This window comes from Nyctereutes procyonoides, unplaced genomic scaffold, assembly GCF_905146905.1.
Source record: "Nyctereutes procyonoides isolate TBG_1078 unplaced genomic scaffold, NYPRO_anot_genome, whole genome shotgun sequence".
NCBI classification, from domain to species: Eukaryota; Metazoa; Chordata; class Mammalia; order Carnivora; family Canidae; genus Nyctereutes; species Nyctereutes procyonoides.
Window position 1 is genome coordinate 15,757,142 of NW_026575036.1, and position 245,184 is coordinate 16,002,325.

The 245,184-nt window shown below is 39.0% G+C and overlaps 1 protein-coding gene and 1 pseudogene across 7 annotated transcripts; one reads left to right on the forward strand and one right to left on the reverse strand.

Annotated features, from left to right (window-relative positions):
* The first annotated feature begins 1,372 nt into the window (after positions 1-1,372).
* FGD4 (FYVE, RhoGEF and PH domain containing 4) lies at positions 1,373-209,419 on the forward strand. Of its 7 annotated transcripts, none has more exons than XM_055318855.1 (18): positions 1,373-1,720; positions 141,365-141,517; positions 149,232-149,418; positions 154,351-154,861; positions 171,428-171,517; positions 173,788-173,933; positions 174,392-174,548; positions 179,097-179,235; positions 181,783-181,841; positions 182,408-182,554; positions 188,360-188,532; positions 192,809-192,839; positions 193,051-193,143; positions 193,410-193,535; positions 198,357-198,497; positions 201,405-201,545; positions 202,247-202,424; positions 209,210-209,419. In XM_055318855.1, exons 1-18 carry the CDS (start codon positions 1,447-1,449, stop codon positions 209,266-209,268), a joined length of 2,805 nt encoding a protein of 934 aa, XP_055174830.1. In that variant the 5' UTR covers positions 1,373-1,446; the 3' UTR covers positions 209,269-209,419. The 7 variants fall into 7 exon arrangements, with proteins under 7 accessions (XP_055174830.1, XP_055174831.1, XP_055174829.1 ...); XM_055318856.1 differs by lacking the exon at positions 209,210-209,419 and adding an exon at positions 205,707-208,161; XM_055318854.1 differs by lacking the exon at positions 209,210-209,419 and having other exon boundaries at positions 202,247-208,161.
* Positions 161,060-161,473, reverse strand: LOC129505655 (60S ribosomal protein L18a-like; annotated as a pseudogene).
* Positions 209,420-245,184: the final 35,765 nt, after the last annotated feature.

Sequence of the window (245,184 nt, forward strand, 5' to 3'; positions counted from 1 at the left end):
AACATCCATTTTTTTAAAAAAGGATTTTATTTATTTGACAGATGGAGAGAAGAGAGAGAGAGAGAGAGAGAGTCCAAGCATGGGGAGTGGCAGGCAGAGGGAGAGGGAGAAGCAGGCTCCTGGAGGGTGGGAGGGAGGTGGGTAGCAGGGAGCCAGATGTGGAACTGGATCCCAAGACCCTGGGATCATGACCTGATCAGACACTTAACCAGCTGAGCCACCCAGGTGCCCATTAGTGAATTTTTTAAAAAGATTTTTTAATTTATTTATCCACGGGAGACACAGATAGAGATAGAGGCAGAGACACAGGCAGAGGGAGAAGCAGGCTCCATGCAGGGAGCCCCATGTGGGACTCGATCCCGGGTCTCCAGGATCAGGCCCGGGGCTGAAGGCGGCGCTAAACCGCTGAGCCACCTGGGCGTTCCCCATTAGTGAATTTTTATTTTATTTTATTTTATTTTAATTAAAAAATTTTTTTTAAAAGATTTTATTTATTTATTCATAGAGACACAGAGAGAGAGCAAGAGAGGCCGAGACACAGGCAGAGGGAGAAGCAGGCTCCATGCAGGGAGCCTGACATGGGACTCGATCCCGAGACTCCAGGATCACGCCCCGGGGCGAAGGCAGGCGCTAAACCAGCTGAGCCACTCAGAGATCCCATTAGTGGATTTTTAAATGCACATAAACAAACCGATGTAACGTGCATTTTCTTCAGTTTGCTAGTTAGCTAATGGAAAACTAAACAACGTATTAAATGGACTGTAAAGCGTATTACCAACGAAACCCTAAATGTGTTCATGGCGATGGCGGGGAGGTGCCTGATGCTCTCCTGGATACCTGTGGAGTGCTGGCTCCACCTTTCTCCTCTACTTCCCCACATCCTTTATCTTCTCTGGTCTGATGCTTCTGGTAAGATAATTCGATTCGGTGAGATAAGGACAAGACACTGACGCAGAAACCCGAGTAGGGATTCCAGTTCTGCGGTGCTGCGCGCCCCACTTAGGGAACTCTGGTTTCCTGATGAAATACTTAATAGACCGGGTCGCCGTCGGACGTTCAGTAAGATTATCAGACGCGCGCCGCGCCGCCGCCCGGGGATACACAGAGGGGCAGGTCCCGGGCAGAGTCCAGGGTAGCCCGCAGGTGCGCGCGTGACCTTCGGGGCGCCACAGGTGAGCGCCGCAGGTGCGCGCCCGCGCGACTCCGCTCCGCCAATGGGCGAGCCCGCGGGGCGGGGCGGGGCGGGGCGGGGCGGAGACGGCGGGGGGCGGGGGGCGGGGCCGCCCGGAGAAAACCGGCTCGCAGCGGCGGCGGGGGCGCTCGGGTCGGCGCGGCGGGTCCGGGGCTGCTCCGGCTCCCTGCGCTCCGCCCTCGAGCTCGCGGGCGCCCCCGCCGGCGCCGCGCGGACGGGCCTCGCCCCGGGAAGGGACTCGCGCGGCGCGGGGCATGCAGGCGGCGCCCGCCGGGGTCCGCTCGCCGCGGAGGGGCCGGTCGAGCCCACACTTGCGGGAGGAGGAGCGTGGGAGGGAGCGCGGCGCCGCGAGCCAGCCCGGCACCATGAGCGGCGAGGGCGGCTTCAACTTCAGGCGGGTGGCTATCCGGAGGAAATCCGCTCCCTTCCACCTGCCGCTGGGGACCCCTCGGCCCTGGAGGCCCTCGTCGCCCCTGGGATGGGCCGAGGCGACCCCCCGGAGGGGCCAGGCACCTGCGGACGGCGCAGGTGAGTGCCTCGCGGGGCGGGGCGGGGCGGGGCGGGGCGGCGGCTGTGGGGCGCGCGGCGTCCGCAGGTGCGCCCGTGAGCGCCTGGGCAGGTTTCCCAGAGGGCTGAGCCGGTCGTCCGCCCTCACCGAGCCTGTCCCTGCCCCCAAGGGACGCCCGGGTGGCGCAGCGGTTCAGCGCCTGCCTGCAGCCCAGGGCGTGATCCTGGGGGCCCGGGATCGAGTCCCGCATCGGGCTGCGTGCGTGGAGCCTGCTTCTCCTCTACCTGTGACTCTGCCCCTCCCTCCCTCTCCCTCTCCGCCTTTCTCTCCCCCCCCATGAATAAATAAATAAAATCTTTTTAAAAAGTGGGGGATCCCTGGGTGGCTCAGCGGCTTAGCGCCTGCCTTTGGCCCGGGGCGCGATCCTGGGGTCCTAGGGTCGACTCCCCCGTTGGGCTCCCTGCGTGGAGCCTGCTCCTCCCTCTGCCTGTGTCTCTGCCTCTCTCTCTCTCCATCTATCATGAATAAATAAATATAATCTTAAGGAAAAAAAAAGTGTCCCTTCCCCCAGAGGACCTTGGGCAGGAGCCCGCAGCGGGCTGAGCTTGCCCTCGAGGTCACTTCTTAGGGAATTCCGGAAGTAAAGGTCTAACTTTAAAAGTTGGGCGAAGAGTTGTTCAGGCCCGTGGTCCAGACGCTGCAGCCGAGGTGCCTTCGCTAACCTCGGGCGCCCGCGGCCGGGGCAGGACCCGGACCCCAAGCGGAGGCCGCGGGGCGGAGCCTCGGACTCGCTGGGCCGCGGGGCCGGTTCTCTCTCGAAAACTACGCTTGGCTCCCACCCAAGTGTGAAAAGCTGCTCCTCCTATCAAGAAGTGGAACAATTATTGCTCTTTTCGTATAGATGAACTCAGCTCAGTAATGGGGTGAATATTTTGAGTTCTGAATTCTCATCGAATCTCAGTATTGGAAGAAATCCCAAAAATCTGTTCAAGCCCACATGTTCTCCTTCGCTCTTTAACATTTCGTTCCTCGCAGGGGAGCTTGAAACCGTGCGGAACTCTAGGGATCGTTCTCTTGATTTTTTTTTTGTTGTTGTTGTTGTTGTTATTCTCTTGATTTGTAAAACTTGTCTTCACCCCCCCCCCTTTCTGTGCTCCTGTCATTCAATAGCCGGAAATGTCTTGTACGAGGACCAGTTCAGAGGCAAAACCCTCATTTAACCAGTAGAAATACAAATACTTTTATTCACTTTCATTTTGTTGTGATTAAGCAAAGCTGTTAGGATGATTTAAATGTGGAAAGTATTGAAGTTTTAAGATTTCTGTCTTTAAAAAAAATTTAAGATTTCTGTCTTAACCGTGTCATGAAGTAGTTGTTTGTTTGCTTGTTTTAAGATTTTATTTATTTATTCATGAGAGACACACAGAGAGGCAGAGAGACACAGGCAGAGGGAGAAGCAGGCTCCATGAAGGGAGCCGGACGTGGGACTGGATCCTGGGCCTACAGGATCCCACCCTGGGCCCGGAGGCCATGCTAAACCGCTGACCCAGGGATCCCCATGAAGTCGTAATTAGTAGTCATAGGATAGAAAAACATGATGGGTGTTTTACATATTTACAGCCGCATCAGATAAGGGCAGATATAGTGATAAGAGAAGATATGTAATCAAGTAACTGGATTATATTTCTTTACCTCTCAATTTCCTCTTTTGCAAAATGAGGACACTGGTGAAATCATCTCTTCTCGATTTAGGTGTAATTCACTCTAAAGTGAATGGAAGAGTGTTTTCCTTTTTTAGTGAAAATGTATTGCTTTGTTTTGAAGTTATTATGAATTTTTGAATTGAGCTACCAAATTTCTTCTTTTTTTTCTTTTAAGAAAAGATTTTAAGTAATCTCTACATCCAACATGGGGCTCGACCTCATGACCCCAAGATGAAGAGTCTCCTATTCTTCCAACTAAGCCAGCCAGGTGCCCTGAACTACCAAATTTCTTAATCATCGGCTGTTTTCAGTTTTGAGGGCAATAAGATTGGAGTTCTTTCTTTACATCATCATTTTACTTAAAAATCACATGCTTGTTTCCAAACTGAGTAGGTGAACAAAAGATGAAGTGACTTCCTTAAAAGTGGAAGTGAATGGAGTTCTTTTCTGCAAAGCAGCTGGGCTTATAGTTCTTTTTTTTCTTTGTTCAGAGAAAAAATCCACAATACCTTTTTTTTTTTTTTTTTTAAGATTTCTTTTAAAGAGACAGTGTGGGGAGGGAGGGCAGAGGGCGAAGAGAGTCTCAAGCAGACTCCATGCTGAGGATGGGCTTGATCTCAGGACTTGAGATCAGGACCTGAACTGAAACCAAGAGTCAGTTACTTAACAGACTGTGTTATTACCTGGGCACCCCAACACTTTTTCTTTCTTTTTTAAAAATTTTATTTATTTATTCATCAGAGACACAGGGAGAGAGACAGAGACACAGGCAGAGCGGGAAACAGGCTCCATGTAGGGAGCCCCCTGTGGGACTTGATCCCGGGACTGCAGGATCATGACCTGAGCCAAAGGCAGACGCTCAACTGCTGAGCCACCCAGGTGTCACAATGCTTTTTCTCTTTAAAATTTTTTTTCAAAAGATTTTAGAGCAAGCAGAGTGGGTGAGGAGAGGGAGGCGTTGAGGGAGGGAGAATCTCAAGCAGACTCCCCACTGAGTGCAGAGACCATCTTGGGCTGGATCTGATGACCCTGAGATCATGACCTGAGCTGAAACCAGTAGTCAGACACTCAACTGTCACCCAGGCACCTCTTTTTTTCTTTTTAAAGTGATATGTAGAGGCACCTGGCTGCCTTAGGCAGTAGGTCATCCAACTCTTGATCTCCAGGTTGTAAGTTCAAGCCCCATGTTGGATGTAGCGATTACTTAAAAGTAAAATCTTTAAAATAAATAAAAATGATATGTAGCATGTAACAATAAGGGACGCCTGGGTGGCTCAGCGGTTGGTTGTCTGCCTTTGGCTCAGGGCATGATCATGGGATCCGGGATGAGTCCTACATCAGGCTCTTTGCATGGAGCCTGCTTCTCCCTCTGCCTCTCTCTCTCTCTCTCTCTCTCTTTTTGTGTCTCTCATGAATAAATAAATAAAATCTTAAAAAAAAATGTAGCAATAAATTTTCTAGGTCTATTACATTGTCTTAATTTTGTTTACAAGACCTCAAAGTTCCTGCTGCTGTTATTTTCAGAGTTGAAAAGTGAAAATCACTGTATCTTCCTAGCTAAGGGCGTTCCTCTTTACCCTGATATAATCTATAGTATCTACTGGAGAGTGATCCAGGGTTCTGACCAGTAGTCTTAACCTATTGAGTGACCACACCCTATTCAATTAGGTAGTGTAAAAACATTTTAGAAAGTGCTTCTTTCTTTGAATCAAATCTGCCTCCCTATTTAGTCTTATCCAACTGTCCTTGTATAAGTAAGATCCTCTCCAAAGCAAAACGGAAACCAGGTTTAAATTTGCAAGAAGTGTTGGTTTCATTGCAGCACCTAGGAAAGTATTTATATAATGAAACCACAACATTTAGACCCATTACATGCAGAGTGGACATTACTCATAATTTAAATATTTCCCTCTTAAAGAAGGAACAAAAACTGAGAGGTCAACAACTTAACAGAAAGTTGAGTTTAGTGGTATTGTGTTCTGTCTGTGATGGTGAAACCCACTAATTTTAGAGTTTTCTGATTTTTGGCCAAAAACAAAAAAGCCTACCAGCTGCATCTGCTGTATATGCCTGGATGTGAATCTTTGTCTAGGTGTCTCTAGAGAGGTGAGGTGGTTAAGATACAGGCTTTGGGGTCATATAAGACCCAAGTTCTAATTCCTCTTCTATTAACTAGCTGTGTGAATTGGATCAAGTCTCTTAATTTCTCAGTTTCTTCATCTGGAGAATGGAGAGAACAGTACTTTATAAGATTATACAAGTAAATGACACAAAACAAACATTCCAGACAGTATCATAACAAGAAATCTTGATCCATCTGTGTCTCAAAGAGTCTGGCCTTATGACACTCTAAATACTTGTTGAATGAATGAATACCCTCCTCCTATAATGTTTATAAAGCATTGAATGAATGCTCTGAATGAGTTCACATTTACCTATTTGCTTGCTTTGCATCTCTAGTGATGAAAACTTAGGTTCATGGATCCAACTGGTGGCAGAAGCGGATGTGGAACTTTTGGGGAAGGGATTAGGGGTCTGCCCAAAGCCCTGGAATTCCAAGGCACTAGAAAAACCTGGTATAGTCAGGTTTTACTGAAATTCTTCTCTACATGCATGTGCTGAAAAGTTGTTTGAAAAAGGAGTCAAACAGGATGCATCTAATCTTGTGAGTGTAGTGTGAGATTCGTTAGATTTGGACAGGAGCTCGTGAACCTGAACTTAAAAAGAAAAAAAAAGTACATCAGCTAATTCTCATGATCTGCTTGGTTTCTAAATGTCCTCCTGCTGGCTGCATCAGAATTATCTGGACTGCTAATTAGAAGTTCCCAGCCACACCCTAAGTATGATGAGTCAGAAACTCCAGGGGTAGGGTTAGAGAAGCTGTATTTTTTTTTTTTAAGATTTTATTTATTTGACAGAGCATGCACATAAGCAGGGGGAGGGGCAGAGAGAGAGGGAGAAACAGACTCCCCCCTGGGCAGGGAGCCCAATGCGAGGCTCCATCCCAGGACCCTGGGATCATGAGCTGAGCTGAAGGCAGATGTTTAACCGACTGAGCCACCCAGGTGCCCTGAGAAGGCATATTTTTAACATGTGCCCCAGAGGATTCTGATGTATAACCAGCTTTATGAACTACCGTGCATTCCCGGACATGGGTAAACCCTCCCTTCAGTCATGAGCACAGGCAACCAAAATTTGCAGGTGCAAAGCAAAGAATGATCTAGATAGCCCCTCACATAGCACATCATCTGAGCCCTCTGTACTTTTCGGCAAACTTTCTGCTCCTATCTGACTGATTCTTACTTGCAATTTTTTTTTTAAGATTTTATTTATTTGACAGAGAGCAGAAGCAGGTGGGCTGACAGACGGAGAGGGAGAAGCAGTCTCCCTGTTGAGCAGGGAGCCCAATGTGAGGCTTGATCCCAGGATGCCAATCACGACCTGAGCCAAAGGCAGATAGATGCTCAATGGACTGAACCACCCAGGCGCCCCGCTTAATTGCATTTTTTAACATCTGTTATAGGTCTTTTCTACTTTGCTCTTATTTCTCAGCTCCATTCCCACTTCAAGTTGACTTTAATTTATGCAGATATCCAATTTATATCTGACTAGATTATCTGATGTGAACTCAAGTGCCTTCCTTTCACTTCAGAACTGGCTTCTAATCTACTCAATAGCCGACCTCTTATTCTAGTGGTTTTCTCCTCTGTTACCTTCCCTGGGCTGCATGCATTTTTTTTTTTTTTAAGATTTTATTTATTCATGAGAGACAGAGACATAGGCAGAGGGACCGGGATCATGTCCGAGCTGAAGGCAGATGCTCAACTGCTGAGCCACCCACGCATCCATGCATGCATCTTTATTATCACTTCTCAGGCTTGTCCCACGCCCTCTTTTCCCTTCAAATGAGGTGTGCTCACACTTTACACCTGGATGTTCTTTGAAGCTATGGCCCAACAGCTTTCTTCCTTAAACTACTCTGTTCTTCCCTTGCTGTCTCCACTTCTTTATCCCTGTCACCCTGTCCTTCTCCCCACTTCATTTGCTTCTTGGCAGCTTCTCTTCCCAACACTGCATCAGTAGGTAATCTTAGGTCAGCAGTGGTTTCTCAAGTATCATCCAATAGACTGTTTCTGGACCATTTTCTTAATTTCTCTGTGGTGTTTGCTTCCTCTTAAAACTCTTCTTGGTCCTTATTATTGGCAATCTGATTTTCCTATTGCACCAGTCTCCAGGTTTCTTGCTCTGGCTAGCCCATTTTTCTTCTTTCTTCCCCTTATTTCCTGCCATCTCCATTCTTTGGTGGTGTCATCCACCCTCTTAAAGGTGGCTTAAAAGCTTGAAGGTAAGCTTTATCTTTAAAAGCTTAAGGGTAAGCTTTAGCTTACCTACACTGCTCTGTATTTTCAAGAACAGACTTTTAGTAACTATTAATGTTACTAAGGGCACAGAAGTGTGACTTTTTCTGCTGCAGTGCAGCCCCCTCCTCCTGACTTGGCTTGGAGGTATTACTAATGACCTTTGGGCTTCAGTGTTGAAGTCTGCTTTTCTTTTTTTTTTTTAAATTTTTTTTTTTTTTTTTTTATTTATTTACAATAGTCATACAGAGAGAGAGAGAGAGGCAGAGACACAGGCAGAGGAAGAAGCAGGCTCCATGCACCGGGAGCCTGACGTGGGATTCAATCCCGGGTCTCCAGGATCGCGCCCTGGGCCAAAGGCAGGCGCCAAACCACTGCGCCACCCAGGGATCCCGAAGTCTGCTTTTCTATCATCTACTTGCCAGCGGGTCATCTGCCATTTCTTACTGACTCACCTTCATTTCCTGATGGTAGCCTAGGTCTTATTTCAGACCTGCTTCTCGTCAATGGTAGTGTTATCCACCGCAGTCCCTCCTACCCCGTTAATTTTCATAAATCTGGGTCTTGATCATAATCCTTGCATTGTCAGAAGCCTTCTGTGGCTCCCCAACTACCTGTTACTGGTATTTATAATGGGATATTCTAAAATGGTCACTTTAGTGACTATCGGTCAGACTTTACCAGTAACCTCTCATTGTGGAGATGGACCTTTTAAAATTTGTGCAAATATTTACTCTTACTTGAACTATGAAAGTTGGACTAGTCATGCATTGATCACACTTCAGGAACTGTGTTTGTTTTCAGGAATAAATTTGGTATGGTTTGTAGAACATTGTCTAGAATTAGTTCTCTGTTCCTGGAGTGTAGTTGACAGTATGGACATCAACAAGTGTTCTGGCACCTGTAATCAATTTTGTGTCCCCCCACTTATGCAGAAATAGAGTGAAGAAGACAAACCCAGCTGCCATGCCCCTCATGCCTACCCATACACTGAAACTCTCCACTTCAGCTGTAGCATCTGCAGAAACTAGGGAGCTGCCACCATTCTGGAGTGTACATTGAGCCACAATGCAGTCCTGCTGCAGACCAATACCCCACGTCCTCTACAAGGCTGGGTGGGTCTCTGGGGCCTCTAGCAAGATTTTATGTGTTAGGCCATGTGTTAATTGTAACCCTAAAAATTGCAATGACTTTACAAAAAGGTTATGTATATTTTTTAAATGTATGCTAGTTGAGTATATTTAGAAAATGAAAAGTCAGTATGTATAACCAAATAAGATGCCCTAACTGAAGGATACAGAGGGGTCATGCTTATGTTTTCAAATACAATGCAATATGATGTGTGCAAGGTTATGAAATTATAGCCAAATTCTGTTAAAAATTTTTCTATCAAGGATTTTTATAAACAAAGTGATCTTCATTTTCCCTGCAGAAAGTTGAGTAACCTACTTTTTTCCCCCCAAACTATGCCACTTAATGATATCCTATTGATGACCTACCATATTGATAAATGGTATTGGGGGTTCAAAGATGACTGAGAAAAATGCCTTGACCTATAGTAATTTCCATCTTAGAAGGAGGGATATGATCTATAATAAACATCACAGGATAAGATAGCATTGTGTATAAGAACAATAACCAGAGTGCTTGTAGTTCAGAGGAAGGAAATCTATAGCAGGTTGGAAAAACAATTTCACCTCCTAGTTCTATTCAGAGCCCTATGTTGTTATCTCCATCTATATCTATTCTCTTTTCAAATCTCTGTATCCTTCATTACAGAGTTTTCCTCCTATAATCCCACTGAAGCTAGGGATCCTTTAGTCCTTCAACAGATGTTTCAGTGGTTACTGTGGATCAGGCATCGTGGCAAGGTATAGAAATCAAGGAGAGAAGAATCCATGTTAAGAGCTGAGTGTGGGCTTTGGAGGTAGACTGGTTGGGTTTGATTCCTCTTCTAGTAATTAGCTGGCTGATTTGGAGCTCTTTTCGGTTCTCCTCATCTATAGAATGGGAATATTAATATTACCTACATCATAGAATTATTGGAAGAATAAAAATGGATATTCTTTTTTTTTTAAGATTTATTTATTTATTCATTCAGAGAGAGAGAGAGAGGCAGAGACACAGGCAGAGGGAGAAGCAGGCTCCATGCAGGGAGCCCGACGTGGGACTCGATCTTGGGTCTCCAGGATCATGCCCTGGGCTGCAGGCAGCGCTAAACCGCTGCGCCACCGGGGCTGCCCCAAAAATGGATATTCTTAAAGGGTTTAGAACAGTGCTTTCAAAGTGTTCAGATAACTGTCAGTATTTTTGTTGGGATTAACACGGGTGCTAGCCTCAGTCTGGCTTTCTTTTCTCATTTTATGTGTCCCTCTAATCTAGTGCTGTCTCAGAAGATGGTGAATGGTTGCTTCCATTTGTACCTGTGGAGTGCAGGCTCCTGCCCAAGGTGCAAGCTGTGCTGGGCACATGTCTTTCTGTCCCTTTATCTCCCCTTTCTGCTTAGATCTCTCCCCCACCTGAGCTGCTGCTGACAGTGCCTCTCACTGCTGGCCTCTGTCCTTGGTCTTCCCACTTGTGCTGTTGTGAGGCCTGCTTTCATGGCCGACTTCCCTAAAGCCTGGATTGCATCACAGAACTATGACCCTCTACCTCTGTTTCCTAATTGCAGCCCGGCCTTCCTCTTCACACTGATTCTCTGGTGACTCAAGTGGCAGTTGGTCATCTTGCATGATCCACAGAGACCACAGAGTTGGTCATCTTGCATAATCCTTGTCAAGATGCGAGGCCAGCCCTCCCTTTTCCCTGACTATTTGTCTTCTTTGTTCCTAGAAGAAAATCTTCCTGTACTCAGTCTTACCAGCCAACTCAAGTTCTTTACGTTTGTCTGCTATACCTGCCTACCAGTCCCTACCTTGAGTCATCCATTGCCATCACTCCTCAGGGGCCCTTCAAAAGCCCACTGAGGGCTCAGGAGATATTATGTAAACAGAAGAACCCAAAACTAGTTTGGCATATGTTGGTTGGACATAAGAATTTTCTGGCAATACTGCCAGAAAATGGAATTGGGTTCCTTTGGTGGTTGTGAGCTCCTTATTAATGAGGTTACTCAAGGAGAGGCTAGGTGACTTAGTGGCAATGCTGTAGAGGAGATGGGATGTCTTGCCGGCCTGTGCACCCAGCGCATAGACTATTCTCACATCAGTGCTTCTCTGCTTTTCCTTCTGAGTCTACATGGTTCATATGGTCCTATCAGCAACATGTAGCAGTTTGTGCAGCGGTGTGTTAGGGAGCACGTGGGAGTGGTATACTTCAGTCTTGTTGAGAATTCATGGACACGGTGTCCTTTTTAGTTTACCGATTGTGCTCATTCCTGGACTGGAAAGAACAGTGTTGTGCTATGTCTTGACTAAAGAGAGCATTGGAGTTTGGAGGATCGGGGTTATTCCTACACTGGAAGAACTAGGGTGCTTTGTTGTTAGAAGTTTTGTTCTCTTCCAGCTTTCTCCCGTTTCCCATTCCTGCTGTCCTCCTTCCACAGTGTTTTTCTTCTTTGTCTATTGGGTTTCTCACTATGAGGACTTGGCTTTTAAGGTCAGAACTTTTCGTAAAATTTGTCTTTCTGCCCAAATCTTAATGGGCTTGCTTTAAAGAACAATTGGAGTGGTAGATACTAGGGATGATCAGAAGTAAGGTTTTAGTTTCCAGCTCTCACAGCAAAATATGAGCTGTGGAGCAATTGATACCTGAATTATCTCCATATTGTTTTCCAGATCTTCATGTATTTCATCAGATCTAAAATGTGTACTTTTTTACATTTTAACATCTCTGAAATTGGGATGCTTTCCATCGATGGCATTTAAAAAAGATGTTGAAATGTAGATTGGCTTGAATTTTAAAATGTAACTGTACAATATTTACTGCCTCTGAATAACAGTAAAGATTATGAAATCTATTCCTGGATTATATACCTTGAGAACATCGACTAACGACTTCTCTCTTCCCCTCCTCTAAACCTAAAACATACCGTGCATTGTTATCTCTGTATTTCTACTTCTTCAATCCCTTAACTGTAATTACTATAATAACAGTTACCCTTTATCGAGTACTTGTTGTTCCTAAGTCCTTTCTGTGCATAAACTCAATCATCGTAAGTAGGACCGGTAATCCCCACTGTACAAAAGTAGAACCAAAAGCCCAGACAGATTAAATGATTTGTTGAGTTTCATATGACTGGGGGAGCCAGAATGTAAACCTCTGCTCTTAACGCCTGGACTTTTCTATCTCCCATTAGTTTCTAATTCCTAGTTTTTAACATCGTTGAATATAAAGACATTAATTGTTAATCTTGAGAAATGGAGGAAACACTTTTCCCTAATACTTTTATCTGTTTTATCTATAGCATTAAAAACAAAAGCAAGGCTCTGGTCCACTGTAGCTAGCAAGGAAAAAAAAAAAGACATTTGCAAGGAGAAAGAAAAACATAAACATATTCTTAGAAAAGACTCTGGAGGGACGCCTGGGTGGCTCAGTGGTTGAGCATCTGCCTTCGGCTCAGGGCCTGATCTGGGATCCGTGATGGAGTCCTTGGGCTCCTTGTGGGGAGTCTGCTTCTCCCTCTGCCTGTGTCTCTGCCTCTCTCTTTCTGTCTCTCATGAATGAATAAATAAATCTTTAAAAAAAAAAAAGATTCTGGAAATGGAAACAAAAAATGGCTTACTGGTCTTTGCTGTGCAACCAGACTCAGGAATACTCACTTAATACAAGTCCTCTACTGCTTTCTTTCTGGGAAATTTTGACGAGATTATATCCCATCTTTAGCAGGGTGATAGTTACCTACTAACCTTTGAGGTTATGTGAACGAGATTACCTTCCAAGAATCCTGTTATTTGTAGCTGTTCTGTCAACAGGCAAAACTTCATTTCTCTTACCTAATTAAAGAAATAGAACTATAATATATGCCTATATAGTAGGATATGTCTACTATATCTGACGGATGTGTATATCTAGTGTTAGTGTATCAATAACATGGGCCTATTTGGTATTTGCCAGCAATTCACTTTAATTTTTTGAAGAGAATTATGGATAGTTTCCTCTCCCTTACTCTTAACATCTTCGTGAATAAAAAACTGGGTGTGAGTAGTCACCCTCAGATGCCCGCTACTGTGAAAGAAGTAGGGAACTGACAAGGGTGCTAATTAGAGCCCCTCTGTAGTCCTTTTATAGAAAGTGGTAAACTCAGGCCACTGGTTATGAAAACAGTGAAAAGAAGGGAAGAGAAGGATTCAGGAGGCAGCAAGGAGGAAACTGCCAATGATGGCAATCATTGTTCTGAAGTCAATGTGGTGCCCAGCATAAGCTCCTTTTCAATTGAGAACTAATGCCCGTTTCCAAGTTTTGGAACGGAATGACCAACTTGCATGTTTTGTTAACCTGGGAGCTTTGCTTTAACCACATTGTGGGCACTGGGGAGATAGAACAAACAATTTGAAAATTGAAAGATATTTATATAATCCCCACTTTCAGTGGATAGCTGTCATTATATAATGTCATGAAAGCTTCTCACAGCTAGCAGGGGTGCATTTGGTGCTTCTTTTCCTCATGGTCTTGATAGATGCTCATTTCTGCAAACTTGAGGAAGATTATATTGCAATCACATGTATCATTGATGCATTAAAGGTCCTTATTCCAGATCTTTTGTTAATTATCCATTTCTGGCATAGATTCCTGAATCCCACTATTTATATTTTTTTCATTTGGGAAAGGTCTCAAAGCCAGTTTCTTACCATAGTCCCTACAAGTGTTATAGTGCTCATTCAGAAAATAGGCTTTTGTCGTGGATTTTTGGAAAAGCTTAATAGTTTATATCTGCTTATTTTCCTTTATCCAAAAATACCCCTGCAAGAATAGATGATGGAAATCATTTCCCTTTGGTTTTTTTCTTCTAATATTTTCTCCTTGCTCTTGTGTTAATGACCAACTTATTGTAGACCTGAAAGTCTTGACTAATAGGGACTTTTAAACATTATTTTTAATGTTTAAAAAGTGTTGAGCTCATCAGTTTCACATTTTGACTTAAATTCTCCTTTTCACTGAGGTCACTCCCTGGCCCATCTTTATCATTGGAAGCCCTGCTCCCATACACCTCTCCTTGTTTTTGTTTTTCCTAACACTTGCCACTATCTCTATTTTTTAATCTTATTTTCTGTCCCTCCTCTCCCACCCTGGAATCCAATGAGAACAGGAGGTTTTGTCTGTTACATTCTTTTTTCCCCAAAGACGGAGTACAGTCAGGATCCTCATTATGGAGACTGCCCAGCCTAACTCTGAGGACTCATAAGACAGGGAGATAGGTGGTGGGTGTGTGTTAGGGTTGGGTTGTGGAAGTGAGCATTGGCCAGATCTGAGAGGTAAGGTGGCAGGCCTGGGCCCTTTGCACCAGTACACCAGTGGCCACAGCAACTGAGACACTGTTGGCTACAGTTTTGACAGTAACAGGTGGAGGCAGAGTCTGGGGTCAAACTGATTTTAAGAATAAGGTGGAGGGCAACCTGGGTGGCTCAGTGGTTTAGCGCTTGCCTTCGGCCCAGGCGTGATCCTGGAGTCCCCGGATCGAGTCTCGTGTCGGGCTCTCTGTGTGGAGCCTGGTTCTCCCTCTGCCTGTGTCTCTGCCTCTCTGTGTCTCTCATGAATAAATAAAATCTTTTTTAAAAAAGAATAAGGTAGAGACAGGACTTGGCCTAAGGCCTTCAGCTGGTCAAGTTGAGACTGTGTACACAGAGAAGCTTTCCTCATCACTTCTTTTAGTAATTAATGTATTGAATCACTTTAAGGTGAAGACTCTTTGTTAGCGTAAGAGCAGTGACGATATTGGTTGGTCTTTTTTTTTTTTTTTTTTTTTTTATATTGGTTGGTCTTGTTCCTTGTTATCTCTCTAGCACCTAGAAGCGTTCCTGGTTCACTGAGTTTTTGTGAAATTGTATGAGTGAAAGGATAAAAAATGTAGCACTCAACATAGTATTTCAAAGTACGTATTTTATGCCAGCTCAGTATTTAGAAATCTAGTTAATGCACACGCTTAAAAAAGAAAAAAAAAATACACAAGCTTTATCACCTCTTACCTTAATTGTTTTCTTTCCTCAGTTTCTTTATTGTTCCAAAATAGAGTTCCTTTAAATAAGTTTTCTTGGTGCTGTTGAGAGAGGATTCAATTTAAAAGTGTGTAACTATAACTTTTAAAAGTATATTTGTTTGATGTACAAAGTATCCTTTAATTATAGCTATTGAAGTCCCATCTCTGAATTGTTTTTTTTTGAGACAGAGTTATATCTTTGAAAATCTCCCATGGGTCGGGGTGGGATTTAAGGGGAAAAAGTCCATTGGCGAAGCAAAGGGTTTAGCTATCTGATAATGTACATTTAACCTGAACTATGTAACCACCTGAGCCTTTTCCCTTGGTTTTCTAAAGTTTCTCACGGGACCTAGAAAGGTTTCTCCCTCTTTAGCTCTCTTATTTAGTAGAACATTCTAAAACTTTCCATTTACATTTATATGATGGAGAAAGACCTTAAACCACACTAATTTGTTCTGTGTTAGCTTGTAGTATGTCTTCTTAGCCATGGAAAAGTTGGTTTTTCTTAACTAAAAAATGAGGTGCGGGTGAGCAGTTAATAGTTTGAGTACAAAACCCTTTATAGCTGGAATACTTAAAACAGTTTTATTCTCCTCCCATAAGTTTCATGCACGTGAAAATAATTTTAAATTCATAGGCTAAATTCATTTCTTAGCCCCTTTATATTAGTCTGGCCTTTTCAAAGAAGAAAGATGTAATTATACTGTCTACTTCCTTCATGTAAATTAGAATTTTTGTGTATCTGGGCCCACTCTGGTTTCTTTATAGGTATAATTAACTTAATTGCCTTCTCAGTGCTTTATGCTAGCGAAATGAGAACTGCTTTAAATTTCTATAGATACTGACATTTAGGAAATGATTAACTTGTGAACAGGGTTCAGATTTATTCTAATGAAAATATACAATATGATGAAGCATCATTTGGTGGTGTTGATCAAATCTTGTGTGTGCACTGTATATAAGTCATGGAGTAGTGGATAAGATTAAAGAAAATTCAGTGCAATGATGAATGATAGAATTTCTTTTCTAAGAGGAGTAGCTTCATTTCTAGGATATATATATATATAATTTTATGGATTCCTTGTTGCCTTTTTGAATGTTTTAGTCTTTGAGCTCTTTGAGCTGTCTCTTTTTTAGCACAAGTAAAATATCTTCTGTAGATCCACAGTCTTATTACTATTGCACATTATTTCACTCACTTTACATTCCTCTGTTCATTCTATATACTACTGATGTCACCATGAAAATTATTTTTCATAATGTTGCTCTCCAGAGTTGTGGGTAGGAGTATGCAGAAAATGCTCATTTTTCTTCATCTTTTTTGTTGAATGAGGAAAGAACTGCCTGTGTTTGGATTTGTTTCCTACTTGTTTTATGTTGTCATTATTGTCACTTTAAAGTATTGAAAAAGACTCCTATGGCTCATAGAAGGAAGTATACATCATTGTTTTAGCTTTTCATTATCGAAACTTCTAGACTTTTTTTGGTGGGGCATATAATTCTTAGTAGAATGCTAAGTGCTGGTTGAGGAGGAGAGTAGTTGGAACTTGTCTCATTTGTAGCTGGTGCCCTATAACACCTGGCACCCTGAAAACCAATCTCTGTGGATATGCTGATCTTCATTAACAAAGTGGGGCAGAGTGCCAGAGAATCTACCAGGGAGATGAATGTTCCAGCCTTTGCTCCCTGCCAGCCAGACAGGGTGCTGAGGGCCTGGCTTTCTCATTTTTTTCTTCTTTCTCCTTATTCCATCAAGAGTTCTATCATTTTTATTTTGGTTTCACAGAGACATGAATTGGAGAAGGGGATGGGCAGAAGAACCAGAGAAGGCTGGGGCTGCTGGGAGTGCTGTGAAGGAGAGTTTTGAATAGGCCCAGGAACAAGTACAGAGTGTAAGAAGCACATGGGAGATCACAGATGGTTTTAAGAGCTGTTGCTCTGGAGTGAACATTATATTCGTAGCACTTGAATGTCTTCTATGGGCCAGGCATTGAGCAGAGAGCTTTATATATGCAACTTCACTGAATCCTTTCTCCAATTTGCTGAGGCGTGCACTATTCACTTATTTTATAGATCGGGAAATCATGGTCTTAGAAAGGTGACTGGCTTGCTCAAAGTCTCACAGCTATTGAATGGTAGAACCAGGACACACATCTAGGCTAGGCCTTGTTTAAAGCCCACAATCAACCACAGCATTATTTAATACGCTGCTAGATACTACATTTCTATTTTGTGGATTTAGAGGTATGGAACAGTAGAAAATTATCTTTTATTCTAATTAAGCAAAAGACCTAAAGTTACTCTGGACCACTTGGAAGAGGAGAGCTAGAGTGCTTCCTGGCCTGCGTGAGAGCTAGCACAGAACGGCTTACTCCTTGTCTTCCGGGCATGTGCACATAGCTTCCTGGTGTGGGTCAGTCATTCGTTAGTCTAGGTGAATGTTTAAGTAGATTATTCCTTTCTTATTTTGGTCAGTATTTATAAGGATAGGGAGATTACATGCATGGTAACTGTTGCGTTTTGGTAAGATAAATGAATAAATCACCCAGACATGTCTCAAACCATTGTTTCTGCCCATTGCCATCTTCATAAATCTCTGGTTCAGTACTTAGAGAATTACTTCTGGTGATTATCAGTTAATGAACTAGTAGCTCTCTGGTTTTATGAACTGTTCTATGAAAAATTCCTCTGTTCCTCCTACTTAAAGTTCAATGAACTGTCAGCCCTAGGTCCTGGTCACAGCAGCTCAGCTCATTTCTGGCCCCAGCTAATTCTCAACCAAAAGCTTTATCTTCAGAGCACCACCCTTGTTTGTAAATTGTCATGTTCCTCGGTGTTCTTGCCTTATGACTAAGGAAAGGGTTTGTGAGAAATAGAATGTCCAGTCAAAAAAAAAAAAATCTTTTAGAAGTGCTGTAGTACTTGATGGAGGAAAGATGTTAGGGTTCAGAGCCAACGGCTGAGAAAGAATTCTTGAAATGTCTTTGGTGCACAAAGGTGGCTTTATTAAAGCATGGTGACAGGACGCATGGGCAGGAAGAGCTGCACTGGGGTCATGAGGAGTGGCCCATTATACACTTTCAAGTTGGGAGGGGGTTAGGGATAGCATAAATCTCTAAGGAATTTTGGAAGAAAGGTTCCCAGGACCTTGAGGGGTCCAGCTATTGTTGGGAAAAGATCATTTATTATCATCTAATAAAACCTTAGTCATGAGAGCCTTTAGATGGGCCATATGCTTGGGGAATGGTTGCCAACATGTATCTTGGGGAGTGGAGATAAAGGAAGTTTCCAAAGGAATTTTTACACGTTAAAGTAGATTTATAGGATCCTGGGGTTCAGGCTAAGATTTTTTTTTTTTTTTTTTTGCCCTTAGCAAAGTATTAACACTGAGGCAGTTGGGTCGCTAGAGGAATGTCACTCTGCCTGTTTCAACGACTTGCCTGGGGGCTGTAGGTAGTAAGGAAACTTAAGTTTTCTTTTGCCTTTGTTTCCACATTAGTACTGGTAGTCATCAGAAAGACAGAATGAAAATGAACCACAATCTTGAAGTTCAGTCTTTTGCATTTGATTGTGATGGCTGTTTTGAAGAAGGATCAGAATTTGAAAGGGCTTAAAGCCAAATTGAAGTTATACGTTGTGAGGTAGTATTTTTGTTTGTTCAGTTTTTGTTTTTAGAAAATTGACAGACTCTCTTTTTAAACACTAGCCTTATTGAGATGTAATTAAAATACTATATACTTTACCCATTTAAAGTGGATAGGTGGGCAGCCTGGGGGGCTCAGCGGTTTGGCGCCTGCCTTCAACCCAGGGTGTGATCCTGGGGTCTGAGGATCAAGTCCCACATCCAGCTCCTGCGTGGAGCCTGCTTCTCCCTCTGCCTGTGTCTCTGCCTCTCTCTGTGTGTGTCTCTCATGAATAAATAAATAAAATCTTAATAAAGTGGATAGGCTGACTTCTGAGGTGGAAAAACTTTGGATTATTTCAATATAGTTCCATAGAGATCTGAATTAGGGAATGATTTCTTTTTTTATTTATGATAGTCACACAGAGAGAGAGAGAGAGAGGCAGAGACATAGGCAGAGGAGAAGCAGGCTCCATGCACCGGGAGCCCGATGTGGGATAAGATCCCAGGTCTCCAGGATCGCACCCCGGGCCAAAGGCAGGCGCTAAACCGCTGTGCCACCCAGGGATCCCAGGGAATGATTTCTGACAGGAATTTTCTCTCTTCAAAAGTGATTAATTATGGCAAAGTAAGAGCTAAGGCAAAGATCAAACAAAAAAAATGGATGGCATTTCTTCAGAGTTCAGCGGAAAGTTTTGGCAACCTTTAAGAAGACACTCTTTCCCAAATTTGTAATGATTTAAGTGCTTTCTTCCAAATTGCATAACATTTGAAATGGTGACTGATAATGTATATAGACATGGTTGGCTTATTAGAATATGTTTTGCAGAAGCTTAGCAAGTTGAGATAAAAAAGCAAAGGTCATTGATGAATAAGTTCTTATGCAAATACTTGCTTTCTTTTACACTTCCCAGTTTAAGACTTTGGGGTGTGTACATGGATTGGCCATAAAAGAATGTGAGACAAATGAAGTATGAAGGTGGTTCCAAGGTTCTTAAAGAGATAGGAGAACCTCCACTTGGCATAATGAGATTTATTAGAAGAAGTTGATGTCCAGTGAAGTGAAATCTATCTAGTCCTTAACAAGAAAAAAATCCTTTAAAAGAATTTGGTCTTCATCATATGGCTCTTTAAAAGTAAGTTTTTATATACTTATTATTTGTAAAAGCCTATATTGAGGTTTTCTTTTCAATTTATTTTGCTATTTCTGTGATATAAAATAGATATTTTAGGAAATTGAACTTTGACTTACATGATTCTTACCCTTTCACCATTGCTTAGGAATGATTAGGTTGTAAATTGGGGGTTGCCTCTAGTACAATGGCTTTTTATATGGGTAAGGACTGAAGGAAACAGCTAGCTCATGATTTCTGTGGGTGCTGAAAATTGGCAGAGAACCTATTTATTGTATTTCATCAGTAGGTCTTTATGGATTAGTTATTTTGGGACTGAACTTACACGTTTCACGTAAGCAATCACTGAAAATGAGGTATAAGTTGAGACTGGGAGCCAAGCTATACTGTGAATTGTGAATAGATACATATTCTTTCCAAGAGTTTAACATTTCTTTGCAAAACATGGTTTAAAAAAAAAAAAACAAAAAACAAAAAAAACACCTCTTTAAGGACCTCCTCCTGTGGAACTTAAGTTTTTCTACAGAAGATCAGAGGCTGGATAGAATTTTATGTAAAATTTTCTCAGTGATTGCAAGTAATTAAAAAAAGTTACTTTGGGGGCTCCTGGGTGGCTCAGTCAGTTAAGCGTCTGCTTTCAGTTCAGGTCATGATCTCAGGGTTCTGGGTTGAGCCCCACATCAGGCTCCCTGCTCAGTGGGGAATTTGCTTCTCTCTCTCTCTCTGCTTGCTGTTTCCCTTGCTTGTGTTCTCTCTCTCTCTTTCTGTCAAATCAAATCTTAAAAAAAAAAAAAAGTTTCTTGTTCTGTGGGCCAAACTGACATGCTGTTTTTAGCTGTGTGCACTCTCCAACCTAGGCGGTGTGGGCATGATTCTGTCCTCCGTAGAGAGATGGAACAGCAATCCCTGTTACACAAACCGCAAAGGTGATGAGCCTGGAGTACATGGACGAGCCAAAAGTCCTGCAGAGGGGCAATGAGGAATGGCCCAGAGAGGAAGTGGTATTGATCTAGGCCCTGCCAGAGCACAGGTAGGATTTAGAGGTGGCTTGGTGAGGGGGCCGCATCCTGCCCAGAAGGGGAAAGCACAGGCCGATTATGGATTATCAGAGTAGCAGTTAGCTCAGTGCGCTGCCAGCCTTCTGCTGTGGAGATGCCCCAGGAAGGGAAGGATAAAACAACGCCCTTCCCGTAATCCATAAATCCGTGTGAAGCCCCCAAACCCCCAGCCTTTCAAAATGAATCATATAGTGAAGGTTAAAAGAGAATGTGAAAATTTGAAAATAAGAAAAATCAGTTTTAAGACAGGTCCCCTAGTCTGACCAGATTGTCGATCCTTAAAGCCCCTTCTGTGTATTAGAGCTGTTGCTCTTCCATGAATAGTCACCCATTTCTCATCTGGGGAGTCACTGCCTGAAAAGAAAACCACCACACATTTTACTTTTTAAGTAAAGAGGATATTGGCTCAGTACTGGAAGAATTAAAGGCTTTGGTCCTTCACATTTGGTTTTCCTTCCCTAGACTTTCATATTTTAGAACCACCTTTATATTTCTCATTAGTTTCCTGAGGCGTGGTTGAATGACTCAAGGTTAATAAAGTTACCCTTTGACTTTCCTGGACTTGAAGTTTATTGTCTTTACTGTTAAGGGTTATATTTCTGATTTAAGGTGATTCTAGTACGCTGTATGAACCCATTGTATTGTATTAAATGAAATTGTCTGTTCTGTTAGCAATATGGGAAATAATCTAACACAACTAGAATTAAATGTACAACTGCAAGGCTTTGTCTTTCTAGTCCTGGGTCATCCATTAACTTCGTGACATAGGGCAAGTCACTTAACCTTGAATGACTTGTGATGTTTTTCATCTGTTATATAGAGATATGTAGCCTGGTTAAACACTTGTTAGGGCAAGATTTGGACACACACACACATAAATGCTGTCCCTCCCCCCAGTATACTGTTTGATTTATTCACCTTAGAATCCCAGTATGATGCCTCACATATAGCAGGTTTTCAAATATTTGTTGGATGAAATCAAAGTAGAAGAGAAAGCTCCCTCCCTCTTGCCCCCCCCATGATACTAGAAGAGAAGAGATATATGTATATCATCATCATTTGTTTTGATGTGTGTGTATGTGTGTGTGTGTATGTGTGTGTGTGTGTGTGTGTGTGTGTGTGTGTGTAAAACTCAAAGCAAAACAAGAGGGGAAAGGCATAGGTACAAAACAGAACTGTGTGGCAAACATTAAAAGTGAATACCTCCAGATCTTTTCCTAAGTCTTTAGGTGCTGCAAAATTGTAACCTTGGCCCTTTTTTTGCTTTCACCTGCTCATTCACTTTGGTTGATTCACTTATTCAGAACTCCTTTATAAGCATCTACTAGGTCTTGAGTCCTGGCTTATGCATGATGGTGCCTAAGATGAATTCAGTTTCATGCCAGCAGTAGACCATCATCTTAATAGAGAAATGAACAGAAGCAGATCTCAGTGCTATATGATGTTAGAGGTATTATCGTGAATGTATATAGAGGGTATAGTGGAAATGTAAGTAAGAGAGCCATTGTCTTTGAGTGGATGGAACAGAGTCATATGGGCTTATAGAAAAAGGTGTATTTGAGCTTGGCCTTGAAATGTGAATGTGTGTTGAGTAGGAGGAAGAACAAGGAAGGAAGGAATGGGTAGGGTCCTGGGGATCACTTCCTGTAAGCTGAATTCTGGGGAGAAGGGTGTATGGGAGGGATGCAAGGAAAAACCAGGGAAAACCTGTAACCATAAAGTCTCTCCTGACAAGTTTTTCTAATGTATGGTCATAAATTTATGTATGTTTATGTTAAAATCTTACTTCCAATATACTGAACTTTGTATTTTTATGTAATTAAAAAAAATTTTTTTTTTCATTCATGAGAGACACAGAACGAGAGAGAGGCAGAGACACAGGCAAAGGGAGAAGCAGGTTCCATGCAGGGAGCCCGACATGGGACTCAGTCCGGGTCTCCAGGATCATGCCCTGGGCTGAAGGTGGCGCTAAACCGCTGAGCCACCCGGGCTGCCCTGTAATTTAATTTTCATAATACTCCTGGAAGAGTAGGTAGTATTGTTTCTATTTATAGACTGAGAAACTGAGGTAATCAAAATCAAATAATGTGTTTAGGGTAATTACTAAGTATGAATTCTGTGTCTTTTTAAAATTTATAACAGTATCAAATTTGCAAAAAACTTTATAGAACTTTCCCCCTCATTGATAGGGAGTCGTCTACCTAAGAGCCCATCATCCCTGAATATTTAGCACATAGATATGTCTTAAACTAAGGACATTCACCTACATATTCATAATACAACCATCAAAATCAGGATGTGAAATTGCTTACATCTAATCCTCAGGCCCCATTCAAATTTCACCAGTGGCCCCAGTAATATCCTCTGTGGCAGAAGGATCCAGTTCAGAATTGCCCCTTGCTTTTACCTGCCCCCTCTAGTTTTCTTTAGTCTGGAACAGAACCTTACTTTTTTCCTTGTCTCTCAGGACCTTGACACTGCTGAAGATCGAAGGCCAGCTGTTGAGTGGAATGGCTTTCAATTTGGGTTTGTCTGAGGTGTCCTCGTAATGTGACGAGATTGATGTCTTTGACAGGCATATCGCAAGACGGATGCTCCTTTTCTTCTCATTGAATCAGCAGTCCTAAGATGACTGATTTCACTCTGTCTCATTACTGATGCTGTTCACTTTGATCACTCTAAGGTGGTTTCTGCCAGAATTCTCTACTGCAAATTTCTTTGTAATTAATTACACAGTATTTTAGGTCTAATACTTCAAGACTATGTAAATGCCTCCTTTCTCATCAAACTTCAGATTTATTTGGTTACAGTAGTGTGTATGCATCATTTTCTTGCAGGTTTTTATCTGTTACGTTCCTTTCAAGTTGGCTTTTGTTCTTTTTTGACAAGTTCCCATAATTCTTTGGGCACTTCTGGTGAGCGTACGATGTTCCAAGGTCCTCGTGTTCTCTTTCCCCTCAGTACTGGAATTGGTACTGGAATCAGTGATTCTCCAAGGAGACCTGATTCTCTTAATGGAGAATGGTACACAGAAACCAAGATCGTTGACTATTGGGATGTCAACTACTCCCAGACCTTCTCGGCTAGGGGAATATTTGCACTTAGGTATGTGTGTGCACATGCGCATGCGCGCACACACACACACATTTATACATGCTCAGTCTAAAAGTTATGAGCTGTTCATAATGGAGATAACTAGTTCTAATCTGACACCACAGGATTCATTCCAGTTTTCTCCCTTGCCATATTTGCAGCTTCTCTTCAGAAAGTGGGTATTCTGACCTGTTATCCTTAATGTATTTACTTATTTGGTCAGTCCTGCTTTACATACCCAGTCTCTTGTTGCTGCTGACACCTCTCCCTCTGTGCTATTATCCTCACACCACTTGGGCTCTGATACACTATGCCATGTTGACTCTGACATTTGGATACCCTCTTGACTGAACTTGGGTTTGACTCTATTTTTAAGTGTGGCAAGTCTGGAGGCACTAGGTTTACCTCTCCTGCACTTGAGATAGAGCTTTGTGAAGGGGTAATTGAGATCTTGCCTATATTCTCCTATCTTAAATCATATATTTTTTGGTAAGTTTTTTCATGTAATTAGGTTTCTTTTTGTGTTGTACTTTGTATGAAAGCAATATATGTATTTACATGTGGATGTTGTGATTCTTGTGTAATGCTTACATAACATTATTATTGTACAGCTTGTGGCATATAATACATAAATGTTGTACCTAAAATATATACAAGTAGTGAAGCCATGTGTTTGTATAGTAACATAAAATGCAAAGATGTTAGAACCAGTTTCATCTACAATCCTCATTATCATGGATTGCAGTATAAATTAGAATATTGCACAAGTTTGTGATCCTCTTTTTTTAAAGATTTATTTATCCTAGAGAATGTATGAGTGGAGGAGGGGCAGAGAGAGAGGGAGGAGATAATCTCAAGTAGAGTCCCCTTTGAGCATGGAGCCCGACTCTGGGCTTGATCCCATGACCCTGAGATCATGACCTCAGCAGAAATCAAGAGTCTGATGCTTGACCAACTGAGTCACCCAGGTGCCCTAATTTTAAAATTATAGCAAAGACATTATTTTTTTTTAAGATTTTATTTATTTATTCATGAGACACAGAGAGAGAAAGAGAGAGGCAGGACATAGGCAGAGGGAGATGCAGGTTCCCCACAGGGAGCCTGATGCGGGACTCAATCCCAGGACTCCAGGATCATGCCCTGAGCCAAAGGCAGATGCCCAACCGCTGAGCTACCCAGGGATCCCACAAAGACATTATCATTGGTGTCATTAGTTTCTTTTGAATTATATTTGTGTTATTCCTTAGATTTTTTTTTCTTTTAAACATGCATTTGGAGGAAATTAATAATTAAAGTCATGCCTATGTTTTAAAGATAAGAACAAGGTTTCTTACATTCCTGAACTGCATGCCTTTGGAAATCCTTCACAAACAAGTTAATTTGTTGGAAAATAGACTTCCTGGATGTTCCTGTGTGTGCACTTAAGTGTTTTGTAGGAAGCTGTGTAAATGTGGGTACTCTGAAAGTTGACTGATCACCTGATTAAAGAGCATGCTGACATTGAAGTTCTTTTAAATTCTTGCTCCTTAACATTTTCCATTCTTAAGTCTATCCTGAAATAGCACTTTTGAGAAGACTTCCCTTCTCATTATTCTTCAGTGATTTGGGGAACAACTTTATAGGAAAAGGTTTTGTTTTTTGTTTTTTTTTTTTTTTTTTAATTTATTTATGATAATCACAGAGAGAGAGAGAGAGGCAGAGACACAGACAGAGGGAGAAGCAGGCTCCATGCACCGGGAGCCCGACGTGGGATTCGATCCCGGGTCTCCAGGATCGCGCCCTGGGCCAAAGGCAGGCGCTAAACCGCTGCGCCACCCAGGGATCCCAGGAAAAGGTTTTGTATCTATGCTCACGGTGCATGGTAATTGCTTGAGGAGTTTGGAGTGTCAGTTGTAACAGACTCTATTCAGATCTCATCTTTCTTTCTTGGTGAATCTAGAGATCACTGTTCATCCAAAAACAAGTTTACAAATTCATCTAACAATGGCATATTGGTAAAAAGAAAGAAAAAAGTGAGAGGCTGTAGATGTTATAAATATAAATGTAGGTATATCAGTTTGTGAGGTATAGTTATACCACAAAGTAATCAGCTGGATTGTTTGAATTTGCTACTTTTGGAAGTTGGATCCTGAAGCAAAAGGTAGAGAACTTCAAGGATCATATTGTGGGTGAACCATTTGAGTATTCTCCTTGCTCTGAATTCCAACCTATTATTGCCCTTATGGAACTATGTGACCCTTAAGAGCTGAAAGTGTATTAACACCTTGTGCACTAAATGAACAATGTAACTTTTTTTTTTTTTTAAGATTTATTTATGTATTCAGAGAGAGAGAGAGGGAGAGAGGTAGAGACACAGGCAGAGGGAGAAGCAGGCTCCATGCAGGGAGCCCGACGTGGGACTCGATCCCAGGTCTCTGGGATCACGCCCCGGGCTGCAGGCGGCACTAAACCACTGCGCCACCAGGCTGTCCAATGTAATTTTTTATTATGGAAAATCTCTACTTCACATAAGTTAGAACTGGAGGTCATACTCTTCAATCACCCAGCTTTGTCATTTAACATATGGCCAAGTGATTTTAAATTATAAAGTTTTCTTAAACCCTTTTATTTTTAATGAAGTAGGATTTACAGCTTTTAGCCTGCTATGTTCTCAGAATTAAAATAATTTCTATTTAAAGCAATCGTGTGTATATAAACTTTGTAACAGGTCAAATGAGAAATTTCCCTTGGATTCCAGTTTAATTGCCTTAGGTACAATTTATTCCATTTCTCCCTTTATTTTATAAAATTATTAAGATTTCTTTCTGGAAAAAACTTTCCCCTAGGCCTAACCAATAGTAAGTAAAACAAAAAACCTTATTGCACTGGGGATTAATTGTTAGTTACCGTAATTAATCAAAGGAGTTCAGGAAGATACTTTGTGTAGCAAGATTTTTTCCCCTACCTGATTTTGTGATACTCTTCTTTACTTCCCTGTTTAGTACATCTACAGATATTTTTTTTCCATTTTCAAAAACTGTATTTTCAAAATACAACAATTTTTTTGTCTTCACCATTTTTAAGTGTACAGTTCAGTGGTATTAAAATACAATCACATGCAACCATCTCCACCATCCATCCCCATAACTCATCTTTTTTTTTTTTAAGATTTTATTTATTTATTTATTCATGAGAGAGAGAGAGAGAGAGAGAGAGAGAGAGAGGCAGAGACACAGGCAGAGGGAGAAGCAGGCTCCATGCAGGGAGCCTGACGTGGGACTTGATCCTGGGTTTCCAGGATCACACCCTGGGAAGGTGGTGCTAAACCGCTGGGCCACCGGGGCTACCCTCTTCATAACAGACTATTGCCACTAGGGAAGGAGTAGACTTGATTACTGTGGGTGTGTGTCTTTAATAAAAAGAACCTACTAAAGGTGAAATATGAAAGGACTAAAAAATTTTATTTTTTCAGTCTATCAGCCAGTTGCTGACTTAGCATTAACAACCATTGAGGAGAAATAGACACACTGGTAATGAGAAATGAAAGATTAGCTCTCCCATGTTCCAAGAACAGAACTATGTAGTATGTATGTTCTTTTCTCTTTAACATAATCACAATGTGAATGAATCATGTGGGAATGACTTGAGGGAATGAGTGAGTGTATGTACTCTGGGCAGGTGTCTTTGCATTTTACCTTATTAAAGCATTAGTGTCACATACTTTGAAATGCAAAATGCCCAAAAAGCGAGAGTGGAAAAGAGCAGTCTTTGCCACTTTGTACCTTGAGAGAAGTACTTTTTCTTTTAATTGTCAAGTTTGTCTATACTCAAAGACTTTTTTTTCATAGTAAAGAATTTCATAGCAACTTTTTGTTATTGGTTAAAAAAATATTTTTTAATGTGTTTAGTTGCATAGAGGCAACCCAAAGTAGGCACATGTGCCTATTTCACTTTGAAGTTCATTATTAAATTTAATCCAGGGTGTCACAGAAAATGCTGAGTCAGCATAATCCTTAAGGATTTTTTCTAGTTAGTTTTGTTAAATCATCAGGAATTGTTAAGTCACTCAATTGTTTCATAATAAAAAAGCATATTCTGAGCTTAATACCTAGAAACAACCTGACCTTTATTTTTAAAATTTTTTGATTTTTTAAAAAGTTTTTATTTATTAACGAGAGACACAGAGAGAGAGAGGCAGAAGTAGGCAGAGAGAGAAGCAGGCTCGCTCCATGCAGGGAGCCCGATGTGGGACCTGATCCTGGGATTCCAGGATCACGCCCTAGGCCGAAGGCAGACACTCAATTGCTGAGCCACCCAGGCATCCTCAAACTGACCTTTATATTATCTAAATGAATATCTGAGCAATAACATTCAATATTTCTGATAACATTTTCAGCAAATTGCTAAAACTACTACACTAATCATGAATATAGAGTACTGTTAGGTCAAGTAGCATGAGCCCTAAATGTAATCTCAGATATGGAATTTCCTGTCAAAGGCAGCTTTGTAGATGAAATTAGGAAATCACAAAATCATAATATAAAATTCCAGATTTTGTTTATATTCCCCTTTGGATTGATGTTTCAAATCTTAGTGTCTCCCCTGACCTCTAGATGTATTTATTCCTGTGTGCTTGTCTTCTTTCAGGACTTTATAATACCTAGCTAGCTTATTGATATGCATAATGATTTGTAGAAACTGAATCTGTTCTCTGCTCATGCTTTTATTGTAAAATTTTAACATACATTGTGTTTGAGTGCAGTTAGCAATATTAGGTTTCTGTGTTAATTTGGATTCCATTAATTTGAAATCTACAGTGAGTTAGTGTATCTCAAGTCAGGAGGACAAAGTTGGCAGCTTTTTGGTCATCTAAGATACTGACATTCAACAGATAAATCCTAAGAAGAAAATAAAAAGCCAAGATATTCAGAGAATAGTGTACTTTCCTTAGCAAGTAATAATAATTTGAAATTAAATTTCTGCATTGAATTTTATCTTTATCATATTTATTTTTAAAAGGAAATGTAGGGAGTCAAAACAGTAACAATTTATTGGACATTGTAGTCTACATAAATGTGAAGGGGGAACTTTTCAGGTACTTAACATTTCTTATTGCTATTTTTATCAGTTTAGTAGATGATGAAATAAGGCAATTATTGGTTATTTCATTTACAGTTTGACTAAGATATTTTTAAAACTAGGCTTTGAAATTTCTATTTTGACAAGATTTCTTAGCTCTTCAATGCACCCTATACTTTTTTAAAAATTGAAATGTAGGGACGCTTAGGTGGCTCTGAGGTTGGGTATCTACCTTTGGCTTAGGGCATGATCCTGCAGTCCTGGTATCGAATCCCATATTGGGCTCCCTGCATGGAGCCTGCTTCTCCTCCTTCTGCCTGTGTCTCTGCCTCTCTCTCTGTGTGTCTCATGAATAAATAAATAAAGTCTTTTTAAAAAATTGAAATATAGTTGGTACACAATACTAAATCCATTTCAGGTATATAACCTAGTGATTCAACAAGTCTATACATCTTGCTGTACTTGCCACAAGTGTAGTTACCATCTATCTCCATATGATGCTAGTACAATATCACTGACTATATTCCCTGTGCTGTACTTTCCACCCATGTGACTCCTTCATTCCATAGCTAGAAACCTATACCTCCCATTTCCCTTCACCCATTTTGCCCCTTCCCCACCCCACTATATTTACTACATAGTCTTAGTTTCTGAGGTTTGATTCATTTCAGGACCCTATATTATGTGATCATCTGTCACATCCCAGATTACCTGTGAACTACTGTTTGATTAGTGTCTGTCTTCTCTATAGAATTCTAAGCTGCACAAAGAAGTTAAACTCTCCCTCTTCACAGATGACATGATACTCTACATACAAAACCCAAAAGCCTCCACCCCAAGATTGCTAGAACTCATACAGCAATTTGGCAGTGTGGCAGGATACAAAATCAATGCCCAGAAGTCAGTGGCATTTCTATACACTAACAATGAGACTGAAGAAAGAGAAATTAAGGAGTCAATCCCATTTACAGTTGCACCCAAAAGCGTAAGATACCTAGGAATAAACCTAACCAAAGAGGTAAAGGATCTATACCCTAAAAACTACAGAACACTTCTGAAAGAAATTGAGGAAGACACAGAGAGATGGAAAAATATTCCATGCTCATGGATTGGCAGAATTAATATTGTGAAAATGTCAATGTTACCCAGGGCAATTTACACGTTTAATGCAATCCCTATCAAAATACCATGGACCTTCTTCAGAGTTGGAACAAATTATTTTAAGATTTGTGTGGAATCAGAAAAGACCCCAAATAGCCAGGAGAATATTAAAAAAGAAAACCATAGCTGAGGCATCACAATGCCAGATTTCAGGTTGTACTGCAAAACTGTGGCTATCAAGACAGTGTGGTACTGGCACAAAAACAGACACATAGATCAATGGAACAGAATAGAGAATCCAGAAGTGGACCCTCAACTTTATGGTCAACTAATATTCGACAAAGGAGGAAAGACTATCCACTGGAAAAAAGTCTCTTCAATAAATGGTGCTGGGAAAATTGGACATCCACATGCAGAAGAATGAAACTAGACCACTCTCTTGCACCATACACAAAGATAAACTCAAAATGGATGAAAGCTGTAAATGTGAGACAAGATTCCATCAAAATCCTAGAGGAGAACACAGGCAACACCCTTTTTGAACTTGGCCACAGTAACTTCTTGCAAGATACATCCATGAAGGCAAGAGAAAAAAAAGCAAAAATGAACTATTGGGATTTGGGCAGCCCTGGTGGCACAACGGTTTGGCACTGCCTGCAGCCTGGGGTGTGATCCTGGAGACCCGGGATCGAGTCCCACATTGGGCTCCCTGCATGGAGCCTGCTTCTCCCTCTGCCTGTGTCTCTGCCTCTCTCTCTCTGTGTCTATGAATAAATAAATAAAATCTTTAAAAAATAAAATAAAACTTTTTAAAAAAAGAACTATTGGGACTTTATCAAGATAAGAAGCTTCTGCACAGCAAAGGATACAGTCAACAAAACTAAAAGACAACCTACAGAATGGGAGAAGATATTTGCAAATGACGTATCAGATAAAGGGCTAGTTTCCAAAATCTATAAAGAACTTATTAAACTCAACAGCAAAGAAACAATCCAATCATGAAATGGGCAAAAGACATGAAGAGAAATCTCACAGAGGAAGACATGGACATGGCCAACAAGCACAGGAGAAAATGCATCACTTGCCATCAGGGAAATACAAATCAAAACCACAATGAGAAACCACCTCACACCAGTGAGAATGGGGAAAATCAACAAGGCAGGAAACCACAAATGTTGGAGAGGATGCAGAGAAAAGGGGAACCCTCTTGCACTGTTGGTGGGAATGTGAACTGGTGCAGCCACTCTGGAAAACTCTGTGGAGGTTCCTCAAAGAGTTAAAAATAGATCTGCCCTACGACCCAGCAATTGCACTGCTGGGGATTTACCCCAAAGATACAGATGCAATGAAACGCCGGGACACCTGCACCCCGATGTTTCTAGCAGCAATGTCCACAGTAGCCAAACTGTGGAAGGAGCCTCGGTGTCCATCGAAAGATGAACGGATAAAGAAGATGTGGTCTGTGTATACAATGGAATATTCCTCAGCCATGAGAAACGACAAATACCCACCATTTGCTTCAATGTGGATGGAACTGGAGGGTATTATGCTGAGTGAAGTAAGTCAATCGGAGAAGGACAAACATTGTATGGTCTCATTCATTTGGGAAATATAAAGGATAGTGAAAGGGAATAAAGGGGAAAGGAGAAAAAATGAGTGGGAAATATCAGAAAGGGAGACAGAACATGAGAGACTCCTAACACTGGGAAATGAACTAGGGGTGGTGGAAGGGGAGGTGGGTGGGGAGTGGGGTGACTGGGTGACAGGCTGAGGAGGGCACTTGATGGGATGAGCACTGGGTATTCTGTATGTTGGCAGATTGAACACCAATAAAAAATAAATTTATAAAAAAATAAGCTGCAGAACAACAGAAACCACTTTTTCTTCACTTGTGTATCCTGATTATCTGGAATATATTAGTTACTTAATATTTGTTTAAAAAACAGTAAATGTCAAATATGACTGGCATGATTTGATAGAATTCATGTGCTCTTGAGTATTCTTTATTATAGAATTCATACAGTATAGATAGTTTTGGGGATATCTGCCAGTCTCTGAGTTGTTTCTTCTCTCCCTCTCTGAATGGATAGATTTGAACTTCTGCTTCTGCATAAGATGGGATAACTGAATTTACTCTCCCATCTAAAACAAAGCAAAAATAACCAACCAACAAACAAAACAGACAGAAGACATGGCATAAGGTAAAAGCAGTGAGCCTGAGAAATGTTATCCCCAGAAGGTGGGAAATAGATGGGGCAAGCCCTAAGATCTCCCAAGTTTTATTTTTTTAAAACTGTTTTTTTTTTTTTTAAGATTTTATTTATTCACTCATGAGAGACACAGAGAGAAAGAGAGAGAGGCAGAGACACGGGCAGAGGGAGAAGCAGGCTCCATGCAGGAAGCCCGATGTGGGACTCGATCCCGGGTCTCCAGGATCACACCCTGGGCTGAATGCGGCGCTAAACCACTGAGCCACCCAGGCTGCCCGATTTCCCAAGTTTTAATGCCTTGAGAGTGCCTCTAGTCCACAGCTCAGGGAAGGAGATCTCAGGAGGAGCCCAGAGGACTCTGAGTTGAGAAATCAGGGAGATAATTTTGGTTTGGATTTGTAGGACAGAGTATCACAGAGCAGAGAGCTGCAAAGGGAAATCCTAAGAGATCTGCGGATCCTTTATAGAATATTGATCAGTGCTTGCATATAAGGAAACTACCCAAAGCCTAGGATAAGCCACCCAATATAAGTTATAAGAAGCAATGCCCAGTGCTCAAAAGGAATAGTACTTTTTCTGGGTCATGGGACCTTGGGGAGAATACTGAGAATGATTTTTGCCTTAATAATGCAGAATAAGTAGCCCTAGACTGTGCAATGCCTTGGACATACCTAACAAATCATAGAAGTAAGACCTGAAAGACGGTTTTCAAGTAATTTCTAACTGCACCTTGGAACAAAACATCAGAATACTTAGAGGAATATAAAAATATCCAATATCCAGCAGAATAACATTAACAATATCTGGCATTCAATCAAAGATTACTAGGCATGCAAAGAAATAGGAACACAGTCCTTAATGAGGGGCAGCCTGGGTGGCTCAGCGGTTTAGCGCCGCCTTCAGCCCGGGGCATGATTCTGGAGTCCCTGGATCGAATCCCACGTCAGGCTCCCTGCATGGAGCCTGCTTCTCCCTCTGCCTATGTGTCTCTGCCTCTCTATCTGTGTCTCTCATGAATAAATAAATCTTGAAAAAAAAAAAAAACTTGTCTGAAAGTAAGGATGGGGGATAAGACTGAGAAAAAGTGAAAAGAGAGTGAGTGAACCATGGACAGCTTTAAGTGGCCTGATATAGTGTACTTGTAATTCTTGAAAGGGGTGGGAGACAAAAACATTTTGAAGAAATAGCCAAAAAATTCCAAATTTGATGGAAACAATAAATCCATAAATCCAGTAAGTTCAGTAAAGTCCAAACACAAACACTAAGAAAGTAACAAGCACATCATAATCACATTGCTCAAAATCTGTGATGATGAGAACATCTTAAAAGCAACAAGACGGCCTGGCTGGCTCAGTGGGTAGAGCATGTAACTTTTGATTTCGGGTCTGTAAGTTCAAGCCCCATGTTATGCATGGAGCCTACTTAAATTAAAAAACAAACAGACAACAAAAAAACAGAGGGTAAAGGATACTATACGTATAAAGGAATAACGATAATAAGACTATTTGACAGTAGATTTCATCTGAAACAATGCAGTGAGAAAACAAAGGTGTGACATCTTTAAAATACTTAAAAAAAAAAAACCACCCCACAAGAATTCTGTATCACCAAGAATATCTTTCAAAAATAAAGGTGAAGTAAAAACATCTTAGACATTTTCAGATGTACAAAAGCCAAAAGAATTCATCATCAATAGATGGGCTTCCCTATACCGTATTTGGGCACAGATAACTTAATCATAAATAGGCAGACCTTATCTGGGCCAACCAGAATATTCTTCTAGGACTAATATTATACTGTATGTTGACTAACTGGAATTTAAATAAAAACTTAAATATATCCTTCTAGGAATGTGAAATTTGAACCAAGAAAAATCATGTTAATATGTGAAATTGGGGATTATGTATAGTAACCCGGGGGAATGAATAACGGAGATAGTTTTAGCCCAGAAAGAACAGCTCATGAAAAGAAACAGGTGAGAAGCAGACATTCCTGTGGTTTTTGATGGTCTTCCAGTTCCCAGTTCTAGTCTTTCTTGAGACTGAGTTGCAGACCTGTATTTCAAGTCTGTGAGAAACCATTTCATCTTTAATTTTTTTTTTATTTTTTTTATTTTTTATTTATTTATTTTTTTTTATTTTTTTTTATTTACGATAGTCATACAGAGAGAGAGAGAGAGAGGCAGAGACACAGGCAGAGGGAGAAGCAGGCTCTATGCACCGGGAGCCCGACGTGGGATTCGATCCCGGGTCTCCAGGATCGCGCCCTGGGCCAAAGGCAGGCGCCAAACCGCTGCGCCACCCAGGGATCCCCCCATTTCATCTTTAGAATAAATTTGCATCTTTTTAGTATATTCTTGGATACTTGTCACCAAAAAAATTCCAAATTTTGTTTATTTTGTATAAATTACACTAGAGTTGTCACATTTAAGCATAAGAACAAAGAAAAGTTAGTTGTGAGGACTTAGCATTTTTAGGCCAGTCATCTATTTAGGATACTCATCATGGTGTTCTGAACTATAAGACCTTAGATTTCTGTTGAGTCATGTGAGAAAAAAGATGCTATAGCTTTTTAAAGTTGTGGTTTCTCACCAGAGTGCTCTGGCAGCCAGAAATTGTTGAAGAAATGAGGAAAAGAGTGACAAGAGCTTTGGAGTGTTAGTGTAAGAAGTCCTAGAGAAATTAGGGTTTTCTATATATACTACTTGCTTTTCTAGGAGCCTCCACAAGATGCCCCTATGCTCTGGTTGTTATTAGATAGAATTTTTGACTTTTGTCTTTTCATTAAATCCTAGACTTAAAAAAAAAAGTTATTTTAATCCCAGTTAACATACAATGTAATATCAATTTCAAGTGTACAGTATAGTAATTCACCACTTCCATACATCACCTGGTGCTTATCACAAGTGCCCTTCTTAATACCCAGCGCCTAATTCACCCATCCCTCTACCCCACTATCCTCTGCTAACATCAGTTTGTTCTCTGGGTTTTTGTTTTGTTTTTCTTCTTTTTTCCCGTCACTCATTTGTTTCTTGAATTCCACATATGAGTGAAATCATATGGAATTTGTTTTTCTGACTTATTCTGCTGAGTATTATACTACCCATAAGACCATATCATTGCAAATGGCAAGGTTTCATTCTTTTTTTTAATGGCTGAATAATATTCAGTGTGTGTGTGTGTGTATGTGTGTGTGTGTGTGTGTGTGTGTGTGTGTATGACTTCTTCTTTATCCATTCAAAAATCAGTGGACACTTGGGCTGCTTCCACATCTTGGCTATTGTAAATAATGCTGCTAGAAGCATGGGGATGTGTGTATCCCTTTGAATTAGTGTTTTTGTATTTGAATCCTTGCCCTTTTATAAGCCTTTTAAAATATTTTTTATCACTAATTTTTTTTTTTTGTAAAGATTTTATTTAATAGAGAGCATGAGCAGGGAGGAGGGGCAGAGGGAGAGCGAGAAGCAAACTCCTTGCTGAGGAGGGGGCCCAACGTGGAGCTCCATCACAGGATCCCAGGATCATGACCTGAGCCAAAGGCAGACACTTAACTGACTGAGATACCCAGGCACCCCTTATCACTAATGTTTTAAAAGCAGTATCAACGTAATGTATCCTAGCTTCTGAGTCTATACCAAATGCTTGTTTTGAATAAATTTTGGTTTCCAAGTGTCTACTTCTATCCTAGTCTTTAGGTTTATTTTCTTTAATTTAATTCAATAGGATCATAAGAATGAAAAAAAAATCATAAGCATGCTTTCACCACGTATTTTGCTGTTAAATATCTTAAACTGACTAGACTTCAATTTAGAATCTTAGAAAATTTAAATCTTTAAACAGTTGCTCTTTTGGGATGCCTGGGTGGCTCAGCATCTGTCTTTGGCTCAGGGCATGATCCTGGAGTTCCAGGATCAAGTTCCGCATCGGGCTCCTTGTGTGGCACCTGCTTCTCCCTCTGCCTGTGTCTCTACCTGTCTTTCTGTGTCTCTCATGAATAAATAAATAAAATCTTAAAAAAAATTGCTCTTTTTATAATCTTCAATGTTCTTGTTTCTAACAATGTATCTTGTGATATTTTTTGTGTGTTTTTCTTCCCTTTTGGGTAATGTGACATTATTAAAGTCTTTTATGAAGGTCCTGGTGATCCTAAATATTGTTTTGGGCTGTTTTGACCTACTTAGAATGGCCCTTTGTGCTAGAGAGCATGTTTATCCCTAGGGTAACTCTGCTCCAGAATTGCCCCATGTGAATGCATTGAAACTTCCCACTTGCCAGATCTTTTATTATATGAACACACTGAAGCAGCATGAAGCCAAAAAGCAGTGAGGAAGATTGCATTGTTCTTGACTTCCTTGAATTAAGACATTTTATTCATCCAATGTTTTTTTATAGATTGTCAGTAATATCCTGAACAAGGATTTTGCAACAACAGTTGCTTGCACGTGTGTTCATTCTCAGCAAATTTGCTGTGGTGAGAAACACTTTAATCATTTTAACAAGACATTATACTTTCAGATAAAATTTTACTTTATGCTTCAGCCTTCTTAGGTGTATGGCTCTATTAAATATAGCAGTGTAGTCCTTTTTGATGTTTAAAGATGAACTATTAGATCATTGTATTTAAGCTTATAGTATACATTTTCAATGTTTGCATTTATTAATACTCCATTTTTGTGATTGACAGCAGAATATTTGTCATTTGCACCTAACCAATTCATTTTTTTTAAAGATTTATTTTAGAGCACAAGGAGAGGGAAAGGCAGAGAGACTGAGCTGATCGGGAAGCCCAACTTGGGGTAGAGCCAAAACCAAGAGTCGAAGCTTACCTGACTGTACCACCCAGGCTCCCCTCCATTTAAGTTTTTTTAAAGAATGCCAGTATATATTTACACAGAAATGCGAAATAGTCACTTAAAGTAAAAAATGAGCAGGGCATGTTCTGGTTTGGTGGCTGTCAACACTTGAATTTCAGGCTATGTGTTGTTTGTTGAAACTAGACGATTGTGAGGACTGTAGTATTTTTATGTACCTTGGCCTCTAGGAGGCAGCATAATATAGTAAAATTTCTTCATCCTCAATAAGGAAACTTGGCCTTTGTCATTTTAAGAACTTTTCAGTATGAAAGTGTTTGCCCTCTGATTCATATGGTTACACTGGGAACAAATAACAACTGAGAGTCACAAACTCCTAGAGGAGGAGATTTTGTGATTGTGTTCTCTTTTGTAAGTATTTAAAAAGGAAAAAGAATTATTGTGATTCCAATAGCAATAGCCGAATGATTGGGAAAGTAAAGGGATTAATAATTGTAATAGACAAGTACCTTTCCATTTGCAGATCAGTTTTGTTATGTAAATGTTCTGTGAGCACTACTGTCGTTAATAGTTTAGGACTCATTTCTAGCTGGTGTTTTTGCTAAAATACTATGTTAAGTGTTTAAGTATAATTTGAATAAAATTATTGGCAAATGTTATGGCTCTCATAGTTATTAAATGCTATCTAAAATTGGCTGAAATTCAAGAGCTACATTATGTCAGTATTTTCATTGTAACTATACTTTTGGGTGTGATCAAAATGTACTCATGACATACAACTATTGCTGGCTTTAGGAGAACAGGAATTGTGAATGTGTTGTCAGGGGACGATGGGTGAACAACCATCCTTTATCTATTTTGCTTTCCTGTTTTCATGGCCCCTGAATAATTACTATTTAGTGACTCGGATGAGAATAATGTAGTAAAAGAATAATGCCCCTTGGTTTTCCTGGAATTGCTACTTTTAGGAGAATGTATTCTTAAAGCTCAAAAGTTGGCAAAGGAACCGGTGGGAAGATTTATTTATAACCGTATTTATGAGAGACTGATATTGTTATTTTCATGAATTTAATTTTGGATCTGTTTCAACTCATGAAGTTCAAGTCATGTTCTTTTGACCTCGAATGTACTTAATCCAGAAAGAATTAACCAAATACTGAAAGAACTGATGAATGTGAAAGGAAATTAGAGTACCATATATTTTAAAGAAGTCTGGTAGTTCTTTTTGCACAAAAAGATGCAGTCTTATAAAAATGGAAATCAAAAAAATTTTTAATTAAAAAAAATGGAAGTCTGAACACAAAATCTGGCATTTTTCTTTTTTGAATGGTCTGAGGCTTCCACCTCCCCTTGTATATTTGAGACACAAAGGTCTTCAGGTATCTATGAGCTGAGCTTCTTTTGCATTTAAAAAAAAATGTTCATTTAAAAGTTTATTGTTTCTGGGATGCCTGGGTGGCTGCACGGTTGAGTGTCTGCCTTTGGCTCAGGGCGTGATCCTGGAGTTCTGGGATCCAGTCCTGCTTCGGGCTCCTGCAGGGGAGCCTGCTTCTCCCTCTGCCTAAGTCTCTGCCTGTCTCTCGCTCTGTGTCTCTCATGAATAAATAAATCTTAAAGAAATGTTTATTGTTTCTACATTCACAGGGTGACAGTTGGGACAAAATGGAAATGGGAGAATTTGAACTGGTATAACCAGTTCTGACTTCTGTAATGAGTAGGCATGTACTTGAAGGAATTAAAGTATCTGGAAATCTTTAGATTTTAAGAAGCAAGCTAGAGCTTCTATTCTCAACTTTTCGTGTATTCTACACTATGTTACTAGAAAGTTACTTATAAGAAAACATCGTTTCTATCAAGAAAAACTGTGTCTCTTAATGTGTTCTATTTCAACATTGCTTAGTTTGTTTTTCTTTTAACTAGAAATCAGTTATATGGAGAAGAATCTTTGTGAAACATTTTGTGTTTTAACCTAAGTGTCTCTACAGTTCGATCCTCCATCTCTGCTCCCAGCACCTGGGGTGAAGACTTCCGCTTTTAAAACTGAATAATCAAATGATTAATAATTAAATTCAGTAAGAACGGCATTGCTTTCCTTTCTGTTAGATAACGAATAGCATTTCCTCATTAATTTTTCTTAACTCAGAATTTCTTTTAACCTTTATCACTTGCCATTTATCTGCTTGGGAGTACTAACTGAATTCAGGGTGAAATCTTTGTAGGTATATATGAATGCAAGTTAATGGGGAAAATGCAAACAACACCCCCCCCCTTTTATTTGTGGCCTTGTTTCCTCGTGGCTGTAATTTTCTTTTTTAATTCTTTTTCTAATAAGTATAATATAGTTACATTTTCTGGTAATAAGAGTCCCCTGTGTGTGATAGAACTGAACTTAATTGATAAATCAATATTTTATCCACAGGAATATGCTCTACAAAGAGCATGTTAAATTTCAAGTGCTCCATAACCCAGACAATTATAGCCAGTGATCTGGTCTGGTGTGTGTTCTTACAAATGAAGCCCAGAGAGATTTAATGACTACATAAAGGTCAGTCAACAAAGATAGGTAGGGTTAGGGCTCTAAACATATGGCTTCTGACTTTATGTTCATTATTCTAGATTTAACAGCAGTACTTCACAGGCATAACTTAATTTGGAGGTAGCTTTTTAGTTTGGGAAGTATTCACCTATTTGGTAATATAATCCCCATGTTTACAGATGAGGAAACAGGCTCAGAGTTGGAGAGATTTGCCTAACATTTTCGAAACTTTACTAGTTAGTGAAAAAGCCAAGTCTTCTGCTGAAATTACTGTTCCTTTATTCCTACACCTCCCTTTTGGTAGGAGGGAAATGATCAACAGGAATGATGATGCCTTCAGAAATCTCTTGAGTCACCAATTCATTACAGTTAAGTTTTCAAGGCTTTAGATGCAAAAAGTTCTGGGTCAGCCAATAGCTATTTGTAAGAGATTTGATTAGTAAATTGTCATTATTTGGGGGATTTTGACTATTGCTATTGTAAGGGCACCAAAAAAAAATAAGTTTTTTTTTTTTTATGTTTTATCAGAGTTTTAGAAAAGATTTTGTTTTAGAGAAACAGAGCAGGAAGAGGGGAAGAGGGGGAGGAAGAAAGGGAGAGAATCCCAAGCAGACTCTACACTGAGCACAGATCCCCATGTGGGTCTTGATCTCACAACCCTGAGATTGTGACCTAAGCTGAAATCAAATGGCACGCTTAACCAACTGAACCACCCAGGCACCCTGCTTTTATCTTAATTTTTAAATTTTATGCTCGGAAAAATAAAGCTTGGAAAAAGCCAGCATGCATTTAAAAATCTAGAAGTATTTTCAAGGAAAAGTTTTGAAACAGTATCAGATCAATATGAAAAATTAAAAGATTGATTGTACAGCGGACTCGATTTAAAGTGTCTTATTTGTTCCTAAAATATTTTTCTGCTGTGATTTTTCTATTCTTTGAAGTTATCAATTTGATATTTAAGAGTTGATTTTTGAAAAAAGTTCTGCTTAAAAACTAGATTATTGCTCCTATAGTGTCTGAATACAGATGTTCAGATTGTTGCTAGGCCTTCAAAAGCCTAAGGCTAGGTACTGGTTCTGGACTCTGTCCATTGAAAATTCATTGAGCATGGTATGTGTACTTTCCCCTGTGTATATACATTTCCATAGGTGTTTTATTTATCCACATTTTAAAAAAGATTTTATTTATTTATTCATGAGAGAAAGAGAGAGAGGCAGAGACACAGGCAGAGGGAGAAGCAGGCTCCATTCAGGAAGCCCGACGTGGGACTTGATCCCAGGTCTCCAGGATCATGCCCTGGGCTGAAGGCAGTGCTAAACTGCTGAGCCACCTGGGCTGCCCTATTTAACCATATTTTTAATGGAACAAATACATTTCTTGAGTGGCTAATCTTAACTTTAAAAATTTAATAGTTGTCATCAGATGGAATAATGATTTTACAGCTTTGCCCAACTCTCTTTGTAACATTTGAAGATTTACCTTTCTACAAAACTTGTATTGAAAATGTCATAACAATATAGCAGTGTTATTTATAACAGTATGGTACAGTGATATAGGAGCTGCTGGGAAGAAGCTACAAAATCTTTTCAGGTTAGTTTATAAAGTGAAAATGGACATTTGAACGAAAATTGTGAAGGATTAGTAAGAGGTTATCAAACAAGGAATAAGGGAGGTAAGTATACTCTGGGTGAGGGAGGTAACACCTACCTGATACAAGGAACTAAAAAGTGTTCTGATCCCAGGTTTTCATAATATTTTGTATAAATTTCTGTTAGAGTATTTTTCACATTATACTGTAATCTTATTTATTTGATTAATGTGCTGGGAGTCTGGATGTTCACAGGCAATGGATGACTGGGTCTTCTTTATCTTCCCCAATGTCTGGTATATAATAGCCAATAAATGCTTGCTGAACGAGTGAAGGTATGCAAGACCATGTGTTAGAAACATATAATTTGGTGGGGCTCCAGAATAAGGCTTAGTGTGGACATTGGTAAGAGATAAAGCTGGATATAGATAATATCCTTATCCATATTATAGGCTTTTAATGCAAAGCTAAAGGGTTTGGATTTACCCTGTAAGGAATTGTAGTGCCATTGAGGATATCTGAGAAGGGAGTGGGTAACATGATCGACTTATAATTTAAAAAGGTAACAGTTTTAAGCCATGTAGAACATAGCCTGGAGGAGGCTGTATTAAAAGTTTAAGGCCAAGTAGGGTATAGGGTGTGTGTGTACTTGAAGGTATGTAAGGCAGTCCAAGTATTGGGAGAAAATATTGGAACTTCTGTTTTTAAAAAATCCTTACCAGCATTTATTATGTATGCTGAAAAATTATCTTAGTTATTACAGCTGTTGATGGTGACTTCCTAATCTGAATGTTACATTAGCACATCCCAAGTGTTAGCTAAGACTTCCTGAAAGGAGAAAGGCAACTCTGTGACTTGAGGATGACAGGGCTTGTCTTTGCTTTTAGCATTTTGCTAAATGTTACAATTCGTATGTGCTTGGTTCAGTGGATTTACAGAATATATTGGCTAGCTTTAAATTCTCACAAAATGCTACAGGAGTGCAAAAATACTCTGAAGGAAACCACAGTTTGAAGATAAGCCTAACAAAATGAGAGTGAACACTAAGTAAATAGCAGAGCTTATACTTCTGGTAGCTCTGAGTCACATTATGATGCAAAAACAATGACTGTTTAACCTGATAGGACAAGAAGGTGATCAAAAACCTCAAAATAGGATTATTACAAAGATTCTTTGAAGTCTGGATCTACATCCACTGTGAAGAATGAACTTTGGCTTAGGCTTTCTCAGGCTTTGAGATATTAAGTAATAAATACAATGAAGCCAATATTTAAAACTGCTTTTCATCTTTATATCCTCTTCTTATAGCTTCTATATTTGTGTATTTTGTAATATATTAGTGTAGTCCTACGTGTGTAATTTATAAATGCTTATGTCCTGGGGTGCAGGGTCAGACGTTTTAATGGGTTATAAGAATAAACTTTATTTATTTATTTATTTATTTATTTATTTATTTATTTATTTATTTATTTAAGAATAAACTTTAGAGGGATCCCTGGGTGGCTCAGCCGTTTAGCACCTGCCTTCAGCCCAGGGCATGATCCCGGAGACCGGGGATCGAGTCCCACATCAGGCTCCTTGCATGGAGCCTGCTTCTCCCATCATGAATAAATGAAATCTTAAAAAAAAGAAAAAGAAAAAACTTTAGAGAGGGATGCTGGAAAACTAAGGCAAAGACAGGTTGGTTATCTGAGGATCTACTTAGATTCTTACTAGGTACTATAGACCTGATGGTTTCTTTTGTATATATTCTGTGGTAAGTTAACATTACTCCTGTGAAATAGATACTATCATTTTATAGACAGCAAAACTGAGGCTCAGAGAAATGAAATAACTTGCCCAAGACCACAATTACTGTATTACAGATTGAGTATTTCAGCCTCAGTCTCTTAAAAATTCATGGGCTTTCTACATATTGTTTCTACTGAATAACTGGGGATTTTAAAATGCTATTGAGATTTAAAAAAATGCAAGTAACTCATTTTCCCCAGTATAGATTACTAATGAATTTTTTATAAAGTTGTATTTGTAGAAGCCCCACTTGAGACGTCTAAACCATATATGAAGTGTTCCTGTCCCTGAGGGTTCAATGTTTATTTATCATGTTCGAAGTTAATATTGATTTTTTTTCTAAGTTTTTGCATGATAATAGAATACCCAGTTAGGAAAAAAAAATACTTTTTCTTTGGAAAGTCAGTCTTGTTTTGAGTCAGGAACATTATGCGGAAAAAACATAACTGCTATTCCAACAGCTAAAAGTGATGTAAACACATAATTACTGATGTGTTTAATTAAGCTCTTGTCAGATGAAGGTTTTCGTGGCTCTTTATGTATCTCTAGGCTTGTAATAAAAGTTTTCAAATGATTTCTTCAGTCTTAGAAGCTAACAAGGTGAAAAAACTCGCCTCAGAGCTTAAGAGGCTTTTACTTGGTGAGTTTTGTAGTAATATTTCCCTTGATTTATCTGTTTCTCCAGTTCTTTTGATGTCTTTTTGTCAGGTACTTTATTTGCTGTGAATTTATACAATGAGCAGAAGTGGAATTTGAGTTCACATATTTGTACAGAACACTGAGAAATACTATAAAGCAAACAGAAACCTTCCTGGGGGAATTTCAAGAATGTTGTGTATTTTTAAATGGAAGTATCTACTTGTTCCCAGTTTATGCCCTCTGGCCTGAGACTATTATTATCTTTGTTTTTTTTAAAGGTTTTTAACTAGGACCTTTTTGTTATGGGTTTGGTTTGGTTTCTGCATAATGTCAGGTGGCTAATAACAAGTAAACACTGTCAGAGGAAAGTTGTTAGAAAAATTGCTTTTTTTCTCCACGTGGCAGCCTTAAATGCCCTCAAGATTTATGCTATGATTTGCCTTTTCTGGTAATTGTCAAAAAGGATAATGCATTACTTCATTTTCTGCATTTTTTTTTTCCGTTTATGAGGAAGCCACTATACACTTGTATTTAAAATGAAACTCAGGGCAGCCCTGGTGGCACAGTGGTTTAGCGCCGCCTGCAGCCCAGGGCCTGATCCTGGAGACCTGGGATCGAGTCCCACGTCGGGCTCCCTCCATGGAGCCTGCTTCTGCGTCTCTGCCTCTCTCTCTTTTAAATAAAATAAAATGAAACTCATTTTCATCTAAATAGGTTTCCACGTATTTTTAAAAATAGATAAAAGGCTGGAGGCAGTTTGTAAGTACAGAAATGCTTGGGACTCGAGTTTGCTCCCTAAAGCTGCCCCCCCCCCACCACACTTCCAGGTGTTTCAAGAAAGTATAACCAGGGTCCTGATAAGGAAGAGAATCCAACAAACACAGGCCAGGTACAGTGCATAATTCTTTGGTGCCCTTAAGGCATATATTCTTTCCATTTCACACCAGAGGGAACTAAAACGTGAGAACCTAAATGTGTTTTCAAGGTTATACCCCTCGTAGCTGACAAAGTGGGGATTGATTTCTGTGGTGCCATTGGTTTAATTTTTCTTGAGAAAGATAACCTATGTATAAAAAAGCCTTAGCTTGGTGTCTGTCACGTGGTAAATTCTTTTTTTTTTAATTTTTTTAAAGTTTTTATTTATTTATGATAGTCACACACAGAGAGAGAGAGAGGCAGACACACAGGCAGAGGGAGAAGCAGGCTCCATGCACCGGGAGCCCGACGTGGGATTCGATCCCGGGTCTCCAGGATCGCGCCCTGGGCCAAAGGCAGGCGCCAAACCGCTGCGCCACCCAGGGATCCCTGGTAAATTCTTAATAAGTATAGATTCTCCTTTATCTTTTTCTGAACTTTTCTGCCTCTCTGAAACAATAAACAACAACAAAAAGACCCAAAGGAGATTAGCTGCTGTTTCCCCTCTTTTGGGGGAAGGGGCAACTTGATTAAAAGAAAGGAAACTTGCTACTTAGCTCTATGCTGCTTTATCTCTTTGTGGCTCAGCAAGAGGGGACTGTTCACAGAGGATTTTCTTGACTTTCTAACTCTTGTTACTGAAGTACAGTTGACCTACAATGTTACATTAGTTTCAGGTGTACAATATAATGATTTGACAACTCTGTTACTCAGTGCTCCCCATAAGTGGAGTTACCATCTGTTACCATACAATGTGATTACAATATTATTGACTGTATTCCCTTTGCTATACTTTTCATCTCCATGACTTATTTTATAACTGTAAATTGGTACCTCTTAATCCCCTTCACCTACTTGCCTACCCCCTACAGAGAGTTCTTCTATTTTGAAATAAGTGGGAGCTAACAGTTATAGAAAGCTAGAGGCCATCTGCCTGCTTAATAATAAGGATTATTAAAGGTTTGTTTGAAGATCTTTTTATTAAAAATTTTTAAAGATTTTATTTATTCATGAGAGGAACAGAGAGGCAGAGACATAGGCAGAGAGAGAAGCAGGCTCCCCTCAGGAAGCCTGATGTGGGACTCGATCCCAAGACACCAGGATCACGACCTGAGCAAAAGGCAGATGCTCAACCACTGAGCCACTCAGGTGCCCCTGGAAGATTTTTTTTTTTTTTAAATAAGCGTTTCTGGAGCTTAGCTTTGGATATTAGGCCAGGCAGCTCCTGATGCAAAGAAGAGGTGGGAGTTCTGACAAGTTTTGGTTAGCAAATTTAGATATATTAAGTAGTGGTGAGAGATCATTTTCTACTTGTACGGGTCTTTAAATCTCTTTAAAATCCCATCTATATGTTTTACCATTTAAACACATGATAGCAGGGACACCTGCACCCCGATGTTTCTAGCAGCGATGTCCACAATAGCCAAACTGTGGAAGGAGCCTCGGTGTCCATCGAAAGATGAATGGATAAAGAAGATGTGGTTTATATATACAATGGAATATTCCTCAGCCATTAGAAACGACAAATACCCACCACTTGCTTCAACGTGGATGGACCTGGAGGGTATTATGCTGAGTGAAGTAAGTCAATCGGAGAAGGACAAACAGTGTATGTTCTCATTCATTTGGGGAATATGAATAATAGTGAAAGGGAATATAAGAGAAGGGAGAAGAAATGGGTGGGAAATATCAGAAAGGGAGACAGAACATAAAGACTTCTAACTCTGGGAAACGAACTAGGGGTGGTGGAAGGGGAGGAGGGCGGGGGGTGGGGGTGAATGGGTGATGAGCACTGAGGGGGGCACTTGACGGGATGAGCACTGGGTGTTATTCTGTATGTTGGTAAATTGAACACCAATAAAAATAAATTTATTATTAAAAAATAAATAAACACAGGATAGCAGGGTGTGCTCCTGGAGTCCCAGGATCGAGTCCCACATCCAGCTCCCTGCATGGAGCCTGCTTCTCCCTCTGCCTGTATCTCTGCCTCTCTGTGTCTCATGAATAAATAAATAAAATGTTAAAAAGAAAAAAAAGAATACATCCCCTAAACACATGATAGCAAACATAGTGGCTTCTCAATTGATGGCTCCTCTGGAAGTGAAGTTTGTCTTAATGAAGACAGGCTTTGTGAGGTAGGAGGCATCTTATGGCGTGAATTCAAGGGGAAAGTGTCTCAGCAGGTGCCTGAGGAAAAAACTTGGTTGGCTGAGGGAATGGCTCTTGGACACAAGGAGTCAATATTTGCTCAGGTCATGTGAATCCTTGCCGCCACTAGGTGGCAGGACAGGCAAGAATCCTAGGCCGACCTGTAAGGTTAGGAAGCCAGGTGAGCAAAACCTGCAAGGGGGGAGAGAGCGCAGTAGCCAATCAAGATGCCACAGAGAAAGAATCTGTGGCCTAGAATTTAAGTCTCTGTTATTTATTTTAATTATTTACTTTAATTCTGATGAAGTTTCTGGTGATGGAATTTATTATGTGTCCTCTTAAAGACATGAATCATAAAATCTTAGCTGTCAAGCCCTTGCAAAATTCTGCCATCAGGGAGGTAAGACACTGTTATACTTACTATATAGATGCACAAATAGAGTTCTGTGGAGAAATTGGCTTTCCCGAGATTTTACTGCAAGTCCCTGGCTGTTCTTGCTCTTTGAGTTCTAGTTCTGTGCCAACTAAGCTATTGTTTTAAGTGCAGTTTATTTATGGAGATTGGAGGGTGTTCTAAATTGTACCTTCTGGGGCAGCCTGGGTGGCTCAGCAGTTTAGCACCACCTCCGGTCCAGGCCATGATCCTGGGGACCCGGGATTGAGTCCCACATTGGGCTCCCTGCATGGAGCCTGCTTCTCCCTCTGCCTGTGTCTCTGCCTCTCTCTCTTCTTTCTCTGTGTGTGTGTGTCTCTCATGAATAAACAAACAAACAAATAAATATCTTAAAAGAAAATAAATTGTACCTTCTGGGTTACCCATAATCCCGAAGGTAGGCCCTATACTACCCAAACCAGACACTGCTGGTCAACAGGTGGTAATGACTAAACTTGCCAGTCCTGTGACTATAAGAAATGACCTTCGTTAGGTCATTACTTAAAATGCAGAACTCTGAAATGTAGCCAACACCTTGTGATACTTACAGGATTGAGTGGATTAAAGAGCGCCTAGCATATAATCTAACACCACCTGGAATTAATAAAATGTGTTTTCCTCTGGACCTGCCCTCTCCCTAGTGATTCTTTTTTTTTTTTTTTCTTTTAAGATTTTATTCATTTATTCATGAGAGAGAGGCAGAGACACAGGCAGAGGGAGAAGCAGGCTCCACACAGGGAGCCTGACGCGGGACTCAATCCTTGGTCTCCAGGATCATGCCCGGGGCTGAAGGCAACACTAAACCACTGAGCCACCCGGGCTGCCTTCCCTAATAATTCTTTTCCTATCTGTCTCTTGACTAGAGGATATATATTATTTGGGCATATTAATGATCAGTTGGACCAAAGTACTAAAATAGGAGAGAGAACTGTCTTAAAACTGTCTTTTATGATAACAATGATCTTTTAAAAACTGTTACCATGAGTTACTTATTTTCAAAAGGAGAGCAGTCAGTAAGTGTGCTTTTGAATAGTGGTTTTCGATCTTATTAACCACAATCCAGGATAACACTGCATGTACATGTACTTGCATGTGTGTGTCTGGAATAAAACTTACCCTTTCTGTGTGCATATATATTCTGTTTTCTGTCAGACCCACTAATGGGATGAGACCACAGTTTGAAAAATCTTACGCCTTAGAGAAAAATGTGATAAGAAAACATTCTTTTTTGGCAGATTGGCAACATCCAGGGCCAAATTCAAAATGAGAAATTTTAGAAGGTGGGAGAGAGACCGTGAAGTGTCTCTCAAACTGAGAAGGCCCATTGAGACCTGAAAATGAAGCAGGGAATTCCATATAGTTTACACAGAATTTTATTCAGGTAGCTGACACAGGGGGGATTGGGTGGAGGACGATCCATCGCAGCTGCATAGTTATTCTCCACAAAATCCAGACCTTAGTCTACAGGTTTTTGGTTGTTTTTTTTTTTTTTAAGATTTTATTTATTTATTCATGAGACAGAGAGAGAGAGAGAGAGAGAGAGAGAGAGGCAGAGACACAGGCAGAAGGAGAAGCAGGCTCCATGCTGGGAGCCTGACTGGGACTCGATCCCGGGTCTCCAGGATCAGGCCCTGGGCTGAAGGTGGTGCTAAACCGCTGGAGCCACCCAGGCTGCCCAGCCCACAGATTTTATAGAGGGAGGGACACACAGAAGGGCACTGTAGTGAGACCAAAATGTTCATGTGTATGTACCTCAAAGGGCTTATGGGCACCTAATTGACAGCTACTCTTTAGTTAGATCTTGTGGCACTATCTGTGTATCAGGAAGGATGGAAGATTGTATTATCTCTAACAGATTCATGGGAGGCCAAAACAAGCTTTCCCCCATCCTGGCCTTGGTGGGCATCTCTAAGGGATGTATACGAATCTCCAAAGGACTGAGGCCACGTAGTACTAAGAGAGGTCATTAGAGAGGTCATTAGAACAAGTTGGAGGGCCAAGACGGAGTCGGTATTGTCAGCACTTCTGCAGAAGAAGAACTTGAAACATGCAAGTTTGGGTCCTAGACCCAATGTGCTTCGGTTGGGGCATTGTCATTTTTATCAGCTCTCTCTACACTTACTTGTGCCAGAGCTATGATTAAAGGCAGTGAGAACAGAAAGAAAATGTAACATAGGTACTGTGAATCACAGCTAACAGTCTTGCTAAAACTTTTACTCACCCTGTATTTCTTCTGCGGGTAGTAGGTTTTAGACTTATTTCTTGCAATTCCTGGATCGGTGGGCTTGTGATAATTCACATCACCTAGCAAATCCACTTGAGACAGCTTTGGAAATTCAGGTGTGAATGAGCAGACTGCTGCCTCCCTGGTGCTGGAGCAAGGAGCAGTGTCGACTGGTGCTGCCTTATTCATAACTTGGTATATGTGACCTCGTTTGCTCTTCCAAACCCTGTGAGAGAAAAGAGGAAATTGTTTTTGTTTAATATGGCCACCAGTAACCAAAAAAGCAAACAAAACCCAGGGATCTGAAAGGTTACCTGGCTTGCTCAAAGTCACATAGCACGTAGAGGACATGCTAGGTCTGCCTTACTACTAAAAATCTTGATACCAAAACCTTTTATAATATGAAATTGAAAATGTCAATGTCAAGAGTATTTTTATAGTGGATTAAATACAAATTAAAATACCAATTCTTTGGAAATCAAGTTCAAGAGCGTAGCACAAGAAAGTATCCTTCATCTATCATTGTTTAAAGGCAAATAACCCATTCTTACAAACTTTGTCACTCAGGTATTGAAGATGCCTTCATTGGTAGGACATTGATCCTGTCCCCACAGATGATTTATTTTTTTACTCTGTGCAGCAAACCTGGAAGCCTGTGCCTGTGTTTTATGATTTGTCTTGACTGTCTTTGTTCTGAAAAACCTGTGCCATAGCAGGGCAGGTGGTATCATTGTTGGCAGTATTGAGGTCTGAAAAGGGTGTGAGAATTTAAATGAGAGCTTGGATCTTATGATCACCTGCCCACTTCTTTGCAGAAGCATTAAACCATGAGGGCAGAGTAACTGAAACTTTTGGGTAAAAACCCAAGGTCTAAGCAGCCAACTCAACAGGCAGAAATGTTATTTGAATTGTGATTTTTTTTTTCCTTTCTCTCCGAATTTTGTTTTTTCTCTTTCCTCTCTTCTCTTCTCACTCCATGCCCAGCGTGGAGCCTGGGGCAGGGCTATGACCTCATGACCCTGAGATCAAGACCTGAGCTGAGATCAAGAGTCAGACACTTAACCAGCTGAGGCACCCATGGACCCCCCAACTTTCTTTTAAAGTTTTGCCTAAGCACCTATTTTCATATGACCCAATAAAGCATGTTATGTAAATAAACACTGGATTTATCAGTGGCTTTTAAGTGTATTTGGCCTTATCCAGCTGAACTTCATGATTCTACAAAAGATTAAAGAAAAAGGATAAGTGTAAGTAGGACATTTAGATCATAACCATTGAAAGACTGATTCAATTATTAAAAAAAAAATGAGGGCAGCCCTGATGGCCCAGCGGTTAAGCACTGCCTTTGGCCCGGGGTGTGATCCTGGAGACCCGGGATCGAGTCCCACGTTGGTTTCCCTGCATGGAGCCTGCTTCTCCCTCTGCCTGTGTCTCTGCCTCTCTCTCTCTGTGTCTGTCATGAATAAATAAAGTCTTTTTAAAAAAATAAGGAGAATAAAGTTTATTAATAGTGTCCTATGTGTCAGGCAGTGTTCAAAGTATTTTACCCATTTTATCTTATGAAATCTCCTTAAAATCCGATTGAAGGTCAGTACTATTCAGATTTATACAGATGAGGAAACCAAGCTATTAATAGTTTAGGTTAATAAATTAATGTCTCATAAACTTGAGGGTCATATTGTGATAAGTGGTAGAGCCAAGTATAATCTGACTTGTGATCTTAAACTTTTGGTAACTGTTATATAGCCTCCCCCTGTGAAAGAAATTAAACTCATAGAAAAATGTGTCCTTATTGTAGTTTTATTAATTTACAGGCTGAACTTGTACACCTCACTTCATCTCTTTTTACCTTTGTGTCCTTAGCTCTAAATTGTGCATATCTATTCTGCCTACAACTTCAATTTGCAATAGAGATTAAAAGCTAGAATAGTATAGGACACATAGGGCAGGACACATTGTGGAAATTAGAGGTGATACAGAAGAGGTAAAGACAGTAGAAAGTGCTAGAAAGTATAGGTTTTTAAAGCTTGTATGTAAAATGTTGGTTTTTCTCTCAACGTGGAAACTGTCAGGGTAGCCTTGCAGGTACCATCTTCATGGGAAGATGAGTGGGGGGGGGGGCTGTAAGTAGAGTGTGGGGAAGTAGCACTGTTAGTGATCAGAGGACAGATGTAGAGGGATGTCCTGTGGGTGCTACTGCTCAGTGGAGGCAAGCCACATTAGATAGCAGCAAGACAAGAGAAGGCTGCAGTGGTGGGGGTAGTTAGGATGAAGCATAACCACAGGTAGTATATTTACAGTGAGTAGTTTACAGTGAGTAACCATTTGCTTAACCAGGCAAATGTTGGTAGAGGAGGTGAGAACTGGGTAGAGGAATTCCATAACTCTTTAGGTTGATATTTGGTAAAACCAAGGTATTTTGAGGCAGGAATGGATAATTCAGTCATTTGTGATGGAGAAGAATGTGTGTGATGCTCTGAATCAGTGGTCGGTGTACTTTCTACCACTATCTTGTTGTCTCCATGTCCACAATGGCCTCAGCAATGATGCGCTGAGGCCAGTTTATCTAATTACGTGATTTTTATATTTGTGTTTTTAAGCTTTGAACAGAGTATAAATTGCCTTCAGGACTCTTTCTCCGGAATCTCTCTCTCTCTCTCTCTCTCTCTCTCTTTTTTTTTTTTTAAGATTTTATTTATTTGACAGAGTGAGCACACAATAGGGGGAGTGGCAGGCAGAGTGAGAGGGAGAAGCAGACTCCCCACTGAGCAAGGAGCCTCATGCAGGGCTCCATCCCAGTTTGTGACCTGAGCTGAAGGCAGACGGTGTACCTAGCTGTATCCTATTCCAGGCATATTCATGTATTCCTCAACAGCGTGATGTGCTGGAGAGCACCATGACTGGAAGAACAGCTAGGCATGTCCCAGTCAGGAGAGGCCGTTTTTTTTTGTTTTTTGTTTTTTTCATTGAATGACTCTTCCTGTGTAGATCTTAAACTGCTGGTCGCCAGGCTATGATGTCCCCAAGCCAATATGTGTATGTGTGCACATGTATTATAAGGAATTGGCTTGTGTGTTTATGGAGTCTGGCAAGTACAGATCAGCAGTGTGGGCTAACAGGCTTGAGACCCAGGAGAGCCAGAGATGTAGGTGAAGTCTGAAAGCAGTCTGCTGGAGACTTCTCTTTTGGGAAGGCTGGTTTTTATTGTTGTTGTTGTTCTGAGTTGTCAGCTGATTGAAAGAGGCCTACCACCTTATGGAGGGCAGTCTGTTTAGTCAGAATTCACTCATTTAAATGTTAATCTTATCCAAAAACACTTTCCAAGTGGACACATAGAATTAACCATCACACCCCTCTATTATAAGCAAGGCCTTAATAGGACATTAGAGCCCTTACCACCTCATCCTCAGAACATCTCTTAATTGCCACCATTTTTTGTTCAGTGTGTTTGGTAGAAATCCTACAACCTGTTTGAATCGAATTAATGGATAAGAAGGTACTTTTGAAATTGCTTAATAGTTTACAAATGCCAGGAATTTAGGGAAGTGGTAAGTGGAGAGGGTGTGGGTAGAGTTTAGTGTAAATGGGTGTTTGGCCACCTGTCATGAGGAGTAAGTACAGTTTGGCAAGAGAACAATAAACCTTTGTTTTTGTGACTGGACTTTGCAGTACCGTACACAGTGTGTGTGTCAGAGGGGTTCTTTTTAGAAACTTCTCTTAGATCTTCAGGAAAAATCCCATCTTCATTCTGGGACAGGGAGTCCCATCTTGGTGTGGGGCCTTTAGAACTTTGGTTCTGCTACCTAACCACTGAATTCATAACTGCCGCCCCTGCTGCTGGCTGTCTGAGAGACTCCTTAGTGGTTCTGTGGCTCATGGGTTGAAGAATTGCATAGATAAACACAACTTGATTACATAGCAGCTATCTTCTGGGCCATATTGTCTCATAACCTTCGGAGAATCTAATGATTTGGAGGACGTGATTTTGTTGCTAATATACTTACATGTAGAGCAACCACAATTTTAATTCTAACAGTTAATATAGAATGGTATTTTGCACCCACTTGCTCAGTAAATATTTGGAAAACTTTATTCTCTTTTTTCTCTCACTTCTGATGTTCCCTGCAGCTCACATATAAGTGCCTGTGGAATGAAGAATGCCATATTATTTTTTGTCCTAGGAGAGATGAAGTAAATAGAACTTTTAGATTCCCTTGGGAAAAATTTTAGATGAGATTAATCTTAGTATCACAGTGGAAATAAAGTGCTTAGTACTCAATATTACATACCAGCTTTTAGAATGTTTTTATAACTGAAATCTTTCATTTTACTGTAGAGAGTCTTTCTTTCATTTGACTTGCAGAAACGGTGGTAGTTCTATTTTCCAGTGAACTCTTACAACAAAATGTTCATTAATTAAAAATAGCTGCCCATACAGGAAACAGCTCATATAGCAGCTCCTGACACTGTTCTAAAAACAGACATGGGCTGCTCTGAGTGCTAAAGAGGAATGAATGCTGAAGACCATGTGAACAAATTCAGGTAAAAGCATGCTATTTTTTAAGAAGGATCTGTGTGCTTTTCTATTCATGTTTTTCTGGTTATTAGAGTCATGTGCTTACTATTAAAAAAACAAATGTTATAGCAATGTATTCTGTAGAAAGTGAAATTTCCACCCAAATTGTGGTGTCTAGTTTGATGGTTTCTACCAATTTTTTTTCTATGCATATACAGACAGTATAGACTTATTTTTTAAATGGGATTATACATTCTTTCAACTTGGTTTTTCATTTATATGTATTGGAAATTTTCCACTTCAAATTTTTCAAAATCCTCTTTCTTTATGTTTTTTTTTAATGAGTTTTATTATTTATTTATTTATTCATGAGAGACAGAGAGAGAGAGAGACAGAGACAGAGACAGAGACACAGAGGGAGAAGCAGGCTCCATGCAGGGAGCCTGATGCAGGACTCGATCCTGGGACTCCAGGATCACGCCCTGAGCCGAAGTCAGGCGCTAAACCACTGAGCCACCCAGGCATCCCCCTCTTCCTTTTTTTAAAATTTAAGTTAGCATAGTATTTCACTGTATAGCTGTACTACAATTTGCTTAAACCTGTTCTCTATTAATAGACTTGTGAGTTTATTATTCTTTTTCCTTTAAAGTCAATGTTTTTAAGGCAGATGCACTTGCAATTGAACAAAGGTAAACGAAATATGGATAGTATTATATACTGAGACTTTATATTATGTGTGTCTGGAACTTTACTAAGCATTATCCTGTAAAAATTAGAATAATTCTGTGTTAATGAGAGATTTATTACTGTCTGCAATCTCGAGTTGCAGAAAGCCTGCAGGATCCTTGGGTGCCATCATGACCATTCCTAAGATGAACTGAAAAACAAGGGTAAAAAGGGGTGACAGGTAGACACGTGAGAACCCTTTAAATCCAGGGGAGCTAAGCACAAGAACAGTAGATGTATCAGCATAAGGGAAAGCAGAGTTGAGAAACTCTTACTGGTGTTACTGGTGTTAAAAATCTTTGCTGGTTGCCGTAACAACTGACTTCAGAAGACTTGCCATCTTAACCTTTGTGACTGTGCTTTGAGGATTTCCTGGCTATCGGCACAGACTGCTTGGTATTTGTGTCCTCTGCCTCTCTTCCAAATTCCTGTTGTGATTTTTGTCTGATATGCAGGGCCTTTGCTCAGATTTGTCTGTACTCCTGGTGTGTCTTGCTGAGCACCGAGAGATGTCAGCTAATGTTGAGATTCTCATCCCTGGCCAGTCCTCTCTGATGGCTTGTATAGCTGCACGTTGCTTTCTACTGAAAGTGGAAACTTTTCAGTTTTTGTCTCTATTAGTGACTTGGACTCTAAGAAAAGTCTCCTGAGACTTAGAAGGTATATTTCATTTGCTTAAATGGCTGTTTCATAGATCCTAGGTATGATAGGTTAAAATTTTAGAGGGGGAAAAAGTTTATTGCGTACTATAGTTCTTCATAATTAAGTAGTTTAGTGTGACTAGAAAGAAGCTCTAAAGCTTAAAATACCATTGAAAGCAACCTGTTGGGTTATTTATGGCCCTGTGATAAACCACTCTGAAACTTGATAGTCTAATAAAACAGTTTATCTCATGATTCAGTGAGTTGACCAGGAGGTTCTGTTCTCTGTGGTGTCAGCTGGGTGCTGGGATGGCAGTGGTCCTCTGAGGCTTGCTTGGGAGGTGAATGCCCACAAGTGTGGTTCATTGGAGGTGATCGCCAGAATGACGACTTACCACAGTGTGCTCTCTGGCCCCTCACACATGCAGACTAGACTCGCCCCCACACAAGAGTGCCACAAGTCTCACTCCACTGCTAGGTTAGCTTGAGTCCAGGAGCTCGTCTAAGTCAGGTCCAGGTGCAGATGAGGCTCTTTGGGTACAACTAGTCTCAAACCAAATACCTGTGAACTAAAGGCACAAGTTATTTGCTCTCCTCCCCCAACCCAACATGCAATGACAAGGTAGGGACAGGAGAATTATGGGAGACACTCCCCTTCAAAAAGGCATTAGACAGAAGAAGTCACAATGCTGATATGCTGCTGGTGGGAAGGTAAAATGGTGCCATCGCTTTAGAAACAGTCTGGTAGGGGCACCTGGGTGGCTCAGTGGTTAAGCGCCTGCCTTAGGCTTAGGTCATGATCCTGGGGTCCTGGGATTGAGTCCTGCAGTGGGCTCCCCTCAGAGAACCTGGAAATATGCTGGGTGTAAGAAGCTAGTCACAGAGCACATAGTAGGAGTCCATTTATAGGAAATGTCTTTTTTTTTTTTTGAAATGTCCTATATAGGCAAATCTATAGTGACAAAGTAGATTAGCAGCTTTTTTTCAAAGATTTATTTATAATAAATAAATAAATAAATAAATATTTATTTATTTATTTATTTATTTATTTATTCATGATAGAGAGAGAGAGAGAGGCAGAGACACAGGCAGAGGGAGAAGCAGTCTCCATGCAGGGAGCCTGACGTGGGACTCGATCCTGGGACTCCAGGATCGCGCCCTGGGCCAAAGGCAGGCGCTAAACCGCTGAGCCACCCAGGGATCCCCCAGATTAGCAGCTTCTTCGAGCCAGTGGGATTGGGTATATAGGGGACGAAAACTAAGGGTACAGGTTTCCTCTTGAGGTGATGAAAATGTTTTAAAGGTATCTGGTTGTATCTGTGGATATACTAAAAACCTCTGAGTTGCAAACTTTAAGTCGTAAGGTGAGTGAATTATGTCTCAGTAAAGCTGTTACTTAAAAACAAATCAAAAACAGAAGGGGGAAGTGGGAGACACCTAGCAGTCCCTGTTCCACAGCAGTTCTAAAATCCAGTTAGGTAAATGTCAGTGATTTCTTGTTTAGGGACTAGTTTTTTGTTTGTTTGTTTGTTGGTTTTGGGTGGGGGGAGAGAAGAGGGGCAAAGAGCAGAGGCAGAGGGGGAGTGGGAGAAGGAATTTCAGTCTCACAACTCCGAGATCATTACCTGAACTGAGATCGAGAGTTGGATGTCCAACTGAGCGACCTGGCACCCCAGGACTAGTTTATAATCTGGGTGGTTCTTCATGGCTCTTGTCTCTACCCTCTAGGCTCTTGGTTATGTCCTCTGAATCTTACATTTCCATAAGAAATGACTTATGTTTGTAGGCTTTTGCTATCTGAATAAAGGCCCTGGTATTTCTCATTTTGAACTATGTCTTTTTAGTCACACTGATGGTGTTTTTCCATTGATAGGTTTTTAGAGTTTTTAGGAGTTATTCCCATGGATTTCTTTGGGGTTTGCAACTTTAGATTAAAGCCATTCCCACAAATTTCTTTGAGACGGGGATCTACCTTGAATTGCCTTTAAGTCAGGGCATTGTGTGAAAATACCATTAAGATTCTTATAAGCTAAAAAAAAAAAAAAAGATTCTTATAAGCTCAGGGCACCTGGGTGGCTCAGTTGGTTAAGTGTTTACTTTTGGCTCAGTTCATGATCCTGGGACCTGGGATCGAGCTCCACGTTTGGTTCAGTGCTCAGTGGAGAGTCTGCTTCTTCCTCTCACTATGGCCCCCACCCCGTTTGTGCTCTCTCTCTCTCTCTCTCAAATAAATAAAATCTTTATTTTTAAGAATTTATTTATGTATTTTAAAGATTTTATTTATTTATTCATGAGAGACACACAGAGAGAGAAAGAGAGAGAGGCAGAGACACAGGCAGCGGGAGAAGCAGGCTCCATGCAGGGAGCCCTACGTGGGATTCGATCCCGGGTCTCCAGGATCAGGCCCTGGACTGGAGCCACCCGGGCTGCCCTAAATAAAATCTTTAAAGAAAAATTTTTACAAACTCTACTGTCTGGTAGAAATGTCCTTAAGACCCACTTAAGGGCAGCCCCTGTGGCTCAGCAGTTTAGTGCCGCCTTTGGCCCAGGGTATGATCCTGGAGTCCCGGGATCGAGTCCCACGTTGGACTCCCAGCATGGAGCCTGCTTCTCCCTCTGCCTATGTTTCTGCCTCTCTTTGTGTGTCTCTCATGAATAAATAAATACAGTCTTTAAAAAAAAAAAAGATCCACTTAAAATACTCCAAAGCCTTTCAGTATAGCTCTGTAATTTGCAAACTATGATCTCTGTACCATAGAGAGCATTAGCATCACCTGGGAGCTACAGCGCTCAGACCCAATTCCAGACCTGTTGAATCAAATTGTGAGGATCAGGTGCAGCAGTGTGAGTTTTAAGAGCCCATCCCCCACCCCAGCTGAGTTTGGTGCACACTTCGGTCTAGCATAGTCTATGAGGAACCAATCACCTAAAATTGTTGAGGGCTCAAAAAAAGGAGGCCACATTTACTGGCAGCAAAGGATTTGATCTTTGCCTTGATCCATGTCTTTGAGCTTGCTTTTTGCGAAGATGCTAAAATGAGGAATGTTTTAATTTTTGAACCCATCAAGTCCGGCTCCTTTTTATTTCCTCTAAATTCTTTTTTTTAACTCTTTTTTTTCCTAAATATTTTATTTATTATTCATGAGATGCACACAGAGAGAGAGAGAGAGAGAGGCAGAGACACAAGCAGAGTAAGAAGAAGGCTGCATGCAGGAAGCCTGACGTGGGACTAGATCCTGAGACTCTGGGATCACGCCCTGAGCCAAAGGCAGACGCTTGACCACCGAGCCACCCAGGTGTCCCATATTTCCTCTAAATTCTGCTTGAAAAGGAACCAAATAGTTCCCCTTTTGTTCATTTCACTACTCTCATATTTTATCATAGGCGGCTAACATGAACCAGTTGGTACTTTCAATATTCTTCCTGAAATTCTTGGATCCATGTGTTCATTAGGTGCCCTGTTTTTGTTTTTGTTAAAGATTTTATTTACTTATTTTTGAAAGAGAGAAAAAGAACAAGCACAAGCCAGGGGGGAGGGACAGAGGGAGAAGCAAACTCCCCATTGAGCTGGAGTCTGATGCCAGACTGAATCCCAGGGCACTGGGATTGCCTTGGGCAGAAGGCAGCTGCTTAACCGACTGAGCCACCCAGGTGTCCCCATTGGGTACCCTTTCTGTTTCCATGTAACTGCATGCTTTGGGTTTGCTAATTATTCTGCTAGCACGTGATGTAGTTTCCCTTTCTTCAGCCACCGGTAACATTTCTTCACTATTTCAGATCTTTATTAACTGTCTCCTCGAGATTCTTCTAACTTCTGACCCCCACCTGGACCCAAATCCAGTATATACTTTAAGTTTTTGTTCCAGCCCCTCTTTTTGAACCAAACTTTATTTTGGTTATCTATTACTGCAGAACAAATCACCCTTAAATTTAGTGGCTTAGGACAGCAACTATTCTTTTGCTCATAACTTTGGGATCTGGCTGGGGTTTGGTAAGGATGGCTCATTTCTGGTCTGTGTGCTGTCTGCTGGGATAGCTTGAATGGGGTTTTAAGATTTATTTCGAAGATAGCTCACTTGTAGGGATGGCAACTTAGTGTTGTCAGCTGTGATTTTAGCTGGAGTTGTCAGCTGGGCCTTCATTCTTTTCCATGTAGGACTGTATGTATGTAGGACATGCATGTAGCTATTTGGACCTTTTCATAACATGACAGCTGGACTCTGAAAAGGAAATAGAAATTGCCAGGATTCTTAAATATTTAGCTCAGAACTAGTGCAATGTCATTTCTGCTCTTTTCTGTTGGATAGTCATTCAAGGAGGTGGAGAGAGACCTCTTGGTGTGGGAATAGTAGCTAAGAATTTGTGGCTGTCATTAACCCACTGTAATCTGTTAGGGCTATTTTTCGGTTTTGTTTTTAGTGTTTTTGGTTTGTGTTTTTTTTTTTTTTTTGTTTTTTGTTTTTTTTTGTAGTACTGAAAAGACACTCTTTAAGTTATAAGTTGGTGAAAAGTAGTTGTTTATTGGATAAAGGTTCAAGCTCTGGAAGGAGGATAAAAGAAACATTTACATATGAAGAACCTCTCAATATCTGTTTGTGGAAATTTTAAATGTATTTCACAGATGAACCAAAGTCATTTTTTTCAGGTAGAATTAAATTTCTCATTAGCAGAATGTAGTCTTTAGCACCTTTGTTGTAGCAAGATTTGGATGTGACAGGGATGTCTGAATGCATTTATAATTTTATTGGTCTAAAAACTGAACTGGTTATTTTTAGCAAAGGTTGCCTTATATATTATCAAAGGTAGAGAAATAACCCCCTTCTACAGACTTTCCTTCTTCTGATAGGGACTAAATGCTGTTTAGGAACTGTGGACGATGAAAGGCAGACTGGGCGCATTGTAGGAATGTTTGTGGTAAAGGCAGAAGTGTATAATGAGGTGGAAGGATCCCAAGGTTTTCTACCATTTGGAGCTTTTGTGCGCAGCTGTTTCCAGATCGGTAAGAGAGGACAGAACAAACGGCAGAAGTGGCCTCTGGTTGTGTTTATTCACCCGAGTCTCGTATTAGGTTTGCTCATACAGGCTAGTGAATGGCTTCCTGAACTTGTAAAACACTTAGGTTAGTAGATTTTTCCCTATCCAAATTGGAGGTGTCCTTAAAAAAAAAAAAAAAAAAAAATCAAACAGTACTTTATTACAGTAGTGATTCAAGAGTTTAAATATAACTTGTAACTTTACCAAAAGAATCTAGTGTGAAATCTTTGGTCTCTGGTTCCTGTTTTTAGCTTAGAATCATTTGATTGAAAGCTTTTGGTTTTGGTTATACATTATCTGATAGTACTGATAAGATGTTGTTAAAGATAAAATAACTTGAATATTTTTCTTTAATGTGATCATTTGTAAAAATGTTTAGGGTAGCACTAGTTTCCCTTTCTTTTAATTTTTACTCCCCTACATCTAAGTAGTTGTCAGGCTGACTAATAATGCACTTCCTCCTGTTTCTCCCCCTCTCTCCTTGGTTCTTCTATTTGTTTTTCTTCTTTATTCTCCTCCTACCCTACCAAGTCTGGTGCAGTGACCTATGCAGGAGTGAGATTGTGGATAGTGTGGCTAAGATGACCATGATATTTTATTCTGTAGAAGAATCCTTCCAGCTGCCAATGTCAAACTTCCCTGGCATAATAATCACGACCATGAGGGACGCCTGGGTGGCTCAGCAGTTAAGCATCTGCCTTCAGCTCAGGGCATGATCCTGGAGTCCTGAGGTTGAATCCCACATTGGGCTCCCTGCATGGAGCTTGCTTCTCCCTCTGCCTCTGTCTCTCTTTCTCTGTCTCTCATGAATAAAGAAGTAAAATCTTAAAAAGAAAGTCACGACCATCAATTTAGCAAATGATGCTCATGCTCTTGGTTTTCAGAAATTGTCTTCCTCTGTTTCTCCATTATAATTACTTTTGCTTTGGGATATCCTAGGTACTCATCAATCTATCAAGCAATTATTGTATGTGAACTGATAAAGCATTCTAGGAGACATGGAGGTAAGCAGGAAATGGTCACTGTTAATTGCTCCCCAGTTTCTAGTCTTCAGATTCTTCTTTCTTAGACTTGAAAGCTAGGCATAGTTTTTTTGAAGACTTGGATCATACACTTTTAGAATATTGATAGTCTCTGAATTATTTTGGTACTCTTCTACCTTCACAGCTATACTCATCATTAATAGGACCTTACTTATTTTAGGGTTTGTACAACTTACTGTGGTCTCACAATTTTGAACTCCGGTTGTTAAGAATGTATTCTTGTGTATTTTTAAAAGTTGTTCATTTTCCTTGGGTGGGTACATAACTTCCTAGTTACCTTAAAGGTATTTTCACTGAATTCTTATTTCTAGGCTAAGTAATTTTAATCTCTTCAAGATTTTCTTATATCTCGCTTTTCCCTGCAGCGTTCATAGATTGTCCAAATAGTACATTTACTATTCAACAGAATTTTTTCCATTTGACCTGCCCTCTCTAGATATCTAAGCAGCAACATTCAAAAAGTTGTAGAAAAGACTACAACTTAATTTTCAAAAATATAATTCATAAAATAATGTAGGACTTGGAGAGGACCTTTGAAAATATATCATTTAGAGTCCTCTTATTCTTATTGCACATGTAATGCACAAGTTTGATACACAGAAAAAATATAATCAAGAAAGGGAAGAAGTGCTCCATGTACCAGGAGGGTATGTACTCTATCCTTTAAATTTCCAATGTGTCCTGTTTACTGTTTTAATTGCAGAATTACCTGTAATGTCCTTTTATTTCTTTGTAAATTATGGGAAGCCAGTCTTCCAGCAAAATCTGCTTATTTGTCCCAAATGAATATACTTGTGTTTGTGCAACTCTTGATTTTTAATTTTAGTTAGCCCAGAACACTTTGATTTCCTAAACCTGTTTAGACTATCGCATTTTATTTTGGTGACATATATAAGCTATTTCTAGGTCATTGAGTTGCTTTTAAAAGATATATTCACGGGACGCCTGGGTGACTCAGTGGTTGGGCACCTGTCTTCCGCCCAGGACGTGATCCTGGAGACCCGGGATCGAGTCCCACATCGAGCTCTCTGCACGGAGCCTGCTTCTCCCTCTGCCTGTGTCTCTGCCTCTCTCACTCTCTGTCTCTCCTGAATAAATAAAATATTTAAAAAATAAATAACAGATATACGCATAAAAAGTACAAAGTGCTGATGAAAGAACTAAAAATAATAAATGGAGAGACATACTGTGTTCATGGATTGAAGACTTTTGATACAATAAAGATGACAGTTCATACCTGTTAAAATTCTAGTAAGATTTTTATAGGTATAGATAAGATGATTATAAAATTTACATGGTAAGGCAAAGCAACCAAAACAGCTGAAAAAGTTTTGTAAAAGAAGCATAATGTGGGGAGAATCACTCTAATTTTAAGACGTTATGTAGCTACGGTAATCAAGACTATCATATTGCCAGAGTGACAAATAGGTCAGTGCAACAGAATTAAGAACCTAGAATTAGCCCCACACAAGCAAAGCCGATTGAATCTTGACAAAGGTGCAAATACAATGTGTCCTTTTTAACAAATGGTGTTAGAGCAATTGGATATCTATGGACCAAAAAAAAAAAAAAAAAATGAACTTCACCTAAACCTTAGACTATATCCATGAATTAACTCAAAATAGGTCATCAATTTAAATATAGAACATAAAACTGGAAAACTTTTTAAAGAAAACCTATGACAGGTGTGCCTGGATAGCTCAGTTGGTTAAGCGTCTACCTTTGGCTCAGGTCATGATTCCAGGGTCCTGGAATTGAGCTGCATGTTAGGCTTCCTGCTTCTCCTTCTCCCTCTACCTGCCCCTCCCCCTGCTTGTGCTCTTTCTCCCTCTCTCTCTGTCAAATGAATAAATACAATCTTAAAAAAAAAGAGGAAAACCTATGAGAAAATCTTCTAGACCTAGGACTTATCAAAAAGTTGAGCCATGACACCAAAAGCATAAAAACCATAAAAGAAAAAAAAAAAACTGATAATGGGACCTCATTGAAGTTTAAATCTTTTGGCTGTGTGACTGTTAAAAGAGCAAAAAGACAAGCTGTAGACTGGGAAAAAAATATTTGAGAACTGTATATTTGACAACAGACTCTATTTAGAATATATAAAGGACTCTCAAAACTGAACAGTTAAAAAAAAAAGAAAAAAGAAAAACCCTAACAACCTAATTTAAAAATGAGCAAGCATCATAAAGATATACAGATAACAAAAATAAGTCCATGTGGACACTCATCATCCAATCTAGCAGTCATACTTCTTTGCATTCATCCCAGAGAAATGAAAATTTAGATTCCACACTAAGACCTGTACACAAATGTTCATAGCAGATTTATTTGTAATTGCCAGAAACTGTAAACAATTTAATGTTCATTAACCTATGAATAGCTGAACTCACTGTAGTATAACCATTCTGTGGAACTCTACCTAGCAATAGAAAAGGAAGGGACCAAAAAAAAAAAAAAAGGAAGGGACCGTTGATACATACAAGCACTTGAAAGGGCCTCAAGGGCATTATGCTGAGTTAAAAAAGCCAATCTCAGAGTCATGGGTCACATATTGTGTGATACCACTTTTAGAGTGTCCTGTAAATGACAACATGATAGAAATAGAGAACAGAGTAGTGGCTTCCAGGGATTAGGGACAGTGAAGAGAAAAGTATTGATGCCTAGAAATGGGTAGCATGAGGGAGTTCTTACTGATGCTGGAATCCTTCAGTGTCATGACTGGGTGTGTTTACACAGGTCTATACAAGTGATAAAATGGCATAGAACTAAACACACACATTGTGCCAATGTCAATTTCCTGGTTTTGATATTGTACTATAGTTACATAATATGATGTAATCAATCATTTGGGGAAACTGGACCTCTCTGTACTATTTTTGCAATTTCCTGAGTCTATAATTAATTCAGAATAAAAATTTTTTTAAAAAGACACCCGAGGGGATCCTTGGGTAGCTCAGTGTTTTAGCACCTGCCTTCGGCTGGCCAAATGGCATGATCCTGGAGTCCCGGGATCGAGTCCCACATCAGGCTCCCTGCTTGGAGCCTGCTTCTCCCTCTGCCTGTGTCTCTGCCTCTCTCTCTGCCTCTCTCTCTGTCTCTCATGAATAAATAAATAAAATCTTAAAAAAAAAAAAAAGACACCCAAACCTGAGACCTATGTCCATTAGCCACTAGTTCCTTTTAAAGTTTAGATTAACTAAAATAAAATGAATTTTAGTTCCCTGGTCACACAAGCCATGTTTCAAGTGCTCATGTGAATGCACAAATGGAGAACATTTTCATCACCATAGAAATTCAACTGACAGTGCCAGTTTAGACAAGCTCCTTAGCAGTGCTGATTGCCATATGTGTGGGTACCAACACATTTCTTAGAGAACTGTCTTAAATGTATAAATCAAAAGCTAATGGTCTGTACCAATAAAATTTAAATTGAAATGGATTTAACATGACACTTTTTGTTATACTTTTTGAGGCTGTCTTCCATATCTTTTTTTTTGTCTTCCATATCTTAATAAGAAAAGGAAAAGAAACTTTCTTCATGTTCGAAATAGGAGTAAGTTTTTTTTCCCTTATCTGCCAAGCAGTTATAGTTTCTTTCCATAATCGCAATACAGAATATATAGGAAATGAGCAAATTAGAGGGGAGGAACAAGTAGGGAAAAGAGATTGCCAAAAAAAAGTATTTTGAATATCCCATACTTCGTTATTTTTTGTTTCTTAGTGACCAGCTTACCAATGGTAGCTTTACCATTGCAGAGGAAGCGTGGTTTAGCAACCAGACCTTAGACCAGAATTATATTTCTGGCTCAAAGTGACCTTGAGTAAGTGACAATTGTGTACTCTTCTCATTCTCATAACCAACAAGCAACTTAAGCTAAATCAGCTATTGCTGATTGCAGCTATGGGGGGAATATACAAAAGTAGGATCATTTGTCAAGCTATTGGCTTACAAGTAGATTAAATACACAGTTTTGAGGAATCAAAAGGTCATGTGGAGTAGAAAGCAGAAATTTACCAGGTATAAACAGTTTTAGGTTTTGAGTTTGGAGTTAAATACAAGAAAACTCAAGGTGAAAGTTTTTCTTCTCCCATCCAAGGTTAATAACTTTCAGAAAGCTTTGAGATACAAAGCAGATATTTTGGATTTTAGAGACCAGGTTTTGAAGTTCCATAGTGCAGGGTTTGAATCACAGCTCTGCCACTTAGTCTCTGAGAAAGCTGCCAAACTTGAGTTCTCACTTTCACCCACAATAAAATGGGAGCTATAATGATGCCTCTTTGTAAGGGTTGTCATGAGAAGGATACAGAGTATATAGCAATAGTTACTAATAATTTTATCAAGTCATGGAACAGACTGATGATATTAGGAACAGATAAATAGCTTTGTTTACTTTCCTTTTCTAACAATTTTTGGCCCCATAACATTTTGAGGATAGGGTCCTACTTTTAGCTTTGTAACAGATTGGTTAATATCATGGTTTATAAAGCTATTCCCAAATGTAATTAATGTATATAGTAGTATGACTAAATTCATTAGATCACTTATTTGGAGCCAAGACAAATAAATCTGTTTTTATAAAATCTAGGAGCCTAAACTCTAAGTAGCAAACTGAAAAAAAAAAAAAAACTCATAAATTTATGAGAGAAATGTTATTTCAGTGTAATTGTTGCAACCCATTTCTGCAACCATAGCCACATAGTATCTGAATGAACAGTGATGAAGAGGCTTAATTATAAGGACAAAAATCTACAATGTACAGAGTCACGTTAGAAAATATTTTATTATGAATTTTCTTTGCTTACTACACTGCATAAAACATTGAAAAAGAGGTCAAGAATGTGAGCCAACATGCTCATTAAGGTCCTTCTGGTCCTAGTACTCTGTAGTGGAGGACAGTTGCAGTTTTAGCTAATAGTTTACTGGCATGTGATCAGTTTGAAGGGAACCAAAAATGCTGACATCCTCATCTGACTTCATCACTGAAGCCTCAGTACATATAGCAGCACTTCCTGTGTAAAACTTACCCTGACTCTGCCGAGGACACCCCAACCCTCAGCTGATGTGGGTTGGAATGGTGGCTTGGATTGGTGAAGCCCTCAGTTAGGTGGATACCTCCGCACTATGTGAACATGCCATGACTGTTTACTATACCTTTCACTTCATAGAGTTCAGCTTTCAAAGTTGATAATAACATTCATCAATAGCAAGAAATTGTTGCAGGTGGATTACTAGCTCTTAAAATCACCACTCCTTGAAAATCTTATACAAGATAACAGCATGTTTAAGAACTAATTTAGAAATATAAGGCTATGGCAATGTCCACAATAACCAAACTGTGGAAGGAGCCTCGGTGTCCATCGAAAGATGAATGGATAAAGAAGGTGTGGTCTATGTATACAATGGAAGATTACTCAGCCATCAGAAGAGATGAAAACCTACCATTTGCTTCGATGTGGATGGAACTGGAGGGTATTATGCTGAGTGAAATAAGTCAATCGGAGAAGGACAAACATTATATGGTCTCATTCATTTGGGGAATATAAAAAATAGTGAAAGGGAATAAAGGGGAAAGGAGAGAAAATGAGTGGGAAATATTAGAGAGGGGGACAGAACATGAGAGACTCCTAACTCTGGGAAACGAACTAGGGGTGGTGGAAGGGGAGGTGGGTGGGGGGTGGGGGTGACTGGGTGAAGGGCACTGAGGGGGACACTTGATGGGATGAGCACTGGGTGTTATTCTATATGTTGGCAAATTGAACACCAATAAAATATAAATTTATAAAAAATATGCTATGGAATTTAAACTGAAAAAATCTATCGGAAGATCTGGAATGTATATACCTTGTTTTCCATATATACTAATAAATGTATGGCCTGTTTTCTCATCCATACAATGGGAGGATTTCTAAATTTCTAAGACTTTATGCTTTTAGTGAGCTTCTCCAAGTAGCTCCCTCCATACTTCCACTGGTTGATTCATAAACTACATTAAATGCGTTTTCTATCCATCAAAATTTCCTCAAGTATTGTCAAGTTCTTTAAGGTAATGTACTATTTGTCATTCAGGAACATAGTAATTTGAAGAAGTAATATAGCAAAAGTGAACTGAGTCTCAGTATTAGAGTTTGATTCTGACAACATCTAAATATCACATGAAAGTTAGCCTTTGGATTATTATGTAAATACTGAGTCCACGTGATGATAAACCATTAGGTGCTTTGAAAAGTCTGTGACTAAAGCATTAACTTTAATCAGTAATTTTCTTTGATAAGCATGGCAAGGATGAGAAATTTGCTCATTGGTACCTTTCCTCCTTTAAAATCCTGATGTCTTTATAAAGTTATTTGGCATTGTTAGGTAACCTAGGAAGGAAATAGAAGGTCCTTTTGCTTGGGAGACAGAAAGTGTAAACACTATTTCACTGCATTTTGCTATTTAACATTTCTTATGACTGGTCATATATGGTGCAAAAAAATCATAAAGCCCTTTAAAACCTATTTTTAAAAGATAGTTTGTTATAAATCTAAAGGCTGTAATTATAGTAAAATCACATGCAACTGACCCCATCCTTCCTATTCCACCCTAGTATTAGAGCTTTCTCACTGCATTTTGAAATACCTTCATGGAATTTTGAAATGCTGTGCTTGCGTAGATCTTTGAGGCTGCATCAGTTCTAGGAGAGTTACAAAACCTAGCTCTGCACTTCCCATTAGTTACTCACCATGTCCGACAGAGATGTATGCGTGTCTGGTGTCTAAGTGCAGACTTGTAGGTTTTACCCATAAATCAGAGATCCATATAATTCCTCCACAAACAGGAAATAAGTATGATTAATCAGAAGAGTAAAAGGCACTGCTGGATGTTGTTGGAAAGAAATCCTCTATGGGGGGCTGTGAGTATTGTTATTTTTGCAATTTCTATTTCTGAAATATCTCAGGTTAAGGACATTTGAAACTTGTGAATATACAAAGTGTATGGGCAGATGAAGTAACTGCCACTTGTCTTTTTGATTACTACTAAATGATAAGTAATTTCTATCACTACTGAAATTATCGTGGCTCTTGTTTAGAATGATTTTGTGGTGTGGTTTTATTTTTTTTAATTTTTAATTTTTAAAAGATTTTATTTATTTATTCATGACAGAGAGAGAGAGGCAGAGACACAGGCAGAGGGAGAAGCAGGCCCTATGGAGGGAGCCCAATGAGGGACTCAATCCCAGGACTCCAGGATCACGCCCTGGGCTGAATGCGGCGTTAAACCGCAGGGCCACCGGGGTTGCCCATCTTGGTGTGGTTTTGGGATGAAGGTGTACTTTTTCTTTTTTTTATGGTCCATGTATGATACCTTGAGGTAATGGCTTTCTCCCTGGGATTCATAGCAAGCATAGCAGTGTTCTCTGAAAGTGGTGAACATGAGCTGTGCTTTTAGTGAAACTGTTGACCTTTCTCATCAGACTTTTTATTATAACCTCTTACCATCTACTTCTAATTTACATTTCTTTCTTTTTTCTGTTTCTGATACATAAAAGCTATACTCTAATCAATTTCTTAGAACTTGTTTGTATACTTAATATTCTCTTAGTCATCAGTTATTTGGGGATAAAATTCCCTCTACTTCTAAAACATTAGCAAGATACATTGGTAATGGGCAGCGTAAGGATTTCTTGAAATTGCCTACTAGAATCTGAAGTCTAGTTGACTAGACCTCTATCATTGTGGCTATAATGTTCTCATGGTCTTCTGTATTTAACTGTAAAGCCTACTGAATGTCTTTATTCAGAAAAACACTTTTAAACAGATTTTTCTTGATTAGTAAGGAGAAAGAAAATAAACATCAAGGTGTAACTAACATTTTGATATATATTTCCTCTTTGTTGAGATCCTATTTTATGTGGATTTTTTTATCATGCTTCTCCTCTTCCGCATAGCATTAAATTATTTCTTGTTACTAAAAATTCTTAGTGAAAATTCAATAGCTATATGATTCTGTTAAACAGTAGTGCTTTAATTTAGTTAACATGTCCTCTATTATTGGATATTTAAATTTTTTCAAGATTTTGGATTAAAAGTAACTATGAGAACACTATTATTTTAAAGACTATCTTGCGAAGTACCTGGGAAGGGGGAAAATCCCATTGTACTTACATTCTTGATTTATCATATAGCCTGATCTTAGAATTTTAAGGACAAACAATGAATTAGGATTTTAAACAAATGGGTGCTATATTGGTTTAGATTTATGGATCTCACATTTTTTAAAACTTTTGCTTCTGTGTGGCAGACAGCTTATGTGCTAGCTTTTCAAATGTGGATGAAATTGCTTTCCTTAGAAAGACAAACTGGAGTGGAATCTGTAGAGCTTTTGGAAATAAATGGATCATTGAAAACTGAAAGAGGACTTCCCTAACTAAGATTGGTTCTTCTATGCACAACCTCATGTGAATGGAAAACTAGATCCATGCAACAAAATAAATCAAGCACGGACTGTGAAAATATAGTGCTTGCAAAACACAGATTCACAAGGCTTTGGCCAAAGTTTTTCTTTGTTTCATTAGGTTAAAAATGGCCTAGGATTCTCCCAGTAATTCAACCATTAAAGAAAGAAAAAGTTTCTTGTTCTTCATTCCTATTGTATAGAGCCCCTGTGTTGCTGACTTGCACCAAGGTGGAGACTGACCTTCCTTATGGATTAAATGGAACTGAGTTTAGAGTACTTTGAATTATTCATATTCTTAAGTGTATCTTATTTTTTAAATGCGATAGGCCAAGAGATGCCTGGGTGGCTCAGTGGTTGAGTATTAAAAATACTATTAAAAATAGTTTTAAATAATATAAATGGTATTAAAGCCTTCGGTTCAGGGTGTGATCTCAGGATCAAGACCTGCATCAGGCTTCTCCCTCTGCCTATGTCTCTGCCTCTTTCTGTGTGTCTCTCATGAATAAATGAATAAAATTATTTAAAAATAAGAATAAAATGTGATAGGCCTGAGAAGTGTTAATAGAATAGAACTAGCTAGAGTAATAGGTGTATACAGTCAAAATATGAAATATTGGAGCCTTACTCTTCAAAGAACTATTTTGGATCAGAGAACTCGATTTCAAGATTTCAGGAGATTTATTTTTTTTCTTTGCCCTGCCTCTGCCTTCCCCTTACTAGTTTAGATGGCAATATAAGTTAATATCCTGACTTTCCTTTATAAATGAATAAAAATTTTAATGAATGTGTATTATACTTTGTCATTTCTCCTAATATTTATGATAACTTTAAAATTTAGGAACCATTGCTACTAAATACCAGATCTTACACAGACGCACACACACACATTTTATATTAAAAAGAAGTCAAAGTAAGGGACGCCTGGGTGGCTCAGTGGTTGAGCATCTGTCTTTGGCTTAGGTCGTGATCCTGGAGTCCTGAGATCCAGTCCTGCATTAGGCTCCCCACGGGGAGCCTGCTTCTCCCTCTGCCTGTATCTCTGTCTCTTGCTCTGTGTCTCTCATGAATAAATAAATATCTTTAAAAATAATTTAAAAATAATAATAAATAAATAATAAATTAAAAAAAGTCAAAGTGAGATTTATTGTTTTATTCTTCAATGACAGGTATGAATAGATTTATTTTTAAGACTAAAGGAGGCTCAGAATTAGGCCAAAAACCACGGTAGGACTAAGGGATGTTTGTCCCTATTTTCATTCTTTTGTTTTTTAGGCATCCTAACCTGTATATGCTTCTCTTCAGAGTATGCATAGTGTTTTAAGGATCAACTTTGTAACTGAACCAGTTAGACTCCTGACCAGTTTATGCACTTGTTGGCATTTCTCCTGCCTATTTGTTTGATCTTTCCAACTCATTTGATCCTCTGGCATTAGAGCTGACAGCTGCAATTGCATATGGGTTCGTAAAGTAGCTGAGTAATAAAATGCCATGACCTGGTTCCTGTATAGTTTCACTGATGACTGAACTGGCAACTTAGAAATGCTACAGATTGTTTTGTTAGGTCAGGTGGAACATTATCTTCACAGAGAGTTTATGTATAAAAAAAGACTGGTATTGATCCTGAGTGATAGAAGTTCCAGCTCCTAAATCCTAGTGTTACTGTTTACTGAGCACCTATTAGACATAGGGCTTTGTGTTATATGCATATTACTTCTTGTCCTTAGAATAATCTTGTAAGAGAGGTGACATGACCCTATTTTTCAGATGGAGAAAGCAGATTTTTGGGGTTATATACTCATATCTATATATTTAGTATTACATGGTAAATAGCAGAACTGAAACTCATGTCCAAGATCATTCATTTCCAAAGCTTGTGGCCAATCCATTATGCACTGTAGCAGTAATTTTGTTCATTGTGAATTATAGTTTATTTCCATGTTGCCATTGATGGACATTGGCCATTATTGCTGAAAGGTGCTATGGACATTTTGTACATGTCTTTGGTGGAATTATTAGGTCATAGGGTATGCATTTGTTCAGCTTTAGTAGGTATTAGCCTAAAAGTTTTCCATAATGGTGCAGTGTGTGAAAATTCTAGTTATTTCATTTCCTTGCCAATACTTTCTGCTAGTTTTAAAAAATTTTAGCTATGTGGCAGGTGTCTAGCGGTGTTACTTTGTGATTTTAATTTACATATCTGATGAGTAATGATTTTTATGTGCTTATTGGGAATCTTCTTTTGTAAAGTTCCCAATCAAGACTTTTGCCCATTAAAAAAAAATCGGATTGTCTTTTTTGTCTCAGTTTTTTATGTATTCTGGATACTAGTTCTTTGAAGTAGTGATTTGTTTTTCCTGTAATGCTTTCTTTTTTATATTTAGTGGTATCCTTTCATGAACAATGTCCAATTTCAGTGTAATCCTTTAAAGTTAGGTCTCTGTGTTCTTTTTTAAAAACTTTGCCTATCTCAAGGTGGTAAGGATGTTTTCATATAGTATTTCTAGAAACTTATTATTTATAATTTTTTTACCCTTAGGTCTATAATTAATCTAAAATTGGGATTTTGTAAAAGATGTGTAGTAGGAGTCAAGATTTATTTTTAGTGCCACATGGATCTCATATGGATTTAGTACCATTTACTGAAAAGATTGTCCTTTGCCCACTGTATCTTAGTGGCATTTTTGTTGTACAGTTTTAACTGAAAATTCTGACATTTCCAGAATCCAAACCATCTCAAATTCTTTTCGTTGTTTTCCTTAAATTGCCTCGTGTATGGACCATGTTTTCCATTTCATCGTATCTCACCTAATATAGTGGTCTATACACATTGTAGGAAATAGTAGAATTTAACAGTCATGGAAAGGTTTTTATTAATGGAATGGCAGCCACTGGGGTATACATTACTGCAGGGAAAGGAAAAGGAAGTGGCTTTGCATTGCTGGGTGGGAGCAGTATATGTATTTTCGAGGCAAAGTCTTCATAGCTCCACTTTTCCCATAAATTTCTTTACACTGAAAATAATAGAGATTTGGATGACAGTTTTCACTCAATCAAAAGCAAGTATCAAAAGAATCATTCATTGAAGACTCAATTTTTTTTTAAAGACTCAATTCTTTAGCTGTACTCTCAAATGGGTTCCATATGTGCTCAATAAACCTACATGTTCAGCATAATAGGGAACTTTTCCTCCCTCATTTGTTTTGTTTCATTGCTTTTTATTTTTTTTTAAATTTATTTATTTATGATAGTCACAGAGAGAGAGAGAGAGAGGAGGCAAAGACATAGGCAGAGGGAGAAGCAGGCTCCATGCACCGGGAGCCCGATGTGGGATTCGATCCTGGGTCTCCAGGATTGTGCCCTGAGCCAAAGGCAGGCGCCAAACTGCTGCGCCACCCAGGGATCCTGCTTTTTAATTTGATTTTTAAGTAAGCACTGCAAGCATTCCATTAAAGACTTTTGGTTCTGGCCATGATGGAATAATTGGGATTGGGATACTTTTCTGCCATAAAAAACTATAAAACTGGAAAAATATATGCAGCTTTATATGCTCATATTAGAAAAGAAGTTTTAGAATCAGTTATCTGAGCTTCTATTTGAATAATTTAGAAAATGGTCCACAATAGCCAAACTGTGGAAGGAGCCTCGGTGCCCATCGAAGGATGAATGGATAAAGAAGATGTGGTTTATGTATACAATGGAATATTACTCAGCCATTAGAAACGACAAATACCCACCACTTGCTTCAACGTGGATGGACCTGGAGGGTATTATGCTGAGTGAAGTAAGTCAATCGGAGAAGGACAAACAGTGTATGTTCTCATTCATTTGGGGAATATGAATAATAGTGAAAGGGAATATAAGAGAAGGGAGAAGAAATGGGTGGGAGATATCAGAAAGGGACACAGAACATAAAGACTTCTAACTCTGGGAAATGAACTAGGGGTGGTGGAAGGGGAGGAGGGCGGGGGGTGGGGGTGAATGGGTGACGGGCACGGAGGGGGACACTTGACGGGATGAGCACTGGGTGTTATTCTGTATGTTGGTAAATTGAACACCAATAAAAATTAATTTATATAAAAAAAAAGAATAATTTAGAAAATGAAATTAACTGAAGGTAAATAGAAGGAAAGGCATAATAGGGCAGCCCCGGTGGCCCAGCGGTTTAGTACCGCCTTCAGCCTGGGGTGTGATCCTGGAGACTCAGGATCAAGTCCCACGTCAGGCTCCCTGCATGGAGCCTGCTTCTCCCTCTGCCTGTGTCTCTGCCTCTCTCTCTATGTCTGTCATGAATAAATGAATAAAATCTTAAAAAAAAAAAAAGGAAAGGCATAATAGACATAGAAGTGAAAAATATGCAATAGAGAACAGACAATAGAGAAAATGTTTACTTGAAGTATAAGATTGATAAATGCCTGTTGAGACTGATCAAGAATGAAAAACTTCTAATATCAGGATTCTTACAAATATTAAAATGATAATGAGTGGTTATTATGAACAACTTAGATGTAATAGACAAATTTCTCTGAAGACAAACTGGCAGGGGTTGGGGGGCACCTGGGTGGCTCAGTCAGTTGAACAACTCTTGATTCCTATTCAGGTTATGATCTCAAGGTCCTAGGATTGAGCCCTGTATTGGGCTCTTTCCTCAGCAAGGAGTTTGCTTGAGATTCTCTTTCTCTCCCCTGCCTCCTCTCCCCCCCCCACTCTTTTGCTCTCAGTTTCTCTCTAAAATAGATAGATCTTTTTTAAAAATGGAAATTAGAGGGGATCCCTGGGTAGTTCAGTGGTTTGGCGCCTGCCTTCGGCCCAGGGCGTGATCCTGGAGTCCCGGGATCAAGCTCCTTGCGTGGAGCCTGCTTCTCCCTCTGCCTGTTTCTCTGCCTCTCATTCTCTCTCTCTCTCTCTCTCTCTCTCTCTCTCTCTCTCTCTCTCTGTCTCTCATGAATAAATGAATAAAATCTTTTTTAAAAAATGAAATTAGAAAATACTTTTTTTTTAAAAAAAAAGCAAAGACAAGCTAAGGAAAAAATTGTGAAGAAATAGAAATTTGAGTAGTCCTACAATCTACTAAGGAAATTGAATGGGCAATTGAAAATTTTCTACCAAAGAATGCCATGATTCTGCTGGACACAGGAACCACCGTGTTAGGCTGTGAGATCTATGAGGGCAAGGAATAACTTCCAAAGCTCTTTGTTATTTGCATGTGACATAACATTCTTGGTAAATATTTGTTAAATAGTATTGATTGTATAACATGGTACTAAGTAGAGAAGTTTCTCCCCTTGAGAAACCTAACAATTTTTTACCTTCTTTCTTTGGTAAGGAATCTTTGATCTTCTAGTTCATTTCAGAAAATGTATACACCCTACTGAAATGAGAGCACTTTAATTTCTCGTTTTTGTGAAACTATATGCAATTAGAAAGGCCTCCTTGGCTAAATATATAAATCATGGGGGGTATAAGTGTGGGCTTATATTGCTCCCTGACATGGTGCTTTAATGTAAACCATAAATCTTGCAGTCTTATGAGTTAAACCAAAAGTAACATTGATCTTCTTCCTAGCAATGGCAATTTGGAATGTGACAGGAGAGGGGGGGAGGTGCAAGGACAATGTGTGTGTGTTTCCTGGCATTACAGTTCTGTTGAACACAGTGTTAGTCATTTTTTAAAAAGACTTTATTTACTTATTTGGAGAATGAGGGAGAGGGACAGATGGGGAGAGAGAATCAGTGAGGAGCCTCATGTGGGGCTCCATCTCATGACCCTGAGATCATAACCTGAGCAGAGATTAAGAGCTGGAGGCTTAATCTACTAAGCCACCCAGGTGCCCCTCTGTTGCCCATTTTTTTAAAATTTTATTTATTTATTCATGAGAGATACACACAGAAAGAGAGGCAGAGACACAGGCAGAGGGAGAAGCAGGCTCCATGCAGGAAGCCCAACATGGGACTCGATCCTGGGTCTCTAGGATCACACCCGGGGGGCTGAAGGCAGACACTAAACCACTGAGCCACCCAGGGATCCCTGTGTTGCCCATTTTTTCTAAATTATTTATTTATTTATTTATTTATTTATTATTTATTTATTTATTTATTTATTTATTTATTTATGATAGTCACTCACAGAGAGAGAGAGAGAGAGAGAGAGAGAGAGAGAGAGAGGCAGAGACACAGGCAGAGGGAGAAGCAGGCTCCATGCACCGGGAGCCCGACGTGGGATTCGATCCCGGGTCTCCAGGATCACGCCCTGGGCCAAAGGCAGGCGCTAAACCGCTGCGCCACCCAGGGATCCCTGTGTTGCCCATTTTTAAAGAAAGAATCAAATTGTAACACTCCAATTGCTGCTTAAAATTCATGAGTTTTACCTCGCATGGGGCATTATTCAGCTAACATTTGAAAAATCCTCCAAAGCCAACAGCATTCAGGAGAGTATTAGAAACCTTATTAAAAAGTCAGATAGCAACTCTGCACAATAAATTAGCTTAACCTGCAGGAGAAAATGGTACATCAGCTGAAAATAAGTCTCCTTTGAGTCAGGTGACAACTCTTCTTCGGTGGAAAGTTTTGCTTATTTAAAGAAACTTGAAATGACTGTACTGATATTTATTGGAGTGCCACAGAAATGATGTTCTTTAGCAGAACCAACCACTGTAATATGTTAAATAGCTTAATTACATATCAAAGTCACCTCTTTTTTAAAGAGAGGGCACAAGAGGGGTAGGGAGGAGAGAGAATCTCTGGCAGACTCTGCACTGAGCACAGAGCCCAATCTGGGGCTCAGTCCCACAACCCTGCGATCATGACCTGAGTGGAAATCAAGAGTTAGAGGCTTAACCAACTCAACCACTCAAGTGCCCCATAAAGTCACCTTTTAAACCCCATCAACATTGACATAATTGAGAAAAAAATGAAGCAAACTGTTCTTTTGAAATTAGTTCATAAAATTTCTTAGAGCTCAATGTTTAGAAAAATCCCAATCCTGATATATATTATGCAAAAATTTTAATGAAAATGCATCAAAATCTTGATCATGATTATATCTACATCATTGCTTTATAGGTTATTTTAATTTTCCTTTATTTCTATAATTTCTTAGTTTGTAAAAACGTGTGCTTTTTAGTCATTAAGATATTTTTTGTTTAGTAGAAACATTTGCAAAAGTTAACTAAGAGATTTTCTCACAGTGAGTATAGCAATTTAAATTAGCTGTACTTCAGGGGAGGAGGGTTTGCCTGGCTCAGTCATAAAGCAGGCAACACTTTTTTAAAAAGATTTTATTTATTTATTTGACAGAAAGAGAGAAAGAGAGAGAGCACGTGCTTGCATGGGCAGAGAGAGGGAAAAGGAGGGGGAGAAGCAGACTCTCTCCGTTGAGCAGGGAGCCGGATGACGCAGGGCCCCATCCTAGGACCCAGGGATCATGATCTGAGCTGAAGGCAGAAGCTTAACAAACTGAGCTACCCAGCACCCTGAGCGTGTGCCTCTTGATCTCAAGGTCTTGAGTTCAAGCCTCATATTGGGTATGAGCCTACTTTAAAAAATAGTTGTACTTCCTATTGCAATATACTTATAAGTAGGTTAACATAGTATATATCTGAAATTGCTGTGGTTTGTAGTAAGTAAAGATAAAGCAGGGTATATAATACACTGTTTATGTAAAAATAAGGCATTTGTGATGTATCCGTCTATATAGGTATATGAATGTGTAGGCAAGAGTTTGGAACAAATACTCCCAAGATCTTAATCAGTGGTTATCCCCGGGTAGTAGGAGTAAGCCGCTTAATTGCCTTTTGCTTATTTCTCTTATAATCTTTTTATTTATTAATACTTTTGGAACAGACATTCATTACTAGTTCATAAAGTTTGTTAAAATGCAAGCATAAAACTGCTGCTGCCCTAAGCACAGGTAGCCCTGCTCTCCAGTGTAGACTCCCACGTTGGCTGCCTCTACTGTTTTCAAGAGGAAAACCCCGTAGTGTGGTCACATTGGAATAGTGTTAGGGTTTAGAAGACTGCCAGGTTTAGGTCGTGAGGTAAAGTCTGGGTCCTAGCCAGAGAGAATGGAGATCTGGTATCAAAGTCGCCAGGCACTGTCCAGCCACCCTGTAGGAGAGCAAAGAAATAGGAAAGTGCCAAAAGAAAGTTAAAAAACATTTCACTTGATTTACAGTTTTGCTAAAGCAGATATTTCTTTTTCGCCTTTCCCTCAGAAAGCATCTAGAATATTTGTGACCTCTGTAGGATCCCATATTATCTCCTGGGCTACCAGCCTTCTTCCCTTTGAGCCCTACTCTCTTGTCATAGAGAAAGTGTGGTGTCCTGATGAGTCAAGTTCATTAGTCCTAGACACAGGCTTCCTGCCTGCTTGTTCAAGACTTGTGAACATACTTGCTTCTTGACTTGCTTCGGAAACTTGTCGCTTCCACTCGCATTCGCTCAGATGTGTCGGTGACCTGGCTCCGTGGTCACTTCCCGCAGAGGTTACAGTGGTGTAGCCTGTGTTTACATTGTCTTCATTCATTCCCTACCATTTTTTTCTTTTTATTAGTTCTTTGAACAGATTTAATGAGCACCTACTTTGGGCCAGACATTGGGGATTCCTTAGTAAACAAGGCAAAGCTCCCTTATTCATGGAGCCCACCTTCTAGGGTGGGAGCCAGAAAATAAGTGGAAAGAACAACATTTAATGTTGGGCAGTGATAAGTGCCATTAAATAACAAAGAGACCAAGGTGCTAGGATAGGAGGAAAGTCAAAAAAGATGGGGTTGTGAGGAAGCAAAGAGTCACCTGAAGAAGTGGCACGTAAGTGCAGACCTTTTGAAGTATATATTGAAGCAAGAGGAAAATCTGTAGAAATGTTCTAGGCAGAGGGAACTGCAAGTGCCGAAAGACCTGAAACGGGTGAGAACTTGGTAGGGAAGTGTTTAAATTCCTCTACAACTGTTCCCCAGACTAGCTTATGAGGGCTGGGAAGATCTTTACTTTGACCCACCTCCAGCATTATGCTCAGTATGATATCATTTTCCCTTGTTCTCTTACAGCTAGAGATTAAAAGCTTCTAATCTGTCAGTGGAGTTCCATGTTTGAACTGATAACTACATATTTTGCCAGTGAATTGCTGTGTAATATCTAAACATTTACTCGTGATGTGTTTTGTGAATGTTTAGTCATTGAACATTTATTGATCTTACCTGATTACTTACACGTGACCAAGGAGGGAGAAGATAGAGAAGGAGTGGCTGGAGAAAGTCTTAGAGAACCAGGAGAGTTGATTGGGAGGCGGCACAAGAGGAAGGAATGTCAAAGGAGCACAAGGTCAGTCAGAGTCAGAGGCCCCCCGGGGAAATCCAGGGATACAGGAACTGCAGTGAACTGTGGGTTTGGCAACTGGAATGTCCCTGTCCCTGCTAGTCTATGGGAGCAGTGTCAGGTGTGTGTTGGTCAGACAGGTGAGCTGAGGAGGTGGAGGCAGTGATCATCTAGCTCCCACCTTGGGAGAAGTATGAATGAGAAAGGAAGGAACAAGATTAGAGAGCTTGACAAGAATTTGAATGGAGCAAAGAGGGGTTTTGTTTTTTACCTTAAAGGAAACTTCAGTGTTTTATTTTTTATTTATTTATTTTTTTTCCATGACAGGAAGTCATCCTTTGCTATTCTTGGCTCACAAAGTAAACAGTTGTTTGTGCATGTGTGTGGCCCTCCACCACACTTTTAAACATGTTTAAGACTTCTTACCGCTGTATAGTTTTCCAGGTATCCAAAGAGAGTTCACCTATGTGATCTTGATCTTCTTGAGAGGAAGGTACCAAATATTACGCCTGTTTCTTAGATGCAAGTCACAAAGCTCAGGTTGTAGCTCAGAAGTCACCCCACTAATAAATTTTGGGGGCAAGAGATTTTATCAGTATATCCCATCCTGCCCAGAGTTTAGTAGTCTATATTCACAGCATTCACTAACCATGATTTGCCTCTCTCTTCAACCGGTTATTCTCTGGTTACCTCAGAAAAGAACCCAGGGCATTTAGATACAATTTACAGCGCAGATGAAGAAGCTTTTCAGAATACACCATTATGTCCCTCTTGCCACACACCATTCTTGCCCACGTGTGCATCCTCATATATAGCGCCCCCCCCATACACACACCCTCCTGCCACATACAGAACAAACATGCGCCTTCAAATGTTCACAACTGAGTATACCTCAGTCCTAGTCTTAAAAGTTCTTGCTCACAAAGCCTGGCTACTCTCTTCAATACTTTCCTCTATCTGGGGTTTGGACATAGGGTAAAAAGATAAAGTTAGGTTGAGAGAATTGATTTTATAAGACCAGATGAGAGGCCGTAAATAAATTCCCAGGTTTTAACAGTAAGGGTTCAGTTGATTGTTATTTTTCTCTCCTAACAAAGGAAACCCTTTACCACTTAAATTCAACAGTTTTTATAAATTTGATCTAAAGTATTAGTGGTTTACATGCATTGGTCCTTCAGGATATTTATTTTTTGAGCTATAAGGATTAACTGTTGAGCATTGAGTTTTATGAGCACAAAACCTGGGTTGTCATTTTCTCTCTGGCCTAATCTCAGCCTCTTAAAATAAAAAAAATGTTCATAATGTTGATATTTTAATAATTTTTATGGAATGACATTGTGTGTATTATCTTTGCTGCTTACCTAGTCCCATACCTCTGTCACTGTTTTATCTTGTTAGCACCTTACCTGCCCCCGCCCCTGCACCAGAGGTAACAGTCTTTGCTTCTTAAAGATTCTAAAGCCTCCTCCAGAGGACCCATTGTCTCCTTTTTCTTGTTTATAGAGTTTAGGTTGAGACTTTGCAAATTGCAGAAGCAAGCCCAGCATCATGTTTACATGACATTCTTTGTTCTTACCCTGTTTTCTACTTGTTGCACTCTCTTAAACATTTAACTTAAATATATTTACTAATTAATGTAATTAATACATTAGCAGAGATGTTTATTAAGTTATATATATGTATTCCTTGTAAAGAGTCTTCAACTTTCATATATTTTTGGAATTTTCCTTTTTTTAAAACTTTTTTTTTTTAAGATTTTTATTTATTTATTCATAGAGATGCAGAGAGAGAGAGAGGCAGAGACACAGGCAGAGGGAGAAGCAGGCTTCATGCAGGGAGCCTGACGTGGGACTCGATCCACGGTCTCCAGGATCACGCCCTGGGCTGCAGGCGGCAGCCACCAGAGCTGCGCCACCAGAGCTACCCCCTTAAAACTTTTTTTAAAGATTTATTTATTTGACAGAGAAAGAGCACAAGCAGGGAGAGTGGCAGGCAGAGAGAGAGGGAGAGGGCTCTATGCCAGGACTCTATGATCATGACCTGAGCCAAAGGCAGATGCCTAACCCACTGAGCAACCAGGCACCCCTGGAATTTTTTTAAAGAAATAAGAATTCAAAACATTTAGGTTCCAATTTAAATGAGTAACTTCTTTTAAAAATGTGAGTACAAATGAAGAATGTGGAGAGCAACAGGCTAGGACACAGATGCTTGTATAATTTCCTCCCACCTTTGTTTTAGAGTTAATGTTAAGGAATTGGAAGGAGAGGGAATATTACCCTAAGGAAGACAGCAACAAATAATCTAATGATGTGAAAAATTGGATCCCATTATTCTCATTGGACTATGACATTATTCTTCTGACTTTAATTAAAATACCCCTGGGAGGTGCTTGGCTGGCTCAGTCGGTAGAGCATGTAACTCTAGATCTCAGGGTTGTCAGTTCAAGCCCCAGGTTGGGTGTGGAGCCTACTTAAAAAAAAAAAAAAAAATCACTGAGGGATTGTTAGACTGAGTCTACTTGATGGTTGGTCTTTCATGAAAAATGGCTATTATATGAGACCCCACCCACCCCTACCCCCGACATAGACTTTGCCTCCTTAACATTGTTTTCTTTATAATATGGTACCTGGGCAGGTTCCAGAAAGTAGTCTGACATGCTAACCACAATGGAGGAATGATGGGCAATTAAAAAAAAAAAAAAATTGCTTCGGGGGCACCTGGGTGGCTCTGACAGTTAAACATCTGGCTTTAGCTCAGGCTGTGATCTCAGGGTCCTGGGATCGAGCCCCATGTCAGACTCCCTGCTCAGTGGGGAATCTGCTTCTCCCTCTCCCTCCCCTTCCTCCCTCCCTCCCTCCCTCTCTCAATTTAATCTCTCTCAAATAAATAAATCCTTAAAATTTTTTTTTAATTGCTTCCATCAAATCAGTCTAGACTTGTTACTGTATCATTTTAACCCCTTGAAAACTGGGCAAAAAAGTTCCACTTATTTCACTGCTTTCTTTTGCTTGTAAAGTACTTTTTACCCTGCAAATACATTTTTTGTTCTAAATCATACTTTTAAAACTAATTACAAAGAAAAGTCAAATTAAATACCTTAAAAAATGTTAAGTAAGAATACAAAATTCTCGGTAACACACTACAAAAACCTGAGAAAATACCACCTTTTTACAAGTGTGTTTTGTGTTTCGGTATCTGTGCCTGATTAGCAGTGTTGTTTAATCTGGTGCTTGTTAGATGGACATTGTAAATTTAATCTCTAATCAGGATAGATGATTTGAATCTGTTTTCATTGTCAGACTCCACCCTGACAATATCCAGTCACTTCATACAAACCAATTGTCCAGGAGTTTTTTCCAAGAGTAGAAAGAGCACAGAAGGAGCGCTGCTGGTGACAAGACCACTTAAAGTATACCCTACATGGGATGTATTTGCCATCTCACATTTAAACCTTTCATCATAGCACACCTAAATTTTAGTATGTGTTTCCTTCTGGAAAATAAATAATTGTCCTGGCTGCCCTAGCCCTTTCTCCTTTTCCTCTGAAGCCAGTAAAAATGAGGAAGAACCTTCCTTCCTCTAACATTCATTCTTACTGTTTCAGAATGGAAGGGAACTTCAGAGATGATCTAACTTAGCTCCCTCATTTTGTGGCTGAAGCACACAGAATGGAGAGGCCAAAATGGCCTGCCCATGTCATACCAGTAGCTAATCAGAAAGTCCAGGCTTCTGAATTTCTAATTAGGGAGGGAGTCTTTCTTTCATCGGGCACTACAAAATCTAAGAGCTTAGGGATGCCTGGGTGGCTTAGCAGTTGAGCTCCTGCCTTTGGCTCAGGGTGTAATCCTGGAGTCCCAGGATCGAGTCCTGCATTGGGTTCCCCACGTGGAGCCTGCTTCTCTCTCTGCCTGTGTCTCTGCCTCTCTCTCCATGTCTCTCATGAATAAGTAAAAACAAAATTAAAAAAAAATCTAAGAACTTAAAAACATCATGCCAAAAGATGTGCCTATGCCTAGGTGCTCTGGGGCATAACTACAGCTCACCTGCTCCCTGCAGGGTATTTTAAAATTTCAAGAGAAACGCAGTGACATCTGTCAAACACTGTGGGAACTGTTAGCACTAGGCGGTTCTGTCTGAGTATTAGATTGAACTGTATTTTTTTCGATGATGTCACAGTTTTGCAATGTGAAGCAGGAGTGAGGGTGGCAGGGTCTATTATGATCTGTGGCGTAAGAGGTTTTGCAGGGCCCAAAACCCAACAAGCACCCACGTGCCATTAGTAAGTAGTAGTTGTCATTTAAGAGTGGAATAAGAATATTAATTTTTCAGGGTACCTGGGATACTTAGTCAGTTGAGCATCTAACTCTTGGTTTCCCTCAATTGTAGTCTTGGGATCAAGCCCCGGTCAGGATCCACGTTCAGTGTGGAGTCTGCTTGTCCCTCTTCCTTTGCTTCTGCTTCTCTCCCCATGGGCGTGCATACTCTCTCTCTTTCTCAAATAAAATCTTAGAAAAATTAAAATTTTTTTGGTAACTGTTTTGTAGGACATTTTCAAATGGCGCTAAGTTCCTAGCTTAGAAGTAGTTATTAAGATGTTTATACCTAACCACTAAATAAATGATCCTTTTAGGGGTTTCTGTTGGCCTGGAGTCCCATGACAGGCTAAGGGTGCCATAATTCAAAAGAGTTTGGGAATAAAACATCATACTAAGAAAAAGAGAAAGGCCAAATAAGGGTGAATGAAGCCAGGTACATTCAGTAGCGAAAAGAGGTTGAACAGTCCTCACAAGGTTATTTGATCACTTAGCCACACACTGGCTACTAGAGCAGATTCTACGTGGTGTTGCTGCCTGCCCAGGATATGGAGAAGATAAACGACCGGGCCTCTCTGCTTCCAATGCTTTTTCACCTTGAGAACCTTTCTGGGGATTGTTGGCTCTTTGTCATGTGCCCTACAGCTTACATTTGGAGGCCCTGTTATCAGATTCTGGGCAGTCAGCTGGAGGTGCTGTCATTGTGGACAATGTCAGAATGCCTAGAGGTGACCGTGGCGCTGAAGAGGACACTATTGTTTACGTGCCTTTCTTGGATCTGCCATTGTATTTTCTTTGTCACTTGTTCCTATAGAATCAATTCTCTAGAAATTGTGAGTCATGTTCTTTTTAGATTTTTTTTTTATTGTGTCTTGCTACTTAGTAGATCCAAGAACACAGTAGAGTGAACATTGAAAAATATGTGTAGTAGGAATATTATTTTTAGAAAATAATCATTTTTGACATTAGGAATTTCAGAAAACAGAGGAACGGAAAATAGCATCAATATTTCTTCCTCACGGGATCCCTGGGTGGCGCAGCGGTTTGGCGCCTGCCTTTGGCCCAGGGCGCGATCCTGGAGACCCAGGATCGAATCCCACATCGGGCTCCCGGTGCATGGAGCCTGCTTCTCCCTCTGCCTATGTCTCTGCCTCTCTCTCTCTCTCTCTCTCTCTCTCTCTCTCTCTCTCTGTGTGTGTGTGTAACTATCATAAATAAATAAAAATTTAAAAAAATATTTCTTCCTCACAACTGCTTTATGATTTGGAGGTAGGTATGCCTAAGAATCTTTTCTTTTTTATGTAGTTGTTCATAGTGAGTATTCAGGTATGTATGTACTTTCCCCTTTACTTCCAGGAGCTAGTATAGCAATAATTTTTTTCCCCTTTACTTTCCCCTTACTTTTTTTTTTTTTTTTTAGTTCCAGGAGCTAGCAAAGCAATAATGACTTAGACCCAAATGAGGTTCAAATCTTACAGTGAGACATAGGACACAGAGCTGAATTTCTAAATCTCTGTTTGCACACCTAAAAAAATGAGAATGGTAACATCTACTTTATAGTCCCTGTGAAGTTTAAGTAAAATATTTGTGAAGTGTTTATTACAATGTCTGGCACATACTAAGGGCTCAGTAAATAGTATGTTGTTATTAATATACCATCAACATTTTCCTTATGCCACATCATTTTTGTGACCCTATTTTTAATAATTTCATGATATTCTATCAAGTTGCACACATTCTTTTTTTTTTAAATGTTTTTTTAATTTTTTTTATTTATTTATGATAGAGAGAGAGAGGCAGAGACACAGGCAGAGGGAGAAGCAGGCTCCATGCACCGGGAGCCCAACGTGGGATTTGATCCCGGGTCTCCAGGATCGCGCCCCGGGCCAAAGACAGGCGCCAAACCGCTGCGCCACCCAGGGATCCCTCAAGTTGCACACATTCTTATGTAATCATTCATCTATTATTTTTTTAAAGATTTTATTTATTTATTCATGAGAGACACAGAGAGAGAGAGAGAGACCTATGCAGAGAGAGAGGCAGGCTCCATGCAGGGAGCCCTATGTGGGACTCAATCCTCGTACTCCAGGATCACACCCCAGGCCAAAGGCAGGTGCCCAACTGCTGAGCCACCCAGGCATCCCTCATTCATCTATTATTAGATTCTTAGGTTGTCTCTAAACTTGCACTAGAAGAAAGAATTCTGCAGCAAGAGGTTACTCATTGCAGATTTAGTTAAGTGCTCACTATACACAAGGACCTTTGCTTGGCATTGGGAGCACAGGGTCCAGAGTTGTAGTCCCTGGCCTTGAGGGGGTTCACAGTCTGGTGGGGATCAGGGGGGAGATAACTGGCCTGTGGTAAACACCATCACAGTCCCCGTTACTGAGAAAGTACAGAGAAGAGGACAAAGTGTCAGATTGCCTGGAGAGCTTGGAGAAGGCAGGAGAGGTTTGTAGAAAAGGAGTTAAGTGAGTTAATGGGATGGGACCCAGGTTATTAAGAGCTTTTTAAGCCATCACACAGAATTAGTGCAATGGGAATGTCAGTTTTGAGAAGAGAATTGGCATTATCCTTTTAGGTTTTATAGCCTGTAGGGGATAAGATGGAAGCAGAGTTTAATTAGGAAGTTATTAAGGAGACCAAGAAGTGGCCAGATTGGAAGAAATAGCTCATGACAGGAGCTGTCAGGTTGGTTGTGAAGGTTTCGGAGAAGACTTGGAGGTGGTCTCTTGGGCATTAGATTGAATGATTGCCAACAATGGAGTTGCCATTTCCAAAAACAAGGAATGATGCAGGGGGAGCAGGTTTGGGGAGAAAATCCAAAGTTGAGTTTTGGGGGCTTATGTTTGAGATATTTATTAAACACCCAGGCAGAGATGTTCAATAGATAATTAGATGTAGGAATTTGGAATTCAATGAGAAAGAGGTTTTTCTGGATATAGGAGGTATCAGTATATTATATATATAGCATGTTTTACAAACTTGGTATAGTTTTGTTTTTGTTTTTGTTTTTTTTTGAAGATTTTATTTATTTATTCATGAGAGACATAGAGAGGCAGAGACACAGGCAGAGGGAGAAGCAGGCCCCATGCAGGGAGCCCGATGTGGGACTCGATCCAGGGTCTCCAGGAACACGCCCTGGACTGAAGGCAGTGCTAAATACGCTGAGTCACCCAGGCTGCCCCAAACTTGGTATAGTTTTTTTACCCATTGTTACTCCTCTCATATAGAATTTTCTTTGGTATTTTCACCTTTTAAAAATCCAAATAAACTTCAGAGTCACTTTGTTAAATTTATTTTCTAAGGTATGTTGGAAATTTTACTACAAACTATATGATAATTTTGGAAGACTTGGCATCTTTAAAATAGATCTTTGTATTCAGTAACATATTACATGTCTTCATTGCATTTTCTTTTAACCCTTCTGGTAAGAGTTCATTTTTTTCCCCCAAATAGTTCACACACAGTTCCTGATACTATTCCCGAGAATTGTATACTTTTCATTGCCCTTGTTAGTAATTCCTCTTTCATTGGTATTCTGATAGTTTTTGCCCTTATAAAGGAATTATATTGATATCTTTGGCTATCTCACTGAGCTTCTGGTACTACAAATAATATCCTAATTGATATCCCTGATTTTTTTTTTCCCAGAGAACATCATATCATCTGCAAATTATTTTTGTCTTTTTCCTTTCAATACTTGTCTCATTTATGTTCTTGCCAGGAAAAGAACTCTTAAATTTAAGATAAGAGGTAACTGTGGAGGCAATTAATACCTGCTTCTAGTCCTAGCTTACAAGTTTTGCTTTGTTTTCACCTTAGGCTTATCCTAATTATTTCTTTGCTCTTTTAAAAATTTATTTCTGATGGATTTTTTGGAGTGTCTGGAGTTTATCTGTTTTAGATTTTTGTATTACTTCTAATAGTTGGTTATGGTGCAAAATAGTATTTGGTTTTCAGCCTTTTTTGCTTCTTCAAGGACTTACTCTGATTCCTTGAGCAACATGGGTTGAGGGAAAGCTGTTTTCCTGCTGAATCAGCATTTAAGTTTCATGATTGCAGAAACAAACCTATAGAGAGTATGTAACAGAGATTTCAATCCCATAATTGGGTAGGGCTCTAATGAAAAATTTAAATTCGGTATCCCTCCCCTAGCCTCAAAATCCATAAACACAGTAAAAATGAATGTGTATGTTATTTTTAAATGATTATATACACATTCATAAAATGGTTGGTTTTGAAAACTTAATTTCAAACTAAAGCAGTTTTGCAAATTTAAAAGTTATATTTGAAAAAAAAATAAAAGTTATATTTGTCAAAAAGAATCTTTCTAAATACAAAGCCAGGTTCACTTCTTATGCGGATTGCAAATCATTTTCTGATTTGCAAGTGCAGCTTAGATTTCTAGGATGCTTTATTGTGAATTTTCAAGTTAACTTTCAAGTTTTATTTTCCATTTGTCAAGTTAAGCCTCTTGTGACCTTTCTTCCTGAATGAGCAGTGGACACTATCTGAAATGTAAGGACTTTGAACCACCAAGGGTAGATTCGTTGAAAAGCTTTTAATTGGCTTGCATTGCCTTGTTTAAATAGCCAAACACCTGCTAGGCAAGCCCTTGCGCATGTGAGTGGCTATATGTTGCTTCCTTTAGGATTTGCAAGGCTGGAGCACAAAGACTGTGATTGTTACCCAATAAGCTGTAGTCACACACTTCTACCAATCGCCTTAGGAGGGCTGGTTACCATGGAATCCACCATCTGTTCACTCCCCGCTGGAATGTGATTATCCTTGCTGGGCTGGGAACTGGGAAGCGTGTGCTGTGTGAAATTATCTGCAATGGACTGGGTTAATGGGAAGCTAGATTTGGCTCGCTGGAAGAACAAATGAAGGGAGTTTTGCTTAAACCATTTGTGACTTCTAATCAAGAGGAAAACATTCAGCCTCTATAAGGTAAGTAACCCTAGTACTGTGTACCCAGTTTGTACTACATTTGGTGTGGGGCACTATCTCCATGTGGTCCAAGGAAAGGGAGCTATAAGCTCTTCTGGAACAAATCTCCAGCATTACACACGTCTGTTGTATTGAATTTAAGCAGCTCAGTTATGCCTGTACAATTACATGTTGGCAGAAAAATAAAAAGAATTATTTTTCAATTATTTTAATTTTTTTGTGCCTGTGAAATTGTGTTCTGACCTCTGAAAGTGGCAAAGAGACAATCATTTTTAATGGTTTCTAAGAGTGAGTTATACCGATAGTCTTTGAAATACGCCCATGGCCACAACGTGTTCTCATGCCTGTTCGTCCAATAAGAAAATGTCTCAGGTCAGGGACATTTGTAGGTTATGATTTAATTAACAATTATTCTAGCCCACACGGCTGACCTACCATTACTGGCTCATGTTTTGAAATGCGATGCTTATACAGTTTTATTTTGCAATGCTTTTGCACAAGTTTCAAGGGCCCTGAGCATGTGGAAACAATGTGACGGGGCTCTAACGGCAGGCCTGCAGGCACGGTGATAAGGGCAGGGGCAGAGCTAGGGAGACCGGTTTCTTTTTCAAGGGCTTCCTTTGTTTTTCTGGTTCAACAGCCCCTTAAAATGTGTGGTGCATATTGTAAGCAGTCGAAGGAGATTTTGGTGCTAACAAATGGATGACTGACATTTTTCTGTGTGGCTAAGAGGTTGGTAGCTCAAACAAGGGACTACTATGTCCTTTGTAAAGCAGCATTGTATCCCCTTCCCCAAAACAGTGCCCTAAAATATAAAAGTGAAAAACAAAAAGAGTGCTGTCTATACTCTAGATACTCCTTTTGTGTTTTTCTATCATTTAGACCATAGTACCAGGGCTCTGTGAGTCTGGCTAGGTCTGCCATTTTTATTTGATATAGGAAGGGTTGCAAAGAAAAGCTTTGCTTCTGCAGCTTGAGTCCTAATTGTGCTGTTTTGCTGTCATCTTAGACATTCATGTCAGTAGGTCATTGGCTTCCTGGAGAGCTAGAAAAGGTCATTGCTAATAGGCCACACCTGGCTTAATTTTCTTTTCTTTTCTTTTTTTTTTTTTTAAATGATAGTATAAAATTAGATAACCTTGTGTTGGTCAAGGACTTACGGTCTACTTCAAGAACAGGATTTTGGGCCTGACTGCTAGTTGTGGGTTCTTGGTATTAATTGTAGTTTACTTTAAAATTCTTACCTGCTTTTACATTTACTGGCCTAAATACATCATTATTATTTGAAGTGTTTTTACTATGAAGAAACATACTGGCTCCAAAAAACATCTTTTTCAATAATAATAGATGTCTGTCTGCTTGAAATTTTCCTTAGCATCTGTAAAAAAATTCTAGGACAATCTTGTATTATTGGGATGAAATTTTCACCTATAAAAACACAAGCAATGTAAGTTTGGGGAGGAAAAGAAATAATTTAAGAGTATCTCTATTTAGAGTGTTCATGTTGCTTTAGTTGCCTTGTATCTTAACCTGAACAAGCCTTTGAGTAAATGAGTGTGAAATGTGTGAGCATCCATGTGCCTGGGGTGTGGCTACTTCAGCAGTTGAGGAAGGTTGCATATAGCTGTATACTTCTCAAGTTCTCTAGTGTTTGTGAACTTCTTTACTATTTTTATTGTTACTAAATTAAAGTTAGAAGATTGTGTTTTCTTTAGAGTAGGTATTCATGTTAGAATTTCTCAGCATTTTGTGGATATGGACAAACACTTAGTCATTCATTTTCACTTGTAAGCATATTTATTAATATCATCCCTGACTCAGTTTTCGGAGTAATAAATAGTAAAGCCACAAGAATTGTTCGAATGTGGTGAAAAACCTCTTCTGTCAACCACTGACCAGAAGCTAAGGGCTGCTCTTTCAGAAATGAGTAAAGAGGACTGAAAAGCTGGCATACTCTTGGAGCACTTGAGATCCCTGCCAGCATACCTGAGGGACAGGAGTGCATGGTCCGAGAACGTGAGTTCACCTGAGGGCATGTGGTTTTTGGACCTGGTGGTTCTTATGGCAGGTGGTCAGGCATTTGCTTCCATTCACAAACATTGTCAGGAGTGAGACTCTCCATCATGTCCATGATCCTGTAGTAACGAGTTCAGACGGTACTCTGTTCTTGGGTCTGCTGCCAAGCGTTACTTTTTGGTTCGCACCGTCTTTACCTGCAAGGGTGGGGAGATGCCTAGATTTCCATGATTTCTCAGGCTTCTTCCAACTTTTCAAACTGATGGCACAGTATTTTTCAGTCCTTCAGTACAGCTAAAGATTTTACTAAGTGCCAAGTTTATAATGTTAACCCTTATTCAGAGTTCTTTCTTATAAAAGTATTACGTAGATGATGAATTGGAAACTCTGAATAAATTGCTTGTACTGATTCAAACCCATAACAGTCTGAGTAGACAGCAAAATCAGTTCACCACTAGTTCAGGGCAGGCAAGTCTTTCTGTTGCTTCCTTTGACACATGATGCTGGGCTACTGCCTGACTTGACTTACATTCAGACAGGTAAGGTGCAGAGCTAATAAGTAGCACTTAAATACTTAGATTTTTTTTCTTCCTATATTTTATTGCCACATTCTTTCTAACTTTTTATTTATTTATTTACTTATTCATGAGAGACGTAGAGGGAGAAGCAGGCTCTTCCCAGGGAGCCCAATGCAGGACTCAATCTTTGGACCCAGGATCATGCCCCGAGCTGAAGACAGATGTTCAACCACTGAACCACCCAGACGTCTCTCTCTCTCTCTCTCTCTCTCTCTTTCTTTTTAAAGATTTATTTATTTGTTTGTTTGTTTGTTTATTTATTTATTTATTTATTTATTTATTTATTTATTTATTTATGATAGACAGAGAGAGAGAGAGGCAGAGACACAGGCAGAGGGAGAAGCAGGCTCCACGCCGGGAGCCTGACGTGGGACTCGATCCCAGGACTCCAGGATCGCGCCCTGGGCCAAAGGCAGGCGCCAAACCACTGAGCCACCCAGGGATCCCCGATGTCCCTCTTTCTAACTTCTAAACTAAGTCTGTCTCTTTGCTTTTGGAGTACAGATTTTAAATCCATTTTTTGTGGTTTATTCTTTTGGGCTGTGTGGCCCATTTGGCCCTTGAGCTGTCAGAGATGATGGAACACTAGGGATGTGGAGAAGAAACTGCGGATGCTATTGTTGCTGATGCTGTATTCGCATGTCCTTGGTGTTGAAGTTGTTTGCATGTTACATGACATTTAAAAATAGATATGCTAAAAGTTGCCTTCTTTTCCCCATCCAACAATTCCATATTGCTGTGGTTTCAAGAAATGCTTAGAATGAATTGATTTTATGCACCAGTAAAATTTTCTATTTGTGTTAAATATAGAACTACAGGATGGGAAACCTTTAAAGTGTGTAGGAGAATGATGCAAGTTCACCCAAAAGCTAGGACTCAAATGTGCATTTGGCAGGATGTTTCCCTGTATGAGTGTGCCATAGTTTTGATTATCAGCGGCTTTTTCTTCTAAGATGCTTCCTCTTCTATGTTTGTAACTGCTTCTATGCTTCTGTAGAATAATAAGGCAAACTTGGTATAAATTCAATGAACGGGTCTATGGAAGCAACAGCACATTCTTGGAATAGTTTTGTGTAACATGCACATCTTCTCATTCAGTTGCCACCACTTCAGGTGTAGGAGTGGCTAGATGGAGTTGTGGTGAGGGTGTCTAGCAATACCTTACTCTTAGAAAAGTTTCATATTTTACAAATAACCCCCACTCTGAGGCTAATTGTTCTTTTGTAACAAATGTGTTCAGTTGCTGACTTCCCTGTAAGGAGTTGTTTTCTTTCCTTCCTTCCTTTGCTTCCTCCTTCTCTGCTTAAATCCTGTGTTCTTTTTCCTTTTTTCTTTCTTTCTTTTTTTTTCTTACCAATTTTGTGGTCCTGAATTCAGATTAATAAAATCATGAGACAAGGTGTGTTTTCATAAGGCAAATAGATGGAATCTACTGGATTTTTTTTTAAAAGATTTATTTATTCACGAGAGATACAGAGAGAGGCAGAGACATAGGCAGAGGGAGAAGCAGGCTCCCTAAGGGGAGCCTGATACGGGACTCAATCCCGGGACCCCAGGATCACGCCCTGAGTCAAAGGCAAATGCTCAACCCTGAGTCAAAGGCAGGTGCCCCTAATGGATTTTTTAAATCTCTATTATACTTGGCTAGATGTTTATTTTCACATATTGTCACCTATTTTGAAGATCTGTCAGGATAATCTTGTTTTACAGCTCTCATTTTACAGAGAAGAATCTGAGACCCATAAAGATTAAGCAGCGTATCCAAGGTCACAAAATTTGAGTTGCAGAAACAGCTAATTTTGAATATTCCGTAATGAATGCAAAGATACAAGATAAAGTCAACTGACTTCCTACCTTGTTAGCCTTATGAGGAGCAGAACATTGGAGTGCCACCCTAAAGTCTCACAGATGTGATTTTCGGTATGCCTAGAGGAGGAGCAGCTTTGAAAGATGGTTCCTCAATAACCAAGGTGATAAACAGTTTTTTAAAAAGTTTAGGCATTTTTAGAAAAGATTTATTTATTATTTTAGAGACAGAGAGAACATGGGGGAGGGGCAGAGGGAGAGAATCACTGGGCTTGATCTCACTACCTGGAGATCATGACCAGAGCGGAAACCAAGAAGCAGATGCTTAACTGACTGAGCCACTCAGGTGCCCCAGAATTGTAGGCATTTAAATGAGAATTGTAATTTTCAAGCCAACTAGATGTTTTTGTTTTTTAGTTTGCATATTTTCTTCCTTGCAGAAGTAAAATGATGATCAGAATGTTTCTTGGTGATTGTAGAGCCCAGAGCAGGTGGGGTGGAACCATGGGGAAGGACAGCTGAAGGACAAATATAGTTCCACTTGACGGCACATTTGTCATCTGGCTAGTATATTTCTGATGTGGGCTAATGCATCCTCTTTGAACATTGGTGGGGACATACAACCTGGCCTCCCTTTTCTCAGCTTCCCACCATGCCACCCTCCTGCTTATTGAGACCTTCTTTTGGTACGTTACTGTCATCAGTGTTAACCTACCATTCACTTATCAAATATTTATTGAGCATTTACTCTCTGCTGGGCAGTATTGTGGAAGAGGGGCCACAGAACACAAGGGGCAAGGACTTCAGTGAAGAGTATATAGTAGAAGGGGAAGACAGATAATACACCAATGAACAGTGTTAATTTCAAATAGTGGCAAGTATGTGAAGAAAAAACCATGATGTGTTGAGGGATTTTAGGGCAACAAACTTCAGACTGGTTAATCAGGAAACTCTTATCTGGAGTAGTTTCATAAAGCTGAGACACAAGTGATAAGAAGCCAGCATGATCCAGTGGAGTTAGCAGGGTGGGGCAATGGTGTTATCCCCACTTCACTCAGAAGGAAATCGAGGAAAGCCTATTAGGATCATACCATCTTCAGTATCCATATTACTGAATATATGCTCTTTTTCAAAGCCAGAGTTTAATGGGCCAGCATGGGAAGGCAGTCAGTACAGTAGTTTACAGCACAAGCAGTCTAGATTTAATTCCATCTCTCGTACAGGCTACCTGGAAGTCTCTAGCCAAATTACTTAACCTCTCTGAACCTGTTTCCCCATTTGTTGGAACTTATAGGGTTATTATAGATATCAAAGGAGGTAGTATTCAAAAGCCTATTTAGTGCTAGAGATGTTGGTATCTTGGGGGCATCAGTGATAATCTCATAGTGAAATATTTCCTCTGTTTCACTGTTTGGCAGTGAAAGCCTGGAAGTTCTATTATCCTTCTCTCTATAGGGTAAATTTTTCTTTGATTTCTCCCATCATTCCCACCCCTCGCATTCATTCATTCATCTCTCACATTCATTTATTCAACAAACAATTTTGTTGTTTTAAAAACTATATTGAGGTATGATTGACACACAGAAAACCATACATATTTAACATATACGACCTGATGAGGTTTGGAGATAAGTATACACTTGTGAAATCATCACCACAATCTATGCCATAAACCTATCCATCATCTCCAGAACACTTTTTGCGTGTTCATCTGCCTTTGCCAGATTCTGGTTGAAGAACATGATTAGACATGCCCAGTTAACAATCTGTTAACAGATCAGTGTGCATTCAGTGTGCTCGGTGATTTGAGGAGGTGCAGGGGACAGAGGAGTAGGTAATTGTGACCATACAGGTGAAGTAAGCTGGGAATTCTAGTCTGAGGCAGCAAAAGCAGGGAGGCATGAGAGGCCTGGCAAGTGCCAGGAGCTGAGTGCAGAACTTCAGTGCTGGTATGATTGGGATTTGAGAGTGGAGATCTTAGCTTGCATAGAAGTTTTTACTGTATCCTGTAAAGAATGAGGAACTTTTGAATAGTTTTTAATATTCTGAGAATAGATCTTCAGTTCTGTAGTCTAGAAAGGTAAGTGGCTGCTTAAATAATGGAACCACTGGAAAGAATAATATCCAAATTCTTCTTTTGCATCTTTATCTTCTTCTTCTTCACCATCATCTTCATCCACAGCAGGCAGAATTTTTCTTCTCTTATCACCACCACCACCACAATACAGTTGTTCTACCTTACTCTTGATGTTTAGATTCTTATTATTATTTAGATACTTATTAGCACATAAGTAAAATTTGCATAGAACAACAACAACAAAAAATCCTTAAGAATTTCCTTAGGAAGGCATTGCTTTGGAGATCAACTCTTTCATTGAGTTTAACCTAGTATGTGTGGCTTTTTTTTGTTGTTGTTGTTTGTTTTTGTTTCCAGGGTTGGAAGAGAGATTGCCACTGCTTTACTTCCGGGCATGGGATGAAATAATTACTTTGCTTGCATTTAAGGGTCATTCTGCATGAAATGTGGGGAAACAGCAGGTTTTGATCTCTATCTCATGCCTATGAACAGGGCACATGAGCATTGAGGTCAAGTTGTCTAAATACAACTCAAGCTATAGCATCTGTGTTGGTGCTGCTCGTTCGTGTACAGCTGTTTTCTATACCTGCAAAGCACATGAGTTCAAGCAAGTTTAAATGCACTTATAGTACAATTACTGTTATTGCATTAGTTACCAACTTTTAGTGTTTTCTCTGTCAAACAATTCAAAGTGTATTTATCCTCATTGAACAAATATAACTTGCTATGAGATATATACTATTTTCAAATTTACTAATAATTAAATGGTAAACTGGTATTAAAACTTCCATTCATTCTGATTTAAATTCTATATTCATTCTCAGCTTTTATGCTCAATGTTCTTTCATTAGAAAACTATTGTATTAACATAGGCAAAAAGCAAAAAAAACCCTCCCAAAACTGGGAAACTGCAGTAGCTAAGGGAATAGAAAAGTAAGATTACAAAGAGATGAGGAGAAAATTAATGAGTTTTATTGTCTTTAAGAATCCCATAGGTAGTTAGTAATTGTCAAAGAACATGAAAAGTTATTTGAAGAGAGAATTAATGAGTTTTACTGTCTTTAAGGAGCCTGTAGGTAGTTAGTAATTGTCAAAGAACATGAAAAGTTATTTCAAAAAGGAAGAAACACAAATTACTCATACATGAGAATAAAGTTTTATATAACTAGCTATCAATGAAATATACAAAATAAATATTCCTTTATTACACTGGCAAAAATTTTCTGAATGGGTATATTTTAGACTGGCACCCTTGCTTGCTTCGGAGGTCAGTGAAAATTTATATAATTTTTTGGAAAGCAATTCAGTAATATGTATTATCTTAATTAGAGAATATTTTGTTGTAAGGGAAAGAATACCCTATAACTTAAGGGAAAGTTACATTCTGGAGCCAAGGACAGTACACTCATCCAGGCCTCACAGGAGCCTGGAGCTAAGACAGTTACATTCTCTCTCCCTCAGATGGGCCTTTTCTGCCTTTCCGTGTGGATGGTGGAAAACAAGGTCACCTCAAATCTCATTCACACCACTTTCTAGTCCCAGTGCCCAGCAGAAACAAAGTACAACTACTGATGCCTTGGAGAGAGATTCTGATGGTGAAGCATTGGTCAGTCATCACATCAGATGTGGCCATGGAACACAGAGGTCATTTGACTTATCTGCCAACTCAGAAGGTCCTGTGAAGCAGAAACTCTTTGAAAGGGGAGTAAAGCAAGCAAATATGAGAACACCTGGTACATGTATCATTAGCACTAAAAATGTTCGTGTCTTTTGATCCCACAGTCTGAATTTTAGAAATCTACCAGTAGTAAGTTACCTAGTGATCCAGTGAATGATTTATCACATCACATCAGATGCTCCATTGGAATGGAGAGAAACAGGAAACTACAGATATGTTCTGTAGGGAGATGGCTACATGAATTATGGCTTAGTCATGAGATTATGTGTTATACAAATATTAAAGAATTTTTCCAAAAAAATATAGAAAAATGCTCACAATGAAATGAAATATGCATACATGTTGTTTACACTGTACTAAGTTACATTTTATATATAATACACAGAAAAATGCTAGAGGGAATTAATGCCAAATACCAGTAACTACTAGATTTTATTGATTTTTACTTACTAATTTTTGAAAGATTATTTATTTATTTATTCATGAGAGGCACAGAGAGAAGCAGAGACATAGGCAGAGGGAGAAGCAGGCTTCCTGCAAGGAACCCAATGTGGGACTTGATCCTGGGCCCCGGGATCACGCCCTGAGCTGAAGGCAGACGCTCAATGGCTGAGCCACCCAGGTGTCCTGACTACTAGATTTTAGAATCACTTTTGTTATTTACAACTTGTCTGTAGATTTTATTTTCTTATTTTTTTATAAGATTTTATTTTTAAGTAATCTCTACACCCAGGGTGGGATTCAGATTCCCAACCGCAAGATCAAGAGTTGCATGCTCTACCTACTTAGCCAGCCAGGCACCTCTTGTATGTCGATTTTAAATGATTGACAATTGCCTTACAGTAATCTTAAATTTAAAAACATAATATAAAATGACTCATTAAAATCTGGTAGAGAATATAAACCTATCTTATGTAAAGCAATAGTAAGTGACATAACGTAGTATGTGTTTTTGTGCTATGGATTGTGTAATAAAAACTTAAGAATGGATTTCCTAATAATTAGACTCTTTGTGAGTGGCATGGTGTTTTCAAGAGCTATTTTCCTATCACTGATGATACTCAAATAGAAATCAGACAAGCACTTAGAAAAATTATGGAGATTCATCTGTCACATACAAACAGATGGCATCTAAAGTCCTTTTTAACCCCAATGTTCTGTTAGAGAAACAGGTTTACTATGGAGTGATTATTAAAAAAAATAAAAAATAAATTAAAAAAAAGGGTATATAATTCGATGTTAGGGGAAGATACACAAGGGTAAGTAGCTTTTGTGAAAGTGATGTGAAATTCTTATATCGGAGATGTCACAATCTATAGGACTAAGCAGGAGGCAGTGAATTTTAAAATTGTCAGGCGTTGAAGGATGTGATGGTCGGGGATTGGATTATGTGATGGAAGTCATTTTAAGGTCTGCTAATGATTGATGCTAAGGCAAGTTTTAGATTTGTCCATTTATGGATAAAGGATAGTAACGTAATTGGCTTGCCAAATGGGAGAAACATTTCCCTTGTTCATCTTCTAGTGACATGAGTGAAATTATACAAAACTTAAATTGAACAAGAGCAGAGTCAAGCTAGTCTGCTTGTTGGTGGGTTTAACTGTATTCTGAGAAGAAAACTTCAGGGTGTCCAGCCATGATTTATATGTTTTGGTGATTATATTAAATTATGGCAGTAATATATTTACAGCTATGCTACAAATTCAACCTGCTTGTTTAACTCTCAAACATTTAAATTTTTTGAAGCTATTCACAACGGCACAGGAACCAAGGACCATTAATTTTACGTGTGTGTGTGTGCGCGCGCGTGTGTGGTAGGGAAAGGGTCATCTTTTTGCCAAAGTAAAGAACGTTTCTGTTCATTAGAAAAAAGGTATAACTTCTTAAAGAGTAAGCTGATCTCAAGGTTGACACTTAGTGTACCATTTTCTGTAAAGCTGATTTCCCCTCTTTAAAAAAATTGCAATAAAATTATTATTGTAAAATGATCAATAATCTAGCTCTTCTTTTTTTTTTTATTAAGATTTTATTTATTTATTCATGAGAGACACAGGCAGAGACATAGGCAGAGGGAGAAGCAGGCTCCCCTTGGGGACCCTGATGAGGGACTCGATCCCAGGACCCCAGGATCACAACCTGAGCCAAAGACGGATGCTCAACCACTGAGCCACCCAGGTGCCCCAATAATCTAGCTCTTCTTGATTATTTTTCTGCTTTTTGTTTATTGTATACATTGAGTCTGTTCTGTGATGATTAACAATTTCTAGACCATTTCTGAAAAGTACATCTTCAACTCTTGGTCATAACCACTTCGAGGGCTCTAAGGAGTAGAGTGTTTATGACTTTGAGCTCACTTAGCACCCAGTCCCTATTACAGTTTGTCACTGCCTTTTTGTCATAGAAAATTGTCAAAATAATTTATTTTCTCAGAAGAACCAGCTCCTACCTGGTATTCTAGCCACTAGCTAATTCAATAGTTTAACTAAAATGTGCAACAGCTTTTAAAAAGGCTCTCATAATATCTGTATTTGTGTAAAATGTTTAAAATCTATCCAAACATGAAATTAGTTTGTTACATATATTTCAGTAATAAAATACTGAAGCAGTGTGAATGCTGAGGCATGAAATGGCTTTAAGTTGTACGGTTTGGGTTTTTAAACAAACAAACAAAAAAGTGTTAAATTGTGCTCCTTTTAGACACTGCTCAACTATCAGTCTTCCAGTACACCTTTCTTTTCAGTTGCATTCCTCTCTGAGCTCCTGAAGCACTCTGTGGTTATATCTGTCATCAGCATATTTTGCAATTGACTGTTATCTTGTGTCTTTACCCAACTTGATTGATTTCCTGAGGCTAGGAACTGTTTTACTCATCTTAAATCCCCAGCTTTTGGCTCCACACAGAACTCATGCTTAGATTGTTGAACTGAACTAAATAAAACTAATGAAAAAATGTCAAGGAACTTAACCCAAATTGCCAGCGATAGTTCTATGCTGCCATTTCAATGACTGGAAGATAAGGAAGGTATCACCCCATAAGATAGTAACTACCTCACCTACCTCCTGTGTCTCTACTTCTGGAAAGAGCCCTACCCCAAAAAGAGAATTAAACAAATCCTCCTCAAACCTCTGATGGTTCTAGATTCATTCTTGTCTCTTCGTGACTAAATTGGGTGCTGCTGGAGGTCATGAATTTTGTTGATCAAATTTACTCATGGGTGGTTAAAACCCAGCAAATGGAAAGTGCTAGATAAAGCTTTCTAATGGAAGGAATGAGGAGAAGAATGAGTATTGCCCAGAGGTCTTCAGAGTGTTTGAAGAATTACTGGTTTTTCTACTCATGGAATTTTAGGCTTGGTTGGTTAAAAAAAAAAAAAAAAAAAAAAAAAACAAGATTACTTTATCTTATGTCATTATGATAATCACATATCTTAGATATAATATACTGGAATTCTGGCAATACTTAGTGACAAATCATCATAAACATCAGACTTGTAGGTTATATAATGGCATAATACTTAAATGAGTTGTCAGACAAAAATCCTTTATATTTTTTTCTTTTACAAAAAACACAAGTGTTCCACATTTGTGGAACTTCTCCATGTGAAGAGAAGTCTGTTAGTACATATTTAAGAGGTTCTTACCTAGCAGATATATTGAAAAAATAAGCAAAACTTGTCTTTTTGAAGTAAAGGTAACATTTTAATGAGTGAGAAAGTAACTGCAATCAGCAGAGAGAAAAAGTGCATTATGAACAAAGCATTTTTGAAATACTGTTTGGAAATATTTCCATTATTGTGTCATCACTGAAATAGATATAAGTGTATCTTTCATTTTTAAAAATTTCCTTTAAAAAACCCATTTCTGCATACACATTTAAACTTAAATACAAGATCTTTTTTAGCTTGCTTTAAAATCGTTGAGATAGTTATAGTAGGTTTTAGACCAAATTTAAAAAAAAATGTAACACTTTCTAAGACGTCAAGGCAGATGGAAGTATACTAGAAGAATTTCAAGGAAAACTTTTGCATAATTGAGATGGGATTTAAAAATGTGTGTCATGATTTAGTAAGTGTGGCCAATGATGTACTTCTTCCCTGTATGTAGAATAATGAAATGTTCCTCAACTAGGGGCAGTCATTAAAACCAAGTATGGAAGTAAACCAACTTAGATCTGCTCTTTCAGATGGTTATATCATTAAATATTTAACCAATATTTTAAAAAACAAAACCGGGATGCTTGGGTGGCTCAGTGGTTGAGCATCTGCTTGATCCCCAGGTTCCTGGGATCAAGTCCCCCCATCGGGCTCCCTGCAGGGATCCTGCTTCTTCCTTTCCCTATGTCTCTTCATATGTCTCTGCTTTACTCTCTGTGACTCTCATGAATAAATAAATAAAATCTGTTTAAAAATAAATAAAAAAACAAAGATTGAATCACACAAATCCCTCAAAAATAGTATTTTATCTTTACCTCATCCTACTTTAAGTTCTTTTTTTACAGTATGCATTTTAGTGCAGTAATATTTGTATTACTTACAGTGATACCTGTATTACATAAACACATTAATATATTTAATATATTTAATTATGCATTTATCCATACACACTTGGAGATGGAATGTCCAGTTTTCGCACTGAGAGGGATGTGCCATAAAAAAATTTGGAGCATTGTTCTAGCAAGCCCTCCTTTACCTCCCTACACCCATGGTAGTAACAGGCCCCATCCAGATTTGTCAGTCACCATTCTACTTGTCTGCTCTCTCTTTGACTCCTTGGAAGGGACCTTCTAATGAGATAGTATTAAGCACCTGATACAGTGTTGCAGAGGGCCTATAGAAATGTATGGGACAGTTATGGTCCTTGTTCTCCAGAAGCTTTGAGAATAGCAGGAAAGACAAATGCTGAACAAGGACATTGCATGAACTTTCATTTAATTGTAGCTGTAAATAAGTGTTGAAAGGAAACCTACGTGGGATAGTGAGACCTAATCATATGAAAGATCTTCAGGCCAGGCCGCAGGAACTGAGAAGAATAGTGTGGTTGAAGGAAAATGAGATGCCATTGAAAGTGATGGTGCAGATTTAAAAAAAAAAAAATCCCGGGTTCTTAGTAGTGAGCCAGGTTAAGCTTACTAGGTAGAAGCTCAAAAATACCTTGTGAATAAACAGATAAAACTATTTCAGAACAAACGTCAAATTGATGGATCACAGTCTTATTTGATCCACACAATGGTTTTGAGTTTTGAAATTTAAAAAAAAATCCTTTCTCCAGGTTGCCACAAGTAACTCTAATTCATACTGTTTTAGACTGGTATCCTTACCCATTTGTGTTATGTATCTAGATGCTGAATACATTTGCCTTTGCTGCTCTGTGTAGAGGATAAAGGTTATGCCATACTCTACAGTGAGCTATTGACTAATATGAGATTGAGTTCTAGAGATTAATGTACAGTGTTATGTCTTAAAGACTATATGGATATTTTATCGTCTTTAGTATAATACTGAAATCTGGTTCACCATTATTGGTAAAGTTCACAATACATAAATTGCTAGGATAATAATTTGAAAATTTCTAGCAGGTAAATTGATAATTTATCATGCATCCATTCATCAATTTAAGACCCATATGATGGAAATTGGCTGTTTTCTTTCTTTCTTTCTTTTTCTTTCTTTCTTTCTTTCTTTCTTTCTTTCTTTCTTTCTTTCTTTCTTTCTTTCTTTCTTCTTTTCTCTTATTTTAAAAGAGAAGTGACAAAAATTTTTTTAAGATTATTTGACATAGAACACGAGCATGCACACACACAAGCATACACACAAGCAGGAGCATGTACACACACAAGCAGGCACAAGCAGAAGGTGAGGGAGAAGCAGAAGCAGATTCCCTGCCAAGCAGAGAGCCCAATGTGGGGCTCCATCCCAGGACCGTGGGATCACAACCTGAGCAGAAGGCAGATGCCTAACTGACTGAGCCACCCAGATGCCCCTTAAGTTCTCTTTTTATCTTTGATCTTCTTTCCTACCACTTACTGAACTTTGGAATGACTAATACTCTATTTTTTCTTTGCAGTTTTCTTTATTTCTGTAATATATTCCTGAGATTCATCCAAAAGGAAACTACATGTATTAGTGCTATTATCTAGGATAAAAGGGAAGAAATAAGTAGAATGGGTGATTTGCAGACAGGACAGTGCTGGTTATATTTAGTTTATCTTTTCATATTCTGAGTTTGTCCTTTAAGAATATAAGGCCCAACACAAAAGGCTAAGCAGCTGCTGTTACACCAGCAAGCTGTGCATTATTAGGGTCTTGAGGAAAGAAAGACAAATAATTAAATGAAAGCTGGATGAGGCAGCTGATCAAAAAGAGAGAGAGAAACAAAAGTCTTCCCTCTTTTCTCCCAAGTTAGTAGCAAGTAATTGGCTGTACTTTACCCTTTATCTGACCTGCCAAGGGCAAAGCCTAAGTTTTATTTTCTTAAAGCCTCAAAGGACTCTTTTCTGGACGCTACATGGCTATTTCAAAGTTGGAAAAAATAATAGGTTCCTGTGGAAATTTATGAAAAGAAAACATTTTTCTTGATTTCCTTCTCAAAACTGGTGATTGATAGAGGGAACATGGTTTGGGAACATATTTTGAAAGCAAAGTGGCAAGAAATGAAGCTAGAAAGGTAAGCAGGGGACAGAGACTTAAGGCCTGTGTGGAGTTTGGATTCATTCTGAGTGCAGTAAGCAGCCACTGAGGATCTCAGCTGGCAAGTGATGAACAGCTCTGCAAGCAGCAGCAAAGTTTGCAAATCTGCCACAGATTTCCTCACCATACAGCTTGAAATAAGGTGCTTTCCCTCCCACTGCTGCCTAACAAAACCTCACTAAACCCTTCAAGATAAAGTTTAGTCTTCTCTTCTCCAGTGAAGGAGGTAGCTTTCAGATAAATGGAAATGAGAGCATAAAGCTGAAAGAGAGAGGTTGCTGTTGGAAATAGATGGTTTAGAATCTTCTGCATAGTGGAAGAGTTGCAGCCTTCAAGTGAGTCAGTTTCCCAGAGTAGATACTGAAGAAAGAAGAATGCAAAGGAATAGTATAGGCAGTAGAGAGTCTGTGATAGGGAATTCATAAGCATGAACAGATAGATTGGCCATAGGCTGGCTGAGGTTGGGTATCATAAATTCATGGTGGAAAATGTTTTAGTCGCAATAATTTTTTATTGTGGTAAAATATAACATAAAATTGACTATTTTTGCTGTTTTTAAGTATGTAATTGTGTGGCATTAATATAGTCATCCTGTTCTACCACCGTCCCCACCAGCCGTCTCTAGAACTTTTTCATCTTCCACAACTGAAATTTCATATCCATTAAAATAGTTGCAATGGTATTTTGTTCACACAAAATGGCAACCTCAGCAGAAGCCTGTGGGATATTGCTGTGGTGTGCACAGGCGAAAGGGCCACAGTGAAGGACAAGAAACTGCCAGAGAAGGCATTTGTAAAGAATGACTGTTGTGAGGTGGCTGAGGCAGAAGGACTGTGATAGGGATTGACCAGTGAAGAGAAACAGTTATCTAGTGTGTGTCCAGCATCTTATTAAGTGCAGTATTTATGTTGTTTGATGAAGAGCTATTATGAGAGCTGTTATGAGAGCTAATAAGAATAGATTCATTCAAGAGTTTAGGAAAGGAAGGAATCCAGGTGGTGGCAAGATGAGTGTAGATTTGAAATCTCAGAATTAACTTCTTGCTGAAGTGAATGTGATTTCCTAAAGGAAACACACAGCTCTTCCAGTGTAGGGTAGTCACTTGGCACTGATGAAGTGGAACCCAAGGAAGCTGTGCAAAAATAATAATCATAATTAAAGAAGAAACACTGTATTTAACAATTTGTTTCTCCTTTGAATATAGATCATGCCAATTACCTGGGATTAGTACAAAGACTAAATGAGATAAAAAGGGGATACCTGGGTCATGAGGCTGGTTGAGGGTCTGGCTCTTGGTTTCTGCTCAGGTCATGACCTCGGGATCATGACCTTGAGCCCCACTTGAACTCTGTGCTCAGCAGGGAGTCTGCTTGAGATTCTCTCTCCCTCTCCTTTCCCACTCATAATTGCGGGCCCACGTGTTCTCTCTCAAATAAACAAATCTTTTTAAAAAACCAAACTTGCCAGATGTGAAGGTGGACCATAATGGGGCAAAGGGGAAATGCCAAAAGAGAGACAGATCACCAATTTAAAGTGCATTTACTCCTGGGCTATATGTGTGAACATGTGAAATGAGTGGTGTGATGCAGGAAATCCATACAGGTAAAATCAAACAGCCTATAATTGGGGTATAGAGATCAATTCCATAATTTAGGTTGGAGAAAGTGTTTTTATTCTCTAGGGTTATGTATTTTTATTAGAGAAATGTTAAAAAGTCAGATGACATTTCAGGTACAATATTTCTTCTATATACCTAAAATACACAAGCTATCTCCATCTACATGTCATAAGAAAGATGTGTAGCTTTCTGTGGCTTTCCAAAGTGCAAGAGTAATGGAATTGAGTAAGAATCCAGAATGGACAGCAGTGTAAGTAATCTAGGATTATAGTATCATCTATGCATAAACTCTGGTCTGAGGGGTACTGTCTACTTTAATACTGCTCTGTGTGGTTGGGACTTTAACTGAGCATCTAACTGGAATTAATATAAAACATTTTTATTAAGTATTTTTAAAAGAATAAAGATTCAGGGATAGTAACTTGCTTTGGAGATCTGCATGAAAATAATTTGGTACAAAAATATTTAAGCGATAGCATTTACCTGGCATGTATTAAAAAATTTTAGATCTTCATTAAGGCTCACAGACATGCAAAATGGAAATTATGCATCAGTCGGTTGGCTTTTTAAATTAAAAGGTGTTTTTTTTGGGCAGCCCAGTGGCTCAGCAGTTTAGTGCCGCCTTCAGCCCAGGGTGTGATCCTGAAGACCCGGGATCGAGTCCTACATCAGGCTCCCTGCATGAAATCTGCTTCTCCATCTACCTGTGTCTCCACCTCTCTCTCTCTCTCTCTCTCTCTCTCTCATATCTCTCATGAGTGAATAAATAAAACCTTAAAAAAAAGGTGTTTTTAGGCCAACAAGGGGATCATTTTAATATCAAATTGTTTGATTTTATTAGATTGTTATCAGAAGACTAAAGAGTGCAAAATGGGTTAAGATTTAGATTAGTTGGGATCCCTGGGTGGCGCAGCGGTTTGGCGCCTGCCTTTGGCCCAGGGCGCGATCCTGGAGAACCGGGATCCCACGTCGGGCTCCCGGTGCATGGAGCCTGCTTCTCCCTCTGCCTATGTCTCTGCCTCTCTCTCTCTTTCTCTGTGACTATCATAAATAAATAAAATTTAAAAAAAAAGATTTAGATTAGTTTTGTTCTGTGAAAATGGAGATTGTCTCTCAGTTAAATAACATTGGAGAATGAATATAAGGATTTTACTCCTTAGTTAATAATTGAAAGTCACAGGTATTTATTTTTTTCCCCTATTCCTGTCCTATCTGAACAAAGTGGCATTCACTTGGTATAACTCTCTTGTTGAGAGTTTATTGCCAAAATGTTTATTAGTAAATAATAAAGCCACCTTTGCCATTAGTACATGGAACTCTTCAGTTATGACAGATGATGTGTTGGGTAGCCTTGAGTAAAAATGCTACGTCAGACAACTTAATCCACACCATTTTTTAAAACGTTGTAGATTAATGTTAATTTCAGGAAGCACAAGTTTCATGGTAAATTTTTGTGTTCCATCTCCATTAGAAATGGTAAGCTATTGGGGCGCCTGGGTGGCTGAGTCGGTTAAGTGTCTGCCTTCGCTGAGGTCATGATCCCCAGTTGAGATCCCTGCTCAGTGGGGAGTCTGCTTCTCCCTCTGCCTGCCATTCTCCCTGCTTATGTGTCTGCACACACTCTGTCAGATAAATAAATAAAATCTTGATAAAAGAATACCATGTGAATGTTGGGCAGAACTTTCTCTGTCCCTTATCAATTGTGAAGGTTAACCTCTCTCAAAGGAGGAAGGAGGAGATGCCTAAGAGCAGAGTGCCAGCCCATTAGGTCCTCAATGCACAGGCTATTTTGTGAATAGCTGTGAATTGTTGAGCATTGACTATAGGTATTTTCAGGGCTGATATCTGGGACAAATAATCTTACAAAATCAACAAAATTGCCATACATTTATTTGAAAGGTCCTTTTAAATATACTACCATAAATTTCAGTGTTCCCAAATAGACTCTATGTGGAGAACTAATTAGGTCACTTCTGAAGTTAAGATTCTTAAAAATCGGGATCCCTGGGTGGCGCAGCGGTTTAGTGCCTGCCTTTGGCCCAGGGCGCGATCCTGAAGACCTGGGATCGAATCCCACGTCGGGCTTCCAGTGCATGGAGCCTGCTTCTCCCTCTGCCTGTGTCTCTGCCCCTCTCTCTCCTCTCTCTCTCTCTCTCTCTGTGACTATCATAAATAAATAAAAATTTATTTAAAAAAAAAGATTTTTAAAAATCACAGGAAACATAAAATGAACCAGTGATTATCTTTACTATGATGAGAAAGGCAATGAACATACCAAAAATCATAGTTTTGGGTTTACACTAAGACAAACCATCCATTTCATGGCCATTTCATGGCCTGTTGCTTTTATTTGCTCCATAATGTTTTAAATTCAGGGATAATTTATTAACAACAAAATTCTCCCTCTGTAGGATATTCTGAGTTTTGACAATTGTATATGGTATATTGTATATGTATATATATATATATATCTATGATTCTATATGTCATTCTGGAAAAGGGAGCCCATAGGGACATAAATCTGAAGTAGGACGTAGTGTGGGGAGAGACTGATTCATTACAAAAGGACATAGTAAATAAAATTTTTTTAAAAGGTTATGATGGACTATTTGAAGGAGATTGAACTATTCTAGATCCTCATTGTGGTGGTGGTTACATGACTAAATGCGATTGTCATAAATGTCCAGTTAATTAACATACAGTCTAATATTAGACTATAGAGTTTAGTGAGTCCTCACTTACATATAACACCCAGTGCTCATCACAAGTGCTCTCCTTAATATCCATCACCCATTGAGCCCAGCCCCTACCCACCTCCCCCCACAGCAACCCTCAGTTTGTTCTCTATAATTAAATCTTGTGGTTTGGCTTCCTTTCCTCCCCCCCCCCGCCCTTCCCCCCCGACTTTTTTTATCCCCCTTCCCCTATGATCATCTGTTTTGTTTCTTAAATTCCACATATAAGTGCAATCATATGGTATTTGTCTTTCTCTGACTTATTTTGCTTAGCATAATACACACTCTAGCTCCATCCACATTGTTGCAAATGTCAAGATTTCATTCCTTTTGATGGCTGAGTAATATTCCACACACACATATATTTACACACACCATGTCTTTTGGGGGGCAATTCAGGGAGGGGCACAGGGAGAGAAAGAAAGCAGGCTCCATGCCCAGTGTAGAGCCCGAGGTGAGGCTGGATCTCATAACTCTGACATCATGACCTGAGCTGAAATCAAAGAATTGGACACTTAACCACGAGCCCCATACCACATCTTCTTTATCCATTCATCAGTTGTTGGATATTTGGGCTCCTTCCATAATTTGGCTATTGTTGATAACTCTGCTAATAAACATTGGGATGCATGTGCCCCTTTGAATCAGTATTTTTGTATCCTTTGGGTAAATACCTTGTAGTGCAATTGCTGGCTCATAGGGTAGTTCTGTTTTTGAAAGTTGACTTCTTTCTAATGTATATGTGAGTGTCCTTAGTTCATTCCTTCTTACTGCTCAGTGTTATGCCATTGCATGGATTTACCACAGTTTGCTTACCCATTTACTAATTCAAGGTTGATTGGATGTTTCCAGCTTTTGGTGACTATGAATAAAGCCCCTGTAAACATTCCTGTACAGGTTTTTGTGTGGATGTGAGTATTCATTTCACTTGGTTAAATACTTAGGAATATGATTGCTGAGTCATATGGAAGTGCATGTTTAACTTTGTAGAAACTTCCCTGGCTACTATTGGGTAGCTTAGAATTTAGTTACAAGTTTGTGGTAGATGCTGAACATAATCACAGATTACCACTTGTGGACAATGAGTGTCAATGTTAATAGTTATATTTTATTTTAATTATCACTTGCTGCAAATCATGTTTTGGTTTTCTGGCTTTCATCTATAAAAATTAAAAAGTAGGCTCCATTATATCTTAATTTATTGTACAAAAGTGAATTTAATTTCTTAAAGGTTGTCATTTTACTAGTGTTATTGGCCAAAATATTTAACCTCTTAAACCTCATTTTCTCTTCTACAAAATGGTAATTGCTATTTCCTACCTTACTTGTATTATTCCTTTAACAGAAAATTCTGTAAAATAGTGATAAATTAATACCTTACAGTGAGGATTTAATGAAATGCTACATGTAAAGTGCCTAACAGCACCTGGCACAAAGTAAATGTTAACTATAAAAAAAAGAAAAGGTATTTATTTGTTTGAAAACCAAACCTGAGTTTATAATTTAAACATTGCTATCAAAGCTCAGAAAGCACTGAAGTTGGGGCATTTTTATGACAGGAAAATGTTCTGTTTTTTACATTACTGAAATTTGCCAAGGTTAAGTGGTCTTGGAATCAAATATAGACAGTTTTCCTGCCACAGTGAAATTCAAACACTTGGGTGGAGTTTGCAAAGGAAATAAAAGACAATTTACATTTCTTCTTTCTTTGACTCCTTTTCTCCATGTTTCTTTCTTTTTTTTTTTTTTTAAAGATTTTGTTTATTCATGAGAGACACACAGAGAGAGAGGCAGGGACACAGGCAGAGGGAGAAACAGGCTCCATGAGGGAGCCCGATGTGGGGCTCGATCCCAAGACCCCAGGATCACGCCATGGGCCGAAGGCAGGCACTAAACCACTGAGCCACCCAGGGATCCCCTTCTCCATGTTTCTAATTATTCTTTTTAGATTTGTTGTAAAACCTATTCATGCCTAGTGTGTAAACAGATTTCTTTTATTAAGAATTAAGCTGATAACCCCCCTACTTCCTGATGAGCATGTGGAAGTTATTGTGAGTCTCAAGTGAATGAATACACAGCCCTGCACACTTCGACCTGAACATTGCCCTCCTCCCCTGAGATTGAGCAAGTCCTAAGCAGGTGCACATGAGCCAGAGCTTTAGGCCATCAATAAGTGAGTTAAGACTCCAAACCAGGCAAGGCTCTGCCCCAGTAGTTCTCCAAGTGTGGTCCCTGACATGTGGTCCCAGACCAGCAGTGTCAGTGTCACTTGGGAGCTTTATTTTTTTAATATGTGTTTTAAAGATTCATTTATTTATTTATGATAGACATAGAGAGAGAGAGAGAGAGGCAGAGACAAAGGAGGAGGGAGAAGCAGGCTCCATGCCAGGAGCCTGATGCAGGACTCAATCCCGGGACCCCAGGATCGTGCCCTGGGCCAAAGGCAGGTGCCAAACCGCTGAGCCACCCACGGATCCCCACTTGGGAGCTTTAGAAATGTAAAATCCGGAGCACGCCCACAGACTGATTGAATTCAACTCTGGAGATGGGATTAGGCAATGTATGCTTTGAAATGCCATCCAGGTGATATGATGCAACTGGAGTGTGTCAACCATTGCATGTGGACACCCCGAAGAGGGGATTGGAGAGGTTATTTCCAACCATGAGAGTGATGTCTGTATAGCCTGTTACTTCATTGTGATTTTATAAGTATTTTAATTGACATTTTCTAATATTTCAGGGCATCAGGAATTTTTAGAGTACTTATTGAATGATACAGACTTATAAAGGTATATAAAAATGAGAAATATTATACCAGTTAAAAAGTGTTCTGAAATAACATATAAAGCTTGGTTTCCTTAGGAAATCTATGGGTGGTGTTTATTGAATGAACTGTGCTAAAAATGAAAGGTTCAAGTGGCAAAATAGCTTTTGTGATCATTCAGAACGACGTTTTAACATCTTAAGCCTGTGAATCCTGGATCTGTAACCTCTTCGGTCCAGGGCATGGACCCAGTTAAAGTGGAAACAAACTGTTTTCCTGTTGGCTTTTTTAGAGCATTACTAATAGTTAAGGAATTAGTCAGTTTATAAAACCATCCTATTCCCAAAAGTATTTCTAGCTCACTTGAAGCTTCCATGTGCCTCCGCTGTTGTTTATTTTACCATAATAAATAGAAGTCTCTCCATCATCAGATACTTGGTCTCATGAAAAACACTGCAGCAGCCCTTCCTCTGGGGAGGTGTGGCATATTATGCATGAGGTTGTCTTTGAGCAGTAAGGTCTAAGAATGCCCTGAAGTAAACAGTGCCCTGGTGCGGGCTCCTGGCGGGTCTGTGTGATCTCCAGTCTACCAGACGCTTTAAAGCCAGGAGTGAGACTTTATCACATGATCATTAAAAGAGTAAAGCCAAATATTTTATTATCAAAGCAAGTTAGACTAATTATCAGTATATGTGAAGTCATGTCCACTGATCAAGGTAAGTAGTTTCATTTTCTAGTGTATCTTTCTTATTTATTTATTGTTTTTTTTGGTAGTGTTTGGGATCAGTTGATAAAATAGCCTGCCGAGGGACCTGCAAGTGATAGAATGTGGTTTTAACCTTAAGAAAAAGGTTTACATTATTTTTCAACTTCAGCATTAAAATCTGTACTATATTCAAGATTTTTGGCTTTTTCAGGAGGCTGCTGCTTGGTTAGCAGAGTACAAATTTGTTTAAGTTCTGTTTCTCTGACTCATTCCTACAAACATAGAACAGTTTGAAAATTCAGTAAGGAGAGGAATGCAGAGAAGGAAAGCAAGAGTTTTTTTTTTTTTTCTTCCGTTTCTGGTGTGAATAAAGCTAAGAAATGTTTACCACTAATCCTTTTCTAGTGCTCCTGCATGGAGCACCATTCTTTTCAAACAACCCCCACAATCCCAGTCACGTTTTAGTAAAGTTCAGGGGACTGAGTGTTCTGGGTTTTACATATTAGATAACATTATAGAAATAGGCATAGGCTTGATTTTTTTTTTTTTTTTAATGTCAGTGGTATTGAGCCACTGTTTCCTCCAGGATTCCAGAGAGCATATAAATGAGAAATTTCAAAGAGGAATGAAATTCTACCGTGTGGTAGAAATATAATCATGTGACAGGAAATGTCTGCTAAAAATATTTTTTAAGACTGAAATGGGCTCAATCTGTATAGCTGTTGTCCCATTGTTTCTTCATGGATAAAAACCCTCCTGAAGCATGTCTGCATTGCTAAACGAGATACGCTGCACCTTACAGCAGCAGGTCATCCTCATAGTTACCAAGACTCTTCCTTCCGACGTCACTCCTTCCTTCTTGTGGCCTCGGCGGGGCTTGCACTGAGTGTAGAAGCCCAGGGGTGGGGTTGGTCAGAGTGCTGCAGCGGGGAAGCCAAGGCCCCTTTCTGGAGCTGCGCAGCCTTGGCTGGCTTTGCTCCTAGTCCCCAGTAGAGATTGCGGAGCCTAGTCCATGCCTGCCCTTCTTTTGCCATTGTCTAAGGTGGAAGCCTTGATTCCTTTCTTGGGGGGTAGGGGGCTCTACTGTTCTTGCATAAATAAGTTTAAGGTTTGTGTCATCTCTCCATGGTTTACCATCACATTCTAAATATGAAAATAGTTTTTGAAGTGGCAGAGGGGAAGTATTTTCTTTTTCCATTACTGAAGTTCTCTTCTTTGCTTGAAATAGCTTCTGTCCCTTCTCATTCCATCCTCAAACAGTTAGGGATGATTGGAGGGAATTCATGTTCCCTCCTGGAAGGCAGCTCTTAACTGGAGAGAGAACTAGAATTTTTCTGGTCTGATGGGCATCTTCCTATACTGAGTGGCCACTACTGTAATGTGGGCTTCAAAAGTTCCTTTTAAGGTTTTTAAACGGAAAGGAGAGTAATAGAGCACTTCCTGCTCACACCAGTGGTTTATTTTGTTGCTATTAAGTTGTCTCAGAAAACATTTTACACATGCATATTTAGTGTACATGTTATTTTGTAAAAGTTTTATCTTCTTTTAGTGACTTGAAGAAATTGTCCTTTTTATTTTTTTTAAGTTTTTTTTTTTTAATTTATGATAGTCACACACACACACACACACACACACACACAGAGACAGAGAGGCAGAGACATAGGTAGAGGGAAAAGCAGGCTTCCTGTGGGGATCCTGATGCGGGACTCGATCCCCAGACCCAGAATCACGCTCAACTGCTGAGCTACCCAGGTGTCCCAGGCATCCCCTGAAATATATTTTTAAAGGGCTTTACCTAGATTTACATATATTCTCTAAGTTGTTCCCTACCACAGTACCTCTAAGCCCTGTTTAGGTCAGATCCTTCTAAGATTTTTTTCCCTGTGCTAATTGACCAAGGACATGTAGTTGGCTGGTCCTATGTTGAAGCAGCAGAAGGAAAGTGCCTATGAGGAGAACAATAGTGTTAGCCATGGAAGTTGGTCATTCTACATGGTGATTATTAAAACCTGGCCTAGGGAAGACCACTCATTTTCCTCTTAGAGAATGAATATAGACAAGATTGAAAGACTTTTTTTTTTTTTTTTTGAGAGAGAGCGAGTGTGTGTGAGCATGCAGGAGCTGGGGGGCGGAGGGAGAGGGAGAAACAGATTGTCCATCGAGTAGGGAGCCCCATGCAGAGCTGGATCCCAAGACCCTGCAATCATGATCTGAGCCAAAGTCAGACGCTTAACTGACTCGGCCACCCTGGTGCCCCCAAGGCTTTTTGTTGTTGTTTTTTTTACTTAAAAAAAAAACAACAACCAAAAACCTACTAAGTCATTGTGGTCTTCTCCATTGTCATTGTATAGCAACTGTTATTTCTTAGGTTCTGGCCAAACACCTTATTCTTCGTTGAATGTTTTTCCCCTTACATCCAATCCAATCAATAAATCTTGCTCGGGATCCCTGGGTGGCGCAGCGGTTTGGCGCCTGCCTTTGGCCCAGGGCGCGATCCTGGAGACCCGGGATCGAATCCCACATCGGGCTCCCGGTGCATGGAGCCTGCTTCTCCCTCTGCCTATGTCTCTGCCTCTCTCTCTCTCACTGTGTGCCTATCATAAATAAATAAATAATTAATTAATTAATAAATCTTGCTCTAAGAGACCTCAAATTGACCACATTTTAACAAATCCTCTGCTGCTACATAAGTTCAAGCCACATTCAAGTTTTTCTCAGAATATTCCAGTAACTTCCTATCTGCCCTTGACCTCCTCAAGTCTGTTCTGCACCGAGGAGCCTGAGTGCTCCTTTAAAAGTGGAAAATAGACCATGGTCTCTCTTGTGATTGCAGCCCTTCAGTGGATTCACAGTTCTGTCAGAGGAAAAGCCTCTGTCTCAGGGATAAACCAGGTCCTGCCTGTCCCGACTCCAGCCTCTACCTTGTTTTGTTAACTCTGACCTCAAAGCCATATGTGCTCCCTGCTCATTCTTTTTTTTTTTTAATATTTATTTATTTATTTATTTATTTATTTATTTATTTATTTATTTATTTATTCATTCATTCATTCATTCATTCATGAGAGACACACAGAGAGGCAGAGGTAGAGGGAAAAGCAGGCTACCTGAGCGGAGCCCAATGCGGGACTCAATCCTGGAACCCCGGGATCACACTCCGAGCCTAAGGTAGAGGCTCAATCACCAACCAAGCCACCCAGGCATCCCTCTCTGCTCAGTCTTACCATCCATGTTGTCTCCGCCTACCCCCATGTTGTCTCATTTCTTTCTGAACGTATCTACTATGCTCCTACATTAGGACTTTTGTAGTTTTATACTTTGCTTGAAGGTTAATCCTCCAAATATTTGTGTGCTTCACTCTTCAGGTCCACTCAACTGTCACCAATTGGGGACACTTTCCTTGACCTGCCCCACCCAACATCCCTCTGTCTCCTTTACTCAATTTGTTTTCCTTTAGCTCTTTATGCCATCTAGCATTTATACAGTGTATTTTTTTGTTATGTGATTCACTGCTCTATCTCTAGGGCCTAAAAGAGTGACTGATATATACTGGCTGCTTTGTTAATATTTGTTATATGAATGAGTACGTTTCTAATACTCATGATCTTTTCTGTTAGGAAATGTAAAGCTAAATGAACAGGAATATAGAGAAGTTTAGTAAATTATACATATTTGTAGTGTTCTCCATTTCTTCCTTCAGTTTTCTTTCATAGAGTAAATATCCTGCTTATTAGTTTCTGGTCTTTCTTGTTGAGCAGAATCCGAGTAGAGAGTGTCTTTCCATTGGAACTCTGGAGGCCTAGTTGATCACTGTTATAAAGAACAGAGAAAAAGAGCGATACTGAAGTCATGAACGGGCTCAATAAATGGTTTTGGATTATGGAATTACAGGGCTCTGTAGAAGAAAAATAGATGGGAGAAGTTTTAGGGTGTGAGACCAAGAAATTTGGGGAACTGTTTGCATGGAGAAAATTGTGGCAAGATGATAATAAAATGTTTAAGATATTTTGTTACATATTCAGAATGTACTCCCCCCCCCTTTTTTTTTCTCTTCCTGCAATTAAGGCATTTAACTTTGAATTTCTCCCATAGGAGGAAAATAGAAAAAAAAGAGAAGATAAAATGTAACAATCTAGAAATGTTTCTTAATAAGTTCTTGAAAAGCTTGATTTAAAGGGAGTAGAAAACCAATGCATGGATTAAAGTGTGAGAATTATTTATGAGTTTATATTTCATCCACTTTCTTTTTCCAGATTCATCTGGATAATTAGAAATCGACCTGCATTTTAAAATTTATAACCAGCAATTAAATTCTATGAACTATTATTTGCTATATGATCATATATGAGTAATAACAATATATAATTATTAGATTATATTCAAAATAGAAATATGAAATCTATTTTGAATATAATAGAAAGTATACTAAGCTTAAAAATGATTATTTGAAAAAAAAAGATTATTTGTGTGACTTGGCAAATATAAGCCCCCTAATGACTATTAAACTGAAGAAGTTACCAATTTATATAGCATATCAGTTTTTCTGTTTTAACACTGCCCAATACAGTATTTTTCTTGATTTACTTCTATCAGAGTTGCTAATTTAGAGTGGAAAATAGCAAAATAGTGAATGAAAATATTAAGCAAAGATTTTTTTTTTTTATACTTCTTTAGTCTAAAATTCATTAACTTATTTAGGTACAGGACAATGGTAAGGAGACATGGTTAGAGTTAGGGACAGTAGTCCCCCTTCATCCACGGTTTTGCAAGCAGATGATCCTTCTTATGGGTCCTCAGAAGGTCAGTGATAGCCCGCAATACCTCTGCCATTCACCTCACATCATCTCATCATGCAGCAGGCATTTTATTATCCCACATCATCACAAGAAGAAGGGTGAATATGGAACAATAAGGTATTTTGAGAGACAGAGCGAGTACATTCACATAACTAAGTGCAGTATGCTACAATTTTCCATCTTATTGCTAATCTCTTACTGTGCCTAATGTACAAAATAAACTTTATCATAGGTAGGTATGTATGTACAGGAAAAGTAATAAATACAGAATTCAGTACCATTTGCAGTTTCAGGCACCCACTAGTGGTCTTAGCACATCCCCTGTGGCTAAGGGGGGAAGGAGAACTACTGTCTTGACTAGACTCAATTCTAAAAACCTTTTAAGGGATCCCTGGGTGGCGCAGTGGTTTGGCGCCTGTCTTTGGCCCAGGGCGCGATCCTGGAGACCCGGGATCGAATCCCACGTTGGGCTCCCGGTGCATGGAGCCTGCTTCTCCTTCTGCCTGTGTCTCTGCCTCTCTCTCTCTCTCTCTGTGACTGTCATAAATAAATTTAAAAAAAAAATAAAATAAAAACCTTTTAATATTCCTGCCTTCAAGGAAATTTAAGTCTGTCTCCACCATAAACACAGATAAAAGCAGTGACTATACCTGACAAATGTAATAGTATAGATGTGTTTGGAGAACAGAAAAAAGAGGAACAACTGACTGATTCAAGGAAATTTCCTCCAAAAAAAGCGACATTGAAACCAGATTAATATGTCTGATAAACGACTCAAGCCAAAGGAACCAACATATACACAAACAGAGACATGGGAAAAGAGTATAATTATTTTCCAGGAATGGAGAATATGATCAGAATGTAGTTTTGAGTAGATAGACATGAAACCTTTACAGGGAGACTGACATCTGATGCTGAGATGTCTGATGGTGAAGTCTTCTATGCAAAGTAGGGTTTGTTTTTTTTCCCCTGTGGGTCTTACAGTTCCATTAAAGGATTTAAGCCAGCGGAGTAATAAGATTGGTCATATCAAAGAATGAATAAAATAAACTTTCTTTGTAGGAGCAATCCTTTTAGATATAACTAAACATGACTTATATAATGCAATTTTAAAGTTCAGAATTAGAAAGGTGGTTATATTTGGTGAATTGGCTTATTTTCTTCCTTCCTTTGCCAGCCAGAAAAAAAAAAAAAAAGGAAATAATAGAAAAGCTAGATGGAATATTTGCTTTTTAAGTTTTCCATGACTGAAACAATCCCCTACACTGTTAGAAGCTGAACACACAATGCTATTGTGCTCCTGCTCTAGAACCCAGCCAGGAAAAAATACAAGGCCGCGAGGCCTGCTGGTCTGTTTATACAGCAGGAAATAAGGAAAGCAAGTATCTAACTTGATAAGCTGTTAAATATTAAATTTTTAGTAAAATAGGATTTATATTAATGTTGTCTTAAAAGAAAGGGTATCAAAATTTTTAAAAAGTAGATTGGGATAGATTAGAGACTGTCTCCAAACCTCTTTGTAGAAAGTCACCTACCTTGTCTGATTTTTTTAAAAATTCCCACACTTTAAATAGAAGTATTGAGGTCCACATACTACCTACCTGTGACCCATTCCTAAGCAATGACACTAGAGCAGTAGAAATTTCCCTAACTTATAAAGATAAATAACTTTCTCACAGTCACAAGTAAATAATCATGTCAAAACTTTGGCCTTTTACTAATGTACTTTCTTTTCTCTTAGGAAAAAAATGCACTCCCCAGATAAACATTAGCCTTGTTTCCCATACCAGGTCTGGCTGGTCCTGGGCTTTAGTGATTGTATTGGTGTGTTTAAATAAGACGCTTTCAGGGTGAAGGGCTTACTGGCCCTGAGGAGCTTTTCCTACTTGGTAGAGTTCATTTTACCATGATTTCTATGAAGCTAAATTTAGGTTTGAAAAGCAAATGAACAGTGTCAGTACCTGCAAAACAAAGTGTAGGAAGACAGTAGGCTGAGAAGTATAAGTCTGCTAGTAATCTTAAGTAGGCAATATGAAGTAGACAGAAGCTTTCAGACACTAGTTAATAGTGTTAGGCTGGAATGGTTTAACTGCTGGGAATCAGGTTTAGAAAAATCAAGTTCAGAAAAGCAGATACAAAATTAGTGAAAATCAAAGTCAGGAAGGATTAGGTTTTGAAAAGGATGTAGTGTGTGTGTGTGAAGAGAAACAGTAGTCAGCTCTTGGTTGCTTGTGATTAAGATAATTAACAATTCTACTTGGTCTTAGCAACATCCCTGTCAAACCTTATGAATCATTGGCCAGTTTGATTTTCTTCTTTTCTCTGGATCTGCAGATAAATTTATTGTGAATAAATGGAAAATAGTTTGGCAGTGGGTAGGAGGAAGAGGAAAAGCCAAGATTCTGGTTAATTTATAAACCAGACATCTTGAATTAATGAGTTGGCTATAGCTCTTAGAAAAAAAAAACAACTTTATTTTGCCCTTCAAGTTCTTTTCTTACATCTGTTTTTATTTCTTTCAGAGTTTGTGAAGTCAATAAAATTTTTTAATTTTATTGTTTTAGAAGTCTCCTTTCATAGAAGAGTTTTCCATACCCAGCCAGAAATAATCTCCCTCTTTTGAATCCTTAAGGCTTCTAATCAGTAGCTTTTCATATATATCATGGGATATCTATGTTTCTGGGTTGTTTGTTTTTTTTTTTTTTTAAGTAATGGATTTTGTTTTTTAAAGATTCATTTTAGAGAGAGCACACTATGTGTGCTCATGAGGTGGGGAGAGCAAAGGGAGAGGGAGAGTCTCTCAAGCAGACTCTACACTGAGTGCAAAACCCAACTCAGAGCTCAATCCCATGACCCTGAGATCATGACCCAAGCTGAAACAAAGAAGCAGATGCTCAACTGACTATACCACTCAGGATCCCTCAGCAATAGGTTCTAAAATCATATAATTTTACTTTATCTACCACATGACAAAGAGAGCCTCATTCTTGAGATTATATTTTGGGTGTGAGCCAATTGATGCTATGAACCTAAATCGTTTCTATTTAAATTTCACTAAATCTTCATGGTATCCTCATTTTATGATATAACTTTGGTAGAACTTTAGTTTAACAGCTTAATTTTTTTTTTTTTAATTTATGATAGGAGAGAGAGAGAGAGAGAGGGAGAGGGAGAGAGGCAGAGACACAGGCAGAGGGAGAAGCAGGCTCCATGCACCGGGAGCCTGATGTGGGATTCGATCCCGGGTCTCCAGGATCGCGCCCTGGGCCAAAGGCAGGCGCCAAACCGCTGCGCCACCCAGGGTTCCCCTAACAGCTTAAATTTTTAAAAATTTATTTCATTTTTACACTTCCACTGCAAATACAATTTTGATCCATGCCAATTACAACACCAGAAACAGTGGTTTTCAACCTTGACTGCACCTTGTAATCACTTTAAAACAGGTACCTGCATCCCACGCACTAGAGATTGTGACCACAGTGACTTGGGATTCAATGCAGGTATTGCAGTTTGCATTTTTAAAACTCCACAGATGATTCATGTTGAACACTACTGACCAAGAGCATAACCTATTGGCTTACTGGTTCACATACAGTAGATAGCTGGGGTAGATAATTGTTACTAAAAATATTAGGAAGGTGGGGCACCTGGGTGGCTCAGTGGTTGAGTGTCTGCCTTTGGCTCAGGTCATGATCCCAGGGTCCTGGGAATGAGTCCGGTATCAGGCTCCCAGCAGGGAGCCTGCTTCTCCCTCTGCCTATGTTTTTGCCCATCTCTCTGTCTCTCATGAATAAACAAATAAAATCTTTAAAAATATAAAGTATTAGGAAGGCAACTGAATTAATAGCATAGTAGGTTTGTGGGATTTGGATCAGTAAGAAAGTAAAGATCTGGGGATCCCTTGGTGGCCCAGCAGTTTGGCGCCTGCCTTCGGCCCAGGGTGTGATCCTGGAGTCCTGGGATTGAGTCCCACACCAGGCTTCCTGCATGGAGCCTGCTTCTCCCTCTGCCTGTGTCTCTGCCTGTCTCTGTCTCTCTCTGTCTCTCTCTCTCCCTCTCTCTGTCTCTCATGAATAAATAAATAAAATCTTAAAAAAAAAAAAAAGTAAAGATCATACCCTATAACACTGTTAGTTTACCCCCAGAGTCATCTGTAGCCCAGATGTGCTAGATAAACTATGTGAGATCAACTGTGCCATGATGCTGTTGATGAGTTTCCTGAAACCTAGAAGTTTTTACTTGAAGAGGTCACATTGCTAGTTAGGGACAGAACCGAGACTGGTTCTGGAAAATCACAGTACTAACATAGCATAGTCCTATAGTAATAATAGTATTGTCATAGCACTTACACCACTAATCCATGGTTTGTTGATTTGATTATTTAGGTCAAGGTCTGCGAACCTTTCAGCAAAGGGCCAGGTCGTATATATTTTAGCCTTTTTGGGACACAGGATTTCTGTCACAGCTACTCACTTCTGCCAATTTAGTGAGAAAGGCTCGTACACAATATGTAAAAAGAATGACTGTGGCTCTCTTTCAATACAACTTTCTTGACAAAAATAAGTGATGGAACGGATTTGCCCTGTGAGCTATGGATTGCAGACCTTGAGTGCAGGTATATTTTAATCTTCCCACGGAGAGACTCGTGGGCTGAAGCTCGTAGTCCTCTGATTCAGGGGCATTTTAAACTTCCTACTTGAGAGCAGGGTGAGGATCTTAGCAATCCTAAACCCTAATCACTACACTGGCACTTATCCTTGATTTGGTGCCCTCTCTTGCAGAATGCTAAGTACTTATTGAATTAATGTATACATGAAACTTTTAATCTTTTTTCTATTATCTTCAGTCTTCCAGTAGGGGAAAAAGTAGGCACATATGCCAGCTATGGAGAAGAAATGATGGACTTCAGTTCTTTGAAGCCTGTGGCAGGCTGTAATTGCTGACTTTGGTAGAATCCTCGAAGTGAATAGAGATCTGGTTTGCTCTGAAGACATTTATTATAATTTCTTAGAGTAGATTCTAAGACTTTATTTCTAATATTTCTAAAATATTTCTTTAAATTCAGGTTAGTTAACATATAGTGTATTATTGGTTTCAGGGTAGAATTTAGTGATTCATCAGTCTTCTAGAACACCGAGTGCTCATTACATCCTGTGCCCTCCTTAATGCCCATCACCCAGTTACTCCATCCCCCCCCACCTCACTTCCAGCACCCCTCAGTTTGTTCCTTACAGTTAAGTGTCTTCTTCTGGTTTGTCTCTCGCTCTTTTTACTTTATTTTTCCTTCCCTTCCCCTATGTTCATCAGTTTTGTTTCTTAAATTCCACATATGAGTGAAATCATATGGTATTTGTCTTTCTCTCCTTATTTTGCTTATTAGCATAATACTCTTAAAGGGTATTATTTCTTAAATTTAGTTTCATAATAGCTAGGGTGTTGTTAGTGATTAAAAAGTTATGTTTAGTTTCTCAAAACAGTATTTCCATTTATTTGGATTTAAGATCACTATAGTGCTTGTATGTGGTGAGTGGAGTCTTTGACAAAACAGAGCAAATCCTGGAAATAGCGTTTCAGATCATGAGTCCATTTGCAGTGCAAAAGACAACTGGGCCTGACCCTTGTAGTGGGAAGAGCACTGGCCTTGGAATCCAAAGTGCTGGTGTGACTCTTGGCTTTACCACTATTTACCAACCTTACTAGAACATGGAGATCTCTGTCCTGCATACTTCTGTCAATGCCAAAGGTGAAATGTGGTATGATATATGTGAAACTGCGTCAGGAGGTCTTTCTTGGCCTCTCCTTGGAGAGTCTGGGTCAAGTGTAGGAGGAACCACAGTGCAGCCCTTAGCTGACTAGGACAGGACCCTCATGGAGAGAACCTGAAGGATATGCCCACTGGTCTCCAAAGAAAATGTTTAAGAGTATATAATGGAGAGGCTTTATTGATCTCAGCAGAGCAAAAAGATGAGAAATCTCAAAAACTGAAGGGTAAGTGAGAAGGTCAAAGCAGTGAAGAGACAGAGAAGTCTGGAACTCTATCTTGATCTGTTTCGTTGCCCCAAGTCAAAATTCACATCCTTAATCTTGTATTTCTTACATGGGATTTTTGAAGCTCCTGGCTACACAGTGTTGACTGAAATAGAGGCATAGGATCAAGGCAAATGGCTGGAGTATAGCAGATGTAATAATCATCTGAGTATCTGCTGAGTGAAAGCCAAAGAATTATGAGCTGGAGTCCTTGTCCAGAGGGTACTTATAAAGTCTATATAGATGTGCCCTCTAACATCAGCCTAGTTACTTACCACCACCTCCGTTTACCACCTTTGTAATGGACACAACAGTGCCTGCCTTCATCTCATAGGATGCTTGAGAGGAGCAAATGAAATAATGCATATTAATTGTCACATATTCTACATGCTTGGCTCAGAAAAAACAATATTATATTAATACTTTTGCTAATAGAAGTAAGAACAATAATATTTACAAGCAAATTTGTTTCATACTGTATATGTTTTAAAGCATTATGAAATCCCAAGTTAAATGATTGTCAATATTTTTCTGTCATTCAGGAAAAAGTGTGCATGTTATGAAGGATAGGTCTCAGCATCAGGGTGTCTCTCTCTGAAGCTATGCATTGTTCTGCATTTATACAAATGCCTCTTCGTGTCTAGAGAATAAATCAGTTGAGAAAAGGCCATTCTGAAAACTATTTTTTTCCAGGGAGCAAAAGCCAATTCTAATTCCCTGTTGGTATATGGGTTATGAGTCTTCAGGAAGCAGTCAAGCTTCCTATCAAATGCTTTGTTTTGCCTGATCTTGGGGTTTAAACCCCAGGAAGTTTACAAAACAAAGGAGCAGTTGGATCTGTTTGTGACTCAGCAGAATTAACGGATAATGCTGTGCTTTTACCTTCTGGGATCTTTTGGTATTTTTCTCTGTGAAATAAGACTGTCCACAGTACTCTACATCCTGCTTTTCTCTGAGTGGTTAATTATTATAATATTTTACATCCTATTTTATAACCACTTTGAAGGAGAAAAGAAAGTCCTGTTGGAGATTTTTCTCTGTTTGCTAAGTTTCAAGTCTGTGAGGCTGTGGGATTTTGCAGGTGAGAGGAGGAGGTTGGTGGAGAGAAAGTGGACAAGCAGAATTATGGAATTGTGATCTTACTTAGCCTCAGCCAGGGGGCTACTCCGGTTTTAGATTCCACACGCAGAACTCAAACATCCTAATGCTGCTTTTTTGGTCAGCACCTTGTGAGATAATGAGGCTTCAAAGCTGGCGGGCAGCAGCACCACCTCCAAAAACCAGGGGCTGGTTAGCATTTCATAATGCTCAGTTTGAGTCAGGGTCATGACTGCAGCCAACATGATGGTGAAGTCAGGAACAGATGCCAGTAATGGAGATGAGGAAGTGCGGGGCAACAGCCAAGGCTATAGCTGTCAGAAGGCAGGAAGGACCCTAGGGCCACTTTTCCCAAAACGTGTTCCAAGACACATTAGCTCCATGGGATGTTGACTTGTAATCTGTGATGGCAGGTTTTCCTGGACGTCTACTGGGTTCAAAGTCAAACAGGCTTTTCTACCGTAGGGCTTTTTGTTGCCTCTAATAAGCCCACTAGTATCATGAGAATATAAGGTAAAGCTGTAAAACTTGGCAGGTCATTAATATTTCACCCAGAATTGTTGTTGTTTGTTTTTGGTGGGGGTCCTGGGAGTTGGAATAGATGAGGGAGTGGGGTGTGGGATGGGGATGAGAGATCCTGTTGGCAGAGGAGAGTTTCCCCGAACACACTTTGGGAGAAGCTGTCCTAGGGCATGTGGCTTGTGCTACCGGAGATTGCTGTAGATTTTTGTCCGGGCTCTTGATTGGAGTGTGTGAACCCTGTGGCGTCCTGAAGGAACTGGCAAATACCCAAAAACATTCTCCAGGCTCTCAATAAGTGCCTTTTTTTTTTCCCTCCCTCTAGCCTAATCACTTGACTGATATTTGTTACTGCTATTAATAAAATTAAGGAAATTAGTCCTTCTTATATAAAAAAGGTTAAGTGATTTAACCCATAATTACTGAGACCAAAAACAACAACAGAAAAATGGGTCAGAGCTTCTGTACAGTTGGCCCTGCCTCAGGCAAACAAGGCCTCTTCCCTGCCATCCCCCTCTTCCTTAAAAGACAACAGATTTTTTTTTTTTAAGGTATCAGAAAACCGTTTGAGAAATTTAACTGTGAGTTTGAAAAATGAGGCAGATGGAGTGTTTAGGAATGGCTGAACTTAATGAATATCAGGGCAATGCTGTTCATTGTGGAGACTCTCACAGGCTCCAGAAACTTAACTGTGTTCTTCCATTCTTACTTAAAATGTCACATCGGCCAGGAACCTAAGCAAGCATCATCTTCTGCTCCTCTCTTCCTCAGCCTGTTCCCTACCCTACCTATGCTGTCCTCAGGATGTCTCACCAGGTGCTCCTCTCCCCCTCAGCCACGGCCATAGGGCCACAGGGCAGTTAGCAAGGGGATGAGGGAAATGGGGGAAGGCGAGCATTCCAGATCCCTATGTAATTGTACATACCTCTTTTCTCTTTTAAATCATGAATCACATGGGTAGGGATTATGGCCTTTTTATCCTTCCTGTCCCCAGTAGTTAGCAGAGCCCTGGAGCACTTTTAATTAAGGATTTATATGTACATTTAAGTAGAGACAGAGGCACACCTGGGTGGCTCAGTGGTTGGGCGTCTGCCTTTGGCTCAGGGCGTGATCCCCAGGTTATGGGATTGGGTCCCACATCGGGCTTCTAGCATGGAGCCTGCTTCTCCCTCTGCCTGTGTCTCTGCCTCTGTGTGTGTGTGTGTGTGTGTGTGTGTGTCTGTCATGAATAAAGAAGATCTTTAAAAAAAAATAAGTAGAGACCAAAAAAACAATGAAAGTAGAGACTTGATAGGTATTAGATATTTTCATTGCTGACAGAACAGTTTGTATTTTGGAGGGATAAAGATGAGACCTGTTAAAATTAAATACTGAATTTCTATAAGTGGTCATGAGTACTTAAATGTGCTTTTCAGAAAATTGTCAGATTCGTTGTCAGTTTTTCAGATTTATTGTCAAAACAGTAATTATGATTAATGTCAAATGGAAGAAAATTAAGAAAGGTTTATGGAGTCCAGGACACATATTTACAATCATGGTAAAGGGTGAAGGATAATGATTAAATCATCTGGGATTAAAATTATCTGTAGAAAATTATAACAAATGTCAGACATCATTTTATCATTACTAATACTATTATCTTTATTGAATAAAGATTCATGTTTGTAGCAGGCCGTGTACTTATTGTATTAATTTGCAAAGGAGTCATTATTTGGCCTAAATTAATCTAAAATGGTTTTATTGGGGGGTATTCCTGGGTGGCTCAGTGGTTGAGCATCTGCCTTTGGCTCAGGACATGATCCCTGGGGTCCTGGGATCGAGTTCTGCATCGGGCTCCCCATAGGGAGCTTGCTTCTCCCTCTGCCTATGTCTCTGCCTCTCTCTGTCTCTCATGAATAAATAAATAAAATCTTAAAAAAAAAAAAAAAAAAGAAAACCCACACAAGATGGTTTATTGACAATCCCTGAAAGTAGCAGAGGGATTGGGTACTGAAGCCCATGACAGGTGCTAAATAAAGTCAGTATGAGCACCTGCCGGGTAGTAAATCAAAAGTTAGGCAGCAGTCAGGGTAAATTCAGGCTGGGGATGCAGAGAAGGAGGCAAGGGATGAGAGCCTTAGGAAGCTGGAAGAGGAAGAAGGGGCAAAGGATCTAGTGCCCTGATCCACCACCCTGACATCCTATAGCACTGAGTATAGAGGGAACAATTTTCCTCTGCCCAAGGTTCTTCGAGCTGAACTAAGAATTCCATTTACAGGAGACAGATTAACAAGAGAAAAAAGCCAAGCTTTTTAATACGTGTGTACAGAGGCCCAATAATAAAGTTGAGACCTAAAGAAATGACCCCGGCAGGCAGTTTTTATACTTTTTAGACAAAGAGACAATAGATCTGGGAGGAGTTGACAGGACAAGGAAAACTTTAGAATTCCTTACTAATTGAAGCTCCCAAACAGAAGTTGGGTTAAGGTGGCAAATTAGTAAGAAGTAACCAGGGTTGTTCATGCAGCCTCTTGGCTCTAAATTCCCTATATCTGTAATTAGATCGCTCTACCTTCTGGGGCAGACAGAGGTACCTTCCACATGGAAGATACATCTTTTGCTTTCAAGAGGACAGAGGAGGATCTGAGTGTCCTTGCACAAGCCGTCTCTTAAGTAATTTTTATTTGAAATAGTGAGTATGCCAAAGCTCTGGCACAGCTAATGCAGGGTGTTTAGATAAATCTAGGGCCCAGTTTAACCCACCTGGTTACGCTTCGCAGTAAAAAGAAGGAAGAAATGGGTGTTATTATAAACTGAAAACAATTTATCAGAAAAAGCACAGCAGGCTGTGGCCTCTTCCAGCCCTGGATGTGTCAACAAGAACCGACCTTTGCAAGTAGGCAAAAAGAATCACATGTAATCGATTGTGGTTTCTGTTTACTCCCACCTTCCGCTCTAGTCACAGGCTGCGCCGCAGAATGATCTTTGTGCTTTAAATAGCCAGAGCTCTCCGTAGTCTTAACCAACATTCTGAGTTGAATATCATCAGAGAGCGAACCTCCACCAGTGCATGGGTTTTAGGGGTGGAAGAACTACCTCCAGCTCCCTTCCTGACTCGGGGATGCTGGAGGAAGTTGGGTTTCTAGGATCATGCCATGCCAAGGTACAGCAGAACTGTCCCAGCACCAATACAGAAGTCCTCGTGGAATGTGTACTTTCAACACTTCTGTGTGGGAATTCACGGGACCTAACAAGTGGTCACCCTGAAAGGGGGGACTACAGATTCAGATTTCTAGAGCCAACATTTAAATGGTAGCGATAAAATGTAATTAGCTATGTGTAACAGGCACTCTGGCCGTGGGCCTCAGCTGTGATCTCCTGCACAAAACTGGAATTTTGACAAGCTTAGTGTGGTTCATTTCCGTTCACGTAACAGAATCCTGACTTTTAAGGGAGCACAAACAATAGCCTTCTTTAGAAATGGTATCCTTTTCATTCCTCATGCATAGCAAAAAAAAAAAAAAAATCAGTAAATAATTATGGAATGTATTTCAGGAACGTAAAAATATTTACGTTTCAAATTACGTTTCAAATATTTTGAAAACAAATTATTTTTGTGTTTTTAGAGGCTGTACGTTCCTTTGATCTCATTGCATGCATGCAATGTTGTATTTACTTAAGGAAAATAATAGTAGATCACGCTTGCCTTTTTATACATTTTATTTGTGCTAGTCGAGCTAAGGGACCTTGAAAAATGTTGACGATCTACAGTTACCTCCCTTCAAGGCTTATTTTGAATTCATATTACTTTCGAACTTTAAAGACCTCAAGCAATCTGCTTCTTCTGACAGTGTAAAATTCTGTAATTTTAGGTAGCATCATCTGATGAGGTCTGAAACATTGGCAGCCTCTATTGCATTTTAGAGACTCTAGTAAATGTAAATAAAATTACACATTATGATGGATGGAAACATTTGAGTCCGTTGCTGGCATTTTTAGCAGCTGCTGTTTTTATCAAGACATCTGGATAGTTACACAATTCCAGATGTTTAGAAATCTGTGGGGTTGTGAGAAAGATTACTTGGGTAAAAGGTTTTTCCTAGATATTTAGAGTTTATGTAGAAGTGATCTTGAATGTTTAAAATTAGATTAGAATGGAAATGTTTGAAATTTTATATGGAATTGGTCTCTCAAATAGCTACATCTCTACTTAATGTTGAAATTTAGAAAACATCTCTCATGAAATAGAAACTAAGAAGGTAGGCAAATGAAGAGAAACTTGCCTAACATCTCTAAAGTTCATCTGTTCAAAACTATTTCTTGAGCATCTACTGTGTGACAGGTGATGTTCCTGGAATACATCTGAATAAAGGTCACTGCCTTCTCAGAGCTTACACTGTAACCAGGAGACACAGATAAGAAATAAATATATTGATTTCATTTTATTGAAGTATAATTGATGTGCAATATATTAGTTTCAGGTGTACAACACAAGGACCCAGTATTTGTATACATTGCAAAATGATCACCACAGTAAGTCTGGTTACCTACCATACCTCACCAAAATTTTGATTTTTTTTTTTTCCTGTGGTAAGAACCTTTAAGATTTTACTTTCTTATCTTTTAAGTTTGCAGTACATCATTGCCTGTAGTCTCCGTGCTGTACATTACAATCCCATGACTCATTTTAGAGCTAGGAGTTTGTACCTTTTGAATCTCTTCACCCTTTTAGTTCTCCACTCTATTCCTTTTCCCTCTGGCAACCACCAAACTGTTCTCTGTATTTATGAGTTTTGTTTGTTCAGTTTTTTTGTTTATTAGATTCCACAGATAAGTGAAATCATACAGTATTTATCTTTGTATGACTTATTTTACTTACCATTCATGTTGTCACATGGTAAGATTTCATTTTTTTGGATGATGATTGGAATTCCATTATATATTTATGTCACATTTTCTTTATCCATTCATCCAGTGATGGACACTTAGGTTGTTTCCATGTCTTGTCTGTTGTAAATAATCCTGCAGTGAAATAGCGGTGCCTGTATCTTTTCAAATTAGTGTATTCATTTTCTGTGGATGCTGAAATTGCTGGATCATATGGTAGTTCTAATTTTTAATTTTTTTGAGAAACCACTTTAACTGTTTTCCATAGGTGCTGCATGAAGTTACATTCCCATCAGTAGTAGTGCACAAGGGTTCACTCTTCTCCACATTCTCATCAATACTTGTTGTTTCTTGTCCTTTGGATACTAGCCAATATGACAGATGTGAGATGATATCTCATTGTGGTTTTGATTTGCATTCCCTGATAATTAATGATGTTAAGCATCTTTTCATGTGTCTGTTGGCCATCTTTGTGTCTTATTTGGAAAAATGTCTATTCAGATCTTTTGCCCCCTTTTTAATTGCATTAATTTTCTGTTGAGTTATAGGAGTTGTTGTATATTTTGATAATAACTCCTCATTGGATATAGGATTTGCAAAAATCTTCCATTCAGTAGGTTACTTTTTAAATTTTTATTTACAGTTTCCTTTACTGTGCAGAAGCCTTTAGTTTCATGTAGTCCTATTTGTTTTTTTTTTTTTTACACTTTTATTGCCATTGCCTTTGGTGTCAGATACACCCCACTTCCCTCCTGCCCCCAAAACAACCAAAAAAACCAAAAACATTGCTAAGACCAATGTCAAGGAGCTTACCACCTTTATTTTCCTTTAGGTAGGAATTTTATGGTTTCAGGTCTTTAATCCATTCTGAGTTAATTTTAGTGCGTAAGAAAGTAGTCCAGTTTCATTTTATTGCATGTAGCAATAGTAGTCCGGTTTTCCCAGCACCATTTATTGAAGAGGCCGTCCTTTCCTCATTGTATATTTTTGGTTCCTTTGTCATAAATTAATAACAGTATATATATGAATTTCTGGGCTCTGTTTAATTCTGTTCTGTTGATCTGTGTCTTGTTTTTATGCCAATACCATGCTGTTATCATTCCTATAGCTTTTTTCCTCTTTTTCAAGATGACTTTGACTCTTCAGGATCTAGGATTGATTGTTCTAATTCTGTGAGAAATACCATTGGAAATTTTGATAGGAATTGCATTGAATCTGTAGATTATTTGGGTTGTGTGCTCACTTTATCAATTTTATTAATCCATGAACACAGTAACTTTCCATTTCTTTGTCTTTTTCAGTTTCTTTCATCAGTGCATTATAGTGTTCAGTAAACAAATCTTTCACCTCCTTGATTAAGCTTATGACTATTTTTTTCTCTTTCTTTTTCAAAAGATTTTAGTTATCTATTTGACAGAGACAGCACAAGCAGAGGGAGAGGAACCAGAGCTGAAGGCAGACACTTAACCAACTGAGCCACCCAGGCACCCCTATTTTATTCTTTTTCATGCAATTGTAAATAGGATTGTCGTTTCAATCTCTCTAATAGTTTAGTGTTATAATATAAAAATATAACAGATTTTTGTGTATTAATTTGTTAGAATAAACAGTTTTTTGGAAGTCTTCAGGGCTTTGTATATATAAAATCATGTTTCCACACAGTGATAGTTTTACTTCTTCCTTTCCAATTTTTATGTCTCATTACTTTTTCCTGCCTAATTGCTGGCAAGAGTAGATATTTGTATCATGTACCTGACCTTCAAGAAAAGCTTTTAGTTTTTCTCCATTGAGTATGATATAAGCTGTGGGTTTGTCATATACAGTCTTTATTATATTGAGACACATTCTGTCTATACCCACTTTGTTGACAGTGTTTATCATAAATAGATGTTGAATTTTGTCAAATGGTTTTTTGTCATCTCTTAAGATTATCAAGTGACTTTAACATTCATTTTGTTAACATGCTGTATCATATTGATTGGTTTGCAAATGTTGAACCATCCTTGCATCCCTGGATAAATCTCACTTGATCATGGTGTATGTTCATTTTAACGTATTGTTGAATTCAGTTTGCTAATATTTTTGTTGGGGATTTTTGAATCTATGTTCATCAGGGATATTGGCTGGTGGTATTGTATGTGTGTGTTGTCATTGTCTGATTTTGGTGTCAGGTTTATGCTGGCCTTACAAAGGGTTTGGGAATATTTTCTCTTTGGTTTTTTTTTTTTGAAACGTGTGAGAACAGGAATTAAGTCTTATTTGTGAATGTTTGATAGAATTCACGCTGACACTGTCTTGTCCTGAACTTTTGTTAAGAGTTTATTTAATTACTGATTCAGTCTCCCTACTAGTGATTGGCTTATTCAGAATTTCTATTTCTTCATCATTTAGTCTTAGAAGATTGTATATTTTTGGAATTATCCATTTTTTCTAGATTATACTATTTTGGGTATATAATTATTCATAGTAGTCTCAGGATCTTTTGTACTTCTTTGATATCAGTTATAACTTCCTTTTATTTATGGTTTTATTTATATGAGCCTTCTCTTTCTTAGTCTAGCTAAAGGTTTGTCTTTTTTTTTTTTTAGATACAGCCTTTAGTTTAATTGATTTTTATTTTAGCTCCTGTTTCATTTCTTTTCACTCTGACCTTTATTACTCTCTTCCTTCTACCATGAATTTATTCTTCATTTTCTAGTTCCTTTAGGTACAAAGTTAGATTGTTTGAGATATTTCTTGTTTCTTGAGGTAGGCCTGTATCACTATAACCTGTCTTAAAACTGTTTATGCTGTATCCCATTGACTTTGGTATGTTATATTTCCATTTACATTTGTCTCGTGGTATTTTTTTAAATTTCTCCTTTGATTTCTTTGTTGACTCATTGGTTGTTTATTATCCTGTTGCTTAATCTCCACATATTTGTGATTTTTCCAGTTTTCCTCTTCTAATTCATTTTGTTTCATGCTATTATAGTTGGAAAAGATGTTTGATCTGACTTCAGTGTTCTTAAATTTATTGAGACTTATTTTGTGGCTTCACATGTGATCTATCCTGAGGAATGTTCTATGTGCATTTGAAAAGAATGTGTATTCTGTTTTTGGATGGAATATTCTGTATATATCTGTCAAGTCCATCTGGTGTAATGTACTGTATAAGGCCGATGTTTCCTTATTGATTTTCTGTCTGGATGATTTATTCGTTGATCTAAGTGGGGTGTTAAAGTCCTCTACTGTTATTGTTTTGCTGTCAATCTCTCCCTGTATGTCTGCTAATATCTGCTTTATATATTTAGGTGCTCTTGTGTTGAGTGCAGGGATATTTACAGGTATTACATCCTCTTACTGGATTGACCCCTTTATTGTTATGTAATACCCATCTTTGTCTTTTTTATAGTCTTTATTTTAAAATCTGTTTTGTCTGCTCTAAGTATAGTTACCCAGCTTTCTTTTGGTTTACACTTACATGGAATGTCTTTTTCCATTCTTTCACTTTTAGTCTGTGTAACCTTGTATCTGAAGTGAATGTCTTATAGGCAGCATATAGATGAGTCTTGTATTTTTAATCCAGTCAGCCATGGAACTTAGTCCATGTACATTGAACATAACTATTGATAGGTACGCATTTATAGTCATTTTGTTCATTGTTTTCTGGCTGTGTTGTAGTTCTTCTCTGTTTCTTTCTTCTCTTGCTTTCTTCCCTTTTGGTTTTATGACTTTCTATAGTATTATGTTTAGATTCCTTCTTCATTATCTTTTGTGTATCTACTATAGGTTTTGGCTTTGTGGTTACCATGAGGCTCACATGTAGCAGTCTACATGTGTATCTATATGTATGATGTATGAATGTTATATCTATATATGTATGTATGCTATTTAAATCAAAAGGAAGTTAGGTTTGTCAATGCATTCTAAAACTTCACATTTTTACTCCCCACCCTCCATGGTTATATATATTTTTTAAAGATTTTATTTATTTATTCATGAGAGACACAGAGAAAGAGAGAGAGAGAGACAGAGACACAGGCAGAGGGAGAAGTAGGCTCCATGCAAGGAGCCCAGTGTGGGACTCGATCCCGGGTCTCCAGGATCACACCCTGGGCTGCAAGTGGCACTTAACCACTGTGCCACCAGGGCTGCCCCATGGTTATATTTTTAATGTCCCATTTTACATCTCTTTATTTTGTGTATCCCTTAACTATTTTTTTAAGACTTATTTATTTTAGAAAGAGAGAGCACAAGTGGGAGGGGCAGAGAGCGGGAGAAAGACTCTCAAGCAGACTCCACAAGCGTCAAGCTGGGCATGGGGGCTGAATCTCACAGTCCTGAGATCAGGACCTGCCCCAAAACCAAGGGTCAGATGCTCAACCAACCTTGGCACCCAGGAACTCCTCCCTTATAGTTAGTTATTTTTACTACTTTTGCCTTTAAAATTTTTATACTAGTATTGTTAAGTGATTAATCCATTACCATACATTGACCTGTACCCATGGGGTTTTACTTTGTTTTTTTCTTACTAATTAGTGTACTCTTTTCAGCCTAAAGGAATCTCTTTAAATTTTTCACAGGGCCAAGTTAGTGCTGTTGAACTCTATTAGCTTTTGTTTCTCTAAAAAGCTCTTTATTTCTCCTTCAAACTCAAGTGATAACCTTGCTGGATATCAGGATATAGTTTTCCTGTTTGGAAGTTTTTTCCCTTCAGCACTTTAAGGATACCAGGCCTCTCCCTTATGGCCTGTAAAGTAACTGCTGAGAAATCTGCTAATAATCTTATAGATGTTCCCTTATATATAACAAGTTCTTTTTTTTCTCTTACTGCTTTTAAGATTCTTTAACTTTTGACATTTTAATTATAATGTGTTTTGGTGTGAGTCTCTTTGGGCTCCTTTTTTTGGGAATTCTTTGTGCTTTCTAGATCTAGATATCTGTTTTCTTCCTAGGTTAGGGAGCTTTTCAACCATAATTTCTTCAGATGAGTTTTCTAAGCCTTTCTCCTCTAGAACTTTATGATAAGAATGTTGATCTGCTTGTTGTTTCATAAATTTCTTAACTATCTTCACTTTTTAAAGTTCTTTTCTTTTTGCTACTTTGTAGAGGTGAGTTTCACTGCTCTGTCTTCCAGATCACTGATACTTTCTTTTGTTTCATCTATTTTGCTGTTGAACCTCTCTACTATATTTTTCAGTTTAGTCATTATATTCTTCAGCTGTATGACTTCTGTTTGCTACTTACATTTCTAACTCTTTTTTGAAGCTGTTTTGAGCTTATACACTTTTCTGGAGACCCAGTCTTTCTGACTGTCACCAAGGGAATACTTCCATATTGCCTATTCTGGAGGCCAGCAGGGTTTACAATTGTGGTCCTACAACACTGTATATATTTGTATATCTTAAAAGCTCCTGCCTGAGAGTTAAGCTTCTGGTTATCCTAAAGCTAGGGGCTGACTGAGATCCTACCTTCTGGAAGACTCAAGGGGCTAGCCACTCCCTCAACAAGCAATCGGCAATAAGTCACATTGCTTAGACAATCACAAAGGTTCAAGAGATAACAAAGGGCAAGCTTAGTAATAAGATTCATCATTTATACAAGGCCACTCATCCAAGATTGAGAGAGAGAGCTATTTCACCTAATACATAGAAATGAGAAGAGAGTCAGGCAAAATAGGAAGGCAGAGGAATATGTTCCAGATAAAAGAACAAGACACACCCCTTCCCCACAAAACACTTAGTAAAACAGAGGTAAGTCCAAAGTAATGGCCATGAAGATGCCCAATGAACTGAAAGAATGAATAAACACACTGCAACTTCTCTGATCCTGTTTGAAAATATGGACTGTACTGGGAAAAAGAGTAGGAACCGGGAGACAAGGCTGGAGAGTCTCTAATTCAGTTAAACTTTATGGTCATTTAGGCCAGAATAACTGCAGTGGAGTGGTTGTGGTGAAGCTGGCAAGAAAGCTTATCCTTGGTGGATAAGCTGTGGAGTGTGAGAAAAAAAGGACTTGAAGTTGCTTCCAGGCTCTTTGGCCTAAGCATAGGTGAAGTTGTCATTAACTGAGATGGAGAGACTATATAGACAGTGGTTTGGGGTGAGTGTTGAGAGACAAAGGTGTCAGATTTGGGTATGTTGAGTGTGAGACAGCTAGACAAACTAGAAGAGCTGCTAAGTAGGCAACTTGAATATATTAATATTTCTTGACCTTTTCTTCTTTAAGCAAATGATATGCTTTTTATTGTTTCCCTCCTTCCTCCCCGCCCCTCCTCTTTCCCTCCCTCCCTTCTCAACCTCCTTTCTTCGCTCCCCCCTCCCTTCCTTCCTCCTTCCAGTAGCCCAGCTGAGGGCTTGAATTTACAACCCTGAGAACACAACCTAAGCTGAGATTACGGGTCCAAAATTCGGGATGCCTGGAGGGCTCAGTGGTTGAGTGTCTGCCTTTGGCTCACAGTGTGATCCTGGAATCCTGGGATCGAGTCCTGCATTGGACTTCCTGCATGGAGCCTGCTTCTGCCTCTGCCTGTGTCTCTGCCTTTCTGTGTCTCTCATGAATAAATAAATAAAATCTTAAAAAAAAAAAAAAGTCCAACACTCAACCAACTGACCCACCTAGGTGCCTATTATTTTTTTCTAGGAATATTTTTATTATAAAATTCATTTCAAGAATATAGTTTTACTCAGTATTTTTTCAACATTTTACTTTATTTAATCATATCCTTTAACCAGTTTTTATAGACTACCAATTTTGAGAAAACTGTTGCAAATATATTTACATCTAAAAGTTGGATTGTCAAATCCACTTTATGTTAGGAAATGTTTTTTTCTTCCAAATTTTTTAAAATTTGAACTCACTTAATTAACATATAGTGTATTATTAGTTTCAGAGATAGAGTTCAGGGATTCATCAGTCTTATAAAACACCCAATGCCCATTATATCCTGTGCCTTCCTTAATGTCCATCATGCAGTTACCCCATCTCCCTACTGCTTCTCCTCCAGCAACCCTCAATTTGTTTCCTATGATCAAGAGAGTCTCTTATGGTTTGCCTCCTTCTCTGATTTTGTCTTGCTTTATTTTTCCCTCCCTTCCCCTATGATCCTCTGTTTTGTTTCTTAAATTCCACATATTAGTGAAACCATATGATAATTGCCTTTCTCTGACTGACTTATTTCTCTTAGCATAATAGCCTCTAGTTCTATCCATGTCATTGCAAATGGTATGATTTAATTCTTTTTGATGGCTGAGTAATATTCCATTGGAGATATATTCCACATCTTCTTTATCCATTCATCTATCAATAGGCATCTGGACTCTTTTCATACTTTGGTTATTGTGGACATTGCTACTATAAACATTGGAATGCAGTGCCCCCTTTAGATCACTACATTTGTGTTTTTGGGTAAATACCTCATAGTGTAATTTCTGGGTTGTAGGGTAGCTCTATTTCCATCTTCTTGAGGTACCTCCAACTCTTTTCCAGAGTGACTGCACCAGCATGCATTCCCACCAACAGTGTGAGAGGGTTCATAGGTGCCTCTTTAAATTAAATTAAAATTATTAAATTTCTTTTTTTAAAAAATATACAAAATTTATCATCTTAACCATTATAAGTGTATAGTTCATTGACATTGTTGTGATACCATGACCACCATCTATCCATAGAATCCTTCATCTTGTAAAACTGAAATGCTGTACTCATTAAACAATAATTTTCCATTCTCCTATCTCCTTGGCCCCTAGCAACCACCGTGCTACTTTCTGATTTTGACTACTCTGTGTAGCTGGTATAAGTGGAATCAAAGTATTTATGTTTTTTTAACTGGTTTATTTCACTTAGCAAATGGCCTCACGGTCATCCATGTCGTAGCGTGTATCAGGATTGTCTTCACTTTTGAGGCTGAATGATATTCTATTGTATGTATATTCCAGGTTTTGTTTATCTCTTCATCTGTTAATGGATAGTTGGGTTGCTTCCATGTTTTAACTATTTTGAATAATGCTGCTGTCAACACAGGCATGCAAACATAAAGGATATGTTTTTTAAAAATCTTTAATACACATGCGACTTTCATAGATTTTCTTTTACATAAGTAATTTCTAAGCACATTTTCATTATTAAAGATTTAGATGATATACCCAAATACACAGCAAAACATGAAAGTTCCCGTTCATCCTCTCCTCCTGCTCCTGATTACTCCAGTTAAGTTTGCCCAGTTACTCACATCCCTTTCTGATGCCTTTATGCACATTTGTATGCATCTTCCTTTTTAAATGGGATCCTACTGCACACATTTTTCTGTAGTTTTTTGTCTTTTATTTAATAATGTCTTGGAGATCTTCCCAATCTTATTTTTGTTTTTTCTCTTTTAACAACGGTTCACATGTTCCATAATGTTGCATCAATTCTTCATGTATATATACTTACACACATAAGAGTCTTTCTGTACATTCCTAGCAATAGAATTCCTAGGTCCAAGAAAACTTCTTAAACTCTTAATCATATCTTCTTTTCTATGATCTTTTATGGTTTGCTTGTCATTTTTCTGGAAAATCTATTATGGAGCTCTAGAAGTTCGGGAAATAGTTTTCTAAAATAAATTTCCTGGCTGTGGATTTGGTCCCCTTTGCAAAAGATTTTTAAACCATGAATTTTATAACTTGCTGGGTTTATTTAAGAAAAAAAAAAAAACAGTTGATCTCTTAATCTAGGCACTTTAGGTAACACATGGAAGATACTGCCCTTATTTGTGTTTATGGGACAAATAGGGAGTTTTTGAAGGGATGATAAGAAAACATTGTTGAAAAATGTCTTTTAATATTTTCAGTGGAGAAACCTGGCATATCATGTTATTCAGGAACCACAATTAATATAACATTGTCATAATCACATTGATAACATGCAGGAATATAATGAGATGGGCATATTGTCTCTGTGATGTCCAGCCCTCAAACCCATAAACCCCATTTAATCATGAGACAACATGAGAGAAACTCAATTTGAGCCTACAAAATACCTGACTGTGACTCTTCAAAAAGTACCAACATCATACAAAACAAGCAAAGACTGAAGGGTGCCTACGCGGCTCATTTGGTTGAGCATCTGCCTTCAGCTCAGGTCATGATCCCAGGGTCCTGGGATCGAGTTTTGCATTGGGCTGCCTGCTCAGTGGGGAACTTGCTTCTCCTTCTCCCTCTGCCCCTCCCTTTGCTTGTGCTCTCTTGCTATCTCTGTCAAATAAATAAACAAAATAGCAAAGATTGAGTAACTCTCAGGTTGGGGTGAAGTGAGGAGACGATGAGACTTAAATGCAATGTGATATTTTAGATTGGATTCTGTAACAGAAAATGTTAGTGGAAAAATTGAAATCTAAACTAAATCTGTGTATCAATATTAAGTTCTTAGTTTTGATAAATATGCCATGGTTATTATATAAGATGCTAATTTTAGGAACCTAGGTGCAGCTCTCTCTAAATCTAAAAATATTTCAAAGTAAGTTGTTGAGGTGGGAGTGTGGATTTCAACTAGGTGGCTCAGTTGGTTGAGCATCCAACTCTTGGTTTCCGCTCAGGTCATGATCCATGGGTTATGAGATTGAGCCCTGCATCAAGCTCCACACTCAGCGGGGAATCTGCTTGAAGATTCTCTCCCTCTGCCCCTCCCTACATGCGTGCTCACTTGCATGCATTCTCTCTCTCTCCTCTCTCTCTCAAATAAAAAATATTTTTTAAAAAAAAGTAAGTTTTTTTTTTTGTTGTTGTTGTTTTTTATGGTATCTCTTTACTCTGGACAATGTACTCCTAAAGTTTGTCTTCCCTACAAAATTATGTTTGTCCTCTTAAATCCAAGAGACCCTTTTGTCTCAAGGTTGGGGAGTCCATTGAGCTTTTACGTACGAGAGACCCCCGTACCCCTAATCCGCGCATAGAGATCGATTATGATCTGCCCTTGACACTTCCCAGGCCCAGCTCCCTCGGCCCCTCCGTCATAGCACAGGCTTCCAATTCAGCTCATGTGCACTCCTCGCTGAGGACTGGATGCTAATGCCAAGCTACCTAGGCCTAAGAATCAAAGGTCCATGACTTTCTTCGCACTCGAGTTTCCCTCGCACAATGGTCCGAGCTTTCGTAAGTGCCCCCACAACACCACATCCCGCCCCCCCCTATAATCCCCACCTCGCCCCCCGTAATACCCCGACCCCAGGCCCGCGGGCATACCCATCCCCAAGATCACCCCCAATATCCCCCCCGTCCTCCCTCAACCTGATACAACCCAGTCCGACCATCTGAAATATCCCCCACACCCGAAAGCCGTACCTCCAGTCTGCAGTAAGTCTGAGCAATAGATTGAGCAGAGCCCCAGCACTTCTTGCCATTTCGGCATACTGTCCTCAGACACGCCCAATCCTACCCGCCTGATGCAACGCAGCACTAGTAAATTGCTTACCCCCCAATACAAGATGGACAGCCCCATTGGGTAGGACCTAGCAGCGGCAATAAGCTTTTCAGATCTCAGTAACGAAACCAAATTAGTGTAATATGCCCCAATGTGAGTGAGCCCCCACCAACATCAATGTACGTACATAACCATAGCCTAACTAAAATATACCTGTATAATCACTCACTCGGCTTGGTAAGTGAGTGGAAGCATAACATGTTAACACAACCCTTTCTGACAGTGATTGGTACCCAGCTGGGCTACAACCTTTTGGTAGCCGTACCCTGTAAAGAGGGGCATTGGCAGTTCCTCCCAAATCAGCACTGTCTCCAAATGTGAGTAGGCTGAGTCAGTCATAAACACTCAAAAAAAAAAAAAAAAGTTTTACTTTGTATTGCTATTCCAAGATGTTAGATGATGAAGTATTTAATGAAATGATCCTTTTTTTTTAATGGCGCATTTCTTTACCATGATGTGTTTGTGGGGTTTTTTGTTGTGTGTTTTTTACCATGGTGTGTTTGACCTAGAGTGGTGGTCAGCAAACTTTTCCTGTAAAGGGCCAGATAGTAAATATTTTTGGTTTTGCAGCCACAAATGGTCTCTTTTGCCTATTTGTCATTGCTTTCCCCTCCTCCCTGCTTTAACCCTTTGAAAATGTGTTTTTTATGTCCTTCACTGTATCTTCATACTTTGTGGTAGTGCCTAAAGTTTGCAGACTAGTATTAAACAATGATCTAAAATCAAGTTTCTGGCTGCAGGTATATTGCCACTGACAAAAAAAAGAAAATCATAAGCATGACTTTAATGGATTTATAAGAAAATGGATATGTAGTTGATCTCTTGCTATGGGCATTTTGGCACAGTCATGGAACATATTCTCTAATAAATATGACACTTGCATAAAACCCATCATACCCTCAAAGTTTGCTATCCAGAGATAAAGTGCCTAGTTTTTAACTCTCAGTTATTTGTTCAAGACCTGTTTTGTTTTTAAATAGGCTAATTGTTAAAGTAGTTTCATCTTTTAATATGTAATGGTGATCTATTTTTCAAAGTTTCAGTATAATCTCTTTTCTCATTTAACCATTAGCTGTTTCATTTTTATAGTTTTATTGCTATAAATCATATTTATGCTTTCAGTGCTTCATTTTACAATCACGTTCTAGTTTCTGCCTCTGATTTAGAGCTAAGCTCTGGCCCTGTTTCTGTCCCAACGTCTTACTTCCAGACCTAGCTGGTGCCCTTTAGGACCATGAAGCCATCCTGGGATCACTGTGGAACAAATATCCTAATGCTCCCAAAAGTTTGAGTGGTTGGATGTCATGCTACATATTTTAGAGATCTACTTTGCTTGCTTCACATAGTTTTTCTAAAAAGCTAGATAGGATCACACATTTAAAGATTTGAGCTTTTATTTCTTCTGTTTGCAATTGTTGTAGAAAATATCTAATAATCTATAAATAACCTATAAATCTTGTATTATAAGCCTTTGTTCTATTTGGCTAAACAGTGCTTAATCCATGGCAGCCCGTTTTAGCAGAAGGGTGTCTGATGAAAACCCATTTAATTTGTTGTGGCATAGGTCTTTCAAGCTTGTCGACAATACTCACAACTGTTAATATCTTCTAAAATTTGTTTTACCAAGATAAATTTCAAGGAGGACACAGAAGATAAAGCAGTAGCATGTGCAGTTTTTAATCAATACTGTTTAATTATCAGTTGAAATAAAAGGGAATTTTTTTACTTAGTAAAATGTTGATTGGGTTTTATTAGCTTTTCTTGTTTTGAATAATTAAGGCTTTTATCTCTCATAGTTCTCTTTATAGATTTGGATTCTATGAAAATGAAACTCTGTTTTTTAAACAATGATAGTTTCTTAAATGGAATACTTTTATTTAGTGATCATAATATTCCTGCTAGAAATTTTATTTTCTCCAAAGCAGGGTCCAGTCTATTGTTACTATCACTGTGCCAACTAGAAGAAAGGGAAATTTAATATGAGTAGTATAAAGAGAAAACATTGGCCTATGATTTCTTAAAAAGTCTCTGAAATCCAACAATTAACTTCTTAAATTAGGAAGAGTACAGATAAAAAAGATCTATTTTCCTACATATATACCTTATGTATTTCAGTATCTTAACATTTTAGAGTTTTGAGCTATAGATAGGATAGTATAACCTTTTATAATCCTTTTTTTTTAATATGGGTATTAGCTCATATATGTAGATCTGAAGTCTGAGTAGTGAGTGAGAGGGCTATGTGTGTATTTGTTCGTTTCTCACTGAGCCATTCTTCTAGAGTCTTTAGGTCAGCTGTCATGTCGGTGCTTTCCTGCTTTGTTCTTTTGAGTCACTCAATGGCTGATGACTGACTGGCTGCTGGAAAGGAACGCTTGCAACAGATGAATGCTGGGGCCCTTCTGTCCTCTCCTCCCCTGTAGCAGCTGCACTCTGCCCTTTCTTTGGCCCTGCTAGGAAAGGAGGGAGTGAGGGAGAGGGCGTGTGTGCGCCTGCGTGCCTGGGGGCTGATTTCTGTCCGTATGTGATACAAGGTTTCTCAAGCACATGGAATGAGATCTTTCCCAAGAAATTCTGTCAAGGCCGGCACACACGGGAAATGTATTTCTATGCTTAGCCTTGTAACTGTGATTGTTTTTTGTTTTATGGGGTAAGAAGAAATTTAGCTCCTGTGACGTAGCTGTGCTCCACCTCTGTATTTACCTGCCCTTTCTTTTTTGAACTCTTCCAGGCAGCAGTATCTGTCCAAAGATCACTATAGTTCCACCTTATGTGAAAAACAGCAGGACCCCACTGGTTGATCAGAATGTATCTAATGAAGAGGCTCAGGGAATAAATGGAAAAACGCCAGCGAAACACTCAGCTGCAAGTCCAAAGCCACAAGGTATGTTTGTTGTTTTAATCAGGTTGGTTGGTTGATTATTGATGAAGACTCTCCAAAAGAATGATAATGACTAGGAAAGAGTTTTAAGCTCTAAATGAGAGATATTGGATGAGTGCGTTTATCTATCTGTTTATTTATGGGGAAAAAAATCAGTCTCATGCAGAGTTGGGTATTTGTTCTCCTAAAACACCTTATACATTTTTCTAATATGGTTCTTTTCTCTTTGCTGAAATTTACATGTCCCCTAAAGGGGACTGTGATCGCTTCATGCATTATGCCTGACCTGGTGCATGGCCTGACTTACTGTTTGTATAATAAATGTCTGACAAATGAATGACTACTATCAGAAAGTCAGTATGACTTGCTAGGTATCAGAGGATCTGTGAAACAGATAATTGTAAAACCGTGCGTAACATTCTTAGTAAGAACATGATTTTATCCTATTCAGGAACTGGGGCTTGAAAAGGCTTCTTAGTAAAGTCATCCACAGAAATTAAAATAAATGAAAGTACAACATTGTACTTTTAAATTTTAAGTCCTCCATTCAAGAATTGAGCAGCCAACAAGGGGAAAACAGTTATAATGGTGGAAATCTTTGAATGTTTTGATTGGGGACCATTTCCTTTTAGCAACAAATCTCTAGTGAACTGGGTATTAGCTTTGAGGAGCACAAAACTACAATTTTGATGATAGTAAGGCCTTTGGAAACATGAACACAAAGCTAAACCCTACTGTGATTTAATGTGTAGTTCCTTCCTAGTAGATTTTTATTTATACCAAATGCTGAACATTCAGCCAAGAAACAATATTGGGCATTTGGGGGGAAAAATTTGTTTGATTTTTGTTGTATTTACTTAAGTCTTATTCTTTGAAAGAAAAGTTGTTACAGAGAGCACATCGTAAAAGAACAAGTGTTACTCTTTAAAGTTCTTACAAAAAAAAATAATAAAGTTCTTACATTTTTTAGGATTTCTTAACATTTTTTAAGACTCTGAAAGAGTCTTAAAGGCACTTAAATAGAAAGGAGCTTAAAATAGAATCTTCCAAATTGTAGGACATTTTTCTTTTTGTTCTCACTAGTAGCTATGTTTGTAGTGGTATGGGGTATGGCTATCAAGTGAGGTCAAATCATTGGTAATTCAAATGAATGGCCCATTCATGAGTTTATAACCTTTTCTTTTGACCATAATTCCTCCCTATATAATTGATATGAATATGAACATAGAATTTTTTTTATCATGATTTAAGCTGTTTTATTTGTAAAATACAAAATTCCATCTTGCTCATTAGACCTGAGCTGACAGAGATCAAATGAGGTAAAAATATAAAAAAATTAATGTAATTCAGTTTTATGTAATTGCCCAGATCACAAACAGGAATTTTGTTATTTAGATAGCCTCTTTTGGGGAAGATGCATTACTTCATTGTTTTTCATAGTTCATCAAGATAAATTACACTAATGTCCTTCCTGAACTGCTATGTGCCAAAATAATCATATTCTTTAGGGAGATAACACTTGATTTTGCTTTTGCTGTTTGTAGTTGTATTAACGTCAATATATTGGTATTTACATACACATTTACTTCCTGTTCTGAATATGGATTAAAATATATAATTTTACATAACTATAGGAGCTACTTCCAGGTACTAAATAAATGACTTAGAGAACATTGAACTTTTGAAGTGCTCCACTCATTGTTTGGGCCCTTCTCTGATTTCCCAGCTAAAATTTTAAACCCCCTGTGACCTTGGACATTTCATATTTCCTCATACCTACTTTATTTTTTCTCATCCATTACAATCTGACCTACCATATATTTCACTCATCCACCTTAGTTTTTTTTCTGCCTTTGTACTGCCAATCCCCACAGCATAGCAGGCCTTCAGCAGTACTTGTTGACTGACTCCCTGCTCCATCACCACATTTCCTCCACTTTGTTTCTGCCGTTATTTGTTTAAAATTTGAAAGAATGTGTGCCATATAGAGAAAAACATTCAGGAAATGAGGCTACATCTTGGTATTGTCAGATCAGCTGCCAAATAAATTGGGCACTGCTTACTTATTGATCAAATAAAAGTGTTCCCCACCCTCTAGTGGAGAGAAGCTTACTTTTAATTTCTCCAAACCCTTAAGAATATTTTGGGGGGGGGGGACGGGGAGGGGGGTGAGTGGGTGGTGGGCACTGAGGGGGGCACTTGATGGGATGAGCACTGGGTGTTATTCTGTATGTTGGCAAATTGAACACCAATAAAAAATAAATTTATTATTAAAAAAAAGAATATTTGGGGGACTGAGACAAAGGAAGGGTTATTAATGGGTACTTCCTACACAGATCAAGGGATTATCACACTGATACCTTTATTTTCACTTCATTGCAAATTCCTTACAAATTATGAATGGTGAGCCTACTGAGGCTTCAAGATCCATTATGTAATTTTAATTGAATTGAAGATTCTTATTTTAGGTAAGTGTTCTCAACTGGAGATAATTTTGCAGCACCCTCACCCATCCCCACCCCATGCATTGCACTTGATATTGTCTAAAGACATTTTTGCTTGACACCACTGGTGACAGTTCCTAATGGCACCTAGTGGGTAAAAGCTAGGGATGTTGTTCAGCATCCTACAATGCACAGACCGACCCTTCCTAAACAAATAATTATCTGACCTGAAATGTCAGTAGTTTGAGAAATTCTGATCTGGATCCTCAATAGAGCTCATAATTAAATCTTTTCTTTTTTTCCCCCTCATGTGGAGTACTAATAATATCATAGCTATAACTTGTTTTAGTGATATCTAGGAGGAGGGCCAATATTAAATATTTATTAGTGGTGATTATGTAGTAATATGTGGAATAACATCAGCTTTATATTTTTGTGTTTCTTAATAAGTTATAGAGATATAGTGTACAGCTTGGTGACTATAGTTAATAATACTGTATTGTGTATTTGAAAATTGCTGAGAAGAGATCCTAAAAGTTCTCATCACATGAAAAAAATTGTAAGATGGATTTTAATTAGACTTTGGTGATCATTTCACAATACATCCAGATATCAAATCCTATTCTATACCTGTAATTAATATAATGTCATATGTCAATTTTATCAATTAAAAAACACCAAGTATTTTTGAACAATTATAGTTTTTAAAACAATGAAAGAGCTAAATTGTAGATTAGATAAGCTTCCATTTGAATCCAAGAGCCTGTAGCTTTTTAAATGGATTCCTTCAATAGTTAGGGCTTGTTTTGCTTCAGCCTCAGAAAATACCCTAAAGCCTTGGAAAACAATGGTTTATTCACTTCATACCAATCCTACCCGTCAAACAAATAAATTACTGAGCAACTTCCAACATAAGTCTTTCTTCTTGTTCACCACTTTTAATATTGGCCTATTTCCTGCCATGCAAGACATAACTCAAAATAACTTCCTTAGCAATTAAAGCTAATAGTTCTTTTTCTCTCAGGAGCTTTGATCCATAGCATTCTCCATAGTTGATTATTTTGATAGAGCATGTTTATTATCACTTATCAATCATTAAACTTTAATGTTTAAAAAAGTTTCATGAACTTTGAAAGCCACACTATTGTTTGAATAATTTAAATATATGTGAGGTACTCAAACCTATTTCATTTGCTTCTAAAGTAAAGCATCCTATGTGTAATGTTACATTCTTAAAGTATAATATGTTATACATTTATAATGTATTAAAAATAACCAGCTATGTAGGATACCTTGCTGCCTCAGTCAGTAGAGCATGCAACTCTTGAACTCAGGGTTGTGAGTTCGAACCCAATGTTGGACACAGAGTTAGTTAAACATGAAATAAAGTAAAGTAAAATAAATTAATTAATATAATAAAATAAAATAGCCAGCCATTGCTTTTCATAGTAAGTAAAATTAGAGCAATCAAAATCCACTGGTCATCTCCAAATTTAAGCTGACAATTTGTTTTTTTTCATGCTCAGTAATTATTTTGGATGGTTGGAAATTTTTTGATAAATTGCTTTGTTCTACTTATGGTCTGTAAAATTGGCTGTAATAGAACCTATTTTACTTACAGTCAACTAGATATCTCAAATTTAGCATATCCGTAACTGTTCTACTGATCTCCTCCCCCAAAATTGCTTTACCTGTTGTGTCCATTGATGACAATTCTGTCCTTCCAGTGGTTCAGGCCAAAGGTCTCCAGAGTCATCCTTGACTCCTCTCTCTTTCTCGCATACCTCACATTTATTCTATCAGAAATCTACTTTTAAAACAGACCTGGAATCTAGCCGTTTCTCACTACCTCCTTCAAAGTACCATTATCTCTTGCCTGAATTTTTGCAGTACTCTCCTGACTCTTCTCCCTATTTCTGCCCTGTTTCCCAACATTCTCAACAAAGCAGCCAGAGAGACATAGTTGGATAGAAGTGCCTGTCATGTTACTCTTTTGCACAGAACTGTGCAATGACTTCTCATTTCACTCAGTCACTCTGCTTACAGTGCACCACCAGGTTCTAAGTTATCAGGCCCTCTCTCTGACCTCAGTACCTACTCTTGCCTGCTTGCTGCTTTGGTGTCAGTCTCATCGTCTTCCATTGTCTCTAGCTTGGTCTCTACTAGATGGAATACTCTTCCCAAAATAACTCCTCTCAACTTCTTCAAGTCTTCTTCAAATCTGAACTTTTCAAAGAGGCCCACTTTGAATACTTTAATATAATACTGCAATCTGCCCTTCCCCTCCATTCCCTATGCTCCAGATCCAAATTATCTTGTTTTTTATTAGCCCTCCCCTCTTTTCTTAGCTCTCACCACCTTCTCATATATGGTTTACTTAATAGGTTTTTTTGTTTCTTTTATTTTGTTCAGATAAGATCAAGTATATAGAACTTAATAAGTATTTCATAAATACTGAGTTAATGAAAAATTAAAATTTAAAGAGACCTTGTATAGATATGGAAAAATTTCTGTAGCTTATATATTTTGAAAATGTCCAGTTCCTAATGTTCTGTTAATTTATACTTCTTCTCTAAATGTATGAGATTTCATATTGCTTGATATCCTTACTGACACTTGGTATTGTCAGATTTAAAATTTTTGGTTAAACTAATGGGGCTGAAGTAGAATCCTATTTTAGATTTAATTTTCATTTCCCTGATTATTAGTAAGGTTGAACAGTTTTTCCTATTTACAACCTTTGGGCTGCAGGGGAAAGAAATAGTAAGTTGAGTTTCAGACATTTTCAACTGGAGGTGCTGATAGAACACCTAGGAGATGTCCAGAGAGCATTTGGAAATGTTGACCTCCATTGGGTAATAGAAAGATCAGAAATGATGAGAGACAGGGTGAAGGAAGGGAAGACAAGAGGTTTTATTTTACTTATCAATTTTCTTTTTTTCACCAAAGTACAAATTATATTCCCCTAAGGCAGTGTTTCTGACACTTTAGCCATTCATGTATCATCTTGAGATTTTTGTCATATACATGTAACATTTGTGCTCTTTTATTTAAAATGTGCATTATTTATTTTCCATTTGTGTTGTCTCCCTTGATGAGTTCCCCCCTTTTTGCTTCTAAAATAATGGTACCCAATGCCCACTTTTATCACCCTCATTAAAGTGTCTCCTCACGAGGAGACACCTGGGTGGCTCAGCGTTTGAGCATCTGCCTTTGGCTCAGGGCATGATCCCAGGGTCCCAGGATCGAGTCCCACATCGGGCTCCCTGCATGGAGCCTGCTTCTCCCTCTGCCTAGGTCTCTGCCCCCCCCCCCTCGAATAAATAAATAAATAAATAAATAAATAAATAAATAAATAAATAAATAAATATTTTTTTTAAAAAAGGGTCTCCTCACAAGACTACAAACTCCTTGATAACATTGATTTGTTCCTTCATGTATTCCACATGCCAAGCACTGTGTGCATGGTTACTATGAATATATTTGTGATCAAAATAAACTTGTTTGTTGCCCTCACAGAATTCCAGCATCGTGGAAGAGAAAAGATTTACATATATATTAAATATTTTATTTCTGGTTTATTTAATACTATTTACGACTACTTAATCATAATAATTTATTGTAAGCACTTTGGAGAAAAAGTACACAATGCTATGAAGCAGTTTGAGATAGACATAATTGAGAAGGGAAAAGTCAGTGGAGTTATCTCTGAGAAACTGGCTGATACATATCTTATTTGAGTCTTCTAAGCATCTAAAGGTATCTGATATATAATAAATAATGTTCACTGAGTAAACTCTAGATGGATAAATTATAACAATTTTTACAGTATTATAAAGAACATATTAACTTCCTTTTTTGAATATTTTAATTAGGAATGTTGACATTATCTCTAATATGTAAACTGACTTTTTTTGATGAGGTATTGTCCTAGTTTGCTATTTTGGTATATATTCTACACAGGAAAGTTTTCCTTAAAATTAACAAATATCACACTTATATAAGTCCCTTCTTTCTCAATGGATACTATATTTAACCATTCCCCCTGAGCATTTCTTGGAAAATAACACCATTTCCATAAAAAGAAGCATGACATTTTCTAATTGGGATTTTCTTGTGTTGAAAGGGAATGAGGTGAATCAATTGTTATACCTCTAGTTTATTGTGATACTTTTTTTCCCTTCTTTGTAAGAATTGATAACTCACATTGAAATGATGACATCTAGGCCAGTGAGCATCAGGCAACTGTCAGCTGAGTTTATAGAAGAAATGAGATGACTGAAAGCCAGAGTAACCAGCTGGGGGAAATTGGGGCATGTAATTAGAAGGAGATATGATTCCCGACCCTTCCTCTGGAAGTCAGGGCAAGGATTTAAAAAAGGAAGAAGGAGATCATTTTATTTGATTTGTTAGAACCAGTTATAGAAAAATGCATACATGTTACATAATCCTTTACTCAGAATGTTAATCTTAGAGGAAAATTATATTGGTTTTCAAAATTGAAGTAATTACTGTACTGATGAAGCAAGCACTTATGGCATATTTCTCATCTATAGGATTTCTCCTCTGTTAGAGAAATTCTGTAGATTTTATTTAATATTTCAGGAAATGATCCATTAACTAAGTGAAGGACTTACTACTAACAAATAATTTGTGGTATATTAATGCAAGCCAACTATTAATATAGCAGACAATAATAATAAAACTCCTATAATCCCCTTTTGCTGGTTTTATAATAGGGAGCAATGCTGGTAGAGGAAGGAAGTAGAGTCTGGGTATGAGTCATAAAATCAGATCCACCTTATTCCTCCAGGGCAATCACTTAATCACTTGATCACTCTGAATCTTCCTAGACATAAGAGGTGAATAATGCTACCTACCTCAAAGAACTGTAATGTGAAAATTTTCACCTAAGATCGAATGAGATCTAGTGCTTTTGTTAAATGGGAAGATGGTATAGTAATTACTGTTGTTTGATATTGTTTTGTTGACTTTTATATATAATTTACTAGCTCTTGATTCTGTTATATTAGTTATCACTCCTATAATTAGAAAAACGAACCACTTGAATCTTGGAGATGGGATTTCAGTAGGGCATAGCAAATGTCCAAGGCAGGTAGAGATCCTTTGGTTAAGATTCAGTACAAATTTGACAGACCCCTTTACAAAAATTTGATAATGCTAAAGACTTTTGCACCCAGGTCACCAGAGTTTCATTTGTTATGGAATACCTATCACGGAAATACTGAATTCTTTGAATTATTTTTCTACAGTGCCTCCAAAGCCATTATATCTGCGGAATTCACCTTCTTCCAAAATACACCAAACCCCCAGGCATAAAGCTTTATCTAGTGCAGAACCAAGGATGGAAAAGGAAGTTAAACCTGCCTCTGCTTCTTGTGTTTCAAAAGAAAAACCCAGTAAGGTATCAGATCTCATCAGTCGCTTTGAAGGAGGCAGGTAAGAGCTCATTTACAATGCGAGAAGGAAGAGGGGAGAAGAAAGTGGGGGGGTGGGGGGGTGTTTTTTTAAAGATGATAGAGTAATAAATTTTCTTTTTTTCTTTTTCTTTCTTTCTTTCTTTCTTTCTTTTTTTTTTTTTAAATAATAGATTTTCTAAATCAAGTATTTTATCCTACTAGGTTTGGGAGGCTTTTAGAAAGAGTAAATTTTAAAAATACTTAATCTTGCCCTAATATGAATTGTCATTTACTATATATTACCTATGTGTAGCCCTCTCTGTTGCTTTTTCATCACATTGTGTGCTGTATAGATCAATAGATACACACTCTCATTTCCTTTGTATCTGCCTATGTCATTTAGTGTTATTCCTTGGGGTCATGTTTTTGGCAACTAGATGTCTGGGTTTGGGAAGGCAGAGCTTGTTTCTCCTTTTCTCACTTTATATGTTTGTGGCTATACTTTCTGCAGGCCTGTGCTATCTCTGTGGCCTTCTTTCTGACCCACTTTTATTTACTGTGAATCTTCAGTATCCATTCAGCTCCCATCCTCCTCTCCCTACTCCATTGTATCATACTAGGTGTTGTGAGGAGATACTGCCAATAGCAAAATTCATGCTGAATTTCAGTTTTGTATTTATTAGATACAATTTTATATTCTTTAGCCCTAAGGTTTCAAAAAAGGTAGGTAAGATGTGTATTTCTCACTTAAAGATAAAAATAAACTCACATAAGTTGCTTTTCTCCTATATGACCTCAATTGCTTTTTCTTAAAATTCCCATCACTGACATAAATAGAATAAAAAAAAATTATCAGAAGGATATTATCTGTCACCAAAAGTCTGCATTTAATTAAACAATGTATATAACCTCCCTTTCATCCTTGAAGCCAAATATTTCCATTCATTCCAATGTAAATGGAATGGTTTCCCACTAGGTGATTTCATTATTTATTTGCAAGATTTATTGTTATTTAAATAGTGGATCATAGCTTGGAAATACTTCAAAAATCTTCTGAAAATTGTGACCAAGTACAAAACTGCAATGTCCTTCACTTAAAATGAGACTATATTTAGTAACAAGTTCTTGAGAAGAAAAAGTAGTTCAGAAGCCTGTCTTCATTTCCATTCCCAATCAATTGTGGGAACTTGAGTCATAAATATTTAAACTTCAACATCTCTTCCTCTGAATCAAGAATTTTAATACCTTTGCTATCTTAAATCACAGGAATCTTTACTGGAATGATTTAATTCTACTTTAAATTTTTTTGTTTCTCGGGGCAAGTTGATTGAGTAGCACAGAGAGTGACCCTTGGTGTTTGCAGATTCTCAGGGCCATATTCGATGACTACATAATATCAGGAAGGGCTGGAGCCCTGACCCCTCTCTATAGTGCAAACCAGATTTGGGAGGAGCTGTGGGAAGCCCTTAAGGGGTCAGTATTGAAAGGCTGAGCCTTCTGATTTCTCACCATTTTGGTAACCGACTGTTTGCATTCTTGTCTATACACAAAACATACATAGTTTTTCCAGCTAGTACCACTTTCCTTTAACTCTTTCAGACTTCACAGATTCAAAGACATTTTTTGATGCAAAGTTTGAAGGTTTTTTTCCTAAGGAGAGATGTGTTGTAACTTAGAACATTTTGAACACACTTATTGCAAGTGCAGGTAGAATGTAATGTGAGCGTTTTGGCAAATCTGGGACAAATCTGGTAAATGGGTGTTACTGTGAGAGAGTCTCCTGCCAATATGAAAAATGATTATATGTTCTTAGTTATTACCAGTAGGAACCAGCCCTAAAAGTGTATGAGTGGGTTAATGTTGCATTGAGTCTATAGGACTTGAATGGGAAGTTGTATTTCCTGTTGAGTGATGTCCATGTGCCTACAGTAGGTGTAGCCTTCAGATTTTACCCCAGTTGTTACAGCTTTACACTAGCATTTTGTGGAATAGAGATCCAGCAGGCCAAGTTACCATAAAGAAACGGACCACGTGTAAACGGACATGAAGAGTGGGGCTGTAGATTACCACACTGGAAGACTTTACCTATATATCAATATTTTACTTTTTGCAGTAATGCAAATAACTAATATTTATATGAGTGATTTGGAGTATGTATTTGGAGCACATGAATTTTATTTATTATCTATGCATGTCTGTATCACTATGTTTTCTTTCTTTCTGTCTTTCAAGTGTAAGAGAAACTAGTCTTGGGGCAGCCCAGGTGGCTCAGTGGTTTAGCGCTGCCTTCGGCCCAGGTTGTGATCCTGGAGACCCAGGATCGAGTCCCATGTCAAGCTCCTTGCATGGAGCCTGCTTCTCCTTCTGCCTGTGTCTCTGCCTCTCTCTCTCTTGCATGAGTAAATAAATAAAATCTTAAAAAAAAAAAAAAAAGAAAGAAAGAAACTAGTCTTTTTAACCTATGAAAGATTTCAGGATTTTAGAAAGAAATAACATTTTGTACAAAACTGAACACTGGTTTTTCCTAAGGATGCTTCAAGGCCAACTGTTTTTCCCCCTTCGTCTGGCATCCACAAAACAGCAGGAATACATATATTGGTTCAACCACTGCTTTTACTGACCTATCGCCACCTTATCTCTATCCCACCTCCATGTGAATATCTCCTGGATATCACTTATACAGCAAATTCTTGCCTTTCATCCAAAACAGTCCATTCCAAAAATCCTAAGCAAGCCTAAAGTTGGTTCAGAGGACCTGCTGAAGATCTTTCTGCTGGGTTTCTGGACACTGACGTAGGCAGGAAAAGGAAGGCCATACCACTGAAATCTCCAAGGACCATTTGAGAAATCATCTAGGCCAAGGGTATACTTCCCTAGAAGGCAAATATGAACGGTGGAGTATATGACACTTATTTACATTGACGGCCACCAACTTTTATATATATGGTATTTTCCCTTGCCAAATTTTTCCTTTCCTTCCTGTGATGCTGAGCTTACCATGGCTTTTATTACTTTCTTGCCGTCTGTGGTTATTCTCTGTCCCATTCTCCAGTCCAGATCAGCAGTATCTGGGAAGAGTAGGAAGAATGAAGGGAGAAGATAACACATACCTGAGCATTGTTCATGGACCATGCTGCTGTGTCCTCTAGCCCATAACTTCTATCTGCACTGGAGAAGAGGACAGACCTGGATTTTCTTCTCATGTTTTTTAGCCTGTAACTTCTATCCACACTGGGGAAGAGGCCAGACATAGACTTTCTTCCCATGTTTTGTGTGCAGGCTATTTACCTGCTCCTCATTCTCCCCTTCATGTTCTGGTATATTAAAATGTGGGGTGAAGACCAGGGATGAAGGGTGAAGGGTGAAGACTTCATGGTTCAGACTCTAGCTGTATCATTTCTTAGCAATGTGACATCACTGCCTTATGCAAGTTTCTAAGGTTCAATTTCTCTATTTTGGGGTCCTGTATTAGAATTATTATGAGGTTGAAACAAACCATGTGAAGAATACCATGTACTTTCCAGCACTTAATAAATGCTAGCTACTGTTATTGAGTGACTGCCATGATCACTGTTACAATCCCCGTTACTCATTGTTGAGCACTGAGCACTTTCCATATGCCCAGCCCTGTGCTACAAGGTGGGAAGAGAGCAGAGAATGAGGTAGGCATGATCTGCACCCTCACAGAGTAGAAGTCTGTGTTCATTTTATCTCCTTATTAGGTCATAGGAATCTTTCCAAGACTGCAGCCCAGAGATTTATGTTTTTCCTCCCTGGAATCCTAGATTAAAATTTTATGCAAATATTTGTATATTGGCAGTTAGGTTCTATTGTACTATTAGGGTTATATATAATATCAAATAATAACAAGGGCTTTATGGAAAATTAAAACGAAATATGTAGTTTATGGTAGAGTGCACTTAAAATAGAATAATCCAAGAAAACCTCTTTGAGGTGACATCTGAACAGAATCCTGAATGATAGGAAGGAGTCAGCCACACCGATGTCTTGGGGCAGGTATTCCTGAGCAGAGAGCACAACAGCTACAGAGACCTTTAGATGTGCACTTTGGCTTGTTGGGAGTGTGGGAACAGCAGGAAGGCAGGAGTGGCAAGAGCTCAGTGAGTGAGTACAAAGGGAATTGAACAAGGCCAGGGCCAGTGGAGGGCTCATGTGTACAGAATCCTCGGTGGGGGGGTCAGGATCCCAGATTTACCTTCTAAGTGTACAGGGTGCCACAGTTCAACCTCTGTGGTTGACTCGGGGAGACTGGATTTGAGAGGACCGAGACTGGAAACAGAGAAGTCAGTTAGGTTATGGCAGCAGAGGTAAAGTTCTGAGAATGTGTTCTGCTTTCTAAACAGAAGTAACCTTTGATTTCTAACCTATTCATCAATTGGGGTCTGACTGTACTTGTTTTTAATCTGTACAAAAGCGGGGCACCTGGTTGGCTCAATAAGTTAAGCCTTCGGCTCAGGGTCATAATCTTGGGGTCTTGGGATCCAGCCCCAAGCAGGGAGCCCGCTTATCCCTCTCCCCCTGCTCATGCTCTCTCTCCCTCTCGAATAAATAAATAAATAATTGATTGATTGATTAATTAATTAATTAATTAATTAATCTTTAAAAATATATGAAAGTGAAAATCTTGGGAAAAGATGGCTTTAAAAAAAAAAAAGATGGCTTTAACTATAAATATTTCTCACATCTAGTCCTTACTGGCGAGACCTGCTGATAAACAACACGAGGAAATGTTCCAGACCCTATAGCAAATGCTCAGTCTTATCTTTTTACTTAAATGTTTATTTGTGTGTGGCATCCCAGAAGACTGAGAACTATACTCAGCTATGCTAATCAATGTTTCTAAAACCATCAAAGGAAAAAGTCTTCACTTTTCCTTTCAGTTGGAATAAGCTGGTCTGTCTTCTAGAACTTTGCCAGTGTTCTCATGCTTCTTTTGTATTATATCTTTTAGCACATTATCAACTTACAGTGATTTGAAGAAAGATTCTGGTGTGAACCTGAATGTTCCCAGAACCCCAGGAAGGCATGGACTGACAACCACCCCTCAGCAAAAGCTCCTCTCCCAGCAACCACCACAGAAGCAGGAAAATGACACAGATCCAACTCAGGGTGTACAGACTGGTGTGGCTAATGGTGTTATGGCAGCACAAAACCAGATGGAATGTGAGGAGGATAAAGCGGTCACTCTTAGCCCAGAGACTCCTGTTCAAACTTCTGAACCCTTGCTTGCTGTGAATTTAGTGAACGGTGAAGGAGAGGAGGAAGCAACCACACGCCCCGCAACCCCCACAGCAAATGACTATGATGGAAATGCTTCTGACAGTAGCTGCAGGACTCCCAGGGTCAGCCAGGTGCTCCCCCCGGAAGAAGGAAGGGCAGACGTGGAAGCCAAGATGCAAGAGCGGGAAGATGGAGAAAGCCCTCTGGAACCAGAGCAGCTGGACCAGCACCCGGAGATGAAGGTAACGCATGAGCCTAGCTCATAAGTAGGAGGAAGCACCAACTGTTCCACTACTGTTTTTAAAAACTCTACTTAATAGCACCCGTGAAATGAATGAGTCAGATCACCCACACCACCAGTTAAATAATTTTTAAGCTTTAGCTGCTAATGGTTGCTTCCCCTAACTCTGTGAGGAAATATTTCACTTTTTCTGGTAGTTTCTGTTGATCTTCCTATTATGATTTGAAAAGTCCAATCATTCTGAAGACTTTATTATAGGAAAACCATAAGCTTATTGTTTTCACTTACAGAGGAAGAAGACGTTCTTTGTTGGGGAATATCTATGGGCTAATATTTATGGGCTAAGCAAGAGGAAGTTGTATAGTTTTTGCTTTTCAGATGTTTCTAGTCTGAAAGAGTAACTTGGACTAGCAAATACTTCATGAAAGGACACAGATATGGAATATTCAAAAACTATTCAACAGATTGTAACCATTACTCATTCCAGGCTTCTAAATTTTTTTACATATTTCTAGCTAATATAGTTTTATTTTTATTTTTTTTTTTAAATTTTTTTTTAATTTTTTTATTCATTTATGATAGTCACACAGAGCGAGAGAGAGAGAGAGAGAGAGGCAGAGACACAGGCAGAGGGAGAAGCAGGCTCCATGCACCGGGAGCCCGACGTGGGACTCGATCCTGGGTCTCCAGGATCGCGCCCTGGGCCAAAGGCAGGCGCCAAACCGCTGCGCCACCCAGGGATCCCTATTTCTAGCTAATATAGTTTTAAAACAATTGGCTTACTCTTGGATTTAGAAGCCTCTCTAAAGATCATCTTAATTAAGCAATTAAGTTCCAGAAAGCTGAAATGATTTTTCACAGCAGTAGCCTGGACACTTGGTGCCCTGATTCACAGGCCAGTACTGTGTCCCTGATGCAAAAAGAATCACAAACTTAAGTGCCTAAATGCAGGAATTATCAGTGATTACAGCATCCACGAGTAATGTACTAGAGAGAGGTGAGGCTATGGCAAACTAGAAGTTCAAATAGTTTCTAAAGAGGGCTACAGTTCAGTGAACTGCTTAAATGACGTATCTGCCTGTATGCAAAATCTAAGCTCATAAGGACTGATTTGCTGGTGGGATATATCCATGATTTACCTGTACTACGGCAGAAGCTTTGATACAATTCTAGTAACAAGACCATTGCATTTGTGTTCTTTATTCATGTCAATATGGTGGAAGGATTAATAAATTTGGCTTTTATAAAGTACCTGGAAGTTCTCAGATCAAAGATGCAATAAAAGCATCATATAGTTCCCTGGAATATAAAAGAGTTCCCATTACTCAGTCTCTCTTTTTGATTATAAATAACAATGTGTGTAGGAGAGTTAAGAATTGAAAATTTGGCAATTATAGGAAAATCTGTAAATGACAAATCCAAGTCCTAAATCTATTTAGAGTTTTTTTATGGTGCTGTGCCATAAGTGGCATTAATATAGGAAGAAATTCAAAAGGACTGATACTGAAATATCAGAGTAAAAAGTGATTGTTTGATGTCTTTAGAACTCTAAGTAAAATAAAATCCACGTTATGGTACAGTTTCACTGACCCTGAAAACAAACCCAAAGAGACAAAAAGCCAGGAATTTATTTTCTTCCAGTTAGTGAATTAATTTTAAGTGCTGACTCTCAAGCGGGGAAGGTTTAAATAAGGAAGTGGGTGGGAGAAAAGTGAGTCATACTTGGTGACATTATCTGAAACGTTAAAGAAACAGGACATTGCAAAGTGAATCTCTTCACTACATCTTAATGTAGTGGTATATTTTAGTGCCGCTGTGCTTAAACCATGGTGAACAGAAGAGAAGGTTAGAAGTAAGAAGCTCAAGACTCCTACATTTGTCCTTTTATAGTTGGGATGATGCCACCAGCGAGTATTTATAAAACAGTAAGAGCTATTCTTATTAATATTTTCATTGGTAATCCCTGTAGTTGCTAGGTAGTACTTTTTTTTTTCCTGTCTTGTATTATTATCTGTACATTCTCATGGATGAGCCTTATTTGGTTTGGGAGAGGCTTAAATAGGGGCTTTCTTATTAAACTAGTGAAATGAAATAGTATAGCCGGCCTTTCTCCTAAATGGGAATGTAAGTAGTGGATGGCACATGCTATATGTGGGAAGAAAAATGCAATTTTCTCTGCGGAGCTGTTGATACAAAAATACCACGTGTGTATCTCATCTAAAAGGGAGTATTAGGATTTAATTTCTACATGGTGAGAATATGTTCTGCTTTGCTGCTGTGGTGTCTGTTACATTGTCTTTGTTCAATTAACATTTCTAACACTTATGTTAGAATGGTAAATTTTATGTTATATGTATTTTGTCAAAGTTAAAAACGAAAAATGAGATTTTTAAAAAGTTAGTGTAGTATATGGTAGAATGATTGGAACCAGGAAGTTTTGGTGCTGCTTCTGGCTTGTCCACTAACTATTAGTATGACCTTAAAGTAATCAATTAAATTATTTGTGCCTTTAGTTAAAGGATATAAACCGGGTATGATCATAAAGTCCTTTATAGTGATATTGTAATAATAATTCTCTGCTGTTGTTCATGGGTATCTTCATTCATTAGCATAGCCCCCCATATTGTCAGCTGCTTCTTGAACAGTCTAATGTGTTGAACCTCTAAGATACAGTGGAATATCTGAGTTTCACTATACAGACAACTGAAAAAAAATCCTTCAATCTTTATATAATCTGATATAGAGACTTATATCAGACTTAGCTACATTTAAACCAGTGTTAAATGTAATGGCTATTTCTTAAATGCCTGCCACGAGTGGGAAAAGGAGGGATCAGAGGGTGAAGGAATAGGAGCAGAGTAGAGTCAAAAAGATAGTTTGGAAGGCAGGCACACATGAAAATAAATCTTGAACAGTCATTATTAATGAGAACTGACTTGAAAATCATCTCAGCTTGAGCTTGTGTAATTTTCACTGCTATCTAGTGTATTTTGATCAAGAATCACTTCAATGGTGAATACAGAATATTGTTACTTTTACTATGTAAAAGATAAAGAATACCTACTTCATTGAAACTACTGTCCTTACTGCACTTTAGCAAAGCTACACTCCTCCAATATTTAAACTGTTTGCAACATCAGTGATCTAGAATATAGCCAGACACCTCTAAGTAAGCAGATAGTTTTTTTTTTTAAACCTCTGAACTAAATGAAAATTGTGAGTACTTGGTGACACCTTTAGCTCTTACCCATAAGGTGTTATCAGTATTTTCAAATTAAAGTTAATTATGTATTACAAGAGATTAAAAGACTGAAGTCTACTAAGGAGGAAATGTCGTTATAAGGAACATTAAAACCCATAAATGACAGGGGGCAGAAGAATGTCACATGTGCAAGCAGAGCTGCATACTTGAGGGCATCAGGGGTAACAGTGTTATAATCCTGTTTGGCATCACGAATTTGGGTTATCATAAATAGCTTAACTATATTAAGAGACTCAGGTAAATGGGTCAGGACATTTTAGAATGAATTTCATTTAAAAAAATTTTTTTTCTCAGATTTATGTGCTTCAGTGGGTAAGCTTCATTAGAAATGCATTAATGCAGAATGCATTCATTGATTATGCCATCTAATAAACACTTCTTTTTTATAGTTTTCATGAGCCTTTTAATATCCAAGATATATTTTAGCAGGTTGTATTTGTAGATCTCTCTAAGATTTATTCACTGTTTCCTTCTTCTGTATTTCATATTGTATAAGCCAGATATAAATATGCAGATGTGCAGTTTCTAAGACTAAAGTTGATATAAATTACAAATCTGCTGTTGGCAACATGAGCTCAGGAAGCAGTTTTATCAAGAATATTTTACATTTTAAGTCAATCATTTTGCCAAAAATGAAAAAAATTATATAATAAAGTGAGGAATTGATGAAGATAGAAATTTGGTAGAACTGATAGAGAATTGATAATTTTTTTAAAAAACCTAGATTTTGAGGCACTGGGTGGCTCAGTCAGTTAAGTGTCTACTTTGGCTCAGGTCATGATCCCAGCCAGGGTCCTGGGATAGAGGCCTGCCACATCAAGCTCTCTGCTCAGCCAGGAGTCTGCTTTCTCTACCTCTCCCTTCTCCCCATGCTTGTTCTGTGTCTCAAATAAATAAAATCTTAAAAAAAGAAAAACTTAAGGTTTTTTTCTACTTGTTTTTTGATTATAATTTTACTTATATTTTAATATGAAACTTGAGAGTTTATAACCTTTGAACATACTCCCTAAAATTAAAAAGATTATCATCTCTTAAGGAAAAGAATAACAGAATCAGATTCAGAAGTATTGCAAATTGAAAACCAGTGCTGTAATCCAGGTTAACTCACTTTTCCTTTTTTTCCTTTAATTTCACTTAAATGTAAAGCTTAACACTGTTGATTTTGCAGGATGTAATATGAGGTATCAGAATTTTCTGGGAGTTCAAACATAATGCTGACCTTGGTTGTCTTTTTTAATGATGGGCTGCAAGTTCTTTCCTTGTGAGGCTTTAAATTTCTTTCTCTTCACTTCTTGAAAAATAAAGGAGGACAGCTGTTGAGATCATGTTAGACTTGAAGACAAATAGTAAGTTACTCCTTAGCTATTTCTTCTCTTGCCAACTCAGCTTCCATTCCAAGAATGTGAAAGACAGCAGGAGCAATGGCATTATCCAGCTTCACTAACCAGTCTTTGTTGTTGCTAGCATTACAGTGAAAGTTCTCACTGAAACTGTAAGAGTTTTAAAGCAATGTGTTGAATAACAGAAAAGTTGTCCCACTAACCATATGGATGGTTCATAAAAGTCTTAAAGATAGCTTTTCTCTATTCACTTAGAAATAAATGGTGGATTTAGAAAGTCCTTTATTTTGTGGAGGCTCCATTTAGTATATTGGAAAGGTGTAAGAAAGCAAACTGAGACAAAAATGCACTTCAAAGAACCTGTACCTGAAAAAAAACAAAACAAAAAAAAACCACACACACCTGTTCCATTTGCAGATTCGGTGTGTGGGACTGAATGTGTTAGTTGCTAGAAACAAATGAACAAGACATGCCCTGCCTCTAAAGCCTCGGTGTACCCAGTAGAGAGACATAGTTAGTCACCATGCTATGGTGCAATCCATGCTTTGCAAACATAGATGAGGAATGGTCTGCCCCTGGAGGAGGGTTGGTTAAGGGGCAGGCTGCTGAGAAGCAGTTTGTGTGAGCTTGAAGCAAAGTTGTTGGGGGTAGGGAGGTTGCTGGGTGGTTGAGAATCAGTGGGGATGGGGTGAGGTAGGGAGGAATGGCTATATCTAGGCAGAGGCAAAGCATAAGAAACGAGCAGAGGCAAGTGGAGAGAAGCCATATTTGTGGGTGTTTCTGGCCCCATAATGAGGCCAGAGGGCCAGAGAATTGAGTGAGGGGTAGAAGGATAGGCTTAAAAAGAAAATATAAGCTGTGGACAAATTGCAGTGGGTTTGTATGCCTGTGCTATATCATTTCCCCCTGAAAACAATGCATTTTTTAAATTGTGGATAAAAATTAATACCCATAGAAAAATCAAGACAATGGAGCAAAGCATAGAGAATACAAAAATCACCCATAGTTCTGCCACTCAAAGAGAGCTCCTTTAGTATTTAACATTCCAGCTTGTTTTTCTGAGCTGACTTTTGAAAAAAAAATTTTTTTTTTCAGTAGCCTAATGTATAGTCATTGTGCATCCTGTTTTGTAGGATTAAACATAGATGTTTTCCTGTGATATTTCAAACTTTCCATAAGCCTAATACTATCTGGCTTCAGAGGCACTTAATTAAAGTATGGAAGTGGCATGATTATACATTGGTGGATTTTAGAAAAATGAGTCAGATAAAAGGAAAACAGATGGAGCAGTTGTAAGGAACTGCAGTAATCCAGGTGTGAGAGGATGCAGTCCTGGACGGATGCAGCCCTGCCCGGATGCGACAGAGGGTTAGGACAAGGAAGAGAGATTTCTGAGGGCCTCCTGATGGAGGTAGAGAATGAGTCATGTTCAACTCCTAGCTTGGATGAAGTGGCAGATGGTATATCACCTTCTGAACTACAAGAGAATAGTAGTTGTTTTTTTGTTTTGTATTTTTTGTTTTTTGTTTTTTGTTTTTTTTTTTGTTTTACCCAAGGAGTTTATTTAAGCAGACCTGGGCACCAGCAGGCTCTGCATCTAAAAGAAGGTGTTGGGCCTCTTGGTGGTGAAGCATGGCTTGTGCTGATGACGCAAGACCCGATGGGGCAGTGGGAACTTGATCTTGGAGTAGTGGAACTGCTTGACAGCTGGCTGGTGGCACTTGATGGCTGCAATCTCCTCCACCTTCATGATTTGGATAGAGTGGGCCCGGGCACGTGTCGGGCACCCATGTCTCGGTAGCACTGGGTGACGGCGCCTGTGGTGGTCAGATCCCAGTATTCCCGGTACATTTTATGGGTGCCACTGTGTGAATCATAGTGCAGCCAGATGCCGAAGTTCTTCACCCGCAAGGGAGATTTCTCGAACACCTGTCCACAGTAGACAATTTCTCCAGAAGACTTCTTCATCTTCTTCAGTTGAGACATATTTGGATGGCAGAAAAATTGAGTTTAGACGTACTGAATTTGAGGGACTTGTGGATGTCCTCATGACGATGTCTAAAACAAAAATGGAATACTCTAAGACATTATGGTCTGTGATTCAGGATGAAGACTTTAGAATAAAAGAGATGAGTTCAAACCCCAGCTTTGTCACTTACCAACTAGGTGACCTCAGACATGGTACTTGAACCTGATTTGGCAGGCCTTGGTTTCTTGACATGTTAATGAAATAATTGAGGTGGCAGGCAGGAAGGAAAGTAATTGTGTATGGAATGATGGCAGGGAGTAGAGTTTCTAATTAGGTTAGTTTTGTACTACTCGTTGATGGCACCTGTAGGACATCCACTAGGAGATATTAATTAAGCAAGTGGAAATACGGATCTCGAGCTCAGGAAAGAGGATAAGCCTGTAAGAGGATGTACATAAGGGTGTGATTAATATTGCCAAAATAGAATGTGCAGGAACAGGAAGAAGGGCAAGGACTGAGCCCTAGAGAGCACAGAAATAATCAAAAGGGGAACATAGTGAGTTGTGTGAGAGGAAAAAGAGAGAGCAATGTCATGAGAACTGTAGGATTTGGGGGAGGGGGCACAGGATTACTGGTGAGCCAATGAAGATGGTCATCATTTAAAATATGGAACTAGGATTGATCTGGAGGCTTTGGTCTTACTGGGACATTATAGCCAACTAGCTCAGAAAACCTGGGTAATCAAATTAAATGCAGTACCAGTTATATCGCATACACTTTTTGCAAGGCACTGCAGAAAATACAAAGAGGAAACAGCTGAAATGGAGGATTGAGATAAATAACCATTACTAAGATATCTTGAGGTAAAAGGGAAAAGAGAACTCAAAGATAAAGTCAAGGTTCAGAGCATGGTTTAGAGAGCATGGCTGAGAGGGTGACTTCTTCCCTGTTAGCATAAATCAAGAAGTAGGGAGAGTCGGGAACTCTGTGCACAAGGTACTAAGACTGCAGTGCAGAGGTGACTAGGTGTGGTGCTGAATGTGTCGGTTTGGGATGTGCCCCCATAGAAGCCAGTGAGATAGCCTCAAGGGGTTGAGGACAGTGAAGGAGGTTAGCTCTTGTTGGGGACTTGCGACTAAGGTTCTGAGGGCCAAGGTCAAAGGTAGATGCGCAATCAGCATCTCCCCAGCATTTGCTGAGTGACCTGAAACTCAAGAAAGAGAAGATCAAACTTAACAGTGGGAGTGGGGCAAGGTCTGCAAGTCAGCAGTCCCAAGAGAACAATGACATAATGGAATCAAGGATAGGGTTTCACAGAATGTTGACATGAACCAGGAGGTTTGGGAAAGCGAGGTGTTTGGAGATCACAATGCATATAAAGATGCTATTTAGTATGGGTAGGAGAGAAATGGAAAATCCAGATCTTAAAAACATAGCAGTTGTTGTTTGTGGCTACAAAACAAAACAAAACGGGCACTGGGGTGGCTCAGTGGTTGAGTGTCTGCCTTCAGCTCAGGTTGTGATCGCTGAGTCCTGGGATCAAGTCCCACCCACATCAGTCTCCATGCAGGGAGCCTGCTTCTCCCTCTGCCTGTGTCTCTCCCTCTCTGTGTATGTCTCATGAATAAATAAATAAATTCTTTTAAAATAAAAAGCAGTATACTAAAACCTGGTGGTCAGGAAGACAGACTCAAGAGCCAGATTCTCAAGGTTTGCAACCCAGCTCAATCACTTAGAAGTTGTATGACCTCGAGCAGCTCAGTTAAACCTACCTGTACCTAAGTTTCTTCATGTGCTACATGGAAAGAACAATACTTAGGTCATAAGGTTATTACGAGGCATGGATCATTGAGTCATTGTAAAGGATTAGAACAGTGCCTTAAAACATAATGTGAGCTGTCTGTTAAATAAACATAAAATAGGGACACCTGGGTGGCTCAACGGTTGAGCATCTGCCTTTGGCTCAGGGCCTGATCCTGGATTTCCAGGATCGAGTCCCTCATCAGGCTCCTTGCATGGAGCCTGCTTCTCCTGCTTCTGCCTGTGTCTGTGCCTCTCTCTGTGTGTCTCTCATAAATAAATAAATAAATAAATAAATAAATAAATAAAATAAATAAATAAATAAATAAAATAAAATAAAATAATAAAATAAAATCCTGTTTCCTTATTTGTAAATCAAGATGAACAGACCCATGGCCAGAGATGTCCCTTGATAGATCCAAAAGTTCAGCATATCCTGCCCGGTGAGTATCCCAGCAGCTGTCAGTTCCATTTAAAGCTGGCATGCCCCTTTGTGGGATGCACAGAGATAATTTTGCACGCCACTTCCTTTTTTTTAACCCTGGCTTCCTATATTTTGTGTGTTTCTCTTGCATGAGGACCATGGGTTATTTCCACATAGGTGCACTCATTTCTATGCACGAGGTTTTAACTCTAGGGAATTATCAGAAATACTTGTAAGTGACCCAATTACTTTGATGTTCTGTGTAGATTCGGGATAGGTTAACTTAGTCATTGATTGTAGGTATGTATTAAATTCTTCTTTGTGCCTGGTCTTTTGTTTCTGTAAGAGGCAAAGGACAATATAGTCTAATGTATACTAAATTGAGTATGAGAAGAACAAAGTTCTCTCTTTGCTACCACTTCCTGTCTGATCTTGTGCAAGTAACTAAATTGTCCTTCTCAGTGCAAGCTCTCTTGTCCTTCTCCCCACCCTATCTCAAAAGCACAGAATGTAAACCTTCTGATTAAAAGTTCTCACTTGCCTATTCTCCTGTCTTGAAATGAATAAATAGTGTAGAGGACGTCAGATTGGAAAAATATTGCTGCTGGGTGGAAAGTAGGCTTGGACTTTGCTCCTAAAACTTCCTGAAGGATCATGCAAAAGTAATAAACTATTTTTGTGGTACTATATAATGAAGCCCTGGGAAAAGAATAATGTGTGTGCATCATAGTGAGTATTCTTTTTCGTGTAATGTGAGCCTGGTGATAAATTTCTTGCTTGATTACAAATCTTCCCTGAGACCACATGACCATCCTTATGGCATTATTACATGATCTTAATTGAACACAGAATCTGTAAATTATTCCCTTATCTTCTGTCTTCTTGTCCCACACATCCACAGGGACTTCCCTTCCTTAAAGATATGTAACAGAGTGAGAACTTCATTTTCACAGACCTCAGTTTGAATCCTGGCTCAGTCTCTTTCTAGCTGATTTGGGGGCAGCTTACCCATCCCTCATTAAGACACTGCTTCCTGGGACGCCTCCAAGCCCTGCCTTCGGCTCGGTGTGATCTTGGGATTCTGGGATCAATTCCCACATTGGGCTCTCTGCAGGGAACCTGCTTCTCCCTCTGCCTATGTCTCTGCCTCTCTCTGTGTGTCTCTTATGAATAAATCAATAAAACCTTAAAAAGAAAAAAAGATACTGCTTCCTCATCTATAAAATGAGAGGTTAGCAATACCTGCTTCCCAGGAGTATTAGGAAGATTCCACTGGATAATTTGTGTGAAGCACATGCAGTAGTGCCTAGCACAGTAAGTGCCCTCTAACTAGTGGGGGCTGGCACTGTCTTTCACTTGTGATACCCTCCCTTGATTTCTCTGTTCCTTAATAGAATGAGAACAAATCTGTAGAATTCTGGAATATGGGAATGAAGGTGTTGAGACAAGTTAGAGATTTAAAGGTGCTTTTTGGGATGATAGGCCAATTATGTGACATTCAAATATCATTGTGATCTCATTTTAAATTATCCACCTGGGGGATCCCTGGGTCGCTCAGCGGTTTAGCACCTTCCTTTGGTCCAGGGCACGATCCTGGAGTCCCAGGATCGAGTCCCACATCAGGCTCCCGGAATGGAGCCTGCTTCTCCCTCCTCCTGTGTCTCTGCCTCTCTCTCTCTCTCTCTCTCTCTCTCTCTCTCTCTCATAAATAAATAAATCTTTAAAAATAAATAAATAAATTATCCACCTGGACCCGCATAAAAGACCTTAATATCTAGGAAGACATTAAAAATGACATATCAAAATGTGGATGTCAAGTGTTTATTCCCTAAGTTGACTCACCTTTTTTTGAAAGAATGGACCCCAGGGAAAGCAGAAACACATGTATTCATACAAAGACACATTTGCCTTCTCCATGGACGAATTTAATTCATTAGGGAGAAACTTGAAGCATTCATTCTGGTCCTATAAAACCCAATAACTTGCATACATATTATTTTAGGTATAACCTGCCTGTAATGAATATATGGAACAAACGATAAGAACTTTTAATAGTTTAGGTTTAATGTTTTTAGAAAAAAACAATTCTTCCTGCTTAAAATGAAGTCGTGAGAACATGTACTGAAAAGTTAAAAAAGCATAACTGAAGAGTGGCAAAGCATGATATCAACCTCTGATTCTTTTTTATGTAATTGAAGGCTTTGCCCTTAAAGCCTCTTTTAGGAAACTATGATTGTCGATTAACCTTTGTGAAGTTCGTTCCAAAATATCTGCTCCCCTGCTTGCTGGTTCTGAGGCATGTGGCAGTGCATATGGCACGGCGATCATGAAGAATGAATCACCAGCTCTACCCAAGCATTTTCCGCCTGTCCAATAAGTGAGGCCTGTGAGCTGCAGCGGGGGCACTTTGTCTGGGCTCCTGCCATAGGGAAGAGTCATGCCAAAAGGTCTGAAAAGAGCTGCAGGAGCTGGTGACATCTGTAAATAAGGAGGCAGAACTGACTCTGCAGCATATTCATGAGCCAGCGGGCACAGTGACTAGCAACCAGGCTGAACCTGACCTATGAGAATGGAGCAGATATCTGCCAAAAGGTTACTGGAGGCGTGAAAGTGCACAGCCCTCGCCCAGGAAGTGCACCATGCAAGAGAACTGCAAGAGAAGCAGAGGAAAGTAAACTGTGTAATCTTTTACTGGGGGAGGCGTGCTTCTTCCCTTTCCAATTTGGATAGTTTAGACATACTCTGCTGTATTTTTGTTTGAGGCAATACTCTGAGAATCAGCTTTCAAGATGGGGATATAGTTTCATTTGCAAGTGAAAAAATACTTTATAGAGGAATATGGAAGATAAGATGCTTTTTTAATAGCATATTTATGATTATTTAAAAAAAAAGTGAAGTCTGCGTATTGGGTTCCAATAGAGACAAATAGGATTTTTTATTAAATCAATATTTTATAGCCATTACTATTTTCCAAAGAATCACGAGTATATATGACTTCTTAGTAAAGTGCTAAGCACCAAGTAGGGGTTATATAGTTTTGAAATGGCAAATAATGGGCAGTCCGGGTGGCTCAGCAGTTTAGTGCTGCCTTCAGCCCAGGGCGTGATCCTGGAGACCCGGGATCAAGTCCCACGTCAGGCTCCCTGCATGGAGCCTGCTTCGCCCTCTGCCTGTCTCTCTCTCTCTCTCTCTCTCTCTCTCTGTCTCATGAATAAATAAAATCTTTTAAAAAATGGCAAATAATAAGAGACAATATTATATAACTTGACGTATTTAACTGTCTATTAAAAAAAATAGACTATAATCCCAGTGTACGAGCAATTTTAAAGCAACTGTGTTATTTAAGCATAAGTCTGATAGAGTAGTAGAGACCCATGCATGCAGACAGATCATGTATTTCTCTGTAAATGTACCCACAGATGAGTTTCAGTAACTAATTCAACATTAGAAGCCATCATATCATTACATCAAACATGATTGAATTTTTAATACATGATAATCCTTACTAAAATGTTGAAAAGCCTGCTATAAATAGAATGTATATTAGAGAAAGAACATATAAATTAAAATGCCGAGTAGAGGGGATCCCTGGGTGGCTCAGCGGTTTGGCCCCTGCCTTCGGCCCAGGGTGTGATTCTGGAGTTTCGGGATCAAGTCCCACATCAGGCTCCCTGCATGGGGCCTGCTTCTCCCTCTGCCTGTGTCTCTGCCTCTCGTTCTCTCTGTGTGTCTCATGAATAAATACATAAAAAATCTTTTTAAAAAATGCCTAGTAGATATTGCTTTTAATTTACAAGTAGACAGTTTGTATAGTGTTAGTCTGTTCCCTTGCAGGTACTTACTATAGGCTTGTTTCTTGTTGCAGAGAAGAGTTAGAGTGAGCGCCAATGATTTACTGACCATGATATAAAATCCCATACTCTCTTATATGACTGGAATCTGATTCAATTACCTTTTAACTGTGTGACTGGGGGCAAGTCACCTGGCCTTTCTGAGTCTTTGAATTCTGTCTTGTTACATGTGTGTGCTGCCTATAAACAGGAATAATGTATCTATTTATAGATTAGATTTTTGGTTATATGGATTAGTCAATTTATATATGTATAGGTGCTGCAGAAGCAAGCACAGGATTAGTCAATTTATGTAAAATATAACAGTGTCTGCTGCATAACAAGTAATCAGTGGGTAAATGTTAGCTGTTCTTCTGGTGAAACTGTTTGAGTCTGTGATTTCCTTTAACTCCACCACAAAAATCCCTAGTAACTTTTCACAAAGTGAAAGTGTGTGAGTGATTAAACTGAATGTCAGCAAGTTTACTTTTGCTTATCTTTGTGTTGGTTTTGGCAAGGTCAGGGACCTAACATTAGAAAACCATCTGTGTGGAAGGACACAGCTTTTGCTAATAACTGCTGGTGTCTCCTTTGGATTTTGCAAATTATGACCAGGATACCTACCATTTGCCGAGTTCAGCCAAAGTATGATTTAGAGTCAGCAAAAGATAGTTTATTATAAGCTTTATAAGGTAGAAGACCTCAGGAGTGACTTCATTGCATAGCAATAACAGACAGTATGACCTGTTGGTTAATTAATTCTCTGACTCATAAGAGGTGTATTTTTTTTATTATTATTTATGGCACAAACTTTGCTGAGTGGTTTTTCTTAAAGGTATTTGTCAAAACCAGGATCAGAACATATGAAAATGTGTGAATGAGTCAAAAAGATAAAGTAGTAGTAGTACTGCTATTAGAATAAAACTAAGAGCTTGGAAAGAACAAGCCACTAGTACTAATGGCAACATGGATGTATCTCAAATGCATTTTGAGAAGTGGAAGAAGCAAGACTCAAAAGGCATGCACGTACTGTGTGATTCCATTTACCCAACATTCTGAAAAAGGGCAGATCTGTTAACAGGAGCTGATGATAGGAGAGGAGGTGTATATTGTTGATGCAGGTCAATATTTCTTGTATGTTAAATAGCATAGTGACCTCTGAAATGATTTATTTCTTATATATTTACTATGTATTTGTATTCACTTATTATAGGTTTGAAAGTCACATTTCTAATACATTAATTATTTTCTCCTCTATAAATAGTAATTGCTTAAAATTATTTGAGAGCTTTTCAATTTCACAGAATACACCCTATGTATTTCGTAGTATTTCAGTTTTCCATGCTAATCAGGATCCTTCTAACTACAAATAACACCAGTAAGACTCAACCTGGCTTAAATAATAAGGCAGTTTACTAGCTTCATCTCTGTGGTTATGGGGTGGTTGCTCATGGCACTCAAGCCTACAAGTATCCTCATTTACATAAAGCATCAAAGAGATTTATTTTTCTATTGCTCCTTCTTAAGAGCAGGGAGCCCCAGTGCATATTCTCTCATGTTTCATAGGCTCCTGAAACAATCACCCATGTATTCTTTTTTTTTTTTAATTTTTATTTATTTATGATAGTCACAGAGAGAGAGAGAGAGGCAGAGACACAGGCAGAGGGAGAAGCAGGCTCCATGCACCGGGAGCCCGACGTGGGATTCGATCCCGGGTCTCCAGGACCGCGCCCTGGGCCAAAGGCAGGCGCCAAACCACTGCGCCACCCAGGGATCCCTTCTTGATTCTTACACCAATCAGAGCCATCTTTTCAATCTGGGGAATGAGGATAGTTTCTCCAAAGGAAAGGCTACATAGTAAAAAGGTAGATGCCCTTACCAAATCTGGTTATCATTAAGAAGTGGAGGGAAAGGGCAGCCCGGGTGGCTCAGTGGTTTTAGCGCCTGCCTTTGGCCCAGGGCCTGATCCTGGAGCCCCGGGATGGAGTCCCATGTCAGGCTCCCTGCATGGAGCCTGCTTCTCCCTCTGCCTGTGTCTCTGCCTCTCTCTATCTCTGTCTCTCATGAATAAATAAATAAAATCTTAAAAAAAAAAAAAGTGGAGGAAGAGGATGTCAAACAGGCAAACAATAATGCTTGTACTTTACCCTGAATTTATTGTTTAACCAAAACTTTGTCTAATTGTGGGATCTAATGACTACACAATTTTTGAGGCCACAGATTAAACATTATTGTGTTACACTACCTAAAGACTTAACATAAAAATACCTCACTTCAGTACTCCTGTAAAAGACACTGGTTTAAAATATACTTTGTTCTGCTTTGGTGTTAGAGTTTTTACTAAATTCTGACTGCTTCATACTTCCCTAGAATGAAAAGGGCACTTCAGCCAAGTAGCTAGGTAGAAATTTCTTAACAAAAAGATGTTAAGGTATAAAATAGACAATAAGTTCTAATAGGACCAAGGCCAAGAGCTTTGGATAGTTGAAGAAGGCTCCATGGATAAGGAATGGAAATTAAGCAGGCCAACTCCCCAAAAAACAGTCTTAAACACCTAGAAAGATGAAACAAGAATATATACCATGCAGAGAGGATCAAAAGAAGAAAGTTTTGGGAATGGGCATGGACATGTTTGGATAATGGTGGATGAGATTCGTGTGTTTGGAGGGAAGTGTGCCTGCAACGATAAAATTGGGAAGAAGTCTGAGGAAGTGAGTAAAGATGAGATTTGAGTAACCTGAATGATACACAGAGTCTGGATTTTATCCTGCTGGTGAAAAGAGGACTGTTAGAAGTTTTCTCTCTATGGAAAGTAAAATGATCTTGACAAAGCAGAATTAGAAAGATTGCTCATAAAACAGCATAGAAGGTGAATCTAACTAGCCAAAAAATAGTAGAATCAGATCAACTGGGCTGATTGGATTGGGTTTGGGATATGGTATGAGCAAAACCAGGTGGCAGTGATGAAAACTTAAAGGATGGATACTAACAGTATGAGTAGGAGCTCATAGCCAGGTGGATTTTGTTGTATGGAACCTAATTTAGAGTGATTCAAGATGCAAAGACAGATTAACTGGAAAGGAATGGAACGCTTGCCAGGCTGGTAAAGTTCTGGTAGGAGGTGGTAGGATAGAGGTTTTCCTGAAAATATGAGTTTGGTCTTACATTGGCAGCATACCAAAGTGGTAGTAAATGTCCAACAATAGTTAGGTTTGTGTGATTGCCACTCATTCATTCATTTATTCAGCAATATTTTATTGAATGCCAGTATTTTATTGAAGCATTGTAGTAGACAAGAGAGCTATCAAGTTATCAAGAAAAAAATATTCCCATTCTCATAGAACTAGCAAAGCTTTACAAATATATTTAAAGGCTAAGTAGACATATACTGAGGAAATAAAATGTTTGTGTTTAAAATAATATGGGTAAAGAGAGGAGAGGGGAACATAGATGAAATAAGATTAACAATGACTTGATAGTTGTTGTATCTCAGTAATGGATACGTGCTGGTTCATTTTACTGTTTACTCATGTGGTTGAAATTTTCCCTAACATTTTTTTGAAAGGCAAATAAGTTAGATACATAGAGCTAATAATTAGACAAGATATCTGACAGAGTGATGAAATCATGTGTAAAGAGTGGCCTAAAAGAGGCAGAAAGAAAATGAGCCAAATACAGTGTCTGAGAAAGATAAAAGGTATTTCAAGGACAAAGATGATAATGATAATTTTGACAGAGGCTAAGGATGTTATAAATTAAATCTAGAGGATTGCTTATTTTTAATTTTGTTCATTTCTGGTTGGCTCACCCTTTGTGGCTAAAAGGAATTGGGTACATGAGAAGCTTGAGAAAACTGTTTTGACCATTTGCTAAGGTGTTTATTACTTGAAAAATATGTCCAAGCTTTATTTCCTAATATGTGAACATCTGTTCTACTTTTAGGAAACTAATGAGGAAAAACTTCACAAAATAGCCAATGAACTTTTGCTTACAGAAAGAGCTTATGTCAACCGACTTGACCTCTTAGATCAGGTAAGATTTTCCTTTTCAGGGTTGTTTTTTGACATTTGTACATCATTTTTAGTAATCAAGGGATTTTAGAAACTATACGAGGGGCATGACTGTTTTTGGCCAGTGAAAGCTTTTTCTTCAAGGAAATCTTTAGGATTTTTAGCTTTGTCAGTGAATTCACTAGACACAAAAGGTTTTCAATGCATAAAGAGCAGATTCAAGGACTCTATGAGTCATGAAATGCCTGTATCTTTCAACACTAAACACTGGTATGTTTCTTGACCATTTATTATGATCCTAGAGCCATGTTACTATTATCATTTAAATAAGAGAGGAAAAAATAAAATAAGATGAAATCAGAGAGGGAGACATAGAGACTCTTAGTCATAGAAAACAAACTGAGGGTTGCTGGAGGGGAAGGAGTTGGGGGATGGGGTAACTGGGTGATGGACATTAAGCAGGGCATGTGATAATATAATGAGCATTGGGTATTATATAAGACTGAACTGCTGAACTCTACCTCTGAAATCATTGATATGTTAATTAATTGAATTTAAATTTTTAAAAAATTTTAAAAATATAAATAGATTGGTGATTTGAATTCCTACGTGATTATGTCACTGATTCTATTTGCCTCATGTGCTCTTCAGCCCCACGTGAGTCATCTGAATTAATAGGGACAGGAGAAATTTTGAGCATTCACTCATTCCAGGTTATAGGAGACATCTAATACAGTGCCTGGTGTCAAGTTGCATACTCAATATTTGTTGGAAATGACATTTACCTTACTTTTCCCAGTTTTGTACTTTCATCATGGTGGAGCCTTGAGTATCATTTCAAATATATGTTTGCAAAGAAAATTTTAAAATGCATCATAATTTTAAAAAATTAAATGCATCATAAGAATCACTTGAAAACTAAGGCATCTTATATTATTTTAATGATAAAAGAACAAGATAATTGGTAGATTGCTAATATAGACTCCTCTTATTTAATGAGAAAGTTGCCGTGTTTGAGTGTTAATTATAAGAAGCATTGTCCCACTTCTGCCTTTGGAAAACTAGAACTTCGTGGCAACAGGCCTCCCTGGATATACCTCCTTATCATCAGTTCCTAGAGTAAACTATGGCCCTGTTAGAGTGAGCCTTAAGGGGCCAGATTAAGGGTTCTGTTCTTTGAAATAATGAGTTTGTGACTTAAAACACTCTCTTTCTGAAGAAATTCATTGTAAGTCCATCAATTCATGTTGAGTTTGTACCTTTGAAAGAATTTTTCTCTTCGTGAGGATTACAGACCTGAAATGTTGGATATTCCCATCATGGAAATGTGTCTTGTCCTCTTACCAGGTTTTGCGGGTTTTTGTTTTTTCTTTTTTGTTCTTTTTTGTCAGCTGCTATTGCTGACCTTTTAGAATTTAGAGTCTTAATTACTTAAAATATCCTATCTATTGGAGTCTCCAAGGACATAATTTTGTGTTCTTTTTGCCTCCCAAGAAAATGCAGTGGAGGTGAATTTAGAAAATTAACAACCATCTGGACATTATGAAGGAACAGACCTCCTTCTGCCTACATTTAACAGAATGGCAATTAAGAGGTATAGTAGCCCTAGTGGAGTATAGCTAAGACTGCAATTTTTTTAAATTGTTTTTAAGATACTCATTATTTTGTACAGGAGAAGATCTTTTTATCCTCTTATAATTGTTCAAATTATCATGCATTATTACTTACTTAAAAGCAAGAAAACATCTGTGAACTGAAATACTCTTTTATTTATCCATTGACCAGATATTTATTAAACATTCTACTGTGGGAACTAAATTATGATAGCCTCCCTCCCTAAGGAGGGATATAGTTTTCATAGGGAAAATGATATTTATGCCAACAAATTGCAATAAAGGGCATTATGATATACGTGCCATTGAAGCCATTCAAAACAAAAAGGAGTGAAAAATACCACAATTACTGTTGTATATAAAGCTTTCCACCTCCCTTAACTCTACTTATAGATAGGAGTAAATTTACTCCTTTACCTCAATTGGAAATTCTCTGGCATAGGAAAGGTTAACATACCCCAAATAGAGGCATAGCCTAGGTTAGAGTCAAGTTTTCTAATTCCTGGTTCTTCTCAATCAAAACATATATTCGGACATTTTGAAAATGATTGATTTCTTGAACCATGAACCTTATTTCATTGATTCAACAAAAGTTACTGAGAGCCTACTATATGCCTAGCACAGTGTTAGGTGGAAACCAATAAATTTGAACTAATGTTTGCTTTATTCTCTTATTCAGGTATTTTATTGCAAATTATTAGAAGAAGCAAATCGAGGCTCATTTCAAGCAGAGATGGTGAATAAAATCTTTTCTAATATCTCATCAATAAATGCCTTCCATAGTAAATTCCTATTGCCAGAGCTGGAAAAACGAATGCAAGAATGGTAAGAGGAGTAAACGGCAAATGATATATCTAAGGAAGTCACATTAGATGCTGTGTTATTTGCTTTTGAACTGAAACAATAACGCTACACAGAGCTATAGCCAAACATTTGTGTTAAATTTTTATGGTAAAGACCACTGATAGAAGTTGTGGTACATTTTTAGCTTTGGTTGAAAAGGATTTCATATCTGCTTTCCAAACTATCTTTTAATTAGTGGCGATGAGATATCAGGGGTAATCTGGAGTTTTAAAAACTCGGTTGCATCTCTTTTTACCATGTCATTCCTAAACTCCCTTTAAAAAGGTGCTGCTTCGTTTTCTACCCATCTCACAGCAAGGTGGGTCTGATAAAGCACAGAGCGTGTGTAGAAATAGATAAAGTGATCACTTCATTTGGAGTCCTATTAATTCACTTACTCTATAAGAAATATTAATGACCTGTTTCTCTATTTTGTACAGGGAAACAACCCCTAGAATTGGTGACATCCTTCAGAAATTGGCACCATTCCTTAAGATGTATGGAGAATACGTGAAGGGATTTGATAATGCAATGGAACTGGTTAAAAACATGACCGAGCGTGTTCCTCAGTTCAAAGCAGTAGTAGAAGAAATTCAGGTAATTGGACTTTTTTGTTCAAGGCTATGAATTAGTTTTTCTGCAGAAATCATAATGCCGTCTAGATCTAAAGTTTAAATTGACACATCTTGTGAAACCCTGCATCTCTGGGATTACAGCATTGGTCTGTAAATTGAGACCTATTTCTGAGACCGCCAAATTCCATGCTATTCTGAATTATGCAAAGATGATCTCTGCAAATTTAACATGTTTATTGAGCACGTGCCATGTGCTGAGCAGTAAATTCTCTGCTTTTGAGTCTAGCTTTTATAAAGATACACATAAAATTATAAGGTGAGCTCCCATTCAGGTCTCTGCCTTTCTTCCTTTCAGAGGTTGAGATAATGGAAGGAATATAGAAATGAATATAAAGAATGAGTGCCATAAACCCTAACATTCTGCAAACATTATTATTCTGGATTGTGTGTGTGTGTGTGTGTATCACTTTATATATGTGTTCCTATTTTTTTTTCAATTTCACCAAATCTGGATAATATACTTTAATAACACCATAGTAATTTCTATTTGATTCTCTAGTCAAAGTGGTTAGTAACTTATTATTTTATCAAGTTTAAGTATCAAAAAGGAATTCTTTTGATCACATAAGGTTCTTGGAGTGGGGATTCTACTGCTCCTTTTTTGCTTTCTTTTGTGCTATCTTTTGTTTTACCATTTTAATTCCTCTAAATTTTAATCAGTTTCTCATTTAGTTTTCCTACTGTTTGTTGGAGAAATTATAAAATAAAAACTAATTTATCACAGTCTACTTCAGATTAATACTAACCTGGGCAGTCCAGGTGGCTCAGCGGTTTAGCGTGATCAGCCCAAGGCGTGATCCTAGAGACCCGGGATCGGGTCCCCTGCCGGGTCAGGCTCCCGGCATGGAGCCCGCTTCTCCCTCTGCCTGTATCTCTGCCTCTCTCCTCTCTCTCTCTGTCTCTCATGAATAAATAAATAAAATCTTTTTTAAAAAAGATTAATACTAACCTTAATTCTGGTCGACTCTAGGCATTTTGCTCTATTGCAGCTCTGTTCTCCCATGCTCTGTGCTTTTAGTTCCTATAGATTACCGCTGTATATGTTTTCATCTTGTAATTACAGTGATGTAATTATTATTTTATACAACTTTATGTCTTTGAAAGAAGGGAGGATAAAGACAAAATATATCTATAAATATATTTATTAACCCATATATTTATCATTTCTGAAGTAAGTTCCTTTCTACATAAAGTGATAAGTCTTTCTTGCAAGGCAGAGATTAGAGATTAGATAGCAACAAATTTTCTTGGTCTTTGTTTAGTTGGGAATATCCCTCTTTTTCCTATACTGTTGAATTGTGTTGCTGGATACAGAATTCTTGGTTAATAGTTTTTTTTTTTTCTTTCAGCAAAATGAATGCCGTTTCACTGTGCTCTGTCCTCTGTTGTTTTATATGGGAAGTTACGAATTGTATTGATATTTTCTGTATGTGCTGAATTGTTTTTCTCGTTTTCAGATTTATCTTTTTGCTTTTGTCTTTCAACCGTTTGAATATGATGTGTCTAATGTGAATCTTTCTATATTTAGGTTTGAATTTCTTAGATGTGTACTTTTTTAAAAATCAATTTGAGAAGTTTTCAGCCTTTATTTCTTGAAATAATTTACTTCAATTACACATATATTGGTATTCTTGTTCTACAAGTTTCTGAGACTGTTCATTTTTCTTCAATCTTTTTTTCTGTTCTTCAGATTGTATAATTTCTATTAATATTTCTTTGAGTTCATTGACATTTTCTTCTGCTGTTGAGTCTCTGCGGTGCATTTTTTATCTCAGCTTTTGTCCTTTTCAACTCCAGAACTACCATTGGTTCTTTTTATAATGCCTGTTTCCTCCTTGGAAATTGCTATTTATGCATTCATTATTGTTATGCTTTTCATGTTTTTCAAATACAATTTCATTTCTTTGATCATTTTTATAATAGCTCCATTGAAGTCTTTGCTGGCTACATCCAGTATCTGTGTTCAGAGACAATTTCTTTTGATTGCCTTTTTTCAGTTTAGTAAGTAGTAACAGTTTACTGTTTCTCTCATATATTTTGCTGAATATAGGGCATTTTAGATAGTCTGTTGTAGCAACTCTAGGTTTTGATTTCCCCCACTGAAAGTGGCTTTGGTTAGTTTTGTTTGTTTATTTAGTAATTTGCTTAGGCTAAATCTATAAAAGCTGTCTTCTGTCTTTGCTGATCATTCACACAATCTCAGCGAAGAAAATTATTATCTAACCTCTCCCTCCACCTCCAACCACAGCTTCAGGCTAGTGGTGACATTGGTCTTCCCCACTAGCCCACCTCAAGACATTTCCACTGACAGTGTCGCTAGGTGTGTGCATTGCCCACCACTCCAGATCTAATAATGAGCCCTCTTCAACTTTAGCAGAGATGTGCCAGTCCTCACAGCCAGTCCCACCCAAAATGAACCTTCTAGTCACTGAACCTTCTTTAGCTGAGGGAGGAGTGGGTGTTCACCCCAGGCCAAAGTGCCACAAATTCTCACTCTTCTTACCCAAAGGTCTACAGTTTTTAAAGCATAAATGCTTTTCAGATTGTTCTGTGCCTTTGGTCAGTTTCCAGATTGCTGAAATGATGGTTTTATCGATCTTGTCCAGCTTTCTAGTTGCATTTCCCAGGGAGGATTTTGCCAGTCTCCTTCCTCAGCCAAAAGTCCTGCTTCTTTCCATTCACTTTTTATTTCTCTTCTCTCATGATTAAGTACTCATCTACCTTCTGAATGCTGGCTCCTTTCATTCTTTTACTAGCCCTTTTTGCTTATACTGAAATGTGGACAGAGTCCAGGGTTGACCCTTCACAGTCTTGTTGGCCTTCACACCCTCATGTTCATGTCCTACAGATGCCCCTAGGGTCATCGTTTCTAGTCATTTCCTACTTCTAAACTGTCTTAGTGGATTGGGAACCAACCAACTAAGTTTAGAATTCAACCACTTAGTCACTGGACCTTAGAAGACTCTTAACTTCTCTGAGCCACAGTTTCTTTGTGTAAAAATGTGGGGATCAGTAATATTTTCCTATGTTTCATATACATATAATATATAATAATATATATTTCCAATACATATATGTAATAGGTTTGTTGGAGAAAATCAAATGAGATGGCTGAACCTATAACATTACAATTTTTTTCTCTTTTTTTCTTTTTCTTTTTCTTTTTTTTTTTTTTTTTTTTTTTTACATTACAATTTTATACTTTATTAAGGAAAGCTGTTATTTCCTCAGCTTCCATGTTGATTTCAGGCTCTTTTTTCCTGGTCTACAACAATAACTTCCAAACTAATTTTCCCACATCTCCCCTAAAGGCACACTGCAGTAGATTAATGTTTATACATCTCAGTTCTAATGAGATTGCTCTCCTGCAGGAAATTCTGCATTAGATGAAGCAAGTCTAAACTAAGCTTATCTTATTACCCCAGATTACCTTTTCTTCTTCATCCCATGTTTCCATATGTATATACACACATATATATCTTATTTTCCAACAAAACTTAACATGTTTCATATCCCACTGCCGTGGACCTATTCTTCAAGGTCCCTCTTCATGCACTTGTCCCCTAGTCTTCACTTTCCTTCCCACCAGAGGCTGCGCTCATCAGAGTTCATGTTGAATGCCCTCTTTGAAGGCTTTAGTTTCTTGTTTGCTTGAATGCAAACATCATGTCTTAATAAAACCTTCATTCCCTGCAGTGCCTTTATCATGGTATGAGTTCAATGAATATTTTAATGGGATTCCTGCTTTGTTTAATATGAACAAGAATACATCTTATTTTTCAAATAATCTTTTCCCTGTCTTATATTAACAGCTTATTGAAAGCAAGGGCTATAGACTCAATTTTGCTGTAAGAAAAGGAGATCTATTTCCAGAGTTCAGTTTCTAATGGAAAAGACTGTCGTGGCCTATGAAAAATTAAAAAATTTGTGAGAGATAATAAGATGCTCGATCTTGTCATTCTTCTATGTGGAGTCTTTTTTAAGTTTAAAGGAAGTGATATTTATGGTAGCCTTATTATTAAATAGTTTCTGCTGAGTCTAAAGTCATTTAATACGGTTGTACTTAGTGAACCTCATTAAATATATGCATCTTTTAAAAATCTCTGGAGTATGATTCAATACTGTGGCCACAGAAACCCTTCTAGTGACTAATTGAAGTGGTTGCCAGCAATCTGGAATCTTCCTTAAAATTCTGCTTGATTTTTCTTTCTGTTCTTATACTAGATTAGTGGGTCTCAGACTTTAATGTTGTAAGAATCTGGGGTATTGAAAAATGCATATTTGCAGGCCTTAGCCTCAGAGATTGTGGTTTCATAGATTGGGGTGGAGTTCCTAATTTGCATTTTTAATAGTGCCTTTGGTCTATCTGAGGTAAGTGATTCACACACCACCCTTTGTAAGGAAATACTGTCCCTGATAATACTGAAAATACAGAAAAATACTGTACAACAGTGAGTTTTTAGATTGGCCAGCTTAATTTTATCTTTCTTTAAAACCTTTCTCATTATAGAAACAGAAGATCTGTGGGAGCTTGACTTTGCAGCATCACATGCTAGAACCTGTTCAGCGGATTCCCCGGTATGAGATGCTCCTGAAGGACTACCTAAGGAAATTGCCCCCTGATTCTCCGGACTGGAATGATGCTAAAAGTAAATGCTTCTCTCCCACTCCCTTTCTATTATGGGGTAACCAGTGGCCAGGCAGCCTTGTGATTTAAAGAGCAAGATGTGTCTCACAGCCAATTTAGTAAAATATTGCTGCCAAAAAATAACCTCACTGGAAATTGTCATCAACATCTCAATTAGGCAAGCACTTCTGAGCCCAAATCACAGGTTTAGAGCAACGCAAATCACATTTATCATGCTGATTTCACGTTAATCATTAACTTGGAAATCTGAAACTATAGTCTTAGAGACATCTGGAATAGCAATACACAATTACCTTCTCACAGGAAGAATACAACCATTCAGAATTACGGGTGCTGCTGGTTAATTAGATAGGCTGATGCATCCAAGAAAGCTAAAATGACACTTACTATGTAAAAATAACCCTAGCAAAGTTGGCTCTACCAACCCTAAAAGAGAAAATGATGCTTTTTAGTGTCAGTTAACATTTTCCCAGGAAAACCTTATTCTTCCAGTTATCTTCTATTTTTTCATTAGATACTAACAAATGGATTTTTTTTAAGGTTCAGGAGTTCCGATACTTTACTTTCTCATGCCTTTTTATTTTTATTTTTATTTTATTTTATTTTATTTTTCTCTCGTGCCTTTTTAAAAAATCAAAGCAGGGGAGCCTGGGTGGCTCAAATGGTTAAGCATCTGCCTTCAGTTCAGGTCATGATCTCTGGGTCCTGAGATAGTGGCTCCCTCCCTCCCTCCTGGCTCAGCAGGGAGCCTACTTCTGCCTCTCCCCCTGCTCTCGGGCTTGAGCTGGCTCTCTCTGTCTCTCTCTGTCTCAAATGAATATATAAAATCTTTAAACATAATAAAAAAATAAAAGCATATAACTCTTGATCTAGGGGTCATAAGTTCAAGTCCCACTTTCAGTGTATAACTTACTTTAAAATTTTTCTTTTATTAAAAAATAAGTAACTGAAAGGCAGGATACAAATTTAAGAGATAGAAATGACTTAATGTCAATTACTAACAATGTTGTACAATCTTAAAACATTGGTACCTTGCTAATAATTTCTTGTCATTATTTTAAGTGAATCCTGTTGAGAGAGGAGGAACACAGAATACAAACTTTGGTCTTGGCAGCCTGGGTCTTTTTTTCGAACAGAGGCTTTCTCTGATAAATTTTTCCCACCACCCAAGTGAGTCAATGACCACAGGAACTTCTCTTCTTCCCTTTCCCTCTTTATAGTTTAGAATTATCCTGACTTGACTTCTTCCACTTTCCACTTCATGCCCACTTCCCACTCATCTGGGCTGAGTGGTTGGTTTTGGTGGCCGACCTAGTGGTAGGATTAAAGGTGGGATCATCACTGCTACTCCTCAAACTGCTGATTCCAGGTTATTTTATTTTGTCTCCCTCTACCTTCAATCCTGCAGGGAATGCACAGAATTGCCCCAATCAGGATAGTCCTCCAAAATTTAAATAAAAATTCAGTTTCCTCTATACTCAAAGAGTTAAACTTGCCCTAAGGTAGCAGCGTCAAAAATGAGAAAGTTAGCAACACTATAGGGTATTTTATAACTCTCTCTGGTTTCCCATTGCTCTTTAAACTAAAATTGTAAGGAAATCACAGAAGTGCTTTTAAAGACCCAAAGGAGGGGAGAAAGCAACCAAAGTGCATTCTGTTCAGCCATGGAACAAAGAAGACAGAGAGAATTTGGTCCAGAAGTAATGAGGTTGTTGCAGTAACAGAATTAATCAGGCTGGTATTCATAAGATAGAAAAGAAAGAGCAGGACTTGATTTAGGATTGAGGGCATTCCCTGGGGTTGATCCAGCAGGAGGCTTCAGCCTGCACAGCTTTTCATGAGCAGTGAGTGCCAGAGCTCCTATCTTGCCCATACCAGGCAGTTCCCATTCCCATCTCTCACACCACCTGCTCAGCGAAAGAAATTTCCATTAGCATTGGCATCAGAGGATTCCCCTTCATCCAACCAAAACTAGAACTGTGTACGTTTTCCCAAAGAAAGTTGGTTATGGTTGGTGGTTAATTTGCTTATAAAACTCCTAAAATAGTATTACTGCTGAAGTGTTGTAACTTTGAAACAGAAGATGTAGGTTCCAGCGTGGCCCCACAGTATCATAGTTGTGTGACCTTAACCAAGCCACATCACTTGCCATTTGTTTCATCTGCCAAGTGGAGCTAGCTAACAGACTCTCCATTCAAGGTTGAATAAGAATGAAGGGACATAAAATATATATGAAAGCGTCTGGCAAAGTGCCTTGTGCCAGTCTGGTGTACATGGTATTTATTAATTTTGAAGGTCCATTATATAGGTTATATGCATAGTTGTGTATGACTATTTACAAGGAAATGTCCTTCAAGTTCCAAGTAATCTGCTTGCAAATGAACTTCTGAAAAGTATCCATATTATAAATAGAAATTGCCCCAACTTTTGGTGTCAGATTTGGTCAGCGGTGTCAGATTTTCTTCTTCTTGCTGTATATGTTACTCAACTATCTAATAGCATAGAAACAACAAAATATATTTATTTAATTTTCTTTTTTCCCATCTAGAATCACTTGAAATCATATCTACAGCAGCAAGCCATTCTAATAGTGCAATAAGAAAAATGGTAAGTGATTTACAAAGGAAATGGGAATCTTGTAGTTAGAGAATTGTCAATAATATAGCCTCATGTTATCTGCAGGTGTGAACCAAAACGAGTTGATACAGGTCAACAAAAAAAGATTCTTTATAAGGCAGCCCGGGTGGCTCAGGGGTTTAGTACCTGCCTTCAGCCCGGGGCATGGTCCTGGAGACCCGGAATCGAGTCCCACATTGGGCTCCCTGCATGGAGCCTGCTTCTCCCTCTCCCTGTGCCTCTGCCTCTCTCTCTCTCTCTCTGTGTCTCTCATGATTAAATAAATAAAATCTTTAAAAAAAAAAAAAACTTAACTACTGGGGTCTATTCTTAAAAAAGATTCTTTATAAAATGTTTAGTGTTGTGTGGAATAATCCTTTCCCCTCTTCTCCCAGTTTTCAATTTGCCCATAACTGACACATTTTATACCAAATTTATGCTTAGTCCCATTCCCTTCTGAATTATCCAAATTTTTGCTAAGGTCATTGTATTATTAAAGCCACTAAGATAAAACTTCCTTTTATTTGGTCTTGCTGTGTTTTGTTTTAATTTCCTAGGAGAACCTGAAAAAACTCTTAGAGATTTATGAAATGTTGGGAGAGGAAGAAGACATTGTAAATCCTTCAAATGAACTCATAAAAGAGGGACAGATCCTCAAGCTAGCTGCTCGGAACACATCAGCACAAGAACGCTACCTTTTCTTAGTGAGTATTCTGGTGTGAGCTGGTCACATACAAATAATTCATAAATGTGGTTCTGGACCTCTTGGAAAAGCAGGATGCTTGCTTGCTCACCAAAGCAATTCTGTCTAAACTGGTTTAGTTGGCACTGCCAGGGTTCCACAGAAGGGACTGCCCTTAGTAACTAAACCTTGTTCTTTCAAGGACAGCAATCCTAAGGTATTTTAAAAATAATTTTTCTGTGTCCTTACCTACCACGTGTCAGTTACATTAGTAACACACAGCTGAACACACAACCTGTGATGATCTTAGCTATCAGTGTGGGGGGGGGGTTACAGGGACTGATAGATTTTCTCACATTTTCCTTGTTTCAGATTCACTCTTTCCTTTCATTCTTATAGGCTGACAGGTACCATTTTCTGACCAGAGTTCTCTTCTTAATCCGCTCTGATCATTACTTTTGATCTTTCCAGTTTGAGAAAATGTATTCTCAAGGTTGTGAAGCTCGTGCCTAAAATCTCTCTGTGAAAAGTGTGTGAATTTGCCAGAGAGTTCCTTTTCACCGCAGTGGGTCCCAGTTCCTTCCTTTACTTCCTGGAAATGACAGTTAGTCTGGGGCTTATCTCAAATGTAAGAGCTCTTCTTGGGGCATCCAGGCCATTATGTTTTTAGTCTCCTAAATCTAGTTCTTTTCTGTGTCTATTGATATAATAATAATTACAATAATAGCTAACATGGAGTAACAATAAGCTACGTAAATGTTAATTATTGTTAGGATTGTTAATATAGTCACAGAAACAGAGATACATTGGTCATGAGGCTGCCCAGTGCCTGGTACATGATAAATTCTCAGCATATTACTCACGTCTGACTTTGTGCTGCAAGGCAGTCATCTCATCAGCCATAGTACGAGTTTAATTGGGGGCTTACAGGTTTTTGCTTTCTGGTTACAGCCTCCTTTGAAAGGAAAATGTACAAGAACTAAATATCATGCACAGGGGTGGTCAGTATCTCTCATTTTTCGAAAGGAACATTAAGTCACCATATTGCCTAGCTGTTTTCCCAAGTTTGTGTAACTCAAGAAAATTGAAAACATACATCTACACAAAACATGTTTATGAATGTTTACAGCAGAATTGTTCACAATAGCCAAAATATTTGGAGATATGGATATAGTAGGATGTCTATGCAATGGAATACTATAGGGCAAAAAAGAACAGAATATTGGTACATGCTACATGAATGAACTTTGAAAGCACCTTGACAAGTGAAGGAAGCCATTCACAAAAGCGCACACTCTAAGATTTCATTAAGTACAATGTCCAGAATAGGCAAATGCAGAGAGGCAGGATATAAGTAGTGGTTGCCTGGGACAGGTGGGGAAGAGGAAATGGACACAGGGTTTCCATTTGGAGTCATGAAATATTCTGGAATTAGATAGTAATGATGGTTGCACAATTTACAACTATGTTAAAAACCATGAATTGTACATTTTAAAAGGGTTTTGTGTTATGTGATTTACATCTCAGTAACTTTAAAAAGTTGATAGATATTGTCCAAATTAACTGTAAAAATCTTCATTTGAGCTCAACAAAAGTACTTCACCTCTCAGAGGTTACAAAGAGAGCTAAAAACGTGTAAAGGAAGGATTGTGATGTCCTTGAGGGTTCAGAGGTCTATTTATTTTGAAATGTAGGTTTTGTGATTCAGATATGATGAGACCACCAGATAAGGAGACGATTGCATGAGAAAGATCATTATACTCACAGATTCCCAAAAGGAGAGGCATGCTATACCATGGGGATTACATGAGAAAGCACTGGGGTCCATAAGGAGGCAGAGGGAGCAAGGAGAAAATGTGAGCAAGAGCCTTTATTGTGGGTTCAGTGAGAAGGGAAGGGCAAAGCAGCATACACAGATTTAGGATTTGCTAGTTTAAATAATTCCATCAGGCTCTGGAGCATACAGGGGCTGTTGTCTGGTACCTGGCGCTGGGGGTTTAGAGCAAGGGAATACTGGCCCAGTGTAGAAGAGCTCAAGAAAGGAGGCAATGGAATTTGGCCTTTGGATTGGTTGCTTTCCATATGAAAGACATGCTTGCAGGTGAGTCATTTACTACTTCTAGGAAGTGGGCAACCCTGAGAGGGACAAGTCCCTCCATTGTCAGCAGCAAAACCCCGAGATGTCAGAGCATCAAAAATACAGAATAAAAAGACATGCTTAATACACTCTTTTGGGCAAAATGCATGGGAGTTAATGTTCCCTTTGCCTTCACCCTTCCTTTATGGGCTTAGGCAATTCTCCTTTCCCTCTTCTGTATTACAGTTTCAGTAGTTAAGCTTCTAACTCTGTGTCTAACCAATTGCCTTGGTTTAATTTTCACATTTGAGAATTATTCTGGAAATAGTTTAAGGTTGAATACCTTGTTGCAGAGCCAAATTAAGCAGCTCTTTGGAGGACAGATGGCAAAGAGCCTTGGGGGAATACAGCTGTAGTGACTTTGAAGAAAGGACCCATCTTGTTCCAGTTATTATAAGCTATCAAACTTCTCTTGCCATTGCCTCCCAGGAAAATGGAGTCATAAAGCAGGAGTTACTGGAAAGCCATTTTTGTCTTGTGAAGACCATCTTAGAAGCATTTTTGTAGGTCCATTCTATTAATCCCTGCACGCCACCCACCTCCACCCCCTGCTCTGTTCTTGTCACACACACTCCTCTTGCCAACACGCTTTTCTTCCCATAGAACATCTTGGTTTTTTGTATGTAGAAACTTTAGAAGTACCATTCTTACTTTTCTTTGTCTCTAAGAAGAAAATGAGGGCTAGTCTTCTGTATCCTACTCTGGTTATGTTACATTTCTCTAAAAAGCCAAATTGCATGCAGAATCTGATTTCAACTTTCAGCTCAGCTTCACATGTTTGCACATTTGCTTGCCTCCACTCCATGCTTTTTTATATTACTGCAGGATACCTGTTGACTAAATTAAATAACCACACCTGACATATGAAAGTTTTTTTTTTAAAACTCACTAAATTATCCCATAAAACGACCCAAGAGATTTTATTCTTGGCTCTTTGTTGTTTTCATCTTTATTTCCTTGTTGCTTCACAGGTTTCACTTTTTTTCTCCTTAACTCATTTAAGCTTTGAATACACAGCAGACACTGGAAATTTTCTCCAACAATGTACTTTTACAAACTCTAGAACAAGCTTTAATGAAACTGTTTCTGGTGAAACATGAAATTGAACTGTTTCACTCAAATACTTCAAGACACTTGAAAAAAGTAGTTGAGGAACACTGATGATCAGGAAGGGGGACTGTCCCTGTGCTTTTAGTAAAATTGAGACTGGCTTCTAGCCTAGCACTTTAAGAGCTTGCTCCTCCCCTCCCCGCCACCAGCCAGGGATCACTTGTCCATAACCACTTCTAAGCTATGGCCCCCAGGTAAAAAGGAATCTCCTGCACTGAAAGGAAAAGCCATCGACTTGGTGCTGCAGTTGTTCTGACTTCCTCTTTGAGTCTACCAGCAGAAACCCAGAGGGAGGGTGATGGTGGCTTTTGTCACAGTATCAAGATTCACAGAGGGAACAAAGGGCATCTTCTGCTTTGTGAGAAGGGCATCTTCTGCTTTATGTCCTCTAGGAGCTCTTACTTTCACCTCTAGGAAGAAGAAAAGGGGTATTTATTGACTAGCATTAGATTGTGACATGAGTTATATAAGGTTAATAAATAATTATTGACAGTTTATAATGTAAAGTCCCACTTAGGAAGCATATGTAATAGGGGAAGCATAATCCTGCAAGCATAAAATGGAAAGAGAAACATACCATTTATAAAATAGTCTGTCATCTTATATGAGTGTCACCACTAAAAACAAAAAAAACCAATACCTGGAAATTCCACATTCATGGACTGTGTTCCTATAAAATAAGACTTTGCTGAACTTTATGAAGTGAACTTGAGTACAAGTATCAGATAACTCAGAAATTTTATGCCATGACATTACATTTGTCACTTACTTTGCAGAAAAATGAGATGGCGGTTGCCGTCTTGAAAGTTGAACCTTGGGGCACCTGGGTTGCATAGTTAAGTGTCCGACTCTTGATTTCAGCTCAGGTCAGGATCTCAAAGTCGTGAGATTGAACCCTATGTTGGGCTCCATGATGAGCATGGAGCTTGCTTGGGATTCTCTCTCTGCCTCTGCCCCTGCCCGCTGTTTCTCTCAAATAAATAAATTTTAAAAGAAAGAAAGGAAAAGAAAAAAGGAAGAAAGAAAAAAAAAGTTAAGCCTTCTGCATGTTGGTGGCTGCTCTGTAGCTCTTGCACTACCGGTCATAGCCTTGACCAAATTTCCTTTTGAGAAGGCCTTCATACAGGATAGGGAAAAAAAGTGTTCACAGGAACAGTTAGCAGCAAGCTGTTACCTTAATCAAGCTGGGATGGTGATGAGAGCCTTTCAGAGTGTTTTCAAATCCTATATCCTGCAGTGAGGCTGGGGATTGCCATGCTTAGAATACAGTGGACCATTAATGATACGTCGTTATGGTTCTCTTCTAGAATGTAAATGTGAAATGTGATGCTGAGATGCATCTGTTAAAAGGGTATTTAGTGTCCTTTTATCTCTACGTTATCCAGTGTGGAAATGAAATTTATGACGCTGGTTATAGGAACTTGTAAAATAATGTATAAGGAACAACTGATAAGAAATTTGCTTTCAGAATGACTCCAATGGGCAACGTCACATAAGCCGGTTGAAATGTTTTAAAAGTCCTTCAACATCTCTTGCCTTGATGGCTGTGTGGAGCCAAACGGAACCTGGCAACACAGGATGTTTTTCATCACTTAATCCTCCAAACAACCTGTGGCTTTTATAGATAATAATCCTGAGACATGAGAGATTTCATAGCGCACAGAGTTTAAGTCCCCAGTTGTTCTTGTCTTTGAAAAATATATGTAAGTCTAGAAGCAGTTTTAGAAACAATAAATGTGAAGGAGGAAGAAGTATGGCTCTTCTTTAGGAATCTGCCTACCAATTAACCTGAGTATTTAGCCTTTCCTTCTTTTGTGTGTTTGAATATATTCAAAAGTGAATTAAATGCCTCCCCAAACCTACTGTTTGGTCCTGGTCAGCAAGGGTTCTTCATTGTTGACTAGAAATGAGGCATAATATATAATCTGATTATTTCAAAACAAAGTCTTCCTTTTAAAAGAAGATCTAGTAAAGAAGACTTCTTGCGAAAATAGATGACATTTCTATTCATACATAACAAATTCTTCAGAAAGGCCAGTATAAAACAGTAACTTAGTTTTTTACATAGAGTTAAGTGTGCTAGCCCCACGTGTTCTAAACTAATAACTTGGGTTTTTTTAACTTAATATTAAACATCCCAGCAAAAATAATTAAGTATTACTGGTTTCCTCTAGTAGCTTTTGTAAATTTGCTTTGTAAGATACAACAAGTAGAAATTTTGTTGCCTACGGGCTTTAGCTTTTGCAACAGATGGTTGAGAACTTTAGGTCCTGATATATGGAAAGTCCTTAATAAATTGTTGCTGAGTTTAATTGAACTAATGTTCTTAATAGTAAAAATTTACTTAAATATCAACAAAATATTATGAACCAATAAAGGGAAATATAACTTAAAATATGGTAATTTTGATACAAGCGTAAAGTCTCAATATAGTATTTAAGTAACTTTGCTCATGTAGAGGGTATGATATTCCCCTGGGAATTCCTTGGAGTTTTTTTCTAGGGCTACTTTTAATATTGGTTGTTTTCTTCTTTCTTCTTTGTTTTCCTTTTTATTGATGTGTGTGCTGTCTCCTTGCAGTTCAACAACATGTTGCTGTACTGTGTCCCAAGATTCAGCTTGGTAGGCTCTAAATTCACAGTTCGAACCAGGGTCGGCATCGATGGAATGAAAATTGTAGAGACTCACAATGAGGAATATCCACATACTTTCCAGGTGTCTGGGAAAGAGAGAACACTGGAACTGCAAGCCAGGTGAGAGAAACCTTCCAACACACAGCCTTCCAACAGCATTAGAATGAGTTGTATGACAGGATCATTCTGAGAATCTTTCCCAAGTGAATACTGCAGATCTCTGGGAGTCTGGTTGGACATAAGCAAAGAAACAGAATCTCTTAAAACAGAACCATGTTATCCCTTTTGATATTATTCATAGTGTCTAGATAGTGGTTTTCAGACAGCAAGAATTCAGTAAATTTTATTGACTCTTCAGATTTGCAAGGTGCTCAGAGAATGAAGTTATTTTATTCAAGCTGGACTTTTTTTTTTTTTTCCAAGCTGGACTTTTGAGTCTTGTAGGAAAGGGTTCTCTCCTAACTCTTCCTCCCTGCACCCTTCCTTTTGGTGCATGATGTTTATTGATGCTAAATGTTGAAGCATTAACTGTATGACTCTGTAACTCATTGAGACTTTAACGGAGAGGATTTTCAGAGGAGGCAGAGTGGAAAAGGTAATGATTCTCCTGCTACAGTTGGAGGATACACCAAGGAGGCCATGTGTGGCTGTAGTGGCCTCCAGGAACCAGGACTTCTGGAAGGGGTCGTTCTTTTATCTAAGCTTCGTTGAGTTGGAAAGAAAGGCTGGGGTTCTAGCATCCATCTGCCTAACACAACCATGTTTAGGAGGAAAAAAGTGTGAGAACCACTACAGTGGCTCTTAGCTACCTCATGTGTGAACCTCTGGAAGATAGAGTGCTGTCAGGTTTTTAAATACCTGCCTTAAAAGACTGTCCTCCACTTATCCTACAAAGGTGTATCATGGTGAAATTTGGGAACCTTCAGAAGGTCACAGATGGGAGGGTTAAGTACCAATCCTGACTCTGATGGTTCTGGTATCTGAGAATCTAGAGACTCAGCACTTCCCATTCCTTTTTATTCTCTTGCACCAATAGCATGTGGTTCTGGCTCCTCAGATGAATTCACCCTGGATATTTATACTTAGTAACTGCATAAACGTTTGAAGTTCAGACTTTCAGAAGGGAATAAATAATTTTACCGGAAATCTCTGCCCAGAGAATTGGTGGGAATTGGTGAAATTACAGTTAAAGGAGATATGGCAGGCTGGCACAATTTGAAGAAATAGCCAGTTCTTTGATTTCCTAAAGAAAATCTATACTGAACCCGGCATTACTTAGGGAGCTGCCAGGGGACTGCTCTAAGGATTACAAGGTGGCATTTCAAGCATAAGTTGAAAGTATAGAGGACTTGGCTTTGAATAGTACAATTTCTCTACATTCTAGTGGGGTTTGGGGATCAGCCACCAAACCCAAGGGAAGAATGTATTATACTCTGCTTGGAGGCTCCTGACCTGAGTCCTCAGTGTTTGACTCACTGAGCGATTGGTTCTGGCAACAGGGAGGACTCCTCAGTAGTTCTGATCATCAGAGAAGTTTTTATTGCAGAAGAATGAAGGCACTCACTGCTGCTCTGAAATCCAGCGTACTTACAAATGCGTGAACCCGAGAGAGGTGTCTAAACAGCGAAAGAGAGATTATCAAGGTTTTGTGGGTTGCCTAAATGGGAACTCCAATCTTTGGCCTCTTTTCTCTTCAGGCTATGGCTGATGCATGAGGAATACTCTTACATACTGCAGTAATCATTGTAGAGTTCCAATATGCACTATTGGATACATTTCAATATCCAATTGGTATTGAAAACACGGTCATTTTTCCTTAAATGTCTTATTCCCCAACTCTCATTGCTGCAATTGTATTTATGATTATATGGTGAATTGGAGAGCTAAATTAAGTGATTACCTTTCATCTAGCCTATGATTCTTTGAAAAATAAGGACAAACACTGAAAGTCTCAGAACATCAGAATGTCACAGGAATTTCTTGGAGCCCAAAATTGGGTGTATGTTTGGAGATGTTTATTAAAGATCATTCAGTTCTGAAGTCACCTGGGAAAAAAAAAGAGTTCTGCTTTTCTTGCTAAATGAGTCAGTCTTAAGACTGACCTCTGACCCTCTGCTTCCTCTTTCATATTTAAAAGAATATAAACTATTCTGTGTATACAGTTTTTATTTAATGGTTTTATATTGTTAAATGAATATAAAAACTTACTAAGGAGTAGAGGAGTAAAAAATCCGCCAGACTTGAGAAAGTAAAACAAAAAGCATTGAAGACTCATCAATGCATTTAAACATTGAAGCATTGAAGACTTCTTTGCATTTAAAAGGCTAGAAGCATGGGGCAGCCCTGGTGGCTCCGCAGTTTAGCACCGCCTTCGCCTTTGGCCCAGGGCCTGATCCTGGAGACCCGGGATCGAGTCCTGCTTGAGTCCTGCGGTGGGCTCCCTGCGTGGAGCCTGCTTTTCCCTCTGCCTCTGACTCTCTCTCTGTGTCTCGCATGAATAAATAAATAAAATCTTTAAAAAAAAAAAAAAAAGCCTAGAAGTAGCTAGGAAATAACTGTGATTCCAGGCAATAGAACTGATTTTATCCAGGCAGGGCACTGCAGTAGGGAGAAATCTCTTTTGAGGAGCAAGATTGAGCACCCCCCCAACACACACACACACACACACACACACTCACACACTAAGGGTCTACGTCTAAGGATTCCCAAGTGAACAATAGCAGAATCTTCCATTTGACAGGCACAGATTCCAGCAGCATTCCTGGCACATCATGATGCTGAGGAATAAATTTGCTGGCAAGATAGATGGTATCACCGGAGCAAAGCTCCTGCGAGATTCCTGCATATGGGATACATGTGGGAGCGAGGCGTGTAACGGTCAGACTGGAACTCAAACGTACCCTTAGCCTACCAAACGTACGCCAACAGAGCCCACTCTTTTGGCATTCTTCAAAATACTCCGCTTGGAGATCTAACTGTCCAGTCTACTAATGGGGACTTTTCTAATATACTCTGTGACAGCAGCCAGTGTAAGGTACCTGCAAGGACGATGAAATAAAGAAAATTTGCCTCAATAGGAAAATAGAAGACCATAATCAAGGAAATTTTTTTCCCCAACAGAAAATTATTAAATACTGGAGTAAGTCCATTAATCTGTGGAACCCTTCCTACAAGCATCTAAAATATTTGCTTTGCTTTATAAGTTAAGTACGATATTGCTGAAAGCTTTCTTTCGAAATTGTTTGTCAAAGGGAATGTTAAATAACTTCCTAAGGCCTTACAAAGATATTTTAGATCCCAGAGGATAACTGTAATCTTTTCTAAGATGGGCTGTGACTAGTAGCCTTTGAAAGCCTCCTGTGTTTTCTTAAAGGTGAATTGGAAGATTAGTTGTATATCTGGTATGATGCTAAATCATAGTTACCTAGTACATTAAGCTAGGTGATGGTTGTTTAAACTAACATCAGGGCAGTATATCAATGGAAGCTAAATGTAACTCTCCCAGTCGAAAATTGCGTATACCAAAGTGGATGGCCTAAAACTGTTTAAGGGGTACCTGGGTGGCTCAGTTGGTTAAGCATCTGCCTTCAGCTCAGGTCGTGATCTCCATGTCCTGGGATCGAGCCCCACATTGAGGTCTCTACTTAGGGAGGAGTTCACTTTTCCCTTTCCCTCCCCCTTCTCCTCTCCCTGCCACCACTACACCTGAACCCCCTGCTCATGCTTTCTCTTTCAAATGAATAAATAAAATTTTTTAAAAAATAACTCTTTTTAAGAATTTGTTAAAAAAAAAAAATAAAGAGAATTTACTTGTTCAGGGGGGTGCCCAAGTAGCTCAGTTGGTTAAGCATCTGACCCTTGATTTCAGCTCAGGTCATGATCTCAGAGTCGTGAGATTGAGCCCTGTATCAGGCTCCACACTGGGCGTGGAGCCTGCTTAAGATTATCCCTCTCCCTCTGCCCCTCCACCCCCTTTCTTTCTTTTCTTTTTTTCTTTTTTTTTTAAAGGAGATGCTATTTTTTTTTTAAGATTTTATTTATTTATTCATGAGAGAGACACAGAGAGAGAGAGGCAGAGACACAGGCAGAGGGAGAAGCAGGCTCCATGCAGGGAGCCCGATGTGGGACTCCATCCCAGGACTCCAGGACCATGCCCTGGGCCGAAGGCAGGTGCTAAACCACGGAGCCACCCAGAATCCCCTCCACCCCCTTTCTTAAAAAAAAATTAAAAAGTATTTGTTAAATTGCCAGTGATTCTGTTTTATTTTTATTGTAACTCCTTCCTGGACATCCCTGGATTTTCCAGAAAGTTGTAACAGCATTAAATCATAGTTTTATTCATGAGATGTAACTCATTAATGTTCTCTGTATTCACTTGAATTTTGTTTTGTTTTAGTTCTGAGCAAGACAAAGAAGAATGGATCAAGGTAAACCATATTTCTCTTTTCATTTTTGCTTTTTGGTAACCTTTGTATGTGTCCATAAATGTGCCCATATAGTATACACATATCAACATCAGAACAAGGTCATTTAATTTTTAAGATCATTCCTACATCACAGATGTTTGTTTAATATAGCGTTTTCATTAATTTGCATGTGAAATTTTACTATGTGCTTTGAATCTCACTTATATTTTAGGCTCTTCAAGAGACCATTGATGCTTTCCATCAGAGGCATGAAACCTTCAGAAATGCAATTGCAAAGGATAATGACATGCACTCAGAGGTTTCTGTAAGTTGGAATAAATTCTTTAAGTTCTTTTCTCTTTGCAATGCCAGAACTGGCTATTTAGACAGAATCTCATTCTTTCTTACATTAATACAATAGTGAGTACCTTTTTATGCTACTTAAATTTCTTTAAACCTTTTATATCTTTTCCTAGGTGTTGAGTTTCAAAGCACGATATGAACAGTGTTGTCAAATGTGCTTTTTAAATAAGTAAGTAAATAGATGGAAATAACCATTTTTTCTATTAAAATTGAACCTTTCCTTTTTAGACTGCTGAGCTAGGGAAAAGAGCTCCAAGATGGATCCGAGATAATGAAGTAACGATGTGTATGAAATGCAAAGAGTCTTTCAATGCACTGACAAGAAGAAGGCATCATTGTCGAGCATGCGGACATGTAAGTGAGATTTCTTAATGGTCTGAAGGTTGCTAGTAACTAGATAAGTGTTGTAAAATCACCAAGTTTGAAAAGGAAAAAAGAAAATTTTTTTTTCAGTAAATAAATCATTTAGTTGATAAACTTATTTTGATGACAGCTACATACAAAAAACTGTGCTGGGTCCTAGAGAAGACATGGTAAGCAAAATGATACCCAGCTTCAGAAAATAACAAAAATCAAACAGATGAATAGGCATTTCAAATTATTATAAGGACAATAAGGAGACAATCAAGAAGTTAAAATGGAGAATAATGTTAATCAAGGATGACTTGGAACCAGTTTTACTTAGAAAAATGAAGACCTGGCCCCTGGACGGCTCAGTTAAATGTTCGACTCTTGATTTTGGCTTGGTCATGATCTCAGAGTGGTGAGACAGAGCCCTGCATCAGGCTCCATACTCACTCAGCACAGAGTCTGCTTGGGATTCTCTCTTCCTCTCCATCTGCCTCTCCTCCCCCCCTTTCCCCTATTAGAGAAAGAAAGAAAGAAAGAAAGAAAGAAAGAAAGAAAGAAAGAAAGAAAGAAAGAAAGAAAGAAAGAAAGGAAGAAAGGAAGGAAGGAAGGAAGGAAGGAAGGAAGGAAGGAAGGAAGGAAGGGAGAGAAAGAAAGGGAGAGAGAGAGAAAGAGAGAAAAGAAGAAAGGAAAGGAGAAAGGAGAAAGGAAAGGAAAAGAAAAGAAGAGGGAGACCTATATGAAGGGTTGATATTTAAGCTGATGTCTAAAGATGAGGAAGAGTTAACCATGCCAAGGGAAGTGAGAAAGGTTTAGTGGCTCTGTATGTCAGAAGCCCTGAGATAGGAGAAAGTTAGATCTGCTCTTGAGATGCCAGAGGTCATAAGGCTGGAACCCAATGAGTAAGCGGGAACTGTGGCACGAGAAATAGAAGGGGCAGCCCAGGTGGCTCAGCGGTTTAGCACCACCTTCAGCCCAGGGTGTGATCCTGGAGACCCGGGATCGAGTCCCATGTCAGGCTCCCTGCATGGAGCCTGCTTCTCCCTCTGCCTGTGTCTCTGCCTCTCTCTCTCTCTCTCTCTCTCTCTCTCTCTCTCTCTCTCTCTGTCTCTGTGTGTGTGTGTTCGTCTCCCATGAATAAATAAATAGAATCTTAAAGAAAAAAGAAATAGAGGTAAATAATAACTAAAGGAGTTCATGCCTTTGAGAAAAAAAAAAGGAACATATAGCATAAGAAGAAGTTCAGGCTTTTGATGAGAGAGGGAAACTTCTCGCCATTATAACGAAAAGGGAAAAGGAAATGATGGGTGCAGATGTGGGTGTGTTTTTGATTTTGTGGTAGAAAATTTTCAGTATGATATCATGTTGTCATTGAAGTATGAGGAAGAGTCATAGCTGAACAAAAGAAGAAAGAGGAATGAGGGGAGATTCAAGAAAGAGGGCTCAGTATGAAATAATTGTCTCTGGGCAGGGGTGTGAGCCTCCATGAAGAATAATTGTGGACTGCTCTGTGCCCGTTAGAGGAGATTTATGGTTATGTGTGTAAAGGGACACACAGTCCGTTTACTGGCAAAGATTTGAGTTGTTTCATATAGAAAGCATGAAGAGAAACAAGGCATGAAATGAAGCAGGAAAGCTATAACAGGTTTTGGATGGCCTTGTAAACCAAGTTGAGGGTGATATACTTTCTTCTTAAAAAGTAACAAGTAGGGATCCCTGGGTGGCGCAGTGGTTTAGTGCCTGCCTTTGGCCCAGGGCACGATCCTGGAGACCCGGGATCGAATCCCATATCGGGCTCCCGGTGCATGGAGCCTGCTTCTCCCTCTGCCTGTGTCTCTGTCTCTCTCTCTCTCTCTCTCTCTCTCTGTGACTATCATAAATAAATAAATAAATAAATAAAAATTAAAAAAAAAAGTATGAACTTAAAAAAAAAAAAGTAACAAGTACACCGAGAAGGGTAGTCATTGCAATGCTGTGATTTAATATAATACTGGGATGCCGAAGTGCAGCAATTCTTATTGATAGTTCTTTTAGATTATTCTCTTACTGCAGATCTCCTCTTCCATTTTTGTCCTAAGTTTTCTCTCAGTGAAACAGTTTTGTAATTAAATTTGAGAGTGAACAACTTTTTTTTCCCTTCAGGGTACGACTTTTTTTATCTGTCACTGAGTTTGCTTGAAATGATTTCAGGTATTGACTGATAGACTTACCTTTAGTAAACAAAAATGTTTGAATGTGGATTACCAAATAATATGATTTGAAAATAAATAAGATAGTACCTGATATGAATGTGCCGATGCAGGCATGCCTAATACCAAATTCTATAGTAATTTCATTGTAATTATGAGAAAGCAATGAATAGTTCTTTATCATGAATTTACATGCTGTGAACCTAAACTAAAAGTTTTACTATCATTTATATGTCTGTAAATAGTTTGTCTACTACAAATTGGAGAAAAATATGCTTCTAGAAGTAAGAAGATAATTTTTTTAATATTTTATTTTACATACAGTGTAATATTAGTTTCAGGTGTACAATATTGTGATTCAACACCTCCATACAACACCCAGTGCTTATTACAGCAAAGGACTCCTTGATCCCCATCACCTATTTAACCCATCCCCCCCACCTCCCCTTCGGTAATCATCAGTTCTCTATAGCTAAGAAACTGTTTCTTGGTGTGGCCCTCGCTCTTATGTTTTCCCTATGCTCATCTGTTTTGTTTCTTAGATTCCACATATGAGTTAAATCATATGATATTGGTTATTCTTTGACTCATTTTGCCTAGCGTAATACGCTCTAGCCCCATCCATGTTCTTGCAATTGGCAAGATTTCATTCTTTTTGATGGCTAATATTCCATTGTGTATATATACATCTTCTTTATCCATTTATCAGTCAATGAAAAATTGGGCACTTTGCATAGTTTGGTTACTGTAGATAATGATCCCTATAAACACTGGATGCATGTATCCCTTTGAATTAGTATTTTTGTATTCTTTGGGTAAATACCTAGGAGTGCAGTGCTGGTTCATAGGGTAGTTCTATTTTTAACTTTTTGAGAAACCTCCATACTGTTTTCCAGAGTTTGCATTCCCACCAGTAGTGCAAGTGAGTTCCTTTCTCACATCCTCGCCAACACCTGTTGTCAGAATGACTAAACGTAACAATACAAGAAACAAGAGTAAGGTGGAATCTCATCACAGTTTTGATTTACATTTCCCTGATGATGAGTGATGTCAAGCATCTTTTCATGAGTCTGTTGGCCATCTGTATGTCTTCCTTGGAAAAATGACTATTCATGTCTCTGCCCATTTTTAAGTTTGATTATTCGTTTTTGGGGTATTTTGAGTTTTAGAAGTTTTATACATTTTGGATATGAACCCTTTAACAGATATGTCATTTGCAAATATCTTCTCCCATTCAGTAGGTTGCGTTTAGTTTTGTTGATTGTTTCCTTCACTGTGCAGAAGATTTTTATTTTGATGAATTCCCGATGGTTTATTTTTGCTTTTGTTTCCTTTGCCTCAGGAGACATCTAGTAAGAAGTTGCTATGGCCAAAAAGATAATTTTTTAAACCGGAAGGGTTTTTTTTTTTTAACAATTATTTTATAATGATCAGAAAAAAATACCACTCATTAAGAAATAGCATGCATTTGCATTGTACTCATTCATTCATTGGCATTCTATAAATGTTCATTGGGTGCTTTACGAGCAAAATATACAAGGACAATCTCTCATAGAGCTTGCAGCCCAGTGAGGGTTATACACATAAGCCGAATAATCACACAAGTGTATGATTAAAAACTAATCAGTGCATCAAGAAAAGTAAGGGAACTTCAGTAGCATAGTGACAAGAGACGGTGCTCTATTCTGGAAGTTGGAGGAGTCTTCTTTGAAGAAGTGGAATTTGAGTTAACATCTGAAGGATGAACAAGAGTTAATTCACTGAAGCAGAGATGAGAGGAAAGGAGTATAGTATTTCAGGGGTTCTGTGAAGCCAGTGTTACAGGGAATACAGAGAGGAAGAGGGGCAGATTATATAGATGTTGTGGGCCATGGGGAAGAATCTGTTCTTTATCCAAGAGAAAAAGGAAAACTTTAAGGATTTTATATAGAGGAGAAACCTATCAGATTAACATGCTTAAGACAGCATCTGGTGCTGTTTGAAATATATCTCAGAGGGATGTAAAAATAGAGGCTGGAGAATGCTCCAGTAAGAATTCCAGTAAGAATACTACAAGGACCAGTCATGAGACTGTAATAGTCCAAAGTACAAAACTGATAGCTTGGACTTGGAAGGAAGATGTAGAAAAATGAACAGATTAAAAAAAATATCCAGAAGATAAAATCAGCAGGACTTTGTAATGAGGTGACTCTTTGGGGGTAAAATAGAAGGAGGTGTTGAGGATGATGACTCCTAGATTCCTAACTTATCTTGACTGGTTAGATGGCTGTGCTATTTTCTGCAATAGGGAGCACTAGAAGGGAACAGGTTGGGAGGGGTGGGAATCAGGAGAAATCTGAGGGCAGAGAAGATCAAGATCATGAGTTCACTTTGGGAGCATATTGAAACATCTAGAGGTATGAAAGGTAAAAGTCTGAACCAAGTCTTTGAAGACCTCCTGCCTTTAGAGCGAGGACAAGGGTGAACAAGCAGAGCCCATCACCAAGAGTATGATAATACCATGACATATACTCCTAATGTTCACAGAGTATTCTTAGTCTAGTAGAAGTTTGTGTTAAATATTTAACTCTTATTTATTATTACTATAAGTGATGATTGCTCAAATCTTTATGATTATTTACTTTTTTTTTAATTTAAGGTGGTTTGTTGGAAGTGTTCTGATTACAAAGCTCAACTTGAGTATGATGGTGGAAAATTGAACAAAGTTTGTAAAGACTGTTATCAAATAATAAGTGGATTCACAGATAGTGAAGAAAAAAAAAGAAAAGGAATTTTAGAGGTATGCAATATTAAATGCTTGATAACTTTTAAATTTTTATGGAAGGAATGTAGAATTGTCTTTTAACCCTGAATAATACAAATAGCATATTTTCTGATTTCTCTTAATATTTAACAAATTTGAAGAACAAGCAAGATTCACACATTTGTCCTGTCAGGCTGAATTTTGGGATTATATTCAGTTGTGTAGAGCAACAGTGCTATATTAAATCAACATGCATTTGAGAGTGAAATATGTTGGTTTTCTGAAGGTGGCTATAGTCAAATATTAGAGTATTGTCTCTTCTAATGCCCAACTTATATTTTTTAAGAGGAAAGCTTTTCTGTCAGTTTTACCTTACTGGCTTCAAAAACACATGTCTTAAAATTCATATTAAAGTATTACTTTGTTACCTGAAAAAATCTACCAACTTACTGCATTAAAAGCATCATTTAATAGCCAGTGACAATAATCTGGTAACTGCATTAAAATATCATTGATACATCTTGCAAATGAATTTGACCCATGTTTTTAGACTAAAGTCAGGACCTCCCAAGCCCAGGAACTATAATGCAGCTTGTATCTGAAATGAGTTTTACACTAAAAGATATTAACATAAAGAATAAATTATGTAATATGGCCTTTATCTCAGAAAGTTCAACATAGCCTGGAAAGTCTTTGAAGAATAGGCTCATGATCAGAATTCTATGTATCTAAAGTCAGAGACATACTTTGTTTATTAAGAATTTCCATGGTTTGGGATGCCTGGGTGGCTCAGGGCGTGATCCTGGAGTCCCTGGATCTAGTCCCACACTGGGCTCCCTGCATGGAGCCTGCTGCTTCTCCCTCTGCCTGTGTCTCTGCCTCTCTCTCTGTGTCTCTCATGAATAGGTAAATAGAATCTTTTTTTAAATAAATAAATAGATAGATAAATAAATATTAAAGAATTTCCATGGTTTATTAAGAATCAATAAGCATTTATTGAGCATCTACACAGTGTAAGCATACAAAGATCATTTCTGTTAACTGAAAAAGAATCATAAACTTCAGCATCCATTTAAGGTTAAAGTATAGGCTGACAAGCTAAAAGTATAACTCTGAATTCTTCCAGGGCATATGTTGCTTTTGTAGGCAGACCTAAAAGGGGCTTTCTCTGGCAGGGAAGGTGGAAAGACATGCTTACATTTCACTGGCTCCCAGGAATACAGCCTCAAGACTTAACACAAGAAAGTGATGTAACTGGCATAATATAATGAGTCAAATAACTTGTTTTAAGGGAAGAGTCTCAGGCTATATCTATGAAATAAAAAACCCTACATAGTTTTCTCAAAAAAATCTATACTCGGGGGACAAATTACCAGGTTAACACATTTATATCATGAAGTCCATAAATAGAAAATGATACGTATATGAGTACATGTACATACATATGCGTACATACTTGAAACTGGCTTTATGCCAACTAGTTTGTTATGTGCTCTAGACCAAGAGTCAAAAAGGTTTTCTGATAAAGGGTCAGAGAGAGGGTGGCCCTGGTTGTTCAGCGGTTTAGCGCCACCTTCACGCAGGGCTTGATCCTAGAGACCCGGGATCGAGTCCCACATCGGGCTCCCTGCATGGAGCCTGCTTCTCCCTCTGCCTGTGTCTCTGCCTCTCTCTCTCTCTCTCTCTGATGAATAAATAAAATATTTAAAAACAAAAAGGGTCAGAGAGAAACTATTTGAATCTGTGCAGGCCAAGAGTAAAAACTGAGAATATTGCTTTTCTAACAAGAAGGAAAACATTTTCACAGTCTTTTGACAAAATTCAATAATAAGCTTAGTATAATTTTTTATAATATGGTAATAAGACTGGAATTCTTGGTGGATAGGGGAGATAACATTTTCTTTAATTGGAGTCCAAAGTTAGTGTTCCCTGTCATCAGGTCAATTTTAAATGTTCATCTATAAAAACTATTCTTAACTCATAGGCCATGCAAAAACAGGCTGCTGGGCCATAGTTTGCCAGACAGTGCTTCTTAAACTATCTGTGAGGAAGGGCCAGTTTTATTTCCAAACCACCACAGCTCAATACTTTTGTAAGATACATAATCATGTTGCTTGTGTGTCATCACAAAGTCAGATTGCTCTAAAAGTTTCTAAGTGCTTGCTCTTATTCACTGTGCTTTGCTTTATCTTGAATGGGTAGCAAGCAAGTCTGAACCAGCACAGTTTGGTGGATGGCATTAAGTAGCAGTACCCTGAGGATTTGAGCCATGGAGAACAGAAGCAGACCACTTGCTTCCCATAACGTATATAATGTCTATATTATAATGTGTATAATAAATCTATCATTTAGTCGAATGATTTTGTCCCCTTTTAGCCAATTATGTATATATAAACATAAATGATACATACATACATGCATATATTAATATTGTATTGATATACATTGATGTATATATACACACACATATGTATATACATGTATATGATACATGTATCATATACATTTGCTACTGCACTGTTACCCAGTTGAAGCCTAGAACGCTGGTTCCTAAATGTATGATCTGGAGAAAGTTATTTCATCTCTGAATCTCATAGATAATGAAAATGGTACCTTCCTAATATTGGTATGAGGAGTAAATGAAATAATAACACAATAGTGGACTCAGAAAAGCACCTGCATAGCAAGCAGCCACTAAATGTTTAACTGTATTTAAACTTGCAGTCTGGTAATAGTTAAAATTCACTCATATTTTCCTTTCCTCATGGAAGATCTAGATGAGTATTTAAATAATAAATTGCAGATGGCCCCTTTGGGGGCATTCCCAAGAGACATTTTATATGAATATATTGTGCTTTATGAATGTTCCCTAGGGTGAATCACTTCTCTACCTGCTTCGTTTTGTATTCTTCCTCTCACGCCCTTTCCATTATATTTTTCTAGATTGAATCAGCAGAAGTATCTGGAAACAGCATAGTGTGCAGCTTTCTTCAATATATGGAGAAGTCAAAACCTTGGCAGAAAGCTTGGTGTGTGATCCCCAAACAAGACCCTCTTGTGCTGTACATGTATGGTGCCCCGCAGGTATCTAAACTGTATCTTTCTGAGGGGAAAGAGGCAGGCAAATAGACATGAATTCAGGGATACCTGAATGGCTCAGTGGCTGAGCATCTGCCTTTGGCTCTGGGTGTGATCCTGGGGTTCAGGGATCAAGTCCCACGTCGGGCTTCCTGCAGGGAGCCTGCTTCTCCCTCTGCCTGTGTCTTTGCCTCTCTCTGTGTGTCTCTCACGAATAAATAAATAAAATATTAAAAAAAAAAAAAGAAAAGAAAAAAGACATGAACTCAGAATCCTTCTATTATTCCTCTCCAGAACAAGAGAACTCAGACAGTTGCATTGTCTTTCACTACAATTGAAAAAAAAAATTAGTAAAACAAATAATAATAATAATAATAATAATAATAATAATTAGTAGCTAAAATTCAAGTTTATTTAAATTGATTTTTTAAACTGTTTTTTAAAAATTTTTTTAAGCCTTTATTTATTTGAGAGAGAAGAGCATGAGCAGGCGGAGAGGGAAAATCAGACTCCTCACTGAATTCATTCATTCGTTTCCAGGCAGTACGCTCAGCACTGGATCACTGTCTCTGTCCACAGAGAGCTCACGGTGTGAGACTGTGTGGAGCAGTGGTAGGGAACAAGGTTTAGTGGGAGCCAGGTCACAGGGGCCACGGGTAGCAAGCTCATGCATCTCACACTCCTGTGTTCCATGTTTTTTTCCTTAGGATGTCCGAGCGCAGGCCACCATTCCACTCCTGGGCTATGTCGTGGACGATATGCCAAGGAGTGCAGACCTGCCACACAGTTTCAAACTGACCCAGTCCAAGTCTGTACACAGCTTTGCTGCAGACAGTGAGGAACTGAAACAGAAGTGGCTGAAAATCATCTTTTTAGCTGTCACAGGTGAGACATCAGACGGTCCCAACAAGCATCCTGCCACCTTGGATGATCATCCTGAACCTAAGAAAAAATCAGAATGCTGAACTCCAGGACCACCCACGATGTGGGGGTCTCAAGATTTACAGCTTAAGACATTCCCAGCCCTCCTTATTCATCTCTTAGCACTTTATGTTGAAAAACATAGGCTCATAAATACATCTTTTGGGGGACTATTTTCCTATGTTTCTGTACTCTTAAGTGAAACTGATGTGCAGAGCCATTCTACCGATAAAAGTTTGAAATAATGTGAAAAATGGAGCATTTTTTAATGAGCTATTCCTTGCATATGTACTTTAGTCTTGAAGAAAACGGTATCAATGGATTCTATCACGATCAGGTTAGAATGGGCCACATCCATCTAAGGTCCTTCTATGTCTTCTCCTTCACAGGTAGGACTTGTAACAGTTTTAAAGATATACCTCCATGTTGCCAAAATAGATCCATGGTAAAATAAAAAAATAAAAAAAATACAGGGACAGTTTAGGCTATTGTATTAACTTATTTAATTTAGTTTATAAAGCTCAAGCTGCATAAATAATATATGTTCTTTTAAAACAAAAAGGACAAATTGTTGGTGTTCAGACTTTCAACTTATTAGGAAAAGATACTTGTTTTTGTAGAAATATTCCTAAGAATAAAATATCTCAAGTATATAGGAAGTATGTATATATAGTATTAAATATGAATATAATTATATTATACATGCTTTTCTCTTCAGCTTTAGGTTCATATTTGTCTCTAATTTATTTTTTAAATATAAAGCATGTTTTATCTTGGAATTGAACATTGTTCTAAACTTCAGAAATGTTTTTGGTGATTTATGTTTAATTGATTGACATCTAAAGGTATTGATATTTTTATAACAAGAAGAAGCAGTAATTTATGTGGCATGGGATATATTAGTTCCAACAGTATTTTTAAAGTACTATTTTTTCGTTCTGTGCCTATTTAAAACAGTGCCTCTCTTTGAAGGTGCTAATAATACCTATTTAAATATATAATGAGGGTTTAATTAATGCTTCAGTCTTGATTATCCTGAGATAAAGTACATTTTGGCCACTGGGATGGTCGAAGTCACACAAGTTATTTTACCTTTCACAATCCTGCAGTTGTTGCAGCATTTAATATGAGCATGTGCAAAAACATTCACAGAAACCTAAACTGTGCAAGATACCTGACGTTATACAGAACTGGGATGTATGGAAACTACATTTATAATGTTTTTCTTTTCCATAAGACTGTTAAGCATAGTTAAATGAGGACTATATCTAATTAACACTTAAGATAACTGTGTGGGCCTATTCCTTTGTCAGATGGGAAACAATTCACATGTGATAAACTGTGTTTGAGGGGCAGGTAAATAGCTATTAGAGGAACTTTATGCTCAACTCTTTACACCACCTCAGTGAAGAAGAGGAGGGGAAACACAATAATGAAAAGTAATATCTTCATGGCAGGTTTGGGAGGTATGAGATGTTTAAAGAGAGTCTGAGCATTTTTTCCCCTGTCATCTGGGGAATGTTTAATAGTCAAAATATGGTTTCTTGTCCCAGGGCTGCTCTTCATTATATGGTGGTTGTGATTAAAATCTCACATTAAGTTGATTATTTAACTTCATCTTTTTCTCAAATTAGATTTTTTTCCCCCATTTTACCCTGCTATACCCCAAACATTGTCACTTTTAAATGCCTCAGTTTGCTAGAAATCCACAAGAACAACCTCACTATCTTGGCCTTTGAGAACTATACCTTAAATGTAGAATGGATTAACTCAGAATTTGAGACTGTCACACATTCATTCAGGCCTGTTATTTTAAGAAATATTTGAAGTCTCTCCTTTTTTTCCCCCCACTCCAAATGAGAAGGTAAACTAATTATGGCTGACACAATTAGATTGCCTTCCTCTGTAAAAGGAATGCCAGCCATGATCATTAATATTAAACCAAATATTTGGAGTCAGATAAAGGTGTAGCTTCTTAGGCCCTATCAAATCAGGGATAGACTGAAAGAAATGTTACATTACTTCTCTTTTCTAGTTGCCAGTGGTTTGAGGGGTGTTGTGTATGTATGTACAACATATATATTCAGGGTGGCTTTTGAGATGGTTACACTATAGCTATAGATGATGCATTAGTGTCTTAATCACAAGAAAAGAGGAGCAATAAAAATGTAGAATGACTTTTATACATATGGATAGAGCAGTGGGCCAGTTTAGAAGATTTACGGGCCAGATTATTTTTTAAAACTCTTTGGAACAGTGAGAAGACTACACTTTCCTGATCATAAATTGTTCTCCAGAAATGGGAGTAACATGGATACACTCAAGTTTTGACTCAATAAATATCAATGTCATTTAATTTAGATTATCAAAAGAATACATAAAAAGAATATTTTCATGCTTTTAACATGTTTAATTTAAAAAAAATAGAAATACTAGTACTAGAAGAGGCTTTGTGGTTATCCAGGTACCATCTTCATGGTCCACCCCCTTATTCTTTAGACAAGCACAAAGAGAAGCAATGAAGCAGCCTTACCTGTTTCTCTTAAAGAATCACTAATGCTTTTATTTGGAGAAAGGCAAGAGAATACTCTTAGGCATTTAGTAAAAATATCAAACTAAACCAAAAGACCTCAAAGTGTGATTGGTTTCAAGAGCCCTAGTATTTTGTGGTATCTGAGACACCTGAGCACTCAAGACAAATTGAACATTAAAAAAAAAAAAAATTTGATTGCTTTCCTATTAAAACCAACATTCCATATAGATTTCATTTTTTATTTTCCCTAATTTGGTGCTTCCCAAGTCATCTTTAAAGTGCCCTTCCTCCAAACTTAAAAAAAAAAAAAAAAAAAAAAACTTCTTTGATAAAAACTGCTATTCATTACAAGACATTCCAATTTTTTAAGCTTAAATTTAGCTTTTATTGAAAGTCTACCATTCGGTATGTTAAGTATGAAATGTAGTGCAGACTTATCTCCAGGTTTTAAGTGGGACTCAGTAATGAAAAATGCCACCAGCCACTTTTGTAATAATGGCATCGACAATGCCATCATGTATGCAAGCAATAAAAATTCTTCAGGGTATGTTTTTATACTGAAATTTTAATATGAATGCCCCTAGCCACAAGGATATAGAGAATTAACTTTTAGGAGTGATACTATAACTCAAATTGCTGAGTACAGGGAGGAGAAGAAGGACATTATTCCTTGGATTCAAATAACTGTCAAAAGCATTTTTCCTTTTGCAAAGGGTATGGATGATGAGAGAATAAGCACATCTGCACTACTTTATCAAGCTGCATTTCATTTTCCACGAAGCTTAATACAACAAACAGGTTGGTGTACTTACCTTCACTGGGTGACCTATCCCAATTTAAAAAAACAAAACAAAACAAAACAAACAAAAAAAACTCCAACCTAAGAAATTACTAAACTTTTTACAAGAACTAATCTTTTAAGTGTACCCCTGTCCCCATATATAGGTACACATTTGGATTTTTTAAAAGAGTACTTGTCGTAGTCATAAGTAGATAAACTACAAACTTCATAGTACTGCAGGGTTGGTAAAGATTCATTGATGCCTTTTAAAACCCTTATATCAAAAATACTTTTGCGAGTTCCCAAATCTGTTTTACTCTTTGTTGTCTACTTTGTGGAAACAGGGTGGGTTTTTTCCCCCCCTTCAAATTTTAGATCCCATTTCTGATTATATTTAAAGCCTTAAGTTCTTATTCTGAGAATATTGTCTGTGCTAACTCAAATAATGATCTTTCTGGACTAGACATATCCAGATGAAAAGGCACCAACAGAAGCAAATAAACTTCTAAGGAACAAAGGTTTTATTTATTTATTTTTTCAGGTATCCTTGCTATAATGCAGAACAAAAAATTAAAATTTCCTACATCATATGATGTTCATTTTAGCGGGTCTAAGATTAAGCACATGGTATTTATAAGCTAAAATTAATTCAAAAGGCAAGAATGTCTTAATGTCTTCGTTCTTCAATTTTGTATTCTTCAAGAATGTATTAATATAAAAACTGTGGCTAACCAGTTCTTATTCTATAGAACTGTATTGACACCTGTAGTGGATCGTGTTACTTCTTCATTCTCATCCAATTTTAGTAGAATCAAATTGCTTTTTATTTTCATATTACTATCTACTATAGATTCTTCAGATTTAGAAAATATGAGTATGATATATAAAGACCACTAGACTTTTAAAACCCTTTCTGTGAATTTATGCATATATGTAGATATGTAAAAACATTGTTGATTTCCAATTCTGTTTTTCCATAGGAATGAAATTTTTATAGACACTGTTCTTTTTAACTTAAATATTTTAACATAAATTATTTACATGGATTTTTAGTACAATTCATTCTTATGTGTGCCCCGTAATCATGTTTTCGTGAGAAGATTACGTTCTTACTGATACAGTAAAGAGGAATAAAAGAAATTAGGAACTGAAATAAACAAGGGTAAACAGAAGGACACTGCTAATCTTGAGATCAGAACAGTATATGTTAAGACAAGAGAAAAAAACTTAAACTGAAGAAGGAATATGAACTATAAAATAGAAATCTTTGTAATTGTAAACTGATGGGAAAGGCACCCAGGCCTTTCTCCATTAGTTACTTTTTCCTTTAGGCTTAAAATCTTTCATTCTAATGGGCCATTTTCTGCACTGTTTACTGAGGTAAAAAATTCCTCTAAAGTCAATCATTGTTTTCCACTTTTTGGACTGTGCATTTGACAGAATGTAGTACCTTTTCTGTGTTTTGAGATGAACTAGCACATGGGGCTTCTACAAGATAGTTTTTAACTCGTTGGGGTCACTAAGAATTACATGATGGTATACTTCTTCCTAAAATTTGTTATGGTAGATTTAGTGAGAAATTAAATCAAGAAATCTCATTGTAGCATATTTTAATAAGTGAATACCAAATACATAAAGTGATATATATATATATTAATATATATGTATATCAGTTTGGAAAGAAATAGTCTGTGGGGACCATTACGATAACAGAATTGCATTATATATTACACATTACGTGGATGTTGGAATGTATCACCTGGGGGTCTCCATTCATTAGCAATCATGTCTGTATATAAAACTTTTTTTTTTTTAACCAAACTAGCATTTTATTTTGTGAGTGACAATTGACTGATATTTTTGAATAAGTGTTATCTGGGTTTTGGAATTGTTCACTGATCAGTTTGAGAAGGTATGTTACCAGAATTTTAGAGTTAACTCCAATGTGAAAAAGTGTACACAAAAAGTAATTCTTTTCTAGCTATAAGAATGTAAAATACTTGCATATAGTGTATATATTGTGTAACATATGTATATTTGGTCATAAAGGCATAGAATTGGAAACATTGTAAAATTAAGCACTTTAATTCCTATTAAATATTAAGCATTTGTATCTTGTAAATAAATACATCCTTAAATGAATTCTAAAGACTGAAATGTTACTTCAGCTAGGATTGTAGATGTTCGCAATGATTTTGGTTGTCTCAGAGAGAAGTTACTCCAGTAGAGTGCCAATGCTCCTTCCCAACTCCAGTCCCCACCGAAACCTGTGCAACCTCTTGAACCTCTTTCAAGAATAAAGCAATGACAGACACCAGGATTCCCCAGTAGCAGAATCTCCCTTTGTTAACTCCAGGGCTAGATCTGCAGGAACCGAGAAAACAGTGCCTCTCTATTCTCCAAGAAATGTCTGCTTTGCTATGCTATGGTGTTTGCCTCCATTGTTCAGTCTTATGCAGTGAAACAGATATGGAAATGGAAGGCAAAGAAACTGTATTTTAGTCTTAATTCTGCTAATATCTATTAATGTGACCTTAGACAATTTACCTGAGTCCCAATAATAAACTCTTATGGTCATTCCAAGAAATATGAAAAATGCACTTGGTGACTATAAAACACTATATATAGGTAAATAGTATTTTATGGAATATGTCACTGGGTTTCATACAGTTACCTTCTTGGCTTTTGATTTAAAATATAAAAGATACCCCAAAAAGGAATGTGTGAATAGTATGATTTCAGAGAGAAATATTTCCACAGCTAATCCTTTTTAGAAGGTAATAGCCTCCTTCAAGCCTTAATGAATTAATTTATTAATTGGTTCTTTAAAACAATTAGCATCAGCTAAAGAATTCCTTAAAAATAAAGGTTGTCCTTGGCTCGTCAACATGACATGTTTGAGTCCACCTCATGTACCAGAGGAGAAATATGGTGGAGAGAGCCAGTGTGGCAGAACTCAGAGCTGCTCAAACTAATGTATATAGGAATCATGCCCGGATTGTGTTAAAATACAGCTTCTGATTTAGCCCGTCTGTGATGATACGGGGTCTCGGGTAATGTTGATATTCCAAACCATTCTTTGAAGTAGCAGCTTATACTGAGAACTGTAGACAACTGGCTGGAAGTCCCTCACTCTGCCACTTTTTGTGACTTTAGACACTAACTCTTGAAATGTTGTGGGACTTAGATGATGTTTTAGTATATTGCCTGGCCCATATGAGGCATTCACATAATGTTTTATTTTTAATTGAACCATAGTTGACAAATAATATTGCTTTGAGGTTTACAATATAATGATTCAACAATTTTATATGTTACAAAATGTTTACCAGGATAAGTGGAGTTACCATCTGCCATCATACAAAATTATTACATTATTATTAACTATATTCCCTAGGCTGTACTTTTTAAAGATTTTATTTATGTATTTGACAGAAAGCAAGCACAAGCTAGGGGAGCAGCAGAGAGAGAGAGAGAAGCAGAATGTCTGCTGAACAGGGAGCCCAATGTGGGGCTCAATCCCAAGCAGACTCTTCACTAAGCACAGAGCCCAATGTGGGGCTCCATCTCATGACCCTGAGATCAGGACCTGAGCTGAAATCAAGACTTGGACACTTAACCAACTGAGCCACCGAGGCACCCCAAGGTTTATTTTTTATGGCAAAATACATTTTATTATATTTATATATGCCACATCTTTATTGATAGACACTTAGACTCTTCCATATCTTGGCTATTGTAAATACTGCAATAAACAACATATATCTTTTAAAATTACTGTTTTATTTTTTCTTTGGGTAAATACCCAGAAATAGAATTAATGGGTGGTATGATTTTTTAATTTTTTTTTAAGATTTTATTTATTTATTCATGACAGAGAGAGAGGCAGAGACACAGGCAAAGGGAGAAGCAGGCTCCATGTAGGGAGCCCGACGTGAAACTCGATCCTGGTTCTCCAGGATCACGCCCTAGGCTGAAGGCAGCACTAAATCGCTGAGCCACCTGGGGCTGCCCCTCACCAATGTTTTATAGTTTTCAGAGTACAGGTCTTTTACAACCTTGGTTAGGTTTATTCCTAAGTATCTTACGGGTTTTGGTGCAATTGTAAATGGGATCAATTCCTTGATTTCTTTTTCTACTGCTTCATTATTGTTGTATAGAAGTGTTACAGATTTCTGTACATTGGTTTTGTATTCTGCAGCTTTACTGAATTTGTGTATTCTAGCAATGTTTTGGTGTGGAGTCTTTTCTACATAGAGTATCATGTCATTTGAATAGTGAAAGTTTGATTTCTTCCTTGCTGATCTGAATGTCTTTTCTTTCTTTTTGTTGTCTGATTGCTGAGGATAAGGACTTCCAGTACTATGTTAAATAAGAGTGGTGAAAGTGGGCATCCCTGTCTTGGCCTGGAACAAGACTATAGAGGAAAGACTCTGTTTTCCACCATTGAGGATATTAGCTGTGGGTCTTTTGATGCATGGCCTTTATGATGTTGAGGTATGTTCCATCTGTCCCTACTTTGTTGAGAGTTTTTATCATGAATGGATGTTGTACTTTGTCAAATGCTTTTTCTACATCTATTGAAAGGATCATATGGTTCTAATCCTTTTTCTTATCAATGTCCTGTATCACAATGATTTGTGAATATGGAACCACACTTGCAGTCCTGGAATAAATCCCACTTGATTGGTGAGTGGTGAGTGATTCTTTTACTGTACTATTGAGTTCAATTTGCTAGTATTTTGTTGAGAATTTTTGCACCCATGTGCATTAAGGATATTGGCCTGTAGTTATCTTTTTTTTAGTGGAATCTTTATCTGGTTTTGGAATCAGGGGAATGCTGGCCCCATAGAATGAGTTTGGAAGTTTTCCTTCCATTTCTATTTTTTGGAACAGTTTGAGAAGAGGTATTAACTCTTCTCTAAATGTTTGGTAGGATTCCTCTAGGAAGCCATCTGGCCCTGGACTTTTGTTTGTTGGGAGATATTTGATTACTGATTCCGTTTCTTTGCTGGTTATTAATTTGTTCAAATTTTCTATCTCTTCCTGTTTCGGTTTTGGTAGTTCATACATTTGTAGAAATGTATCCATTTCTTTCTCAGTTGTCCAGTTTGTTGGCATATAGTTTTTCATAATATTCTCTCATAATTGTATTTCTGTGGTGTTATTTCTTCTCTTTTTTATTTTTTTAAGATTCTATCTATTTATTAGAGAGTGAACAAGAGAGAAAGCATGAGTGGGGAAAGGGGCAGAGGAAGAGGAAGAAGCAGACTCCCCACTTACCAGGGAGCTTGATGTGGAACTTGATGCCAGGACCCTGGGATCATGACCTGAGCCAAAGGCAGATGCTTAACTGACTGAACCACCCAGGTGCACCCTATTTCTTCTCCCTTTTATTTTTTATTGCATTTGTTTGGGACCCTTATCTTTTCCTTTTTTTCTTTTTTAAAGATTTTATTTATTTATTCATAGAGACACAGAGAGAGAGAGGCAGAGACATAGGCAGAGGGAGAAGCAGGCGCCATGCAGAGAGCCTGACGTGAGACTCGATCCAGGGGCTCCAGGATCACGCCCTGGGCTGCAGGCGGCACTAAACCGCTGCACCACTGGGGCTGCCCCCCTTATCCTTTCCTTTTGATAAGACTGGCTAGAGATTTATTGATTTTATTAATTTTTTCAAAGAACCAGCTCCTGGTTTCATTGATCTGTTGTTGCATTGTTTTTTTTTTTTGTTTTTTTTTTAAGTTTCTGTATCATTTATTTCTGCTCTGATCTTTATTATTCCCTTCATTCTGGCTTCAGGTTTGATTTGTTCTTTCTCTAGTTCCTTTAGGTATAAGCCTAGGTGGTTTATTTGAAATTTTTCTTGTTTCTTGAGGTAGGCCTGTTTTGCTATATATTTCTTTCCCTTTGCTATATCCCAAAGGTTTTGGACTATTGTGTTTTCATTTGTTTCCATGTATGTTTTTAATTTCTTCTTTGATTTCTTGGCTGATCCATTTATTGTTGTTTTTTTAAAGATTTTATTTATTTATTCATTAACGAGGGACAGAGAGTGGGGGGTGGGGCAGAGACAGAAGCAGGTTCCACACAGGGAGCCTGATGTGGGACTCGATCCTGGGACTCCAGGATCATGCCCTGGGCCAAAGGCGGCGCTAAACCGCTGAGCCATCCAGGGATCCCCATTTATTGTTGTTTAGCCTCCGTGTATTTGTAGTCTTCGCAAATTTTTTTCTTGTGGTTGACTTCTAGTTTCATAGTGTATGGTCAGAAAAGGTGCATGGTATAATTTCAGTCTTTTTGTATTTGTTGAGGCTTGTTTCATGACCTAATATGTGATCTATTCTGGAGAATGTCCTATGTCTACTTGAATGTATATTCTGCTGTTTTATTTATTTTTATTTTTTTATTTTTTAAATTTTTTATTTATTTATGATAGTCACAGAGAGAGAGGCAGAGACATAGGCAGAGAGCGAAGCAGGCTCCATGCACCGGGAGCCCGACGTGGGATTCGATCCCGGGTCTCCAGGATAGCGCCCTGGGCCAAAGGCAGGCGCTAAACCGCTGCGCCACCCAGGGATCCCGATTCTGCTGTTTTAGGATGGAATGTTCTGAATATATTTGTTAAGTCCATTTGGTCCAGTGTGTCCTTCAAAGCCATTGTTTCCTTGTTATCCTGCTTAGATGATCTGTCCATTTGTGTGACAAATGTTTCTTCATCCCTTCACTTTCAACCTGCAGGTGTCTTTAGGTCTAAAATGAATCTCTTGTGGTGCCTGGGTGGCTCAGTCAGTTAAGCGTCTGCCTTCAGCTCAGGTCATGATCCCAGAGTCCCAGGATGGAGCCCACATCAGGCTCCCTGCTCAGCAGGGCATCTGCTTCTCCCTCTTACCCTCCCCCCCCTCATGCTCTTTCTCTCTCTCTCTCAAATAAATTAATAAATTCTTTAAAATAAAATAGTCTGTCATAGGCAGCATATAGATGGGTCTTGTTTTTCTTTTTTCTTTTTCTTTCTTTTTTTTTTTTTTTTTTATCCATTCTGACATCCTATCTCTTTTGTTTGGTGCATTTAGTCTACCTTCATTCAAAGTAATTTTTTTTTTAAGATTTTTAAATAATCCTCACACCAAACATGGGGCTCAAACCTACAACCCCCAAATCAAGAGTTGCATCTCCACCTACTGAGCCAGCCAGGTGCCCCTCAAAGTAATTGTTGATAGATATGTATTTATCACCATTTTATTACTTGTTTGTTGTTTCCAAAGATTTTCTCTGATCCTTTGTCACTTTTAGTTTCTCTTTTGCACTTAAAGAGTCCGCTCTTTTCTTTCAGGGCTGGTTTAGCAGTCACAAACTCCTTTAGTTTTGTTGTTGTTGTTGTTGTTGTTTTTAAGTAGACTCCATGCCCAGTGTGAAGCACCAATGTGGTGCTTGAACTCATGACCCTGAGATCAAGACCTGAGCTGAGATTAAGAGTTAGACGCTTAACCAACTGAGCCACCCAGGTGCCCCAATTCCTTTAGATTTTGTCTGAGAAACTTCTTATCTCTGCTTCTATTCTGAATGAAAGCGTTGCTGGATAGAGCATTCTTGGCTGCAGCTTTTTTCTGCTCAGCACTTTGACTGTATCATGCCAGTCCCTCCTGGCTTGCCAAGTTTCTGTTGAAAAATCTCCAGTTAGCCTTATGGGTCTTCCCTTGTAAGTTAAGGATTTCTTTTGTCTTGCTGCTTGTAAGATTTTTTTATCACTGAATTTTGCAATATTAATTACAGTATGTCTTAGTTTGGCCTGCTTTTGTTGATATTAATGGGAGTTTTCTGTGCCTCATGCATCTTTCTGTTTCCTTCCCCATTTAAGGGAAGTTTTCTGCTATTTCTTGAAATAAATTTTCTGCCCCCTTTTCTCTTTCTTCTTCTGGGACTCCTATAATACAAATGTTTTCTGTTTGATGGAGTCACTGATTTCCTTAAGTCTATTCTTGTGTCCCCTAATTCTTCTTTTTTTAATATTTTATTTTTTTTAAGATTTCATTTATTTATTCATGAGAGACACAGAGAGGAGAGAGGCAGAGACACAGGCAGAGGGAGAAGCAGGCTCCATGCAGGAAGCCCGACGTGGGACTCTATCTTGGGTCCCCAGGATCACGCCCTGGGCTGAAGGTGGCATTAAACCATGAGCCACCTGGGCTGCCCGTAATTCTTCTTTCTCTTTGTTATTCAGCTTCATTATTTTCCACCATTTTGTCTTCAGTATGACTTATTCAGTCCTCTGCTTCTTCCAGCATCATCTATTTTCTCTTTTTTTTAAGATTTTATTTATTCATGAGAGACCCATAGAGAGAGGCAGAGACATAGGCAGAGGGAGAGGAAAGCTCCCTGTGGGAAGCCTGATGTGGCACTCAATCCCAGGATCCTGGGATCACAACCTGAGCCAAAGGCAGACGCTAAACCACTGAGCCACCCAGGTGCCCATCAAGCCTATTTTCTTATCTCATTTACTGCATTCCTCACTTCTGATTCTTCTTTATCTCTGTGGTGAGGATCTCTTCTGATATCTTCCACTCTTTTCTCAAGCCCAGTGAGTATCTTTATTGTTGCTTCAAATTCTCCATCAGGCATATTACTTCTATCTGTTTCACTTAGATCTCTGCCCATAGCCTTATCTTGTTCTTTCATTTGGGAAAAATTCCTCCATTTTTGCATTTTGTCTAAGTCTCTACCTTCTTCTTGTGTTAGAAAAGCCAGTTTTGTCTCCTGCTCCTGGAAGTAATGGCCTTATGAAGAAGAGGTCATGTAGTGCCCAGGGCCTGTGCTTCAGGGAGTGTCTCTGGTGTGTGCTGCATGCCCTGTGCTTTTGTGTTGCGGCTGCCCTATCCTTAAGGATCATGATCTGCAGAGGCTCGTCTTGCCTGCTGTGGACAGTTTTTGGTTCCTGGCCTGCATGTGGCAACTTTTAACTAGGTGTGCTCTGGTCTGGCCAGATGTGGTGTGGGCATGGGGTTATTCTGGTCTCCGGGGGGAGGGGCCCTCCATTCTGGGACTGAGGGCAGTTCTTCCAGAAAACAAGGGGGTGGGGCTTGCTGGAAGTTAGGCGGCCAGTGTGGGTGCTGAGCTGCTTCCCTTGGGTGGCTCTGTGTTTATGCCGAGGGGCGGAGGAGGGAAATGGCACCAGCCAGCTCCTTTGTTCCAAGGGGTGTCTCCATGAATGCTGCCTCTCAGGGAAGTGCCCTGAGAAGAATGAGTAATCGTCCCCCACTCCCCCATGGGTCCCAGGCATTTTTCAGATACTGTTTCCATGCTGACTGCCTCTGGGTTTTTTGCCTGCCTTCTCTCCAGAGGCAGAGCACTGCCCTCCTAGCCAAGCCTGCTGACCTTTAAAACTCCAGGCTTTAGGGGCACCTGGGTGACTCCATGGTTGGGCACCTGCCTTTGGCCCAGGACATGATCCTGGAGTCCTGGGATCGAGTCCCACATCCAGCTCCCTGAATGGAGCCTGCTTCTCCCTCTGCCTGTGTCTCTGCCTCTCTGTGTCTCTTGTGAATAAATAAATAAAATCTTTAAAAATAAAATAAAATAAAACTCCAGGCTTTAGGGGCACCTGGGTGGCTCAGTCAGTTAAGCATGCAACTCTTGATCTTAGTTCAGGTCTTGATCTCAGGGTGGTGAGTTCAAGCCCTGTGTTGGGCTTCTCACTGAGCGTAGAGCTTACCTAAAAATTAATTAATTTTTAGAAAAACCCCTCCAGGCATTAAAGATATGGTAGGAGGAGGGGCCTGCCAAGCTGGGGCTGAGGCAAGCTTGCTCAGAGCAGAGGTGGCACTTGGTGTGAGCAGGGTAGGCAGCTGGTGTTGGTGTTGTGCTGCTTCCCGCAGGTTGCTCTATTGATGCTGAGGGTGGGGGAAGGAAATGGTGCTGGCCAGTGGTGTCTCCATGAATGCTGCTTCTCAGGGATGTGCTCCAAAAAGAATTAATAATCTCACTATGGTGTGCCCCAAGTGTCTTTTAGGCCCCTATTTCCATGCTGTCTGCCTCTGTGTTGTTTGCCTGCCTTTTCTTCAGAAGCAAGGCAGTGCCCTCAGGTCTCTATCTCGACTACACCTACTGACCCTTATTTTTTTTTTAATTTTCTAAATTCAAATTCAATTAATTAACATATAATGTATTGTAAATTTCAAAGGTAGAGTTCAGTGATTCATCAGTCTCATATAACACCCAGTGCTCATTATATCCTGTGCCCTCCTTAATGTCCATCACCCAGTTACCCCGACCTTCCCATCCCTCTCCCCTCCAGCGACCCTCAGTTTCTTTCCTGGGATTATGGTTTGTCTCCCTCTCTGATTTCATCTTGTTTTATTTTTCCCTCCCTTTCCCTGTGTTCCTGCTTTATTTCTTAAATTTCACATAAGAGTGAAATCGTAGAATAATTATCTTTCTCTAATTGACTTATTTCACTTAACAGAACAGACATTTCTCCAAAGAAGACATACACTTGGCCAACAGACACATGAAAAAAATGTTCAACATCACTATCAGGGAAATACAAATCAAAGCCACAATGAGATACCACCTCACACCAACACCAGTGAGAATGGTGTCCAGTGTCCTTTTGTCCCATTAGCACAATCTCTCCTGGTCACTAGAACCAGATGCTCCAGGGTATCTCCTGTGCCCTCCTATTATGTCTGAGTCACAACTGCTGGAGGCATACTGGTGAGCAGAGCTGCCCTTCAGCCTACTTGTCAGCAATGACTGCCCAGGACTACAGGGCTTGTGGTGGGCAGGGCTTGTCCCCATGGTGGCTGGCTGAGAGGCGTGGCTGGTGGATGGAACTAGCTACCCCATCCCTAGTACTCTGGAGAGGTATTGGGCCCCACTGGGTATGACAGGGCAGTAGTCACTCTGGAAAGCATGTCAGTCCTGACAGGCTGCCTGCCAGGTCTGGTGGAGCAGGAGCCCCTTTGGAAGGCTGCCTCCTGGGGTAAATGGGTAGATTAGGGGGGCAGGTCTGCAGGGGAATACTGGAGTGCTAGCAAGATAAATGGACAGAGTCTGAACTTGGACCTACACTTGTCTGTTTAACTAGGCTGAAGGAGGACAAGAAAAATGGTGCCCACCAGCACTTGCATTCCCAGAGAAAGCTCCTCCAGTTCTCTGTCCCTCTAGCACACATCCTAAAATTGGTCAATAAATCTTCACATATAGGCACTTTTCAAACTCTGGGTCTCAGACTAGGTGGTATAGCACACTGGCTCTTTAAGAGCAGGGACTCTGTTCCCTATTACCCTCCTGCTTTCCCAGTTAAGCTCTCCTGATTTTCAAAGCCAGGTGTTATGGAGGCTTGTCTTCCTGGTATAGGTATAGGGCTGAGGATGCCCCGTGTGGGGCTTGATCCCCTTGTTCCTGAGTGCTTGTAACATAACTAACCCCTTCTTGTGGACAGCCACACTGGGGCTCGGTTTCCTACCATGTGCCTGCCCTTCCTACTCTTCTTTTAGAAAAATTATTTTTTTAGATAGTGTGTGCACCAGCTGGGGAGAGGGGAGGTGAGGGGCAGAGGAAGGGGAGTAGAATCCTTAAGCAGACTCCCTGCTGAGTTTGGAGGCCCACTTGGGGCCCAATCCCAAGACTCCAAGATCATGACCTGAGCCAAAACCAAGAGTCAGATACTCAACCAACTGAGCCACCCAGGTGCCCCCCATTCTTTCTGGTGCAGATTTCTCTACGATTTCAGCAGTGAGAGAGCTGTTTTGGAAGTCTTCAGATTTTTTTTCAGAGTGCGTTGCAGTGCATATAATAGTTCCCTCAGAGTATCCGTGGGAAGACGTGAACTCAGGATCCTTATGCACTGCCATATTCCCTCCAGTCTATCTAATTGCTAATCTTAATAGAGATTGTTTGGTTAATTCCTTTTTTTTTTTAAAGATTTTATTTATTTATTTATTCATATGAGACACAGAGAGAGAGAGAGGCAGAGACACAAGCAGGCTCCGTGCAGAGAGCCCAATGTGAGACTTGATCCTGGGTCTCCAGGATCACGTCCTGGGCTGAAGGTGGTGCTAAATCACTGAGCCACCCAGGATCCCCTTGTTTGGTTAATTCAAAAGTTTGCAGCCTGTCTGCACATTAGAATCCCCTGAGAAATAAACAGTGATGACCTGGCCATACCCTCAGAAATCCAGTTTGCCTGGATTGGGCTCTGGGTATTAGTTTTTAAAATTCCCCAGGTGATCTTGATGGAAAACTCATTTGAGAAACACTGAATATCTATTCAGTGCTTGGTCCTTTGAGTGTTCTATATATACATCATCTCACATAAGCCTCACAATGGCACACACAGATTTTCAGGTAAGAAATAGGTTTAGTGAGGTACCTGGGTAGCATCAGACGCTTGATTTTGGCTCAGGTCATGATCTCATGGGTTGTGGGATCCAGCCCACTGGGCTCCACACTCAGTGGGATACTTGAAGATTCTCTTCCTTTCCCTCTGCCTCTCCGATTGCTCACATTCTCTCTCTCTCTCTCCCCCAAATAAATACTTATAAAAAGAAGAAAAAAAAACATGTTTAGAGAGGCTAAGTAATTTGTTACTAAGCTCTCGATGTCCTCCTCTCTTCCCCCTTCACCCAGTTTAAATACCATGTTCAATCACTATAATCAGTCCTTGGCATTCATTCAGCTTCCTTGCTCCTTTCTAGCTTTGTCTTACTTGCTTGGCAAAACTAAAACTTGATTTGGAATGCCTGGGTGGCTCAGTCAGTTAAGTGTCTGACTTTGGCTCAGGTCATGATCCCAGGATTGTAGGCTCTCTGAGGAATTCATTATCAGTCCTAGTGTTTGCAGCTGCTCAGCGGGGAGTCTGCTTTTCCCTCTCCCTTCACCCCTCCCCCTGCTTGTGCATGTACTCTCTTGCTCTCTAGTTCTCTCTCTCTCAAATAAATAAAATCTTTAAAAAGAAAATCCAAAAAACTAAAAACTGATTTATTCACCTCTGTCTTCTCCATGCCAATGCCTTTGCAATTGTCCAAAACAACTACATGGATTGGTCTCACTTTTAATTTATTATTAGATCAATATTTCACATCTCCTTTTTCTTCAAATCTCCATCACCTTCTCCCTCATCCTGGGTCCCCATTGATGACCTTCTTTCCTACTTTACTGAGAAAACTAATCACAGGGGACTTCCACAATCTCTCACAACCTCATTGAGGCATCTATCAAATTTGGGCATCCTCCATTTTCTCTTCCTTTTGGAGCGGTACTTGAAAGAGTTTTCTATATTTACCATCTCCAATTCCTCTTTTCCCATTCTTTCCTGTATGTATTTCAATTAGGCTTTTGCTCCTGTCCACTGTTTAAATAAAATTGCTCTTGGGGCACCTGGGTGGCTCAATGGTTGAGCTTCTGCCTCTGGCTCAGGTCTTTTTTTTTTTTTATTTTATTTTATTTTTTTTTTTAATTTTTTTTATTTATTTATGATAGGCACACAGCGAGAGAGAGAGAGGCAGAGACACAGGCAGAGGGAGAAGCAGGCTCCATGCACCGGGAGCCCGATGTGGGATTCGATCCCGGGTCTCCAGGATCGCGCCCTGGGCCAAAGGCAGGCGCCAAACCACTGTGCCACCCAGGGATCCCTGGCTCAGGTCTTAATCCCAGGGTCCTAGGTCCCTGCAGGGAGCCTGCTTCTCCCTCTGCCTCTGCTTGGGGAAAAAAGAACTGCAAGAAATACATACATACATACATACATACATACGTACATACTGCTCTTCTCAACATGACCAAATGATTTCCATGATGCTAAATCCAATGGTCAACTCTCAGTTTTTAACTTATTAGTATAGTAGCATTTGACAAACTAATGATACTCCCCTCCTTAATCCACCTTCTTCACTTGGTTTTCAGGACTCCCAACTCTTGGTTTTCTTTCTACTCCTCTAAACACTCTTTCTTGATCTCCTTTCTACATTTCTTCTAGACTTCTTAGGGGTACCCAGGGCTGGGTTCTCTTTTTTATCCACACTCATTCCAGTGGTGATCACACACAAATTTCTAGCTGCCAACTCCTAATTTTACATATTCAGCTCTTACTATTCTTCTGCATGCCAGAAACATTTATCTAACCACCAAAGTCATCTCCACTTGGGTATCTAGTAGACATCTCAAATATCTAACCCTCAGATTTAACTCTCAAATTTAAACTGAATTCCTGATGTTTCCCCATTAAACTTGTTCCATCCATAGTCTTTTTCCTTTCTTTGTCAGGCTACACATCCAGTACGTCAGGAAATTCTATTAGTTCACCCAAATATACAATCAGATTTTTTCTCACCGATTTCACTGCTGCCATTCTGGCCTGAACCACCGTCATCTTTTGCCTACATTATTGCAATAGTTTTCTACTTAGTCTCAAAGCTTCCATTCCACCCCAGCCATTGTCAAATATTCAGCCAGGGCAGTCAGTTAAAGCACAAGTCAGATTGGGTTACATTTCCACCCAAATCCCTTCAGGAACTCCCCATTTCAGTCAGAATAAAAGTCTAGGGCTTTGAATGGCCTCCTAGACCCTCTATGTCTCACCACCACTAGCAGCCTGTACCATACATCTTGCTTTTCATTAAAGAAGCCAAGTACACTTCAGCCTTATAGTACATACACTGGCCGTACCCTCTTCCTGCAATGCTCCTTCCCCAGATACCTGCATGAGTAACACCCTCACCAATTTCAAGTCTTTGTTCAAATCTCACCATCTCAATCTCTCTTGACCATGTTATTTTAGATTACAACTGCCTTCACTACCAATGTAACTCCCATTTCTCCTTAATCTGATCTATTTTTCCCATAACACTTAGTATCTTGTAGCAAAATAATTAGCCATTTTTACATTTATTTTTAATGTTTCTACCTATTAGAAAATAAGTTCCAAATAAACTCCATTTGTCATTTTGATCACTGATGTCCCAAATCTACAATACAGTGCCTGGCACATTTTAAGAACTCCATTAATATTTATTCAGTGCACAAGCTAGGTTATGTAAAAGGGGGAAAAAATGAACAGAATCTTTCTTCAAAAATATCAAATTGTTGTGGAATAGAGGCTGAGAGGAAAGGAAATCAACATTTTATATAGCTAAACTGTTTTAATAACAAAACCAGATTTCTGATTAAGTGTTTAAAACGTAGTCAAGGACTTCAAAATACGGTGGCGACAATCTTAATTTTTTCATAATGGATATTTGCTTTCAAAGATCGGTCTAAACCCACTATCACCACCATCACCACAGCACCTGGACTCAGGAAATTAGAGGCAGCTGGTCACTGTTCTAAAAGGATCCAGAGGCTCTGAAAGACACATGTCCTGAGGAAGTGGGGCTGGCAGAGTGGACCTGGTCCAGGGTCTGGATAATGAGGGCCTAGTCTGCAGTCACTTCATAGAGGAAGTGATTCATGGATTGTTTTGGTCCTGCATTTAAGTAAAAACAAAGCCAGGTTGCTTTGTCTTAGTAAAGGAAACTCTGCTTTATACAGTAAGATTGGACCTTATAGTCCATTATGGTATTTTCACAAGAAACAATATTTTAAATCACTAAGTATATTGTTATCATACACTGTGAAAAAATTATGAATATAGTTTCTATAGACAATCATGTCCAACGGTAGAAGAAACAAATCTTATCCTAAAGATCATCTTGGGGGCAGCCCAGGTGGCTCAGCGGTTTAGCACTGCCTTCGGTCGAGGGCCTGGTTCTGGAGACCCGGGATCGAGTCCCGCGTCAGGCTCCCTGATGGAGCCTGCTTCTCCCTCTGCCTCCCCCCCCCCCCGTCTCTCATGAATAAATAAATAAAAATATTTTTAAAAAAATAAAGATCATCTTGTAGTTTTTCACTATCTTCCCCACAGTATGTGCTTATGTATGCTTGAGGAGTGGAGAGCAAGCAGACATGGGATATAAGGAGAATGAATCAAAGGCCCAGGCTCAGTTATACATATAGGAGAAGGAACCTCCAATAAAGAAAAGATTTGTGGGGCACCTCAGTGGCTCAGTCAGTTAAGCATCTGCCTTCAGCTCAGGTCATGATCGCATGGTCCTGAGATTAATCCCTGCGTTGTTGTCCTCAGGTCAGGCATTGTCAGACTCCCCTCTCAGTGGGAAATCTACTTTTCCCTCTCCCTCTCCCCCCAACTTGTGCTAGCTTGCATTCTCTTTCTCATAAAAATAAAATATTTTTAAAAAGAAAAATTATTTGCTAAAGCAGTCATGATGCTTTTCTAAATATACCTTTTTTGTCGGGTTTTGACTTTTGAACCATCTTAGTGTTCTATATACACATGCATAATAAAACTAAAATTGTGAAATAAAACCTAAAACGGAATACAAATGCAAACAAGTGAACCTATCTATATATATCAAATAATCCCAAATGAATAACACAGCCAAACTGAAGATAAAAATTAGAATTAATGCACACTTTTAACTATAGAATATTGACTATATATTCTTAAGCTAAAGACAAATAGACATACAAACAAATATTGAATTATAGGTCTTCGGTTCGTTTTTCCCCGTGGTATGGCTTCCCATTTCTGACATTACTTTTGCTGAGTTTTAGAACTGAGCAAAAAGGTAGTATGTTGAGGATAATGGAAGCCAAATTTGTCAGAGAAGGCAGCATGGAAAGGGGGAACATGTTAATAAATCCTGTTTTAGGACTAGAATTCAGGAATCAGTAGGAATACATGGTTTTATAAAGTTATCTAGCGAGATGGGTATAGTGATATAGATATAGATATAAATACAGATATAGGTATGTGTGTAGATATATAGATGTGTTTGTATATTTCCTAGCTATTGGCTGTGAAGGTCTAGAAGCAATAATACCCCAGTAATAATGAGCATATCTATGGTTCCTAAATACCACTTGCTACTAAAAGAAACCAACTCTCCTTGGAAAACTAGCTGATAATAGGGCTGGGGCAGAGAACATTCAAAGTAAGGCTGGAATATCATATTGTGCCAAAGAGTGGGAAAGTGCCCAAAGAATGATGAGGACATGTCATAAGAACCAGGATTCAGCTTGAAGAGACTCCCACTGGCAAAATCTGGGATAGTCAAACATCAAAATAAAAATGGATGGTGGTAGTTATATGTCAATTTTTTTTTTTTTTAAGTCGTGGAGCCCAACTGAACTCATTGATCCTGAGATCAAGACCTGAACTGAGATCAAGAGTCAGATGCTCAACTGACTGAGTCACTCAGACTCCCCAGTAGTATGTCAATCATACCTCAGTAAGCCTAGGGGTGACAGGAAATTATGGTAATGGATTAAATCCATTCAATAAAATAGGAACACATGAATTCAAACTGATATGAATGAGTGAATAAATGAAGGAAGGAAGGAGAAGAAAAATGTCTTCTCTATGTAAAATGCAAACAAATATAGAAGGAATAATGAAGTTTAAAAAAATAGCATTTGGGGTGTCCAGGTGGAAGAGTTATTTGAACACCAGACTCTTGATCTCATCTGAGGTCTATTTTTTTTTTTTCACCTGAGGTCTTGATCTCAGGGTCGTTGAGTTCAAGCTCAGCATTGGGTTCTATGTGGGGTATGGAGCCTACTTAAACAATAAAAAGTATTTGACAAGGGATCCCTGGGTGGCGCAGCGGTTTGGCGCCTGCCTTTGGCCCACGGCCGGATCCTGGAGACCCGGGATCGAGTCCCACGTCGGGCTCCCGGTGCATGGAGCCTGCTTCTCCCTCTGCCTGTGTCTCTGCTTCTCTCTCTCTCTCTGTGTGACTATCATAAATAAAAAAAATAAAAATGTTAAAAAAAAAGTATTTGACAAAACATAGTAATAATTCAGGTAAGAATTATCAATGAACACTATAACTAATGGGTAAAAAAATTCTTGAGGACAAGTATATCTATACAGTCTCACAGTTGTAACCATAAAGTTCTTACTAATTACAAAAAGAAAAAAATAATTTTACAATGGAAAAACTGGGGACAGTGCCCTAACCAAATTAGCCTCACCAGTGAAGACAAACTGTTATCATGGGCCTATTGATTTAAGGCATTCAAAAGGGTACAACATCATTTCTGTGGTATTCCTACCAAATGTGCAGAGCCTAATCTAATCATGAGGAAATATCAGACAAACGCAAATTGAGGAATATTCTATAGAATGCCTGGTCTGTATTTTTAAAAAGGTTAGGGTCATAAAATACCAAGACTGAGGAACTTTTCCAGAATAAAAGACTAAAGAGTTAGGACAACTAAATACAAGATGTATGTAATCCTGGATTAGACCAAGGCCAGAATACTTTTTTCTTTCCATAAAGGATATTATTGAGATAATTGGTGAGAAATTAACATTTGTAGATTAGATAATCATACTGTATGTGCTAATTTTCCCATTTCAGTTATTGCAATGTGGTTATGTAAGAGAATATCCTTGTTCTTCAGCATACATACTCAAATATTTGAAAGTAAAGAGGCATCATGTATGCAACATACTAACAAATGGCTCGTCGACAAAAAAGTCAGAGATTAAGCCAATGAAAAAATGCTACTAGAGAATCTGGGTGAAGGATAATTCGTTCTTGTAATTTGTCTCTAACTTTTCTGTAAGTCTACATATATTTCAAAATAATTTTTTTTAAATTGTTAATGTTCTTATGGAGTTTAACCTAATCCTTTATTTTCCTAGTTGTTTGTAAGCCTATGCTTTGCAATCTTCCTTTTTTTTTTTTTAAGATTTTATTTATTTATTCAGAGAGACACAGAGAGAGGCAGAGACAACAGGCAGAGAGAGAAGCAGGCTCCCTGCAGGGAGCCCGATGTGAGACTCGATCCCAGGATCCTGGGATCACGCCCTAAGTTGAAGGCAGACGCTGAATCACTGAGCCACCCAGGCATCCCGCAACCTTCCTTTTCTTTATCTCTTGTAACACAAATAAAAATTGTTGCATAAAGATATATAAAGAAAAACAATTTCAAATTGTTCCAGGAAAAAGTCTTCAATAAATAATTTATCTTGGGGCGCCTGGGCGGCTCAGTTAGCTAAGCCGCTGCGTTCGACTCAGGTCATGTCTCAGGGTCCTGGGATAGAGCCAGCCCTGAGTTAGGCTCCCTGCTTAGTGGGGAATCTGCTTCTCCCTCTCCCTCTTCCCTTCCCCAACCCTTGTTTACGCTCTTTCTCTCAAATAAATAAAATCTTAAAAAGAAGAAATAGGGATGCCTGGGTGGCCCAGCGGTTGAGTGCCTTTGGCTCAAGTTGTGATCCTGCAGTCCCCGGATTGAGTCCCACATCAGGTTCCCCGCCTTGGGGATCCTGCTCTCCCTCTGCCTGTGTCTCTGCCTCTTTCTGTGTGTCTCTCATGAATAAATAAATAAAATCTTTAAAAAAGAAGAAGAAGAAGAAATAGTTTGAGTCATTAATTTGACATTTAAATACTAATTGAATGCTTTCTATATGCTGGTTGGTTATTGTATCCATACAATAAAGGTCTAGGATTACTCTGAATATACTGACAGTAGGCTTCTTTTTAAATTTTTCTAAGCCCATAAATAACTATCCCTATATTTTGTAATTCCTCTAATCAGAAGATGTGTTCTTTGTAAACAAAATGCCTTGGATTTTTTTTTTTTAAATACATAAGCTGTAGTGTCACAAAATGTGTATATGTCAACAAGGAAAAGTTTTAACCCATACTTTCTGCTGTGGTTCAACCTAATGTAATATCTATAAAATGAAATAAAAACAGGGGAAGCATTCTATTTTGCCTGCAGTGGAAATATGTACTAACCAATATCTGGAATGTTAGAAAATTACACATGATTTCTTTTTTCCTTTTTAAAGTAGACTCCACAGTAGGCTCAACATGGGGCTTGAACTCATGATCCTGAGATCAAGACCCGAGCCAAGATCAAGAGTGGGATGCCTAACCAACTGAGCCATGCAGGCACCCCAAATTGCACATTATTTCAAATAAAAGCAACTGGGGTTGATTACTAAAAAAAGTATCTCTTTGCTATATATTAATGATTGGCTTATTTATGAGACCCAAGAAATGGTAACAGAATTTTGGGAGGAAAAACTGTGAGAGTGAAAGAGTAACAGGCTGAGTAAATCTGTGACCTTTCTAACTTGCTGTGTGCATTTGGGCTTTTCACAGACACCAAGGGGCTGCATAAATGACATTCATTAATGTATTTCATTTACTTTTAAAATGCCAAATCCAGGGATCCCTGGGTGGCGCAGCGGTTTGGCGCCTGCCTTTGGCCCAGGGCGCGATCCTGGAGACCCGGGATCAAATCCCATATCGGGCTCCTGGTGCATGGAGCCTGCTTCTCCCTCTGCCTGTGTCTCTGCCTCTCCTCTCTCTCTCTCTCTCTCTCTCTGTGACTATCATAAATAAATAAATTAAAAAAAAATAAAATGCCAAATCCAGAGGATTCGGGCTTCTATTGTTTTCAAATGACATTAGAAAGAGTGCAATAGGACAAGTTGTACATTTCAGGATTCAGAAACCAAAGCAAGAAAAACCATGAAACCAATATGGGATTAGAGCACAAAGTTGACTTCAAGGAGCCAACATAACGGATCAATGTAAGGTTAAAGCCATGGGATCCTGGGTAATTTCATCTTAACTTTTCTTCTCTGTATCTTCAATTTTTTTTCTCAATTCTAAAAATATATTCAGAAATTAAGAAGAAACATCCATTATTAAGGACCTGCTGACAGCCACCTAAGAACACACTACCACTAGTAGCAGTCACCTGCCAGCGTTTCCAACAGTGGTGGCAGCCAGGCAGATCCAAGCTACCACTCACTTCAGGGTCTTATCTGGCAGTAACTTTGACTCAAAACAGAAGAGAGAGTCCCCAGATCCCATACTTTGCATTAGTATTTGTCACCTCAGCCCCAGTAATAGGATAGGAGTTGCTCAGATCTTAGTATGCAACAGATTCCTTGGCCAACATAACAACCGAAATGCAACAAATAAAAATTCTTCAGCTTCTGCCAATAATTCTGTCCTTTACAAGCTCTGAAGAAGGCCAGAGGGACTGGCCTGGGATCAGGGCCAGACCGGACATGAAGGCTCCAGGGAAAGTAATAATTTGGTGCCTTTTAAAACTAATACTATTTAAATACTTGCTTACCACTGATTTAGAGAAACAAGGAAGGCAGAGAAGTAAGACTTCTGGAGGCAGCTGGCAATCTCTTTTATTGTATTCTGGGTTCTCCAATTTGGCAAGAGAGTTGCATTACTTACTATTTAGAAAATGAAAAGATGAGTATCAGCTGGACCCAGTTTTCCACCAGAAAGCAGTGGAGGGATCATTTACTCACGAGTGCCTCCTGGGGGTTTCAAACTGTGACAAGTGATTTTAACCACATTCTATACTCTGAGAGTTCTGGTAAATACAATTTTTCCCAAAACACTGTTTTCCACCACAGCTAGTGCTCACTGATACTGTAGCATCCCCTGTTCAATGGCAACATGGATGGCTCACCTGCTTGCCCATCCCTTAGTCCAGCTCTGCTGGGAAGGACAGTCTGTAACACAGCTGCTTTGTGAGCCTCCCAGCTAGTTGTCTTCACCCCCTCCACTCTGTTCTCTTATCCTATTTAACACCAGAGGAAACTCCTCATGCATGTCTCCCCACCAGTCATAATGATATCCAAGGGATAGACTGTCTCAGCTCAGTCTTGAGCTGAGATCCCCAACTTACAGGCATCTCTTTATAAAATAGGGATTTGTAGCCTGGGGTCTTATGCCTTGCATTCAGTATCATACCCTAAGCACTTCTCTACCTCCAAAAGCAGTTTTCATAGTAATAGTTAGCATTTGAGGTCTCATTGTGTTCTCAGAACTTTATACGAATTATTTCATTTATATTCCACCACAACTTGTTTAGCAAATCTCCTATTTCCAATTTTTCACTAGTTTAGATAACTTTTTTAAAGTTTATCTTTTTTAAAAAAGATTTTATTTATTCATGAAAGACACAGAGAGAGGCAGAGACACAGGCAGAGGGAGAAGCAGGCTCCATGCAGGAGCCTGATGTGGGACTCGATCCTGGGACTCCGGGATCACATCCCGGGCGGAAGGCAGATGCTCAACTGCTGAGCCACCCAGGGGTCCCAAGTCTATCTTTTTTAAAGTTTATTAATTTATTTTAGTAATCTTTACACCCAAAGTGGGCAGGAACTCAAATCCCAAGATCAAGCATTGCAGCTCTTCCAACTGAGGTAGCCAGACGCCCCCAAGGAATATCTTTAACTTGTTACTGAGAGCCCACCTGTGACTGAGGTTAGACGGTGGTTCTTAGGGAGGAGAGAGTGGGAAGAAGTAACACCTGAGGACCGCGTGGGACGTGTTCAAAACATACATACCCAGCCCATGGGCACCCACTGAGCTTGCTGGGAGTTTGATGGGCCTCATGCTACAGGCCTGCAGGTGGCCACGGTTGTGTCATTTTCTCCCAGAGGATTCTGATTCATACCCTTCTTCCTCCACTTGCTCACCCCCATTTTTATGAACCACAGTGATAGTAAAAAATGGAGGTAAGATGGGCTCCCTGCATGGAGCCTACTTCTCCCCCTGCCTGTGTCTCTGCCTCTCTCTGTGTGTCTCAAATAAATAAATAAATAAATAAATAAATAAATAAATAAATAAGTAAATAAGTAAATAAGTAAATAAGTAAATAATGAATGAATGAATGAAATCTTAAACAAAATTGAGGTAAGAATGTTAGTGTTCAGTGTTGCGATCATGCCCAATACCACAAACTGTGTCCAGAGGAGACCTTGACGCTCTGACCTGCTCCGACCTGTGCCCCTGTGCCCGTGCCCTGAAGCCCTCCTGCTCTCCTCCCAGATGCCTGAGGGCTTCATCAATGGTCTCTTGAGTAAGTCACAACTGGTTGTGGGAGGACTAGGATGAAAACAGAGCTAGCTCTCCAGCTGAAAGAGATCCTTAGAGGGCCTTTTAAGGCACCCATAAAAAGCCTTTCTAAAAAGGCCAAAACATTTATAAAAGAGAAAGGACATTTTTATAAAAGGAGAAAGGGGGGAGGCAGATGTCCAGGGTATGTTCCTTTTTGTTTGTTTGTTTCCTCACACCCAAGAACAATGGCTCTCAGCCTGGTTTTCATCTCCATTCTCCCTTGTCAGGGACATTTGGCAGAGTCTGGAGACCTTTTTGGTCTGTCACAACTGGGAGGCGAATGGTGCTACTGGCATCTAATGCATAGAGGCCAGCGATGCCGCTATCTATACATCCCGCAATGCACAGGACAGACCACACTCCACAATTATTCTCCAATCCAAAATGTCAATAGTGCCGAAGCTGAGAAGCCCTGCTCAAGAGCCTTTACTTCCCTGCAACCCCCTTCTCCTTTCTTCTGTCCCCCTGTCCAAGGCTCTACTTTCTTTGGGTCCAAATGGAAAGAGGGGATCTAACCAGAATGCTTTAGGGGCCTCAAGCAGTTTCCTTATGTCCTCAGTCTGTAGGTGGTATTGAGCAATAAGGCTCTTTTTTTTTTTTTTAAGATTTTGTTTATTTATGACAGACAGAGAGAGAGAGGCAGAGACACAGGCAGAGGGAGAAGTAGGCTCCATGCAGAGAGCCCGACGTGGGACTCAATCCGGGGTCTCCAGGATCCGGCCCCGGGGTGGAGGCCACGCTAAACTGCTGAGCCACCGGGGCTGCCCAGAGCAATAAGGTTCTTTTTTCAATTCCTTATCTCATCTATGGAAACTGGGAACTCATGGAGACACATGAATAGTCTAAATCCTAGTGGACTGGGAAGGTGATCTATGACCAGCAGAATTTGAAAATTACTGTCCTTAAGTGGACTTTAACTGTGATTACTAAACTTTTCTTTTTCAGAGCTATCTTTAGTTCTCTACCTTCACATCTTTTTAGGATGTTTCTCAGCTTTTCATTCTTTGGGCTATGATGTAGTCACCTATAATCACTCCCCACCCCCACATGTTGTTATAGTTTGTGTTTCTATTGAACTTGTAAATTCAACAGAGAAATAGAGTTGGGATTAGTTGTTATTTGATAACAAGAAATTAAGTTGCTGAGAAAATGTATGCCTTGAAGGAAAAAGAATCCTCTGTGGAATTTTTTTTTTCTTAAATGATTAACATTCTGATTGAATACATTTTATCGCTATTCACTACATCTCATTACATTTCTTGTGAGCTGTTGGGGAACACTGAGCCCAGTGTTTTATAAAAAGCCCAGTCTTTATACAAAGGACTTTAAACTATTTAAAGGACTTTAACAATTACAGAAGGGTACAGGAGTTTTACCTTTAAAAGTCATCTTCAACACAGCTATCCTAGAGGATTTTTTTTTTTAATTTTTAAAAGATTTTATTTACTTATTCACGAGAGAAACAGAGACATAGGCAGAGGGAGAAGCAGGCTCCCTGTGAGGAGCCCAAGGCAGGACTCCATCCCAGGATCGCAGGATTCTGCCCTGAAGGCAGACACTCAACCACTGAGCCACCCAGGCGTCCCTACCCTAGAGTTTAAATACATTTCATCTGGGGGCACCTGGCTGACTCAGTTGTAAGTCTCAGGGTTGTGAGTTCAAGCCCCATGTTGGGTGTGGAGCCTACTTAAAGATAAACAAGCATACTTCACTTGTGTGTGACAGTGAAGGGAAGGACCTGATGTGTCCAAAGACCTGAACGCAAGTGCTAAGTGCTGGTATGTACCATGTTTTGGGAATGATGCTAAGCATCTTATTTCATCCTCACAATCCTATAAGATAGGATGAGAAAAGTAAGGCTCAGAAACTTTAAGAGAGGGATCCCTGGGTGGCGCAGCGGTTTGGCGCCTGCCTTTGGCCCAGGGCGCGATCCTGGAGACCCCGGATCGAATCCCACGTCGGGCTCCCGGTGCATGGAGCCTGCTTCTCCCTCTGCCTGTGTCTCTGCCTCTCTCTCTCTCTCTCTGTGACTATCATAAATAAATAAAAAAAATTAAAAAAGAAACTTTAAGAGAACTCCTCAGGAACACATATCTAAGGAATGCCAGAGGTGGACTTTAAGTCTAGAATTATCTAGCTTCAGCAGTCACACTTAACAGTAATTGAGCACATTTAATGAAAAAGACACTCTGTTAAGCCCTTTATCTGCATTATTATGTTTTGAATCACACAGCTATTTTTCATGTATTTTTTAAAAGATTTTATTTATCTGAGAGTAAGCATGGGGAGGGGATGCAGCAGGGAGAAGGAGAAGCAGAGTCCCTACTGAGCAGGGAGCCAGATGTGGGGCTCCATCCCAGACCCTGGGATCATGACGTGAGCCAAGGCAGCCGCTTAACCAATGGAACTACCAAGGCGCCCCTATTTTTCACATATTTTGTTGATGAGCAAATCGGCTCAGAGAGTGTACATCACTCATTCCAGGTTAGAACTAGTAAAGAGAACTGGGCTTCAAGCATGTTGTGTCTGCCTATAAAACCCATGCTTTGGGACACCTGCGTGGCTCAGTCGGTTGAGTGTCTGCCTTTGGTTCAGATCCTGATCCCCGGGTCCTGGGATGGAGTCCCGCATGGGGCTCCCCACAGGGAGCCTGCTTCTCCCTTTGCATATGTTTCTGCCTCTCTGGGTCTCTCATGAATAAATAAATAAAATCTAAAACAAAAACAAAAACATGCTTTAAAGCATACAGTACTGCCCCCAAAACACTTTCCCCCTCACCGAGTTGCACTATGCGCATTATCTCATCAATGCTACCATTACCCTCTTGGCAAGAAACGGTCTGTTTATGGAATTTTTTTTATGGAAAAATTGAAGTTCAGAAACATAGGTAACCTATCTAAGGCCACACATCTTTCCCCGTACATGGATTATATTAGGCAAGGAACATTTACTAGTACTCATTCCGCCAATAATTTTCAAATCTTCTCATTGTGGCTGCCTTTGAGGCACCAGTGCAATTTTAAAAAACAACCTAAATCATAAACAAATTGTGTTCCACATATATACATACATTTAAATGTATTAAAAAGAATGAGATGATGCTACGTACATTGATTTGGAAAGATACCTACGAGATAGCAAGTAAAAACTAAAACAATTATTTTTTTAAACTTAATTATAAAACAGTGTGACTCTACTCCCCCATGTGTGGGAAGTTTCTGAAAGCACACACCAGAAACCTTTAATGGTGGTTATCTCTAGAGCAAGGGATTTGATGAGGTACCAAAAGAGTTTAGGTGACTTTTACCTTCCCCTTTATACCCTTCATTATTATTTTAAAAAGTATTACCATCCTTTCTTTGTGAGGTGGGAAAAAAATCAAATCTAAAACAGCCTTTAGGGGCAGTCCCGGTGGCTCAGCAGTTTAGCACCGCCTTCAGCCCAGGGCCTGATCCTGGAGACCTGGGATCGAGTCCCACGTCGGGCTCCCTGTGTGGAGCCTGCTTCTCCCTCTGCCTGTGTCTCTGCCTCTCTCTCTGTGTGTCTCTCATGAATAAATAAATAAAATCTTAAAAAAAATAAAAATAAAACAGCCTTTAGAGTATCTCCTAGCTTGAGAATGTACTCTAGTTTGGGTGTGATAAAAGTAATCCAAAGTTTGTCAACATGCTAGTGTTTCATAACGAGATCTGAAGACTGGCACATGCCAACACACAGTTGGCAAGATGGGTAAGAGGAGGGCAGGAAAGTGGCTTTTAGAGAACCTAGAGATTAGGTACCAGGCCACAGTTGCTGATCCTAGGAGTTGATAGTCAAGAATGCTACTTCTTGAGGCTTTGAGTTGGCTTCAGGGCTTGGGTTTACCATCTACCAAACAGTGCAGCTAGGTGTTATATGGGAACATAAAACATTTACGAAAGCCTGATAAGTAACTTATCAAATTTTAATTCTGCAGAAAGTCATGTTTTAAAATGTATGAGGTTTGCCATTGTCTGGTTTTAGATCCAGAAATATAAGAACTCCTTAATTAGGGAGTTTTTTTCAAATTGAGGGCCAAGAGAACTGAATTCTAATCCTGTCTTTGCTAGTAACTAGAGCCGTGAACCTGGGCTCATCATTTTACCTCTTTGAGCCTTGCTTTTCTTATTTGTAAAATACTAAAGTTGAACTAAAATTTAAAATGATGAAAATTGCTGGGGTACCTGGGTGGCTTAGTTGGTTAAGCGTCTGCCTTTGGCTCAAGTCATGATCTCAGGGTCTTAGGAGGAAGTCCTGCATTGGGCTGTCTGCTCAGTGGGGAGTCTGCCTCCCCTTCTCCCTCTGTTCTCTCTCTCATTCTTGCTCCTGCTCTCACCAGATAACTAAAATCTTAAAAAAAAATAAAATGATGAAAACTACTAATGTTCCTTTAGATTCTAGTACTGTAAGTTCTTTTCAAAGTCAGTGTTTAATTTTTTAAGGTTATTAATTAATTAATGAAATTCCAGTATAATTAGCATACAATGTATTTGTTTCAGGCGTACAATACAGTGATTCAAATTCTGTACATTACTTAGTGCTCATCACGGTAAGTGTATTCTTTTTTTTTCTTCCCTAAGATTTTTATTATTCATGAGAGAGACAGAGACATAGGCTGAGGGAGAAGCAGGCTTCCTGTGGGAAGCATGATGCAGGACTCCATCCTAGGACCCCATCCTGGGATCCATGAACAAAGAAGTCTGCTTCTCCTTCTGCCCCACCCCCACTCCCTCTGCCCTGCTCATGCTCTCTCACACTGTCTCTCTCTCTCTCTCTCTCTCTCTCTCATAAATAAATAAATAAATAAATACAATCTTAAAAAACTATATAAATGCAATGGAAAAAATGGACAAAGAATATGAATAATAACTCACAGAAAAAGAAATACAAAGGACTAATATGTGAAAAAATTCACTAATAATTACAAATAAAATGATTGCTTTTTGACCTATTAAACTGTCAAAACTAAAAATATTGATGCCGTCCTAGGGTGGATATGGGGAAATGCTTTACTACATATGCTTTACTACATTTATAAACTAGTGTACAATATCTATTTAAATTTGAAAGGTATATAGCTGGGCAGCCTGGGTGGCTCAGTGGTTTAGCACCTTCGGCCCAGGGCGTGATCCTGGAGACCCGGGATCGAGTCCCACGTTGGGCTCCCTACATGGAGCCTGCTTTCCCTCTTGGAAATCCACACATAAATTTTGACTCCCCAAAACTTAACTATTAATAGCCACTCTTGACCAGAAGCCTTACCAATAAATAAATAACATATTTTGTTATATATATATTATATAATGTATTATATAATGAATTCTTACAATGATATCTAAAGTTTTCTTAATTTTTTCAGTATTTCTAGCCTATGTGGTTCATCTGTGAGTTTTTTTATTTTTTTATTTTTTTTTATAGAAGTCTTTATTTTTTTTTAATTTTTATTTATTTATGATAGTCACAGAGAGAGAGAGAGAGAGGCAGAGACATAGGCAGAGGGAGAAGCAGGCTCCATGCACCGGGAGCCCGATGCGGGATTTGATCCCAGGTTTCCAGGATCGCGCCCTGGGCCAAAGGCAGGCACCAAAACGCTGCGCCACCCAGGGATCCCCATCTGTGAGTTTTTTTAAATTATCACAAATTTTCTGCAACACTTTCAATAATAAGAAATTTGAACTGATCTATCATCTATCAAGAAAAAAAACCTATGTAAATTATCACAATTTTTTTTTAAAGATTTATTCATTTATTCAGGATAGACACACAGAGAGAGAGGCAGAGACACAGGAGGCGGGAGAAACAGGATCCATGCTGGGAGCCCGACGCGGGACTCGATCCTGAGACCCCAGGATCGCGCCCTGGGCCAAAGGCAGGTGCCAAACCACTGAGCCACCCAGGGATCCCCGATTATCACAGTCTTTATAAGTGAATACTATGCAGCTGTTTGAAAGAATATTTTGGGATTTCTATGTACTGATATGGACAATATCTATAATATAGCAATGAGTGAAGAAAACTCAGAAGCTTCTTTCACTGAAAGTAAAAGAATAACTATAGGTATAGTGTGATCTAATTTATATTATGTTTGTGTCTAAACAGTAAAAAGTATGAAGAACAGAAAGAAGCTATTCATTCTCCCATCTAGAGAGTATGATCAGAGGTGAGGAGCTCTTCATATTTTATATTATTCATTCAATAATATTATTATGCACTGAACTGTGTCCCCAATTGCTCCATATTCATATGTTAAGCCCTAACCCCCAATATGACTGTATTTGGAGATAGGTCCTGTAAAAGACAAACAGACCTTTAAATCTTAGTGTCTCTAAACCACAAAGATTTATTTCTTCCTTATGTTACGTGTCTAATACATTTTGGCAGAGGACTCTATTCTACATCAACACTCAGGGACCCAGGCTGACTAAAGGTTGACCATTTCAGTAAACCACTCTTTCAACATTTGTCTTCAGAGATTGCCAAATCAGAAGAAGGGAGCTAGAGGGTTGGACAAGGCTTTTCACTGACCCAGCTCCGAAGAAACACATGCCACTTTTATCACAGTGATTTGGAGAAGTAGTCACATGCCCCCAACCATACTGCAAAGGAGGCTGGGAAATATAAGAAGTATTAAATATTTTTTAAAAGATTTTATTTATTTATTCATGAGAGACACAAAGAGGGAGAAACAAAGGCAGAGGGAGAAGCAGGCTCCATACAGGGAGCCCGACATGGGACTCGATCCCGGGTCTCCAGGTTCAGGCCCTGGGCGGAAGGCAGTGCCAAACCGCTGAGCCACTGGGCTGCCCAGAACTATTGAATATTTAATGAATATCAAATGTTCCTGTCATATCCCTTGTTATGGATTGAACTGCATTCCCCCAAAAAGGTATATTCAAGTCCTAACTTGAGTACCTCAGAATATGATCTTATTTGGAAATAGGGTCTTTACTGAGGTAATCAAATTAAAATTTCTTTGAGTTAAAAATCCTTCCTCTGTCTTCTCTCTCTCTCTCTCTCTTTAAGATTTTATTTATTTATTCATGAGAGATACACACAGAGAGAGAGGCAGAGACACAGGCAGAGGGAGAAGCAGGCTCCATACAGGGAGCCCATCGTGGGACTCGATCCTGGGTCTCCAGGATCACGCCCTAGGCTGCAGGCGGTGCTAAACCGCTGAGCCACTGGGGCTTCCCCTAAAGATTTTATTTTATTTTATTTTATTTTATTTTTTTTATTATTTTATTTATTTTTTATTTTTTTTTAATTTATTTTATGATAGTCACAGAGAGAGAGAGAGAGAGAGAGAGGCAGAGGCAGAGGGAGAAGCAGGCCCCATGCACCGGGAGCCCAATGTGGGATTCGATCCCGGGTCTCCAGGATCGCGCCCTGGGCCTAAGGCAGGCGCCAAACCGCTGCGCCACCCAGGGATCCCTAAAGACTTTATTTTTAAATAATCTCTACACCCAACGTGGGGTTCCAACCTCCAACCCCAAGATCAAGAGTCTCATGTTCCATCAACTGAGCCAGCCAGGCACCTCCTTCAGCCTTCTCTTAATATGAGATCATTAGAGTGAGACCTAATCCAACAATGACCGATGTCTTCATAAAAGGAGGACATATGGACACAGAGACAGACATGCACGGAAGAGAGATAGTGTGAATATATGCAGGGAGCAGACTGCCATGTGAACGTGAAGGCAGAGATCAGAATAATATTGCCATAATTACTTGCGGTCACTGAAAGCCAGAAAAGAGGCATGGAACAGATTCTCCCTCATGGCCCTCAAAAGGAATCAATCCTGCTGACAACTGGATTTTGGATTTCTAGCTTCTAGAATTTTAACAATACATTTCTATTTTTCTTTCTTTTTTTATTTTTATTTATTTATTTATTTTTCTTTCTTTTTTTAGAAGTAGCCTCTACACCCAACATGGGGCTCAAACTTATGACTCTGAAATCAAGAGTCACACAGTCTACCAACTGAGCCAGCCAGGCACTTTAAATTTCTATTTTTCTAAACCAATGGGTTGGTGGTACTTTGCTACAGCAGCCCTAGGAAATGAATACACTCCTCTATCAAGTCTCTGCAGAAAGAGATTTAATGCATGGAATTACGTGTTTAAGAATCTGCTAGAATGACTTGAAAATGAGTTCTAGGTTATATATCCAGGAATTACTCCCAGAAAAATTGGGGCACCAAGAGTTCCTGATACATTCACCACAATTAGAAGCTGGTTCTCAGGCTCTCCTCATCTTAGTCACTGAGAATCAGAGGTATCAGAACTATTAGCTCTAGAACCACATCATATCTCCTATATCTGCACAAGCAAAATGGATGTCTTGTGTAACTCATCCATCTTCTCATAATTTAAAGATTCATTTACTCATTTATTTATTTATTAGAGAGAGAGAGCATCAGATAGTGTGCATAAACAGGAGGGAGAGGGACGAACAGACTCCCCGCTGAGCAGGGAGCCTGATGTGGGACTTGATCCTAGGACCCTGGGATCATGACCTGAGCTGAAGGCAGATGCTAAATGGATTGAGCCACCAGGTGCTTCCATCTTCTCATAATTTAGATCAAAATTTAAGCTTTGAATGAATACACCTGTGTTATGGAACTAAAATTATATATGGAACATTTAGTTGTAAAGATATTGAGAAATGTAGTTTTTGGCTTCTGAAGCAAAGAAAAGCCCAGAAGAAGTAGGTTAAAATACATTTTGAACAAGCCATTCTTTTTTATTTTTCCTTTTATGTTTTTTTTGGTCACTATTTTATGGTTTCTTACTTTAACATCCTCCTTCTTTCTCTTCTTAGATGTTCCTATTGCCCATTCTGCCCATGGCCATTTTTTTCTTTATATTATCTGGACAAGTTCTTCTATTCCAAATTTTTCCAGTTCCACCAATCTATCTCCATTATTACCACCCTGGGATACATTACCATTGTGTCTGACTTGGATTACTGTTAACACTCCCTCTTTGGTTTCTCATTTTCCCTTACCTTGTCCCCATCCAGTGGGATGTGGCTGACCTTTATAAAACTCATAAGATAATGTGTCTCTTTGCTCACTCTTTTGATTTTCTCCCCCAGGATCCATCCCTAGCTCCTCACTCTCATGAGCTCACTTCTGACTGAGGAGCTATTAGTCTAACCACTCAGGACTCCTGCATAGACCCTCATGTTCTATATTTAGCAACACTAAACTATTTAAAGCATCTAGAATGCATCATGTGCTTTCCTTCCCCTTCACTTTTGTACAAGTTGCTCCTTCTGCTTGGTTTGGAAGTCCTTTCTCTTCCTCTTTGGTCAACTTCTATTCATCCTTTAATCCAGAAAACCTAGGCGAGTTCTCTTTCCTAAATGCTGACTTAGATTAATTCTGGCCACTTGCCTTTTCTCGAGAAAAGGGAAAGAGAAAAAAGAAGTTTTGAGGGATGCCTGGGTGGCTCAGTGGTTGAGCGGCTGCCTTTGGCTCAAGGCGTGATCCTGGAGTTCTGGAAGTGAAACCCATGTCGGGCTCTCTGCATGGAGCCTGTTTCTCCCTCTGCCTATGTCTCTGCCTTCTCTCTGTGTCTTTCATGAATAAATAAAAAAAAAATAAAATAAAAAGAAGTTTTGAGAAATGACAGTGGATGTGTTTTGTTTACTTTTGTATCTTTAGTAGCTAATACAGTATATTTAATAGCTCTTTTTTGTTTTCATTTTTATTTTGTTTTTGTGTTTACTACTGGTGTGAATAGTGACACGCATTTGAAACTGTTGTCTGGGTTTTGGGTACAACATTTTCTATCTTTCCAGTAACTTACCATTACTACTAATTCTGTTTAAAAATTTACTTCTGTTTTTGTAGTAGGTCACATCCTTAGTAGTTACATTATTACTCCTATTTCATAGATCAGGGGTTGGGAGTAAGACTTTTTTTTTTTAGTTTTATTTATTTATTCATAGAGACACAGAGAGAGAGAGGCAGAGGGAGAAGCAGGCTCCATGGAGGGAGCCCAATGTGGGACTCGATCCCGGGTCTCCAGGATCATGCCCTGGGCTGCAGGCGGCGCTAAACCACCGCGCCACTGGGGCTGCCTAGGAGTAAGACTTCTTAAAGAGGTTGATTAATTCAGAACTTTCCCCCTCATTCTGTATTAGTTCTAAAATAACTAGTTAGTCTCTCACTAGCCCAGATGAAGTATATTTAATATACAAAACATTTATTCAATCATTTATTCATCCATCCATCCATCCATCCATCTATTCATTCATTTAGTCAAAATTCAGTAACTGAAGAAAAATTAGAATAAAATCCATCAGGGGCAGCCCCAGTGGCTCAGTGGTTTAGCGCCACCTTCAGCCCAGGGTGTGATCCTGGAGACCTAGGATCCAGTCCCACATCAGGGTCCCTGCATGGAGCCTGCTTCTCCCTCTGCCTGTGTCTCTGCCTCTCTCTCTCTCTCTTTGTCTCTTATGAATAAATAAATAAAATATTTTTAAAAAGAATAAAATCCATCAGAAAAAAACAGTCAACTGTTGGATAAACTTTATACATATACATATCATACATACTGTACTTAGTACTTTATGATATACTGTCTTATTCACTAATTTTACTAGTCACGTCACTGATGTATAAGTTTTTTTTTTTTTTTTTTTTTTATTTATTTATGATAGTCACACACACACACACAGAGAGAGGCAGAGACACAGGCAGAGGGAGAAACAGGCTCCATGCACCGGGAGCCCGACGTGGGACTCGATCCCGGGTCTCCAGGATCGCGCCCCGGGCCAAAGGCAGGCGCCAAACCACTGCGCCACCCAGGGATCCCTGATGTATAAGTTTTATCATCCATCACAACTGTGTGGCAGTTTTAGAAAATTGGTTCTTATAAACTCAGATTGACTCAGGCTACCCAGTACTGGTTAGATGAACTGGTTGGGCAATTAGAAAGGAAAGATGTTCAAAGTCTATATTAGGCCTGGCTACTAAAGGAAAAAATTCAGAATAGATATCCCTTTTGTTTACCACGGTGTCTTAGTGAGCCTTCGGATATGCAAAGGTAGCTAACCAAAGCCTGAAAAGCTAGATTTCTCTTCATCAAAAGTGTGAGCTAATCGAGTTGGTGTAGGGAAGACACAAAGGAAGCCTGAAATCTAGAGGACCAAGGAGATTTTCAGAGCTTCTAAGAATACCAGACAACATTTTGGGAACCTGGAATGTAGTTGTAAAGAAAAGAGGCCAATGAGAAATTCCCAGAGACAAGGTAAAGTAGTTTAAGAATGGGGATATCTAACGTGTAATTTTCAGTTGTTGGCATTACTGCGATGGGAAGTCACTTTATATCTCAAATAGCTAGTGAAATACACCTGTTTTTAGGATATGAGGATTAAAAAAATGGCCAAGTTCCATTGGTGTATGGGTATGGAGAAAGAGAAGAAAATCAGCTAAATAGAGAAGGTGGCTCTATTCCTCTTAATTGTGTTGTCATACTGCCCCCTACTGGGCTGCCAGTATCTCCCCAGATTTACCTGCTGGCTGCTGTTAACCCGCCCCACCATCTGTGGACAATTTCCTGCACCTGCTGACAAAGTTTGTGTTAAGCTTGAGGCCAAGGGAGTAGTGCAAATTGATTAAAGCTGTTAACTTACCGTCTTTGCAAAATACAGGTAGTTTCCAAAATATAACAAAGAGGTTTCCCCATTAGAGTTGTGTATTTTATGTTAACATTAGATCTGTGTGTTCCAGTATGATTTGAAGGCATGGATAGTGGCAGCTTGGCTATGATTGATGATCAAAATGTTAGCATAAAACAACACTGGAAAAGTATGCTAGAAGTAGTCTGTATGATTTGTAAGAGCTATTAAAATAATTTCTAGCTATTAATGTAATTCAAAATCAACTTTTTCTCATTAGGGATATTAAGTTAGAACAAAGCCAGCCTATCCCTAGCAAAATAATTTGGCAGCTATTCTGATGAGTCCTATGCCAAGGCCAGCTTCGTATGTTTTGGCAAAACCTAGTTGCAATTCAGACATGCTTAAATCCTTGTAATCCCAGACTTTCCAAGTAAAACAAAAGGAATCCCCCTCCATCCCCCACTACATTGTAACAAGCATCATACTTGGTAGTGGAGATAAATAGCCACACAAGACATCACTTATGCCTCCTTGAGCTCACTGTTGACTGGGGGGAAGGGCATGCTATCGTCATGGCCACAGTACCCCTTCCCTTTAGCAAGCACACTGCCTGGCTAAGACCCATATGTCTTGTCTAATAGGTACTTGATAAATATGTGTTGAATAAATGAGGGAATGAATGAAGAAGCTGGGCAGTATGTGTAAAGGTTAGGAGTTGGCCAAATAGCCTGTTTTGATGACAGCTCTGCTACATACAAGCTATGTAAAAGTATCACTTTATAAATAAACCCCTAAAGCTTCAGTTGCACATCTATACACCTATCCCACAAAGCAACTGTAAAATGCTTAGCACACTGCCTCATCTCCAGAAAGCATGCCATTAAATGTTTAATCATATAATGTGAAAAGGGCAAGGAGAAAAAGGAGTGATTAAATATGGGGATTAGAATTCCTAGTTATGTCTGTATATGTACATTTAGAAGTATGGGACAGTGTTGGACTTGGGAATATTTTTTATGGTGAATAAGGGATTTATTTTCCAAAACCAATTTATCCCATGTGGTAGGAAATATGATCTCTGGAGACAGTGACTCACATCCTTATAATTCCATAACCAGAGAGAGAAAATTCTTGGGTTAACTCAAGTTAAAAAATTCAGAGCGTGGGCACCTGGGTGGCTCAGTTGTTAAGTGTTTGCCTTCAGCTCAGGTCATGATCCCAGGATCCTGAGAGCAAGCCCAACATTGGGCTCCGGGGTCAGCGGGAAGTCTCCTTCTTTCTCTTCCACTGCCCCTCCCCCCACTCGTGCTCTCTTTCTCCCTGCTCTCTTTCATATAAATAAAATCTTTGAGAAAGAAGAGAAAAAAATTCGGAAGGAAGGCTTCTAAATGGTGCTACATGGGTCAGTCCATCCCCAGAGCAATCACCTTAACATGATGTGGTGGGCAGAACAGTGGCCCCTCAACCCTGTCCATGCCCTCATCCCTGGAACCTGTGAATTTTCCATGGCAAAAGAAACTTTGTGGATATGATGAAAGGTATAGACTTTGTGATGGGAGATTGTCCTGGGATGTCCAGGTGGACCAAACTAATCATGGGTTCTTTTTTTTTTTTTTAGATTTTATTTACTTATGAGAGACACAGAGACAGAGACACAGGCAGAGAAGCAGGCTCCATGTAGGGAGCCTGACATGGGACTCGATCCCGGGTCTCCAGGATCACATCCTGGGCTGAAGTTGGCACCAAACCACTGAGCCACCTGGGCTGCCCTAATCATGGGTTCTTCAAAGCAGAGAAAACTTTCTTGGCTGTAGTCAGAGAGGTGATGACAGAAGCAGGCTCAAAGACATGGGACATTGCTAGTTGTGAAGATGTTGGAAGGGGGATAAGAGCTAGGAATGTATTCTCAAATCTGCAAAAGGCAAGGAGATGGATTTTTGTTGTTTTAAGCCACTATGTCTGTGGTAATTTGTTAAGGCAGCAATAGGAAACTCATACACCAGAGAAATAGGGTGGAAACCTAGTTTCAGTTCCTCTCCAGATTTGCTCAACAACATCTGCCCTAAGGAGGCCTGCTCAGTGAGATCCCTATAGCCGCTACCACTATCTGCTCACCCGTATGGATTTGAGAGAATGAAGTAGATTATGCAGACAGAATCAGAAATAATAGGTAGAAAGTTTTTTTTTTTAAGATTTTATTTATTTATTCATGAGAGACAGAGAGAGAGGCACAGATACAACATAGGCAGAGGGAGAAGCAGGCTCCATGCAGGGAGCCCAATGTGGGACTTGATCCTGGGTCTCCAGGATCATACCCTGGGCTGAAGGCAGCGCTAAACCACTGAGCCACCCGGGCTGCCCAAGGTAGAAGGACTTCTGATTCCATGTGAGCCCCCAGCTCCAGTTATTTTTGAGGCCAAGGTCATGCCAGCCCTTTGGTTGTATAAGCTAATCAATTCCTCTGTTTGAGCTAGTTGGTTTGAGTTAAATGTCTGTGACTTGCAACCAAATGATCCTGCCTAAATCATAAACCTATGGTAAGGGAGGGATGGCTAAAGGAGAAGAGTTGTTTTTTGTTTTGTTTTGTTTTTTGAAACCCTTTGAGACAGTAGCTGAAAATGGCTTAATGTGATTTCATAACAACCCACTGATCACTGAGAAACACTTTATCCTACTTTAGATGAGAAAAGTCTTATTTATTGGCTACGTGGCTTTCCTACAAACAAGAATATTCTGAATTTAAAATATTAAGACCCATATTGGTTTGCTTTGTCTCCAGTGAAACACATTGCACATAGAGCATCCTATGTTTTTTTTTTTTTATTATCAAAATAGAGCCACACTTTTTCAAGGCCTCACCATTTCCTGTTTCTGCAGCCTCAAACACTTTTCTTTTCCTCTGTACCTGATAAACTCAATGCTCTAGAGTCTAGAAAGTACTGGACAAAGCTGCTTAAACCTAACCAGTGGTGGTGGTGATAGGAGGACTTTTGAGCACTGGCCATGTAGTCATTTCTCCTAGAAAAAGATAGAATTAAAAAGCAGTCACTATTATTCCTAAAGTATGTATAAGGCTCTGGATGTTCCTGCCCAAGAGATATTTCATATTTTTTTAAAAGATTTTATTTATTTATTTGACACAGAGAGTGAGAGCACAAACAGAGGGAGTAGCAGGCAGATGGAGAGGGAGAAGCAGTTTCCCCCGTAGAGCTGGGAGCCCAACAGTCGGGAGCCCGACAGTGGGGCTCAATGTGGGGCTCAATCCCAGCACCCGGGGTCATGACCTGAACCGAAGGCAGATGGTTAACCGACTGAGCCATCCACGTGCCCCAAGATATTTCATAATTAAATTGGAAATATATAATGTCACAAAAAATCTGTGACATTTGTCTTCCTTGAATATATGTATACTTGTTCTTTTAATTTTTCAAATAGAGAAAGACTATGTCTATTGGTGCCACAAATAAGGTAAAAACATTTGGAGTTGCACCATTCTTGCCCTCAGGCATCTTGCCCCTATGAAGCCGTTACTGATTATGCCCATGGAGCTTCACCATGAGACTATCCTCTCTATCTGCTTTTTCTTCTTAGAAGGAATACAGACTACTCAGAGGAAAAGAAGAGATAAAAATCTCTATCAGTAGAGGGCTGAGAAGCAAAGTGGGTAAAATCTATTATATTGCCTTGGGTAGAAAATAAAGGGATTTGGAATTTATATCTTATCTCATCTTCATTTTTTGGGCTTCTGAAATTTTTGTCTTGCTCTGTTTCTGAAGGTTTTGTTTTTGAAAAGAGAAGGGAATGTTCATAATACTTGGTAAGATGCCAAAATACTACTAGTGGACCTTCAGCTCTTAGCTTAAATGATATTTTATTCATCTGTCCAAAAATATTCAGCACTTACCATGTATCTTGCTGAACAAATTGAGCATGTTCTCAGGGCTACCGTGTAGGGCTGTGCAGGTGAATGGTACCCAGTCCGGTTGTATAGTGTACAACTTCCATTGCAGGTGGTCCTTACCCTCCTGGGGATTAAATCTGGTGACTTCTAGAAAGTCTTGCTTGAATTTTCATTCTTTCCCCTCAGAGTAGAGAAAGTGCTATTATGTGTTCTATAGTCCACCCAGTCACAGCACTTTACCCATTTATAATGGTGTCATCCTGTGAGACTGTAAACCCAGATGGGACTGGGATTGGACCTATCTTGTTTGTCACTTTCTAGGGGCTAGGGATACATCCGTAAATAGCCCCAAATCCCTGGCTTCTAGGAGTTGATAATCTAGCAAGAGCAGAGAGTCAAGCAATTCAATACGTAGCATGTGAGATGGACACAAATACTATGGAGAAAAAAAATAAAGGAATGGGGCTTTTTCCTCACCTATTTTAAGATTATTTGAGAGAGAGATAGATAGAGAGAGAGAGAGAGAGAGAGAGAGAGAGAGAAGGAACTGGGGGAGGGGCAGAGGGAGAAGCCAACTCTTGGCTGAACAGGGAGCCCCACTGGGCCTCCATCCCAGGTCCCCAGGATCATGACCTCGGCCCAAGGCAGGTGCTTTACGGACTGCACCACCCAGGCACACCTCTTATCAACTACTTTAGATCTTTGCTCAAATGTCACTTTTTTTTTTTTTTTTTTTTTGAGATAAATCTTTGGAGGTTTGGAGTAGAGGAGAGGTATCTGTCTAAAAAGAAAGGCAGGGATGCGTGGGTGGCTCAGCGGTTTAGCACCTGCCTATGACCAGGGCGTGATCCTGGAGTCCTGGGATCAAGTCCCACGACGGGCTCCCTGCATGGAGCCTGCTTCTCTCTCT

What these genes read in the sequence shown, in the direction of transcription:
- FGD4 (XM_055318854.1), top strand. Translation starts at nt 1,447, where the DNA reads ATGCAGGCGGCGCCCGCCGGGGTCCGCTCGCCGCGGAGGGGCCGGTCG. An exon ending in ACATGCACTCAGAGGTTTCT is followed by an intron (nt 193,144 to 193,409) that starts GTAAGTTGGAAT and finishes TTTCCTTTTTAG; the next exon opens with ACTGCTGAGCTAGGGAAAAG. An exon ending in AAAGAAAAGGAATTTTAGAG is followed by an intron (nt 198,498 to 201,404) that starts GTATGCAATATT and finishes ATATTTTTCTAG; the next exon opens with ATTGAATCAGCAGAAGTATC.